The following is a 288,358-nucleotide window of genomic DNA, read 5'->3' on the forward strand; positions in this document are numbered from 1 at the left end:
TTGAGTAGAAATTCCAACCGTGAGTCGTTGAAAATCAAATTGACGCCGACATGTTCAGGAATTTAGCTTGCTTTCAATTTCTGTTCATGCGTGGTTGGTTCGGACGGTTTCAATCAAGGGACCGAAGGCCCCGCAGCGAGGAAGGATTGCGCCCGTATTAACATTCTTGGTTGCTGAGAAGAATGATTTCCAATTGGATGCGTTGAGGAAAAGAAAATAATGAATTGGCCCCAGTTGTATTTATCCCGACGCCCCCTTAAGAATATTTAAATCTGTCACATCCACGTCAGCTAAGCCAAGGATGTATTTGGCTCCACCAATTAACTTTTAAACTTTACATTCCGGAAGTATCCTTATATCTTCATTCTGAACCTCGGGAACAGAAACAACAAACGGCTCAGAGAGAGAGAAAAAACAAAATAAAACATTTTCATGAGAGTCTTTGGTAGACTTGACCTCAGTCTGATTGAGATGCTGTGACATGATCTCGAGGGAGCTGTTCGTACCAGACGTATTGAGAATTTTGCCCTTATGAAGAGGAATGGTCCGAAATCCCCCTGTTGTACCGATGTTGATCTTCAACCTCAGCTAATGAATGCTTCATGTTATTGCTAACCAGAGGGGGTTCAATCATTTACATTGAAGTGATATCGTCACAGAAATTGATTGATTGTTTCATTTTGATTTAAATCTCGTTTTTGTATTGTCCAGAATCTGTCTATATTGATCATATTCATGTACAGGTAAAGAGATTTTCTTTTTTTCCAATTAACGGAATGGTGTACATCATTGTCAGTTGATTATCTGCCGTCTTCAGATGAAGCATCATTGTTAAATAATAATAATAATACATTTTATTTCAAGCGCCTTTCAAAACACCCAAGGACACTTTACAATAAAAACAATAAAACAAAGCACATAACAATAAAACCATAAGTAAAATGATAAATAATAAAATAGCAGATAGAACTATACATTGAAAGCAATTTTAAACAAGTGGGTTTTGAGGTGAGCCTTGAAAATAGGGAGGGAGTCAATATTAGAGTTTGGGAGCAGGTTGCCGTTTGATCCAGACAGCTGGCTCAGAAGCCCGTGCCACCCGGAAAATAAAACCATATTGCAGCGTTAAGGTCATTTTTATGGACTTGCGGTAATTTATTTGCCAAGCGTATTTCCAAAAGGACACCCTCCCCCCTCGATTCAAACAACGCTCCATTCCTTGTCGTGGAATTAAAATGTAATGTTGATGGCAAGATGTAGGACATTTTTTTGCCTCTCCTTTGATTCCGACAAAGGGTCCGACGAGATCACTTAAGATGGCGAAAGAGGTTGATTAAGCGACGGTTGGAAGGAAGATGTACATAAAAAGCGACATGAGTGTTGGGGTGAAATGGAGAGATGGAGTTTTCACGCTGGTTTTATGCACTCGCTGCAATCCCTTTGCCATAAATCAGCCGCTTTATATTGCCAACAATGCACTTAGCGCTCAGTAAATAAACAAGCCCTTATTGGCTTTTTACTTGATTGACTTGTTTTAAATGCATACTTGTTAGAATTTCTGGCCGCAGTGTAATAGGGGGATTTTGGGTGTGGGGTGTTGGAGAAAGAGTAAGGAAGACATGAGTCAGGAAGCAAAAACTTTGTGCGTGATAGAAAAAAAATTGCAATGTAAAATTACAAAAAGGTTTTTTAAAGCGCCTGTCGCGGCTTGGAATTGAAGCGGATTTATGTGGGACAGACAATCTCTTTTCCTTAATGGATGCTACAGTTTCGTGTTTGCTTTAAATGTTTAGCTTGTAGCAGACGTGAATATCTCACCATGATGTCCCTGATTCACTGGTGAAAGGACGCTTTGAGTGCCAAAGATTGAAGACTGTCTGTGTTGTGTCACATTATTTTTTTTTGTTTGTTTTTCTGTTTTGTTTTTGACTTCAAGATGGCGCCGCGAGAGTAGGCTGCCTTTACAGCAGCTCCTGTATTTTGTTTTTGCTGCTGTGAAATGTAAATGTATCCACTGTGAGACGAATAAAGGCTCATCTAATCTAATTGAAATGTTTTAACATGACTATTACACGGTGGACGAACATCGCATTCATTTTAACTGATGTCAGACTCTGATGTTAATGTGATGAAGGTAAATCATTTTGAATCCAAAATGGAAATATACAAGCATTATGGAATGAAATGGATTCAGCGTAGAAGGTTCCTCTTCATTTTCATCTGGCTAACGTTTCAATTGGAGGTGCTTTTCTTCTTCTTTGGTTGACCTCATTCCACCTAAAACAGTTACATATATTAATATGGATGACATGATAGCTAGCTATCTATTATCTATATAGCTATCTGGGTCACTATCTATTAGCCAAATAGTTATCTAGCTAATGTGTAACAGACAATAAGGATACAGAATAAACTTAAAACAACTGGCTATCTATCTAGCTATCTATTAGCCTGCTTGCTTTCGATCGATTTGAGTTAATTCCGGGTGAGTGAACGCTGGCGCATGTGGCTACCGCTGCTCACCCATAGGAGGACTTATCCTGTGACTGTAAAGTGACCTTGAGAGTTTTGAAAGGTACTTCTAAATGACTTGTACTATTATTATTATTATTATTATTATTATTATTATTATTATTATTATTATTATTATTAACAATAATAATAATAATAATAATAATAATAATAATAATAATAATAATAATAATAATATATATTATTATTATTATTATTATTATTATTGTTGTTATTATTATTATTATTATTATTATTAAGAACGCGAAGAACTCTATTATTAAGAAGAAAGGAGCGTCAGCGCAGAGCGCCAATGCGTATGTGGAACTGTTGCGGATTGGAATTGAAGCAGATTTATGTGGAACAGGAGATGTGAGACAATCTCTTTTCGTCAATGGATGCTACAGCTGCGTGTTTGCTTTCAACATTTAGCTTGTAGTCGACGTGCACATTCCACCATGATGTCCCTGATCCACTGGTGGAAAGACGCTTTGATCCTCTCCTCTTTCATCCAGAACTGCTTCATGTCATCACAAAGAGGGTACAGCAAGTCCTGAAGAATGAATGTCTCTCTGTGTCTTTGTTTTGTCACATTGACTCTATTCTGTCATATTATTTGTTATTTAGTTTTTCTTGTTGTTCTTTTGACTTCAAGACGGCGCCGCGAGAGTGCCTGCCTTTCCAGCAGCTCATGTATTTTTTTTTCTACTTTCATTCCTTTCATCACTTTGCTGCTGTGAAATGTAAATTTCTCCACTGTGAGACGAATAAAGGCATATCCAATCCAATATCCAATCCAATTATTATTATTATTATTAAAAATAAAATTAAAAAATAATTAATATTAATATAATAATATTTAATAATAATAATAATAATAATAATAATAATAATAATAATAATAATAATAATAATAAAAGTGACACTATCATGAAATGTCAACGGGCGTTGCGATACAGTGAAGCACAATCTTCAGTTTGTAAATGACTGCCCTCACAACGTTGTCTCAGTCGATCCCTGATTACAGGCACCGGCAATAAAATTTGAGGAGTATGTGGCGCAGAAACACGGTGGGAAAAGCTTGACTTCTGACCTGTTCTTTCGGGTCGCAGCAGAGTCAAAAGGAGTCCTCAGAGAGAAGAAGGATCGTGTCACTTTTCAAATCTGGCAGCGCATTTCCGCGCCAGCTAAGAATAAAGGTGGATAACTGCGGGATTTGCAAACGACCGTTGGACTAGTTTCCGGGCGACTTTTAAAGCGCACAGCGGGGATTTTGACTAAATTAAAGCACTTGGGATGTTCAAACGACTCTTAAGACGTATCGGATTCCACTTTGGATGAGAGGTTTTTATTTTGTTTTTTTTGGGCAGAGAAGGAGGTATTGTATTGACATCAATGTGCATGGTAGTCGTTTATTTATTTATTTGTTTGGTTTTCGGGCGTATATGCTAAGAGAACTCCATTTGAAATGAACCCAGCCGCTCTTCACGACGCAATGCACATAATCACATTTATAGGATCATAGAAAAAAAAATCAATGCCATTTCAAGCATAAGAATATGCCCCGAGGTTTTATTTTGCGTTTATTTTCGTCACATGAAAAAAAAAAGAATAAAAAGCGTGCTACCCGTCAATCGTACATTAAACTCAACAGTAGCAATGTCATTGATAATGGATGTACATCTAGTCTGAGGCGAAATCGACTTTCACCGCAATTCACCGCTATCTGCCCGAGCAGACTGTGCTCAAACTCTGTAGAGCATATTAGTGATTTACTAGGCTATTTACAATTCAGCCATTGCTCCCCATCCCCACCCCACCTCTTTTTTTTCATATTGGAACTCAAAACTACAATACAGGTTCGACCACCTGCTTATCTCGCGTCATAATGAAAAGTTTGGGTTCCATTAATTCAAACAAATTGTCAATTCTCCAAGTGAGGCGGAGATTAGGAAAGAGGAGGGAGGGTAAAAAATGACTTTGGTTCAATAGAGAGACACACGGAAACAGACACGTTATTGAGCGTATCTAACTGTGTAAAAAAACACATTTGTCATTTGCTAAGGAGTGGCATGGAAATCGAAGATAATATAAGATATATAAGAAATTGTTTATTTGTCCCACAATGGAGACATTTGTAGCAAAAAAAAATGAAGGGGACGGAGAAGGGTGGTTAAAATCAGGAAAGAAAAATGAAGTATTGGATTGGATTGGATTTGCCTGTATTAGTCTCACAGTGGAGAAATTTACATTTCACAGCAGCAAAGTGATGAAAGGAATGAAAGTAAAAAAAAAACAAAATACATGAGCTGCTGGAAATGAATCCACTCTCGCGGCGCCATCTTCAAGTCAAAAGAACAAAAAACAAAACAAAATAACAAATAATATGACAGCACAAAGACAATATGACAAAACAAAGAAACAGAGTCATTGATTCTTCAGGACTTGCTGTGCCCTCTTTGTGATGACATGAAGCAGTTCTAGATGAAAGAGGAGAGGATCAAAGCGTCTTTCCACCAGTGGAACAGGGACATCATGGTGGAACGTGCACGTCGACTACAAGCTAAATCTTGAAATAAACACGCAGCTGTATCATCCATTGACGTAAAGAGATTGTCTCACATCTCCTGTCCCACATAAATCTGCTTCAATTCCAAGCCACAACAGTTCCACATACGCTCCTTTCTTCTTATCGCGGGCTCCTCAAGCCATGCATCCATCCAGCCGCAGACTGACCAACAGCACAGACCTTTCCGCTGAACAAAGCGAGGCTGTGAAGGTGCTGCCCATTACAGGCGCGAAAAAGCACAATGGCCTCAGAGCTGTCCAGCGATGGCAGTCGAATGGCACCGACATTCCTCCCATTCAAAAACAGTACTGGCATATTCATGCTGCCGAAAAGGTGCAACCGCTCAGCACAGTCTCCTCCTTGATGAATGTCGTCGTAAAAAATGCTGAAAAACAATCCGTATTCATTCCACACGACGCCCAACAACACAGTGATAAAGGAAAACACAAAACAAGACAAAAACAACAAAAAAAAGCAAGGCTCATGAGAGCACTTGCTGACGGCTGCCTACTCGGGCGCCATCTTGGACTTCAAGATGCATGAACAAGATAATGTTTGAGAAAAAAATGAACTGTACACAGTGCGAAATGCAATATAAAATATATATATTATATATAACATATATAAAATATAATATCTAGCTATCGATATCGATCTACCGATGGAGAGATGTTGTCATCTATCGATCGCTAGATCGATTGCAAGATACATTTTGTCATCTATCGATCGAGATCGCGAGGTTTTGTCATCTATAGATCGAAATATATAAACATTATTCTCACAAGGTCTTACTTAGATGTACATCATTACGAGCACAAAGTTCATCTGTTGAATTCCAAAATGGCCAAAAAGTGCTAATTTACATGAGGATAGATTCGCTAAAATGTAACAGTGAGAATCACACGAATGGAATGTTTCATTTATTGCTTTTTTTTTATTTTTTTTTACCTTCAGACAGGTTTAAAAAGCTCATCATTACTGTGTGTTTGTCTCCTTTCTGTGCAACCAACCGCAAGGGAGTTGTCTTTTTGAAAGCGGAGCTCATTAACATACATAACACCACCGACCCGACCATGTGCCTAAAAGGAATGTGAAATTTATGCACACGCCTGCTCAGAACTTTCCCAAACACAAATTGGACCAAAAAAAAACAATTAAAGTCTCAAACAAATTTTGACCATAGGTCTGTATGTGTGTGTGTGTGTGTGTGTGTGTGTGTGTGTGTGTGTGTGTGTGTGTGTGTGTGTGTGTGTGTGTGTGTGTGTGTGTGTGTGCGTGTGTGTGTGTGTGTGTGTGTGTGTGTGCGTGCGTGCGTGCGTGTGTGTGTGTGTGTGTGTGCGTGTGTGTGCGTGTGTGTGTGTGTGTGTGTGTGTGTGTGTGTGTGTGTGTGTGTGTGTGTGTGTGTGTGTGTGTGTGTGTGTGTGTGTGTGTGTGTGTGTGTGTGTGTGTGTGTGTGTGTGTGTTTGTGTGCGGTCGCTTCCAGGTGGACGGATACATAGCGTGCGCTGCCAAATTGCTTCTTTGATATGATTTGACAGTGAGGAATAAAAAGCGACACAGACTTCATTTAAACTTTCCACTCAACTTCCAAAGTTCACAACCAATCAATGCGGGGCAGATTGCAATGTAAGTGATCAGAAAAGCCCCCCCAAGGGTCATCTATTTAATGTTTTTTTTTTTTAATTCTAAGCTGTTTTCTACATGTCAGTTCGGGAAATCGCGGTACTGGATCAAAAAGGTTAAAAAAAAAATCATCCAATATATCTTATTTTCCGGTCTAAAAGGCAGACCCAAAATCCTTAATTTTCTTTAAAAGGTGGCCTTATATGCAGGTACACTTTATATATGAAGATCCACCTTATATGTGAAATCATATTGAGCCACAATGTGTGTGTGCGCTTTATAATTGGAAAACTTTGATAAATGTATATCAGTGTCTGAAACTCATGACAAAAAGTTAGCGGACACCCGGGCAGATAACTGGGTTGCCTGCCCCATTTTTCACAACTTGAAACACAATAACTAATAATAATAAAAATACTAATACTAATAAAAACGAATAACTAATCGCAAAAAATAAAAACATTGTTGTGAAGTATAAAGGATTTTTTAAATTAAGGAAGTACCTACCACAAATGCTCCCTTGCTTAATTTATGGTAAATATCCCTTGCTGAAGATTTTGCTCCAGTTGTCGTTCGATGTCATGGTGCACACTGCAATGTTTGCGTTCCGTTGTCTGCTCAAAGCCACGTGGCCCCCACTTTCTAAGCGGCTTTCAAAACTCAGTTACTTTTCAGTTTCAGTCCGAAGCACGAAACAGGCTTTCTGATGGGCTGTTTCGTGCTTCGGACGATACAGTGAATGAAAAGTGTACTTGAAAGTTTTGAGACCTTAGAAAGAGGAGTCCACGTCGCTTGGAGCGGTTTGCATGTAGATTTTTTCTTTGTTGAATAAAACAAACATTTGATATGAAAATATATATTTTTTTCTTCTTGAAGTTGTCTTTTGGTAAAACATTTTTCCTTCATTGAAGCTACATTTTATAATCCGGTGCGCCTTACACATGTATATGGAAAAAGTTTGAAAAATAAACCATTCATTACAGGTGCGTGTTATACTCTGCTGCGCCTTATACACTGTAAAACACGGTAGGTATTTTCTTCTCATTATTTGGATTTTTTCTTCAATAAATTCCGAACTTTCGTATGATCCCCACATGCCATTTTTAAACAAGACAATACAGTGAGACCTCAATTTACGAACTTAATTGGTTCCCAGACAGAGAGTGTAAGGCGAAAAGTGTGTACCTCAAAAGAAAATTCCCATAGGAAACAATTAAAATGGGAATAATCCGTTCCCGGGTTTCCATAAAATATACTTTTCAACTAAAAAAGCCTTAAAACTACACACAACAAGCCTTATTCTATGTATAATAAATGTGCTATTGTATTGTAATGAAAGAAATACACTGCATTGTATCATAAAGTCACTTTATTTACATTTGTGATGGTCATTGATGGCTTGATGGAATGGCGTTGGAGGTCCAAGGTCAAAGGGAATTGCTGTTTGGAAAGAGTCACATTTCATAAGGACTGTAATTAAAGAAATAAACTGTGCTATAAAATAAAGTTGTTTTATTTACCTTTATGATGGTCATTGATGGCTTGATGGAATGGTGTTGGAGGTCGAAGGTCAAAGAGAATTGCTGTTTGGAAAGAGATGCACATTACATGAGGACTGTAATTAAAGAAATAAACTGTGCTGTAAAATAAAGTTTTATTCACCTTTTTGATGGTCGTTGATGGCTTATGGAAGGAGAGTCACCTTCCATAAGGACTGTTGGTAACTTAACCTCTGGTGTGGCTTCTCTTCTTTTTTCTTTGGAGACTCTCCTCATCATTTTTGCTGATTAAAAACCTCGTAATTGACACCTGTTGCTTTCTGACTTGTAAGGTCTTACGAAGCTGAGGCATCACATTATTGTTCATCAAGTTGATGATTGTCATGGCCACAGTCGTTTCTGAATGGAACTGTTCGGTAAAAGCCTGCACATCATTCCACTTTGCCAACATTGCCTTTATGAGCTCACTTGATGCTGCAGCCATCTCCTCCTCAGATGTTCTGTTACTGGCTTTAAAATCCTCATATTTGTTATTTAGTTTTTTTTTTTGTTCTTTTGACTTCAAGACGGCGCCGCGAGAGTGGCTGCCTTTCCAGCAGCTCATGTATTTCGTTTTTCTACTTTCATTCCTTTCATCACTTTGCTGCTGTGAAATGTAAATTTCTCCACTGTGAGACTAATAAAGGCATATCCAATCCAATCCAATCCAATCCAATCCAATAAACGCAGAACTTCCAGGTTGGCGCATGGCGATATCGGCGTGAATTAGCCGTGCTTTCTCGCATAAAATAGCTTTACTCACGCTGTCGCCGGATAGCTGCTTTTCGTTAATCTAAATTAAAAGAAGTTTATTGAGCCACAATGTGTGTGTGCGCTTTATAATTGGAAAACTTTGATAAATGTATATCAGTGTCTGAAACTCATGACAAAAAGTTAGCGGACACCCGGGCAGATAACTGGGTTGCCTGCCCCATTTTTCACAACTTGAAACACAATAACTAATAATAATAAAAATACTAATACTAATAAAAACGAATAACTAATCGCAAAAAATAAAAACATTGTTGTGAAGTATAAATGATTTTTTAAATTAAGGAAGTACCTACCACAAATGCTCCCTTGCTTAATTTATGGTAAATATCCCTTGCTGAAGATTTTGCTCCAGTTGTCGTTCGATGTCATGGTGCACACTGCAATGTTTGCGTTCCGTTGTCTGCTCAAAGCCACGTGGCCCCCACTTTCTAAGCGGCTTTCAAAACTCAGTTACTTTTCAGTTTCAGTCCGAAGCACGAAACAGGCTTTCTGATGGGCTGTTTCGTGCTTCGGACGATACAGTGAATGAAAAGTGTACTTGAAAGTTTTGAGACCTTAGAAAGAGGAGTCCACGTCGCTTGGAGCGGTTTGCATGTAGATTTTTTCTTTGTTGAATAAAACAAACATTTGATATGAAAATATATATTTTTTTCTTCTTGAAGTTGTCTTTTGGTAAAACATTTTTCCTTCATTGAAGCTACATTTTATAATCCGGTGCGCCTTACACATGTATATGGAAAAAGTTTGAAAAATAAACCATTCATTACAGGTGCGTGTTATACTCTGCTGCGCCTTATACACTGTAAAACACGGTAGGTATTTTCTTCTCATTATTTGGATTTTTTCTTCAATAAATTCCGAACTTTCATATGATCCCCACATGCCATTTTTAAACAAGACAATACAGTGAGACCTCAATTTACGAACTTAATTGGTTCCCAGACAGAGAGTGTAAGGCGAAAAGTGTGTACCTCAAAAGAAAATTCCCATAGGAAACAATTAAAATGGGAATAATCCGTTCCCGGGTTTCCATAAAATATACTTTTCAACTAAAAAAGCCTTAAAACTACACACAACAAGCCTTATTCTATGTATAATAAATGTGCTATTGTATTGTAATGAAAGAAATACACTGCATTGTATCATAAAGTCACTTTATTTACATTTGTGATGGTCATTGATGGCTTGATGGAATGGCGTTGGAGGTCCAAGGTCAAAGGGAATTGCTGTTTGGAAAGAGTCACATTTCATAAGGACTGTAATTAAAGAAATAAACTGTGCTATAAAATAAAGTTGTTTTATTTACCTTTATGATGGTCATTGATGGCTTGATGGAATGGTGTTGGAGGTTGAAGGTCAAAGAGAATTGCTGTTTGGAAAGAGATATACATTACATGAGGACTGTAATTAAAGAAATAAACTGTGCTGTAAAATAAAGTTTTATTCACCTTTTTGATGGTCGTTGATGGCTTATGGAAGGAGAGTCACCTTCCATAAGGACTGTTGGTAACTTAACCTCTGGTGTGGCTTCTCTTCTTTTTTCTTTGGAGACTCTCCTCATCATTTTTGCTGATTAAAAATCTCGTAATTGACACCTGTTGCTTTCTGACTTGTAAGGTCTTACGAAGCTGAGGCATCACATTATTGTTCATCAAGTTGATGATTGTCATAGCCACAGTCGTTTCTGAATGGAACTGTTCGGTAAAAGCCTGCACATCATTCCACTTTGCCAACATTGCCTTTATGAGCTCACTTGATGCTGCAGCCATCTCCTCCTCAGATGTTCTGTTACTGGCTTTAAAATCCTCATATTTGTTATTTAGTTTTTTTTTTGTTCTTTTGACTTCAAGACGGCGCCGCGAGAGTGGCTGCCTTTCCAGCAGCTCATGTATTTCGTTTTTCTACTTTCATTCCTTTCATCACTTTGCTGCTGTGAAATGTAAATTTCTCCACTGTGAGACTAATAAAGGCATATCCAATCCAATCCAATCCAATCCAATCCAATCCAATCCAATAAACGCAGAACTTCCAGGTTGGCGCATGGCGATATCGGCGTGAATTAGCCGTGCTTTCTCGCATAAAATAGCTTTACTCACGCTGTCGCCGGATAGCTGCTTTTCGTTAATCTAAATTAAAAGAAGTTTTTCAACTTCTTCGATTGCCCGAGACCGTCACTTTGAGAGCACGGAAACACCTTTTGCAACAGACGCACCTTTGATGGCTTTTCTGTTCCAGAGAATGGTAGCAATGGTTGACTTAGCATAGCCGTGCTTGGCCCCTAAATCACACTAACGCACACCTCGTTTGTGTTTTTCAATTATCTTTTTCTTCTCAGCGACTTTGTGTCTTCTTGGGCTGAACACGAGCCTGTGGTGTTTTTTTTTCCGTCCGATCATAGTAAAATTATCAGCAAAAAGCTCCAAGTAGGCGATCGACGTGTGCATTCAATGATAGGGGGTGTGTAAAGTAGCGCCGGCTGGGGCGCTGTTCGGTCGTGTGCTTCCGCCGAAGATCACTCCGCCAGATCCGAAGGTCGTGTGCTTGATGTCGAGCCGTGGTGGATGTGTATTATGAAAATAGTGCTTATTTTAATTTGACGTTCGTAAGATGAAAAGTTCGTAATATAAGGTGTAAGTTGTAAGTTGAGGTCTCACTGTATTGCTCATCAACATCACGCTGACTTTGAAGTACCCAATTCAGTATTCGTCGGGGCTTCACAAGCGCCATAGTTGAAATCTCAAAAGACCTACGGCACGACAAACGAGCAGTTGTAAAGTGTCAAGTGCTTTTCAGCGTAGAATATTCAAGATGAGGATGTTACTCGATGGGCCATTTTCAGTTTATTATTTTTATTTTTCCTCAAGGATATTTCCATGCAAGGCCATTTACGCACAAATCATCGTGTGCGCCTTGTCTAGAAGGAAAAATACGAATGTTTATTGAGATCCATGGAAGTAAATTCGCAGGCGTGATGTTATGATAAACAGGCTAATATCTATCTATCTATCTATCTATCTATCTATCTATCTATCTATCTATCTATCTATCTATCTATCTATCTATCTATCTATCTATCTATCTATCTATCTATCTATCTATCTATCTATCTATCTATCTATTTATCTATCTATCTATCTATCCGTCCATCCGTCCGTCTGTCTGTCTATCTACCGACCTACACATACATACATACATACATACAGTGAATGAAAAGTGTACTTGAAAGTTTTGAGACCTTAGAAAGAGGAGTCCACGTCGCTTGGAGCGGTTTGCATGTAGATTTTTTCTTTGTTGAATAAAACAAACATTTGATATGAAAATATATATTTTTTTCTTCTTGAAGTTGTCTTTTGGTAAAACATTTTTCCTTCATTGAAGCTACATTTTATAATCCGGTGCGCCTTACACATGTATATGGAAAAAGTTTGAAAAATAAACCATTCATTACAGGTGCGTGTTATACTCTGCTGCGCCTTATACACTGTAAAACACGGTAGGTATTTTCTTCTCATTATTTGGATTTTTTCTTCAATAAATTCCGAACTTTCGTATGATCCCCACATGCCATTTTTAAACAAGACAATACAGTGAGACCTCAATTTACGAACTTAATTGGTTCCCAGACAGAGAGTGTAAGGCGAAAAGTGTGTACCTCAAAAGAAAATTCCCATAGGAAACAATTAAAATGGGAATAATCCGTTCCCGGGTTTCCATAAAATATACTTTTCAACTAAAAAAGCCTTAAAACTACACACAACAAGCCTTATTCTATGTATAATAAATGTGCTATTGTATTGTAATGAAAGAAATACACTGCATTGTATCATAAAGTCACTTTATTTACATTTGTGATGGTCATTGATGGCTTGATGGAATGGCGTTGGAGGTCCAAGGTCAAAGGGAATTGCTGTTTGGAAAGAGTCACATTTCATAAGGACTGTAATTAAAGAAATAAACTGTGCTATAAAATAAAGTTGTTTTATTTACCTTTATGATGGTCATTGATGGCTTGATGGAATGGTGTTGGAGGTCGAAGGTCAAAGAGAATTGCTGTTTGGAAAGAGATGCACATTACATGAGGACTGTAATTAAAGAAATAAACTGTGCTGTAAAATAAAGTTTTATTCACCTTTTTGATGGTCGTTGATGGCTTATGGAAGGAGAGTCACCTTCCATAAGGACTGTTGGTAACTTAACCTCTGGTGTGGCTTCTCTTCTTTTTTCTTTGGAGACTCTCCTCATCATTTTTGCTGATTAAAAACCTCGTAATTGACACCTGTTGCTTTCTGACTTGTAAGGTCTTACGAAGCTGAGGCATCACATTATTGTTCATCAAGTTGATGATTGTCATGGCCACAGTCGTTTCTGAATGGAACTGTTCGGTAAAAGCCTGCACATCATTCCACTTTGCCAACATTGCCTTTATGAGCTCACTTGATGCTGCAGCCATCTCCTCCTCAGATGTTCTGTTACTGGCTTTAAAATCCTCATATTTGTTATTTAGTTTTTTTTTTTGTTCTTTTGACTTCAAGACGGCGCCGCGAGAGTGGCTGCCTTTCCAGCAGCTCATGTATTTCGTTTTTCTACTTTCATTCCTTTCATCACTTTGCTGCTGTGAAATGTAAATTTCTCCACTGTGAGACTAATAAAGGCATATCCAATCCAATCCAATCCAATCCAATCCAATAAACGCAGAACTTCCAGGTTGGCGCATGGCGATATCGGCGTGAATTAGCCGTGCTTTCTCGCATAAAATAGCTTTACTCACGCTGTCGCCGGATAGCTGCTTTTCGTTAATCTAAATTAAAAGAAGTTTTTCAACTTCTTCGATTGCCCGAGACCGTCACTTTGAGAGCACGGAAACACCTTTTGCAACAGACGCACCTTTGATGGCTTTTCTGTTCCAGAGAATGGTAGCAATGGTTGACTTAGCATAGCCGTGCTTGGCCCCTAAATCACACTAACGCACACCTCGTTTGTGTTTTTCAATTATCTTTTTCTTCTCAGCGACTTTGTGTCTTCTTGGGCTGAACACGAGCCTGTGGTGTTTTTTTTTTCCGTCCGATCATAGTAAAATTATCAGCAAAAAGCTCCAAGTAGGCGATCGACGTGTGCATTCAATGATAGGGGGTGTGTAAAGTAGCGCCGGCTGGGGCGCTGTTCGGTCGTGTGCTTCCGCCGAAGATCACTCCGCCAGATCCGAAGGTCGTGTGCTTGATGTCGAGCCGTGGTGGATGTGTATTATGAAAATAGTGCTTATTTTAATTTGACGTTCGTAAGATGAAAAGTTCGTAATATAAGGTGTAAGTTGTAAGTTGAGGTCTCACTGTATTGCTCATCAACATCACGCTGACTTTGAAGTACCCAATTCAGTATTCGTCGGGGCTTCACAAGCGCCATAGTTGAAATCTCAAAAGACCTACGGCACGACAAACGAGCAGTTGTAAAGTGTCAAGTGCTTTTCAGCGTAGAATATTGAAGATGAGGATGTTACTCGATGGGCCATTTTCAGTTTATTATTTTTATTTTTCCTCAAGGATATTTCCATGCAAGGCCATTTACGCACAAATCATCGTGTGCGCCTTGTCTAGAAGGAAAAATACGAATGTTTATTGAGATCCATGGAAGTAAATTCGCAGGCGTGATGTTATGATAAACAGGCTAATATCTATCTATCTATCTATCTATCTATCTATCTATCTATCTATCTATCTATCTATCTATCTATCTATCTATCTATCTATCTATCTATCTATCTATCTATCTATCTATCAATCTATCTATCAATCTATCTATCTATCTATCTATCTATCTATCTATCTATCTATCCGTCCATCCGTCCGTCTGTCTGTCTATCTACCGACCTACACATACATACATACATACATACATACATACATACATACATACATACATACATACATACATACATACATACACATACACACCTTCTTCTTCTTCTTTTCCTTTTGGCTTTTCCCTTCAGAGGTCGCCACAGCGAATCAATGTCCTCCATCTATCCCGGTTTTGTGCATCCTCTTCTCTCACACCATGCAGCGACCTTCATGTCCTCTTTGACAACATCCATAAACCTCCTTTTGACGATGATACTAGTTCAGCGTGTTCTACCGGAAACAAATTCCTTGTGTGTTCTACATACTTGGCAATAAAGATGATTCTGATTCTGATTAGGTCTTCCTCTCAGTCTCCTGCCTGGCAGTTCTAGGCTCAGCATCCTTCTCCCAATATAGTCACTCTCTCTCCTCTGGACATGTCCAAACCATCTCAGTCTGGCCTCTCTGACTTTCTCTGCAAAGCCCTATGTGAGTTGTCCCTCTAATGTACTCATTCCTGATTCTATCCAACCTGGTCACTCCCAAAGAAAGCCTCAACATCTTCAGCTCTGCTACCTCCAGCTCTGCTTCATGTCTTTTCTTCAGTGGCACTGTCTCCAGTCCAAACATCATGGCTGGTCTCACCACTGTTTTATACACTTTTCCTTTCATTCTAGCTGAAACCCTTCTATCACACATCACACCTGATATTTTTCTCCAGCCTCTCCAGCCTGCCTGGACACGCTTCTTCACCTCTTTTCCACACTCTCCATTACTCTGGACAGTTGACCCCAAGTACTTAAAATCTTCCACCTTCTTTATCTCTTCCATATGTAGCATCACTCTTGCACTTGGATCCCTCTCATTCACACACATATATTCCGTCTTGCTGCAACTGATTTTCATTCCTCTCCTTTCCAAAGCATATCTCCACATATCTAGTTTCTCCGCCACCTGTTCCCCCTTCTCGCTACAGATTACAATGGCATCTGCAAACATCATGGTCCAAGGAGATTCTTGTCTAACATCGTCTGTCAGCCTGTCCATCACCATAGCAAATAAGAAGGGGCTCAGAGCTGACCCCTGGTGGAGTCACACCTCCACCTTGAATTCCTCAGTCACACCGACAGCACACCTCACAACTGTCTTACAGTCATGATAAATATCTTGCACCGCTTTGACATACTTTTCCGTCACTCCAGACTTAGAGACTTACAGACTGTGCTGTATGTCATACATATGAGAATATTTGACAATAAAGCTGACTTTGACTTTGACTTTGACTTCCTCATGCAATACCACAGCTCTTCTCTGGGCACCCTGTCGTACGTTTTCTCCAGATCTACAAAGACACAATGCAATTCCTTCTGACCTTCTCTCTCTCGCTATATGTATATATACTACTACTACTACTACTACTACTACTACTACTACTACTACTAATCCTAATAATAATAATAATAATAATAATAATAATAATAATAATAATACTTATTATTATTATTATTATTATTATTATTATTATTATTATTATTATATAATAATAATAATAATAATAATAATAATGATAATAATAATAAAATAAATAAAATAAAAATATATTCAATTAAGATGCATTGCATTTTTTCTAATATCCAACAAATAATATCTAATGGAATAAAAATGGTCTTCTGTACGACATTACTGCCTCCTGCCAAAGTCTCAGAGCGGTTCACATCTAAATGCTAATGACAGACACGTCCTTGACCCTTTCGTTTGGAGGAACTAATGGTGTTTTTATGATGCCAGAAGAAGAAGAAAAAGGGAAAGGAAGTTAAGTACGTAACACCTTCCTGTTATTACGAAGAGAGAAATTGATGAGGACTGACAGATGAGTCAGGGGGGGGTCTTTTAGAAATGTAATAAAATTCATTTTTCAAGCTTCAAAAACTGAGTGGACTGGTCATTTTATTTTCAAGCTTTCCAACAGACATATGGACTGATTGAAATATGTGCCGATCATTTCAGCGAAATTACGAATGGATGGCGCTTGGTTCTTTCATCTGCCCTCAACCAAGTATTTAACGTTCGTTAAGACGGTTCAATGGAGTTGACACAGTCTTCAATCTGGAAATTGGTTGCTTAAAATGTATTTATTGCGATGCTTTCATTTAATTTTACTCATTCAAGTTGAGCTGAATTGCGATGCTGAAATGCAAAAGAAACATAAATAGTATAAAAAGCTTAATTGAGGCTGTTAGTAACTAACATTTTTTAATCGTGTGATTGTAATTACAATTATTTCCTTTAGGAATTTATCTTATTCCTGGTCACGTCACTGCACTTCTCTCAGAAGGAAAATTACCAGGATAAATACATGAAAAATAGTCATAAAATCTGCTATCTTAACTCATTGACTGCCAGACAATGTGCAAAATGTGTCCTTTCCAGTGCCAGGGTTTTTGTCATTTTTACTCAAATTCCAGGACAAACAGAATATTGACTTTTAGGACTACACAAACATACAGTCCAGCCTAAGAAAACTTACTAAGAGACTTACTTTTTTTCATCAGAAAAAAATAATTAATTACTAACTACATTTAATTTCTAAGCGCCTTTCAAAACTCACAAGATTACATTAGTCACAGGGTAAGTTTTTCTGTGGATGAGCAGCGGCAGCCACACCCGCCAGCGTTCACTCAACCCAAAATAACTAGAAATAGATAGAAAGCTAGCTATTGAGCTAATAGATAGGTCATCGATTGCTAGCTATATAGATAGCTAATAAAAAGCTAGCTAGATACCCAGCTACACAGCGAGATAGCCAGTTAGCCAGCTAATAGATCACATCAGCTCACTAAACAATCCCCAGCTCATTTAATAATAATAATAATAATAATAAATAATAATAATAATAATAATAATAATAATAATAATAATACATTTTAATTCATTTCATTAATTTCAAGTTCATATAAAAATTATTTGAACTTGAAATGAGGGTGGCTGTCCAAAATACAATGCAATACATTTGGATTTGGATTGGATTTGGATTTGCCTTTATTAGTCTCGCAGGCATTCATATGGGTTTTATAGCCCTGAAGCTGGAATAAGGTGCTAACATGGAAAGAAAGGAAAATGCTGCCCACTTGTTGAAGGGAAAATACATTGTCTGGCCATTGCTTTATCAGCACTCAAGCATGAAAAAAAACAACTAATTTGGGAATGGCGCTCAATGTCATATTTTCAATTCCCGAATAAATTGGCTAATGGCAGTGAATGAGTTAATTAAATGATTGAAAAGCGGAATGTTTCATGAACAGCGTGAGTTGATCCAATTCGTTCTTGTCCCGCACGGCACGTGCGGGCGAAACGCTTACGTCTCCGCATTATGTAATCAAGGCGAAATTATGCAAATGATTGTGGTAATGGGAGGCCTGAAAAGCGGCGATATCGGAATATTGCCGCTACTGGTAGCCTAATTACGAAGCTGTAGCGCTGTCAACAAAACGCTCCATATTTGATGACTGCTGAATAATGATACAAGCGGGAAACGGTTCAAATGGGAACTTAATTAACTTACTTGTTTATGTGTAAGCTTCCCTATGAGCCCATGACATTTTATAAGTACTCGTAAGGGATGGACGCGTTCAATAAAAAATGTATACCGTATTTTCTGGTGTATAAGTCTCACCCAAAAGCCTTGATGACCCTGAGTACAGTGATACCTTACGAACTTATGGCTTACGAACTTAATTGTGTCTCAAAAAGTGTGTGCAGGCGAAAAGTCTGTATTCCAAATATTAATTTAACATAGGACACCATTAAAATGAGAATAATCAGTTCCCAGGTCCAAATAAAACATAATTTTTAAATAATGTCACGTTCCGAGCGAGAGTGAAGGCAGCTGACTCGTCGGAATGTAGTGGAATGTTTGGGATCCCAAAGCAGAGATGGACTATCTAAGCAGGATGTTTATTCACAAATAAAAGAAACAGCAAGTGGAAGGCAGGGGGTGATCCGACCTGCCTACTACGCCTAAAAGCAAATGGCACACCGAGGTACAAAATTACGCAATCCCGGAAGATGACATAAACGTACGGGACGCAGGGAAGAACACCTCGGACCGGGTACACTCGCGCATCGAAGGGAGAGTCCAGGATACGGTAGAGATACAATCATCTGGAACTGGCGAGGTGACCGCGAACCGTACAAAAGCCCCGTGTCCGTGATTAGAGAATGACAGCAGGTGGAGTGCGGTCAGCCCCGCCCCCAGCTGTCAATTTGCACGTGACAGTACCCCCCCCCCCCCAACGGATGCCTCCTGGCGGCCCACCCGACGGTTACGCTGAGTGGAATGCCTGCAGGACCGACGGGTCCAGGATTCAGGCACGGGGGACCAACTGACGATCCTCCGGTCCGTAGCCTGTCAGTCGACCAGGTACTGGAGACCTTACCCTGTGCCGTGAGTCCAGGATCTCCCGCACGATGTACACCGGTCCGCCGTCAACCATCTGCGGAGGGGGCGGTTGGGCAGGGGGCGTCCAAGGGGCTGGTCTCCACCGGCTTGATGAGAGAGACGTGGATCACCGGATGGACCTTCATGGAGGTGGACAGGCGGAGCCGAACTGCGACCGGGCTCATGATGGACTCCACCGCGAAGAGGCCCGCAAACCGCGGCAAAACTTGGGTGAAGTCCCAGCTAGCCGCAGGTCCCTTGTAGACAGCCACACCTTTTGCCCCACCTAGTAGGCCGGCACAGGGCGACAACGGCAATCCGCGACCCGCTTGTACGGGCCGCCGTGCGCCACAGGGCTGCCCTGGTCTCTCTCCACACCTGATGGGCCCGCCGAACATGGTGCTGAATCGACGGGAACTCCACCTCGCCTTCCTGTGTGGGGAAGAGCGGCTGCTGGTAGCCATAGGCCGACATAAACGGGGACCAACCTGTGGCTGACGAGACAAGGGTGTTTTTCCCCTGATGGGTTTATTTTGATTGTTCGTCCCTGATTCATTGCTTCTACGAGAGTTGACGGCAGAGGATGGTTAAATCATCAGGAAGCTAGGTGTTGAACAGAGTGTGGGGTTATCTTGAAGAGAGCGGAGACATTGCGGTGTCGGCCAAGGAGGATGGCAGAGGGTAGAGAGAGAGACGAACTAGAACGGGAGAGCATTTATACGGCGCACAGTGTGTGACACGATAGGATGTGACGTAATGTAAATGTGACATCATGTAAAGGAAGGCAGGATATGACGTATCAGGAAGTCCGAAACGTAAACAAAGATTAGAAGCGATGTTTAGAGATGTTTGTATAGCGAATTACCCCAACACTCCCCACGGAAGATGATCAGCCCAGACCGAGGGACGATGGATGCACACGCAGCGCAGGTCTTGGTTCTTCCGCTCGGTGTGGTCCATTGGACTGGGGGATGTACCCTGATGACAAGCTGGCCCCGCCCCCATGGCCCTGCAGAATCGCTTCCAGACCCGGGACACGAACTGAGGAACACGGGCTGACACGATGTCAGAAGGGATCCCATGGAGACGGACGACGTGGTTGACCAATAGGGATGCCATCTCGATGGCGGACGGCAACTTGGCCAACGGCACGGAGTGGGCCGATTTAGAAAAATGGTCCACTACCCCGAGGATCACTGTCTTGCCACGGGAAGGGCAGGCCAGTGATGAAGTCCAAGGAGATGTGGGAGCGAGGGCACGGAGGAACCGGAAGCGGGCGGAGCAGCCCCGCCGGGGACTGATGGGATACCTTGCTGCAGGCGCACAACGAGCAGGCCATGACAAAGTCCACCACGTTGTTGCGGAGCCGTGGCCACCTCGTCGCACATCCTGTGCGACGAGGTGCGCAGTGCGGCTCATACCGAGGTGGCAGGCCACCTCGGAAGTATCCCCCCCACTGCAGCACTTCCGAGCCCAGCGCCGGGGGCATGAACAGTCTCACTGCTGCACAGTCATTGTGTGCCGGGGTACCTTGTAGCGCCTCCTGGACCTTCCGCTCCAGCTCCCATCGGAGCGGCCCCAAAATCTGACGGCCGGCGGGATGAGTTCCACGCAGTCGTCCTTTCCCACCAGTTTGTGGATCCGAGAGATGGCGTCGGTCTTGATGTTTTTGGTCTCTGGGCAGTAAGTGAGGGTGAATGAAAAGCATGTTAGAAAGAGCGCCGACCGTGCCTGGCGCGAGTTCAGCCTCTTGGCTGAATGGATGACCGCCAGGTTCTTGTGGTCCGTGAACACTTTTCTTTCGTCCCCTCGAGCCAGTGCCTCCACTCCTGCTGGGCCCACACGACTGTGAGAAGCTCCCTGTTGGCCACGTCGTAGTAAGCCTCCGCAGGACTGAGGCGGTGGGAGAAGAAGGCGCAAGTGTGTAGTCTCCGGTCGAACTGGGGAAAGCTGGGAGAGCACCGCTCCCACTCCTGAATCGGATGCGTCCACATCCACGGTGAATGTGGAGTTGGCGTCAGGGTGATTGAGGACCGGAGGGTTGGTGAAAGCCCGTTTAAGTAGACGAAATACGGTGTCGGCCTCTTCCAACCACCTAAACAGGCCTTTGAAGGAGACAAATTGAGTCAGGGGCAGCTCCTTCTGGCTGTGCAGAAAGCGGCGGTAGAAGTTCGCGAAACCCAAAAAATGTTTCAGTTGCTTGCGCGTAATGGGCGTCGGCCACTATACCACCGCTTTGGGCTTGGCGGTATCTACTCTAATTTGGCCCCGCTCAGTAATGAAACCCAGGAAGGAGAGGGACTGGACGTGGACACATTTTTCGGCCTTGATCAAGTAGCGGTATGCTAGCGTTCAGCTCCTCTATCGTACACTCTAGCTCGGAGGCGAGGCGGGCATCAATAAAACATCTGTCACCCCCTGAGCACACCAAGGCCGTGATGGGGATAATCTTGGTGGGTCCGTAGACCTCGCCGTTCACCACCAATCTCTGCGACGCAAGTCCACTTCGGGGTGGAATCGGAGCCCGCTGTGGGAGAGCGACGGATGACTCATAGTCACCGGAGGGTATAGACAGCGGTTCCCTCGCTGGGCTCTCCCGTCCAACACCCAGCAGTGTGGGCTTGCGCTCTACTTCTGGGTGCCCTCCCCGACGGGTGGTCTGGTTGCCACCCCCTCAATATCCCGCTGGCGGATCAGGGCTCTTCCGGACTCCGCGTTCCCGGGCTCTCTGCCGCAGACTGGCGCATTCGGCTAACTCATTTTTGAGCGCCGAGTTCAGCCCGCGCCGAAACAGTTCCCGAAGGGCTCGGTCTTCGTACCTGCTGGAGGCGGCCATGATACAGAAGGCAACAGATAATTATGCCAACGATCGGGTGCCCTGGCGGCAGACCCATATTTGCCATTCCGCTTCCCTCCCGAAATACCCGGTGCAGCTCGGTGACAGATTCCGGGAAGGAAGATTGCAGATCGAGTAAGGACTCCCAGATGGTCAACGCCCGGAGAACAAGCAGGTGACATATGCCACCATCACCTCATCAGTGGTGTAAACAGAGGGTTCTGGTCAAAAACAACGGAGCACTGCATCAAAAACTGGGTGCAGCGTCCGGGCTCCCCTCCGTAACACGACGGGTGAGGGAGATTGGGCTGCCGGCACAGGGCCAGGGAAGGCGGAGCCGCCGGGATGGGAGCGCTGCTGATTTCGATCCTCTCCACCCGGTGAGCCGACCTGGAGACGTCGCTACGGACCTCTGCGACGGACAGACCCAGTTGGCTCAGCCACTCCCCTTGATCTGCTAGGGCAGACAGGAATCCTGTCTCTGTCGGCGGGATCCATGTTTGGCCGGATGATTCTGTCGCGTTGACTTGTCGGAACGTAGTGGAATGTTTGGGATCCCAAAGCAGGCGAAAGAGACGGACTATCCAAGCAGGATGTTTATTCGCAAATAAAAGAAACACCGCGAGTAAGAAGGCAGGGGATGATCCGACCTGGCTACTACGCCTAAAAGCAAATGGCACACAGGGGTGCCAAATGACACAATCCCGGAAGATGACATAAACTTACGGGACGCCGGGGAGAACACCTTGGACCGGGTACACTCGCGCACCAAAGGGAGAGTCCAATGTATGGTAGAGATGCGAGGTAAGTCAATCATCCGGCACTGACGAGGTGACCATGACCTGAATAAATGCCTCGTGTCCGTGATTAGAGAATTGACAGCTGGTGGAGGGCGGCAGAGAGAGGCTGCCCCGCCCCAATTGTGAATTCGCACGTGACAAATAAGCCTTAAAACTACACACAATATACCTTATTTTATGTATAATAAATGTGCTATGGGATTGTAATTAAAGAAATAAACTGTACTGTGTAATAAAGTCGTTTTATTTACCTTTGTGATGGTCGTTGGTGCCTTGATGGAATGGATAGCTTTTGCATAAAGTGTCTCAAGGAGCTCTGGGCTGTGCATCTTAGAAGTTGTGATTTTGCAACAGCAACAGCAACAGATGCAGGCAGACACACGAGAAACTTCATTAATAGCTGGTTTCCTTTCTTGTATGTTCTCTTCAAATTGTACAGATGGCTTGTGCAGGTTATTTGTGGAGCCTGATTGATGGGATATTTTAACCTTGCAGTCTACACTCTGCCCTTGAACTATCAATGAAGTTGAAACAAGTCCAAATTTCCCTGTGTTTTCCATCCATTTTCTCACGATTTCACTTTTGTTTTTGTTTTTTTTCACTTTTGTTTTTTGTTTGAAGCAAAAAATGTTTCAGTTGCTTGCGCGTAATGGGCGTCGGCCACTATACCACCGCTTTGGGCTTGGCGGTATCTACTCTAATTTGGCCCCGCTCAGTAATGAAACCCAGGAAGGAGAGGGACTGGACGTGGACACATTTTTCGGCCTTGATCAAGTAGCGGTATGCTAGCGTTCAGCTCCTCTATCGTACACTCTAGCTCGGAGGCGAGGCGGGCATCAATAAAACATCTGTCACCCCCTGAGCACACCAAGGCCGTGATGGGGATAATCTTGGTGGGTCCGTAGACCTCGCCGTTCACCACCAATCTCTGCGACGCAAGTCCACTTCGGGGTGGAATCGGAGCCCGCTGTGGGAGAGCGACGGATGACTCATAGTCACCGGAGGGTATAGACAGCGGTTCCCTCGCTGGGCTCTCCCGTCCAACACCCAGCAGTGTGGGCTTGCGCTCTACTTCTGGGTGCCCTCCCCGACGGGTGGTCTGGTTGCCACCCCCTCAATATCCCGCTGGCGGATCAGGGCTCTTCCGGACTCCGCGTTCCCGGGCTCTCTGCCGCAGACTGGCGCATTCGGCTAACTCATTTTTGAGCGCCGAGTTCAGCCCGCGCCGAAACAGTTCCCGAAGGGCTCGGTCTTCGTACCTGCTGGAGGCGGCCATGATACAGAAGGCAACAGATAATTATGCCAACGATCGGGTGCCCTGGCGGCAGACCCATATTTGCCATTCCGCTTCCCTCCCGAAATACCCGGTGCAGCTCGGTGACAGATTCCGGGAAGGAAGATTGCAGATCGAGTAAGGACTCCCAGATGGTCAACGCCCGGAGAACAAGCAGGTGACATATGCCACCATCACCTCATCAGTGGTGTAAACAGAGGGTTCTGGTCAAAAACAACGGAGCACTGCATCAAAAACTGGGTGCAGCGTCCGGGCTCCCCTCCGTAACACGACGGGTGAGGGAGATTGGGCTGCCGGCACAGGGCCAGGGAAGGCGGAGCCGCCGGGATGGGAGCGCTGCTGATTTCGATCCTCTCCACCCGGTGAGCCGACCTGGAGACGTCGCTACGGACCTCTGCGACGGACAGACCCAGTTGGCTCAGCCACTCCCCTTGATCTGCTAGGGCAGACAGGAATCCTGTCTCTGTCGGCGGGATCCATGTTTGGCCGGATGATTCTGTCGCGTTGACTTGTCGGAACGTAGTGGAATGTTTGGGATCCCAAAGCAGGCGAAAGAGACGGACTATCCAAGCAGGATGTTTATTCGCAAATAAAAGAAACACCGCGAGTAAGAAGGCAGGGGATGATCCGACCTGGCTACTACGCCTAAAAGCAAATGGCACACAGGGGTGCCAAATGACACAATCCCGGAAGATGACATAAACTTACGGGACGCCGGGGAGAACACCTTGGACCGGGTACACTCGCGCACCAAAGGGAGAGTCCAATGTATGGTAGAGATGCGAGGTAAGTCAATCATCCGGCACTGACGAGGTGACCATGACCTGAATAAATGCCTCGTGTCCGTGATTAGAGAATTGACAGCTGGTGGAGGGCGGCAGAGAGAGGCTGCCCCGCCCCAATTGTGAATTCGCACGTGACAAATAAGCCTTAAAACTACACACAATATACCTTATTTTATGTATAATAAATGTGCTATGGGATTGTAATTAAAGAAATAAACTGTACTGTGTAATAAAGTCGTTTTATTTACCTTTGTGATGGTCGTTGGTGCCTTGATGGAATGGATAGCTTTTGCATAAAGTGTCTCAAGGAGCTCTGGGCTGTGCATCTTAGAAGTTGTGATTTTGCAACAGCAACAGCAACAGATGCAGGCAGACACACGAGAAACTTCATTAATAGCTGGTTTCCTTTCTTGTATGTTCTCTTCAAATTGTACAGATGGCTTGTGCAGGTTATTTGTGGAGCCTGATTGATGGGATATTTTAACCTTGCAGTCTACACTCTGCCCTTGAACTATCAATGAAGTTGAAACAAGTCCAAATTTCCCTGTGTTTTCCATCCATTTTCTCACGATTTCACTTTTGTTTTTGTTTTTTTTCACTTTTGTTTTTTGTTTGAAGCTCTGTCGTCTAACTTTCATGAGTGAGTGTGTGTTTCTGTTTCTGTAACCCCTCCTCCGCTCACTGTTGCGTGTGTCCTGCTGCGTGTGTCCACTCCCTCCTCTACCACGGATCTTGACCAATCACATGCGGCTTTAACCGAAGACTGGGGCCGGGGAATAGAGGACAAAAAAAGCCGGCTGCTATTTCAGGAGCTCCATGAACCGTCTCATTCGCGAACGACACATCACTCATTGTGGCGCTCCGTGTGTTTCCCAAAAAAATTGTTTGGATGCCAAGATTATAGTCTCGCGAATTTAACATTCGTAAGGTGAAAGGTCCGTTAGCTAAAGCGTTCGTAAGACAAGGTATCACTGTACTCTCACCGGATTGACATGTCCAGTAGCTTAAAAATATACAGTAAAGTCTCGTTATATCGATATTCAAGGGAGTCCGAAAAAATATCGATATAACCGGGACTATCGATATATCCGATATCGATATAACGAGACTTTACTGTATATATATTTTCCGGTGGGGGAGGGACCGGCGCAGGCAAATGCCTTGATTTTCTTCAAAAGATTACCCTGCACCTTATATAAGAAATATTGAGCCATAACAGGTCAGGAAACGACTGTCCTCCGTAGAAGTAGTGCGTAACCTCAGCCTCTACTGTAGCGCCTTATAATATTGTGTGCCTTATAGTTGAAAAACTTTGATATATAGTATACGAGCGATGAAATACGCTAATTTCAAAATGACTATGAACCAAATGAGGCTTTTATTGTCCGGAAATAAATTCGACAGCATAAAAACTGCGATGCAGTGACTGTGGTTTAATCATACGTTTTAATTTTCTCACTCATTAATAAAGACTGCCTCATGAATGGAGTCGGGCCGGTGGTACAGATTGGCCCATTAATCACGCTAGCAATAATCAAGTAGGAATGAATGACACCTTCTAATATGTCGTTCCACTAAATTACGGATCACCTCTGGCCCAATTTGCATCCTGTTGTTACAAAAGGGACCGTTTGACCCTGGGAGGTTTGATTTTGGTGGCAACTTTGTTTGTTTTAATGCAACATATATGCTTAGTCAACATTTGTGACTAAATGCACAATTGAAGCACAGACAACCTGGGGTCAATCAGGTCAACAGATACAGCTTGTTAAACTGTCATCTTCATCTACGAGAGCTGGCCTTGAACAGAATTTAGGACTTGGCAAACTCCTTATCACAGGAAGAGGTCATTAGCCAGGTTACAAATTTATCAGTTCATAGAAAACACAATGTTTTATTGATTACAGATGTTGGTGGTATTATAATCAAGAAAACTATGTTTTACTAATGTATCACTTTAATTTGCATGTACTCTCAAACAGCTTGGGCAGAGGGCCGCAGAATTCAGACGTATGTCATGGATGACTGTGTTTCCTGTCGGCAGTAGGGACAATCTTTCTGGTTCCGAGTCTTCGTCCACAGTGTCTGATTGTCATATCTCTGACAATACGCAAGTGGCTCGCGGAGAGATGTCTAATGTCTGACCCAGGGACCAAATGCAGGCCTGTGGTCAAGTTGCAATTTTGCAGTTTTTCTCTCCAGATTAAAAAAAACTTCCAATCAATATTTATTATTACTAATATCATACTTTTAACGATGAAAAGGTTTCTTCAGCCGTCATCTGTAGTTTTTTGAAGGTGTCGACGTTTCACTTCTTATCCAAGATGCTTCTTCAGCGAACTAAAGTCTTACTGGTAGTATCGGCCCTATATATATATCCCTAATGTCCAGATATGGCGGCACCGGACACTGCTACGATAGGTCCCTACTCTCAGGTTGGGGGGAGCAGAGGACCACTCCCTGCAGCCCCACCGATTGTTCCTACATTCCTGACTAACGACTGGCCTGTTTGCCCCACTCCCTCTGGTATCACCTCATCAGCATTACTAATGTTGCCTAACCTATGTTGCCTAAGCCGGCTATAGTATGAACGATCCAAATTGAACTTGACCCCACCATATCGGTTTAATGAGGATTTAGCTTTTTTATGAAAATTGCTTCTTTAACTCCCCTTTAATTTTTTTATCGTATTTCATCGCTCGTATACTATATATATCAAAGTTTTTCAACTATAAGACACACAATATTATAAGGCGCTACAGTAAAGGCTGAGGTTACGCACTACTTCTACAAGGGGAAATGGTGGCTGTTGACAATAGTTGAAAGACCTGTTGTGGCTCATATGACTTCATATATACGGCACAGGGTCATCTTTGGAAGAAAATCAAGGCTTTATACACCGGAAAATACAGTACTCTTTGGGTATGATTGTGTGCCTGTCTATATGTGGGCTGCAATTGGCCCGATGGCCAGTGATGACACGCCTCACCCGATCTCAGCTACCATAAGCTCCAGCACACCTGGGTGGCCCTTCAATCTTACATTCTAGCAAGCAGATTGCTATATTGGCATCTAAATATGTATGTGATGCAATTATGAACTCTGAAAAGCAGTCAGAGCAACATGGTGTACTGTTATAAAGTGAGACACCATGAAAATCGATGACAGACTTTGGGGCCTTCCGTCACTGCGTGAGGCCATACAGTACAATCACCTCGGCGACTCCATGAACGATTCGCGGTAGGGATTCCATGAATGTAGGAGGCATTGAGTTTCCAAGGTGTATAAAGGAGATTAAAACGCTCAAACGGGATACGGCGGCAGGTGGGAACTATTTGCATTCTAAATAAACCATGAAAATCCACTCGTCCGATTGCAATGAGGAGACAGCATGGAAATAATTAGCACTTGCGTTCCAAGCTTCTGTGTCGTCGTCATTATCACTTCTTTTGCTGGTGTACTGTCTAAATATGAAAATGCACGTACACATGGAAAGTTGCACTTGGGTGTGCCTTATACACCAGAAAATATAGTATCTACACACACACACACACACACACACACACACACACACACACACACACACACACACACGCACACACACACACGCACACACACACACACACACACACACACACACACACACACACACACACACACACACACACACACACACACACACACACACACACACACATACACGTTTTTGCTACATTGTGGGGACATGGTGTGCTAAAGTTTTGACCCGTGGGAACCCAATTTAAAACATGAAAAAAACATATTTATGAAACTCATAAAAATGTATACTGTAATTACATTTGCCCTCTATGTCTAAAAACAAAAACACACCTCACGTGTCTTTTTATTGCACTTTTTTATTAAGGTTTAAAACAACTTTTGATTGGATTGGATTGGATTGGATTGGATTTGCCTTTATTAGTCTCTCAGTGGAGAAATTTACATTTCACAGCAGCAAAGTTATGAAAGAAATGAAAGTAGAAAACGTTAATTGTGCTGCTGTGAAATGTAAATTTCTCCACTGCGAAACTAATAAAGGCAAATCGAATCCATCCAATCCAAACCCCTAAGCAGTTCTTTTTAGTCATTAACACAATATTCTGGTAGAGGTGAAATAAACACAACAAAACAAAACAGAACAAACAACAAATTATACTCTGTTGTTAAAAAATATTATCCGATAAGCATGTACTTGATTAAATACAAGAGAATACATTTCAATGTACTCGCTAGTAGGTGAAAATCTAGGTCAAAATTACTAAAAAAAAAAATATTCATGAAATGAAAAAAGACATTTGGTGGAATCTAAGGTTACACATCTGTCACAAACAATACATCAATGTTGAGGTATACAAAGCAGAGTAAAACTCTGAAATTACTTATCCAGTGTTGCTTTGTTCCTCAATAATGTAGGCACTAATGCCTTCAATATTGCGGAACAAAGCATTTTTCAAACTTAGCAGGTGAGAGAGAGATTACTAACCGTAAAATCCTGTACATAATTTGTGCCCTCCACTCTTGTGTATATATATAAAAAACATCCTCGTCTCACCCACCACGGATGGTGTCTGTCCCCCATTTTAGTTCGGGTCCTCTACCAGAGGCCAGGAAGTTTGAGGGTTCTGTGCAGTGCCGGTCCTAGCACTGCGCTTTTCTGGACCGAGATATCTGATGTTGTTCCCGGGATCTGTTACAACAACTCGTCTAGTTTGGGGGTCACTGCCCCGAGTGCTCCGAACACCACAGGCACGACTGTCACCTTTACCTTCCAGGCTCTCTCCAGCTCCTCTCTGAGCCCTGGGTATTTCTCGAGTTTCTCGTGTTCTTTTTTTCTGATGTTTCCATCATTCGGGACCGCAACATCCGCGTCAACGGCTTTCCTTTGCCCTTTATCTATGACCACGATATCTGGTATGTTGGCCATCACAATCTTGTCAGTCTGTATCTGGAAGTCCCACAGGATCTTTGGATTGGATTGGATTGGATATGCCTTTATTAGTCTCACAGTGGAGAAATTTACATTTCACAGCAGCAAAGTCGGTCATTCTCTACTACCTTGGGTGGTGTTTCCCATTTTGACCTTGGGGTTTCCAGTCCATACTACGCACAGGTGTTTCGGGAGCCTATGCCAGCCACCTGGTTATGGCGCTCCATGTAGGCTTTCCCTGCCAGCATCTTACACCCTGCAGTTATGTGTTGGATTGTCTCAGGTGCCTCTTTGCACAACCTACACCTTGGGTCTTGCCTGGTGTGGTATATCCCTGCCTCTATGGCTCTGGTGTTCAGGGCCTGCTCTTGAGCAGCCAGGATGAGTGCCTCTGTGGTGTCTTTCAGGCCAGCCCTCTCTGGCCACTGATAGGACTTCTTGAGATCAGCCACTTCTGTTATGGTTCGGTGGTACATCCCGTGTAGGGGCTTTTCCTCCCATGATTGTCCCTCTTCCAGCACCTCATCCTCTGTCCCCCGTTGTCTGTGACATTCTCTGAGTACATCATCCATTTGAGCCTTCTCTTTGATGTATTCATGGAGCTTGGATGTTTCATCGTGGACAGTGGCTTTCACACTCACTAGTCCCCGGCCTCCATACTTACGGCTTGTGTACAGTCTCAGGGTGCTGGACTTGGGATGGAACCCTCCATGCATGGTGAGGTGTTTTCATCCGTGGTCTAGATCTCTTCCTTTGGCCACCTTATTATTCCTGCAGGGTATCTTATCACTGGCAGGGCATAGCTGTTTATTGCCCGGGTGTTGTTCTTGCCATTGAGCTGGCTTCTCAGTACTTGCCTCACCCGCTGGAGGTATTTGGTCGTAGCCGTTTTCCTTGTTGCTAGTTCGAGGTTGCCATTGCCACCTCCAGCGGGTGAGGCAAGTACTGAGAAGCCATCTCATATATATATATATATATATATATATATATATATATATATATATATATATATATATATATATATATATATATATATATATATACAGTAAAGTCTCGTTATATCGATATTCAAGGGAGTCCGAAAAAATATCGATATAACCGGGACTATTGATCTATCCGATATCGATATAACGAGACTTTACTGTATATATATATACACACTGTATTTTCCGATGTATAAGGCACACCCAAAACTACATATGTAATGTATTTTCCGGTGTATAAGGCACACCCAAAAGCCTTGATTTTCTTCAAAAGATGACCCTGTGCCTTATACAAGTGTCTGAAATAGCGTCCGGGGCGTGCAACTTTTCCGTCGGGTGTACAACTTACAAAACGTCTCCGCCCGGGTGGCCGACAACTTCTTCAAGAAAAAAAAAAGTTTTTTTTTTTTCATATCACCTGTTTGCTTTATTTAATAAAGCAAATGTTTGAACAAAAATTTCGAAATTAGAATACATTATTTTGATTTCGAAATCTACATTCGGTTTGGAAATTTCAGAATTTTGGTTCATTTGGCAATTTGCATACTCGGCACGGCAGCCAATCAGAAGCCTGCTTCGTACTTCCGTCTTTCCCGAGCGTTATAAGGTCATGCATTTGCATATCATTTTCCAAAGTAGATGCACAGAACCTCAGCCCCAGAAGAAAGATTCAAAAGAAGTTAACAAAATTTATGACGCTACAAAACGTAAACATACATTATTCCGTGACTGTAACGTGTACATGAGAGTTTTGAAAGGCGCTTAGAAATTGAATGCACATTAAAAGCATCATGGAAAGAAGAATTCACGTGGCTTGTAGCAGACGACGCAATGCAAACGTTGCATTGTGGACGCAACGCAAGCATTGCAAAATGACGAAGAGTGTATGGACAAACGGCCAACTGGAGAAAAATCATCAGCAAGGGATATTTACAATAAATTAAGCAAGGGAGCATTTATGGTAGGTACATCCTGAATAAAAACAATCCTTAATACTTTCCAACAATGTTTTTTTTTTGCGATTAGTCGTCTTATTGTGTTTCAATTTGTGAAAAATGGGGCACGCAACTTATCAGAGTTGTCTGCGCTGGTGTACGGTAACTTTTTGTCATGAGTTTCAGACACTGCTTACACGCAGGTACGCCTTATATGCAATGTAATATTGAGCCACAAGAGGTATCTACAGGTCAACTACTGTCAGAAGCCACAGACTCCATTTTCTGCCCATCGATGAAGTTGTGCGTAACCCCAGACTCTAGTGTACCGCCTTATAAAGTTGTATGCCACATATTTGGAATTTTTTTTTCATGAACAGCAGTTCTTTCAAGAGGACCTCGTTTCTGCCACCAGGCAGTCCGGAGACTCAACTCCCTCCCAGCCCTGCCCAGCCTGCCCCTTCCCACTGCCACACTCACCGAACTCTGAGTACACGACTCTAGTGTACCGCCTTATAAAGTTGTATGCCACATATTTGGAAACATTTTTTCGTGAACAGCAGTTCTTTCAAGAGGACCTCGTTGCTGTTTGTGATGGTTGGAGTTATACTCTGACATGTCAGAATTCCATTTAAAACTTGAGGTGGGTTGCAACAAAATGTTCCAAACTTTTTGAAAATTTTCCTGGATGGCAATGGCACAAAACGAGTCTCATTAAATATATTCTTAATATAGCCACACCAACCTGTTTTTGTTGTTGATTGTTTTGTATTTTTTTGCAACACGCCATTACTTGATTGTCAGCGTTGTTCTTAGCATTAGCATTCCGACCCCACACACTTCGGAAATGTCTTATTGGTTTAAATCAACAGGTCAGGAGTGTATAAAATCTCACAGTGTTTAGGATATTATGGGATATGGGATATGGATATTATTTGGGATATTATGTGAGCGGTTAATTTGTGGGTCGAAGGACAAAATGAGCACTTTCATGATGCTAACGTAAAAAATAAAAATCCTACGTGTGTCAAGGACTCTGTTGTTTGGCAGGAGTTACTCATCAAATCCAAAGTAAAAAATGGAAAATGAGCACATAAACACCGGATGACTTTGGTTGTTGTGATCTTGAATTTGGAAACGACATTGGGCGCCCAATTAACCACAAATGTGCATGGGTTACTGACCAATCATTCTACCACCTTTGCTTTTTGGCTGTCTTGAGTTAATTACGCTCATCACTTTGAAGAGAGAAAATCGGGCGTGCGCGGAGGCATGGTGGTGGTTGAAAAAGACAAAAAGCGTCGATTCGAAACTGTTTCACTGGTCGGAGGTTGGTCGAAGCAAAAAAAAAAAAAAGAAAATATTTTTTTGCCAGGCTGTTCAAGAAAAAAAATGATGAAAGGCAAAAACAAATAAATAAGAAATGCACACACACAAAATGGTGGGATTGAAAGACCAATATTTTCAAGGACTAATCATTGGTGAGCACGCTCAGAAGCTCTCTTTGCGAATATATAATCAATTCCTAATTGAGGATGTGGCTGCTGTGAACGAACACTGCCCTCTTCCCTCCCCCAGACTGATTATCATTTTCTTTTTGCCGCTTGTTATCTGCACATAAATGGCTCCTTGTGCAGCAAAACATAGTGAGCACTGATGAAAAATGTCCCTCCTTTACCAGGGACGCCCCCTGGTAAAGGAGGGACATTTTTCCAATTCATTCATCCAATTTCTTGTCTAAATTTTTACATTGCCGCCTTACCGTCCAATAATGAAATCCTTGATAAAGTGCTGCCTGCGTTTCTATTGTGTCTCCATTCCTGTAAACACAACTACAATAATATTCATCAATCCATCCATCCATTCTCAGGTTTGCGTCGTCCTCATGGGTGTGTTTGTAGCCGATGGCCAGCTGTTATCGAGACATAAGTGGGGTACGCCTTGAAATTCTTCCCAGGCAATCGCAATTTGTTCCAGCCATAGATTTAAAATCAGACTAGGACTATTTTAGTCGCGAGACAGAAACGAGCTATTGTAAATGATAACATCCAATACGCCACATACAGGTAAAATCCGACTTACGACCGAGTTCCGTTCCGACCAAACGGTTGAAAGTCAAAATGGTCGTAAATCGAAATCTATTCAAAATGTTGAATAGAGACTCGGAGGCTAAATGACTGGCAAACTCCCCTCTCTGGTGCCATCACACGGTCGATTGCTGTGCAAGAGTGAGATGCTGGCTGGCTAACCAAAATTGTTGTACACGTTGCCGGCCTGCTCGCGCGTTGCGGTGCCAGGCGTAAAATGTAAATTTTAAAAATAGGGTCTGGAGGTTGGGGTCGTAAGTACTGGTGGTCGTAAATTGAGCTTGTCGTAAGTCAGATGTTACCTGTATTTGACATTCAAGTCCAGAAAGAAAAGCCATGAAATGCTGCTGTTCTATTTGTACCTAACGTGGCTTCAAGTAGGTCCCATGAGAGAATCACAAAAAAACATGAACCAACTAGCTAGCTAACCAACTGACCAACCAACTAACTCGCTTGCTAGCCAACGGACCAATGAACTAGCTAGCTATCTAACCAATGGACCAACAAACTAGCTAGCTAGCAAGCAAGCCAACTAGCCAACCGACCAACTAGCTAGCGAACCAACTGACCAACCAACGTACTCGCTAGCTAACCAACGGACCAACAAACTAGCTAGCAAGCTAGCCAACTGACTAGTTAGCTAGATAGCCAACTGACCAACTAGATAGCAAGCTAACTAGCCAACCTACCTACTAGCTAGCTAGCCAATTAGTCAACTGACCAACTAAACTACCAAATTATCTAACTGGCTAAATGAAAAAATATATAAAAAAATACATAAATAAATATGAAATAATACATGTAAATAAATAATTTAAAATAAATAAACAAATACAAACACAACTAACCAAATAAATAAATAAATAAATAAATAAATAAATAAGAAGCTCACATTTTGATCATGCAATTTTCATATGGTTGATATTCACGGTTTAGTACGTACATAATTCTACAGCGTTAAAGAGGCATGATTGTTGCAACTTGCGGTGGTTAAATTCTGCATTTCTGAGTGTGATTGGTATTTGTTTTCACGCATACGTCACTCAGATGGATGCCACAATGTTATCCCTACTCCTTACTTAAATGCCACTATCTCAACTTTTTTTTTTTTTCCATTTGGAAGATGCTTCGTTAGCATTGTGTAATATTACAGTGGTTTATACTATGCAGAATTGTCTTTTTTTTCTTCTTGCTGACACTACAGTAGTTCATGGTTGGTGAATGTCACCAAGAGAGAGGACAAGCAAAAGAAAGCCAAAAGAATATAAGCGGAAAAAAAATCAAATGATGACAGTTGAAAAGGGTGGATTATTCATGAAAAGAGGGGAGGAGTGGGAGATTACAAATGTCAAGGGAGCAGAGTCTTGGGGACATGTATAAAAAATGAGGAGGGAAATGTCACCTGGGATGAAGAAATAAAATTCCACCGAGGGGAAGCGGCGAGCGGTAAGAAAACTGTGCAGGAAAGTGAAGTGTTCTCTTTGCGGGAGGTTGCCACGATTAGGTCAAAAGGGAAGCCGACTGACGAGGACGGGAAAAAGGATTATGGTCGAGAAGTTTGAAGGAGAGCGCCACGTAATTGGATATAACGCGGAACAAATGCTGTATCATCAACAAATCATCTCCGGCCTGGCGCCGACGTCCCAAAATATTTCATCAGTGTTTTCCATCTGTGTGATTTGAAATGAATATTGGCATACTTGACACGAGGTGAAGTTTGTGAGCTCAAGCATTCGTAAACTGAGGTATTGGATTGGATTGGATTGGATTGGATATGCCTTTATTAGTCTCACAGTGGAGAAATTTACATTTCACAGCAGCAAAGTGATGAAAGGAATGAAAGTAGAAAAACGAAATACATGAGCTGCTGGAAAGGCAGCCACTCTCGCGGCGCAGTCTTGAAGTCAAAAGAACAAAAAAAAACTAATTAACAAATAATATGACAGCATCGAGACAATATGACAAAACAAAGACACAGAGAGACATTCATTCTTCAGGACTTGCTGTACCCTCTTTGTGATGACATGAAGCAGTTCTAGATGAAAGAGGTATCACTGTGTATGTTTGTATATACATACATACATATATACAGAAAGTGCGTGTAAGGAGAAAAGTGTGTCTTCCGAACATTAATTTTCCATAGGAAACTATTAAAATGAAAATAATAACAATAATAATAATAATAATAATAATAATAATAATAATAATAATATATTTTTTTTTTCCCCAAGATGGCGGCGCGTGAACACGCAGCGGCTGCCCTCTCCCGGCAAATTTGCGTTTTCATGTTTATTATGTTTGTTAAAGTCTTTATAAGTGCCTTGCATGCTGGGTCCGAGAGGACAGTAATTTCATCTGTGCTGTATGTCATGCATATTAGCATATTTGACAATAAAGCTGACTTTGACTTTTGACTTTGATAATCTGTTCCTAGGTGCTCCATAAAACATAAATTTCTACGAAATAAGCCTTAAAACTACACAAAATATATCTTATTTTATGTATAGTAAATGTGCTATTGTATTGTAATTAAATAAACTGTTATGTATAATAAATTCGTTTCATTTACCTTTGTCCATTATGATACACATACGCAAACATACATGTCCATTATGATACGCATACATGTACTCTACTGCCCCATGGTGGCCATCATCTGTAATAGAAAATGGCTACATTTCACACAATAACCAAGTTAATTATTTTGTGATGAAATGTAGGGAAAGATATGGCTGGTGAGACACTGACGTAATCATAGTCAGATTTACAAACATATGAACTCTACAGAGTAACTTATTCATGTCACGTCCCCACGAGGAGTGGCGACAGAACAGAAAAGTCGGGCGTCAAGGTTGAGAATCTCCCTGGGGATTTTAAGTTCCTCGATGCCACAACTCAATGACGTTGCCAGTTGGGGGTCGATAAAGCACCCGTCCGCCCTCGAATGCACTAACGCCCGTATTGCTTGGGAATTGGACGTGCTAATTAATTTTCCATCCAACTCCAACCGCGTGATGGGCGCCGTCTTCGACGCTTCCAACGGGTGCCGCGGTCGCCGTTTAGACGGAGACTTACAGGTGCTGGAGGTCGGAGGCCCTTTAGTGCGACGAGCCCCGGGGTTGGCACGATCACTCCCGCTCCCCATCTGCTTGCTTCCGGGTTTGCTGGTCCGCTGGGTGCCTTGATCCCACTGCCTCTCCCGGAGATCATGGTCCAAGCAGATGACTACATCGATCATCTCGCTGAGGGTGGTGCCAGCGTCGCGGGTGGTCAACTCGTCCTTTAGAGTGGTGCTCAGTCCGCGACGAAACACTCCTCTAAGCGCCCGATCGTTGTAGCCACTTCGGGCAGCCAGGATGCAGAAGGCGATGGAATACTCAGCGGCCGAACACGTTCCTTGTATGCAGTCATGGAGGAGTCCCTCAGCCTCGCACTCTGTGACCGGGTGGTGGAACACTTGGCGAAGCTCGGCCACAAAGTCCGGGTAGGATAAGCATAGTTCGGGCTGGGACTCCCGGACGGCCAAAACCCAGGACCTGGCCCGTGAGCAAGCTGGTAATGAAAGCAACCTTAGCCTCATCGCTAATGTAAGCGGATGGTTGTTGCTCAAAAACCAGAAAGCACTGCATCAAGAATTGAGCACAGCGCCCAGGCTCGCGTGCGTAGCATGAGGGGTGCGGTAGGGAGAGCTCGCGACTACTCACGGGGGGGAGGAAAGGGCCGTCATGGTAGCGAGGCGTGTCTCAACCTCTGTAGGTGTTGAGCCAGCGAGGACACGGTTTGGCGGATCTCCGCGACAGCTTGTGCCAGCTGGCTCGAACGCCTGATGGTCTAAGGCGGATATGAACTTGTCTCCATCGGCGAGATCCATAGTTGGCCGGTGTATTATGTCACGTCCGCATGAGGAGTGGCGACAGAAATCGACGGACAAAAAAAGAAAGAGGATGGATCCAAAATACTCGATGGAGACAGTATAGTTCAAAAAGGGTTTTTACTGAGACACGCAGGGCAAAACAGAACGTAAGGCAACCGAACAGAGGGGCACGACAGCCGAGTGGGACCAACCTGCGTACTGCTTGGTGACAGGGTCATGAATGAAAGAATACACCGGCGAAAACCGAGCGAAACCGGGTGGCTTTTATAGCCAGGAGGCACAATCAATGGGATTGGAATCAGGTGAGTCGCCTGGAGATCAGGGAGGAGAGTAGCGCGCACCAGACGCCAATCAGGATGTGACAATTCACCATTAGATTGGCAACAGTTAACGTGTTTTGTTTAAAATGGGATGTCAGCATTCTTTAAAATTACAAACTGTAGCATAGAAAAAAAGAATTAAAAAAACATTATTATCGTGTTACCTTTACTTATAAATGAGGTGCGATTTCTGAAGAAAGGCATCGATACCTTCTTTGTAGAAGGCTTCCTTATCTTTCTTCAGTTTTAAAAGTCTTTCTGTCTCAATGGAGATCACTTCCAGTGAAAAAAGTCGTCATTGAACAGTCCTGTTCCGACTGTATGTTTTCAGTCTTTTTGTGCTGAGAATGACCGCTCCACTGATGCTGTAGTAGCAGGAACAGTGAGCACGAGCTGGAACAACTTTGTCGCCTCAGGAATAGTTTCAATGAGATCCTTCTGGGCGAAAGAGCTGACAACCTGTCGAGGAGATTTACATCCATCCCTCACCGTTTGTGAGCTACACAGTCCGGTGTTGGTCTTCCTTTAATTATTATTTCCTGCTTCGATTGAAAGTCCATTTTAGAAAATTCTTTCAATTTCGATATGTAATCCTCCACTCTGAAAATAAGGCCAAGCAACACGAAAAAATGACTGGATGGTTGCACTTAACTTGCTGTTTACTGTAGCTTGCTGTCACTAATTCTATTATTCTGCAGCCGAGGAGTCACAAGAATCTCTGGAATCACCAGCGCCCCCTGTCATGAGGCAGGAGAACTTTGTACCTCACCTATGCGCACAGTTTTGATCAAAATAAAATAAAATAAACACTGTAGTACAGTGTTTATAATGCACAGCGACTACATTATATGCACCAGCTAAACTGTAGAAATTATTTCATATAATAAAAGTGTTTGAACACTTTAATAGCGATATGCAGAGGGACAGCAATGCGGTCTTTCTGCAGAGCAAGCCAGCACAGTTAGTATAGTATTTGCGCAATCCATGGTAATGCTGCTGCCTCATCGCTCGCGTCTACTTAGTACAGTGAGACCTCAACTTACGAACTTAATTAGTTCCCAGACAGAGTGTGTAAGGCAAAAAGTGTGTATCTAAAAAAATATTCCCATAGGAAACCATTAAAATGGGACTAATGCGTTCCCGGGTTTCCATAAAATATAGTTTTTAACTAAATAAGCCTTAAAACTACACACAACAATCCTTATTCTATGTATATTTAATGTGCCATTGTATTGTCATGAAAGAAATACACTGCATTGTATCATAAAGTCACAAAGAGAGGCACATTACATGAGGACTGTAATTAAAGAAATAAACTGTGCTGTAAAATAAAGTTTTTTTCAACTTCTTCAATTGTCCGAGACCGTCGCTTTGAGAGCACGGAAACACCTTTTGCAACAGACACACATTGGATGGCTTCTGTGTTCCGGAGAATGAGAGCAATGGTTGACTTAGCATAGCCGTGCTCGGCCACTAAATCACACAAACGCACACCTCGTTCGTGTTTTTCAATTATCTCCTTCTTCTGAGCGATGGTGATTTTATTTGTGTCTTCCTGGGCTGAACACGAGCCTGTGGTAGGTTTTTTTTCGGTCCCATCATAGTAAAATTCTCAGCAAAAAGCTCCAAGTAGGTGATCGACGTGTGCATTCAATGAGAGGGGGTGTGCAAAGTAGCGCCGGCAGGAGCGCTGTTCGGTCGTGTGCTTCCGCCGAAGATCACTCCGCCAGCCGTGGTGGGTGTGTATTATGAAAATAGTGCTTATTATAAAGTTTCATTTTCATAAATTAGAGGTTCTTAAGACGAAAAGTTTGTAAGATAAGGTGCTTGTAAGTTGAGGTCTCACTGAATTTGAACTGTAAATTCAGCCATTTTGAAAAAAAATCCAAAAATGGAAAAGAATGTAATAGTACAAATCACTAAATAAATATAACTTTTTAATTTATTTTTTCATTTGATATTTCCATGCTGACAGTTGAGGCATGGCCTCACCTGCCTCCCCTGACTGCACGTCACTGGTCTGGAGTTATCTGAGCTTGAAATGGGGCTTGTTAGGGTCATTATTAATGAAGCAGGAATCAAAAGTAAGAACAAAAAGATTATTTAATCTTTGGGACGGCACATAATGGTGCTCGTGCAGATGACGGAGGCGCAAGGGGAGAAGAGGAGGACGGAGTTGTTTGGGAGAGATTTTGTAAAGACGAACAGGATGTGATGTCATGACAGGAAGTCTGAGAAAATAAAACGACGTAAAGACAGACAGAATGTGACATCATGACAGGAAGTCCGCGATAATAAAACGATGTGTAAGGGGCGGTTGTACAAAATCTTCTTCTTTTCCTTTTGGCTTTTCCCTTCAGGGGTCGCCAGAGCGAATCAATGTCCTCCATCTATCCCTGTTTTGTGCATCCTCTTCTCTCACACCAGCTACCTTTATGTCCTCTTTGACCACATCCATAAACCTCCTCTTAGGTCTTCCTCTCGGTCTCCTGCCTGGCAGTTCTAGATTCAGCATCCTTCTCCCGATATAGTCACTCTCTCTCCTCTGGACATGTCCAAACCATCTCAGTCTGACTTTGTCTCCAAAGCCTCTAATATTAGTTGTCCCTCTAATGTACTGATCTTATCCAACCTGGTCACTCCCAAAGAAAACCTCAACATATTCAGCTCTGCTACCTCCACCTCTGCTTCCTGTCTTTTCTTCAGTGGCACTGTCTCCAGTCCAAACATCATGGCTGGTCTCACCACTATTTTATACACATTTCCTTTCATCCTAGCTGAAACCCTTCTATCACACATCACACCTGATATTTTTCTCCAGCCTCTCCAGTCTGCCTGGACACGCTTCTTTACCTCTTTTCCACACTCTCCATTACTCTGGACAGTTGACACCAAGTACTTAAAATCCTCCACCTTCTTTATCTCGTCTCCCTGTAGCATCACTCTTGCACTTGAATCCCTCTCATTCACACACATATATTCCGTCTTGCTGCGACTGATCTTCATTCCTCTCCTTTCCAGGGCATATTTCCACACCTCTAGTTTCTCTGCCACCTGTTCCCTGTTCTCGCTTCAGATGACAGTGTCATCTGAAACATCATGGTCCAAGGAGATTCTTGTCTAACATCGTCTCTCAGCCAGTCCATCACCATAGCAAATAAGAAGGGGCTCAGAGCTGACCCCTGGTGGAGTCCCACCTCCACCTTGAATTCCTCCGTCACACCGACAGCACACCTCACAACTGTCCTACAGTCATGATACATGTCTTGCACCGCTCTGGCATACTTTTCTGTCACTCCAGACTTCCTTATGCATTGCCACAGCTCTTCTCTGGGCACCCTGTCGTACGCTTTCACCAGATCTACAAAGACACAATGCAATTCCTTCTGACCTTCTCTGTACTTCTCTATCAGCATTCTTAAAGCAAACACTGCATCTGTCGTACTCTTTTTTGGCATGAAGACATACTGCTGCTCACAAATGTTCACTTCTGCTCTTAGTCTTGCTTCAACTACTCTTTCCCAGAGTTTCATTGTATGGCTCATAAACATTATTCCTCAGTAGTTAGTACAACTCTGCACATCTCCTTTGTTCTTAAAAATGGGCACGAGCAGACTTAGTCTCCATTCTTCAGGCATCTGTTCACCATCGAAGATCTTGTTGAATAACCCAGTCAGGAACACCACCGCGACCTCTCCAAGACACTTCCATACCTCGATTGGTAAATCATCAGGCCCACGTGCCTTTGCCCCCTTCATCCTCTTCAGTGCCCTCCTCACTTCATCCTTGCTAATGTTTGCTATATCTTGGTCCACAACAGTCACGTCTTCTACTCTTTGTTCCTCCTCATTTTCCTCATTCATCAATTCTTCAAAGTACTCTTTCCATCTTGCCATCACACTACTGGCACCTGTTAATACATTGCCATCTCTATCCTTAATCACCCGAACCTGTTGCAGGTCCTTGCCATATTTGTCTCTCTTTCTCGCCAGCCTGTAAAGATCAGTCTTGCCTTCCTTGCTGTCCAGCCGAGAATACAAGTGAGCGGTTGTACAAAATACAATCCAATATATACATATTGATTTTTATAGCACTTTAACAACATCTGAAGCTGTAACTGTCACTTTGCTGCTGTGAAATGTAAATTTCTCCACTGTGAGACTAATAAAGGCATATCCAATCCAATCCAACTGTCACGTTCCGAGCGAGGCAGAAGGCACCTGACTCTACGGAACGTAGTGGAATGTTTGGATCCCAAAGCAGACGGCAGAGACGGACATCTGTGCGATATGTTTATTGGAGGACAAAAGGCGCTGGTTCAAAAGAACAAGAGTACCAGGGAAATATCAAATAAAGAAGGCTAAAACACAACGCGTATGCAGGCAAGGGGAAAACCGACCGGCCTACTACGTCTGAAAACAAAACGCACACGGTGGTGCCAAAGGGCGCTCAATCCCAGAAGGCGAATAAAAACTTACGGGATGCGGCGGAAAACACCTCGGAACGGAATAAACCCCCGCACCGAGAGAGTTCTGGGTCCGGGTGAGATGCAAGGTACGTCAATCATCCGGCACTAACGAGGTGACAGGGACCGTATAAATGCCCCGTGTCCGTGATTAGAGAATTGACAGCAGGTGGTGGAGCCAGGGAGAGGCAGCCACACCCCCAGCTGTCAAATCGCACGTGACAGTAATAAAGCGCTAACATGGACAAAATGCACATTCTGCCCACTCGTGGAAGTGAAAAAACATTGTCAGAGGTCTGACCAGCGCTTTATCGGCACCCCCGCAACAAAAAACAAAATGTGAACAAATTCGGGAATGGCAATCCACGTCACACTTTTCAATTCCCGAATGGCAGTTGTGTTGTTTGAATCAGTACGCTTTGATTAATCATTTGCTGAAATTGCCAATGCTATTTTTTCCAATCAAAGAAAAGGTTACTTCAGCCGTCATCTGTAGTTCTTTAAAGGTGTTGGTCGTTTCGCTTCTTATCTAAGAGGCTTCGTCAGCGAACTAAAATTGATGGTAGCAATTTTATGGCTCTATAGGGCCATATATATAAAATTCCTTGTCTCACCCCCCATGGGTGGTGTCTGTCCCCCATTTTTTTAGCTTGAGGCTTCTGCGCAGTATTCGTGCTGTTCCCAGCACTGCGCTTTTTTGGACCGTTGTTGTTCCCGGGATCTGTTGCAACCACTCGTCGAGTTTGGGGGTCACTGCCCCAAGTGCTCCGACCACCACAGGCACGACTGTCACCTTTAACTTCCAGGCTCTCACCAGCTCCTCTCTGAGCCCTTGGTATTTCTCGATTTTCTCATGTCCCTTCTTTCTGATGTTTCCATCACTCGGGACCGCTACATCCACGACAACGGCTTTCCTTTGCCTTTTATCTATGACCACGATATCTGGTTGGTTGGCCGTTACCATGTCTTTAGTCTGTATCTGGAAGTCCCACAGGATCAGGTCACTCTACTACCTTGGGAGGTGTTTCCCATTTTGACCTTGGGGTTTCCAGTCCATACTCCGCACAGCTGTTTTGGTAGACTATGCCAGCCACCTGGTTATGGCGCTCCATGTAAGCTTTCCCGGCCAGCATCTTCCAGTCTGCATTTATGTGTTGGATTGTCTCAGGTGCCTCTTTGCACAACCTACACCTTGGGTCTTGCCTGGTGTGGTATATCCGTGCCTCTATGGCTCTGGTGTTCAGGGCCTGGTGCATGTGCTGTCCCTAGGAAGGCACAGGCTGGGGAGAGTGAATCAGAGGGGTAGGCTTGGGTATTCACTACACGCGTCTTACCTCTCGCCTTCCGAGGTAGTCGGGCCAGTCTTTCCTGTGTTTCTCTCCACAGTGGGTGAAAGGCCGGGCAGTCGCATCCAATCAGGAGGGGGACAGGAAGAGAGTCAACCACACCGGCTACCGTGCGGATGATTCCCTTGGTTGTGGTCATGGTGAGTTCAGTAGTGTGGTACTCTCTGGTGTCTCCGTGGACGCAGGAGACTGAAAGAGTTTTCTCTGGAGACAAACTGTTTGGATCCACCAGCGTTTGGCGCACCAAGGTGACCAGGATTCCGGAGTCCAGCAGGGCTTCAACATCCTGTTGATTCACCGTCACTGGACAGGTGGGGGGTCTTGTTAGTGAGCTTTCACTACCCCCCAGGAGGGAGGCATAGTGAGCAGGGTGGGCACTGGAAGAGTCAGCGGTCGGCATGGACTCTTCCGCTAGTTTTCCACACTGCCATGAGATGTGTCCCGTCTCTCCGCATCTGTAGCATCGTCTGGTTTCGGTGCCACTGGGCGTCCGCCACTGCCTGGGTGGACTTCTGACACTACCTGGAGCAATCTTGGCTGTGTTGGCGGGCTTGGGCAACTTTGGGCGGGCCATTCCAGTCCGGGATGGGGATGTATTGCCGGTTTCCCTCTTGGTCGTTCGCAGCATCTCCGCTGTGGCCTGGTACTGCTCCACCGCTGCCACTGTTTGACACGCAGTAGTCAGCGACTGCTGACTGATTATCCTTTTTGCCTTATAGGGCAGGGCTCGTAAGTAGCGATCCACGACAATGGCCTCGACCACCTCAGCTGCCGTGCTCCTTTCCGGTTCCAGCCACTTCCGTGCGATGTGGGCCAATTCGTGCATCTGTGCCCGTGGAAGTTGGTCTGGCTGGAAAGTCCAGGTGTGGAAGCGCTGTGCCATCCCAAACTTGGTGAACCCATGTCTGCTAAGAATTTCAGCTTTTAAATAGTCGTAGTCTTCTGCTCTGTCTGCGGTCAAGTCCAGGACAGCATTCAGCGATTCCCCTGTCAAGAAGGGTGCAAGCAATCCCACCCACTACTGCTTGGGCCACTTTTCTCGAGTGGCGGTTGCTTCAAATGTATGCAGGTATGCCTCAATATCATCCGTCCCCCCCATCTTGGCTAAAAAATCACCCGCCTTCACCCGGGGAATATTCTTGGCGGCCATTTGTTTCTGCAAGAGCAATTCCTCTGCCTTCAGTTCATTGGCTCTCTTTTGCTCCTCCAGGAGAGCCAAATTGGCCCGATATTGGGCTTCCTGACTTGCAAGCAGGGTTTTCAAAATGTCTTCCATTTGTAATTGAGGATATTTTCAATTTAGAAAAAACATAACACAAACCATCAATGTCCATGCACTTACTAACGCTTGTCCAGTGCCCACATCCTCCACCATATGTGATATCATGAGAGGCTAGCTCTCATCGGGACAGGACAAGAAGTGCAGTGCAGTACAGGTTTGGATACAAACAAAAGGTTTTAATCAAGGGTTCCAGGGGGAATTCTTATATATATATATATATATATATATATATATATATATATATATATATATATACACACACACAATATATTTGTGTGTGTATATTTGTGTCACAATATATATGTATATATATATTGTGATGTCACGAGAGGCTGTGTCCTGGAGGGCAAATACATCCCCCTAAGATGGCTCCACCCAGAGAGAGTCTTGGCCCCACCTGGTGGAAGGCAGTAATTAAACCCACACACCTGCCGCTGATCAGGGCTTGATTGGAAAGCAGGGCTCTTAAGGCAGAGAGCCTCTGAGTGTGGAGCTTGGGGAAAGACAAGCTCGATTGCTGTGCTCTGTGGAGAAGTTGATTGCTGCGTGGAACTCATTGCCAGTTGGGACCACACGACTGGACACTGGATTTGAACCTAGCTAAGGTGGCTAGGCTACATGACGAGGACGTCAAGAGGGGTGAGGCCTAGAGACTCTTGTAAAGAACTCCGTCTTCATTTTTACCTCAGAAGAGACTTTATTTGGATTTAAGTAGCAGAAGAGACTTTATTTGGATTTAAGTATCAGAAGAGACTTTATTTTGATAAGTATTGGAAGAGACACTATTCAAACCTTTGTTGCTTGTGAATTCCCCCTGGAACCCTTGATTAAAACCTTTTGTTTGTATCCAAACCTACCGTCCATTGCACTTCTTGTCCCGTCCCGCTGAGAGCTAGCCTCTCATGATATCACAATATATATATATATATATATATATATATATATATATATATATATATATATATATATATATATATATATATATATATATGATGTCTAGGGGTGTCAGTGCCAGACTTCTGCTATAAAAGGTCCCTGCTCTAAGGTTGGGGGGAGCAGAGGACTTTTCCCTGAGGCTACACTGATTACTTCTCATGTCGTGACTGATTATGGTCTACAACTGGCCTGATTGCCCCATTTGCTCTAAGCCTAAGTGGGAATGGTCTCAGAAGTGTGTTGTAAGCACGATCCAAATTAAACCTTACACCACCATGGCGATTTAGTGAAGAGTTTTGGTCTTTTATGAAAATCGCTTCTTTTACTCCCCCTTCAAACCATCTACTTTCTTTGGCTAAGATTTTAACTTCATTGTCGTCAAATTAGTGGTTGCTTGCTATGTACTGCAGATTGAGGCCCACTAGTAATATCCATGGGCTGTTGATAAAGTCTTTTTTTGAGAATTTGTTTAGTCTCCCCAATGTATTGCTGTTTACATGTGTAAAAATGAATATTGAAGCTATATATAGGGCCAGAGCTACCTACATTTAGTTTGCTGACAAAACCTCTTGGATAAGAAGTGAAACGTCCGAGACCTCAAAGGAAGTACAGATGGCGGCTGAAGAAACCTTTTTATCGATGGACCACTCCTGTACGACTGAAATCATACACATACGTAATCAAATTCCCGGTGGCAAATGTGTCCAAAATGCTATCATGCAACTAAAGGAAATTTGGATGTAGAATTTTATTGTTGCCTGGGTGAATTGCAACTGAACTGCAAGTTAGTCAAGCAGTCCGCTAATCAGGCCATGAAATCACATTGGACCTGGCTCGTTAAAGAGCTGTCTTCCACACCTCATTACTTCCCCTCATCTTCTTCTCGCTTATTTAAGGCAAAACGGTGGAGACACATCAAGTGCAACTGAGCTGTAAAATGCAAAGAGAGAAATTTGGAAAGCCGTATTTTAATAGCGGAAAACGTTTCAAAGTCATTATTTCCTTTTTTTATGTGTAACTTCTTTATGTATAACGTCTCGTCATCAGACGATGGCTATTTTTTATTATTCACAGTTGCTGTTGTCGTCACGTTTTTTTTTAAACCCTTGCATGCACCCTGTAACCTGACAACTGTCCAATGGACTAACCACTGTCAAATGTATGTACTTCAAAAATTAACCCCATTTAGATTATTTTATCAATAGCAACCATGCACTTGGGGAGAATAAACAAATTCTAAAAAAACGTAATCAACATCGCAGGGATAATACTAGTGGACAACAATCTGAAGCACATATGCACCTAAAAGCTAGCAACCACTCATTTGACGACAATGAGGTTAAAATCTTAGCGAATGAAAATAGATGGTTTGAAAGGGGAGTAAAAGAAGCTATTTTTAAAAAACAGCAAAACCCTTTACTAAATGTGGTGTGATGTTTGATTTGGATCGTGCTTACAACACACTTCTGAGATCGTTATCACATAGGCTTAGTTATGCTGTTGAGGTGATACGAGAGCAAATGGGGCAATCAGGCCAGTCGTAGACCCCATAATCAGTCAGGTTAATAAAAGTAATTTACAACCATCATTGTACAAATCTAGCTAGGACAGGAGGGATGTGTGCCCGGAGGAAAAGAGAGAAATGGAACGCCAAGAGTGTAGAACTAAGAGTAGGAACTTTGAATGTAGGAACAATGACAGGTAAAGGTCGAGAGCTGGTTGACATGATGCAGAGAAGGAAGGTAGACATACTGTGTGTCCAGGAGACCAGGTGGAAAGAAAGCAATGCTAGAAGCTTAGGGTCAGGGTTTAAGTTGTTCTATTATGGTGAAGACAGAAAGAGAAATGGAGTTGGGGTTATCTTAAAAGAGGAGTTTGTTAGGAATGTCTTAGAAGTAAAAAGAGTATCGGATAGAATTATGAGCCTGAAGCTAGAAATTGAAGGTGTGATGTTCAATTTGGTTTGTGGGTATGCCCCATTAGTAGGATGTGAGCTGGCAGAGAAGGAGAAATTTTGGTTGGACTTTGATGAAGTCATACAGAACATCCCGAGAAGTGAGAGGGTTGTAATTGGTGGAGACTTCAATGGACATGTTGACGCAGGAAACAAAGATGATGAGGAGGTGATGGGCAGGTTTGCACTCCAGATGAGGAACGCTGTAGGACAGATGGTGGTTGACTTTGCTAAGAGAATGTAAATGGCTATTGTGAATACTTTCTTTCAAAAGAGACAGGAACATAGGTAGACTAAATTTTGTGTCAACTGCGCAATCTAAAGGAAATCAGTGACTGCAAAGTAGTGGTTGGTGAGAGTGTAGCCAGACAGCATAGGTTGGTGGTGTGTAGGGTGACGCTGGCATTGAGGAAGATGAAGAAACCAAAGGCTGAAGTGAGGACAAAATGGTGGAAGTTGAAAAAGGAAGTGTGTTGGATGACATTTCGGAAGGAGGTAAGACAAGCACTGGATGGGCAAGAGGTCCTTCCAGATGACTGGCAAACTACAGCGAAAATAATCAGAGACACAGGTCGGAAAGTATTTGGTGTATCAAGTGGAAGAAAGGTAGATAAGGAGACTTGGTGGTGGTATGGGGAGGTGCAGGAGTGTATTACAGAGAAAGAGGATAGCAAAGAATAAGTGGGACGCTGAGAGGACGGACGAGAGTAGACAGCAGTACAAGGAGATGCAGCGCACGGTAAAAGTAAAGGTGGCAAAGGCCAAACAAGAGGCCTATAATGATTTGTATGCTCGGCTGGACAGCAAGGAAGGCGAGACTGATCTTTACAGGATGTCGAGACAGAGAGACAAAGATGGTAAGGACCTGCAGCAGGTTCGCGTGATTAAGGATGGAGATGGCAATGTATTCACAGGTGCCAGTAGTGTGATGGCAAGATGGAAAGAGTACTTTGAAGAATTGATGAATGAGGAAAATGAGAAGGAACAGAGTGGAAGACATGACTGTTGTGGACCAAGACGTAGCAAACATTAGCAAGGATGAAGTGAGGAGGGCGCTGAAGAGGATGAAGGGGGGAAAGGCACTCGGGCCTGATGATTTACCAATCGGGGTATGGAAGTGTCTTGGAGAGGTGGCGGTGGTGTTCCTGACTGGGTTATTCAACAAGATCTTAGATAGTGAACAGATGCCTGAGGAATGGAGAAGAAGTGTACTCGTGCCCATTTTTAAGAACAAAGGAGATGTGCAGAGTTGTACTAACTACAGAGGAATAAAGTTGATGAGCCACACAATGAGACTCTGGGAAAGAGTAGTTGAAGCGAGACTAAGAGCAGAAGTGAACATTTGTGAGCAGCAGTACGGCTTCATGCCAAAAAAAGAGTACGACAGATGCAGTGTTTGCTTTAAGAATGCTGATAGAGAAGTACAGAGAAGGTCAGAAAGAATTGCATTGTGTCTTTGTAGATCTGGAGAAAGCGTATGACAGGGTGCCCAGAGAAGAGCTGTGGTATTGCATAAGGAAGTCTGGAGTGACAGAAAAGTATGTCAGAGCGGTGAAAGGCATGTATCATGACTGTAAGACAGTTGTGAGGTGTGCTGTCGGTGTGACTGAGGAATTCAAGGTGGAGGTGTGACTCCACCAGGGGTCAGCTCTGAGCCCCTTCTTATTTGCTATGGTGATGGACAGGCTGACAGACGATGTTAGACAAGAATCTCCTTGGACCATGATGTTTGCAGATGCCATTGTAATTTGTAGCGAGAAGGGGGAACAGGTGGCGGAGAAACTAGAGATGTGGACATATGCCCTGGAAAGGAGAGGAATGAAGATCAGTCGCAGCAAGACGGAATATATGTGTGTGAATGAGAGGGATCCAAGTGCAAGAGTGATGCTACAGGGAGAAGAGATAAAGAAGGTGGAGGATTTAAAGTACTTGGGGTCAATTGTTCAGAGTAATGGAGAGTGTGGAAAAGAGGTGAAGAAGCATGTCCAGGCAGGCTGGAGCAGCTGGAGAAAAATATGAGGTGTGATGTGTGATAGAAGGGTTTCAGCTAAGATGAAAGGAAAAGTGTATAAAACAGTGGTGAAATCAGCCATGATGTTTGGACTGGAGACAGTGCCACTGACGAAAAGACAGGAAGCAGAGCTGGAGGTAGCAGAGCTGAAGATGTTGAGGTTTTCTTTGGGAATGACCAGGTTGAATAGGATCAAGAATGAGTACATTAGAGGGACAACTCATCTTAGAGGCTATGGAGAGTAATTCAAAGAGGCCAGACTGAGATGGTTTGGACATGTCCAGAGGAGAGTGATTATATCGGTAGAGGATGCTGAGCCTTGAACTGCCAGGCAGGAGACCGAGAGGAAGGCCGAAGAGGAGGTTTATGGATGTGGTCAAAGAGGACATGAAGGTAGCTGGTGTGAGAGAAGAGGATGCGCAAAACCAGGATAGATGGAGGACATTGATTCGCTGTGGCAACCCCAGAAGTGAAAAGCCAAAAGGAAAAGAAGAAGAAGATTGTACAAATCTAGCTGGCCATCTAGCTAGCTATCTATTTGCTGTCTATTAGCTATTTACCTAACTGGTGTGCTATCTATCTACCTATCTATCTATTGGCAAGCTATCTATTAGGTAGCTATCTATCTATCTATTAGCTAGCTAGTTTTCTATTCCGAGTTAAGTGAACGCTGGCAAGTATGGCTGCCGCTGCTCAACCACAGAAAAACTTATCCTGTGTCTGTAAAGTGACCTTGAGAGTTTTGAAAGGCACTTATAAATGAAATGTATGATGATGATGAAGATGTAATCAGTCAGGACAATAGAAGTAATCAGTGTAGCCTCAGAAAATAGTCCTCTGCTCCCCCTAACCTTAGAGCAGGGACTTATCAGAGCAGAGGTCTGGCACCACCACCTCTGGACAGTAGGGATACACATGCTAGAGCTACCAGCAAAAATTGTGTTAGCTGATGAAGCCTCTTGGATGAGAAGCAAAACGCCCGACACCTTCAAAGACGCACAGATGACGGCTGAAGAAACCTTTTCATTGATGGACCACTCCTGTACGACTGAGATCTTACACAGACGCATGCACTTGTTGAAATAAATTCACTAAATTCAAAGCATTTTTTTCATTATATATATTGACTATCATGACTTTTAAAAAGCTTCAGTATGTTCGGAATAATTTCTGCATGTTTTGTTGTGTTTAAACTGACGTCTTAAGCAATTCGGCAGGAATACGGTATGATTGTTGGAATCGTGGCGCTTTTATATGCCGACACACAGTCACACAAACACACCTATGCTCTCGCTCATCATCCATGCAATTTCATGTGATTTTCCTCCACAAAAGCCACAACTTCGTTTCAACCTCACCGACTGAATCATCAAAAAAAAGAAAAACATACCCCTGACATGTCATAATTCCCAAGCATTTTTTTTTTCCCAAATACTCACGCCTCGTTTTTTTCCATCTTCCTCTGGGGCCCTCTTCAGAAATGTAACTGCCTTCACCATGTCACACTGTAGCATAAGTGTCTCCTTAAATAAAGTGCATACATGCGTGCACACGTGAAATCTGTCTTTTCCATACTCAAATATGTTTTTTGTCCTTATGTACCTGCTCTTGCATGCTCTTTACTGGCATTCTTCTTTTTGACTATGGCATTTTCTGCAAAGGGCGGCCCGGTAGTCAAGTGGTTAGCACACCGGCTTCACAGTGCAGAGGTCGCCGGTTCGCGTCCCGGTCCGGCCTCCCTGTGTGGAGTTTGCATGTTCTCCCCGGACCCGCGTGGGTTTTCTCCGGGTCCACCGGTTTCCTCCCACACTCCAAAAACATGCATGGCAGGCAGATTGACCACTCCAAATTGTCCCTAGGTGTGAGTGTGAGAGTGACTGTTGTACGTCTTTGTGTGCCCTGCGATTGGCTGGCAACCAATTCAGGGTGTCCCCCGCCTCGTGCCCGAAGACAGCTGAGATAGGCTCCAGCAACCCCCGCGACCCTAATGAGGAATAAGCTGTACGGAAAATGAGATGAGATGAGAGATTTTCTGCAAAAGCATTTTTAGTCTCGAAATATCTTTAATTTCAAAAGTTTTGCTGCCAAGTGGACAATGCAGGTCTTTATGAGGGGCATTAAATAAGACTGTCAATTCATTGACACATTATTGGACGCTTTTGTGCACGGAAAAAAATGTTTGTGCCCGTCCCTTAGAATTATGGGGAAAATGTGTTTTGATGAAGCAACAGGGACACAATGCGGATTGTCAGACTTGTCTGTTTCCATCATAGTCTCTGATGATGACTTTGAGATATTACATGAAACTGTCACGTTTAGAAAGGTGGTGATGGCAGATGTGGATCCCAAAAAGCAGGCAGGAAAATACAAAATACAGCACGTTGTATTTGAGAAATTGTATTGAAATTGTATTAAAATAACGTCAACAGGAACAAAATCTAAAACATCAAAGTCCAAGGACCAAGAGTAAAAGTCTGCCAAGATGAAACAAACGCATACACAGCATACAATGCACAATACATCCAACAATGACCCGACACCGGATGATCGTGCCGGGAGTCCTTTTAAGTGTCACTGATTGTAACGACCAGCACCTGCGAGGCAGCAGGCAGGCTGACAGCGCTATCCGGTGGTCGCCAATCCGAACGTGGCAGTCCGCCAAGGCTCGGAATGACCAGCACCTGTGAAGGTGCAGGCGGGGCCAACAACGCCACCCTTTGGTCGCCAACCAGATCTTGACAGAAACAGAAAACATGAAAAACAAAAATAATGATTGTAATAATAATAATACATTTCATTTATAAGAGCTGTAGCCACAAAGAAGCCCGGATAAATACAGAGGGTTGTGTCAGGAAGGGCATCAGACGTAAAAGCTTGGCCAAAACAAACATGCGTATCATACCTCTGAAGATGGAGGTTACTGATTCGCTGTGGCGAACCCTTGAATAGAAAAGCCGAAAGGAAAAGAAGTAGATTTATAAGAGCCTTTCAAAAAAGTTTTACTGTGGTGAGCAGCGGCTGCCACACGCGCCAGCGTTAACTCAACCTGGAAGTAACTTAAATGGATGGAAAGTTAGCTAGATAATAGATAGCTAATAGATAGCAAGGATAGCTAGATAGATACCTAGATAGCTATGCAGCTATATAACTAACAGGAAGTAGCTCAAATTGATAGAAAGCTACCTAGCTAAAAGATAGCTAAGAGATAGCTAGGTATCTAGATAGCTTCTGTTCCTTAAATATACATTTGGGAGTAAAATTAATAAAGAATAAAATGTGCCCGAGAGTTCAGAAACACCAACACACAGATGCAATCCACCAGCAATACGGGTGTTACCGTGTATATTGTAAATGTGCGTTTGAGTTATTCGGTGGTCAAGTCAAGGGGGATAAAAGAGTATGTGCTCATTTTGGATGAGACTCATTTACGGTCTTTATGATCAGATCCCAAATGTCACATTGTTACACTTTCAATTCGCCTATCCAATATCATGTGTTTTATGATGAAAATAAAAAAAATAAAAGGCCAAGTGAGAAAATGCCAGTCAGTGACAAAGACAAATGGTATAAACTTTAATGCGACAAATGGAGCTGAGATACATATATCCAGTGTTACTTTTTACTCACTTACCAGGGTTTAAGGACAGTCTGTCCGCGTTGTAATATTTTGTCGTTACGACATGGAAAAGTGGGGCTGCGTACAATGACGATATATTTGGCCCACATCACGTTTCACCTATCCTATATAACTGCTTTGTGTGTCACATTTCCCCTTTCGGTTTTAATTTTTATCGGATGTACCTCCTCGACATTATAGCCTCAAACCAATATAATTTAGACCATTAGAGAGATGTATAGCTATGTAGATAGCTAAAAAGATATATGGGTGTCTAGCTAGCTCTAAACATAAATGGGTATCTAGCTAGCTAGCTAGAAAGATAGATAGGTAGCTAGCTTGAAGGATAGATGGGTAGCTAGCTAGAAAGATAAATGGGTATATAGCTAGCTAGAAAGATAGATGGGTAGCTAGCTAGAAAGATCGATGGGTAGCTCGCTAGAAAAATAGATGGTTATCTAGCTCGCTAGCTAGCTCGCTAGAAAGGTAGATGTTATCTGTCTACCTAGCTAGAAAGATGTAGCTTAAAGGATATGTGGTTATCTAGCTAGCTGGCTAGGTAGAAGGATAGATAGCGAGAACGATAGATGTTATCTAGCTAGCTAGCTAGAAAAATAGATGTTATCCAGCTACCTAGCTAGAAAGATAGATGTTATCTATCTAGCTAGCTAGCTGTCTAAAAAGATAGATGTTATCTACCTAGTTAGCTAATGGGGATCTAGCTGGCTAGCTAGCTAGCTAGAAAGCCAGCTAGCTAGAAAGCCAGCTAGCTAGATTGATGTGACAATATGTGTATTCAACATTGTGAAGTTGCAAGAGGTCAAAAGGTTATAAATTGGCAACTCATGTTTTTTTTGCATCCCACCGATGATCCCCTTTTACTCTGTTGAATCCAGTACCTATGATGTGTCTTTACCTTGAAGAAGTTTGTTGGCATTAAATGTACCCAATAGATCAGGGACATTTTGTAAATAGTAAACTGGTAAAGCTCAACTGACATTACTTTTTTCCCCACCTGAGTATCACTTTGCTTTGGCGAAGGTATCACAAATGTATCATAAATATGTACAAAATATGTACAAAAAAAGATGCATTCAAAGCGACGAGCATGCATTGTACGGTTTCTATGGAGACAATTCACCCGCAGATTTTGCTGCCTATCATCTTGCACATTTACCCCAGTTCCAGCAAACAAGGGTAAATGTAAGTCAATGATACAAAAGCTGTAATTAAGTCGAAATCAAGTACTCTGGAACTCACTTCCACCCAACATCCGCAACATTGACTCCCTTCCTACTTTCAAATCTCACCTGAAAACCCACCTGTTTAAACTTGCTTTCATGGTCTAATTTATTCTGCTGTTTTATTATTTATTGTTTTATGCATGATTTTACTGTTTTGTGTGTTGTCTTTGTTGTAAAGTGTCCTTGAGTGTTCAGAAAGGCGCTTGTAAATTAAATGTATTATTATTATTATTATTACTTAAAGGACAACCGACATCACTTTTTTGTTTCCTAACTGACATCAGAAAAACGTTTTATAGCATCTAAAATACCAAAAACACGCAGTATGATATTTTTAGTCAAATGCAAAACACCAATAAAAATGACTTAAAATGTCCAAAAACTACTTCAAATTGGAAGTGGCCAGTTTCAGAAGTTCCCGCCCCCTTGTTCGTGGTGGGGGGACACCACGAACAAGCCTTGCTGGAGAATCAAAACAATTGCTTCAGATTCGGAAAATATGCTTTCTTGTTACTCATCCAGTTATAAATATGATTCAAATAGTTCTGAAGAGGAAAGCATACATTGGATTGGATTGGATTTGCCTTTATTCGTCTCGCAGTGGAGAAATTTACATTTCACAGCAGCAAAGTGATGAAAGGAACGAAAGTAGAAAAACAAAATACAGGAGCTGCAGGAAAGGCAGCCACTCTCGCGGCGCCGTCTTGAAGTCAAAAGAACAAAAAAACACAAAATAACAAATAACATGACATGCATGTTGAAAGCAACACGCAGCTGTAGCATCCATTGATGAAAAGATTGTCTCACATCTCCTGTCCCACGTGAATCCGCTTCAATTCCAAGCCGCGATAGTTCTATATACGGCTCGGCGCTCTGCGCTAATGCTCCTTCTTATGGCGGGCTCCTCAAGACATGCATCCATCCAGCCGCAGACTGTCCAACAGCACCGACCTTTCTGATGAACAAAGCGAGGCTGTGAAGATGCTGCCAATTACAGGCAAAAAAGCACAATGGCCCCAGAGATGTCCAGCAAATGGCACCGTCCAGTCAAATGGCACCGACATTCCTCCCATTCAAAAACAGTACTGCCGAAAAGGCGCAACCTTTCAGCACAGTCTCTTCCTTAAAGAATGTTGTGGCCAAAAATGCAGAAAAAAATCCATATCCGTTCCATACGACGCACAACAACACAAAGTGACAAAACAAAACACAAAAACAAGACAGAAACAAAAGAAGCAAGTCTCACGAGAGCACTTGCTGACGGCTGCCTGCTCGGGCGCCATCTTGGACTTATGTTTGCAATCGATTAAAGAATTTATTCCGGTCATTTTGATTCTGTGGCGACCCTGTCAAGGGAAAAGCCGAAAGGAAAAGAAGATTTTGATGCATCTGTAGTGACAAACTCTTTATTACTCACGGTACCCACGGCAGAAGAGTGCGACAAAGCTCTGTGTAAATTGTCTCCTGGGACGTTTTGTAAGCGAACATCAAATACACTGTAGAATCTTGACGCAACACACAACGATCCACCATCGCGTTATTTATGTGTTTTCCACGGATCAACACGAAGTTTTCAGACCAAACAAAGTACAGCAGAATGCAGTGAGGTGATGCAAGGTATGTCCTTTCTCGGTGAGGGGCGTTCCTTCAGTGACATAGGGTGAGGACTCGTCACTAACTCAAAAACAAGACTTCTGGAATATTCAGCGCGTGTCCTTAAACGTAAAATACAGCTATATGCGGTGGAATCTTTGTAAAATACGCTCAGTAGAAGTCATTTGAATCGATTTTACAAATTATGGACACAACTTGTCTGTCCCTAGTTTGAAGTACTTGAGAAGCATTTCATTCCATGCGAAATCCAAACAGGAAGAAATCCTAAAGAGCAGCTGTTTAGTTCAAATGAGTGGTGGAATATATTTTGGGGGTATTTTTCTTGTTTGCCCATTTTTTTACACAAAATTTGTGTGAAAATGGCCGAATAATTTGGAGACAGAGGGTAAAAAATGAGGGTACAATCTTAACTTAGTCAGTGTCAGATAATGTGCAAAAATGTGTCCACTATAGTGCCAGAGTTTTTGTCATTTTCAGTCAAATTGCAAGACGCACAGAATATTGAGTTTTAAGACTACATAAACATTCAATACAGCGTTAGAAACCTCAGACTCCCTTCTTTCATAAAGAAAGAGTTAATTCCTAAGTTACATGAGTCGGGAGTTATCTGAGCTTGAAATTGTGCCGGCTGTACAAAACACAATACATATTGGATTGGATGTAGTTTTAATTATCTCGCAGTGGAGAAATTTACATTTCACTGCAGCAAAGTTATGAAAGGAAGGGGAAAGGAAAGAAAGAAGTAGAAAACCAAATGCAGGGCCTGCTCGAAAGGCAGCCTCCCTCGCGGTGCCATCTTGAAGTTATAAAAACTCAATAACAAATAACATGACAGAACAAAGACACAGAGAGCCATTCATTTTTCAGCACTTGCTGTACCCGCTTTGTGACATGAAGCAGTTCTAGATGAAAGAGGAGAGGATCAAAGCTTCCTTTTCACCGGTGGAGCAGGGACCTCATAGTGGAATGTGCACATCTGCTACGAGCTAAATGTTGGAAGCAAACACGAAGCGGTTGCATCCATTGGATTGTATTGGATTTGATTGGATTGGATGTACCTTCATTCGTCTCGCAGTGGAAAAATGTACATTTCACAGCAGCAAAGAGATGAAAGGAAGAGGAAAGAAAGAAGAAGAAAAACAAAATACAGGAGCTGCTGGAAAGGCAGCCACTCTCGCGGCGCCATATTGGGGTAAAAAAACAAAAAACAAAAATAACTAAATAACAAATAACACGACCACACAAAGACACAGTCATTCATTCTTCAGCACTTGCTGTACCCTCGTGACATGAACCAGTTCTAGATGATTTATATAGCGCTCTAACACCATCTGAAGCTGGAACAAAGCGCTAACATGGAAAAAGGGAAATGCTGCCCCCTTGTGGAAGGTGAAAAAACATTTACATTTACATTTCACAAAAACATTAATATTCATATTCATATTCATATTAATATTAATATCAATATTCATATTCATATTCATATTCATATTCATATTCATATTCTTATTCATATTCATATTCATATTCATATTCATATTCATATTATTATTAATATTAATATTAATATTAATATTAAGATTTAGATTTATATTCATATTCATATTCATATTAATACAGCTTTTTATTATGAATACAGCTTTGAGCTGTATTCAATCACTCCTTGTGTACTTTTAATCAAAACATTAAAATGTTATTTAAAATGGTGGTGGTTTGCTCAAAAGGTAAACAACATATTCCGGGATGCTTATCTGTGGATGACGAAGTAGTATTGCCGATTCAAATATTACATTCTAAAATTGAAGTGCTGTTTTGCAGTTTTTTTAATGAAAATATCATTGTTAGTCAATAGTGGCAGAAAAGACAATAGACTAGCCTCGGCTAACATTTCAGACAAGAGCTGTATCAAAGCTTTTTTTTGCATTTACAAACACAATCACTCTCAAGCACAACGGAGTCCACCAGAAAGGAATTAATTAGCATGTCGCATTTGTTTGCTAGCATCATTTCTTAAATGAAGAATGTGTTGTGTGTCCGTGCATCAAATCCATTCATGAATTGCAGAGAACACCGCCGTCGCAAGCGTGTCGCTCAATGTAATGAGTTTGATAACGCTTCTCCAGCAAAAACAATAATTTAATTTGACCGGCGGACACACGTTATTTCTGTCACCAGTTTTTCCAACCTGAATGGAATACTGAAAATAAGCAATTGGATCTAACAGACGGGATGCACGCACATGTTACAAGGCCGCTGAAAAAATAATGTCCAACACGCCAATAATGACAACCTGTAATATGATATCATGATAAACTGGACACCCTAAGAACTGGTTACTATGGTGATATAATTGTATAATTTTTCACTCATTCACTTCTAGACAATGTGCAAAAATATGTCCACTCCAATGCCAGGGTTTTTATCATTGTCACTAGGTTCACTTTATTTATGTAGCTATCAAGCTATATATCAATCTGGCTACCAACCTAGCTACCTAGCTGGCTATCTATTTGGGCTCTATTAGCAGGCTAGCTCACTAGCTCTGTGCTATCTAGCTATCTAGCTATTGGTTATATCTTAGCTAGCTGGCTAGCTTTCCATCTTAATTAAATTACTTCCGGGTTGAGTGAACGCTGGCGCGTGTGTCTGCCGCTGCTCACCCACAGAACAACTTGTATTTGTAAATGTAAATGTCTCCACTGCGAGACTAATATAGGCAAATCCAATCCAATCCAATGTATGCTTTCCTCTTCAGAACTATTTGAATCATATTTATTGATAGAGTGTTTTATGCACATTAGTAAACATATTATGTTATTTCATGTTTAACTTAGTACACATTATGATTATTGCACGTTCAATTTAGTTACATAGCATTATCAAGCTTATTAGTTCAATAGTCGTTGCAAAGAGGCAACGGCTCCAACTTCAGTCTAAGACCCTCCCAACACTGAGTTGTCCGTAGCTGATTGGACAACAGATCGCTGCTGTGGACATTCAAAAACTTGTCAGAGCGGGAGCTCGCTCTCTTTGTTCCTATCTTTGTTCGTGTGCTCTGACTTCGCTCCTGCCTCGACGATAGAAGTGCTTTTTCTGTCTCACTAGAATAAAGTAGTTTTTTGTTCACCATCTATCATCATCACTGATATTTTTATCACTGAACTTCGTTGAACATGGAACCAGGAAAGAAACAAGAATTTAAACCGAACATTAATTGGTGCCGTGACCCATGCCAGTCAACCAGCCCGAGCATTTGAGGAGTGCCACCTGTGCGCCCCAGTCAACAGGAGACGGGAAAAAAGCTCAAGAAGTTCCCGGTGGTTCTGCCCGAGAAAGAAGAAGAAAAAGAGAAAAGAATTCTACGGGTGACGACGCGTGGCGACGCGCGGTGAACCTGCTTCTTGGCTGGCGTCAACCTACGGAGAAAAGCGAAGTTTGTTTTTTTTCCGCTCTTCGCTGAAGCCTGCTTGTGAGTCCTCACAAGAGACGGGAAGAATATCTGTTCTTTCTGGCGGCTGTGAATCTCCCATCGTTCTGACTGATTGACTACGCGGCTTGTGTTCGAGGTTCACTAGTTCACTAGGTGAGTGACGCGCTAGCTAGCAGCCATTATTTGAATGTATTGTGAGACTCCTTTCTGGCCAGAGGTGTCTCATTCATGTAGCCCATATACCTACCGGTGTAACGCGGTTTTCTTTGGACTGAGGTGGGCCCAATAAGAAGACGGGACCGGTGGTGCATGACGGAAGGGTGCACGCGACAGATACTGGTGCTTTTATGGGCCAGATTTGTCTGGTTTATCCACAAGTCTTCCAGCGGAAAAATTGTTATACCCTGGGATTCAGTTCTGTGTGAGGGCCGTTTTGGGATTGGGAAACCGAAAGGTTTTTTAATTCTGATGCGGACGTTATATGTTATTTTAAAGAGCAGCTGCTACGGTACTGGGTTATCTGAAATTTAATACATTTAAAATGGTTTGTTCTGTGCTTGAATAGTGATACAGAAAAGTTCCTTTGTCTCACAAAGAAAAAAAGGTGGGGGGCGAAGAAGTCATTTGAGCCGTTAGTGCGTGTGTGTGTGTGTGTGTGTGTGTGTGTGTGTGTGTGTGTGTGTGTGTGTGTGCGTGTGTGTGTGCGTGTGTCTGTGTATGCGCGTAAGTGCATTTCTTGTGTGTGCGTGAACGCGCATCGTGACTGAGGTTTGGCGCGGTTCGCGCCCTTTGTTCTTTGTGTTCGAATCAACATCTTTGTGTGCCTTTTTTCTGAGTGATAGTTACAGAAGGAATTCGTTTGTTGGAAAATTGAAAATGGGTGCTATTTTTTCTAAAAAGACTCCAATTCATCGGGATGTTGAATTTATGTCTAAAAAGTTCCCAGGAAGTGAACTTTATTGTAAGAAGTGGATGGAACATGGTGAATTTTCTGGTGCTTTGCAAGTTCAACCTTTGAGAGAGATCATGTTTCGATTAAAATTACAGGAGGCATCCGCGGTTAGCAAGTCTCTTAGGAAGATTCGGGCCGAGATCCTTGCTTGTGAGACCTGGATGGCACAAGCAAGAATCAGAGAACAGGAACTTGAGATGAAACGGATTAAGAAAGAGGTGAAAGCAATGGTCGCGATGTCTTCCAAAGTAAGCTCTGACGATGAAACTGTCGCTTCATCTATTGCACATATTGGCTAAAAATTGGGAAAAAGATGTCAAATTTCTTTGCGATAGTGGTGCATGCAGATCAGTGTTAAGAGACACCATTCCAGGTGTCACTCCGAGTCAACAACAAATTTCTGTGGTATCTGCAGATGGGAAAGTGACATTGTTACCTATTTCTAAACCAATAAAAATTTTAGATGAGGGACTAACTCAATACAAGGTCACTATGGTCTTGAGTGGAGAGTGTCCAATAAATTTGTTGGGGAGAGACTTGTTACAACAATTACAAATAGCTTTAATACCAACAGAAGAAGGGTACAAACCCAGAAAAGTGAACTTTCTGGAGTCATTCGTAGTTGACGCTATGGGAGACCCAGTTAAGGTTGATTCACTAGAATTATGACTAATGGCCACTCTAGGGGCGGAGGACTTTCCAGACGTCCCTGCCACCCTTTGGTCATCGAGAAAAACAGATGTGGGCTTACTTAAAACAGCAAAACCAGTTGAAGTATTGCCTAAAACGACTTATCGACCAAGACTTAAACAATATCCATTAAAACAGGATGCTATTATTGGCATCACTCCTGTAATACGAGATATGGTGAAGGCTGGTATTTTGATTGAAGACCCAACTTGTGAATGTAATACACCGATATTTCCTGTTAAAAAAGTGGAATCTGGAGTTTGGAGAATGGTGCATGATTTACGACAGATAAATAAATCCATACAATCACGTGCTCCGTGTGTGCCAGACCCACACACATTATTGAACAGTTTAAAACCTGACAAAAAATGGTTTACAGTAATTGATTTGAGCAATGCCTTTTTCTCCATTCCGTTACACAAAAATTCACGTCATTGGTTCGGATTTACATTTAATGGGAAAAAATATACATATACAAAATTGACACAAGTGTTTGCAGATAGCCCTACAATTTTTTTCACAGGAAATGTCTTCGTGTATTGCTGATTTTAAACATCCTGAGTCCTCTCAGATTCTTTTGTACGTTGACGACATCTTAATTGCTTCACCGACTGAAGATGAGAACAAGACTGTATCAATAGCTTTGTTCCAATATTTAGCGAATACAGGTAACAAAGCTTCTTTGGATAAGTTACAGTTTTGCCAAAAAGAAGTTGTTTTCCTAGGACATCTTTTGTCAAGAAAGGGAAGAGAGTTGACAACTAAAAGAAAACAGACAATTTTGCAGGTTCCTTGACCTAAGACGAAAAAACAGATGATGACGTTTTCGGGACTGTGCAATTATTGCAGAACTTGGATTCCGCATTATGCACAAGTTACTCAACCATTATTGACACTTATATAACAACACGAGATGGCACTGAAAGACTCTATTCAGTGGACTGAAGAGGGCAGTAAAGCATTTACAGAATTAAAAAATTTGATAGCAAACACTAGCGTCTTAGCTTTGCCTGACTATGACAAGCCTTTTGTTCAAACAGTTGACTGCAAAGACAAATACATGACTTCAGCCCTGTTACAAAAGCATGGACAAAAGCTGAGACCAGTTGCATTTTATTCTAAAAGACTGGATCCAGTGGCTGCAGTTCTTCCAGCATGCCTTAGCGTTGGCAGTTCAGTCGTCAGCTGAACTAGTACTTTTTCATCCCACAACGCTGATGGTACCACACTCGGTTGACTTATTGATTACAGGCACGAAAATGACCTTCTTGTCACCAGCACGACATTTGTCTATCATGACAACTTTGCTGGAACAACCACACATAACTGTTGAGAGGTGCAATAGCATTAACCCAGCGACACTTGTACCTCTACCTGTTGACGGAGAACCACATTCATGCGTTGACAGAATAAATGAGAACTGCAAACCACGACCAGACTTGAAAGACACACCTTTACCTGACAGCATCTACCTGTACGTTGACGGCTCTGCGTCTACGTCAGATGCAGGGGCTAACAGGGTAGGCTATGCTGTTGTGACCGATGTTGAAATTATTGCTGATGGCTCATTACCAAACACGTATTCAGCACAAGCAGCAGAAATTGTTGCATTGACTGAAGCGTGTAAATGGGCGGAAGGGAAAACAGTGACCATTTTTACAGACAGTCAATACGCGTTTTCCACACTTCACTGCTTTGCAACTCAGCGGAACCGCAGAGGAATGACTACATCGAACGGAAAATCTGTTGAACATGCAGATTTATTGAGAGGCTTATTGAAAGCTATCCTCCTTCCAAAAAGTGTAGCTGTATGCAAATATGCAGCACACACGAGGGCTAAAGACCGAAGTTTGCACAGGTAACGCTGTATGCAAATATGCAGCACACACGAGGGCTAAAGACCGAAGTTTGCACAGGTAATGCAAGATCACATGCAGCCGCCAAGAAGGCTGCTCAGACTACTTTCAATTTGGTAAATCAAGAAATGCGTGAATTAGTGCCTACACAAGTTTTGAAGGACATGCAAGCGTTCGCTACAAAATCCGAAAAAGATTTGTGGCTTGCCGATGGTGCTAAGCTCGTTGATGATCTGTATAAAATAGACAACAAACCATGTTTACCGAGAAACATGTTCCCTATGGTGGCTCGATTGAGCCATGGTAGTTCACATGTATCAACAGCGGGCATGGTGTTTATAGCAGGGAAAGTATTCCATTTAAGCAGAGGTTTCAACTCGTATGCAAAAATTTTTTGTCGGAGTTGTTTGATTTGCTGTAAACACAATCCACAGTAACATGCGACCAAAAAGAGGAACATTTCCACAGGGGTCACACCCCTTTGAAGTGGTCCACATGGATTTCATTGAACTAAGCACAAGTAATTCTTATAAATACTGTTTGGTGTTAATCGATTCATTCACCAAATGGGTGGAAATTGTGCCTTCAAAGAAATCCGATGCATTATGCATTGCAAAAGCATTATGCAAACATATTATTCCAGAACATGGCATACCAAGAATAATTTGGAGTGATAATGGGCCACATTTTGTTAATGACGTAATAACTAAAATTTCTGAACATTTAGGTATTAAAGAACCACTGTGCATATCATCCACAGAGTGCAGGATTAGTTGAAAGAATGAATGGTACGATAAAAAATCGACTTAGAAAAACTATGGAGGCAACAGACAAACCATGGCCTGAATGTCTGTTTTTGGTTAAACTAAATATGAGAATAACACCCACTAATAACGGCTTAACGCCTTTTGAGATCTTGCATGGCAGACCTTTCATCCTGCCATTATGGGAAGGTGTGCCCTGGCAAGAAAATGAATCAGATCCAGGCGCTTTGTTGGCAAAATGGATGTGCGAAATGTTTACAACAAAAGAGGTCCAGTCAGCATGTGTACTGCCGCAGTCCGTTCTGTTCCCTCCACAGGAACAGAAACTGCTGCGCCCCGGAGACGAGGTGCTGATCAAGGCGTTCAAGAGGAAGTCCTGGTCTGCACCAAACTGGGAGGGGCCATTTACCGTGCTGATAACAACTCCAACTGCCATCAAGATCGCCGAGAGATCTACCTGGGTGCATCAAAGCCATTGCAAAATCGTTCACCAACCAGATCCGGAGCAGGTGGAAGAGAGACGGAGCCAAACTACTCAATAGCCATGGGTTTGGTCCACATCATCTTGATGTATGAATTAGTGGAGGCAATCCAGATGACGCACGTAAAGCCTCCCATTCCATCAGCCTGCCAAACTCCACCCTTACAACCAACGACGGCAGAAAAGTGTCCAAGCATGGCACATCCTGTAGCCTGCTTTCCACTAGAAGCTGCAGGAATTGTGTCATTTCCCCTTAGCGTCCTCGTGAGCGAAGCACGACAAGATGGAAGCAATTATCCTCAAGAGTTTTGCTACGCTCGTATCAAGTCCGGGAAGGCTTGGACCACTGGTTGGGATTCCGTTGTGGTCCATTCTAAGCCTAACACAGAATGGGTTCGAAATAGCTGTGCCCAAGAAGCAAAACGAATCGTCGTCAAGATAGCTCGAGGGAACTGGTTAGGAACAGGAACTGGAACTGGTACAATGACTGATATCCAACTCGCTATCATAACTCATGATGTTGCAGGATGCATGGATTTGAGACTCTGTCCTGATTCTCGTGAACATCACACTGGTTTTCCCGTAACTATATGCATCATGTCATCTTTGACATCACCAGTCGTGACATCGCCGTTCCAAAATAAACCGCACATCAGACTGACAGCCTATGTTGAAATACCTGCCAAAAAAGCCAAAAATTCAGGTGTCATGGACGCATTATATCAACCGTTTGCAGGAGAAAAACATGACTGGAATCCGTTGTTATCAATCACGTGGTATCGTTATGCTACACTAATTGCTAAACAAAATAGGAAAAGTAATTGCTTTGTTTGTTCCTATATGCCACATTCAGTGACGCAACAACGAGTGCATTCAAAGGTATTTGGAGATAAAATGGCTCAAGCTGCTTATATGTTAATATCTTCGCATAAACCTGATCAACATTTTCCAGTTCTTCGCAATGCTTCGAGAGGAGAGATTGTTCCAAGTTTAGATACCATTTTGGAAACTGAAAATCAGGTTATGACCGAGAGCGGATTGCGATTACCAGTATGCGTTGCAATATACGGTACAGGTCAAAACTTAGGTTTTATAGTTGAGGATAGATGTTTATATGTGCTACCGTTAAACACCAATGTCACCATATTATCCGTATCTTCACATCTTTGGTGGTTATGTGGTTGGAAAGTATATTCTTTTATTCCTCCGAGAGCCTACGGTATGTGCGCACCTGTTACTGTAACTGACAATACTTTCATCGTTACCAGTCGTCCAGCGCACCATCATGTGAAAAGAAGAGTGTCGTTTAAGCCCCATGATTCGATCTGGGGAACTGATGTTCCAGAACAATTCAAACACCATAGCACGGGAAGTAAGGTAATGTTAGCTCTTTTTCCACAAATTGGAGTGGCTAAAAACATGCTACGAATTGAAACAATTGACTACAGGTTTCAAGTGTTTGTAAATGCCAGTTTGGAAGTCGATGAAATGCAAAACACTGAAATTGCAGCAATTAGACAAATGGTGCTGCAAAATAGAATGGTTTTGGACCTTTTGACGGCCCCACAAGGGGGCGTCTGTGCTATGGTGGGTGACACTTGTTGTACGTACATACCCGAAGAAGCGAATTCCATAAACATGACTGATGCTTTGTCTGTTGTCAGGGATCTCAGAGATTCCATGGCCAAAGATCACCGGCCTGATCAACCGTGGATCTTTGACGGGCTCTTTGGGGGCCCTTGGTATCGGACTTTGCTCAGAGTGTTTATCCCTTTCGCAATTGTGATTGTACTTATTTTCTTAGTCATTGGTTGTATTATTCCATGCTTAAGAGCAACACTAATGAATATGATAACTAATTCTCAGGTGAATTACGCAAAGGTTTTGTATCAACAAATGCGTGAAGGCGACCCTGTGTTGTAGCTAGGAATAGTACACCATGGCCAGAGTGTGGTTGCTCCAACAAACAAAAGCAAAAAAAAGAAACGGAGAGCCGAGAAGGAGTTTTCCTCATTAAAATTTAAAAACCCTCACAAATGGAGAGGTTACATATCACAGCAGCAAAGTTGTGATAGAGGTTTTTCGCCTTCTCCATGGTGTTAGTTAGATTAGGTTAGATAATATTAGATATTGTTAGATAGATTAGATTAGATTAGATTAGATTAGATTAGATTAGATTAGATTAGATTAGATTAGATTAGATTAGATTAGTAAAGCAAGAATAAAGAATGGTTCCCTGTGCAGTTAGTATGACATGCATGCATGAAAACTTTTGGAAATCTATGAACTGATGTTTAAATGTACAACAGGAGGGAATGATAGAGTCTTTTATGCACATTAGTAAACATATTATGTTATTTCATGTTTAGTTTAGTACACATTATGATTATTGCACGTTTAATTTAGTTACATAGCATTACCAAGCTTATTAGTTCAATAGTCGTTGCAAAGAGGCAACGGCTCCAACTTCAGTCTAAGACCCTCCCAACACTGAGTTGTCCGTAGCTGATTGGACAACAGATCGCTGCTGTGGACATTCAAAAACTTGTCAGAGCGGGAGCTCGCTCTCTTTGTTCCTATCTTTGTTCGTGTGCTCTGACTTCGCTCCTGCCTCGACGATAGAAGTGCTTTTTCTGTCTCACTAGAATAAAGTAGTTTTTTGTTCACCATCTATCATCGTCACTGATATTTTTATCACTGAACTTCGTTGAACACTGAACCAGGAAAGAAACAAGAATTTAAACCGAACATTTATAACTGGATGAGTAACAAGAAAGCATATTTTCCGAATCTGAAGCAATTGTTTTGCTTCTCCAGCAAGGCTTGTTCGAGGTGGGGGGACACAGCGAACAAGGGGGCGGGAACTTCTGAAACTGGCCACTTCCGGGTTCAATTTGAAGTAGTTTTTGGACACTTTAAGTCATTTTTATTGGTGTTTTGCATTTGACTAAAAATATCATACTTCGTTTCGTTCGTGTTCGTTTTTGGTATTTTAGATGCTATAAAACGTTTTTCTGATGTCAGTTAGGAAACAAAAAAGTGATGTCGGTTGTCCTTTAAGTATTTGATTTTGACTTAATTACAGCTTTTGTATCATTGACTTACATTTACCCAAATCCAAACTTATCATGTGACCGTAAAGTGACCTTGAGAGTTTTGAAAGGTGTTTAAAAATGAAATGTATTATTATTATTATTATTATTATTATTATTATTATTATTATTATTATTATTATTATTATTATTATTATTGAATTCCAGGACCCACACAGTTTTGAGTTTTAGGACTGCATAAAAATTCAATACAGCGTTAGAAACTTTATTTGCTCTTCTTTGATCAGAATAGAGTTAATTCCTCAATTGTATAGGTCTGGAGTTAAATGAGCTTGAAATGAGGAAGACTGTCCACAATACAAGGCAATACAGAAATATTGGTTTATATAATGCTTTAACAACAACTGAAGCTGGAACAAAGCGCTAACATGGAAAAAAAGGAAATGCTGCCCCCTTGTGGAAAAGTAAGAACATTGCCAGGGGCAATGACTAGCGCTTTATCGGCACCCAAGCATGAAAAAACAGCACATTCGTGAATGGTGCTTAACGTCGTATTTTTATTTCCCGAATAAATTTGTGAATGGCAGTGAATGAGTTAAACTACGATGTACTTTTTTACCCTTGCTGTCTTTATTTTTTTTCCGCCCTATATATTTTGTCTTGAAAGTTCTATCTCCCCTCCTCCGCTTGAACCCAGTGAGTCCTTGTTGTCGTTGAGTGACAGGAAGCTATCTTAACGTGACACATCGCCAAAGCCGTGCCAGGGTACGGCTTTTTATATATATATATATACAGTGGGACCTTGGCTTGCAAACTTAATTGGTTCCCAGACAGAGTGTGTAAGGCGAAAAGTGTTTATCCCAAAAATTAATTTCCCATGGGAAACCATTAAAATGAGAATAATCCAGGTCCCCATACAATGTAATTTTCTTCTTTCTAATTTTCTAAGCCTTAAAACTACACAAAATATACCTTCTTTTATGTATAATAAATGTTCTATATTATTACGATTAAAGAAATAAACTGTACAGTCCAATAAAGTCATTTTATTTACCTTTGTGATTGTCGTTAATGGCTTGATGGAATGGAGTGTCCGGTTCCCTCAGCATTAAGCACTTGATGAGGAACATAGGCTTGTTTCACCATTTTGAGGAATGATCCCTTGGAGGTGCTTTCTCTGTGAAAATTGTATCTAGTTCTTCATCAATTGTGATCTATTTAGCGGGTTGACAGCTTTTTGCATGAAGTGTAAAGATGACTTGTGCGGGTTATTTGTGGAGCCTGATTGATGGGATATTTTAACCTTCCAGTCTACACTCTGCTTTTGAATTATCAACGGACAGTTAGGACGGCGGAAAAAATCATTGGCACCGCCCTACCCACTCTCGAGGACTTGCACATTGCAAGAATCCAAACTAGGGCGCGGAAAATCCTACTGGACCCTCCGCACCCTGCCCACCACCTTTTCCAGCTACTCCCCTCAGGCAGGCGCTACCGGTCCATGCGCACCAAATCCAGCAGACATTTAAACAGCTTCTTCCCCCAAGCCATTAACTCTTTGAACTCTTTCAACAGTAGCCAAAATGGAACTGTATAGTGCCACTTAGCAGTTTTTTTGACGACGATACTCGTGCAGCGTGTTCTACCGGAAACAAATTCCTTGTGTGTTCTACATACTTGGCAATAAAGATGATTCTGATTCTGATCAACGTTCAAACGAGTCTAAATTACACTGTTTTTGATCGATTTTCTAACATTTTTTTATGTTTTTTATTTTTTTATTTTTCACTTTTGTTTTTTGGTTTAAAATTCTGTCATCTCCCTTTCATGTGTGTGTGTGTTTTCTCTTACTCTCTGTCTGTCTGCCTGTCTCTTTAATGTTTAACCCCCCCCCCCGTCACACACACACACTGCTGGGTTCTTGACCAATCACGTGGCTTTAACCGAAGACGTCATTTTGTTTTTTTGGAGAATGGCCTCACTCTCTCTGTCTGTAACACCATCCCCCACTGCTGCGTTTTTGACCAAACACGTGGCTTTAACCGAAGACTGGGGGCGGGGAATAGAGGACAAAAACATTGGCCACCATTTTATTATTAGGAGAACGGGCTCGTTCACTCATTGTGGCAGCTCTGTGTGTATCCCGAAAAATAGTTTGTATGCCAAGGTAAAATTTTCATAAATGTAATGTTCGTAAACCGAAAAGTTCATACGCCAAGGGGTTCGTAAGCCAAGGTCCCACTGTATATAATTTTGAGATCTGCATTCATCTCTGCCGCTTTCTGTATTTTTTGCCCTTCGTCACTCGCATGCTTCGTACAAATGGATTGCACTTGTCGTCAATTACAAATGAATTGATGTCATAGCGTTTCCTCAAAGTGGCTTGTTAAACCGTAGCTTGTAGAAAGAAAAGCAGGGGGAAAAAGTGATGTTTTTTAATGACTTACAGAGCGTTCTTAAGAAGAAACTTTACAAGGCAATCCCCCCCCCCCCTGTCCCCCTTGGCACACTAAATCAAACTGTTTCCATCCCCCAACCTGAGAGCAGGTACCTATCATAGCAAAGTCTAGCACCGCCACGTCTGGACAGTAGGGATATATATAGGGTGAAAACTACCAGTAAGACTTTAGTTTGCTGAAGAAGCATCTTGGATAAAAAGCGAAACGTCCGACACATTCAAAGAAGTACAGATGACGGCTGAAGAAACCTTTTCATCAATGATCCTGTGACTGTAAAATCACCTTGAGAGTTTTGGAAGGAGCTTAGAAATGAAATGTATTATTATTATCATTATCTGTTGTACTCAACTTCCTTTGCCCCAATTGACACTTTTTCTCCAATGCCGTTTCGGTCTTACCTGCTTCTTTAGCCAGCTGAGCATTTAATTGGACGGCATTAAACGCCCTGGTGTAATGCCGCCATCACATCTCTTCTCAGGCTTCCGTGAAAGAATCAAAAGAACTGAAGGGAATTAAGACAAATAAAGTGGCAGGTCATGATGGAATAAGTCAGCTTTGTAAGGCCCTTCTGCGCATTTGCAACCTTGGCTGAATTCTGGAGAGTTTCAACGCAGCATACAGACGAGATCTGTAGCAAAACTTTGACGGTTTGAATATAAAGACTCTGGAGAGGACACTGAGTGCAGGGGGAACCGTGAGCTAAACCCCCCTGCAGTTTGCGTATCAAGCGGGTAGAGGTGTAAAACGGTCACATCTGGAACATCAATGGCCGCATTGGGAACATTATGTTTCTCTGCTACGGTTTTGTCCATTATTACGACTCCAAAAGAGAGCTAGAAAGAAGGCATATGAGGGGTTGGTTGTCTCGTCATCTGGGACTCTTTTTTTACCAAAAAAATCCACAGGGAAATTTTATGCTAGCCCGAATGATCCAATTGGCAACAGGTGGGTGACAACCTGATCAGTATCATGAGTGGGGTGCAGAGCCAACTGGCTGACGAGGCGACCTGACTGGCCCTTCCCTTACAAAGTGCCTCCTGAACTGATTTTTCAATCTAGTTGTATGAATGAAGTTCATCCTGTCTACTTGATATCTAATTTGAAACAGATTATTTTCTTACAGACAGTGTTTTTTTCAATCTGTTTGCCATGCTTTGCTTATCCCACAGCTCAAGCTGGTATTTTTATGTAGACACATACACAAGTCCGCATGTTTTTTTTTTAAATTTGCATCAATAAAGAAAAAAAATATCCTCTGCCGGCTTTTTGATGTACAACCAGGTCAGAAAAGGACAGGATGTGCGTTGACTTCATGGGCTTTTAAGAAGAATCTGTCGCGGAGATGCAACCGCTCTTCATAGCGAACAACAACAACAACAACAACAACAACAACAACATATTTTGGGAGAATGAGTGCATTCATTGGGCAATAAAGACTCGATTTGGGCAAGAAATTGAAACACAGAGACGCATTAGTGGGTTCATAAAATGAAACAGATGGGTAAGCCCGGCTGGTAAGACCATTTTACATGTTGCAAGAGCAGAATTGAGACATGGCATGGTTAATTTTTTCAATAGCATGGCAGGAGGAGACTGTGCTGAGCTGTTGCGCCTTTTCGGCAGCATGAATATGCCAGTACTGTTTTTGAATGGGAGGAATGTCTGTGCCATTCGACTGACATCGCTGGACCGCTCTGGGGCCATTGTGCTTTTTTGCGCCTGTAATGGGAAGCATCTTCACAGCCCCGCTTTGTTCAGCGGAAAGGTCGGTGCTGTTGGACAGTCTGCGGCTGGATATATGCATGGCTTGAGGAGCCCGCGCTAAGAAGAAAAGGAGTGTCAGCGCAGAGCGCCAATGCGTATGTGGAACTGTTGCGGCTTGGAATTGAAGCGGATTTATTTAGGACAGGAGATGTAAGACAATCTCTTTTTGTCAATGGATGCTACAGCTGTGTGTTTGCTTTCAACATTTAGCTTGTAGTCGACGTGCACATTCCACCATGATATCCCTGATCCACTGGTGGAAAGACACTTCCTCTCCTCTTTCATCTAGAACTGCTTCATGTAACAAAGAGGGTAGAGAAAGTGCTTAAGAATGAATGACTCTCTGTGTCCTTGTGTTGTCATATTATTATTTAGTTTTTTTTATTCTTTTGACTTCAAGACGGCACCGCGCAAGTGGCTGGCTTTCCAACAGCTCATGTATTTTGTTTTTCTACTTTCATTCCTTTCATCACTTTGCTGCTGTGAAATGTAAATGTATCCACTGCGAGACTAATAAAGGCAAATCCATCCATCCAATTTGTAAATCAGGGGTGTCAAACACTTTTTTTTTTTGCCGCGGGCCATTTTGTAGTTACTGTTTCCTCGAAGGCGGGAGTTATGAATTTGGGGAAGGCATTAGAACACACGTGTCAAAGTCAAGGCCCGCAAAAGCAAATCAAACTTGCGAAATCCCATGATGCTTGCTAAAATGCTAACCAAATTTTCATATTTTTGGATGTAAACTACAATAACAGTCATTATTCTTGACTTCAGATTTGAAAACTAAAAAAAGTCAAAGTCAGCTTTATTGTCAAATATGCTAATGTGCATGACATACACCACAGATGAAATTAATGTCATCTCGGACCCAGCGTGCAAGGCATGCAAGGCACTTATAATGTGGCTAAAAAGACATACAATTGACAACAGACAATACATGTTATTTCTGAATGTAAAGTGAGGTAGTGTCGTCTGGAAAGTGAGGTAGTGACGTATGTAAAGTGAGGTAGTGACATATGTAAAGTGAGGAAGTGACGTATATAAAGTGACGTAATGTAGTAATGCAAAAACAAACAACAATAAAGGGTTGAAGTGAGGTCTTGCAGAAAAAAAATAAGAAAGAACAAAAAAATAGAGATGGATGATAGTACAGCATGTAGCGTGTACTCAGAGTTCGGTGAGTGTGGCAGTGGTAAAGGGCAGGCCGGGCAGGGCCGGGAGGGAGTTGAGTCTCCGGACTACCTGGTGGCAGAAACTGTCCTTGAGCCTACTGGTCTTGGCTCGGAGACTCCGCAGTCTCCTACCCGATGGCAGGAGGCTGAAGAGGCTGTGGGGGGGGTGGGTGATATCGCCAGCGATCCTGATGGCTCTGGTGCTGTTGTCTGCCTCGAAGCGGGCGAAGAAGTCATTCAGCTGGTTCAGCGGAGTGGTGGAGTTCTCTCAGGTCTGTGGAGAGGGCTTGATCGTCTGTATCCCAAGCCACAGGTTCCTGGTGTCTCTGCTGCCCCTGAAGTGTTTGGCGATCCTCCTGGAGTGCTGTTTCTTGGCCATCCTGATGCCACGTGACAGGTTGGCCCTGGCTGTCCTCAGGCCCAGCTCATCGCCAGCTTTGTAGGCAGCGTTCCGAGCCCTAAGGAGCCTGTGGAATTCACCCGTCAGCCATGGCTTCTGGTTGGCCCGGATGGTGACAGATCCGGTGACAGTCACGTCATCCATGCACTTCCTCATGTAGGAGGTAACAGAGTCTGTGTACTCTTTGAGGTCTGTGGTGTTGTTGTAGGTGTCCGCTTGTCTGAACATGTTCCAGATGGTGTTGAAGAAGCAGTCTTTGAGTGCCTCTGACGACCCATCAGGCCACACCCTTATCTGCTTCAGGGGAGGCGGGTGTTTTAAATTTCCTGAAGGGGGGAAGCGAGTTTGACTTTGACACATGTGCTGTAAATGATATTAATCCATCCATATACGCACAATTCCTTTTGTCACAAATGTAAAATGTCGACCTTTTTTGGGGGGGTAGGTGGAGCATCTGCCTGGTTAAGGTCAAATCAACCATTACACTTATGCAGGGAGAATTTGATATATATATATATATATATATATATATATATATATATATATATATATATATATATATATATATATATATATATATATATATATATATATATATATTGCAACAGATCCCGGGATCCCGGGAACAACATTGAATATCTCGGTCCAGAAAAGCGCAGTGCTGGGAACAGCACGGATACTGCGCAGAACCCTCAAGCTTCCTGGCCTCTGGTAGAGAACCCGAGCTAAAATGGGGGACAGACACCACCCATGGTGGGTGAGACTGCGCAGTATCCGTGCTTTTCCCAGCACTGCGCTTTTCTGGACCGAGATATCCGATGTTGTTCCCGGGATCTGTTGCAACCACTCGTCGAGTTTGTGGGTCACTGCCCCGAGTGCTCCGACCACCACAGGCACGACTGTCACCTGTACCTTCCAAGCTCTCTCCAGCTCCTCTCTGAGCCCTTGGTATTTCTCGATTTTCTCATGTTCCTTCTTTCTGATATTCCCATCACTCGGGACCGCTACATCCACGACAACGGCTTTCCTTTGCACTTTATCTATGACCACAATATCTGGTTGGTTGGCCATTACCATCTTGTCAGTCTTTATCTGGAAGTCCCACAGGATCTTTGCTCGGTCATTCTCTACTACCTTAGGAGGTGTTACCCATTTTGACCTTGGGGTTTCCAGTCCATACTCTGCACAGATGTTTCGGTAGACTATGCCAGCCACCTGGTTATGGCGCTCCATGTAGGCTTTCCCTGCCAGCATCTTACACCCTGCAGTTATGTGTTGGATTGTCTCAGGTGCCTCTTTGCACAACCTACACCTTGGGTCTTGCCTGGTGTGGTATATCCCTGCCTCTATGGCTCTGGTGTTCAGGGCCTGCTCTTGAGCAGCCAAGATGAGTGCCTCTGTGCTGTCCTTTAGGCCAGCCCTCTCTAGCCACTGATAGGACTTCTTGAGATCAGCCACTTCTGTTTTGGTTCGGTGGTACATCCCATGTAGGGGCTTTTCCTCCCATGATTGTCCCTCTTCCAGCACCTCATCCTCTGTTCCTCATTTTCTGAGACATTCTCTGAGTACATCATCCGTTGGAGCCTTCTCTTTGATGTATTCATGGAGCTTGGATGTTTCATCCTGGACAGTGGCTCTCACACTCACTAGTCCCCGGCCTCCTTCCTTACGGCTTGTGTACAGTCTCAGGGTGCTGGACTTGGGATGGAACCCTCCATGCATGGTGAGGAGTTTTCCGGTCTTAACATCCGTGGTCTGAATCTTTTCCTTTGGCCACTTTATTATTCCTGCAGGGTATCTGATCACTGGCAGGGCATAGCTGTTTATTGCCCGGGTCTTGTTCTTGCCATTGAGCTGGCTTCTGAGGATTTGCCTCACCCGCTGGAGGTATTTGGTCGCAGCCGCTTTCCTTGTTTCTAGTTCGAGGTTGCCATTGGCCTGTGGTATACCAAGGTACTTGTAGCTGTTTTCAATGTCTGCTATTGTTCCTTCAGGGAGTGAGACCCCTACAGTGTGGACTATCTTGCCCCTCTTAGTCACCACCCGACTACATTTCTCCAACCCGAATGACATCCCGATGTCACTGCTGTAGATTATTATTATTATTATTATTATTATTATTATTATTATTATTATTATTATTATTATTATTATTAAAACAACCGAAAGATTCAAACCTGCATCATAAAAATGACACAATAAAGTGTTAGTTTTTTTTGTTCTTTTGACTTCAAGACGGTGCCGCGAGAGTGGCTGCCTTTCCAGCAGCTCCTATGTTTTGCTTTTCTACTTTCATTTCTTTCATAACTTTGCTGCTGTGAAATGTAAATTTGTCCACTGCGAGACTAATAAAGGCAAATCCACTCCAATCCAATAAAAGCGCAGCATCACCCTGAATAGCACTCTGACACTAATATGATGTGTGGGTGATGGAACTGAAGATGAATAGGTCACATTCAAAGTGAAAAAAATGGCAATCGACACGAGAAGAAAGAGAGACAGTGAGAACGTGACGAGAGACTTGGCAGTTGTTAGAATATTACAAGCTAATATTAGCATTAACAGTTACCTTTAAAATTGTAACAATTATGAACGGAATTAAATATTTACCTTATTGTGCAACGTTGTAACCTAACAATCGGCATGTTTGTTGTGAGAGGGATGACAAAAAAAGTCGGCAAGTTGCTCACAGATGATTTATTCCTAACAATTTGATCTAATACAGAATTTTAGGTCTCAGCTCCCTGACACAGAAAACATTAATGTATCCTCAAATCAGTAAGAGAGACAAAAGACAAAGACTGAGACTGAGGAGCCCAGATTTAAAGGTCTATCACATGCATATTCAAATGTGGCCCACACAAAGAAATCAAGCCCTCCATTTGGTCCTTCCTTGGATCTACTTCACGTCCCTGTTATTTCAGGTCCTTTAATTAAAAAAACATGCATCTGTAGTAAACATTAGAAGCGGCTGTGGGCTAACCAACCATCAAGCTCTTATTACGTATTCAAGGCCTGATCTATGAAGGAAATAGATACATTAATTCAGCCATATTAAACATTGCTCAAGATAAAGATTATAAGAGTTAGTTTAATCAGTATAAACATTGCGTTGCTTGTAATAGATAACAGAACAGATATGTCGTGTTTGGTTGGAGACATATGTTTCAGGTGCCTGGATATAAAAGGGGAGCCCGCTGTCACACACAAAGGAAGTGTGAAATGGCAACATGGCCAAACGCTGGACAACAGAGATAAAAGGAAGTGACCAAAACACTGACTCGGCAGGACGCAACTTTTGATCTACCTTCCACCACACCTGGAGGTCGGGAAATACCTTGGGAACAGAGACGTGAAGTCGATCCCAGGAAGGACATAATGGGGGGCTTGATTTCTTAGTGTGGGCCAAATTTGAATATGCATGTGATACACCTATAAATCTGGGCTCCTCAGTCTCAGTCTTTGTCTTTTGTCTCTCTTACTGATTTGAGGGCACATGAATAATTTCTGTGTCAGGGAGCTGAGATCCAAAAGTCTGTATTAGATCAAATTATTAGGAATAAATCATCTGTGAGCAACTTGCCGGCTTTTTTGTCATCCCTCTCACAACAAACATGCCAATTGTTAGGTTACAACGTTTAAAGAGCAAAAAAATAAATAAAAATAAATGCCTATGAATGTGAGTTGGTGTGATAATAAATGGGTCAATGAAATCTCACCCAGTTCAGTCAATCGATGTTGACAAGTGAAGCGAATTCACATTTGGAACTCCCACACGACAAAATTCCTGGTTGAAGTGTGTCCTCGACTTTGTGGTAGACCAATACTTCAATTTTTGATGCGCTGTCAGTCAGCTGTCAAATTTCTTCATGAAAACTTTGCATGCGGGTGAGTGACGCAGATAGGAATGGACAGCTGCATTTAAGATGGACGCCTTGTTAAAAAAATAGCAATCCAAAACCTGAGTTGACCTTTTCAAAAAGCAAACAGGAAGGAAGCATCAATGTATTTTAGTCATTTTGAGGTGACGGGTGCGTCGGAACATAAATCGAATGTGTTTGTGTTTTTATGTCTAGAAAAAAAATGGCCGCTTGAGCCTCGTTCCTGGCAGTGCAAATTATTGAACCAGGCCAGACCCCCCCGACCCCCAAATGGCAACTTTTCCCAGGAGACTATTTGGCCATCTCTTCAGGAGCATGGCTCTCACAAAACGGCGGTTCCAGATGGCGCTTCTATGGGCACACTTCGGCCAACAAAACCAGTAAAGTGAAATTGTATAGTATTAGCCTTTATTAGTCTCGCAGTGGAGAAAATTATATTTCAGAGCACCGCGGCTTGGAATTGAAGCAGATTTATGTGGGACAGTAGATGTGAGGCAATATCTTGTTGTCAATGGATGCTACAGCTGTGTGTTTGCTTTAAACATTTACCTTGTAGTAAACGTGCACATTCCACCATGTCGTCCCTGATCCACTGCTGAAAAGGATGCTTTGATCCTCTCCTCTGTGCTTCATGTCACAAAGAGGGCACGACAAGTGCTGAAGAATGAATGACTCGCTGTGTCTTTGTGTTGTCATATTATGTATTTTGTGTTTTTGTTGTTGTTTTTTTACTTCAAGATGCCGCCGCAGAAGTGGCTGAATTTCCAGTAGCTCCTGTATTTTGTTTTTCTCATTCTTTCTTTCCTTTCCTCCTCCTTTCATAACTGCTGATGTTAAATGGAAATGTCCCCACTCCATCCATTCATTTCACAGACGAAAAGTGATGGTAGGAAGAAGAAAGGAAAGGAAGAAATATAAAAACAAAATACAGGAACTGCTGTAAAGTCAGCAACTCTTGCGGCACCATCTTGAAGTCAAACTAAAGTTGTAAATCAACATGAATAGCCTTAGCCAGACTACGATTCTGGCATCAAATTTCATTTTTATCTGAAAGGAAAACCGACGTCTCCGGACAAGTTGTGTCCATAATTTGTAAAATCGCTTCAAATGACTTCTACTGACCCTATTTTACAAATATTCCACCGCATATATATATATATATATATATATATATATATATATATATATATATATATATATATATATATTACGTTTTAAGACTCGCGATGAATATTCCGGAAGTCTTGTTTTTGGTTTTGTGACGAGTCCTCACCCTGTCCTACCCTACGTCACTGAAGGAACACCCCTGACTGAGAAAGGACATACCTTGCATCACCTCAATGCATTTTGCGGGACTTTGTTTGGTCTGAAAACTTTGTGTTGATCCGTGATGACGGCGAAAATAGAAGGAAAACACATAAATAACGCGATGGTGAGTCGTTGTGTGTTGCATCAAGATTTCTACAGCGTATTTGGCATTCTCTGACAAAACCTCCCAGGAGATAATTTCCACAGAGCTTTGTCGCCATCTTCTGTCTTTTTTTGGGTACTGTGAGGACTAAAGAGTTTGTCAGTACATTTCTCACCAGATGCATCAAAATGACCGGAATAAATTCTTTAATTGATTGCAAACATGTATGCTTTCTTCTTCAGAACTATTTGAATCATATTCATAACTGTATGAGTAACAAGAAAGCCTATTTTCTGAATCTGAAGCCATTGTTTTGACTCTCGAGTAAGGCAAGACGTCTTGGCATGACACCACGAACAAGGGGGCGGGACCTTCTGAAACTGGCCACTTCCGGTTTCAAATTGACATACTATTTAGACACTTTAAGTCATTTTTATTTGTGATTTGCATTCGACTAAAAATATCATACTGCATGTTTTGGGCATTTTAGATGCTATAAAACGTTTTTCTGATGTCATTGAGGAAACAAAAAAGTGATGTTGGTTGTGCTTTAAGGCCAATTTTTCAGGTCAGTAAACGCTTTCCTTCCAATATAGGACGAGATTGTGAAATCTTCCAAAGTCATCGTTTAGTTACCGCTGTGGCAAACCTTTTAATGAACGCAAGGCATCTTGCATCAGCGTTGTCATGCTATTTACATGCTCGCCTCCCTCTGCCTGCGTTTTTTGTTCTTGGGACACACCGACAGTGCTGACGAGCTAGCTAATTAGCTCGGTTTGGAGAAATTTGTCGCAAACAAGAACTTCGGTGTTGTTTTGTTGAACCGCGTTGCCTCAGCGTGACATAGAAGAAGAAAGCAATTATCATGACACTATTTTTGCTAAAATGCATCTAAAGCTTCTTATCGCTTTGATTGGTTGTGACTTGTAATAACAGAAAAACACAAACTACAATGTCTATGTCGATTTTAATGGCGGTAAAATGTTCATATGATTAGCATTAGTGATGACACACCGTGTGTTATTTCATCCCGTTTCGTGTTTGGGGCTTTACACACAACAACAAAAAATAATCATTGAATCACATACGTATTCGATTAAATTGACGATAACCTTCCTAAAACCCGTGCAACACGGATTCGCCACACTAACGGCTAATGATAATAGCATGAAATGGTTCATCACCCCCAAAAAAATAATCTTGCGCAATTAAATGATATCATTTCAAAGTCATTTTCATTGTCGTGATGTGTAAAGATGACCCCGTGGTTAATTATGAACAGCAGCTAATGGAATCTAATGATAGTTTCATCTCACCAAAAATTTAATTATGAAAATCAACGATAAGGGTGGTTTCTGGTACAAATATATGTGCACCAAGTACAGGTAACATCCGACTTACGACCAGCTTGACTTACAACCACACGTAGTTATGACCACGACCTACAGATATATAATATAATATAATAATTCTACGCCTGGCACAGCAACGCGCTAGTACGACAATTTTGGCCAGCCAGCCAGCATCTCACTCTCGCACAGCAATCGACCGTGTGATGGGGGGCAGGGGGGGACTTTGCGATTCATTTAGCCTCCGAGACTCTGTTCAACATTTTGAATGGATTTCCACTTACGGCCATTTCGACTTATGACCGTTTGGTCGGAACGGAACTCGGTCGTAAGTCGGATGTTACCTGTATGTTGCTAAAAACTATATTTCAAAACACATTCTTCTGCTCTCATTTATGAATTATGGTTGATATTCAGTTGTGTTATTATTATTCACTGTGTTGGAAAAGCCGTTTTCATAGATTTCGGGTCATTTATTTTTCTTCTCATTTCAAGCGCAGTGCAAGTTTTTGGTTTCTTTTTTGTTTATTTTTTTTCACAGGTCGATGTGCAGAGAAGTTTTTGCCATTGTGGCGAAGGTATTGAATATAATTGATAGGAAAAACTACTTGTATGCTGTACGCTTTAGAGACTCGCCTTGTTCCACTAAAATACATGTTTTAAATCACTACTTTGACAGTAGTTTACTTTTTCCACTGCTGCATAATAAAAAAAAAACTTTATTTTCCTTCCTACAGTGCCGTTTTATTGCATCCCAGAAAAAATGGTGCCCTCAAAGTTTTATCGGACAAAAGAAGCACTTTGAAGATTAGCTCGTTCGCTGCAATTCACAAACTTAATCGGAAATTGAAAATATGAGCACCATTATATTAGTTCCAGTTTTGTTTTTTTCATGCTAGGGTGCTGATTAAGCACTGGCCATGGCCTATGGCAATGTTTTTTTCTTTTCCACAAGGAAGCAGCATTTCCCCTTTTTTACATGTTAATGCTTTGTTTCAGCTTCAGCTGTTGTTAAAGCGCTATATAAATCAATAGGTATGTATTGCATTGTATTTTGGACAGCCTCCCTCATTTCATGCTCATATAACTCCAGACCCATATAATTTAGCAACTAACTCTTTTTTTCTGATGAGAAGGGAGTCTAAGGTTTTTAACGCAGTATTGAATGTTTATATAGTCCTAAAACTCAATATTCTGTGGGTCCTGGAATTCAAATGACAATGACAAAAACACTGGCACTGGAGTGGATAAGTTTTCGCACATGTCTGGCAGTTGTCACAGTTTGCGAGGTGGTGATGGCGGGTTCGGATCCCAAAAAGCAGGCAGGAGGGAGCAGGAGGTTGTTTGACAAATTGTATTAAAATAAAGGTCAGCAGTAACAAAATGTAAAACATCAAAATGATCTGAATGGAAAAAATACAAAGTAGCAAAAGAAAACCAAATGTAAAAGTCGCCAAGGTTAAACAAACACGTACACAATGCATGCAGCAAACAAGCAGCAAACAAACAATGAATCGGCACCGGATGATCGTGCCAGGTGTCCTTTTAAGTGTCATTGATTATAACGACCAGCACCTGCGAGGCTGCCGGCAGGGCTGACGTCGCTACCCGCTGGTCGCCAATCTGATCGGGACGACCAGCACCTGTGCAGGTGCAGGCGGGGCCGACAGCGCCCCCCGTTGGTCGCCAACCAGATCATGACAGCCAAAAGGTCCACTCGCCAGGGAACGGTCGGTGGAGAGGGCAACCGCTGCCTCTCCAGCATACGACGGGCGGCGGCCTGATGGGAACGGGACTCGGCCTGGGGTGGACGAAGACGCGGCACGGATCGTCGTGGGCGTGAGTGCGATCCCTCTCGCACGTTCACGCGACGGCGCATGGCTCTGCGTGGACGTCGAACTGCCAGGCGCAGAATGGCACCCCGTACGGCCGTATGGGACCAGGTCTCGGCCGGACGCCGACGTGGGCGTGAACTGCCCGGCTCCGGGGGAACGAGACCAGTCCAGAGCCGCTCCGGGATCCAGCGGTGAATGGGGTCTCGGACTGACGTTGACGCGGTCGTTGCACGGCTCGTCGTGGATGAGACTCAATTCGTCATGCACGACGACAGCGTGGCTGGACGTGGGCGTGCACTGCCTGTCACCCAGTGTCACCCTGGACGGCCACCTGGAAGGAGGTCTCGGCCGGACGTTTACGTGGACGTTGCGGCTCGTCGAGTGACGCAATTCAAACTCGACGAGGCTTGCGCTAACGTGGACGTAGCATTGCCAGGCACAGGGTGGAAATGAGACGGGTCCGATGTACCTGCGGGATCCGATGGTTGGCCGATTCATTCTGTCACGGTTTGCGAGGTGGTGATGGCGGGTTCGGATCCCAAAAAGCAGGCAGGAGGGAGCAGGAGGTTGTTTGACAAATTGTATTAAAATAAAGGTCAGCAGTAACAAAATGTAAAACATCAAAATGATCTGAATGGAAAAAATACAAAGTAGCAAAAGAAAACCAAGTGTAAAAGTCCGCCAAGGTTAAACAAACACGTACACAATGCATGCAGCAAACAAGCAGCAAACAAACAATGAATCGGCACCGGATGATCGTGCCAGGTGTCCTTTTAAGTGTCATTGATTATAACGACCAGCACCTGCGAGGCTGCCGGCAGGGCTGACGTCGCTACCCGCTGGTCGCCAATCTGATCGGGACGACCAGCACCTGTGCAGGTGCAGGCGGGGCCGACAGCGCCCCCCGTTGGTCGCCAACCAGATTATGACAGCAGTAACTTCCGGTCCGACGGTACGACTGCTCGTTGTCGTCCTGCCGCTGCTCTCCGGAAAACCTTTGATTTTCGATTTTCTGCCACCAGCGGATTACATCGATCTCATTACATTTTTGAGCCTTCTGTTTTCATTGCTATTAGCGATCACATGACTGCTATTAGCGATCATTTGCGACATTCTACCTGTTGGCTCCAACTGCCCGTTTTCGTCTCCAGCCACCAGTTCAATTCTTCCAACAGTTGAACGATGGCCCAGCTTTCCTGCGACAGAGCTGCTCTGCTCTCGCTGGATGAGCCTTCCACCATCATTGATTCACCGCCTAGTTATTTTTCATTGTGACAAATGGAATGTTGTCCCTGTCTCGCTCCCTGAAACGTGTTCATTTGAATGCATTACGCGCCAAATTTCCTATGCCCACGATTCTCGCCACTATTTACCGCCCCCCCAAACCTCACTGTGACTTTTTAAACACATTTTTGACTATTCTCGCCCATCTCTCCTCTCTCTCACCGAATATAATTATCATGAGAGACTTTAACATACACATAGATAATCCAACTACTCCGCTAACAATTGACTTCACTTCTTCCCTTGATAGCCTTGGCTTCAGCCTACTTGTGGACGTTCTTACGCACATAAAGGGTCACACATTTGACCTCATATGCTACTGTGAGCTGTCTCTTTCCAACTGCACAGCTGTTGAACTCCCAATAACAGACCATTACCTCGTGACTTGTAACATTGCCATCTCACTCTCTACCACCAAAACACCCCGTTCTATCAACTTTCGTAACAAGGGCATTAACCCGGACTCTCTTGCTTTAATGTAGAATATCTTGTTTTCTATCCTTTCACCCCCCCCCCCCCAACCCATCCCATTTCAAATTGCTTCTGTGGACTGCAAATTTCCCCATTGTGGGACCAATAAATGTTTTCTCATTCTGACCTTAAAGTCCCATCTCAACCCACATATTTAAAATTGCATTTTCTGTGTCGTTCTCTCTCTCTCTCTCTCTCTCTCTCTCTCTCTCTCTCTCTCTCTCTCTCTCTCTCTCTCTCTCTCTCTCTCTCTCTCTTGTTTCTATTTATAATTGTATTTTATTTATTGCATTCTATGTGTGATTGTATTTTATTTATTACCTATGCTTGTATGTGACTGTAAAGTGTCCTTGAGAGCTTTGAAAGGTGCTTAAAACGTAATCTATTATTATTATTATTATTATTATTATTATAAATGAGTTCATGATGCGACTTTGAATAATGTGCAAAGTAAGACTTTAGTTCGCTGAAGAAGCATCTTGGATAAGAAGCGAAACGTCCGACACCTTCAAAAAAGTACAGATGATGGCTGAAGAAACCTTTTCATCCATGGACAATTCCTGTACGATTGAGAGCTTACACAGACGTATTGCTGCCAACTTTGGGAGAGACATCCTCCAGCTGGTACGTAACTTAGAAAATGCCACTTTTAAATTAGCTGACTTAAAAAACCACCTCTGATTCAATCTTAGATGTAGACATAGCCGGTTAATTCCTAAATGCTTGAAGCAAGCACCCCTGGAACCTGGATACTTAACCAATAAAATGCAAAAAAAATATACAAGGAAAATACTAAATTTGCGAATTAGGAGACTTCACATTGAGATAAAAAACAAACAGTCAGAAATATAAACTTATTATCAGCGATTACAAACCAAACTTACCCACAAAATCCAGTGACGTGCGGTGAGGTTCATGGCTGGTGAGGCACTGACGTCATCATAGTCAGATTTACAAACATATGAACTCTACACAGTAGTTTATTCACCATTTGATTGGCAACAGTTAACGTATTTTGTTTAAAATTTAATGTCAGCATTCTTTATATATACAAACTGTAGCATAGAAAAAAATAATTAAAAAAACGTTTTTATCGTGTTGTGGCGAGCACTGGGACCGGGCATCTCACCCAGCAGGTGTACGGGAGGGGCGGGTGTATGTCACATATATTTCACTGCAGTTTCGGTTTTGGTTTACTTTCTCCTTGTTAGCAGTTGGAATAAAGACGTACTCCAATCGACCGTGTGTTCTCATTCCTCAACTGCTACACTGGTGACCCCGACGTTCGAAATGTTCATGGCAGCAGACGAAGAGATATCTTCCACGGCCATGCCGTCACGACCGGCGCCTCAGCTCGCAGCTGCCGCCTACGCCGCGAAGCTGCCCGAGTTTTGGAATAGCGACCCGGCTTCGTGGTTCCAACATGTGGAAGCGCTTTTCCACCTACGAGGCGTCACGACAGATGAGCCGAAATATTTCTGGTCGTGGCGTCTCTCAACGAACAGACGACTCGTCGTGTGCTGCCTCTCTTGCGTGCACCTCCGCCGAGCGAAAAATACGCAGCGCTCAAACACCTGCTGCTCCGACGGTTCACGTTGTCGGCCTCTGAGAGAGCAGACAGGCTTCTTTCTCTTCCCGGACTCGGCGACGGAACAGCAGTGGACCTGATGGACAAAATGTTGTCGCTACTGGGTTCGGATGACGGCGGATTCCTGTTCCCCCACGTGTTCCTTCGCCAGTTACCGGCCTCTGTGTGCGCCGTGCTAGCCAACTCGACGTGCCTAGCCACCGGCGACTACCGAGGTTTGGCTGAAGAAGCGGACCGGGTGCTGCTGGCGACACGGAGGTTCGCCGTGCAAAGCGTGACGGCCGAACCCCTCGGCGGAGTGGCAGCGAACATCGACCCGACCCTAGTAGCCGGAGTGGTCACGCGGAAGCGACACGAGAAAGCCCTCTGTTTTTTTCCACCAGCGGTTTGGCGCCAAGGCCCGACGCTGCACACCACCCTGCACCTACGAGGCTCCGGGAAACGCCAGCGCCGGCACCCAATAGCGGCCGTGGGTGCCGGCAACGAAAGCGAGCTGCTTTTTATCACAGACTCCTCGTCAGGTAGACGTTTTCTGGTGGACAGCGGGGCACAAGTAAGCCTGATGACGCCCACGGCCTCGGACAAGACGGCAGGTGGATGTGGGCCTCCCCTGCGCGCAGCTAACGGCTCGCCCATCGCCAGCTTTGGCACCAGGTCGGTAACTGTGTGTTTCCACGAACGAAAATTCGAGTGGGACTTTATTGTGGCCTCGATTACAGTTCCGATAATCGGCGCGGATTTTTTATGCGCTCATGGACTGCTTGTGGACATTGCTAACCGTCGTTTGATCGACGCCATCTCTTTCGCCACTTTCCCATGTGAGGCTGGAGGGCTTGGAGCGTTGACGCACGCAAATTATTTCACGTCAGGTAACGTTTATGAACGCCTGCTGACCGATTATCCGTCGTTAACCACGCCCGCCTTTTCCAATGCCGATACAAAACACGGGGTACGACATTTCATTCCCACGGTTGGCCCGCCAGTTTTTGCCCGCGCTCGTCGCCTCGACGCGGCAAAATTGGCAATGGCGAAAGGGGAGTTCGCGACGATGGAGCGTTTGGGCATCGTGAGGCGTTCCAACAGCCCGTGGGCCTCACCATTACACATGGTGCCCAAAAGTGACGGTTCTTGGCGGCCGTGCGGTGATTTTCGTCGGCTTAATAATGTAACCACACACGACCGTTACCCAATTCCGCACATCCAGGACTTTTCTGCACGTTTGGCCGGAGCCGTGATCTTTTCCAAAGTTGATCTCGTTCGCGGTTATCACCAGGTTCCGGTACGGGCAGAAGATGTGCCAAAAACTGCAGTAATAACCCCTTTTGGCCTCTTTGAATTCCTCCGTATGCCTTTTGGCCTGAAGGGGGCGGCACAGACCTTTCAGAGACTGATGGACTCAGTCTTGCGAGGCCTAGATTTTGTGTTCGTCTACCTCGACGACATTCTTGTGGCCAGCCCTTCACCAGAGGAACACCTGTCGCACTTAAGGATGGTTTTCAAGCGTCTTGATGCGCATGGCCTTATCGTTAACTCCGTGAAGTGCCAATTTGGTTTGCCCAAGATCGATTTCTTGGGGCACCGCATTTCTCCACAGGGTGCCATCCCCTTACCCGCCAAAGTGCAGGCTGTGGTGAATTTCCCCCGCCCAGCCACAGTTAAAGCTTTGCAAGAGTTTTTGGGCATGATAAATTTTTACAACCGGTTTCTTCCTCACGCAGCCAACCTCCTACAACCCCTCTACGGCGCCTTGAGAAAAAAGAAGGCTAATGACCCCGTCGAGTGGGCCCCGCAACGAGTTCAGTCCTTTGAACGAGCCAAGGAGGCTCTTGCGGGTGCAACTCTTCTGGTCCACCCGATCTCAACCGCACAGGTGGCCTTGACTACCGACGCGTCTGATGTTGCCGTAGGGGCGGTGGTTGAGCAGCTTGTGGAGAACGAATGGCAGTCCCTTGCATCTTTCAGTCGGAAGCTGCAAGATAACGAACGCAAGTATAGTGTTTTCGACAGAGAGTTGTTAGCACTCTATCTTGCAACGCGCCATTTTCGTTTCCTCCTCGAGGGGCGCCGGTTCACCGCCTACGTAGATCATAAACCCCTTACATTCGCCATGTCCAAGGTGACCGAACCGTGGTCGGCCCGACAGCAACGGCATCTAGCGGCTATTTCCGAATTCACAACAGACATTCGGCATGTGGCCGGCAAATGTAACCCTGTGGCCGATTGCCTGTCACGCACGATCGTGTGTCCAGTCCAGCTCGGGGTGGATTTCTCAGAGATGGCCACGGCCCAATCTGAGGATCCGGACATCCACGAACTCAAGGCAGCAGGCACGGCCCTGAAACTGGAGGAGGTGGCAGTGTGTGAAGGGGGTCCCGCTCTCCTCTGTGATGTGTCTACGGGTCGCACTCGTCCCGTGGTTCCGCAGGAGTGGCGTCGGCGAATTTTTGATTCAATTCATTCCCTTTCACACCCTGGCGTCCGGGCGTCAGTCAAACTACTTGGGGCCAAGTTTGTCTGGCCTGGGTTAAGAAAGGACGTCAGGAAGTGGGCAGCTGCATGCGTGGCATGTCAGCGCGCCAAAGTCCACAGGGACACCCGGGCGAACCTACAAACTTTTCAGATTCCGGCCAGGAGATTTGACCACGTCCATGTGGACCTGGTCGGGCCCCTCCCTCCTTCGCAGGGTTGCACACATCTCCTCACTATGGTCGATCGGACCACTAGGTGGCCGGAAGCTGTCCCCCTGTCCTCCACAACCTCGACAGACATTGCCTGCGCATTTCTGTCATCCTGGGTCGCACGTTTCGGCACGCCGTCCGATATCACTTCGGACAGAGGCCCCCAGTTTGTGTCCGAGCTCTGGTCGGCCATGGCGCAGTCCTTGGGTGTGCAGGTACACCGCACTATGGCCTACCACCCACAGGCTAACGGGATGTGTGAACGTTTCCACCGGTCACTTAAAGCCGCGCTACGGGCCGCACTATCGGACGGTAACTGGGTTGACCGGCTTCCGTGGGTCCTGCTCGAGTTACGTTCAGCTCCTACAGAAGAGCTTAACGCCGCTCCGGCAGAGTTAGTACTCGGTCAGCCACTCCGCATCCCTGGTGAATTCCTGCCTGAAGCTTCGGGTGCACCTTCTTTCCTCCTTGTGCCAGGGGAGCCCCTGGCTCCAGCACCATTTCACCACGGCGTCCCCAAAATATTCGTTCCGTCTGCTCTCAGGTCAGCCCATTTCGTCTTCGTGCGTCATGATGCCCACCGCTCTCCCCTCCGGCCGCCGTATGATGGCCCGTTTAGAGTGCTCGAACACGGGGAAAAGAGTTTTGTGCTCGATATGGGTGGGAGAAGGGAGGGCATTTCTATAGACAGACTCAAGCCGGCTCACATAATTGCAGGCGAGGACGTTTCGCCGGCCCAGGTCCAACGTCGCGGACGCCCTCCAAAACCTCCAGCCTCTCCGCGGCATGCCAGGGTTGAGTGTCGTTCCCCCACTCAGTTCTCACCCGGATCACCTGCCCGAGCAATTTCACCTTTACCACCGAACGACGGACTGCATAGTCGTTGTGGCAGGCTGGTCAAGTCCCCTGCAAGATTTTCGCCTTGACTGTCCTTCTGGGTGTTCTGGGGGGGGCTGTGTGGCGGGCACTGGGACCGGGCATCTCACCCAGCAAGTTTACGGGAGGGGGCGGGTTTATGTCACATATATTTCACTGCAGTTTCGGTTTTGGTTTACTTTCTCCTTGTTAGCAGTTGGAATAAAGACGTACTCCAATCGACCGTGTGTTCTCATTCCTCAACTGCTACAGTGTTACCTTTACTTGTAAATGAAGTCCATGCGCCGCTCCTTCTGAAGAAAGGCATCGATAACTTCTTTGTAGAAGCCTTCCTTATCTTTCTTCAGTTTTAAAAGTCTCTCTGTCTCAACGGAGATCACTGCCAGTGAAGAAAGTCGTCCTTGATCAGTTCTGTTCCCACTGTATGTTTTCAGTGCTGAGAATGACAATCTCGTCTACTTCGACAGCAACAAATGGGGCTGCACCGATCTCCTTTTTAATGTCATTGCAAATGACATCACCAACTGCTTCAATTAAATCGTTCTGTATTCTGTTTCACAGGCTAGAAAATACAGTGGCTGCCCCAAAATGCTAAATCGCTAGCCTGTCATCTTTCTCAGCGAAAGCATGTAATAGTGGCATTGATGAGATCTTTTAAAATCTCCCGGTTCTCCTTTACCTTAGCATTGTGGATGCTGATGTTGAGTCTTCGCTCATTTTTGATGAGGCTCCGTTGTAAAATTTTCAGGTCGCAATATCCCATTTGAGTCCAGACATTGTCACAAGTTGAGAACAGAAGGCAGGAAAAGCAGAAAAGGCGGTTTCTTGCTGGACATCCACACAGCCAGCCTTTTGTGTACCAGTCCGCCTGAAAAGAGCGAGTATTGTGTCCCGTTGTCTGAAGCAAACCTTTTAGCTCCGGTGTTGGTCTTCCTTTAATTATTACCTCCTGCTTCGATTGAAAGTCCAGTTTAGAAAATTCTTTCAATTTAGATATGTAATCCTCCATTCTGAAAGTGAGGCCAAGCAACACGAAAAAATGCAGGGTTGCACTTTACTTGCTAACTGTTTACTCTATTTATTATGTCTCTAATTCTATTATTCTGCAGACGTGGAGTAAGAAGTATCTCTGGAATCACAAGCGCCCCCTGCCTGTCATGAGGCGGGAGAACTGTGTGCCTCACCTACGCACAGCATTTTGATAAAAATAAAACAAAATAAACACTGTAGTACAGTGTTTATAATGTACAATGACTCTACATTATATACACCAGCTAAACTGTAGAAATTTAGTTCATATACTAAACGTTTTTGAACGCTTTAATAGCGACATGCAGAAGGACAGCAATGCGGTCTCACTGCAGAGCAAGCCAGCACAGTAAGCATAGTGATTGCGCAATCCATGGTGAGGCTCAGCCGGCTGCTGCCTCGCCGCTCGTCTCTACTTAGTATTTGAATGGTAAATGTGAAAATTCAGCGATTTTGAAAAAAATTCTAAAACGGTGAAGTTAAATGGACAAGAACTTTAAAGTACAAATCACTAAATACATACAACTGTTTAATTTATTTTTTCATTTGATATTTCCATGACAGCTTTCCATGATGACAGGTGAGGCACTGCCTCACCTGCCTCCACTGACTGCACGTCACTGACAAAATCTATCAGGAAGTGTGGGAATTTACTAAATCCGGATACATAAGGCACCACAGCAAAACCAAAGAGAGACAAAAGGGTAAATTTCAAAAATTACTTTTACTGAAACAATCTCAGCTACTGGTAAACACGCGAAAAATTAGGAATTAGCAGATTTCAAGGGAGAATTTGATCAAAAAATTGTCAGACAGAGATCTCTCACAGAGAGAAAAGGCTGTACTAACCAAAGGTTTAATTTTCTCAGTAACTCCTAAAACAATACCTATAATAGACAACATCACAGCGACTGAATCGGCGAGTAAAAATAAACTTTCGTATGCAGAGGCAGATGATCTATGCATGATCCAAGATGGCGTTGCGAATGGTAGCCTCGGTCACACGCTCCCTAGTATTGTTCCTGGTTTTGTCATTTTCATTTGTTTTTTGCGACCCTACGTGACTCAGTTACACGAGAGAAGAGTTACTGAGCATTGGGGAATCCACTCTTGGACTATTTTGACCAACAGACCAAAATCTACAAGGTCGCTCACTACCAAACAAGATGGACGAACTTCTTCTTCTCACAAAAAACAATAAAACATTTGCACGCTCTGCTGCGCTGTGCTTCACTAAGACCTGGCTCAGTGACCGCCACCCGGATTCCGCGCTACACCTACCCGGATTCCGTCTCCTCAGAGCTGACCGTGACACGGAGCAATCTGGGAAATCCAAAGGTGGTGGAATATGCTTCTACATCAACGAAGAATGGTGCAACGATATCACGATACTCGACGCACACTGCAGTCCTGGCTTGGAATCACTGTCTCTCACCTGCAACCCATTCTACTCGCCACGTGAGTTCGCTTCCTTTATTCTCATCGCCGTGTACATTGCGCCACAAGCTAATGCTAATGCGTGTATACAAACGCTAGCGGACAATGTAAACCAACTCGAACTAAAATATCCAGAGTTGCCCCTAATCATTTTGGGCGATTTTAATCAAACGTATCTAAACCATGAACTTCCCAAATATAAGCAGCATATTGACTGTTTCACCAGAGATGGAAACACTCTAGATCACTGTTACACAGCACTCATAGGTGCATACCGGGCTGTTGCGCATGCAGCATTGGGTCTTTCTGACCACTATTTAATTCACTTCCCACATACAGACAGAAACTCAAATGTGTAAAACCGGTAGTCAAGACAGTTAAAAAATGGACAGATGATGCAAAGTTAGCGCTACAAGAATGCTTAGACTGCACTGATTGGAGCGTCTTTGAAACTTCAACGGGCACATTGGATGAATACACAGACACAGTTTTTTTGACAACGATACTAGTGCAGCGTGTTCTACCGGAAACAAATTCCTTGTGTGTCCTACATACTTGGCAATAAAGATGATTCTGATTCTGATTCTGATTCTGACACTGTAACATCATAAATTAGTTTCTGTGAGGACATGTGTGTACCAACAAAGTCCTTCCGCTTATTCAACAACAAACCATGGTTCACTCCCAAACTCAGGCAGCTTAGGAAAGAGAAAGAGTCCGCATTTAGAAGCGGCGATCGAGCGCTTTACAAACTCGCCCGAAACAGATTGACAAAGGAAATTAACATCGCAAAGACAAGTTATGCGGAGAGGCTTAACAGTTCTCCGCTAACGACTCTGCATCGGTGTGGAATGGCCTGAAAGCAATAACAAATTATCGTTTACCATCACCCCAAGCAGTGTACGGCAATGGTCTGGCTGATTACCTTAATACACTTTTTTTGCCGACGGGAAAAGGGAACCCCTATTTCCCTCATATGCCCACCATTACCAGAAACTACCGTATCTCCACCCTCTGCCCTACAGATCCACGAACTGGACGTGAGACGGCTCTTCAAGCAGCAGAAGATCAAGAAAGCTGCGGGACCTGACAGAGTGTCCCCATCCTGCCTGAAAGTCTGCGCTGACCAGCTGGCTCCAGTCTTCACACGAATCTTCAACAGATCCTTGGAGCAGTGTGAAGTCCCATCCTGCTTCAAACAGTCTACTATCGTCCCAGTTCCAAAGAAACCAGCACCCTCGGGATTGAACGACTACACACCTGTTTCTCTGACGTCTGTGGTCATGAAGTCCTTTGAACGCCTCGTGCTGAACCACATGAAGAACATCACCAGACCTCTGCTAGATCCTCTTCAATTTGCCTACCGGGCAAACAGGTCTGTGGAGGATGCAATCAACATCGGACTGCACCACATCCTCGACCACCTCGACAACACAGGAACCTACGCAAGGATCCTGTTTGTGGACTACAGCTCTGCGTTCAATACCATCATCCCAGAACTCCTCATCCCCAAACTTCTCCAGCTTGCAGTGTCCCCTACGATCTGCTAGTGGATCCTCAGCTTCCTGACAGGACGGACACAACAGGTCAGACTGGGGAAAATATGATCCTCAACACGAACAACGAGCACTGGAGCCCCGCAGGGATGCGTCCTCTCTCCATTGCTCTTCTCTCTCTACACGAACGACTGGACCTAAACGCACCCAGCTGTCAAATTCATAAAGTTCGCAGACGACACCACGGTCATCGGTCTCATCAAAGACGGCGGCGAGTCTGCGTACCGACAACAAGTGGAGCAGCTGGAGCTCTGGTGCAGCTGAACACGCTCAAGACAGTAGAGATGATCGTGGACTTCAGGAAACATCCATCACCACAGCTACCCCTCACACTATCCAACTGCCTTGTGTCAACCGTTGAGACCTGCAAGTTCCTGGGAATCGCAGTTTCCCAGGACATGAAGTGGGAGGTCAACACCAACTCTATCCTGAAAAAGGTCCAACAGAGAATGGACTTCCTGAGGCTGCTAAAGAAGCATGGCCTGCCACAGGAAGTGCTGCAACATTTCTACACGGCTGTCATCGAATCCATCCTGTGTTCTTCCATCACCATTTGGTTCGGGGCCACCATAAAAATGGACAAAATCCGACTTCAACGGACAGTTCGTACGGCGGAAAAAATCATTGGTAGCGCCCTACCCACTCTCGAGGACTTGCACACTGCAAGATTCCAAACTAGGGTGCGGAAAATCATACCGGACCCTCCGCACCCTGCCCACTACCTTTTCCAGCTACTCCCCTCAGGCAGGCGCTACGATCCATGCGCACCAAATAAATGAAGTCCATGCGCCGCTCCTTCTGAAGAAAGGCATCGATAACTTCTTTGTAGAAGCCTTCCTTATCTTTCTTCAGTTTTAAAAGTCTCTCTGTCTCAACGGAGATCACTGCCAGTGAAGAAAGTCGTCCTTGATCAGTTCTGTTCCCACTGTATGTTTTCAGTGCTGAGAATGACAATCTCGTCTACTTCGACAGCAACAAATGGGGCTGCACCGATCTCCTTTTTAATGTCATTGCAAATGACATCACCAACTGCTTCAATTAAATCGTTCTGTATTCTGTTTCACAGGCTAGAAAATACAGTGGCTGCCCCAAAATGCTAAATCGCTAGCCTGTCATCTTTCTCAGCGAAAGCATGTAATAGTGGCATTGATGAGATCTTTTAAAATCTCCCGGTTCTCCTTTACCTTAGCATTGTGGATGCTGATGTTGAGTCTTCGCTCATTTTTGATGAGGCTCCGTTGTAAAATTTTCAGGTCGCAATATCCCATTTGAGTCCAGACATTGTCACAAGTTGAGAACAGAAGGCAGGAAAAGCAGAAAAGGCGGTTTCTTGCTGGACATCCACACAGCCAGCCTTTTGTGTACCAGTCCGCCTGAAAAGAGCGAGTATTGTGTCCCGTTGTCTGAAGCAAACCTTTTAGCTCCGGTGTTGGTCTTCCTTTAATTATTACCTCCTGCTTCGATTGAAAGTCCAGTTTAGAAAATTCTTTCAATTTAGATATGTAATCCTCCATTCTGAAAGTGAGGCCAAGCAACACGAAAAAATGCAGGGTTGCACTTTACTTGCTAACTGTTTACTCTATTTATTATGTCTCTAATTCTATTATTCTGCAGACGTGGAGTAAGAAGTATCTCTGGAATCACAAGCGCCCCCTGCCTGTCATGAGGCGGGAGAACTGTGTGCCTCACCTACGCACAGCATTTTGATAAAAATAAAACAAAATAAACACTGTAGTACAGTGTTTATAATGTACAATGACTCTACATTATATACCAGCAGACATTTAAACAGCTTCTTCCCCCAAGCCATTAACTCTTTGAACAGTAGCCCAAATTGAACTGTATAGTGCCTCTTTGCAATTTTTTGATGATGATACTAACGCAGCGTGTTCGACCGGAAACAAATTCCTTGTGTGTTCTACATACTTGGCAATAAAGATGATTCTGATTCTGATTCTGATTAAAATATCAGCCCTTCTTAATAGTGCCAAACCACCTCCGTCCAACATAACATTAGAAGAGAGAAAGGCGTTAACTACTCTACAAAAAGACAAAAATATTACTATTTTGCCAGCAGACAAGGGCAGATGTACAGTGCTTCTTAACACATTGTATTATGAAGACAAAATAAATAGGTTAATCAGTGATTCTAACACTTATGAGCAACTAAAAATGGACCCTTCCAATAGATACAAGAAAGAAATGATAGACTGTCTCCAAAAGTTAGAGAAAGGAAAACATATAGACCAGCAGATGTATTTTAGATTATACCCGGGAGAGGCCACACCATGTATCTATAGCCTGCCTAAAGTACATAAAAAGGGTTCCCCCTCAGACCCATTGTTTGTAGCATTGACTCCTCTACATGCAATGTAGCCAAATATCTAAAAACTATCTTAGCTCCGTTGGTTGGGAACACAGAATATCACATAGAGAACACCACAGGGTTTGTAGAGAGCATCAAAGACATCATATTGGAACCTGAGGAAACATTGGCATCTTACGATGTGACTTCTCTCTTTACATCTGTCCCCACCCCAGCAGCAGTCTCAGTGGTGAGGACGAGACTGCTGGCAGACTTTTCTTTGCATGAAAGAACCAAACTTAAACCGGACCACATCAACAAGACAGTTAAAACATGGACAGATGAAGCAAAGTTATCGCTACAAGAATGCTTAGACTGCACTGATTGGAGCATCTTTGAAACTTCAACGGGCACATTGGATGAATACACAGACACTGTAACATCATACATCAGTTTCTGTGAGGACATGTGTGTACCAACAAAGTCCTTCCGCTCATTCAACAACAACAAGCCATGGTTCACTCCCAAACTCAGGCAGCTTAGGAAAGAGAAAGAATCCGCATTTAAAAGCGGCGATCGAGCAGTTTACAAACTCGCCCAAAACAGGCTGACGAAGGAAATTAACATCGCAAAGAAACGTTATGCGGAGAGGCTTAACAAACAGCTTCTTCCCCCAAGCCATTAACTCTTTGAACTCTTTGAACTCTTTCAACAGTAGCCAAAATGGAACTGTATAGTGCCACTTAGCAGTTTTTTTTGACGACGATACTAGTGCAGCGTGTTCTACCGGAAACAAATTCCTTGTGTGTACTACATACTTGGCAATAAAGATGATTCTGATTCTGATTCTGATCTGCCAATTATTAGAAATACAGTAAAGTCTCGTTATATCAATATTCAAGGGAGTCCGAAAAAATATCGATATAACCGGGACTATCGATATATCCGACCCTGTTTGCATGTAATTTTCTCCGTGCGTGGATAGAAATAGTATCGATATAACCGGGACTATCGATATATCCGATATCGATATAACGAGACTTTACTGTATGCCTTAATACTACGTATTTTCAATTTAGGGAAACATTTTACAAACAAATTCATGGTTGGGCTATGGGCTCACCAGTTTCACCCATCGTGGCTAATCTATACATGGAAGAGATGAAGAAACAGGCCCTTACATCCTTACCGGGGACAAAACCTAGACACTGGTTTAGATATGTGGACGATACTTTTGTCATAATTAAAAACCAAGAAATTCAATCCTTCACAGATCACATTAACTCGGTAGACATCAACATTAAATTTACTCGCGAGGACATTAAAGAGAACCAACTAGCCTTTTTGGAATGTAAAGTAATTAGAAAAGAGGACAGAGCGTTAAAAACAGAAGTCTTTAGGAAGGTTACACACACTGACTAATACTTACTTTTCGATTCGAACCATCCTCTACAACACAAACTAGGAGTTATTAGAACCCTCTAGCATAGGGCTAAACCAATACCAACAAGCGTCGAAGGCAGAGAAAAGGAGTCAAAACATATCAGGAGAGACTATCAAACCTGGGTACCCTCAGTGGTCGTTTAACAAATGTCAGAAAGAAAGAATAGGGAATGAAACCAAAAATTCTGAAGATACAAAAAGGAGAGGAGTAGCGGTACCATTACATTGCAGGAGTTTCTGAAAAATTACAAAGAGTATTTTGGCAACACAAAATTCCTTCTTATTTCAAACCGATAAACACTTTAAGGCAAAAACTAGTGCATCCAAAAGATAGGCTGCCAAATGAAAAACAAAGTAATGTAGTTTATTCAATACATTGTAAGAATGAAAATTGTAAAGAGCAATACAGTGGGGAGACTAAACAAATTCTCAAAAAAAGACTTTATCAACATCGCAGGGATAATACTAGTGGGGCTCAATCGGCTGTACATATGTACCTAAAAGCTAGCAACCACTCATTTGATGACAATGAGGTTAAAATCTTAGCGAAAGAACATAGATGGTTTGAAAGGGAAGTAAAAGAAGCAATTTTCATTAAAAATAGCTAAATCCTTCATTAAACCGATATGGTGGGGTGAGGTTCAATTTCTATCATTCGTACAATAGCCTGCTTAGGCAACATAGGTTAGGTCTGTGTAAGCTCTCAGTCGTACAGGAGTGGTCCATCGATGAGAAGGTTTCTTCAGCCGTCATCTGTACAAAAGTGAAGGTTTCGGACGTTTCGCCTCCTATCCAAGAGGCTTCGTCAGCGAACTAAAGTCTGACTGGTCGTATCGGCCCCATTTATATATCCCTAATGTCCAGACCTGGTGGCGCCGGACACAGCTATGATAGGTCCCTACTCTCAGGTTGGGGGAGGCGCGGGACCCCCCCCTGTGGCCCCACTGATTGTTCCTACATTCCTGACTAACGATTGGCCTATTACACCCACTCCCCCCGGTATCACCTCATCAGCATAACGACCCTCATCAGCATTGCGAAAGTTGCCTAACCTGTTTTGCCTGAGCAGGCTATTGTATGAACGATCCAAATTGAACCTCACACCACCAGACCGGTTTAATGAAGGATTTTGTTGTTTTATAAGAATCGCCTCTTTTACCCCCCTTTCAAACCATCTATGTTCTTTCGCTAAGATTTTAACCTCATTGTCGTCAAATGAGTGGTTAGTAGCTTTTAGGTGCAAATGTACTGCCGATTGAGGTCCACTAGTATTATCCCTGCGATGTTGATAAAGTCTTTTTTTGAGAATTTGTTGAGTCTCCCCAATGTACTGCTCTTTACAATTTTCATTCTTACAATGTATGGAATAAACTACATTACTTTGTTTTTCATTTGGTAGCCTATCTTTTGGATGCACTAATTTTTGCCTTAACGTGTTTATCGGTTTGAAATAAGTAGGAATTTTATGTTGCCAAAGGACTCTTTGTAATTTTTCAGAAACTCCTGCAATGTACGGTACTGCTACTCCTCTCCTTTTAGAATCTTGAGAATTATTGGTTTCGTTCGCTATTCTTTCTTTCTGACATTTGTTGAATGACCACTGAGGGTACCCACAGTTAGTGAGTGCTCTCCTGATATGTTTTGACTCCTTTTCTCTACCTTCAGTGCTAGTTGGTATTAGTTTAGCCCTATGCTGGAGGGTTCTGATAACTCCTAGTTTATGTTGTAAAGGGTGGTTAGAGTCAAAAAGTAAGTATTGGTCAGTGTGCGTAGCCTTCCTAAAGACTTCTGTTTTTAGCGCTCTGTCCTCTTTTATAATTACTTTACAATCCAAGAAGGCTAGTTGGTTCTCTTGAATGTCCTCACGAGTAAATTTAATGTTGAAGTCTACAGAGTTGAGATGATCTGTGAAGGATTGAATTTCTTGTTTCTTAATTATGACAAAAGTATCGTCCACATATCTAAACCAGTGTCTAGGTTTTGTCCCTGGGAAGGATGTGAGGGCCTGTTTCTCCATCTCTTCCATGTAAAGATTAGCCACAATGGGTGAAACTGGTGAGCCCATAGCACAACCATGGATTTGTTTATAAAATTTTTCCCGAAATTGAAAATACGTAGTATTAAGGCAGATTTCTAATAATTGGCAGATGTGATCCGGTTTCAGTTTGGTTCTTTCATGCAGAGAAACATCCGCCAGCAGCCTCGTCCTCACCACTGAGACTGCTGCTGGGGTTGGGACAGATGTAAAGAGAGAAGTCACATCGTATGATGCCAAAGTTTCCTCAGGTTCCAATATGAGGTCTTTGATCCTCTCTACAAACCCTGTGGTGTTCTCTACGTGGTATTCTGTGTTACCAACCAACGGAGCTAAAATAGTTTTTAAATATTTGGCTACATTGTATGTAGAGGAGTCAATGCTACAAACAATGGGTCGGAGGGGGAACCCTTCTTTATGTATTTTTGGCAGGCCATAGATACATGGCGTGGCCTCTCCCGGGTATAATCTAAAATACATCTGTTTGTCTATATGTTTTCCTTTCTCTAGCTTTTGGAGACAGTCAATCATTTCTTTCTTGTATCTATTGGAAGGGTCCCTTTTTAGTTGCTCATACGTGTTAGAATCACTGATTAACCTATTTATTTTGTCTTCATAATCCAATGTGTTGAGCAGCACTGTGCATCTGCCCTTGTCTGCTGGCAAAATAGTAATATTTTTGTCTTTTTGTAGAGTAGTTAACGCCTTTCTCTCTTCTAATGTTATGTTGGACGGAGGAAGTTTGGCACTACTGAGAAGAGCTGATATTTTAATGCGTAGATCATCTGCCTCTGCATACGAAAGTTTGTTATTTTTAATAGCCGATTCAGTAGCTGTGATATAATCTATTGTAGGTATAGTTTTAGGAGTCACTGAGAAATTTAAACCTTTGGTAAGTACCGCCTTTTCTGTCTCTGAGAGATCTCTGTCTGACAAATTTTTGATCCAATTCTCCCTTGCAAACTGTTCATACCTAATTTTACGCGTGTTTACCAGTAGCTGAGATTGTTTCAGTAAAAGTAATTTTTGAAATTTACCCTTTTGTCTCTCTTTGGTTTTGCTGTGGTGCCTCATATAACCGGATTTAGTAAATTCACACACTTCCTGATAGATTTTGTGGGTAAGATTAGTTTGTAATCGCTGATAATAAGTTTCTATTTCTGACTGTTTGTTTTTTATCTCTATGTTAAGTCTCCTAATTCGCAAATTTAGAATTTTCCTGGTATAATTTTGTTGCATTTTATCGGCTAAGTATCCGGGTTCCAGGGGTGCTTGCTTCAAGCATTTAGGAATTAACCGGCTCTGTCTACATCTAAGATTGAATCTGAGGTGGTTCTTTAAATCAGCTAATTTAAAGGTGGCCTTTTCTAAGTTACGTACCAGCAGAAGGATGTCTCTCCCAAAGTTGGCAGCAATACGTCTGTGTAAGCTCTCAGTCGTACAGGAGTGGTCCATCGATGAGAAGGTTTCTTCAGCCGTCATCTGTACAAAAGTGAAGGTTTCGGACGTTTCGCCTCCTATCCAAGAGGCTTCGTCAGCGAACTAAAGTCTGACTGGTCGTATCGGCCCCATTTATATATCCCTAATGTCCAGACCTGGTGGCGCCGGACACAGCTATGATAGGTCCCTACTCTCAGGTTGGGGGAGGCGCGGGACCCCCCCCTGTGGCCCCACTGATTGTTCCTACATTCCTGACTAACGATTGGCCTATTACACCCACTCCCCCCGGTATCACCTCATCAGCATAACGACCCTCATCAGCATTGCGAAAGTTGCCTAACCTGTTTTGCCTGAGCAGGCTATTGTATGAACGATCCAAATTGAACCTCACACCACCAGACCGGTTTAATGAAGGATTTTGTTGTTTTATAAGAATCGCCTCTTTTACCCCCCTTTCAAACCATCTATGTTCTTTCGCTAAGATTTTAACCTCATTGTCGTCAAATGAGTGGTTAGTAGCTTTTAGGTGCAAATGTACTGCCGATTGAGGTCCACTAGTATTATCCCTGCGATGTTGATAAAGTCTTTTTTTGAGAATTTGTTGAGTCTCCCCAATGTACTGCTCTTTACAATTTTCATTCTTACAATGTATGGAATAAACTACATTACTTTGTTTTTCATTTGGTAGCCTTATCAGAACCCTCCAGCATAGGGCTAAACTAATACCAACTAGCACTGAAGGTAGAGAAAAGGAGTCAAAACATATCAGGAGAGCACTCACTAACTGTGGGTACCCTCAGTGGTCATTCAACAAATGTCAGAAAGAAAGAATAGCGAACGAAACCAATAATTCTCAAGATTCTAAAAGGAGAGGAGTAGCAGTACCGTACATTGCAGGAGTTTCTGAAAAATTACAAAGAGTCCTTTGGCAACATAAAATTCCTACTTATTTCAAACCGATAAACACGTTAAGGCAAAAATTAGTGCATCCAAAAGATAGGCTACCAAATGAAAAACAAAGTAATGTAGTTTATTCCATACATTGTAAGAATGAAAATTGTAAAGAGCAGTACATTGGGGAGACTCAACAAATTCTCAAAAAAAGACTTTATCAACATCGCAGGGATAATACTAGTGGACCTCAATCGGCAGTACATTTGCACCTAAAAGCTACTAACCACTCATTTGACGACAATGAGGTTAAAATCTTAGCGAAAGAACATAGATGGTTTGAAAGGGGGGTAAAAGAGGCGATTCTTATAAAACAACAAAATCCTTCATTAAACCGGTCTGGTGGTGTGAGGTTCAATTTGGATCGTTCATACAATAGCCTGCTCAGGCAAAACAGGTTAGGCAACTTTCGCAATGCTGATGAGGGTCGTTATGCTGATGAGGTGATACCGGGGGGAGTGGGTGTAATAGGCCAATCGTTAGTCAGGAATGTAGGAACAATCAGTGGGGCCACAGGGGGGGGTCCCGCGCCTCCCCCAACCTGAGAGTAGGGACCTATCATAGCTGTGTCCGGCGCCACCAGGTCTGGACATTAGGGATATATAAATGGGGCCGATACGACCAGTCAGACTTTAGTTCGCTGACGAAGCCTCTTGGATAGGAGGCGAAACGTCCGAAACCTTCACTTTTGTACAGATGACGGCTGAAGAAACCTTCTCATCGATCAACATAGGTTAGGCAACATTAGTAATGCTGATGAGGTGATACCGGAGGGAGTGGGGCAATCAGGCCAGTTGTTAGTCAGGACTGTAGGAACTATCAGTGGGGCCGCAGTGAGTGGTCCTCTGCTTCCCCCAACCTGAGAGTAGGGACCTATCATAGCATTGTCCGGTGCCACCATGTCTGGACATTAGGGATATATATATAGGGCCGATACTACCAGTAAGACTTTAGTTCGCTGAAGAAGCATCTTGGATAAGACACGAAACGTCCGACACCTTCAAAAAAGTACAGATGACGGCTGAAGAAACCTTTTCATCGATGGACAATTCCTGTACGACTGAGAGCTTACACAGACGGAATGTGCAAAGCGGCAATAATAATGGCGGCCATTACTGCCAAATGAGCTTTACGGCAGAGTGTCCTGAGATCAGATGACAAATCAGAGTATGCTGACAATTATCACACCGAATAAAAATACGCAGAAGGCAAAATTAGCATCCTACACTTTCGGCGCCCACTTCACCTCTAATCTGCAAGCGTCCTCATTTTCGCCTGTCACTTTGGCGATAAAATGCGTCATAACAAACCGCCGTTTTCAGTCTTTTCACATGCTAGTCCCCTTTTTTTAGTTTTGAATGTCATTTCATGCTATTCAAGTCAGATCTATATGTAGGAAACCGATTTCACCATCAAATATTTCTCAAGGGTAAAATATGTATATTATTCAGTTCAGGCATGGGTTGTTCTATCCATTGATAGCAGTGACACGGTGAAACGTTAACGAGGTGTGCGTCCCAGTACCAGTATGCTAAATCGTCCATTGCTACGTGTGGTAAGGGTGTTTCTGTGTTGTCTAAGATATGGTCTCAGGCAATAGAAGAGGTTGAAAAACTTCTGTTGATTTGGATTAACGAAAAGCAGCTAGTAGGGAACCGCGTGAGCACGGCAACGTCACTCGGATATCATCAAGAGAGAACTACATCAACAACCATCACAAAGGTCAATAAAACCACTTTATTATACAGTACAGTTTATTTCTTTCATTAGAATATAATCGCACATTTATTATACATAAAATAACGTATATTTTGTGTAATTTTAAGGCTTATTTAGTAGTCAATGTTTTATGGGCCCTGGGAACGGATTATTCTCATTTTAATGGTTTCCTATGGAAAATTAATGTTTGGAAGACACACTTTTCACCTTACACACACTTTCTGGGAACCGATTAAGTTCGTAAGCTGAGGTATCACTGTATTTGAGAGCGCTTGATGAAATTACCACGGCGATGACAGTTTCCCTTAGTCTTGTGTCTCGATCTGCCGCTGAAAGAATTCCTATTCACTGCTATAGCTGCCCTTTCGGAATCAATAAAGTTAATCTTATGTTGCTTTTTTTTATCTGGTTTGATCAAATGTTCATCGAGATAGGCCACTTTTGCCATATGGGGGGGCTGAAGGTCACATGCTTGGTGTCAGTTTGGTAATGTGAGGTTGCTTAGTTGTTAATATGATATGTTCCATAAAATGTCAAAAATGTTTTTATGGATTGCATTGTATTTGGGACAGCCGCCCTCATTTCAAGTTCATAAAAATCCAGACACATTTAATTTAGCTATTAACTGTTTGTTTCCAATGAAATAAGAGAGTCTAAGGTTTCTTATGCTGTATTGAATGTTTATGTCGTCCTAAAAATTAATATTCTGGGGCTCCTGGAATATGAGTGACAATACCAAAAACCCTGGCACTGGAGTGGATAAGTTTTCGCACATGTCTGGCAGTAACTTCCGGTCCGACGGTACGACTGCTCGTTGTCGTCCTGCCGCTGCTCTCCGGAAAACCTTTGATTTTCGATTTTCTGCCACCAGCGGATTACATCGATGGATGAGTGGACACATTTTTGCTCATCATCCGGCAATGAATGAGCTAAATGAAAATAATTTCATACACAATCATTTGTTATTTAGTTTTTTTTGTTCTTTTGACTTCAAGATGGCGTTGCAAGCGTGGCTGCCTTTCCAGCAGTTCCTGTATTTTGTTTTTGTACTTCTTTCTTTCCTTTCCTCTTCCTTTCATAACTTTGCTGCTGTCAAATGTAAATTTCTCCACTGCGAGATGAATAAAGGTACACCCGATCCAATATAAGATGTTCCCTGTACTTCCTGGACTGCTGTCATAGAAGACACACACAAAAAAAGCTGAAAATTTCCCCTTTGAATCGTTCCTCGGGTGTCCACCAAAAGACAATTCAGCCACATCTTGACACATTCCTGCAACGGTCCTTCCGAGAACTTCCCCCATCATGGATTTCATCCACACCTTCGAAACCGGACCCTCTCGGGGACCCCTTGAGCTTGCTCAGGGCATTGTGAGCAGGTGTGTTGTCATGCTGGAGCATAAATGACCTTTTTTTTCTATCACTCCCAACCTCTTCTCATGCGCTGAACGTAAGAAAAGGCCAGGAGATCTCTTGGTCGATAGGACACTTGATTGATTGACACTGACGATGCCCCTCACGTCGTCCCAATGCTATCAACATGACTTTGACTGGCTTTCTTTCTTCCTTGGGGACATTGAATTCTTCCACTAAAGGCCGAGGTGCTCCTTTGTTGGGTTATAGTGACAGATCCATGACGCGTCACTAAAAGAAAATATATACATGTATTGATATCAAAATAGATTAAAAAAATAATAGGATACTTGATTTATGACCCTATGTTTTGACTTTGGGTCAATTTGGCCTGTTTTGAGGGAAATGGTGGTTTCTGGCTGTCAGAGATATGACAGACAGACACCGTGGACAGAGACTCAGAACCAGAAAGATTGTCCCCACTGCCGGCAGGAGACGCAGTCATCAGATGACATACGTCTGAATTGTGCGCCCCTCTGCCAAGCTATTTATTGAGAGTATATGTAAATTACAGTGATATATTAGTAAACATAGTTTTCTTGATTTGCATACCACGCCTCTGGGCGTTCTGAGCAACAACAGATGTAAGCAGTAAAACATATACATTTTAATTGGTTGTCTTTTCCATGAATTGATAAGTTTGTAATCTGGCGCTTGTGCAGGATGTTTAAGCCGCAAATAACTCCGGTGAAAAAGGAGTATCTCAAGCCCTAAATTCTGTGCAAGGCCGGACCTTCTAGAATCTTGATGGAGACGACGGTTCATCGTGCCGTATCAGATTTACTGTGGCCATCTGCGCTTTGACTGTAGGCCCATTGTTTAGTTGGTCAGCAAAGCACGGCACTTTTAAACATGATAAATTATTATTCTCCATCACTGGCGATGAAAAGGTTTCTTCAGCTGTCATCTGTACTTCTTTGAAGGCGTCAGACATTTCGCTCCTCATCCGAAGATCTTCGTCAGAAAACTAAAGTTGTGCTGGTAATTCTGGCCCAATATATATTGATAATGGACAAGAGGTGGCTGTGCGAAAGAACTGATTTTGTTACCATGGAGATTTAAGTAAGAGCATAAAGGAGTTCAAGATAGGGCTAAAGTAGGCAGCCGTGAGCAAGTGCTCTCATGAGCCTTGACTTTTTGTTGTTTTTTTTCTTTTTGTTTTTTTTTTTCTTTTGTCACTTTGTGTTGTTGTGCGTCGTGTGGAACGGATACGGATTGTTTTTCAGCATTTTTGGTTCATCAAGGAGGAGACTGCGCTGAGCGGTTGCACCTTTTCGGCAGCATGAATATGCCAGTACTGTTTTTGAATGGGAGGAATGTCTGTGCCATTTGACTGTCATTGCTGAACAGTTCTGGGGCCATTGTGCTTTTTTGCGCCTGTAATCGGCAGCATCTTCACAGCCCCACTTTATTCAGTGGAAAGGTCGGTGCTGTTGGAGAGTCTGCGGCTGGATGGATGCATGGCTTGAGGAGCCCGTGATAAGAAGAAAGTAGCGTAAGCGAAGATGCATATGTGGAACTGTAGCAGCGTGGAATTGAAGCGGATATATGTGGGACAGGAGATGTGAGACAATCTATTTTCGTCAATGGATGCTACAGCTGCGTGTTTGCTTTCAAAATTTAGGTTGTAGTTGACGTGCACATTCCACCATGATGTTCCTGATCCATTGGTGAAAAGACACTTTGATCCTCTCCTCTTTCATCGAGAACTTCTTCATGTCACAAAGTACAGAAAGTGCTTGAGAATGAATGAATGACTCTCTGTGTCTTTGTGCTGTCACATTATTGTTATTTAGTTTTTTTGTTCTTTTGACTTCAAGACGGCGCTGTGAGAGTGGCTGCCTTTTCAGCAGCTCCTGTATTTAGTTGTTCTACTTTCATTCCTTTCATAACGTTGATGCTGTGAAATGTAAATGTCTCCACTGCGAGACTAATAAAGGCAAATCTATCCAAGGGAGTAGCTACATGTACGTGTTGATCACCATTTCTCGAGAAAAAGCGGGTGTGAACCGGCAAACCCGCACAAAGACATAATCTGTCTTTTCACTCACAGAGTCAGCGCTTCACCTGTTGCTGCGTTTGTCATATCCGGTACAGTTTTTTTGCCTGTAGTGCTTCGAAAAATCCCAAATCGTACATCCTTTGGGGCATTCCACTTTCTTCTGATTCGTCCTTCAATAACCCTACTCAGCACGATGACAATTAGGTTAATTTGGTGATGGAGAAGTGTATAATTTTATTTTACGCTGTGTTAAAGAGATTTGCTGCGTCAATTTTCCTTTCGATAATCGGGTCACCGCGGTCTCGTCCTGTTTTAATTGTAGTTGTGCATTTATTTCCAGTATATGACCCTTATATATTGTGATGATAGTGTTGCATTTCTTTGCTCCCCATCCTTCAGCCTAATACGTCAGGAAGGCTAAGGAACCTCACGCCAAATGTGCACGTGTCAAGCTATCAGCGCGATTACCATCTTTTCGAGTTGGGGGTCAGCCCAACATTGCCCCTTTGCCGTCTTTGTGCAAGAGCAGAAGAGCCGAAACTCCAACCTCTGAGGCCGCCTATTTCATTTTGCCTTGTACGCTGACAAAAAAGGGGGGGTATGGACTGCAGCTTTAATGAGGAGAAAGCCTTGTTAGGTGGTGAGAGACAAGTCCAGGCTACACGTCGTCATAATTAGCCTTTTGTACTTTGTGTGTGGTGGTGGTGGTATGGAGGGAGGGGGGGGGGAAGTAAGCGACAGTGTAGCACAGCTTGACACACCATCACCGTCTTCTGTACAATAACACGACACTTGTACAGCATCCTCCAACGCCAATGCTAATTACAATGTAGCTGGCGTAGGTAGAAGAGATGTTCTCAAAAGGGGAACTACTTCAAAAGTTACAGAAATGGAATGTAATAATGCTCGTGGATGAATATTCGTCATGAAATATGGGATGTCGTCTTATTGTGTGAAATTCCAACGATACTCCTCGACACATGCACACGTTCAAATGCTTGTTGCTTGTGAGCCTATGAAAAATAATACATGTAACATCCGACTTATGAGCGAGTTCCCTTCCGACCAGACGGTTGTAAGACGGAATGGTCGCATTCAAAATGTTGAATAGAGACTTGGAGGAGAAATAATACTCAACCCCCCCCCGCCTCTGGTGCCATCACACGGTCGATTGCTGTGCGAGAGTGAGATGCTGGCTGCTCGGCCAAAATTGCCCTATGCTTTCCCGGCCTGCTAGTGCGTTGTGGTGTCAGGCATAGAGTTGCCCACCCCCACCTCTCCTTTATCATTTTCATTTAAATTCCACTGTCACCCAAGATAAGGCATATACGTACCGGCGCTGAGGATGCAGTGGATCATCACACTCCTTAAAACGCCTGTCATCATTTCAAGGCCACGGCAATAAATCAGCGAGTTGAAAGAGACCGTAATGGCTTCCCTATGCTAATCAGAGGGTGAACCCTTTTCCTGTAAATAAGCTTATAAATCCTCCATATTTAAGAGAAGGGGATAGAAGCAATCAAATCCTCTTCCCATTCCGCCAAGTGCGTGCAAATTGACTTTCTTTTTTTTCATTTGACATTGTTGGCCAACCCTTACCTCCATAAAAAAATAAATGTCTCATTTGCGGGAATGGCAGTGGGAGAAATATACATTGTCTTTTTTTGTTCCTGGCTTAAGCTGTTTGCCGATGAAGGATGATTCTGACATGATAGCGTTGTTGTTGACATTTACAGCATTGGAGGCTGAAGCAAGATAGGTGAGGTGGGGGTTGGTGCGGTCCATTATATTTTGAATAATAATAATAATAATAATAATAATAATACATTTCATTTATAAGCGCCTTTCAAAACTCTCAAAGTCACTTTACAGTCACAGGATCAGTTTTAGTGTTTTTCCAAAAGTCATTCTAGTTGCTATCTATTAACTAGCTAGCTCTCTACCAAGCTCGCTATATATTTGCTATCTATATGCTATTTGCTATCTATAAGCTATCTAGCTAGCTATCTAGCTATTAGTTATCAATGAGCTAGCCAGCGAGCATTTTATTTTGACTTGTAGCATTTTATTTTGACTTGTATGTTCTCTTCAAATTGTATGGATGGCTTGTGCGCGTTATTTGTGAAGCGTGGTTGATGGGATATTTTAACCTTGCAGTCTACACTCTGCCTTTGAACTATAAATAAAGCTTAAACAAGTTCAAATTTCACTGTGTTTTCTATACATTTTCTCATCATTTCTTTTTTTTTTTCATTTTTGTTGTTTTTGTTTCAAACTATGTCGTCTCCCAATTTTGTGTGTGTGTTTCTGTGTGTGTGTGTGTGTGTGTGTGTCTGTTTCTGTTTCCGTAACCACTCCCCCAGTCACTGCTGCTTGTGTCCTGCTGCGTGTGTCCCCTCCCTCTTCTGACACAGATCTTGACCAATCATTTGTGGCTTTAACCAAAGATTGGGGTCGGGGAATAGAGGACAAAAAATGTCTGCGGCCATTTCCAGCTTGGCTCTCTTCGTTCACTTCAGAGAACTGTCTCGTTCGCGAACGACACATCACTCAATGTTGCTCTCCGTGTGTTGCCCTAATAATAGTTCGTATGCGAAGATTATATTCTCGCGAACGTTCGTAAGGTGAAGAGTTTGTTTGCTAAAGCGTTCGTAAGTCGAGGTATCACTGTATTTAATTAAAACATTCTCACTATCTTAGTAACAGCGGCGCTAATCGCGATTTTTGCTTATTAGTTTGATCTTGGGGACATGGGATGTCCATAATAAATGTCAACAGACTTCTCCTGGACGGCAGCCAGCCAGCGGAGCACATTCTCTATACATGCAAATGTACAACTATTTCTTGCCTACTCTCATAAACAAGTTCATCCCATGAATAATAATCATGCATGTTGCAGAAAATATGAGCCAAACAGAAGCAACGTTATCAGGCATTGTGAGCAATTTATGACATGACGTTAGCCCTTGAACACGTTTGTGGAAACGAGGAAAAAAAATATAAAGTTGGGAATGAATAACAAGGATTTGGATATAAACACGCAGACACTGTTTAAAACAGAAATTGGTGATCACCAATAATCAAACTTTTAACTCATTTCCTGCCAGACAATGTGCAAAAATTTGTTCACTACAGTGCCAGGGTTTTTGTCATTGTCACTTAAATTCCAGGACCCACAATAACTTTTAGGACTATATAATGCAGCATATGAAACCTCGGAATTTCTTCTTTCATCAGACAAAAAGAGTTAAGTCCCAAGTTATATGGGTCTGGAGTTATCTGAACTTAAAACGGGGGCAGGTGTACAAAATATAGATAATACGGATAATATATATCACGTAACCAAGTCACGTGACCAAATCGACCAACAGAGCGACCGACGCAGCCATCGATACAGATTTCGATAATGGTGGTACTGTATAGAAACCCCGAAGCAAATATCGATTAACCTGAAAGGACAACCGACGTCACGTTTTTGTTTTTTTAACTGACATCAGAAAAACGTTTTATAGCATAAAATTCCCAAAACACGCAGTATGATATTTTTATTCAAATGCAAAACACCAATAAAAATGACTTAGTGTCCAAAATCTGCAAAAAATTGAGCTGCGAATTGGGCATTTTCAGAAAGTCCCGCCCCCAGTTCGTGATGTCACACCAAGACGTCTTGCATTGCTGGAGAATAAAAACAATGGCTTCAGATTCGGATAATATGCTTTCTTGTTACACATCCAGTTATGAATATGATTCAAATAGTTCTGAAGAGGAAAGCAAATATGTTTGCAATCGATTAAAGAATGTATTCCCTTGTCATTTTGAGGCAAACGGGCAGGGGGGAATGTCGCACCCAAAAATGACGTTCAGCGCGAGTCTTAAAACGTAAAATATAGCTATATGCAATGGAATCTTTGTAAAATACACTCAGTAGAAGTCATTTAAAGCCATTTTACAAATTACAGACACAACTTGTCCGGAGATGTCGGTTGTCCTTTAAGTATCTTTTGTATCAATATAAACATAGCAAAATGGCCGGAGGGAGATGAAAAAGAGCACCGTAGTAACTGGATTATCGTAAAAACCATGAATCGTACTAAACGGAACTAATTATACATAAAAAGACTAGAAATGTGCACGGCAAATCAAAATAGTGTTGTAATACGCAGTATTATCAATATAAACGATATCGAAATAACGAGACTTTAGTGTAACTAAATACATAGCAATTGGTTTATATAACGCTTTAACAAAGGCTGAAGCTGAAACAAAACACTAACATGAAAAAAGGGAAATGCTGCCACCATGTGGAAGGGGAAAACTTTTCCGGAGGTCTGGCCAGCGCTTAATCGGCATCCAAGCAAGAAAAGAAAATAAAAACCCAAACAAATTCGGGAATGGCGTTTTAAGTCATATTTTCAATTCCTGAATAAATTTGTAAGCGGCAGTTAATGAGTTAATTAGATTATTTCCACTGTGTCCTTTGTGTAAAAACGGTTAAAGTTTACTTCGTGTTTAATGCAATTACCTCCAAGTTTCAGTTTTGTGTGGGAATAAACAATTATTCTCTGAGACCGATGATGCCCTTTGTTTGTGCGCCATTAATTCTCCAGGCTGCACGGGAGGTTGGAGGCTGAGCTCGCTCTATTTTCAAAAGTGAAGCATTGCCAAAACACAAGCTGGCAGGAAGAACATGTAAAGGAGAAACAAACATGGGGGCGGTGGGGGCGGTGGGGGCGGCTTGGGTTGGGGTGGGATTATAAAGGTGTTTGTATTTCTTGACTCAATGACAATAAATCAAGGTTGTTTGCAAGCCACCCATGTCTTATTTTGCTCATTAAAGAGGAACAGCGATGAAGAACTTGGGAGGAAACAACATTTATTAAGAGCAAATCCGCGTTGGAGATAAACACGTTAACTCATTCACGGCCGTTAACTCATTCACGGCCATCCACAAATTTGGTCGGGAATTGAAAATATGACGTAGTAGAGCGTCATTTCCGAATTTGTTCATGATTTTTTTTTCTTTCTTGGGTGCCGATAAAGCGCTGGCCATGGCCCCTGGAAACCTTTTTTTTCCTTTACACAAGGGGTTCTTTTTTTCCATGTTAGTACTTTGTTCCAGCTTCAGCTGTTAAAGCACATGTAAACCAATATGTACCTTTCATTTCAAACTCAGATAACTGCAGACCCATATCATTTAGGAATTATCTTTTTTCTGATGAAAGAAGAAAGTCAAAGGTTTCTAACTCTGCTTTGAATGTTTATGTAGTCCTAAAACGCAAGATTCTGTGGGCCCTGGAATTGTAGTGACAATGACAAAACCCTGGCACTGGAGTGTACATATTTTTGCACATGCCTGGCAGTGAATTGGTTAAAAAATTAGAGCATGTTAAAATAGTTGTAGTTTAAAAAAATAAAGTATCTTAAAATATTAGTAGTATAAACCAATATGTACGTATTGCATTGTATTTTGGACTCCACACCCATATAATTTAGGAATTAACTATTTTTCTGATGAAAGAAGGGAATCTAAGGTTTCTTACGCTGCATTGCATGTTTATGGAGTCCTAAAACTCAATATTGTGTGTGTCCTGGAATTCAAGTGACAATGACAAAAACCCTGGCACTGGATTGGACACAATTTTGCACATCGTCTGGCAGTGAATGAGTTAAAATGTCTTTTAAAGTCTGAATTTGAAATCAATTTAGCTCATGCACAACCGCAAATGTCCTAGATTCATAATTTGCATACTTTTGATGAATTCCATATATAATTTGCGATTTAACTATCTTTTCGTTTTTTAAACAATATTTGGATTGCAAATTGTCACATCCTCCTTGGTGCCAGGTGCGCGCCCCTCCCCTCCTTGCTCTCCGGGCTCACTCACCTGATTCCCATTTCCTTGATTGTGCCTTCTGGCTATAAAAGCCACCTGTTCCCGCTCGGTCCTCGCCGGTGTATTCTCTTGTTACCCTGTAACCCAGCAGAATGCAGATTGGTTTCGTTCGTCTATTCGGTTGCCTTACTTTCTGTTTTGCCCTGCGTGTCTCAGTAAAAACCTTTCTTGAACTTATTGTCTCCATCGTGTATTTCGGATCCAACCCTTTCCTATTTTTTCGTCGTCCATCGAGTCCGGTCACCACTCCTCAAGCAGACGTGACACAAATGGTATATGTATTGCAATGATGGCATTTTTTTGCTGTTTGTTTTGTTTTTTTTTTTTTTTTAGATTCTGAAGCACAGACCTCAAATACATGTTTAATCAGGGTGATAAGTGTTGGTTGGATCGATTACTAAGCCATAACAGCTCCAAATAAATGTGTTCATCGTTCTAATCACCAGCCAGTGGATGCTAATAGTCTCGATCAGCACCATAGACAGTTCCTCTACAATTCAATTGCAACTACGCTTCCGTTAGTTGCTTTTAAACTTCCCCAGAAATTACACCGACTAGACAAATATTCATTTTAAGAGCTCGTGTTATTACAATCACATCATACAATGAAAAATGACAACTGTTTTGTATTATTTTGTGATGTGACCGTTTTGGTAATGTTTAGGGGAAATGTTTAGTGTCGTCGGCCATAAAAACAGTAACTGCAGGTCCATTTTGGTCAAACGAATGGCGGTTACGGCAGCCAAGTCGGGAACAGCTGGAGCATAAAAAATTGATGGCACCCTGACAAAACTATTTGAGGCCGCACACCTTCTCATATGGGGCTTCATGGCGGCTGACAGCTTGAATTAACATGCGATATGCGCTGTCACAAAAGCCGTTACATTGATTTGAGACTAAGTAGAAAATAAAACAGCCTTGTACCAAAATACTCTAGACACTGCACACTGTAAAGTGAAATGGCCACAACATTTGACGTTTAAAAATGATGCTTCTTTGCCATGAGTCGTCATATCTGACCTGCACCAGTTCACTTATTTTTACACTGCACGGATAAAATAAAACATTCCTTCAAATCTCAATGATGTGATGTCAACATATTGATCGAGAAGCACAGCATTTTGATGTAAAATACTTAGGTTACGAATCTTCATATCACAGAAGATTGAGAAAAGAACGTAATCCATAAAAAAAATGTTTCGATTAGATTATTTGTGTCACAATGGAAAAATTATGAAATTATGAAATCATAACAAGCACAATGGTGAGAATGTCAATCGGCGATGTGGCCGCCCATTATTCTATCACTGGTCAGTCCTTAACAAGTTTTGAGACCCTTTCCAACCCAGCAGCTGTCATTTACTGTCAACCACTTAACAAGCCCACAATGGACACGCCCACATGCTGTTGATCTGGACACACACACACAAACACACCAACTAGCCAACAAGAAACGTTCATTTTTTTTTGTTTATTGGACACAATGTTTTGGGTAAAAAAAACATAAAATGTGCTTGTTTCTGATTGTAGCTTTAAACATTATAACGTAGAAGTTAATTCATTTTCCTGTGTAAAATTGATGGGAAACGTCCGGTAGCTCGGTCACGGAACAAATTAAATGAGGTGAACTTGTGTTCTCTGTTTGACCTTTCGCGTGACGTTTGATTCGCCAGCCCATCAGCAAGCGCCGTGCTCGCTTCACTGAGTAAATCAATAATTAGATTTAGATGGTCCGGGGTGGGGAACGTCTCCATTCATTGAGGGACTGATGGAGAATAAGCGCCAACGGAGAATTGAAGCCATCTAAACCAATGCTTAAGACACGGGTGTCAGTGTTCAGCTTGACTATGACGTCAGTCTGCTTCGCCCCAAATCTTTACTTCAATTCAAGGCAAGATGCAGACTTTAAAACACCTCAAAAAGAAATAAATAAGAATTACAAATAAATCACAGTTGGGCTCATTAGCTGTACAGTACCATGATAGCAAATACAAACAGGGCCTGATTGTGATAAAAGCGACACACTGGTGAAATAAAATATATAAACAAATCCATGAATAAATAAAAATAAACAAATACATAAATAAAAATAAACAAATAAATACATTGATAGATAGATAAATAAAACAAGAGCTGTGCAGTATGAGGATAATGAATAGAAACAGGGTCTGATTGTGTTAAAAGTGAGACTTTTATGAAAAAATATATATAAACGAAGACATAAATAAATACAAATAAACAAACAAATAAATACAAATAAAGAAATAGACAATTTGATAACTAAATAGATAAATAAAAATAAATAAAACAAGAGCTGTGCAGTACCAGGATAATTAATAGAAACAGGGTCTGATTTTGTTAAAAGTGAGACTTTTATGAAATAAAATATATAAACGAATCCATAAATATCCATCCATCCATTTTCCGTACCGCTTATTCCTCATTAGGGTCACAGAGGGTGCTGGAGCCTATCAGAGCTGTCTTCAGGCACGAGGTGGGGGACACCCTGAATTGGTTGCCAGCCAATCTCAGGGCACACAAAGACAAACAACAGTCACTCTCACACTCACACCTAGGGACAATTAGGAGGGGTCAATCTGCCTTCCATGCAGGTTTTTGGAGTGTGGGAGGAAACCGGAGGACCTGGAGAAAACCCACGCGGGCCCGGGGAGAACATGCAAACTCCACACAGGGAGGCCGGACCGGGATGCGAACCAGCGACCACTTCACTGTAAAGCCGGTGTGCTAACCACTCGACGACCGGGCCGCCCCAAATCCATAAATATATCAAAGTAAATACATACATACATGAACAATCAAATCAATAAACATAAACAAATATACATTGATCAATAAATAGGTAAATAAAAATACACAAAGCTACTTGTAAACACAGGATAAATTCGGTATGAGCAGATTTCAAGGGAGAATTGGATTAAAAAAATTGTCAGAGAGAGATCTCTCAGAGACAGAAAAGGCGGTACTAACCAAAGGTTTAAATTTCTCAGTAACTCCTAAAACAATACCTGCAATAGACTACATCACAGCTATTGAATCGGCTATTAAAAATAAACTTTATGCAGAGGCAGACGATCTGCGCATTAGAATATCAGCCCTTCTTAGAAGTGCCAAACCACCTCCGTCCAACATAACATTAGAAGAGAGAAAGGCGTTAACTACTCTACAAAAAGATAACAATATTACTATTTTACCAGCAGACATGGCGTGATTCTCAACACATCGGATTATGAAGACAAAATAAATAGGCTAATCAGTGATTCTTACACTTATGAGCAACTAAAAAGGGACCCTTCCAATAGATACAAGAAAGAAATGATAGACTGTCTCCAAAAGTTAGAGAAAGCAAAACATATAGACAAACAGATGTATTTTAGATTATACCCGGGAGAGGCCACGCCATGTATCTATGGCCTGCCAAAAATACAGAAAGAAGGGTTCCCCATCAGACCCATTGTTTGTAGCATTGAGTCCTCTACATACAATGTAGCCAAATATTTAAAAACTATCTTGCTCCATTGGTTGGAAACACAGAATATCACGTAGAGAACACCACATGGTTTGTAAAGAGGATCAAAGACCTCATATTGGAACCTGAGGAAACATTGGCATCTTACGATTTGACTTCTCTCTTTACATCTGACCCAACCCCAGCAGCAGTCTCAGTGATGAGGACGAGACTGCTGGCGGACGTTTCTCTGCATGAAAAAACCAAACTTAAACTGGACCACATCTGCCAATTATTGGAAATTTGCCTTAATACTACGTATTTTCCATTTCGGGAGAAATTCCATCCATCCATCATCCATCCATCTTCTGTCACTTATCCGGGGTCGGGTCGCGGGGGCAGCAGCTTCAGTAGACTTCCGTCTCCCCAGACAGAATTCCCTCTCCCCAGCCACTTCTTCTAGCTCAACCTGGCGGATCCTGAAGCATTCCCATTCCAGCTCGGAGACATTCGAGAGAAATTTTAAAAACAAATTTATGGTTGTGCTATGTGCTCACCAGTTTCACCTATAGTGGCTAATCTGTACATGGAAGAGATGGAGAAACAGTCCCTCACATCCTTCCCGGGGACAAAACCTAGACACTGGTTCAGATATGTGGAGGATACTTTTGTCATAATTAAAAAACAAGAAATTCAATCCTTCACAGATCACATCAACTCTGTAGACATCAACATTAAATTTACTGGTGAGGACATTAAAGAGAACCAACTAGCCTTTTTGGATTGTAAAGTAATTATAAAAGAGGACAGAGCGCTAAAAACAGAATTCTTTAGGAAGGCTACAGAAACTGACCAATACTTACTTTTCATACATGCATGCATGCATGCATGCAAGCATGCATACATACGATACGAAACGTACATATATACATACATACATACGTGGGTCAATAAAACACACTAAATAACTAAATAAATGAATAAATGAATAAATACATTTAAAAATAACTTACAGTTGGGTTCGAGAGCTGTGCAATACCAGGATAATGAATATAAACAGGGTCTGATTGTGTATGAAATAAAATAAAATAAATAAATAATAATAAAAATAAATAAGTAATAATAAAATGAATAAATAAATATATAAATAAATTAAGAGATAAATACTTATATAGAAGATAAATACAAAAAAATAAATAAAAATAAATAATAAACAAATAAATAAATAAGTGTATCAATGAATGAATCAATGAATGAATACATAATAAACGCATGAATACATAAATACATATCAAAATAAAAACTAAATAAAAGAAACTGAACTCCGTTCATCCCATGTACTGTGTATGAAAAATATGCAAATTTTGAATGTAGAACCACCACATTATAGCAATGCACATTTTTCTATTTTGAATCAAGTGTCTGTGTAAGCTCTCAGTCGTACAGGAGTGGTCCATCGATGAGAAGGTTTCTTCAGCCGTCATCTGTCATCGCCTCCTATCCAAGAGACTTCGTCAGCGAACTAAAGTCTGACTGGTTGTATCGGATATATAAATAGGGCCGATACGACCAGTCAGACTTTAAATCAAGTGGTTTTGATAATCAAATGGTGTACATCAATACCCACCTATTTAAAATTGCATTTTCTATGTCGCTCTCTCTTGGTTCTATTTATGATTGATTATATATATATATATATATATATATATATAAAATTGATTTTATTTATTGTATTCTATTTGTGATTGTATTATATTTATGATAGTACCTATGTTTGCCTGTGACTGTAAAGTGTCCTTGAGAGCTTTGAAAGGCGCTTAAAGGACAACCGACATCTCCGGACAAGTTGTGTCCATAACTTGTAAAATGGCTTCAAATGACTTCTACTGAGCGTATTTTACAAAGATTCCACCGCATATAGCTATATTTACGTTTTAATTTATAATTTACGTTTTAAGACTCGCGCTGAATATTCAGGAAGTCTTGTTTTTGAGTTGGTGATGAGTCCGTACGTGACATCACTAAAGGACAGCACTTTACCGTAAAACAGACACATTGTAGCGGTCCTTCCATCACGTCAATGTATTTTACTGTACTTGTTTGGTCTGGGGACCTCGTGTTGTACCCAAAAGCCGCCAGAAGGCCAGAAGAGGGCGTCCAAGCGCCATATAAGTAATTTATCAGCCTGTGGAAATGGAGGTGGCCACAGGAGGTCGCCATTTTGTGCATCTTCTTTTGGGTGAGAGATTTTCCCCCAATGTTGCCTCAAAATGGCACAAATAAACTCTTTAATCGATTGCAAAAATGTATGCTTTCCTCCTCAGAACTATTTGAATCATATTCATCACTGAATGTGGAAAAAGAAAGCATATTCTCTGAATCCGAAGCCATTGTTTTCATTCACTAGCAATGCAAGACGTCTTGGTGTGATGTGGTGGGCGGGACTTTCTGAAAATGCCCAATTCGTAGCTCAATTTTTTTGCAGATTTTGGACACTAAGTCATTTTTATTGGTGTTTTGCATTTCACTAAAAATATCATACTGTGTGTTTTTTGGTATTTTAGAGGCTATAAAACGTTTTTCTGGTGTCAGTTAAAAAACAAAAAAGTGATGTCGGTTGTCCTTTAAAATGTACTGTATTGTTATTATTATTAATACTCAACAGTACATTTGAATGTATTTTTAGGACAAGTTATGTCATAAAAACTCCAGGAAAAAAATAAAATGCATCCTGTCGCATAGCGAAAGGTTTGACTTAGATTGAAGAGAAACGGATTGCTGTGGATGTGAGGGTGATATATCGTTAACTACCTCTCGAGTTGTGTCCAAAAACACAGCACGTAAAATGAACTTGCACGAAGACATTTTTCAGATTCAATCGCAGGTCAGATTAAGATAAATAAAGACGCAAGGAATCTGCTTTCAAGTCTCTTGGGCACAGCAAAAACAAACAAAAAAAACCCAATAACAGTCTTTAATCCTGTTTTTTGAAGAGTTGTTGAGTGAATACTTGTTAACCTGGGCGACCCCCCCCCCCCCCCCCTCCTAAATGGATCTATCTCCTGTTTTTCCCTTTTATTGTCTCGGAAAATGCAATTCATCATAGCAGCCCAGGAGATGGACTGAATGAAATAAAATTTCACCAGGACAATCTGATTCCACTTTTAATTCCCAGATGTAAATTTAGTTTGGTTCTCTGCGGGATTGTTATTTGAAAAGCTTTGACCTTGTTGTAACTGTGTAAAAGCCAGAGTGTTTTCAATTTGCATTACCCTTTTTTTTCCGAAACCCTGCTCCGCCCTGCCTTTTTAACCCTTCATTGATTCTTCCACAATTACCGCATCTGCACATTCAGAAATGGAAGACCATTCCAATCAATTAAAGCGACTGACTCATCTCATTCGGCGCGCTCATTTGTTGCGGCTTTGCCTCTTACTTCAGCCCTCCCAAAAAATTGATTAGCAACTGGTCAAGACGTAAACGACATTTCTGTCACGTTCCGAGGGCGACAGTGGCAGCACACCAGTGACGTGCAGTCAGGGGAGGCAGGTGAGGCTCTGCCTCACCTGTCATCATGGAAATATCAAATGACAAAATAAATTCAACAGTTATATTTATTTAGTGATTTGTACTATAACATTCTTTTCCATTTTTGGATTTTTTTTTTTTTAAATGATGAATTTTCACATTTACCGTTGAAATACTAAGTGGAGACGAGCGGTGAGGCAGCAGTTGGCCGAGCATCACCATGGATTGCGCAATCACTATGCTAACTGTGCTGGCTTGCTCTGCAGTGAGCCCACATTGCTGTCCCTCTGCATATCGCTATTAAATGTGAGTTAAGTGTTCAAAATATTTTAGTATATGAACTAAATGTATACAATTTAGCTGGTGTATATAATGTACAGTCACTGTACATAATAAACACTGTACTACAGTGTTTATTTTATTTTTATCAAAACTGTGTGCATAGGTGAGGCACACAGTTCTCCTGCCTCATGACAGGGGGCACTGGTGATTAGAGATTCTTCTTGCGACTCCTCGGCTGAAGAATAATAGAATTAGCGACAGCAAGCTACAGTAAACAGTTAGCAAGTTAAGTACAACCATCCAGTCATTTTTTCGTGTTGCTTGGCCTTATTTTCAGAATGGTGGATTACATATGTAAATTGAAATTAAAAGAATTTTCTAAACTGGACTTTCAATCGAAGCAGGAGATAATAATTCAAGGAAGACCAACACCAGACTGTATAGCTCACAAATGGTGAAGGATGGATGTAAATCTCCTGCATAGCTTCTCAGCTTTTTGGCCAAGAAGGATCTCATTGAAACTATTCCTGAAGCGACAAAGTTGCTCCAGCTCGTGCTCACTGTTCCAGCTACCACAGCATCGGTGGAGGGTCATTCTCAGCACAAAAGACTGAAAACATACAGGACTGATACAGGACGACTTTCTTGACTCACTCCCAGAGAGAGACTTGGACTTAATTTATAAGTAAATAATAACGTTTTTTTTTATCTTTTTTTCTATGCTACAGTTTGTTTGTATACAGTATACAAAGAGTGCTGACATGACATTTTAAGCAAACACATTAACTGTTGCCAATCAAATGGCGAATAAGCTACTCTGTGGAGTTCATGTTTGTAAATCTGACTGTGATGACGTCAGGGGGAAAATAAAAAGCCACACGAGGGTGCAAAACAGCACACGATCTCGAGAGTAGCAGACTGACGCCATCGCGGCTAATAAATACCTCGAGCGAAGCAAACACTCGTACCGATGGCAGTTCAAGGCACGGGCGAGGCGTTGTATCTTCCGACGGTGGGTGAGTGCCAGCGTCTGGTTTAAATGTCCAAATGTCTGTGATGAGGGAATTGACAGCAGCTGGCGGACGTCGGGAGCGGAGGCTCCGCCCAGCTGTCAACTCGCGCGTGACAGTTGCGGAGTCGACGAATAGACAAGTAGACTGACTAGACTGGACTCTTGTACTGTAAATAAGTCTTGATGCAATACAGCTACATATATCAATATGCCCTTTCTTTGATACTTGCACTATGTACAGTTTTTTTATGAAACATTTTTGCACATTTACAGTATACATCTCAGTCTTCTGACATTTTTACGATGCTTAGAATGTCTTGATTTTTTTATCCTGACACCCCCCACCCCATCCCCTTGCAAATTTCCCCATTGTGGGACGATTAAAGCTTTTCTGATTTTCTGATTCGTTTTAACAATCCGCGATGTGTGACAGACTTCAAGCTCTTGAAGCTCTAGTAGTTGACTGTCATTGGATTGGATTGGAAGTACCTTTATTCGCCTGGCAGTGGAGAAATTGACATTTCAGAGCAAAGTCAAAGTCAAAGTCAGCTTTATTGTCAAATATGCTAATATGCATGACATACAGCACAGATGAAATTATTGTCCTCTGGGACCCAGCGTGCAAGGCATGCAAGGCACTTATAACGTGGCTAAAAAGACATACAATTGACAACAGACAATACATGTAATTTCTGAATGTAAAGTGAAGTAGTGTCGTCTGGAAAGTGAGGTAGTGACATGTGTAAAGTGAGGCAGCAGAGTGATGAAAGGAAGAGGAAAGAAAGAAGTAGAACAAAAAAATAAAGGAGGTGCTGGAAAGGCAGCCACTCGTGCGGCGCCATATTCTGAATCACAATCAGAATAAGAAAATCTTTCGTCGTCCCACAATGAGAAAATTTGCATCTCGATTGTTGGACGTGTAACACTCTAGGTATCTCTTTAGCTAGCTAGTAAGCAAACTAGCTATTTATTTAGCCAGCTCGCAAGCAAATTAGCTATTTATTTAACTTGCTAGCAAGCAAATTAGCTAACTATGTAGCTATCTAGCAAGTAATGACTTGCAAGAGGAAACCGGAACTCCATTGTGGCCCGCCCGCTGCAAAAAAATGACTTTCAATGACTTTCACACCCATGGTTTAACTGAATACAAAATCAATAAAAATAAAGAAGTGATTTTTTTATTTGTTTTGGTACAGTAAATGGAATACGCAGGGTGCTAGATTCATTTAGTGGTAAAAGAAATAATACATACAATTTTTTTTCCGGATTAAGGAATTTCCGTTTGACAGAATTCCTTATGAGAGAAAAGGTATGATAGGCTAGCTAGCTATCTAGCTAGCTACCTAGTGATCTATTTGCTATCTATTGGCTATCTATTAGCTGTCTAGCTAGCTATCTAACCAGCTCTCATTTAGCTATCTAGCTGGGTAGGTAGCTAGCTATTGGCGACTGTCTCCTGTGACTGTAAAGTGACCTTGAGAGATTTGAAAGGTGCTTATAAGTGAAATGTATTATTATTATTATTATTACTATTATTATTATTATTATTATTATTATTGCATCTATTAGCTAGCAAGCTTACTTTCTACATTATTGAGTTACTTCCAAAAGGCACTTATAAATTACATTTATTATTATTAATATAAACAAGCTAGCTAGCAATTAAATATCAGGCTAGCTAGCCATCTACATGTACATTTGAAAGTCAGGTGTGGGTGATTTAATTTCCAGCATTTAATTTCCTACATATCAGCACTCACCACATGAGAAGAAACCACAAGATGTCAACAACCTGGATGAAGCCACACGGACTCGCGAGATGATGGCTCAGATGACAGACAGCCAGTTAACAGCCACCTGGCCTGACGGCAGCTGTGCTCGGCTTGAATACAACCTGTCTGCCAGACAGGAAGCCAGCGGGAAGCTGGAGAGCCGCGGAATGACCGAACACAAGGTGAGGTGACGAATGCTCGGTAAGCATCTTGGCCAGGTGCTTTGTGTCACAGGGTGACCTGTCGAGGCTGATATATTAATACTCTCTTTGACCTTTGTCAGGCTCCTCATTTTCTGTCACAATCCATTTTAAAATGATACCTTTGTGTGGATTTTATATGGATTAGATTTGCAGGACTTTAGTTCCTATCTGTCTGACCTGCTTCAAATCTCCATTCCCTCTCATGCCCTCAGATCCTCATCGTCCCTTCACTTCGATGTGCTTTCTACCTGTCTCACCACGATGGGGTGCAGAGCTTTCAGCCGCTCTGCTCCAAAACTCTGAAATTCACTTCCACCCAACATCCGTAATATTGACTCCTTTCCAACTTTCGAATCCCACCTCAAAACCCATCGGTTTAAAATTGCATTCATGGTGTTTTTTATTGTAAAGTGTCCTTGAGTGTTCTGAAAGGCGCTTAGAAATTAAATGTATTATTATTATTGTTGTGGTTGTTGTTGTTGTTGTTATTATTATTATTATTATTATTATTATTATTATTATTATTATTATTATTATTATTATTATTATTATTATTATTATTATCATCTAGCCCCTCTGCCATTGTCCCACTTTATGTTCTGCCACGAGCATCGACACACAAAAAGTTACGGCAATTAAAGTATTGTAGCATTTCCCCTACTACTAAATATCCCCCATTCATGATTCATGGTACAAAGAGGGTACAGCACGAGCTGACAAATGAATGACTCTCTGTGTCTTTGTTGGCATATTATTTGTTATTTAGTTTTTTTTTTACTTCAAGATGGCGCCGCGAGAGTGGCTGCCTTTCCAGCAGCTCCTGTGTTTTGTTTTTCTACTTATTTCTTTCCTTTCCTCTTTCTATCATAACTTTGCTGCTGTGAAATGCAAATTTCTCCACTGCCAGACAAATAAAGGTACATCCAATCCAAAAGTCAATATTTTGTGGGCCCTGAAATTTAAGTGACAATGACAAAAACCCTCGCACTGTAGTGGACACATTTTTGCACATCATTTTGCAGTGAATGAGTTAATTTGTAAATCATGAATCTCGGTGTAAAAACAAGGCTTTCTCAAAGACAACCGACAATCTGGACAATCTGGAGTTTGCATGTTCTCCCCAGGCCCGCTTGGGTTTTCCCCGGGTACTCCGGGTTCCTCCCACATTACAAAACACGCACGGCAGTCTGAAGGAACACTCCAAATTGGATTAGATTGGATTGGATTGGATATGCCTTTATTAGTCTCACAGTGGAGAAATTTACATTTCACAGCAGCAAAGTGATGAAATGAATGAAAGTAGAAAAACAAAATACTAAACTAATAAATAACTAATAATAAATAATAAATAGTCCTTAGGTGTGAGCGTGGATGCTTGTTTGTTTCAATTTGGTTTGGGATTGGCTGGCAAACCGTTCAAGGTGTCCCCCACCTCCTGCCTCGAGACAGATAGGATCGGCCTCAGCAACCCTTATGAGGATAAAGTGGGACCTTGGCTTACACACTTAATTGGTTCCCAGACAGAGTGTGTAAGGCGAAAAGTGTGTATCCCAAAAATTAATTTCCCATAGGAAAGCATTAAAATGAGAATAATCCGTTCCCAGGTCTCCATAAAATAGAATTTTCAACTAAATAAGCCTTAAAACTACACACAATATACCTTATTCTGTGTATAATAGATGTGCTATTGATGTGTATTCTAATGAAAGATATACACTGCACTGTATGATAGTCATTTCATTTACATCTGTGATGGTCGTTGATGGCTTGATGGAATGGCATTGGAGGTCAGAGGGAATCGCTGTTTGGAAGGAGAGTCACATTCCTTAAGGACTGTAATTAAAGAAATACACTGTACAGTATAACAAAGTTTTATTTACCTTTGTGATGGTCGCTGATGGCTGATGGAAGGAAAGTCACCTTCCATAAGGACTGTTGGTAACTCAATCTCTGGTGTGGCTTCTCTTCTTTGCTTCTTCGGAGACTCTATCATTTTTGCTAACTAAAAACCTCTTAAATTACACCTGTTGCTTTCTGACTTGTAAGTTGACTTGTTACGAAAATGAGGCATCACATTATCATTCATCATGTTGATGATTCTCATAGCCACAGTCTTCTCTGAATGGAACTGTTCATTAAAAGCCTGCACATCATTCCACTCAGCCTACATTGCCTTGATGCTTTCACTTGATGCTGCAGCCATCGCCTCACCCTCGCCCTCAGATGACAACTCCTGAATGGTTTGCTTCTGCTTGTCCTCTTGAAGGCAAATCAAATCCTCTGTGTTGAGGATGATGGTCAGCAACAAGCTCCTCGATCCATGACGAGTAACACAGTGAATCCCTGTACGGCGGTTCAAGTTCTCGAACCATCCGTTGCTGGGTTTAAAATCATCAATAAGCGCCGAACTTCCAGGTTGCCGCATGGCAATATCAGAGTGAATTTGCCATGCTCCCTCGCATATAATTGCTTCATTCACGCTGTCGCCGGATAGCTGCTTTTCGTTAATCCAAATTAACAGACTTTTTTCAGCTTCTTCTATTGCCCGAGACCCTTGCTTTGACAGCACGGAAACACATTTAGCAACACACGCACCTTTAATGGCTTCTTTGTTGCGAAGGATGGTAGCAATTGTGTACTTAGCATATCGCTACTGGGCTGTTAAATCAGACAAACACACACCTCGTTCGTGTTTCTCAATGATCTCATTCTTCTCGACTGTAATTTTGTTTTGTGTCTTCTTCGGCTGAACACGAGCCTGTGGTGGGGTCTTTTTCGGTCCCATAACAGCAAAAGTATCCGTAAAAAATCATTGAAGACGATCGACGTGTGCACTCAGAGAAAGGGGGTGTGGAAAGGTAGCCCGGCTAGGGCGCTGTTCGGTCGTGTGGTTTGGTGTTCTTCCGCCGAAGATTACTCCGCCAGCCATGGTGCGGCGGTGCTCCATGTGTATCCCGAAAAGTAGTGCGTATGCCAAGGCTTAATTTTCATAAATTTAACGTTAGTAAACCGAAGATTTCGGAAGGCAAGGTGTTCATAAACCGACGCCCCACTGTATTTAATTAAAACATTCTCTCTCGACCTTAGTAACAGCGGCGCTAATTGTGTGTTCTGATGTTTTACTTACGGGTAGAGTGAAGGCTGGCGCGAATGGCTGCCGCTGCTCTACCTCACAAAAAAAATCCCTTGTCCTTGAGAGTTTTGAAAGGCGCTTATAAATTAAATCCCTTTTAACAATAAACAAACGACACAATGACTAACAGGTGTGCCACCGCAGGTGGATCTCAACGAAGAGAACCGCCCGAAAAGGATCAGAAACCGGGATACACTAGTACAGTGGTTCTTAATCTTGTTGGAGGCACCAACCCCCACCAGTTTCATATGCTCATTCACCGAACCCTTCTTCCAATGACTGCCTACTAACTGCAGTTGAGACTGAGGGATGGACCTCTGTGGTGGAGGATCCACCGAAACCCTGAGAGCGACTCACCGAACCCCTAGGGTTCGATCGAAACCAGGTTAAGCCACTCGGAACCACTGCACTAGTATTTTATCTAGATTTAAAAGGAATCTGAATATTTATAATAATAATAATAATAATAATAATAATAATAATAATAATAATAATTTCATTTCTAAGCGCCTTTGAAAACTCTCAAGGTCACTTTACCGTCATAGGATGGGTTTTTCTGTGGGTGATCAGCGGCAGCCACACGCGCCAGCGTTCACTAGACCCGGAATAACTCAAATAGATAGAAAGTTAGCTAGCTTGCTAACATATAACTAATAGATAGCTAGCCCGCTAGTTAGATGGCTAAAAGATAGCTAGCCAGGAAGCCACCTAGATAGCGAGCCAGGTAGCCAGCCAGATAGCCAGCTAGATAGCCGAATAGCCAGCTAGATAGCCAACTGGGTAGCCAGCTAACAGATAATAGAATAGAACAGATAGCTAGCTTGCTAGTCAGATAGCTAATAGACAGCCAGCCAGAAAGCCAACTAGAGAGCTAGCCACACTTTCAAATCACAATCCAAGAAAATTCCTCTGTACAGTACGTTGCATATGAAGCATATTTGACGATCAAGTTGACATGACGCATGAAAAATGCAAATTTCCCCATTGTGGGACAATGAAAGACTTTTTCCGATTTTGATTCTGAAAACTATGAAAAAAAGTACAGCGCAGTACATATGCACCTAAAAGCTAGCAACCACTCATTTGACGACAATGAAGTTAACATTTTAGCAAAAGTAAAATAGATAGTTTGAAAGGGCAGTAAAAGAAGCTATTTAAAACATAAAACAGCAAAACCCTTCATGAAATCTCCATGGTGCTGTGAGATTTAATTTGGATCTTGCTTGCAACACACATCTGAGATCGTTACCACACAGGCTTAGTTATGCTGATGAGGTGATACCAGGGCAAATGGGGCAATCAGGTCAGTCGTAGACCATAATCAATCAGGACAATAGAAGTAATCAGTGTAGCCTCAGGAAATGGTCCTCTGCTCCCCTCAACCGTAGAGCAGGGACCTATCATAGCAGAGGTCTGGCACCGCCACCTCTGGACAGTAGGGATATATATAGGGCCAGAGCTACCAGTAAACTTTAGTTCGCTGACGAAGCCTATTGGATGAGAAGCGAAACGTACGACACCTTCAAAGAAGTACAGATGACGCCTGAAGAAACCTTTTCATCCATGAAAAAAGTCGCATTTTAACTTCTAGCAATCAAAATCAAAGATCAACATCCTGTTTTTCACACAACATTCCTCTCCACCAAGTTCACCTTAAGCCCCCCCGAAAAGATGCCCGTTACATTTTCTTCATCCTTAAATCTCATTTGAAAATTCATTTCATTTTAGGGCACCGACACTCCCAAACCAACCATCGCTTTGGAAACAAAAGATTGTTTTGGCAAGACGCTGTGTGCCAAAAGGAGACGCTTTTGCAGGATACGACGTGCCCTTTCTGATGAATATACAGACGTCATCCCCCGTGCCTTCACTCAAAACAAAAAAAGGAGGGTGTGCCAGGTTTGATGTTTCCTTTGTCCTCGAGTACGCTTAGACGGCTCAGAATAAACGGCTTTTTTCTCCCTAAAGGTTTCGACATCATGCGCCACTGAGCAACCGGATTCTGCCTCTTGTATTCACGCTTAGAAGTCGGTGAAATATGCATAGAATCCGGATTAGACATGCAGTTGTCCTTCTTGCTGAATATTTTTTTTATTTTTTTTATTTTAACAAAATATTTGGCCTTTTGGGGGGTCGAGGGAGTCAGTTGGCAACCCGCGGGAACAACCTGAAGTTGGTTTCTCAAGTTGGTAATTGCATCTTTTTTCAACCTTTTGGAGATCGTGTTTCTGTGGCAGCAAGAATTTGAAAACAACAACAAAAATGCACAAACAGTCATCCTTTTATGATTTTTGCACATGACATGGGGAACAATTTCTCTCCCGTCTAACAGGTTAACTCTTAATAATAATAATAATAATAATAATAATAATAATAATAATAATAATAATAATAATACATTTCATTTATAAGCCAGCTCCCTATTAAGAGTCGGCTCCCCATTAAGAGCCGGATCCCTCTTAAAAGACGGCTCCCTATTATGAGCCGGCTCCCTGTTAAGAAATGGCTCCCTATTAAGCAAGTGAAAATGAAATGTATTATTATTATTATTATTATTATTAATTAATCCGATAGCTAGATAGCTAGCTTTCTATCTATTTGAGTTCATTCGGGGTTGACGCATGTGGCTTCCGCTCCTCACCAACAGAAAAACTGTAAACTGTGACTGTAAAGTGACCTTGAGAGTTTTAAAGGTGCTTAGAAATGAAATGTATAATAATAATAATAATAATAATAATAATAATAATAATAATAATAATAATAATAATAACTATTATTATTATTATTATATTTATAAGCGCCTTTCAAAACTCTCAAGGTCACTTTACAGTCATAAGATGGGTTTTTCTGTGGGTGAGCAGCGGCAACCACACGTGCCAGTGTTCACTCAACACAGAAGTAACTCAAATAGATAGTAAACTAGCTCACTAGCGAATAGATAGCTAATATGTAGGTAGATAGATAGCTAGCCAGAGAGATAGCAAATAGAGAGCTAGCTAGAAATCTATATAGCAAATAGAGAGCTAGCTAGCTAGATAGATAGTTGGCCAGCTAGATATCGAATAGAGAGCTTATTTTTATATAATTATATTATCTTCAGTTCATCACAAGCCCCCTTGTCCGTGGCGTGGGGCTGCGGACTATATAAACCCACAAGCCTTCAAATGCCAAATCTTTCTCGCACCTGATTATGTTGCTCTGAAATGACTGTGTTACTATCCCACTGTGTTAAACCTTCAAGAAATTGCCGCATTTGGTCCCATCATGCATTGTTATTATTTTGCAAGAACCTTTTTGTCGCAGTAAATAAAAGGTATCCACAAAGATACACAAACACACACACATTCACACAGATCAACCCCTGTAATAAATCACAGTTCAACCTTGTACTTGAACAAACCCTGCAATCACCGATAATAGTTATTGAGCTTTACAATAATAGCAGCGTCTGTATGTGTGTTCGTGTGTATGTGTGGTAATTCCAAGTACAGTGATACCTCAGCTTACGCTTTAGCTAATGAACGTTTCGCAAGGGAACCAGCTATTAATGAAGTTTCTCGTGTGTCTGCATGCTTCTGTCGCTGTTGCAATATCACAACTTCAAAGATGTACAACCCAGAGCTCCTTGAGACACTTTATGCAAAAAGCTATCAACCCAGCTGAACAGAACACAATTGATGAGGACCAGGTAAAATTATCGCCGAGAAAGCACGGCAACTTCACTCGGATATCGTCAAGAGGCAACCCGGAAGTTCGTCATCCATTGATGATTTCAAGGCTAGCCACAGATGGTTCGAGAACTTTAAGCATCATACAGGGATTCACAGTGCCATTCGTCCTGGTGAGGCAGCCAGTTCTGACGATAAAGCTGCCAAAGCTTACAATGAATCATTTCTCAAGATGGAAGAAGAAGAAGGCTACGTTCCTCAAATAATGTTGTGTGTGATGTAATGTTGATGAAACCGGCCACTCCATTCCACCAAGCCATCAACGACCATCACAAAGTTAAATAAAATGACTGTATAATACAGTACAGTTTCTTTATTTACAATACCATAGCACATTTATTACACATAAAATAAGGTATATTTTTTATAGTTTTAAGGCTTATTTAGTCGAAAATGTTTAATGGGGACGTGGGAACGGATTATTCTTATTTTAATGGTTGCCTATGGGAAATCAATGCTTGGAATACACACTTCGCTTTACACAGACTTACTGGGAACCAATTAAGTTCGTGAACCACGGTATCACCGTATTATTGCGAGTGCACTTTACTGGAAATTCTATGTTGTTCTAAATATTGCAGTTGCCAAATTTCGTTTCATTTTTTTTTATTTGTCGAGTTGTCACTATGAAGTAAAGAGCTTTAGAAGGCTTGGACCTTGATGATAAAATAAGTTGAGTTGGGACAACACATGATGAAACCCAGCCAGACTTTGTGTTGATGATAAAAAATAAAAAAATACAATGCTGGCTGTTTCAAATACTATACATAGATAATTAGGTAAGGCAGAATTGAACCGAGACCTTTTTCATCTGTGTTTATTTACTTTGAGGCAAAAGGGTGCAATGGGAGTAGGTGGAGGGGGGCAGATAAAATGACGCAACTGTAAGAAACACGTCAGTTATGCTTTCTTTTTATTTTATGTGCAAGCATGAGGCTAAAAAAAAATGGTTGTATGTGCCACGAGATATCACAATTTGGCAAGATGAATGAAATGGAAAAATTGGACTGATATTGGTGTAGAAATACATAAAAAAAGGCACATTTTCTAACAAAATCATCACCCTTGCAAAAACAATGTGAATCTTTTTTTTTAATCAAAACTGTTCTTCTGCAGCTCAAGACAAATAAAGCTTATCTTATCATATCATATCTTGTATCTTATCCTATCTCCATTGACGTATAAATCATCAGCTTTCAATGTTCCAGTTCTTCCATTTTTTTTATGTGAATCTGAACCTCCATTTGTATATACGTATATCCTTAAATATTACATTTATTTATGAATTTATTTACTTGTTTAAGGGCGGCCCGGTAGTCGAGTGGTTAGCACACCGGCTTCACAGTGCAGAGGTCGCCGGTTCGCGTCCCGGTCCGGCCTCCCTGTGTGGAGTTTGCATGTTCTCCCCGGACCCGCGTGGGTTTTCTCCGGGTCCTCCGGTTTCCCCCCACACTCCAAAAACATGCATGGCAGGCAGATTGACCACTCCAAATTGTCCCTAGGTGTGAGAGTGACTGTTGTATGTCTTTGTGTGCCCTGCGATTGGCTGGCAACCAATTCAGGGTGTCCCCTGCCTCGTGCCCGAAGCCAGCTGAGATAGGCTCCAGCAACCCCCGCGACCCTAATGAGGAATAAGCGGTACGGAAAATGAGATGAGATTTACTTGTTTATTAGTAATTTATTTATTTATGTTTTTATTTTAAATTCACCAACGAACGAATGATTTGTCCAGAGCCAGCAAGGTCCTTGGTCCTCCTCAACCTGACTTTTAGAGCAACAGTGCCCTCTGTTGTTACCAAAATGTGTGCACGAGTCAGTCTTGTTCACTTTTTTTTCATTTTCAATTAAATTCGTACTTTTGTTACGGCTCCGGATTCACTTCTGTGTGACCTTGTCAATGTCGATGAAATCAATATCGGCACCAAAAACAAGCAAACTGCTTCAAAATAAAAAATACAATAATATAATTTACACTGTCTTTTATTTGCACCAGACCTTTTTTGTAAATTGATAAACACGTGATGAAAAAACAAAATGATTGCAATTGATCAACAACGTGGCTTTGTGTTGTAATTAAACAATTTGGTAATTGTGGCAAAAATCCTGAAAAATCATTTCTTTGTTTTATATTTGTTGGTTTGACCAAAATCATTCAAACACACAATACAATGCAATACATATTGATTTCTATAGCACACCTTCAAACTGAAGCAGGTTAGATAACTCACAAATGTAAGTTTGCAATATTATTAGTTTTTTTAAATTGTTTTAATTTGACATTCCCACTCATTTTTCTTCTCCATGTCTACTTTTATAGTGTTCATCTGGTAGATCCCGTAACTTCTCTGCAGCCTTAAAAAAAGCAAAGTAAAGCACCTTCAGGGACAGACGCTTGAGTACATTTCAATGGTGTATCTTCATTAGAGTCAATCTTTAAAGGCCTGTCGATAAAAAAATATTGCTTTTTTTCACATAAACAAAAAAAAATGATATCTAGAATTCGTTTTACCCTTGCAGGGACAGCGGTAGGCAGCTATTAACATATTTATTTTCTCTTATATAAATTTATCTACATATTACAGTTATACTTCTGTTGCATCCATTCAATTATTTTATTTTATGCTTAAAGGACAACCGACACCACTTTTTTGTTTCCTGACTGACATCACAAAAACGTTTTATAGCATCTAAAATACCCAAAACACACAAGATGATATTTTTAGTCAAATGCAAAACACCAATAAAAATGACTTACAGTGTCCAAAATCTGCAAAAAAATTGACCTGCGAATTGGGCATTTTCAGAAAGTCCTGCCCCCAGTGCCTAAAAATTACTTCAAATTGAACCCGGAAGTGGCCAGTTTCAGAAGGTCCCATCCCCTTGTTTGTGGTGTCACGCCAAGACGTCTTGCCTTGCTCAAGAATCAAAACAATGGGTTCAGATTCGGAGAAGATGCTTTCTTGTTACTCATCCAGCGATAAATAGGATTCAAATAGTTCTGAAGAGGAAAGCATACAGGTTTGCAATCGATTAAAAAATTTATTCCGTGTCATTTTGAGGCATCTGGACAGAAATGTAGCACCCAAAAATGCAGAAGATGGCGACAAAGCTCCGTGGAAATGGGCTGATTTGTCTCCTGGGAATTTTTGTCAGCAAATATCAAATAGTTGTCTCGGTGCAACATACAACGATTCACCATCGCGTTATTTGTGTTTTCCATCAACACGGATCAACACGAAGTTTTCAGACCAAACAAAGTACCGCAAAATGCATTGTGTGTCCTTTCTCGGTCAGGGGCGTGCCTTCCATGAGGTGACGTCATGCATCGTCACCAAATCAAAAACAAGACTTCCTGAATATTCAGCGTGAGTCTTAAAACGTAAAATATAGCTATATGCGGTGGAATCTTTGTAAAATACGCTCAGTAGAAGTCATTTGAAGCGATTTAACAAATTATGGACACAACTTGTCCGGGGGCGTCAGTTGTCCTTTAAAGAAAAAAATGATGTAGGTTATCATTATTTCTGCATGATTTTTTTTAAAAAATAAATAGATAAATAAATAAATTACAATAAAATGGACAATAAATTCAATTAAATTAAGTTAAATGCAATACAAATAATTAAATTCAATTAAAATCAATTAAATTCCATTAAATTACACAACGTTACATTACATTAAATTACATAAAATAAAATAAAATAAAATAAAATCACCTGTTCAGGAGTGAGGTCCCGCTGCTCCATCGCAAGCATCTCATAGCCGACCATGAACTTCTTTACCGTGGCTGAGCGCAGCAGAGGAGGGTAGTAGTGAGCGTGCAGCTGCCAATGGGAGTTATCTTCCATTAAGTAGGGGCCAGTAGGGGCTCCTGTGGAAAACCAAAACCAAAAACAAACAAAAAAACATCCATCAAACACAATAATCAGGGTGCCTGGCTTGAAGGCAAATTAGGAATATTCATTGATCTTTTTTGCCATTCTCACAAGAATATATGATGTGGTGGAATATGAGCTGAAGCAAAAACAAAAAAATGGCATCCATTCGGCCAATTGCTGTCAAGCGACTTTGACATCAGATGTGGTGAGTGATGGGTGAAGTGTCTGTTGTGTAAAAAGGAAATCACATGCTAACTTGGCTTTACATGCAGTACAGACTTGAAAGGGTTAATCCGATCAGCCGGTGAGTGGGTGTGGCTGTGGAGTTAAATGCTGTCTGAACCAGGTGGCTCTTGTTAGCCAAGGGAGACACGCCGCCGGTGAGTCCACATGTTGCATTTCCACGTTCAACCTTTCTGTTGATTTAAACTAAAATAATGTCAAAGTAGTGATTGAAATGATTGTGAATGAGTTGCATTCATATCCTGTGTTTCTATTTGTAGGTTTATGACCTACTTCACTGCTCGTCTACCAAACAAAAAGAACCAATGTATTCAAAACTCAATCAACAATAAATAACGAGAGTGAGTTGAGTTGTATCAGTGTGTCTCTCTGGCATCCCTTTCGGTGGGAAAACGTGGAAACGTAAATTGACCGAACAGTCATAAACCGCCGCTCACTGCACTGGACTGGTGCAGCAGCAGCTTGCTCACCTGAAAGGCACAGCCAACCCAGCCCTGGCCGACCTACAACTCCAGTAACTGACTGGAGCCGACCTGGAACTGCTGGTTAAGCTTAACCCCAAGCAACCAACTGTGCGACCCGGTACAGTAGTCTGTAACTGGGTTTCAGACCTCAAAAACAAATCCAATCAATTCATCTTTTGAAATTCCGGTTGATCTGGGGCAAAGGAGCCAATTGCACCAATAAAGTGGAACAAAGCCCCTCAACGAGGTCCCCACTGGTCAAACAGTCGGCTCTCCAGTCAACAGAAACGGAATTGAGATGGATGACTTGAAAAAACTCACGAGTGCATGATCAAAAGCACAGGCCTCATTCACCAGAAAAGGAAATGCTTTGACGACTTATGTGGCGGCTGGACTCCTGGATCCAAGTGATGTTCCAAATGAATAGAGGAGCTTCAAAATTGACTTCTCGAAAGTTGTTGATGCCGGGCTTGAGTATGCCAACGCCCTAAGAAAATCAGATGATGAAACGGAGTGTCAGGCTGACCGCTGAGTGCGAGGCAAAGTTCTGTGAGGTGAAACGAGCCACTCAAGAAGCCTTTTGGAATGGCTATGGCAATGACATGTGCTCTGCCCAGTCTAAAATCGCTGAGTCTGCAGTTACTCAGGCTGAGGCGGACGAAGTCAGCCCTCAGCAACCAATCAAGGACCGCAGGCTGAGGAATAAAGGCCTACACAGAGAAGTCGCCGAACTCAGTGACATGTTGGGGGAATGGAAGGAGTTGATTCCTGCCTCTAAGGTAGTGGGTCTAAGAATATGCTACCGAACGCTGAGTAAGAGGCTCCTGGCTTTGTCAGATATGCTGGAAGAGGAGGAAAAGGAGGAGCCAAGTGGTGCAACACTGGCCTCCAACTTCGGAGCGGGAATGTCCAGCACAGACACCCTTTCTCTCCCAGAAGAGCCTGCGGAACCAAAGCCTGAACACAACACCAAGAAAGCGCTAACCTCCAACCTTGGAATGGGAATGTCCAACACAACCACCCAGCCTTTCTCACCACAACTCAGCCCCAGAACTGTGCAGCAAGGAGCATTTGATTTCAAGCCTCAAATCAGCCTTGAAAGGGGGCGGCTACCCACTTTCTCCGGTGACATGAGGGACTACTACAGGCGGAAGGCAGAATGGGTGGACCTGCAGCAACTAGGCAAACCACAGGGAGCAGAAGCTGTGAGTAAGTTTCACCTAAGCAGCCTGCATGAGAAGGTAAAAAGGGAACTTGTTCTCTCCAGCTGTGGTTCCGCAGATGACGTGTTCAGACTGCTGGATAACAAGTATGGGAACAAGCAGAAGATTGTCTGGCTAATCACAAATGAAGTCCAGGCCCTCTCTTAATGGCAACAACCCCAGGAAAACCATTGAACTGATTCAGGCTGTGGAAAGAGCGCTTTGCAGCCTTCAGATCCTTGGAGAAGAGGATGCAGTCAAGAATCGGGTGGTCTGCCAGTCTCTGGAGAGCAAGCTTCCCAGCACACTGAAAAAGGAGTGGATTGTGCACAGAACTAACCCTGCTAGCGGATTCTCTCCATCGAACCACTTTGACTGCCTCCTGGACTTTCTAAAGAAACAGGAAGCAATCCTGGAAGAATTGGACCAATTAGAGTCCACCTCCTTAGAAAAAGATGCAGTGGAGAAAAGTTCACCAGTCGTGAAAGTGAAGTAAGCCTCCACTAAATCTGCTGCTGGTCAAAAGGACGATCCGACTAGCTGCACTGTGTGTGGCGACAACGCGCATGCTGGCAGGCTATTTGTGTGCAAAACCTTCAAGGAACAAGACCTTGCTGGAAAAAAGGCTCATCTGAAGAAGATTGGGTCATGCTTCAAATGCTTGCGGCCTCACACCAAGGATGGCAAAGGTTGTACCTCCAAATTCCTCTGCACAAAACCAGTCTGTCGGGAAGCAGGGGTTTCGGACCACAACTATCTCCTCTGTCCCGAGCCACCATCACCAAAAAGAAACAAGTGTGAGAATCAAAGTAGCGAACAAGATGGAGAAAAGAGAATTGGCTTGACCAAGAGGCAGGAGGAGTTTCTGGCGGAACTCACACCAGAACAAAGAGAAAAGTGCAAGAAGGTATTCTCGAACAACGTCTCATCAGCTGTATGCACCAATGCTGGAGATGGACTGAAGGAATACCCAGTCGTGATGATGCTGCTGAAAGCAACAACAAACTCAGGCTGTCTAATTGGCACCCTCATCGACCTCTCTTCTGATACAAACTACATTACTTATGAAGCAGCCAACCGCCTTGGTCTGTCAGGTGAGAACATTAAGCTGATCATCCATGGGGTTGGGGGCATGAGTAAGACAGTTGTGACAAAGAGATATTCCCTCCGCCTGAGGGTGAAAACCCCTAAGGGAAAAGTGGATGAACATAAGATTCTCTGCTATGGACTAAATAACATTGCTGAGGTGAACCAGCCTGTCTCACCCAGGCAATTGCAAAAATTCTTCCCTGACGTTGCCGCTGATGAATTAGTACGGCCAAAGAAAATAGACCTCCTGATCAGTCACCGCGAGGGTCGACTTGTTCCCCAGCCAACCAAGATTGTGGGGGACCTCGTGCTCTGGGATGGCCCACTGGGCAAGACTGTTGGAGGAACCCACCCCAACCTGAATGAGGGTATCGACCTGGCTGTGTACCGCTCGGACACTCACTTTGCAAGGACTATGAGGTCTGCCTCGAAGGCATGTAAAGAGACAGTCTTTGTCCAAGCAGCGGAGGAGAGAGCACTTGCCCAGAGCCTCACAACTACAAACAACGAGGTCCTCGAATGGTTCAAGTGGGACAGCATTGGAGCAGCCTGTAGTCCCTTATGTGGTGGCTGCAAGTGCGGCAAGTGTTCCCCAGGAGGGAAGGAAATGACTCTCAGGGAAGAAAAGGACCTGGAGAAGATAAAGGATTGCCTCACTTACATGTTGGCTGACAAGCACAGTGATTCTCCCCACTGGGACGCAGCGTATCCTTGGAAGGGTGACCCAGCAACACTGCCAGAAAACCGTCAAGCAGTTGAAGCGACCTTCAGGAACACTGAAAGACGTCTGGAGAAGGAACCTGTCTGGAAAGCCGCATACAAAGAACAAATTCATGAAATGGTTGCCAGAGGAGCTGCTGTCAAACTCTCTAATGAGGAAATCAATAGCTGGACCGGACCAACATGGTATGTAAGTCATCTAGTTGCACCTAATCCTCACTCCACGTCAACCCCTGTGAGAATAGTGTGGAACAGCAGCCAAGAGTTCTGAGGGATGAGTCTCAACGATCTCCTGTACAAGGGTCCCGTTGTCCTCAACCCAATACGGGGAGTGCTTCTGAGGTTCAGGAGTGGACAACACGCTGCACTGGGAGATGTGAAAAAAATGTATAACTCAGTGTGGCTGAAGGAAAAGGAAGTCCACCTACACCGCTTCCTCTGGAGAGACCACCCAGAAGATGAAATATAGGTTTTTGCAGTTGTCAGGGTAAACATCGGTGACAAACCAGCTGGTTGTATCGCCCAAGTCGCCATGAGGGAAACCGCCAACTGCCGCGTTCTAACTGAGGATAGCTACATGGATGACATCGTGACATCACATGATGAACCTGAAACCCTGCAAAAAAATCACCAGAGGGGTGGAGGACATTCTGAGAGCGGGGGGTTTCTTCCTTAAGCCATGGGTCCTGTCACACCAAAGTGGGAGGAGTCGTCCACCTGCTGACATCGGGGCCAAAACAACAACTCCCAGGACCTTCGTGCTGCCAAACCAAATAAAGGATGAGGAGAACAAAGCGCTGGGTGTTGGCTACAAACCCGAGACAGCGAAGCTTCGGGTGATAACCTCCATCAACTTCGCCAGGAAAAGAGGGATAGTGGGAATGTGCCAGCATATTATGAGCGATTTGCCACCAGAGCGCTCACAGTGTGCCAATCCATTCAAATACACCACGCTTGATCTCTTCGGTCCTTTCAAAATCAGGGATGCCGTCAAGAAAAGAACCAGAAAGAAGGTCTGGGGCATAGTGTTCTGCTGCATGGCATCAAGAGCAGTTCATGCAGACCTTGTTGAAGACCAATCATCTGAGAGCTTCCTCCAAGCTTACTCTCGTTTCGTAGCCCTGAGAGGCCATCCAAAAAGACTCTGGTCTGACCGAGGAACACATTTCCTTGGAGGTAAACCTGCCTTGAACGAACTGTACAAGCGCCTGGCCAGCCTGCAGGGAGCTTCCATCCAGTACAAAGCCGAGAATGGAACAGAGTGTTCGTGGGAGTTCCACCCGGCTGACGCACCTCATCGCAACAGAGCTGCCGAAGCCGCAGTAAAGCTCTTAAAGAGAGCCCTCATGAGCCTCGGTGGAACAGCAGGCTCATTCACCTGGAGCGAACTCCAAACCCTCTTTTATCAGGCAGCTAACCTAACAAATGAAAGACCAATTGATGCGAGGGCGCAATTACAAGAGGATTCAGTTGGGTACATCACACCCAACAGTCTACTCCTCGGACGGACCGAACAAGGAGGCGATACAGGAGAAATCGACTTGTGTATCCATCCCTGGCGCCGGCTCAGAGCCATTCAGATCAGCGCGGACATGTTCTGGTCAAAATGGCGTGAACTTGCTGGACCAAACCTATTTGTGCGGCCAAGATGGCACCACACGAAGAGGAACGTTGAAGCCGGTGACATTGTGTGGATCGCTGACCAGAACGCTCTACGAGGGCAATTCCGGCTTGGACGGATCCAGGCCGGTTACCCAGACAAGAAAGGACATGTTTGAACAGCAGATGTGAGGATTTGTGCCGGCCTGCCTGCCCCACTGGCAGTCAGGCAACGCAGGAAGGACTTGCCGCTGCAAACAACCGTAATCTTACGGAGAGACGTCAGGAGATTGGTGGTCCTCCTCCCCGTTGAAGACCAGCATGGCCCAGCTAGGCCTGACACTGGTTTCCTTGACTGACATCACTCTAGTTCTGCAGGCACAGCCCCAACGTCATTGCCCTCACACCTTCAGGGCTGGTAGGTGCAAGCCTAGCGCTGCCACCAAGTCCCACACTTGCACATACACGAAGTAAGAAGATGAAAACACGCACATAACCATACCCTGGCAGTACACCCGCTCTGTCAAGGTAGGCGCCTGAACATTGACATTGACATCATCTCCTTCGTGTGCAGTAAATATGAATGGACTTTTATCTGATGTGAAAAAAAAAATGAAAAAAAAACCTTTGTAATATGATTTAATGTTGGGTGACCTCTCTGATTAATCAGTCGGTCAAGTGGGAGGTGTTGTGTAAAAAGGAAATCACATGCTAACTTGGCTTTACATGCAGTACAGACTTGAAAGGGTTAATCCGATCAGCCGGTGAGTGGGTGTGGCTGTGGAGTTCAATGCTGTCTGAACCAGGTGGCTCTTGTTAGCCAAGGGAGACACGCCGCCGGAGAGTCCACATGTTGCATTTCCACGTTCAACCTTTCTGTTGATTTAAACTAAAATAATGTCAAAGTAGTGATTGAAATGATTGTGAATGAGTTGCATTCATATCCTGTGTTTCTATTTGTAGGTGTATGACCTACTTCACTGCTCGTCTACCAAACAAAAAGAACCAATGTATTCAAAACTCAATCAACAATAAATAACGAGAGTGAGTTGAGTTGTATCAGTGTGTCTCTCTGGCATCCCTTTCGGTGGGAAAACTTGGAAACGTAAATTGACCGAACAGTGTCCGTTTTGTAAAGTAACTCAGCGAGGCTCTGCTGCTATCGGCGTTGAACCGGCAACATTTCAAGATCGCAAGCTCTTGAGGCACGATGACATTTGTTCTCCGGCATCGGAAATCATTGGATGCATCAAGGCACCAGGCTAACCTTTTGCTTAGTACCTGGGCGAAAGCCTTCAAAATAGGGTTTGCCCCCGCCCTTGCTGGTTTGTGCAGGTTAGATAAATATCGAGGAGAGCCTGCGCGTTGGATCGATCAACAGCTCCCTGGGTGGTAAACACCATCCCGAGAAGCACTTCCAGACTGGAGTATACTTGATTTTCGTTTCTTCTCAGCAGCCTGGCTTCGTCTTTCACAGCATGACGTCAGAGATGCCAGATGATTTCTCTGTCTTCAGCCCATACGCGGTAGACTGATATTTTGACATATTATTTTGTTGTCACACTGATACTTTCTTTTTAATTGAAGCAGGCTGCTTAATATTCACTGAAAAAAATGTAAGTGAGGGGAACTGCTCAGGATATATTTTAAAATTTTCAGGGACAGTTGTTGCTATAGTGGACTTTCATATACACTTTTTTTAAACTTTTTTGTGAATACTCCACAACAGTAATTCTATGTATGCATGTCATGCATATTAGCATATTTGACAATAAAGCTGACTTTGACTTTTGACTTCCCTCATATTGATATAAACATGAATAAACATTACAAAATAATAATCATAATAAAACATAACAATAATAAAATATAATAACAACCTATAATAACAACCTATAATAATAATAATAATAATAATAATATTTACTGCCACACCTCATGATTATTTCCCAGTGCAATTGTTGGTAATAATAATCTACAACAATAATAACATATAATATGGGACGACCGACCGGGGCCATGGACGGGACGAGCAGTCCCTTCGTTGAGATTCTAAACTTTTAAACAGCCCTCTTTCGACACCACCCCGTACGGATCCGCCCACTTGGACGTAGCCATGGGTGAAATCGAGGGCTCCTACCGGGTCCTTCAGACACCTGGCGCGAGACTGGGCGCCCAATTCAATGCAGGCATTAGCACATTGGAGCCAGGGCAGAACCTCAGCACCAACGCGGTGGTAGTCGGAGGCACCCCCGGCGTCAAAAGTCCCGGTCGATGGCTTCAAGTCCGCGTTCAAGGTCTGGACGACTCCCAAGAGTTCTTCGATTTAGACCCAAGGGCTTTCGGGCAAGATCTTCTCTCTGAGGTATTTCTGCGAGGGAACCTCATCGAGAGTGATTACTTTGGGCTGGAGTTTCAGAACATGCAGTTGAACTGGCTTTGGCTGGAGCCTACCAAACTCATTGTGAAGCAAGTCAGAAGACCCGCAAATTCCATGTTTAGACTGGCTGTGAAGTTTTTCCCCCCGGATCCTGGTCAGCTGCAGCAAGAGTTCACCAGGTACTTATTCTCCCTGCAGATGAAAAGGGATTTGATGGAGGGACGTTTGATCTGCACAGAAAACACGGGAGCCCTCCTCGCCTCACACCTCGTCCAATCTGAAATCGGTGACTACGACGCTGCCACTGACCGAGACTTCCTGATGAACAATAAACTGCTCCCGTATCAAGAGAAGGTCCTGGAAGCCATTGTGGACTACCACCGCAAACACTTTGGGCAGACCCCCGCCGAATCAGACTTCCAAATATTAGAGATCGCACGCAAGCTGGAGATGTACGGCGTGCGCTTCCACCCGGCGGCCGACCGGGAAGGCACAAAGATCAACCTGGCCGTGGCCCACATGGGCCTTCAGGTTTTCCAGGGTCACACCAAAATAAACACCTTCAATTGGTCTAAGATCCGCAAGTTGAGTTTCAAGAGGAAACGCTTCCTGATCAAGCTTCACCCGGACGTTCACGGTCCACATCAAGACACTCTTGAATTCATGATGGGCAGCAGGGACCAATGTAAGGTCTTCTGGAAGATCTGTGTGGAGTATCACTCCTTTTTCCGACTCATGAACCAACCCCAACCAAAACCGAAGACCATACTTTTCACCAGAGGCTCTTCTTTCCGATACAGTGGGCGGACACAAAAGCAGCTGGTGGAATACGTGAGAGAAAACGGAGCGAAGAGAACACCGTATCAGAGGAGGAACAGTAAAGTACAAACGTCATCTCGCTCCCTTACCGTAGATGTGCCAAAACAGAGCTTGTCGTTCAACGACCGTCTCCGGATGCCGAGCTCCCCTCCCTCGTCCTCGGTGTCCTTCCTCTCGCCACACATCTCCGCCGTCAGCCCGCGAAAAGACCACCCAGTTCACCAGCAGCCGCCTTCACCCGTCGTGCCGCCCTCTACGGCGTCCCCTCAGCAGCCGTCGTCGTCGCCGTCGCAGCAGAAGCAGCCTCGCATCCCTCCGAAGGAAGAAACCGTCAACGGCGGCAATCCCCCTCCTCACTACTCTCTGCCAGACATGGCGCTGGATAGCCCCCACCTGTCCCGCATCGAAGCCGCTGGCCCCCTTTCCCTGTCACCTTCCTTCCAGATGTCCACGCTCAGCCTGCCGGGCCAAACCACCACCAACGTCTCATCGCCGATGCAAAGCCCCATCCTGAGCGAGGTGGGCAGCAATGCCAGACTAGAGGGAGGAAGAAGGCAGGAGGAAGAGGTATCCCGCCGACAAGGCCTACTTTATTGCCAAAGAGATTTTGACCACAGAGAGAACCTACCTGAAGGATCTGGAAGTCATCACTGTGTGGTTCCGCAGTGCGGTGATCAAGGAGAATGCCATGCCCGACGGCCTGATGACGCTGCTTTTCTCCAACATCGACCCCATTTATGAGTTCCATCGTGGCTTCCTGAAGGAGTTGGATCAGCGGCTGGCGCTCTGGGAGGGTCGCTCGAATGCTCACGTCAAAGGTGACTACCAGAGGATCGGTGACGTGATGCTAAAAAATATGTCTGCTCTCAAGGGCTTTACCGGCTACCTACAGAAGCACGATGAAGTGCTGGCAGAGCTGGAGAAGGCTAGCAAACGGCTAAAAAAACTGGAGACGGTATATAAAGAGTTTGAATTGCAGAAAGTGTGTTACCTGCCACTCAACAACTTCCTGCTCAAGCCCATCCAGCGACTTATGCACTACAAGCTCATCCTGGAGCGGCTGTGCAAGCACTACGGCCCGGCCCACCGTCACCACACAGATTGCAAAGAGGCTCTAAAGGAAGTAGCGGAGATCACGGCGCAACTTCAGAGCAGCCTCATCCGCCTGGAAAACTTCCAGAAGCTCACTGAGCTGCAACGAGACCTCATCGGGGTCGACAACTTGACTGCACCGGGGAGGGAGTTCATACGAGAGGGCTGCCTGTACAAGCTCACCAAGAAGGGACTCCAGCAAAGAATGTTCTTCCTGTTCTCAGATATGCTTCTCTATACCAGCAAAGGTGTCACGGCAACCAATCAGTTCAAAGTTCACGGACAGTTGCCCCTTCATGGCATGATTATGGAAGAGAGTGAGAAGGAGTGGGTCACTGCTTCACCATCTACGCTGCACACAGGACCATCGTGGTGGCGGCCAGCTCCAAAGTGGAGATGAGTAAGTGGATCGAGGATCTCAACATGGCCATCGATTTGGCCAAGAAGTCTCAGGAGAAGTGCGGCTTCTTTCTGGACGGCGGCCTCGCCGATCACTCCAATCGCTCTTCGGATGAGGTTTCCCTGGAGCAGGAATCCGAGGAAGACATGAACTCCTCGCTCACATCTCTGGACAAGCAAACCCACCACCGCTCCAACACCACCATGCACGTGTGCTGGCACCGCAACACCAGCGTGTCCATGTCAGACCACAGCCTGGCTGTGGAGGTACTGCTGCCATTATTACTGTATCTATGAGCTAGCTAGCTAGCTTTCTATCTATTTGAGTTACTTCCGGGTTGAGTGAACGCTGGCGCGTGTGGCTGCCGCTACTCACCCACAGAAAAGCTTATCCTTTGACTGTAAAGTGACCTTGAGAGTTTTGAAAGGCGCTTAGAAATGAAATGTATTATTATTATTATAATAACCTAAACTAAAAAGTTATAATAATGTTAATAAACTATAGTAATAATATATTACAAGATTATAATAATAACTTATAATAATGAAATATAATAATAATAATAATAATAATAATAATATTATTATTAATAACATTAATTACTTGCCTCGTGATTATTAATGTAGCCACAAGGGGGCACAAGCCAGTGTCTTATTGTGCCGGTCCCAAGCCCGGATAAATACAGAGGGTTGTTTCAGGAAGGGCATCCGACGTAAAAAAAAATGACAAAACAAATATGTGAATCAAACCTTTGAATCCCATACCGGATCGGTCGAGGCCCGGGTTAACAACGGCCGCCATTGGTACTGTTGACCTTCAGGGTGCCGGTGGAAAATTGACTACTGTTGGTCGAAGAAGGAGAGGAGGGAGGTCTGCCCGGAGGAAAAGAGAGAAATGGAACGCCAAGAGTATAGAACTAAGAGTAGGAACTTTGAATGTAGGAACAATGACAGGCAAAGGTCGAGAGCTGGTTGACATGATGCAGAGAAGGAAGGTAGACATACTGTGTGTCCAGGAGACCAGGTGGAAAGGGAGCAAGGCTAGAAGTTTATGGTCATGGTGAAGACAGAAAGAGAAATTGAGTTGGGGTTATCTTAAAAGAGGAGTTTGTTAGGAATCTCTTAGAAGTAAAAAGAGTATCAGATAGAATGATGAGTCTGAAGCTAGAAATTGAAGGCGTGATGTTCAATGTTTGTGGGTATGCCCCACAAGTAGGATGTGAGCTGGCGGAGAAGGAGAAATTGGTTTGACTTTGATGAAGTCATACAGAACATCCCGAGAAGTGAGAGGGTTGTAATTGGTGGAGACTTCAATGGACATGTTGGCGCAGGAAACAAAGATGATGAGGAGGTGATGGGCAGGTTTGGACTCCAGATGAGGAACGCTGAAGGACAGATGGTGGTTGATTTTGCTAAGAGAATGGAAATGGCTATTGTGAATACTTTCTTTCAGAAGAGACAGGAACATAGGGTGAGAGTGAAGGCAGAAGTACACAAGTGGACTACATTTTGTGTCAACGGCGCCATCTAAAGGAAATCTGCTAAGTGGTTGGTGAGAGTGTAGCCAGACAGCATAGGTTGGTGGTTTGTAGGATGACACTGGCAGTGAGGAAGATGAAGAAACCAAAGGCTGAAGTGAGGACAAAATGGTGGAAGTTGAAAAAGCAAGAGTGTTGCATGACATTTAGGAAGGAGGTAAGAGAAGCACTGGGTGGGCAAGAGGTCCTTCCAGATGACTGGCAAACTACAGCGAACATAATCAGAGACACAGGTCGGAAAGTACTTGGTGTATCGAGTGGAAGAAAGGTAGATAAGGAGACTTGGTGGTGGAATGGGGAGGTGCAGGAGTGTATACAGAGAAAGAGGTTAGCAAAGAAGAAGTGGGACACTGAGAGGACGGACGAGAGTAGACGGCAGTACAAGCAGATGCAGCGCACGGTTAAAGTAAAGGTGGCAAAGGCCAAACAAGAGGCCTATGATGACTTGTATGCTCGGCTGGACAGCAAGGAAGGTGAGACTGATCTTTACAGGCTGGCGAGACAGAGAGACAAAGATGGTAAGGACCTGCAGCAGGTTCGGGTGATTAAGGATAGAGATGGCAATGTATTAACAGGTGCCAGTAGTGTGATGGCAAGATGGAAAGAGTACTTTGAAGAATTGATGAATGAGGAAAATGAGAAGGACCAAAGAGTAGAAGACGTGAGTGTTGTGGACCAAGACATAGCAAGCATTAGCATGGATAAAGTGAGGAGGGCGTTGAAGAGGATGAAGGGGGGAAAGGCACTCGGGCCTGATGATTTACCAATCGAGGTATGGAAGTGTCTTGGAGAGGTGGCGGTGGTGTTCCTGACTGGGTTATTCAACAAGATCTTAGATAGTGAACAGATGCCTGAAGAATGGAGACGAAGTGTACTCGTGCCCATTTTTAAGGGCAAAGGAGATGTGCAGAGTAGTACTAACTACAGAGGAATAAAGTTGAAGAGCCATACAATGAAACTCTGGGAAAGAGTAGAAGTTGAAGCTAGACTTGTCATGATCTGGTTGGCGACCAACGGGGGGCGCTGTCGGCCCCGCCTGCACCTGCACAGGTGCTGGTCGTCCCGATCAGATTGGCGACCAACGGGTAGCGACGTCAGCCCTGCCGGCAGCCTCGCAGGTGTTGGTCGTTATAATCACTGTCACTTAAACGGACACCCGGCACGACCATCCGTTGTCGGTTCATTGTTTGCTGCTTGTTTGTTGCATGCTGTGTATGTGTTTTTTTACGGACTTTTACTTTTGGTCTTCTTTTGCTACTTTGTATTTTTTCCATTCAGATGATTTTGATGTTTTACATTTTGTTCCTGCTGACCTTTATTTTAATACAATTTGTCAAACAACCTCCTGCTCCCTCCTGCCCGCTTTTTGTGATCCGCACCCGCCATCACCACCTTGCAAACCGTGACAAGACTAAGAGCAGAAGTGAATATTTGTGAGCAGCAGTATGGCTTCATGCCAAAAAAGAGTACGACAGATGCAGTGTTTGCTTTAAGAATGTTGATAGAGAAGTACAGAGAAGGTCAGAAGGAATTGCATTGTGTCTTTGTAGATCTGGAGAAAGCGTATTATTATTTTTATTATTATTATTATTGTCACGATTAGTCCTCCGTGCAATTTTTGTCTTTTTACCATGCCATCCCATGGAGTAGGGAAAGGACACATGAAATAGATTGTCATATTTGGTCAGCAGTTGCTTCATGATGTCAGCCAGACCTGAAGAAAAAAAAAGCAGAGTAAATAAACAAGACGTCAGTGAAGGTGAGGACGGATTTTGGCGACACAACCCAAAAATAATTTAGGGAACACTCACCGCCCAACAATACTTACTCTCCCTTTCCCCTGTTGTCAAGTCGTTGATTCGTAGGACATGTCGTCGTGGCAACAGCAGCAACTGATAAGGCCACGTCGCCCAGTAGGGAACCACTGCCAGCCAATTTGGGTTCATCACCACCACGCGTTCCTGAAAAAAGAGGGCTCATTTTCAAACGGGGTTTCATGTGAGGGAAAATTGTGCAATCATCAGGATGAGCCAAGAAAATGGCGGCTAAGGTTGCGGTTCATTTTAGAATTAACCGCAAATGGTGATCGCTCAAAATTCGCCAAAACATTTGACACATATTACCTCATACACTGCCATCTCCGAATTTATTCGGGAATTTAAAATATGACGTGACTATTCCCGAATTTGTTAGGTTTTGGTTTTTTCTTGCGGGGGGTGCAGATAAAGCACTGGTTAGACCCCAGGCAATGTTTTTGTACCTTTCCAGGGGGCAGCATCTGCCTTTTATACAGCTAGCCTTATTTCAAGCTCATATAACTACAGACCCATATAATTTAGGAATTTACCCTTTTTTTCTGATATAAAAGGGTGTCTAAGGTTTCCAACGCTGTATAAAACCAATATGTATGTATTTTATTGTATTTTGTACAGTCACCCCCATTTCAAGCTCAGCTAAATCCAGACCAATATGATTTAGGAATTAATTCTTATTTTAGGAATTAACTTATTTTTTTGAATGATGAAAGAAGAGAGTCTAAGGTTTCTTACGCTGCATTGAGTGTTTATGTAGTCCAAAATCTCAATATTCTGTGGATCCTGCAATTTGAGTCAAAATGACAAAACAATGGCACTGGAGTAGACACATTTTTGCATATCGTCTGGCAGTAAATTAGTCAAATCGTGACTATCTTCAGCAATTTTTTTCCATTTCAGGACCAAAGTGTGCAAGTCAGTGGAGGCGGTAGGAATAATAATAACAACAATAATAATAATAATAATACATTTCTTTTCTAAGCGCCTTTCAAAACTCTCAAAGTCACTTTACAGTCACAGGCTACATTTTTCTGTGGGTGAGCAGTGACAGCCACACACGCCAGCGTTCACTCAATCTGGAAATAACTCAAAGACATAGAAAGCGCGCTAGCTATAGCTAATAGATAGCTAGCACATCCCCCACGACCTGAGTGAGCATAAAGCAGTCCGGAAAATGAATTAGTTATTCCATGTTATGTCAATTGTATTTTTATTCATATTGTCAGTGTTACTCAACCTGCCATTAATGTGTCGATGAAAAGCTCCTTTAGGTTCGGAGAGATGATTACAGGAATTAGTAAATCAGACCCCCAGACCCCTCAAGAAAAAAAAAAGTTGTATTCAATTAGCTTGGAAAGTTTGGCCATTACATGGTGGCCAAACCCCAGTTAATAGGAGGAGGGACACACACACACACACACACGCGCACACACACACACACACACACACACACACACACACACACACACACACACACACACACACACACACACACACACACACACACACACACACACACACACATATGCACCTTCTCTCAGACACACAAGGTCACCCCCGTGAGTGCCCAAATCTCACACCTGTTATATACGAATCAGAGAGCTTATTTTCTTTCTTTACCAAATCACGTCGAATGACGGCTACGTGTGGCATCATTGAGTGAAGCGTTTCTTATTTAGGCAGCTGGAGCAGCAGGGCGCTAAACACCCCATTGGCTAAAGTTCAACTCCTCAAATGAAAACACCTCAAGTGTTGTGAGGTGCTCAGACTCTCTCGAGTCCAGGATTAGGTTTGGGCAAATCGGAGCAGGAGGCTTGGTGTCAAAGGTCAAAAAACCTCAGCGTGATTTCAATCGATTTGGCTTCAACTTAAATCCTACACGAAACTACCAAACAGTTTGACATTGACAACTTGAGAAAATTCTCAAAGGGAAAAAATTCTCGGCAGGTTAAACTGTCATCGGCATGTCTTGAGCTGCAGGAGCAGGAACATTTTAACATTCTTCACTACTCTAAGACAAAATTGTTTTTTGCCATGGGCCACATTGTAGTTTTGGTTCCCTCTCGAGGGCCGTTATGAATTTGGGGAGGCCGTGAGAATGTTTCATCCCCTCCACATATGACATATAGAGCGCACAACAAATTAATAAATAATTACTAACAAATTTGAAGTAAAAAAAGACTGTTATTGTGGTTTACGTGGGACCATTTGAAATTTTGGTTCGGACTTTAGTTAGCATCATGGAATTTCACAAGTTTAATTTGCTTTTGAGGGCCGAATAAAATGATGTGGCGGGCCAGATTTGGCCCTCAAACCTTGACTTTGACACCTGTGAAGCAAGAGGTTAGACAGTTAGCTGAATAGAACGAGAGTTAGCTAGCTCGCTGGATGAGCATGGAATTTCAAAAGTTTGATTGGCTTTTGCGGGACAAATAAAATGATACAGCTGGCAATATTAGGGCCTTGACTTTGACACCTGTGCTCTAAGATGTCTTTCGAAATGGCAGTCGGTCCTTCGTGACTCATTCACTGCCAGACGATGTGCAAAACTGTGTCCCCAGTGCCAGGGTTTTTGTCATTTTTCACTCAAATTCCAGGACCCACAGAATATTGAGTTTTAGGACTACATAAACATTCAATGCAGCGTAAAAAACCTTAGACTCTCTTCTTTCATCAGAAAAAAACAAGTTAATTCCTAATATAAGAATTAATTCTTAAGTTATATGGGTCTGGAGTTAGCTGAGCTTGAAATGGGGGTGGCTATACAAAATATGCTAAAATAATAATAATAATAATAATAATAATTCCTTGTGTGTTCTACATACTTGGCAATAAAGATGATTCTGATTCTGATGATAATAATAATAATAATAATAATAATAATAATACATTTAATTTATAAGCGCCTTTCAAAACTCTCATAGACACTTTACAGTCACAGGATTTTTTTGTGCGGGTGAGCAGCGGCAGCCATTCGCACCATCGTTCACTCGACCCGGAAGTAACACAGCAGCAAAGTTATGAAAGGAAGAGGAAAGAAAGAAGTAGAAAACAAAATACATACATATTGATTTATATAGCACTTTAACAACAGTTAAAGCTGGAACAAAGCGCTAACATGGGAAAAAAAAGGCAAATGCTGCCCCCTCGTGGAAGGGAAAAACATTGCCAGAGGTCAGACCAGCGCTTTATAGGCACTCCCTTGCAAGAAAATCTCATCTCATCTCATTTTCTGTACCTCTTATTCCTCATTAGGGTCCCGGGGGTTGTTGGAGCCTATCTCAGCTGTCTTCGGGCACGAGGCGGGGGACACCCTGAATTGGTTGCCAGCCAATCGCAGGGCACACAAAGACATACAACAGTCACTCTCATATGCCTGCCATGCATGTTTTTGGAGTGTGGGAGGAAACCGGAGGACCCGGAGAAAACCCACGCGGGTCCGGGGAGAACATGCAAACTCCACACAGGGAGGCCGGACCGTGACGCGAACCGGCGACCTTTGCACTGTGAAGCCGGTGTGCTAACCACTCGACTACCGGGCCGCCCACCTTGCAAGAAAATCCAAAACAAATTTGGGAATGGCACTCAAAGTCACACTTTTCAAATCCCGAATACATTCAGGAATGGCAGCAAATGAGTTAATCTTTTCAGACTTTTTTTCTACATTTCCATTTTCAGATACTTCCGTACCCCCCTCCCCCCACAAAAAAATACATAACAAGGATTGAATGTGCGAGATCTGAAATATGTCTTTTTAGATGACGTGGCTGCCATGTTGAAAGAAAACAGCATCCCCATTAGATTTTTAGAAACACATAGGCCTACTATACTACTGTATTTTCATGGTGGTCATAATGGTGGCAGAGATCATTCTTTTTTTTGTGTGAAACTTTTTACGAGAAGTTGAAGAGCCACTTCATATTCATCTTAAATCCATTTTTGCGTGAGCTACTGCGGTAAAAATATATGAGTATTGTAACATTTGAATGGCATGCATTGCTAAAACTTCCTCAAAGTTGCCGTTGTTTACTAAAACGTGCGAAACGAACAAAATATGTCTTCCTAATCTTTGTACAGGTTGAAGATGAGATGCCGCAGCGTGATGCTAATGAGCAAATCTGCTCGCCCCATCACATGCTTCATAGCCTGAAAAACAAGCGGTGCGCGTTAGAAGGGAAAAAAGAAGCAAATGTGGGAAAGAATAACAGAGGAGGAGAGGCACATAGATTAAGGGAGATGTATAAAGATTTTCTTGAAAAATGGACTGGACTAGTTTGGAAAACTAAAGTAAATAATCAAAGAATCGCTTCATCATGGCCATAAAAATGTTATAAATAGTAAGATTTTTCCACTTGCATTCCTTGGACCACGGCGAGCAACACAAATTTGACGCGGTAGATGAGCGCCGCCAACTGGAAAACTTCATCGCGTGAACATTTGTGGTAGCCATTCAGGTATTTGGGAAGCTCCTGGTCAGAGGTGTCATAAATAAATAAATAAATACATCAACAAATACATCAATAAATCCATAAATATATTTGAAACTGTGATGCCTTTCTCATATAAAAAATAAAAAATAAAAAATGGAGAGAGCCTCACACCCAAATATTATTCATTATTTATTTGTTCATATTTATTCATGTCTGTATTTAGCAAGCTAGATAACTATCAGCTATCCATTAGCTATCTATTAGCTAGCTAGCTAGCTTTCTATCTATTTGAGTTACTTCCTGGTTGAGTTAACGCGTTGCTGCCGCTGCTCCCCCACAAAAAAACTTATCTTGAGTTTTGAAAGGCGCTTAGAAATGAAATGTATTATTATTATTATTATTATTATTATTATTATTATTATTATTATAACACAGTTGTTCCAAAAAAAATGACAGCACACACAACCAAACGAATATTTAGAAATCGGAATAAAGCAAACGTTTGATTTGAAAAATGTTTTTTTTTTCTGTAAAAAGTTGTCGGCCACCGAGGGCAGAGAGGTTCTGGATGTTGTACGCCCGGCGTAAAAGTTACACGCCTCGGGCATCCTGGCAGACGTTATTTCAAACACTGTCAAAAATAATGCAAAATATTCGATCAATTAAAACACAAAATTGCTCGTCACCTGACCTCTAAAGCGTAATAAAGAGTCTAATTTAAGGGTCTTGCTCATGTTTGGACTCGCTGCCTCTCGCACCTACGGCGTCTCACCAATGGCGAGCATAAGTTGCTTCAAAAATAGTAGAAAGACCAAACAAACAATGAAAGTAGTAGTAGTTTTTTCAGGTAAAGTCATAAATGTTAGACATGGTTAGGAGCCATTTCACAATGTGATGTTGTCCAGCGGTACCTTTTTATCCACTTCCTGTTTGGCATACTGCAATAGGAGTGGTTCTTGGTACTTTTCATAGAACACTCTCTGACATCGGTCGGAAAGAGCTGGCTCATTTGGGAGGAAGCTGCTTGCCCACACCTGTGATATTGAAGGAAGAGGTGGGGAAAAAAAGAGGCAGGAAGTCAATAAGGTAAGAAAATATGACAGAACCTGCAAAAAAAATGTAATCAGGGTTTGGAATGAGTTGAGCATGTCAATAATGAATTTTGACATGATTACTAAATGCAATGTATTTGTAAACTGTTGTGATTCAAATCTAAAATGAACTTAATTAATAGATAATTCAGCTTTCCTTGTATTATACTTTCATTATAGTAAGTACTTATGAGGCAGTTTTGGTTTTAGACAGTATCGGTAGAGAAATATGTCTACATTCACCCAAAGTCACATACTGCCCTCTATTGTCAGCATTCATATATTGACAGCTGTGATAAATATTATTTGTAAAAGGTAATTAATTGAGCAGCCAGTGAAGGACATCTGCTAAAGTGGAGCATTTGTTCTAAATGGCTGCCTGCATGCTGACCAAATGAGGTGTGCGTGAGGTTTTTTTTTTTTTTTTCCTACCTGACAGTGGGGATGCGGATTGGAACAACCCATCATAGCTCCTTTATTTTCAAAGATCTGGAGAAAAAAAGAAAACAGACAACGCAATAGTTTTTATATCTCATCTCATCTCATTTTCCATACCGCTTATTCCTCATTAGGGTCGCGGTGTTTGCTGGAGCCTATCTCAGCTGTCTTCGGGCACGAGGCAGGGGACACCCTGAATTGGTTGCCAGCCAATCGCAGGGCACACAAAGACATACAACAGTCACTCTCACACTCACACCTAGTTTTTATATATATTTTTTTATTATAATATATATATATATATATATATATATATATATATATATATATATATATATATATATATATATATATAGTCTTCTTCTTCTTTTCCTTTCGGCTTTTCCCTTCAAGGGTTCGCCACAGCGAATCAGTAACCTCCATCTTCAGAGGTATGATACGCATGTTTGTTTTGGCCCAGCTTTTACATCGGATATATACAGTAAAGTCTCGTTATATTGATATCATTTATATTGATAATACTGCTTATTACGACACTATTTTCATTTCCCGTGCACATTTTAGTCTTTTTATGTATAATTAGTTCCGTTTAGTACGATTCGTGGTTTTTCCGATAATCCGGTTACTGCGGTGCTCTTTTTCATCTCCCGCCGGCCATTTTGCTATGTTTATATCGATACACGCCATCGGTCGCGCCATTGGTCGACTTGGTCACGTGACCTGGTCACGTGAGTTTGTTACGTGACCAGCTCCCGTGTAGCAGAGCCATTTTCATTTTCAGACGCTAGCTCGTGTGTAGCAGACGAGATTGAAGTGTTTGTGTTAAAAGGTAAAAATGGGAAGCAGAAGAAGATTGATGACTTTTTTAAATTGCACACAGATACAGTAATATGTAAGCGTTGCAGTTTCCCTGTTGTGTTATGTACATGCCCACTGTACTGTAGATGAATGCAATCGTTTTTTGCAACAATGTTTCTTGTTTTGTCTGCTGAAGCGTGATGATTTTGAAAATTACCATACATTCCATACTGTGTATTAAAGGACAACCGATGTCGCTTTTTATTCAAATGCAAAACACCAATAAAAATGACTTCATGACAAGACGTCTTGCATTGCTTGTGAATCCAAACAATGGCTTCAGATTCGGATAATATGCTTTCTTGTTACACATCCAGTTATGAATATGATTCAAATATACTGTAGTTCTGAAGAGGAAAGCATACAGGTTTGCAATCGATTAAAGAATTATGTGTGCCATTTTGAGGCAACATTGGGGCAACATCTCTCGCCTGAAAAAAAAGGCACAAAATGGCGAGCTCATAGCCAGCTCCGCTTCTTATATGGCGCTTGGATGCCCTCTTTTGGCAGCTTTTGTTAATGCAGTTCGGCGCAGGACGGATATATCGACAGTACGGTTATATCGACATTTTTTGTAACTCCCGAGAATATCGATATAACGAGACTTTACTGTATACTGTCATCTTCTACCGGTCCCAAGCCCGGATAAATACAGAGGGTTGTGTCAGGTTCGGTGCCGGCATAAAAAATGGACAAAATCCGACTTCAACGGACAGTTAGGACAGCGGAAAAAATCATTGGCACCGCCCTACCCACTCTCGAGGACTTGCACACTGCAAGAATCCAAACTAGGGCGCGGTAAATCCTACTGGACCCTCCTCACCCTGCCCACCATCTTTTCCAGCTACTCCCCTCAGGCAGGCGCTACCGATCCATGCGCACCAAATCCAGCAGAAATTTAAACAGCTTCTTCCCCCAAGCCATTAACTCTTTGAACTCTTTCAACAGTAGCCAAAATGGAACTGTATAGTGCCACTTAGCAGTTTTTTTTTTTGACGACGATACTAGTGCAGCGTGTTCGACCGGAAACAAATTCCTTGTGTGTTCTACATACTTGGCAATAAAGATGATTCTGATTCTGATATATATATATATATATATATATATATATATATATATATATATATTGTGATATCATGAGAGGCTAGCTCTCAGCGGGACGGGACAAGAAGTGCAATGGACGACAGGTTTGGATACAAACAAAAGGGTTTAATCAAGGGTTCCAGGGGGAATTCACAAGCAACAAAGGTTTGAATAGTGTCTCTTCCAATAAAGTCTCTTCTGATACTTAAATCCAAATAAAGTCTCTTCTGCTACTTAAATCCAAATAAAGTCTCTTCTGAGGTAAAACTGAAGACGGAGTTCGTTACAGGAGTCTCTAGGCCTCACTCCTCTTGACGTCCTCGTCATGTAGCCTAGCCACCTTAGCTAGGTTCAAATCCAGTGTCCAGTCGTGTGGTCCCAACTGGCAATGAGTTCCACGCAGCAATCAACTTCTCCACAGAGCACAGCAATCGAGCTTGTCTTTCCCCAAGCTCCACACTCAGAGGCTCTCTGCCTTAAGAGCCCTACTTTCCAATCAAGTCCTGATCAGCTGCAGGTGTGTGGGTTTAATTGCTGCCTTCCACCAGGTGGGGCCAAGACTCTCTCTGGGTGGAGCCATCTTAGGGGGATGTATTTGCCCTCCAGGACACAGCCTCTCGTGACATCACAATATATATATATATATATATATATATATACAGTAAAGTCTCGTTATATCGATATTGGGTATATCGGGATATACCGGGACTATCGATATATTCGATATCGATATAACGAGAATGCATATATATATATATATATATATATATATATATATATATATATATATATATATATATATATATATATATATACACACAGTAAAGTCTCGTTATATCGATATCGGATATATCGATAGTCCCGGTTATATCGATACTATTTCTATGCACGCACTGAGAAAATTACATGCAAACAGGGTCGGATATATCGATAGTCCCGGTTATATCGATATTTTTTCGGACTCCCTTGAATATCGATATAACGAGACTTTACTGTATATATATATATATATATATATATATATATAAAATACCCGAAGCACTCGAAACTGCCAAACAAAGGCTCCAGGCCTTGTCCAGTCGCCTCGAGGTATACGAAACCTGCAAAAGTGTACGCTCAGTGGCAGGGTTCTAAAAGCAGAGCAGACCCTCCAAGGTTGGAAACTGAAAGATACTGGAAAGGCATATGGGAGAAGGAGGTCACACAAAACAGCAGTGCACAATGGCTGGTGACTCTGAAAAAGGAGCAGAGCAACCTCCCTGAACAGAACCCAGTTACCATAACAGCGGCAGACATACAAGAAAGAGTCGCAGGTATGAAAAACTGGACGGCACCAGGCCCGCATACGGTCCACACCTACTGGCTAAAGAAACTCACAGCACTCCACGAGCGCCTAGCAGCACAAATTAACCAGCTGCTGATGGATGGGACTCACCCAAAATGGCTAACCGAAGGGTGAACAATCCTGATCCTCAAACGGTGCAGTTCCTTCCAACTATCGACCAATAACCTGTCTCTCCACAACAGCTCATGTCAGGCATCATTGCGGCTAAGATAAGTGGACACATGGATCAATACATGAGCAAAGCACAGAAAGGCATTGGTAGAGATACTCGAGGTGCCAAACATCAGCTGCTGGTTGACAGAACAGTCATACAAGACTGCAGGTCTCGACATACCAACCTGTGCACAGCCTGGATTATTTACAAGAAAGCATATGACTCGATACCACACACATGGATCACTGAATGGTTGGAGTTGTATAAGGTCAACAGGACCCTGAGAGCCTATGTTGCAAAGTCGATGAGGATGTGGAAAACCACACTTGAAGCCAATGGCAAGCCACTAACGCAAATGCCCATCAAATGTGGCATATACCAAGGTGATGCACTCTCCCCACTGCTGTTCTGCATAGGACTGAAGCCCCTCAGCCAAATAATCGCCAAGACAGGCTATGGATACCGCCTCAGAAATGGAGCTACAATCAGTCACCTTCTCTACATGGATGACATAAAGCTGTATGCTAAGAGCGAAAGGGACATAGACTCCCTGATCCACACAACCAGGATCTACAGCAGTGACATCTGGATGTCATTCGGCCTGGAGAAATGTAGTCGGATGCTGACTAAGAGGGGCAAGGTAGCAAACTAACTAGCAACAAGGAAAGCGGCTGCGACCAAATACTTCCAGCGGGTGAGGCAAGTCCTAAGAAGCCAGGTCAATGCCAAGAACAAGACCCAGGCAATAAACAGCTCTGCCCTGCCAGTGATCATTTAACCTGCAGGAATAATAAGGTGGCCAAAGGAAGAGATTCAGATCACGGATATTAAGACCTGAAAACGCCTCACCATGCATGGAGGGCTCCATCCCAAGTCCAGCACCCTGAGACTGTACACAAGCCGTAAGGAAGGAGGCCGGGGACTAGTGAGTGTGAGAGCCACTGTCCAGCATGAAACATCCAAGGTCAATGAATACATCAAAGAGAAGGCTCCAACGGATGATGTACTCAGAGAATGTCTCAGACAATGGGGAACAGAGGATGAGGTGCTGGAAGAGGGACAATCGTGGGAGGAAAAGCCCCTACACGGGATGTACCACCGAACCATAACTGAAGTGACTGATCTCAATCAGTCCTATAAGTGGCTCGAGAGGCCTGGCCTAAAGGACACTAAAGAGGCACTCATCTTGGCTGCTCAAGAGCAGGCCCTGAACACCAGAACCACCCTGAACACCAGAACCATAGAGGCACAGATATACCACACCAGGCAAGATCCAAGGTGTAGGTTGTGCAAAGAGGCACCTGAGACAATCCAACACATAACTGCAGCACAGTATAACACATAATATATAAAAAAAAAAAAAATCCTCGTCTCACCCACCATGGGTGGTGTCTGTCCCCATTTCAGCTCGGGTCCTCTACCAGAGGCCAGGAAGCTTGAGGGTTCTGCGCAGTATCCGTGCTGTTCCCAGCACTGCGCTTTTCTGGACCGAGATATCCGATGTTGTTCCCGGGATCTGTTGCAACCACTCGTCGAGTTTGGGGGTCACTGCCCCAAGTACTCCGACCACCACAGGCACGACTGTCACCTTTACCTTCCAGGCTCTCTCCAGCTCCTCTCTGAGCCCTTGGTATTTCTCGATTTTCTCATGTTCCTTCTTTCTGATGTTCCCATCACTCGGGACCGCTACATCCACGACAACGGCTTTCCTTTCCCCTTTATCTATTACCACGATATCTGGTTGGTTGGCCATTACCATCTTGTCAGTCTGTATCTGGAAGTCCCACAGGATTTTTGCTCGGTCATTCTCCACCACCTTGGGAGGTGTTTCCCATTTTGACCTTGGGGTTTCCAGTCCATACTCCGCACAGATGTTTCGGTAGACTATGCCAGCCACCTGGTTATGGCGCTCCATGTAGGCTTTCCCTGCCAGCATCTTACACCCTGCAGTTACGTGTTGGATTGTCTCAGGTGCCTCTTTGCACAACCTACACCTTGGGTCTTGTCTGGTGTGGTATATCCCTGCCTCTATGGCTCTGGTGTTCAGGGCCTGCTCTTGGGCAGCCAGGATGAGTGCCTCTGTGCTGTCCTTTAGGCCAGCCCTCTCAAGCCACTGATAGGACTTCTTGAGATCAGCCACTTCTGCTATGGTTCGGTGGTACATCCCGTGTAGGGGCTTTTCCTCCCATGATTTTCCCTCTTCCAGCACCTCATCCTCTGTTCCCCATTGACTGAGACATTCTCTGAGTACATCATCCGTTGGAGCCTTCTCTTTGATGTATTCATGGAGCTTGGATGTTTCATCCTGGACTGTGGCTCTCACACTCACTAGTCCCCGGCCTCCTTCCTTACGGCTTGTGTACAGTCTCAGGGTGCTGGACTTGGGATGGAACCCTCCGTGCATGGTGAGGAGTTTTCGGGTCTTAACATCCGTGGTCTGAATCTCTTCCTTTGGCCACCTTATTATTCCTGCAGGGTATCTGATCACCGGCAGGGCATAGCTGTTTATTGCCCGGGTCTTGTTCTTGCCATTGAGCTGGCTTCTGAGGACTTGCCTCACCCGCTGGAGGTATTTGGTCGTAGCCGCTTTCCTTGTTGCTAATTCGAGGTTGCCATTGGCCTGTGTTATACCGAGGTACTTGTAGCTGTTTTCAATGTCTGCTATTGTTCCTTCAGTGAGTGAGACCCCTTCAGTGTGGACTACCTTGCCCCTCTTAGTCACCATCCGACTACATTTCTCCAGCCCGAATGACATTCCGATATCACTGCTGTAGATCCTGGTTGTGTGGATCAGGGAGTCTATGTCCCTTTCGCTCTTAGCATACAGCTTGATGTCATCCATGTAGAGGAGGTGACTGATCGTAGCTCCATTTCTGAGGCAGTATCCATAGCCTGTCTTGGCGATTATCTGGCTGAGGGGGTTCAGTCCTATGCAGAACAGCAGTGGGGAGAGTGCATCACCTTGGTATATGCCACATTTGATGGACACTTGCGTTAGTGGCTTGCCATTGGCTTCAAGTGTGGTTTTCCACATCCTCATCGAGTTTGCAACGAAGGCTCTCAGGGTCCTGTTGACCTTATACAACTCCAAGCATTCATTGATCCATGTGTGTGGCATCGAGTCATATGCTTTCTTGTAATCAATCCAGGCTGTGCACAGGTTGGTATGTCGGGACCTGCAGTCTTGAGCGACTGTTCTGTCAACCAGCAGCTGATGTTTGGCACCTCTCGTATCTCTACTAATGCCTTTCTGTGCTTTGCTCATGTATTGATCCATGTGTCCACTTATCTTAGCCGCAATGATGCCTGACATGAGCTTCCATGTTGTGGAGAGACAGGTTATTGGCCGATAGTTGGAAGGAACTGCACCCTTTGAGGAATCCTTCATGATCAGGATTGTTCGCCCTTCGGTTAGCCATCCTGGGTGAGTCCCATCCATCAGCAGCTGGTTCATTTGTGCTGCTAGGCGCTCGTGGAGAGCTGTGAGTTTCTTTAGCCAGTAGGTGTGGACCATATCCGGGCCTGGTGCCGTCCAGTTTTTCATACCTGAGACTCTTCCTTGAATATCTGCCGCTGTGATGGTAACTGGGTTCTGTTCAGGGAGGTTGCTGTGCTCCTCTTTCAGAGTCACCAGCCATTGTGCACTGCTGTTATGTGCGACCTCCTTCTCCCATATGCCTTTCCAGTATCTTTCAGTTTCCAGCCTTGGAGGGTCTGCTCTGCTGTTAGAACCCTGCCACTGAGCGTACACTTTCGCAGGTTGTGTTGCGAACAGCCTGTTTATTCTTCTGGCCTCATTCTCTTTCGTGTACCTCTTTAGGCGACTGGCCAAGGCCTGGAGCCTTTGTTTGGCAGTTTCGAGTGCTTCAGGTATGGTTATCTGCATGTACCTCTTGGGTATTGGCCTTTTATTCACACCTCTCTGGGTCTCCGTCAATTGACTCACATCTTTCCGAGCCGCCTTGATCTTGGCCTCCAACCGTCTTTTCCATGGTGGGTAATGAATCTCGTGGCTCTCATGGTTGCTCTTGTAGCCAAGCATGTCTAGGATCACTGATGCTGAGGTGTATATCAGCTCATTGGTTTCCGTGATCGTTCCGGTCGGGATCGTTCTCAGTGCTGCATTCACAGTTTCCATGAGACTTTCAGGTGGTACTTCACATAGCCGTTGTAATCGGTGCCTTCGTTGCCCAGTTTTCATTCTTGCCATGATCTTATCTCTCAGGTCATTTGCTGCCTCGCTCAGTATTTCATTTATTGGGGCTGGCTTCCCAATCTCATTATTCATTGGGGCTTGCCTCCCAATCTCTGGTTGAACCTCTTCCTGTGATGTGGCAGCCTGGGGCCCTTCACCTCGGAATTGTGTGTCGCCTCGAGGTATACGAAACCTGCAAAAGTGGGAGCAGAGCAACCTCCCTGAACAGAACCCAGTTACCATAACAGCGGCAGACATACAAGAAAGAGTCGCAGGTATGAAAAACTGGACGGCACCAGGCCCGCATACGGTCCACACCTACTGGCTAAAGAAACTCACAGCACTCCACGAGCGCCTAGCAGCACAAATTAACCAGCTGCTGATGGATGGGACTCACCCAAAATGGCTAACCGAAGGGTGAACAATCCTGATCCTCAAACGGTGCAGTTCCTTCCAACTATCGACCAATAACCTGTCTCTCCACAACAGCTCATGTCAGGCATCATTGCGGCTAAGATAAGTGGACACATGGATCAATACATGAGCAAAGCACGTTTGTAGGATATTGCCAAACATCAGCTGCTGGTTGACAGAACAGTCATACAAGACTGCAGGTCTCGACATACCAACCTGTGCACAGCCTGGATTATTTACAAGAAAGCATATGACTCGATGCCACACACATGGATCACTGAATGGTTGGAGTTGTATAAGGTCAACAGGACCCTGAGAGCCTATGTTGCAAAGTCGATGAGGATGTGGAAAACCACACTTGAAGCCAATGGCAAGCCACTAACGCAAATGCCCATCAAATGTGGCATATACCAAGGTGATGCACTCTCCCCACTGCTGTTCTGCATAGGACTGAACCCCCTCAGCCAAATAATCGCCAAGACAGGCTATGGATACCGCCTCAGAAATGGAGCTACAATCAGTCACCTTCTCTACAAGGATGACATAAAGCTGTATGCTAAGAGCGAAAGGGACATAGACTCCCTGATCCACACAACCAGGATCTACAGCAGTGACATCTGGATGTCATTCGGCCTGGAGAAATGTAGTCGGATGCTGACTAAGAGGGGCAAGGTAGCAAACTAACTAGCAACAAGGAAAGCGGCTGCGACCAAATACTTCCAGCGGGTGAGGCAAGTCCTAAGAAGCCAGGTCAATGCCAAGAACAAGACCCAGGCAATAAACAGCTATGCCCTGCCAGTGATCAGATACCCTGCAGGAATAATAAGGTGGCCAAAGGAAGAGATTCAGATCACGGATATTAAGACCTGAAAACGCCTCACCATGCATGGAGGGCTCCATCCCAAGTCCAGCACCCTGAGACTGTACACAAGCCGTAAGGAAGGAGGCCGGGGACTAGTGAGTGTGAGAGCCACTGTCCAGCATGAAACATCCAAGGTCAATGAATACATCAAAGAGAAGGCTCCAACGGATGATGTACTCAGAGAATGTCTCAGACAATGGGGAACAGAGGATGAGGTGCTGGAAGAGGGACAATCGTGGGAGGAAAAGCCCCTACACGGGATGTACCACCGAACCATTGTGACTCATCTCAATCAGTCCTATAAGTGGCTCGAGAGGCCTGGCCTAAAGGACACTAAAGAGGCACTCATCTTGGCTGCTCAAGAGCAGGCCCTGAACACCAGAACCACCCTGAACACCAGAACCATAGAGGCACAGATATACCACACCAGGTAAGATCCAAGGTGTAGGTTGTGCAAAGAGGCACCTGAGCAATCCAACATATAACTGCATACTATAATACATAATATATATATATATATATATATATATATATATATATATATATATATATATATATATATATATATATATATATATATATATATATATATATACACTGTAAAACCCAACAAGTTGAAAGTACTCAAAATTTTTATGGCAACTGATTACGTCAACATTTTTGAGTACAGTTTACTCAAAATTTTTGAGTAGTGGAAATTAATTTTATGACTTTGACTGAACTTAAATGTTATGAGTTTGAATGAACTTAAAAGATGTACTTTCAGTTTACTCTAATGTTTTCTTGTTATCTTAATTTTTAAGTTAAAATTAGGTTTCATATTTAGCGTAACCAACTCAAATTTATGTTACCTGAAAAAAAATATTCATGTATACTGTACTTACATTTGCCTTTTATGTCTAAAAACAAAAACCCACCTCACGTCTGTTTAGTGCACATTTTTTTATTAAGGTTTAAAACTACCTTTGATAAAACATTCATGATAACAGTACCAAATGCACAGCATGTCCACGAACCAAAACAACAAATAAACCCCTGAGCAGTTCTTTTTTAGTAATTAACACAACATCGTGATAAAGATGTGAAATAAACACAACAACAAAACAAAACAGAAAAAAACAACAAATTATACTCTGCTGTTCTGTTAAAACATAAATTCTCTGACAAGCATATACTTGAATAAATACAAGAGAATACATTTCAATGTACTCGTTATAAGGTGCAAATCAAAGTAAAACCTACAAAAAACAAACAGTATTCATGAAATGAAAAAAGACATTTTGGTGAAATCCAGGTTTACACATCAATTTATGAATAGAAAATCAGTCACAAACAGTACATCAATGTTTAGCAGAACAAAGCAGAGTAAAACTATGAAATTACTTATCCAGTGTTGCTTTGTTCCGTAATATTGGAGGCACTGGTGCCTTCAATATTGCGGAACAAAGCATTTTTTAAACTTACCAGGTGTGGTTTGAGTGGTCTGTTTTCATCAAGACACAGCAGTGTTTTCTGAATGAAGGTGAATGTGTGGATTAATTTTTTGGGAGAATCTAAATGCAGTGCATACATTAAACCAAACAAGAGGAGGTGTGTATCAGCCAACCTGGGGAGACATCTCACAATAATGCCATCTTCTATCACAACAGAAATGCTGTTGGGGTTAAACAAGATAGTTGTCAGTTATCACGGAGAGAAGTGCGACAGGAATGTTTTCAATGTCTGGATCCTCTTCCCACTGCAAATACATTAATAGACATTTGTGTTAAGTCAGGCAATACATACATTGCATGTTTTGAAGAACTGTGAGTCATCTTCTCGTAGGTATGCATGGAGAGCACGAAGGGCCAGACTGTGTCTCGTGTATATCATGCTGTTCTTTATCAAAAGCAAGAGGAGATAAAAGCCAAGTTTTAATTTGGGGAAAGCGACAGGAGCTTAACATTGCAGTACTTGTCTTCAGCATCTCAAACCCAAGACAGTGGCCTATGGAGACCTATGGAGAATTAAATTTAGGTACAATTCTGTTCAATATAAAAAATACATACATGTATTATTTTTAATATGATTCGGGTAATTAATCATGTAGCATTAATAAAAATGTAAACATACCTTAGATAATGGTGGTGTTACTCAATTTCCACCCTGGGGCTAAAAGTTTGAATAGAAAAAACAGACAACAAATGTAATCATTTAATTTAATAAAACACCTTGATCCATGTTTACTTTTTAAATTGAATACATAATCTAATTTACCAGATTAAATGATGACATCAAGCCAGTCAGGTGTTTGCAGTTTGAAAAATGGTGTTTGCAGTTTCAAAAATACATTTAAAAAGTTTTGTTTACACATGAATGACCATTTAAAACTACACCAATTATACAGAGTGACATTTCATTTGGCTAGCATTATATTTACTTAGTGCCTTCTTAAAACGGCAGCACAACTGTTGCACGTTGAATTAGCATGACTTTATTGTGCTGCCGTTTAAAACAAAGTTAACTCAAAGCACCAACCTGCTGGCGTTGCAGCATCTGTGTGGTGGATTTCGGGTGACCCTTATAACTTTTGAAGTTCATATAAAACTTAATTTAACACCCATTTGACTATTATTCTCGAACCTTCGCGGACACAAACATAACTCGCAACACCCCGTGATATTACTCCACCACCACCCAAACAAACCTTCGCGGTACAATTCTCCTAATAACCCTGCTGTGTCTTTCAACAAAAAAGAGACGTTTAAGAAACATTCCTACTTACCACAGAAGAGCTCGTAACATTAGGAGAAGTCCTTGGCTCGAGCGGTGGATATAATGCCCCAAACGGACTTTCCAAAATATTCCTTTCCTGTGGAGCGACTACAGCATTGACACGCTGGGTCCTTGTAATATACATATATAGTATATTAAATACGATTGTTTGTCTTTCCACCCTAATTTAAAATAAATAATCAGTCGGTCTCTGCCAGATTCAGCCGTTGAGAATTCAAATGGCGTCCTATGAGAGCACGCAGTGACGTCATCACGCAGCTTCCTGCCGTGAACTCAAAATGTTTGAGTAAACGATTGCCATGAACTCAAAAGTATTGATCTACTGCATTAAAAACGCAAGACTCATTCAAAAACTCAAAACGTTTGAGTTTTTGAAACAAAAAAAAATCGGATTTTGAGTTGACTGACCTCAATTACTTTAAGTCAGTAGTACTGTTCGGGTTTACAGTATATATATATATATATATATATATATATATATATATATATATATATATATATATATATATATATATATATATATATATATATATATGGGTCTTGGAAGATTTTGGATAGTACAAGCCTATTAGATAATACAGCCTTTTGAAGGTCTGGAAGAATAAAAAGCCTCGAAAAAAATTAAGCTAGTTTATGTGGTAGTGAGAGTGCTGAATTGAGCTTAGTTTTTGGGTACACAAGGTCTGATCATCATTGTCTCTTTGTGTCCGTGCGCCTGTGTGAGTCAATGTGTGAGCATGCGTCTCTGTGAGTAAAGCTTGCGAGCTTCACTGTGTCTGTCGCGCGCGGGATGTTTCGACCCGTCAGCGCATCTGAGTGTGATTGGAATTGCGATAACGTGTCGTAATTCATATAATATACAGTGGGATTCAAACAGCAGACTTTTGTGGATGCAATCTGCAAGTTCTCTTCACCCGATCGGGGGTTGAAGAAGGAGAAACCACAAATGTAAATTTGAATTGCTGTCCTACTGAACGAACGCAGTTATAGAGTCCGCCCTATGCGGTGAAGACCTGGACCAAATTCATAGAAGCAATAAAAAAAAAAAAAAAAAAAAGAGAGAGAGAGAGAGAGAGAGAGAGAGAGAGAGAGAGAGAGAGAGAGAGAGAGAGAGAGAGAGAAAAGGGGGATGTGGCGAAAATTGAACGCTAATAATTCGCTCTGCTTCGATAGTATTAATGAAAATTTAATTTGGCGCCGGCACCTAAATATTTTATTTCGAAAAAACACGCCGGAACGAGATTGCGATTTCATGTCAAGTACAGTGAAGTCGAGGCACTAACATGAGTTAAATCAAATTAGTTGCCAGTATGCCTCGATGAAGAAGAATTTGTTGAAAAAAACAATTGGTTGATATAGGCGTTGATGGATCGACACTGTTTGTTCAAGTAAATATTTACGAGATCGAAATAAAAATAGATGGAAGACCAGACAAGAAAAAGGTAGCGCGATGCGTGTTTCGGCCCGCAGATCTCATGCAGTATTTAGGGGCGCCCCGAATGTATAAAAAGTTGACAACACACTTGTTTCTGCTAGAAATTATTTTTGGGTATGCGGGAAGGCATGTTATTTTGCTCGTTTAATCTGGAATGTTTTGTGTACTGTTGATTTTTGACTGCCTCGCTTGGGCAGCTAATATAGCAAAAAGACAAGGTCTATTATTCATCATTGCCTCAGTGGGAAGAAATGTGAGGGCGGGATGCTTTGGTAATGTGAAAGTTTAAAAACAATGATGTTTTGAGGTTTGAATTTAAAGAGTTTGATGTTTCTCTTTATTTCTAAGTAGGTTCGTTGTCAGATCATCCAGGCAGATGATGCGCAGAGCTTGATCGTAGCGTGGAGTCGAGCAAGTCGTGCTGTGAAACTCCGTGCGATGCTGAGCAGGTCTCTGCGAGCGGTTTGTCTGTCTGGGTCTGAGTCCAAGATGAGTCTGATGTGATTCTGCCCCGTGATTCGCCCAATCTCTCTGTCCCGCGACAGCTCCTTTTATACCATTTTCAAGGAGATCAAGGAATTGAAAGACATGAAAGGGTTGAAAGGCGCACTTCAAAATCATACACACGTGTGACGCAACAAATTAACTTGTTGCATTTTTTCCCCTTTCAATCACAGGTGATAGAGAGAAGCGGTGTTGACCACTTTTTCCGCATACGTTTTGTTTTGAGGCAGTTGTGAGATAGCATTTGTTCTCGAGTGGTGAGTACTGATGGTTCTGGAAATAAAAGGTGAGCTGTGTCGACGATATAATACGTGCATACATCTAGACTGAACGGAATTAGATTAGAAATAAGGAGTTGATGGGTTAAACCTGTAGGCAAGAATACCTGAGCTCACCAAAAATGTGATATAAGGTTTAGCATTATTGTAAACACTGTCGTGAGGGTTGAGGGTAGTGATTGAATTAAGAAAAGAAGAATTTACACAGCGTTTGTTAACAACATACTCTAATCAATGTGTGAGGGACTCCTCATGTAGGCATAAATCACAAGAAGGGGAGGATGACAAACATTCAAGCGCGACAAGCTGTTCACCAAAGAATTGACAGAATTGAAAGGGCACAAATTGAAAAAGAAGATAAAAATGTTTTAAGAGGTGACAAGATATGTTCTATCAGATATTAAACATACAAGTATTAAGATGAGACAACTAAGATGCCGTAGTATTTTCCTTCACATTAAATCAGGAATTGGTTTTCTCTGTGAGTGGTTCCTTATCAGGGCGGCCTGTCACTCTGTTCAAAATTTACAATGCAGCTGTCGAGAGTAGAAGACTCAACATTCATTGTGGGATGAAAGTGAAACAGTGTGCATTCCCATGCAGTATGTTAGTTTGAAATTATCTGACTGAGCTAGGACACTGATGAATGAAACAATTAAAGCTCGATTAATTTGAGTAAATTAATACAACATAAATGTGATAAAGGCATTATCCTTCGTACTGTAACAGGTAGAACTGGCTTGGCGATTGATAAAAAGAAAGAAAAAAGTAAGGAAGAATTAATAATGATACCAATTATATTTTCGAACTGGTAACTGCTATGTGACTGTGGGATCAGATTCAGCCTTTATAAACTTGACTCAATTCTTGAAATTACGGAAATAGTTAATGTGTGGCCACCATACTTGATCTGTAAAGTGCAAAGTGATGTTTGAGAAATGCCAACTCAATTCTATCTCTCCTCCACCTCAGATGGTGCTACCTGACAAATTCATTTTTGAATTTTACTTTATGTGCAGCGATCCCGAATCAAGGCCGAGAAGGTGACTGTGGGAATGTCCATGCTACAAATCGACTTGTCACATTTTTGAGAAGACAAGATAGGAACGTCTTTGGTTGCGACGCACACATTCAGGGAATTTGCGGGAAGCTATGCTCCTCTAATTAAGAAAAAACTAACTAACAAACAAAATCTGAACGAATGTAAATTAATGTGTCCAGGTTCCAGCACGGCTGGCCCATCCCTCTAGCTCCACTTCGAAATTATGGCCGGCTGGCCGCAAAGGCTTGACCAAGGCGGCATGGCTGTGGGGCGGTATGATGAGTGCCTGAGGGCGTGTGCGAGGAAATCTCTGAAATCAAGCTGGCTGTTCAAATTGTGGTGACGTGAAAGAAATGGACTCTGAATGCACAGCCACTTGCATCCACCCGTTCAGACAAGCTCCACGATGTCCACAGCACTGTCAAGCCGCAAAGCCAAGACATCCCACCTGCTCCCTGGGATGGAAACTCAACTCAAAGTGCTTGCTGCTGGCATCACAGAACTGAACCTGAGAAAGCTGAAGCATGATTTGCTGCAGAAACGGACTCTGAATGAACTCTCACAATGCAACTCCAGTGCAACCACTGAACTCTTGCAACAGTACTGGCTTTGATCCCTTGATTTCCTCCACATGACCCGACCGACCTCATGATAATCCCCCACTTCACATACACATTTGACACATTCGAAAACGAGATTGATCCCTATTCTAATTTCCATAGGTGTGTGGAGGATGTGGCAGCCGCGTGGACCTGCCAGGAAGCTCATTGCTTTCTATTGTGGAACCGGACCACACACATTTTTCTCGCACTGAAATTGGTAGTGGACGATATTCCCAAAAAAATGTTAATTGTTAGAAATGCCTCGTGAGCTGTGTCTCAATAGTATGAAAAGCTGTTTTTCGCAAACGCTTTGGGGAAAAATTGTTAGTTTAAATCAATTTTTCCTGAAGTGAAATTTTGACTGACAATTTCAGACATTATACGTTCATACGTGGACATTTCCCATTCACTTATCTTGGTGTGAAGATGGGATTTTTCTCGCTGCATCATCAGAGATTTGTTGCTTGGAAGCCACTCTGTGGCCAATTTGACCTTTCTTTATTTTACGATCCCAAATGGAAAGAAAAATTCCAATTCGTATGGTTTTTGGGGGTTTACACGATACCCTCGTGCAAACTGACTAATTGGCGGTGCTTTATTTGGTTGTTTTGTTAAAATGCCTCAACTTCTGCTCTTTTTCAGAAAGGAGTGGGGGGAGAGATCGACAACATTTTGACCGACACCAGCATGCAATTGAACCCAATCGAAAAAATATATCCAGCATGCATGCGTCAGATGTGCGGCAGCATTCGGCAAATGGCCACATCCACAAGGAAAAAAGGCCACATTGTTTTTGTTAGAATGATCCCGATTGTCACAGTGGCTACTTTGTTCGAAATTTTTTACAATGTCAGCGAAGCGAACAGGAAATAAGAATAAAAAGAAAAGATTGTTTATATGCCACACCAAGTGACTCATAGATTAATGATGATAATATTAATAAATGTAATTTGAAAGCGCTTTTTATTGCACTCGTAGATGCTTCACAAGAGCTAAAAATGCTAAATTAAATGTACGCCTGAAGACAAGCATACATAATTGACGCCAAAAATCGATCTAAAAGGAAGCATGAGTAACAAGATTAAAACATGAAAAAACGCATTATGGAACAATTTAGTTGTTGAGGTTGCGTCCCATGGGCGGGGGCGGCTATCTGAAGGCTGGATGCCCCCCTTTTGAGTCTGGCTGCGGGGATGTCAAGGAGATTTGTGTTAGAGGATTGGGGGCTGCGGGACGGAGTGTTTTGGTGGGGGTCAGGAAAGATCAGATGAGGCCTTGATTGTGGGGGTGTGTGCAGCAGTGTGTGGAAACGGAGCGGAGACGAGAAACTTTTTTTTAAGGTAGAAGAATGCAATTTTGGTAATTTGGGTGTTGGGTGGAATGGTAGAAAGAGAGGTGCTTATCAATATGAACTCTAAAGTTGCAACAGTTAGAGGGGGGATTGGGTGCAGTTGTCGATGATATTCAAGTAGAATGAACAGTTGTTGATGTTGTGTATGAATTGTTTCCTGATTAGAATATTAGGAGGAGACGGGTTAGCCAAAGAGATGGTAAGGGTTTTTGAAGTTGCTAGAGAAAGCAGTTGATGGGAGATCAACTCCTATGCTGATTCAGGTGATGTAGTTGGAGATTTTTAATGTTTAAGGGGAAAGATATTATATTTGTTTTTTGTTTGTTTTGTTTTTGTTTTTTTCCACGTTAACCACCTTCTTGCAGACCGTTTGGGTGAATTCCTGAGTAGGGGGACCGCAGACGGAGTGGCCAGAGACGGAAGGTTTGTATCAACGGTTGGAGACTCCAGACGGGGGAAATGGGGTTCATCAGAAAACCACGGTAAGATCGAAATACAATACAGTGACTAGAATCTAGGAATTATGTGGTGGTGACCTGGAGAGATATTTTAAATGGGGTGAGGCTGCGCCAGTTGCGCTACTCAGCCTCGAGGGTCACCGTAAATTCTGCCAGGGGTTCCATGCCTTTTGAGGTGGAACGTGGCCGAGAGCTCCCCGCTCCATGTAAATGCATGGATCCGGGCGCTCCTCAAAGAATGGTTCATTGAGGAGACATACGCTCATTTTGTGCTCTCGTCCATTATTTTTAGGAGCAGACGACCCTGATGTACCAGACGCATCGAGGCTGGTGACGGATGGGGCCACCAGATGACCAGAGGGACCAGTCACGCAGCCTATCTAGGGGTGTGGAGTCAAGCGATGTGGAACTCGTATCTCAAGGCCTTTGGACGGAGGGAGCGATCTGGATTTTCCCTGCATGCTAAGATCGGATTGCATGCTGACGTACATTTTATCCCAATATCGTTGTTCCTTTCCCAAGAAAAAAAGGCGCGGGGGGTGAAATGAGAGATGTTCCCAATTTTTTTTTAAATGAAAAAGAAAAATATTTTTTAGGTATATTGATTATTATCTGGTGTCTTCAAATTAAGTTGAAATGTTTCCAAATGTCCACCGTGATTTTGAAACTGTCATGAATGAGCAATTTGTTGAACAGTAATTTAAAATGACACTCCAGTCATATAATCAGACTAATGAAAATGCAACTTATAAATGTATGATTATGAGGTGGGACTGGGGGGTATATATATACATACATGCTTCCCATTGATTGTTAGGCTATTGTAGGGAACGTCTTCTGTCTTGTATTTTACCTATATACATATATCCCAATAGTATAGACAAGAACTGTCGGCTACATCTAGGAGGTCTGGCCTTGAACACAATTTGGGGCTTGGGATACTCCTTTATCACCGAATTTATTTACGGCTTGAACATCCTGCACAGGCGCCAGGTTACAGACTTATCGGTTGATGGAGGGGACAACCAATTAGAGTGTCTATGTTTTATTGCTTACATCTGTTGTTGCTCAGAACGCCCAGAGGCGTTGTATGCAAATCAAGAAAACTATGTTTTACTAATATATCACTTTAATTTACATATACTCTCAATAAATAGCTTGGCAGAGGGGCGCAGAATTCAGACGTATGTCATCTGATGACTGCGTCTCCTGCCGCAGTGGGGACAATCTTTCTGGTTCTGAGTCTGTCCACGGTGTCTGTCTGTCATATCTCTGACAAACCGATATCGATATAACGAGACTTTACTGTGTGTGTGTGTGTGTGTATGTATGTATGTGTGTATATATATATATATATATATATATATATATATATATATATATATATATATATATATATATATATATATATATATATAAAAAATAAAGTAGTTGATCCGTCCAATACCTGAATCCATGGGTAGGTGGCACCCAGTTCTTCCGTGATCTCCGCCCACTTGTCAATCACAGTGACAACCTCTTCTTTTTTCATGAGAGGAATGGTGACATCAGACCAGGGATGGAAACACATCACCTTACTGAAATGGCGAGATAATACGTTTATAATAATAAAATAATAATACATTTCATTTATAAGCGCCTTTCAAAACTCTCAAGGACGCTTTACAGTCACAGGCCAGCATTCACTCAACCCGGAAGTAACATAAATACGAATAAAACCAAGTAAATAAACTGCCGAAGAAATAATTAAATAAATGGTAAATACATAAATACATAAAAAATAATGAAAATAAATGAATAAACATAAATAAAAACAAATGGATACAATAAAGGAAAAATAAATGAAAATATATATACAAATAAATATATGGATGGAGAAATAAAGAAATACAAATAAATAAACTAATGGACAAATAAATAATCAAATAAATAAATACATAAACATAATGAATCAAGACAATAGAATACAGAGATGAAAATGGACTTTGCTAAAAATTCTGGAAAAGGCGTGCACGTTTATCATTTTTTTAGTCATTTTCGGGCCGTAAGGAAGGTCGTAATTGTTTCTGGACATTTTCTAATTATTGTTCATATTATCTCACACATATATATATATATATATATATATATATATATATATATATATATATATATATATATATATATATATATATATATATATATATTGTTCATATTATCTCACATATATAAAAAAAAAAAAAAAAAAATCCTCGTCTCACCCACCATGGGTGGTGTCTGTCCCCATTTCAGCTCGGGTCCTCTACCAGAGGCCAGGAAGCTTGAGGGTTCTGCGCAGTATCCGTGCTGTTCCCAGCACTGCGCTTTTCTGGACCGAGATATCCGATGTTGTTCCCGGGATCTGTTGCAACCACTCGTCGAGTTTGGGGGTCACTGCCCCGAGTGCTCCAACCACCACAGGCACGACTGTCACCTTTACCTTCCAGGCTCTCTCCAGCTCCTCTCTGAGCCCTTGGTATTTCTCGATTTTCTCATGTTCCTTCTTTCTGATGTTCCCATCACTCGGGACCGCTACATCCACGACAACGGCTTTCCTTTCCCCTTTATCTATGACCACGATATCTGGTTGGTTGGCCATTACCATCTTGTCGGTCTGTATCTGGAAGTCCCACAGGATTTTTGCTCGGTCATTCTCCACCACCTTGGGAGGTGTTTCCCATTTTGACCTTGGGGTTTCCAGTCCATACTGCGCACAGATGTTTCGGTAGACTATGCCAGCCACCTGGTTATGGCGCTCCATGTAGGCTTTCCCTGCCAGCATCTTACACCCTGCAGTTACGTGTTGGATTGTCTCAGGTGCCTCTTTGCACAACCTACACCTTGGGTCTTGTCTGGTGTGGTATATCCCTGCCTCTATGGCTCTGGTGTTCAGGGCCTGCTCTTGGGCAGCCAGGATGAGTGCCTCTGTGCTGTCCTTTAGGCCAGCCCTCTCTAGCCACTGATAGGACTTCTTGAGATCAGCCACTTCTGCTATGGTTCGGTGGTACATCCCGTGTAGGGGCTTTTCCTCCCATGATTGTCCCTCTTCCAGCACCTCATCCTCTGTTCCCCATTGACTGAGACATTCTCTGAGTACATCATCCGTTGGAGCCTTCTCTTTGATGTATTCATGGAGCTTGGATGTTTCATCCTGGACAGTGGCTCTCACACTCACTAGTCCCCGGCCTCCTTCCTTACGGCTTGTGTACAGTCTCAGGGTGCTGGACTTGGGATGGAACCCTCCGTGCATGGTGAGGAGTTTTCGGGTCTTAACATCCGTGGTCTGAATCTCTTCCTTTGGCCACCTTATTATTCCTGCAGGGTATCTGATCACTGGCAGGGCATAGCTGTTTATTGCCCGGGTCTTGTTCTTGCCATTGAGCTGGCTTCTGAGGACTTGCCTCACCCGCTGGAGGTATTTGGTCGTAGCCGCTTTCCTTGTTGCTAATTCGAGGTTGCCATTGGCCTGTGGTATACCGAGGTACTTGTAGCTGTTTTCTATGTCTGCTATTGTTCCTTCAGGGAGTGAGACCCCTTCAGTGTGAACTACCTTGCCCCTCTTAGTCACCATCCGACTACATTTCTCCAGCCCGAATGACATTCCGATATCACTGCTGTAGATCCTGGTTGTGTGGATCAGGGAGTCTATGTCCCTTTCGCTCTTAGCATACAGCTTGATGTCATCCATGTAGAGGAGGTGACTGATCGTAGCTCCATTTCTGAGGCGGTATCCATAGCCTGTCTTGGCGATTATCTGGCTGAGGGGGTTCAGTCCTATGCAGAACAGCAGTGGGGAGAGTGCATCACCTTGGTATATGCCACATTTGATGGACACTTGCGTTAGTGGCTTGCCATTGGCTTCAAGTGTGGTTTTCCACATCCTCATCGAGTTTGCAACGAAGGCTCTCAGGGTCCTGTTGACCTTATACAACTCCAAGCATTCATTGATCCATGTGTGTGGCATCGAGTCATATGCTTTCTTGTAATCAATCCAGGCTGTGCACAGGTTGGTATGTCGGGACCTGCAGTCTTGAGCGACTGTTCTGTCAACCAGCAGCTGATGTTTGGCACCTCTAGTATCTCTACTAATGCCTTTCTGTGCTTTGCTCATGTATTGATCCATGTGTCCACTTATCTTAGCCGCAATGATGCCTGACATGAGCTTCCATGTTGTGGAGAGACAGGTTAATGGCCGATAGTTGGAAGGAACTGCACCCTTTGAGGAATCCTTCATGATCAGGATTGTTCGCCCTTCGGTTAGCCATCCTGGGTGAGTCCCATCCATCAGCAGCTGGTTCATTTGTGCTGCTAGGCGCTCGTGGAGAGCTGTGAGTTTCTTTAGCCAGTAGGTGCCGTCCAGTTTTTCATACCTGAGACTCTTCCTTGTATATCTGCCGCTGTGATGGTAACTGGGTTCTGTTCAGGGATGTTGCTGTGCTCCTCTTTCAGAGTCACCAGCCATTGTGCACTGCTGTTATGTGCGACCTCCTTCTCCCATATGCCTTTCCAGTATCTTTCAGTTTCCAGCCTTGGAGGGTCTGCTCTGCTGTTAGAACCCTGCCACTGAGCGTACACTTTCGCAGGTTGTGTTGCGAACAGCCTGTTTATTCTTCTGGCCTCATTCTCTTTCGTGTACCTCTTTAGGCGACTGGCCAAGGCCTGGAGCCTTTGTTTGGCAGTTTCGAGTGCTTCAGGTATGGTTATCTGCATGTACCTCTTGGGTATTGGCCTTTTATTCACACCTCTCTGGGTCTCCGTCAATTGACTCACATCTTTCCGAGCCGCCTTGATCTTGGCCTCCAACCGTCTTTTCCATGGTGGGTAATGAATCTCGTGGCTCTCATGGTTGCTCTTGTAGCCAAGCATGTCTAGGATCACTGATGCTGAGGTGTATATCAGCTCATTGGTTTCCGTGATCGTTCCGGTCGGGATCGTTCTCAGTGCTGCATTCACAGTTTCCATGAGACTTTCAGGTGGTACTTCACATAGCCGTTGTAATCGGTGCCTTCGTTGCCCAGTTTTCATTCTTGCCATGATCTTGTCTCAGGTAATTTGCTGCCTCGCTCAGCATTTCATTTATTAGGGCTGGCTTCCCAATCTCATTATTCATTGGGGCTTGCCTCCCAATCTCTGGTTGAACCTCTTCCTGTGATGTGGCAGCCTGGGGCCCTTCACCTCGGAATTTGTGTTGTACCTCATCAATCTCAAGTTGTGATAGCAATTGCCGTTTGTGGATATTGGAACACTGAGCTACTAGTTGTTCCGTGGTCAACCGTGACTGTGGGTTTCGAAGTAACCATTCAGCCCCCATTCTCCGCATGTAACCCCTCTGACTAGGGTTGCTTGAGTAGTAGCATTCCAACAGAGCCATGTTATCGCATCTCGTCCATCTCCGCTTTGTTCCAGTAGCCCATTTTTCATCAGGGTGCTCTGGTTCCCCAGCACCTGACGCAGACCTTGTTTGGCCGGGCGACGTCTGAGCCGGCATGTCATTCCATTTATTGTCTCTCATCATTGTATGAGGTAGGTATTAGCGTGAAGGGTCTTGCCCAAGGACCCACACTGGATGATGTCATTGTGCTCATTTTCTCTGCCACAAGTGGGATTCGAACCCTCGTCTCCCATATGCCAAACCGATGCATTATCAACTGAGCTATCCAGCCGCTATAGCTATATATATATATATATATATATATATATGTGTATATATATATATATATATATATATATATATATATATATATATATATATATATATATATATATATATACATATATACTATGTGTATATATACAGTAAAGTCTCGTTATATCGATATTCAAGGGAGTCCGAAAAAATATCGATATAACCGGGACTATCGATATATCCGACCCTGTTTGCATGTAATTTTCTCCGTGCGTGCATAGAAATGGTATCGATATAACCGGGACTATCGATATATCTGATATCGATATAACGAGACTTTACTGTGTGTGTATATATATATATATATATATATATATATATATATATATATATATATATATATATATATATATATATATATATATATATATATATATATATACAGTTAGGTCTCGTTATATCGATAGTACTGCTTATTACGATACTATTTCTATGAACGCAAGGAGAAAATTTACATGCCGCAGGATCGGCATGTCTTTACTATATATATATATATATATATATATATATATATATATATATATATATATATATATATACAGTAGAGTCTCGTTATATCGATATCGGTTATATCGATAGTACCGCTTATTACGATATATATAATTAGTATCCGATCCTGCGGCATGTAAATTTTCTCCTTGCGTTCATAGAAATAGTATCGTAATAAGCAGTACTATCGATATAACGAGACCTAACTGTATATATATATATATATATATATATATATATATATATATATATATATATATATATATATATATATATATATATATATATATATATATATACAGTAGAGTCTCGTTATATCGATATCGGTTATATCGATAGTACCGCTTATTACGATATATATAATTAGTATAATTAGTACCGTTTAGTACGATACCCGGTTATTACGATAATCCGGTTATTACGGTGCTCCTTTTCATCCCTCGCCGGCCATTTTTGTTGTTTATATCGATATATCCGTCGCGCCATTGGTCAACTTGGTCACGTGTCTTGTTACGTGAGCCGCCATCGGTCGCGCCATTGGTCGACTTGGTCACATGAGCCGCCATCGGTCGCGCTATTGGTCGACTTGGCCGTGTGACTTTGTCACGTGACACGCCATCGGTCGCGCCATTGGTCAACTTGGTCACGTGTCTTGGTTACGTGTCACCCCATCAGTCGCGCCATTGGTCGACTTGGTCAGGTGACTTGGTTACGTGCCCAGCACCCGTGTAGCAGAGCCATTTTCATTTTCAGACGCTAGCTCGTGTGTAGCAGACAAGATTGAAGTGTTTGTGTTAAAAGGTAAAAATGGGAAGCAGAAGAAGATTGATGACTTTTTTAAATTGTATACATAATACAGTAAGATGTAAGCGTTGCAGTTTCCCTGTTGTGTTATGTACATGCCCACTGTACTGTATATGAATGCAATCGTTTTTTGCAACAATGTTTCTTGTTTTGTCTGCTGAAGCGCGATGATTTTGAAAATTATTAACATTCCATACTGTGTATTAAAGGACAGCCGATGTCACTTTTTATTCAAATGCAAATAAAAATGACTTCACGCCAAGACATCTTGCATTGCTTGTGAATCCAAACAATGGCTTCAGATTCGGATAATATGCTTTCTTGTTACACATCCAGTTATGAATATGTTTCAAATACACTGTAGTTCTGAAGATTAAAGCATACATGTTTACAATCATTAAAGAATTATATGTGCCATTTTGAGGCAACATTGGGGGAACATCTCTCACCCAAAAAAAAGGAGCTAATGGCCAGCTCCGTTTCTTATATGGCGCTTGGCTGCCCTCTTTTGGCGGCTTTTGTTTAATGCAGTTCGGCGCAGGATCGGATATATCGATAGTCCCGGTTATATCGATATTTTTTCGGACTCCCTTGAATATCGATATAACAAGACTTTACTGTATATATATATTTATATATATATATGCTATTTATTTTACACACAACTTATCCTGATTTATCTCTGAGCTATATTTCTGCCGATAATTGACACCCGCGCTTTGTGCGACTGCGTTTTGGTTCTTTTCACAAATCCAGATGTCTCATCTCATTTGTTTCAATTTGACGCTTTGAATCGAATTGAATGAAGGAAGCACATGGCCGAAGCCGCTGAGCTACAAATAAACTTGCTTCCTTGTCTCCCGTGCGTTATCCACAAATTGTCACACACAAAAAAATGTTTATTTGGCAAGCTGAGAGCTTACACAGACAATAACAAGTCGCTGGAGTCAAACTAAATTGAATGTAACCAATTACAGAGTACCTACTGATCTTGAAGCAAACCACGGACCCTTGAGATGTGATTGCAATCATTCTGTGCTACCTTATGCTAGTATAATTGGTCTGGTGCAACAAAGGAGGATGTTGCCCCTCATGTTGACTTTTTTTTCCTCTGGGATAAAAAAATCCTCTAATTTAATGTTCCTGTAATTGGTTGCCTCGGGGCCCCGCAAATTTTGAGTTCAACATCCCTTTCGCAAAACACCACCCCATAACGGGCAAGAAGCTGTATTACACTGACGCTTGATTGGTTTATTGACTAAGTAACTTCTGGGTTGAGTGAACGTTGGCGCGTGCGGCTGCCGCTGCTCAATCACAGAAAAACTGATCCTGTGACAGTAAAGTTAGACTTCAATGATAAGCCTGGAGTTGACTGTTGTTGGGCCATCCGATGTTCACTGACGGTGGTCCGATGATTTATTTAGCTAGCTAGCTAGCTTTCTATCTATTTCATTTACTTCTAGGTTGAGTGAACGCTGGCGCGTGAGGCTGGCACTGATCCCCCACAGAAAAACTTATCCTGTGACTGAAAATTGACCTTGAGAGTTTTGAAATGCGCTGATTAATGAAATGTATTATTATTATTATTATTATTATTATTATTATTATTATTATTATTATTATTATTATTATTATTATTATTATTATTATTATTATTATTGGGCGGCCTGGTAGTCGAGTGGTTAGCACACCGGCTTCACAGTGAAGAGGTCGCCGGTTCGCGTCCCGGTCCGGCCTCCCTGTGTGGAGTTTGTATGTTCTCCCCGGACCCGCGTGGGTTTTCTCCGGGTCCTCCGGTTTCCTCCCACACTACAAAAACATGCATGGCAGGCAGATTGACCACTCCAAATTGTCCCTAGGTGTGAGTGTGAGAGTGACTGTTGTATGTCTTTGTGTGCCCTGCGATTGGCTGGCAACCAATTCGGGGTGTCCCCCGCCTCGTGCCCGAAGACAGCTGAGATAGGCTCCAGCAATCCCCGCGACCCTAATGAGCAATAAGCGGTACGGAAGATGAGATTATTATTATTATTATTATTATTATTATTATTATTATTATTATTATTATTATTATTATTATTATTATTATTATTATAAGAAAACATGATACAGACGAAAAAGACAAGACTGTTGCGTTATTGTTATTTTATGGCCGTGGACGTCGTCTATTCTTTAAGGCGCCGTGCTCAGAGTGAGTGACAGGAAGGGAGAGGCTTTCCTGTTCGACAAGAAACCGTGCAGTTAAGAAGCCATTTCTGTTTGAACATGGAGTAAATGTTGCTGACTTTTCTTGTCGAGTAAGGAGAAGAAAAATCAAATAAAATAAAATACTTGAAGGGTGTGAGCAGGTGAAAGTTGAAGGAAGTCAAACACAATGATTCAAACTTTGACTGAATTCTTACACACTGAGTCTAATATGTTGTTTAAAAGTTGTTTAAAGAAGCTGTTGATAGCAAAATGAATTTATGATTCTGTCTGTGGTGTAACATAACAACGAATGACATGGAAGGGACGTTTGAGGACAAATATTCTAAGTATGTTTTCTTACCACACACCACTGGCTGCTTTGGATTGAAACAACGGATGTTGATCGGAAGCTGAGAAGCACAAAATTATTTGTCAATCACGCAATATTGTAGACGAAAAAAAAAATCAACAACTTGGGTTCCAATTCGCCTTCACATCAAGAGTGTGGTGCATTATAATGACAAACCGCACGAGAGCAGCAAATGAAGACAAATTAGCAACAGATTTGCTTTCCCAGAGTGAAATAATGACTTTTATTAGGCCAATGAAAAAACGACTTACCAGGTTGTGGAGAATCTGGCTGCATGGCAGGAAAGTCATTCTCAAAAACAAAAGTGCTTTTGTATTCTGGACTTTTCTATGGAGACAACACAACAAATATACAAATGTCATTTTGTATCGTTACCAGCAGATGACCAAATGTGCAAAGTGCGTGCATGTGATAAATGGATAGATAAAGAGATAATAGTAATAGTAATAGTAATAGTAATAGTAATAGTAATAGTAATAGGAAGAGAAAGAGAAAGAGGAAGGAAGAAGAAGAAGAAGAAGAAGAAGAAGAAGAAGAAGAAGAAGAAGAAGAAGAAGACATTTCATTTATAAGCGCCTTTCAAAACTCTGAAGGTCATTTTACAGTCACAGGATAAGTTTTTCTGTGGGTGAGCAGCGGCAGCCACACGCGCCAGCGTTCACTCAACCCGGAAGTAACTCAGATAGAAAGCTAGCTAGCTAATAGCTAACAGATTGCTAACTAGGTCTTCACTCAACCCGGACGTAACTCAGAAAGAAAGCTAGCTAGCTAGCTGATAGACAGCTAATAGATAGCTAAGTAACTAGCTAATAGATAGCTAGCAGATAGCTAGCTAAACCTTCACTCAACCCGGATTGTAAGATATACCTCCAAAATTCAAAAGTTGCTTCATAAATAAGCCAAGGTACCACTATACTGTGAATGCATGTTTTGTTAGGTGTTACCTCTCCATTAGCACGTGTGTTTCCAGGACATAGTGGATTGTACGGATCGTATCTCGGTATACATTCCTCTGGAGGTTTTTCCACCTGACCAGTCCATGGTCTTTTCATACGGTGGGCTGAGACTAACACCCAACTGTCCCTCAAAGGGTTATAACGCAGGTGCTGGTGCTCTGAGGGTGCATTGAAACAAAATAATGGATACTTTATAACACACTTACCGAGTTAAAAGATATGCTTATCAAGTTTGGTGTTTCACAAAGTATCAAAATATGCACTTCAGTCGGGTGATGAGTAGTAGGTTTCATTCCTCAAACAAAATCCTGCTCATGCTTTTCAGACAACTTGATCAACAACTCTTGAGTGACTCAGCAAGGCTGCAGCAGTACACTGATGACTATTATGCAGGATCTTTTGTGGAATGTTACATCTGTAAGGCCAAAACTCTCTATGTTGCAATTTTGTATAATCTTTTTTTTTCTTTCAAAAGGTTTGAGGTCTATATGCCAATAATGGAGGTATTTTAGGCCAATGTGAGAATTTAGGAACAATGTGAGAATGGCAAAAGCTGTAGAAAATACAACGACATGTATGCTCCAATATCATCATATGGAAATAAAACTTCATGAAGCACCGTAAAACCAGGAGTGTCCTCTCGAGGTGTCAACATTTATCACAAGTGCCTCACGAAGCTGTATTTGTCCATCACTATAAAAAGGATGGTGTGGCGGGCACTAGGACCAGACATCTCACCCAGCAGGTGTACGGGAGGGGGCGGGTTTATATCACATATACAGTAAAGTCTCGTTATATCGATATCGGATATATCGATAGTCCCGGTTATATCGATACTATTTCTATGCACGCACGGAGAAAATTACATGCAAACAGGGTCGGATATATCGATAGTCCCAGTTATATCGATATTTTTTCGGACTCCCTTGAATATCGATATAACGAGACTTTACTGTATTTCACTGCAGTTTCCGTTTTGTCTCTCTTTCTACTTGTTAGCAGTTGGAATAAAGACGTACTCCAATCGACCGTGTGTTCTCATTCCCCAACTGCTACACTGGTGACCCCGACGTTCGAAATGTTCATGGCAGCAGACGAAGAGATATCTTCCACGGCCATGCCGCCACGACCGGCGCCTCAGCTCGCAGCTGCCGCCTACGCTGCGAAGCTGCCCGAGTTTTGGAATAGCGACCCGGCTTCGTGGTTCCAACATGTGGAAGCGCTTTTCCACCTACGAGGCGTCACGGCAGATGAGCCGAAATATTATCTGGTCGTGGCGTCTCTCAACGAACAGACGACTCGTCGTGTGCTGCCTCTCTTGCGTGCACCTCCACCGAGCGAAAAATACGCAGCGCTCAAACACCTGCTGCTCCGACGGTTCACGTTATCGGCCTCTGAGAGAGCAGACAGGCTTCTTTCTCTTCCCGGACTCGGCGACGGAACAGCAGTGGACCTGATGGACAAGATGTTGTCGCTACTAGGTTCGGATGACTGCGCATTCCTGTTCCCCCACGTGTTCCTTCGCCAGCTACCGGCCTCTGTGCGTGCCGTGCTAGCCAACTCGACGTGCCTAGCCACCGGCGACTACCGAGGTTTGGCTGAAGAAGCGGACCGGGTGCTTCTGGCGACACGGAGGTTCGCCGTGCAAGGCGTGACGGCCGAACCCCTCGGCGGAGCGGCAGCGAACGTCGACCCGACCCTATTAGCCGGAGTGGTCACGCGGAAGCGACACTAGAAAGCCCTCTGTTTTTTCCACCAGCGGTTTGGCGCCAAGGCCCGACGCTGCACACCCCCTGCACCTACGAGGCTCCGGGAAACGCCAGCGCCGGCACCCAATAGCGGCCGTGGGTGCCGGCAACGAAAGCGAGCTGCTTTTTATCACAGACTCCTCGTCAGGGAGACGTTTTCTGGTGGACAGCGGGGCACAAGTAAGCCTGCTGACGCCCACGGCCTCGGACAAGACGGCAGGTGGATGTGGGCCTCCCCTGCGCGCAGCTAACGGCTCGCCCATCGCCAGCTTTGGCACCAGGTCGGTAACTGTGTGTTTCCACGAACAAAAATTCGAGTGGGACTTTATTGTGGCCTCGATTACAGTTCCGATAATCGGCGCGGATTTTTTATGCGCTCATGGACTGCTTGTGGACATTGCTAACCGTCGTTTGATCGACGCCATCTCTTTCGCCACTTTCCCATGTGAGGCTGGAGGGCTTGGAGCGTTGACGCACGCAAATTATTTAACGTCAGGTAACGTTTATGAACGCCTGCTTACCGATTATCCGTCGTTAACCACACCCGCCTTTTCCAATGCCAATACAAAACACGGGGTACAACATTTCATTCCCACGGTTGGCCCGCCAGTTTTTGCCCGCGCTCGTCGCCTCGACGCGGCAAAATTGGCAATGGCGAAAGGGGAGTTCGCGACGATGGAGCGTTTGGGCATCGTGAGGTTTCCAACAGCCCGTGGGCCTCACCATTACACATGGTGCCCAAAAGTGACGGTTCTTGGCGGCCGTGCGGTGATTTTCGTCGGCTTAATAATGTAACCACACACGACCGTTACCCAATTCCGCACACCCAGGACTTTTCCGCACGTTTGGCCGGAGCCGTGATCTTTTCCAAAGTTGATCTCGTTCGCGGTTATCACCAGGTTCCGGTACGGGCAGAAGATGCCAAAAACTGCAGTAATAACCCCTTTGGCCTCTTTGAATTCCTCTGTATGCCTTTTGGCCTGAAGGGGGCGGCACAGACCTTTCAGAGACTGATGGACTGAGTCTTGAAGCTAGAAGATGGACTGAGTCTTGCGAGGCCTAGATTTTGTGTTCGTCTACCTCAACGACATTCTTGTGGCCAGCCCTTCACCAGAGGAACACCTGTCGCACTTAAGGATGGTTTTCAAGCGTCTTGATGCGCATGGCCTTATCGTCAACCCTGTGAAGTGCCAATTTGGTTTGCCCAAGATCGATTTCTTGGGGCACCACATTTCTCCACAAGGTGCCATCCCCTTACCCGCCAAACTGCAGGCTGTGGTGAATTTCCCCCACCCAGCCACAGTTAAAGCTTTGCAGCAGTTTTTGGGCATGATAAATTTTTACAACCGTTTTCTTCCCCACGCAGCCGACCTCCTACAACCCCTCTACGGCGCCTTGAGAAAAAAGAAGGCTAATGAACCCGTCGAGTGGGCCCTGCAACGAGTGCAGTCCTTTGAACGAGCCAAGGAAGCTCTTGCGGGTGCAACTCTTCTGGTCCACCCGATCTCAACCGCACAGGTGGCCTTGACTACCGACGCGTCTGATGTTGCCGTAGGGGCGGTGGTTGAGCAGCTTGTGGAGAACGAATGGCAGCCCCTTGCATTTTTCAGTCGGAAGCTGCAAGATAACGAACGCAAGTATAGTGTTTTCGACAGAGAGTTGTTAGCACTCTATCTTGCAACGCGCCATTTTCGTTTCCTCCTCGAGGGGCGCCGGTTCACCGCCTACGTAGATCATAAACCCCTTACATTCGCCATGTCCAAGGTGACCGAACCGTGGTCGGCCCGACAGCAAAGGCATATAGCGGCTATTTCCGAATTCACAACAGACATTCGGCATGTGGCCGGCAAATGTAACCCTGTGGCCGATTGCCTGTCACGCACGATCGTTTGTCCAGTCCAGCTCGGGGTGGATTTTTCAGAGATGGCCACGGCCCAATCTGAGGATCCGGACATCCACGAACTCAAGGCAGCAGGCACGGCCCTGAAACTGGAGGAGGTGGCAGTGTGTGAAGGGGGTCCCGCTCTCCTCTGCGATGTGTCTACGGATCGCACTCGTCCCGTGGTTCCGCAGGAGTGGCGTCGGCGAATTTTTGATTCAATTCATTCCCTTTCACACCCTGGCGTCCGGGCGTCAGTCAAACTACTTGGGGCCAAGTTTGTCTGGCCTGGGTTAAGAAAGGACGTCAGGAAGTGGGCAGCTGCATGCGTGGCATGTCAGCGCGCCAAAGTCCACAGGCACACCCGGCCGAACCTAGAAACTTTTCCGATTCCGGCCAGGAGATTTGACCACGTCCATGTGGACCTGGTCCGGCCCCTCCCTCCTTCGCAGGGTTGCACACATCTCCTCACTATGGTCGATCGGACCACTAGGTGGCCGGAAGCTGTCCCCCTGTCCTCCACAACCTCGACAGACATTGCCCGCGCATTTCTGTCATCCTGGGTCGCACGTTTCGGCACGCCGTCCGATATCACTTCGGACAGAGGCCCCCAGTTTGTGTCCGAGCTCTGGTCGGCCATGGCGCAGTCCTTGGGTGTGCAGGTACACCGCACTATGGCCTACCACCCACAGGCTAACGGGATGTTGACCGGCTTCCGTGGGTCCTGCTCGGGTTACGTTCAGCTCCTAAAGAAGACCTTAACGCCGCTCCGGCAGAGTTAGTACTCGGTCAGCCACTCCGCATCCCTGGTGAATTTCTGCCTGAAGCTTCGGGTGCACCTTCTTTCCCCCTTTTGCCAGGGGAGCCCCTGGCTCCAGCACCATTTCACCACGGCGTCCCCAAAATATTCGTTCCGTCTACTCTTAGGTCAGCCCGTTTCGTCTTCGTGCGTCATGATGCCCACCGCTCTCCCCTCCGGCCGCCGTATGATGGCCCGTTTAGAGTGCTCGAACATGGGGAAAAGAGTTTTGTGCTCGATATGGGTGGGAGAAGGGAGGGTAAAGAGTTTGATGGTTCTCTTTATTTGTAAGTAGGTTCGTTGTCAAATCTCCCAGGCAGGTGACGCGCAGAGCTTGATTGTGGCGTGGAGTCGAGCAAGTCGAGCCGTGATGTCCGTCCGACGCCCGGCGTGAGCCAGGCGCCTGAGCGGGTCTGTGCAAGTCTCTTTGGGTCTGTGAGTTCGAGATGATTCTGCCTCGTGGTTCGCCCCAATCTCTCTGTCCCGCGACAGCTCCTTTTATACAATTTTCAAGCGTGTCTATGCGTCAGGGTGAGACGCACATCAAGGAGATCAAGCAATTGAAAGACATGAAAGGCGCACTTCAAAATCATACACGCGTGTGACGCAACAAGGGCATTTCAATAGACAGACTCAAGCCGGCTCACATAATTGCAGGCGAGGACGTTTCGCCGGCCCAGGTCCCACGTCGCGGACGCCCTCCAAAACCACCAGCCTCTCCGCGGCATGCCAGGGTTGAGTGTCGTTCCCCCACTCAGTTCTCACCCGGATCACCTGCCCGAGCAATTTCACCTTCACCACCGAACGACGGACTGCATAGTCATTGTGGCAGGCTGGTCAAGCCCCCTGCAAGATTTTCGCCTTGACTGTCCTTCTGGGTGTTCTGGGGGGGGGGGCTGTGTGGCGGACACTTGGACCAGACATCTCACCCAGCAGGTGTACGGGAGGGGGCGGGTTTATATCACATATTTCACTGCAGTTTCCGTTTTGTCTCTCTTTCTACTTGTTAGCAGTTGGAATAAAGACGTACTCCAATCGACCGTGTGTTCTCATTCCTGTTACAATGGTTCGTGATTGTTTAAAACTAACATTTGGAGAAAACTTTGCTGCTGTGAAATGTAAATTTCTCCACTGTGAGACTAATAAAGGCTAATCCAATCCAATCCAATCCAATCCAAACACTCAATAACACTTCGATTGAAAAAAACAATAAACATAATTTAAACATCACTTTTAGAGAACTACTTGCGGGCATTGTGAAAATCGGAAGTTTGTTTGGGCTTCATTACTAGTAAATAACAACGAAGTTCAAACATGCCCACTGCCGTGTATATATCATTTTGTTTCCGGTGCACTTTTTGATGGATAGATCAAGGATTGTTAAATATTGCAACGTAAATCAAATCAAGTCAACTCCCTACCTTTTGGATCAAATTGAGCTTCAGGGCCACTCATGTCAACAACTTTGGATTTAAGTCGGACAAGTCTTCGTTTTACGTTTTGCAGAAAACGCTTCGTGGGCTTCTTCCGGTATGGCAGGAGTATACTATTTGTTAACAGAATAGGTCAGGTCCATCTTTTAAAAAGAGACAATGCAACCTAAATGCACATTAAAATGCAGTAAATATTTTTAATATTTCAATAGTATTAAACATGATACACAGGTAGAATCAAAACATAGCCTTAAATAAGAGCTTCGTTGATATGCGCATCCCCACATGTGCCATTGAATGGAACGTGCGGCGACATCATGATCTGATTGGTTCCGCGGTTACGTTCGCAGCGGCTCAACAAGGAAGAAGCTGTCATCGCTTTTGGAGGTGCTCGAAGTCGTTACTTGCTTTGCTTTTCCCGCAGCTTCACATTCTGTGGCTGCAGTCTCGTTTGTCTTTTCCCTTCTTTTTTGTGTCAACAATGGCTTTTTTCCGTTGCTGTTTTCGTCTATTTGTCTTTGTTGGCGTGATTGTCCTTACCGTGCTGCTGATGAGGCACTGGATGGCCACCAAACAATACATTTTCACCCACGACGACGTCGCCAAACTGGCCAAACAGTACGCGGGTGAGTTCGAACTTAGAAAATTTGAAAGCAGCCAGGATAAAAACAGTTTTTTTTCCACTTCTCATAAATGTGCACAATCAGTGCAGGCTCGTTTTGCATTGCTTGCATTTCCTTCCGTGTTCATTGTTCATGTTGTATTATTAGGACAGGACCACGAGCAGGCCTTCTCGAAACTCGTCGTCGAGCTAAGGAAGAGGTAACGTACTTTTGCAGCGATGGCTATTTCAAAGCATGCACAATTATTGGCTAAAAACATCTGTCAACCTGCAGCAACAATAAGCATAATGCGGATGAGTGTAGTTTTTGGATTGCAACCGTGTAAAATTGCATTACTGTAGTTCTTGTTGACAGTTGTTTCAAAGTAAGTTTTAAATAACTGAAGTGTAAATCTACACTAATGCAAAAAAACACTGCGATATTATCCTTGCAAAGCATTGTTAACAGTGGCAAGTGTTTGATTATAACAGACAATTTTTTTCAGCTCATAGGAGTAACAAATACATATGGAACAAAACAAACAAAAGACACACCCATCCCCTATTTGTGAACATTTCACAACCTTTATTCCACTAAGGCATCCATCTTACATAAGAAGTGTCGGACAATGTTGGTGTTTGTAGATAGTCCCACAGATTAAAAAAAAGGATGCTTCATCTTGTGTTTTGTTTAAAGCCTAGCTAATGTAATGTAAACTCCTCCAGATATCCCGGCCACATCCTGCCAGATGAAGACCTGCAGTGGATGTTCCTGAGAGCTGGAGGCTTCATGGGATCCATGTGCATCCTCCACAGTTCCCTCACAGAATATGTGATATTCTTTGGTACTGCGGTTGATACATCAGGACACTCAGGTGGGGACAAAGGGACGTTTATCGAAATGAGAACTGTGAAAGGGATCATGCTGATTGAATTTGTCATGGTCAAAGAACACCATGACGAGAGGCATTCAAAATAGAATGTTCTATTTGCGTATTTTTTTTTTTCAAGGGCTTGTAAAGACAGTTTATTTTTTTTTTAATCTCCATCTTTAGGTCGTTACTGGGCTGATATTTCCGACACACTTCTCTCTGGAAGCTTCAGAAGGTGGAAGGAAGGAACCACAAAGAGTGAAATTTTCTCTCCAGGTATTCAAAAACGCACATTTTTCGGTTCTCTATTTCTTTAATCAATTTGTATTGTACAGTGACACCTCGGCTTAGGAACACTTTAGGTTACGAACTTTTCGCCTTTATGAAGGTTAAATTCGCGACAATATAATCTTGGCATCAAAACTATTTTTCTGGAAACACACTGAGCGCCACAATGCGTGATGTGTCGTTCGCGAAGGAGCTCGTTCTTGGACCTCCTGAAATGGCCGCCGGCTTCTTTTTCCCTCTATTCCCCGCCACCAGTCTTCGCTTAAAGCCGCACGTAATTGGTCAAGATCGAGCGGGGGGAGGGGTTACAGAAACATGCACGCACGAAAGGGAGACAACAGAGTTTGAAACAAAAAAAGTGGAAAAAAATAAAAGTGAAATGGTGAGACAATAGCTAGAAAACACAGCGGAATTTTGATTTGTTTCAACTTTATTGATAGTTCAAAGGCAGAGTGTAGACTGCAAGGTTAAAATATCCCATCAATAAGCTCCACAAATAACCTGCACAAGCCATCTGTAAAATTTGAAGAGAACGCACAAGCAAGGGAAGCAGCTATTAATGAAGTTTCTAGTGTGTCTGCCCGCATCTGTTGCTGTTCAATATCGCAACTTCCAAGATGTACAACCCAGAGCTCCTTGAAACACTTTATGCAAAAAGCTATCCATTCCAGCAAGCCATCAACGACCATCACAAAGGTAAATGAAACGACTTTATTATACATAACAGTTTATTTCTTTAATTACATTACCATAGCACATTTATTATACATAAAATAAGATATATTGTGTGTAGTTTTAAAGGACAACCGATGTCTCCGGACAAGTTGTGTCCATAATTTGTAAAATGGCTTCAAATGACTTCTACTGAGCGTATTTTACAAAGATTCCACCGCATATAGATATATTTTACGTTGTAAGACTCACGCTGAATATTCAGGAAGTATTGTTTTTGAGTTGGTGACAAGTCTGTACGTGACGTCACTAAAGGACCGCCCTTCACCGTAAAAAAGACGCATTGTAGCGGTCCTTCCATCACGTCAATGTATTTTGCTGTATTTTTTTTTTTTGTCTGGGGACCTTGTGTTGCACCCAAAAGCCGCCAGAAGAGGGCGTCCAAGCGCCATATAAGGAATGTATCAGCCTGTGGAAACGGAGGTGGCCACTGGAGGCCGCCATTTTGTGCCTCTTTTTTTGGGGGGTGAGAGATTTTCCCCAAATGTTGCCTCAAAATGGCACAAATAAAGTATTTAATTGATTGCAAACATGTATGACGAATACGAAGTCCAAGATGGCGCCCGAGTAGGCAGCCTCAGCAAGTGCTCTCACGAGCCTTGCTTTTTTTTGTTGTTTTTGTCTTGTTTTGTGTTTTCTTTTGTCACTTTGTGTTGTTGTGCATCGTGTGGAACGGATACAGATTGTTTTTCAGCATTTTTGACCACGACATTCATCAAGGAGGAGACTGTGCTGAGCGGTGCGCCTTTTCGGCAGCATGAATATGCCAGTACTGTTTTTGAATGTGAGGAATGTCGGAGCCATTCGACTGCCATCGCTGGACACCAAAGGGGCCGTTGTGCTTTTTTTGCGGCTGTAATGGGCAGCATCTTCACAGCCCCGCTTTTTTTAGCGGAAGGGTCAGTGCTGTTGGACAGTGCGGCTGGGTGGATGCATGGCTTGAGGAACCCGCGATAAGAAGAAAGGAGCATCAGCGCAGAGCGCCGATGCGTATGTGGAACTGTTGCGGCTTGGAATTGAAGCAGATTTATGTGGAAGAGGAGATGTGAGACAATCTCTTTTCGTCAATGGATGCTACAGCTGCGTGTTTCCTTTCAACATTTAGCTTGTAGTCGACGTGCACCTTCCACCATGATGTCCCTGATCCACTGGTGGAAAGACGCTTTGATCATCTCCTCTTTCATCTAGAACTGCTTCATGTCATCACAAAGAGGGTACAGCATGTCCTGAATAATGAATGTCTCTCTGTCTTTGATTTGTCATATTGTTTCTATGCTGTCATATTATTTGTTGTTTACTTTGTTTTCTGTTCTTTTGACTTCAAGACGGCGCCGCGAGAGTGGCTGCCTTTCCAGCAGCTCATGTATTTTGTTTTTCTACTTTCATTCCTTTCATCATTGGCACCACCCTACCCACTCTCGAGGACTTGCACACTGCAAGAATCCAAACTAGGGCGCGGAAAATCCTACTGGACCCTCCGCACCCTGCCCACCACCTTTTCCAGCTACTCCCCTCAGGCAGGCGCTACCGATCCATGCGCACCAAATCCAGCAGACATTTAAACAGCTTCTTCCCCCAAGCCATTAACTCTTTGAACTCTTTCAACAGTAGCCAAAATGGAACTGTATAGTGCCACTTAGCAGTTTTTTTGACAACGATACTGGTGCGGCGTGTTCTACCGGAGACAGGTTCCTTGTGTGTTCTACATACTTGGCAATAAAGATGATTCTGATTCTGATTCTGATCACTTTGCTGCTGTGAAATGTAAATTTCTCCACTGTGAGACTAATAAAGGCAAATCCAATCCAATCCTATGCTTTCCTCTTCAGAACTATTTGAATCATATTCATAAGTGGATGTGTAAAAAGAAATCATATTTTCCAAATCTGAAGCCATTGTTTTGATTCACAAGCAATGCAAGACGTCTTGGCGTGACGTCACGAACTGGGGCCGGGACTTAATGAAAATACCCAATTCGCAGCTCAATTTCTTGCATATTTTGGACACTTTAAGTCATTTTTATTGGTGTTTTGCATTTGACTAAAAATATCATCCTGTGTGTTTTGGGTATTTTGCTATAAAACATTTTTCTGGTGTCAGTTAAAAACAAAAAAGTGACGTCGGTTGTCCTTTAAGGCTTATTTAGTTGAAAATTATGTTTTATGGGACCTGGGAACGGATTATTCTCATTTTAATGGTTTCCTGGGAAATTAATGTTTGAAATACACACTTTTCGCCTTACACACACTTTCTGGGAACCAATGAAGTTCTTAAGCCAAGCTATCACTGTATTGTATTTTCATATAAATAGCAATGTTGGTGCATAACAAAATGTATTTTCTGACCAAACTTGTCCAGGTATAATAGCAATATGCCCAGGTATAATAGCAATATGCTGCTGTGTTTTTTTTCACAATGTCATTTTGTAATGCATTAAAACCTTGATTGACTGAACATTTTATTCCATAAATAAAAGGTGACACTGTCAAGCACGAGATGGGTGAGGCCGCAGGGGTCCAGTGGACCGCCGGGACATGGATGGTTGAGTATGGCCGAGGTTTCATCCCATCCACACTGGGAATCGCTCTAGCCGACACTCTGTTCTGCACCCAGGACTTTGTCACCTTATTTCACACAATTAAAGTCTACGGCAAATCCATGCTGATGGAGATGGGAACGATGCTCACTGAGGTCGGTGTGTTCTAAAACCAGTTGCCACATTTACACATGTGACAGGCTACCGACGTGATGTTTTGTCATCGATGTCCGGCATGGGGTGCATTCTTGCAATATTTTTTTTTCACAGCAAAAGAAGCAAACATCCTTTATTATCTTTGAATTGAGAATACAGTAAACGGCATTGACACTAATACCGATCCTGGATTTTAAACAAAAAAATAGCCACTCCTTTCTACATTAATCTTGCACGAACAGTCTCATTGCAATCTTACACTACAAGAGCATTCCCTTTTCAAACAATTCATGGACAATGAAGTTTTTCGGTGGTAACAAAACAAAATGCTAATTGGGCTGTGATGTTTAGAAACGAGGCTCACAAATCTTCCAAGTACTTGCTGAATGTAACTTGAGGGTAATTAATACATTACCGGTTGTCATCAAAGAAAATTAATTTGGTGGTTGTGTATCTTGAGTCCTGTTAATGTTTGACAATTGCACGTACTGTACTGCTGGGATGTTATGTCGTGTTACTGTGTGATTTGTATGTGAACCCCTTTGTTGCTGTCTTCTGGACTACCTTTTTGAATGATTTTTTTTTTTAAATAACCCCACCAGGCATCTAATTTTTGTATCATAAACATTTGTCATTTACTGTATTTTTCTACCATAATCTCTAAATTTCATGTTGACATTTTTTTACGCAATACACTGTCGATCCTGTACAATATATGGTTCTTATAAGTCATAATGGAGTGAAAAATAACAACCTTGTTGATGGGGACATATGCAAATTATGAGAATAAACATGATTGAAAATGGATTCATATTTTTGTTTATTTAAACAGAAGTGATGAAACTAATATCAATCTTTTCAAGTCGATGTCTCTGGATCAGTTGCAATGTTTATCAATGTGTTTGTGGTTTGAAAGGAATACTGTTGAACTGCTAAAATCACTGCAACCAAGACCATATATTTTTGTTTGCGTGTGCGTGACATTTTGTAAAAGGTTAAGACGGGTTTACAATTAGATTTGTCATTTTGATTAGAAACCTAGTCAATTTATTATTACTTTTGCGATAAGCCAGCCGCATACACTTGCAAGGGCTACATTCACAATAAATGCATGACATTGTAGCCGTTGAGGAAAGAGCACACACGACTGAATGTGGAGACATGTTTATTCCAACTGCGAACAAGTGGATCTGAGCCAAACAGAAAATGCAGTAAAATATATGTCATATGAACCCGCCCCATCCCGTGCACCTGCTGGGTGAGATGCTTGGTCTTAGTGCCCGCCAACAACCCTCCCCAGAACACCCAGAAGGAAAGTCACTTTCCTCAAACTTTGTTGGGGGCTTGAGCAGCCTGCCACAACGACTACGCAGTCCTTCGTTGGGTGGTGCAGGTGACGTCATTCGGGCAGGTGACCCGGGTGACACCTGAGTGGGGGAATGACACTCAACCCTGGCAGGTTTCAGAGGGCGTCCACGACGTGGAACCTGGGCCGGCGAAATGTCCTCGCCCACAACTAAATGAGCCGGTTTGAGCCTGTCTACTGAAATGCCCACCCATATCGAGCACAAAACTTTTTTCACAGTGTTTGAGCACTCTAAACGGGCAATCGTACTGCGGCTGGAGGGGGCATTGTGACGCACAAAGACAAACCGGGCTGAGCTAAGAGCAGACGGAACAAATACTTTGGGGACACAGTGGTAAAATGGTGCTGGAGTCAGGGGCTCTCCTGGTAAAAAGGGGAAAGAAGGTGCACCCGAAGCTTCACACAGAAATTCACCAGCGACGCGGAGCGGCTGGTCGAACACAAACTCTGCCGGAGCGGCGTTAAGGTCTTCTTTCGGGGCCGAATGTAACCCGAGCAGGACCCACCGAAGTCGGTCGACCCAGTACCGTTCGATAGCGCGGCCCGTAGCGCGGCTTTAAGTGACCGGTGGAAACGTTCGCACATCCCGTTATCCTGCGGGTGTTAGGCCATAGTGCGGTGTACCTGCACCCCCAAGGACTGCGCCATGGCCGACCAGAGCTCGGACACAAACTGGGGGCCCCTGTTCGAAGTGATGTCGGATGGTGTGCCGAAACGCGCGACCCAGGACGACAGAAATGCGCGTGCTATATCTGCCGAGGTCGTGGAGGACACGGGGACTGCTTCCGGCCACCTAGTGGTCCGATCGACCAAAGTGAGGAGATGTGTGCAACCCTGCGAAGGAGGGTGGGGCGCGACCAGATCCACATGGACGTGGTCAAATCTCCTGGCCGGAATTGGAAACGTTTCCAGGCTTGCCCGGGTGTGCCTGTGGACCCAGGCCAGACTAACTTGGCCCCAAGTAGTTTGACTGATGCCCGGACGCCAGGGTGTGAGAGGGAATGAATAGAATCAAAAATCGCCGACGCCACCCCTGCGGAACCACGGGACGAGTGCGACCCGTAGACATATCGCAGAGGAGAGCGGGACCCCCTTCACACAGTGCCACCTCCTCAAGTTTCAGGGCTGTGCCTGCTGGCTTGAGTTTGTGGATGTCCGGATCCTCAGATTGGGCGGTGGCCATCTCTGAAAAATCCACCCCGAGCTGGACTGGAGACACGATCACGCGTGACAAGCAATCGGCCAAAGGGTTACATTTGCCGGCCACGTGCTGAATGTCGTGAATTCCGAAATGGCCGCTAAATGCCGTTGCTGTCGGGCCGACCACGGTTCAGTCACCTTCGACATGGCGATGTTAGTGGTTTGTGATCCACATATGCGGTGAACCGGCGCCCCTCGAGGAAACGAAAATGGCGCGTTGCAAGAGAGTGCTAACAACTCTGTCAAAAACACTATACTTGCGTTCGTTATCTTGCAGCCTCCGACTGAAAAATGCAAGTGGCTGCCATTCGTTCTCCACAAGCTGCTCAACCACCGCCCCTACGGCAACATCAGACGCGTCGGTAGTGAGGCCACCTGTGCGGTTGAGATTGGGTGGACCAGAAGAGTTGCACCCGCGAGAGCTTCCTTGGCTTGTTGAAAGGACTGTGCTCGTTGTGGGGCCCACTCAACGGGGTCGTTAGCCTGCCCTTTTGTCAAAGCGCCGTAGAGGGGTTGTAGGAGGTCGGCTGCGTGAGGAAGAAAGTGTTTGTAAAAATTGATCATGCCCAAAAACTCCTGCAGAGGCTTAACTCTGGCCGGTCGGGGGAAATCCACCACTGCCTGCATTTTGGCGGGTAAAGGGATGGCGCCCTGTGGAGAAATGCGGTGCCCCAAGAAATCGATCTTGAACGGATCGAATTGGCACTTCATAAGGTTAACGATAAGGCCGTGCGAATCAAGACGCTTGAAAACCTCAGTTAAGTGCGACAGGTGTTCCTCCGGTGAAGGGCTGGCCACAAGGATGTCGTCTAGATAGACAAATACAAAATCAAGGCCTCGCAAGACTGAGTCCATCAGTCTTTGAAAGGTCTGTGCCGCCCCCTTCAGGCCAAAAGGCATGCAGAGAAATTCAAAGAGGCCAAAGGGGGTAATCACCGCAGTTTTTGGCATATCCTCTGCCCGTACCGGCACCTGGTGATAACCGCGAACTAGATCTACTTTAGAAAAGATCACGGCGCCGGCCAAACGTGCGGGAAAATCTTGAATGTGCGGGATGGGGTAACGGTCATGTGTGGTTATGTTATTAAGCCGACGACAATCACCGCACTTCTGCCAAGAACCGTCACTTTTTGGCACCATGTGTAATGGTGAGGCCCACGCGCTGTTGGAACACCTCACGATTCCCAAGCGATCCATCGTAGCAAACTCCCTTTCGCCATTGCCAATTTTGCCGCATCGAGGTGAGGAGCGCGGGCAAAAACTGGCGGGCCGACCGTGGGGATGAAATACTCTACCCTGTGTTTCGTATCGGAATTGGAAAAGGCGGGGGTAGTTAACGACAGGAAATCGGTTAGCAGACGTTCGTAAACGTTACCTGACGTTAAATAATTATTAACCGCTCCGAGCCCTCCAGCCTCACACGGGAAAGTCGCGAAATAGATGGCATCAATAAAACAACGGTTAGCAATGTCCGTAGTAGTCCGTGAGCACATAAAAAAATCTGCGCCGATTATCGGAACTGTGATCGAGGCAACAATAAAGTTCCACTTTAAATTCCTGTCCGTGGAAGCGCACAGTCACCGACCTGGAGCCAAAGTTGGCGATGGGCGAGCCGCTAGCCGCGCGCAGGGGAGGCCCGCATCCACCTGCTGTCTTGTCCGCGGCGGAGGGCGTCAGCAGGCTTACTTGTGCTCCGCTGTCCACAAGAAAACGTCTACCTGACAAGGAGTCCGTGATGAAAAGGAGCTCGCTTTCGTTGCCGGCGCCCACGCCTGCTACTGGGTGCCGGGCGTTGTAGATTCTCGGAGCCTCGTAGGAGCAGGGGGGTGCGCAGCGTCGAGCCTTGTCGCCAAACCGCTGATGGTAAAAGCAGATGGCTTTCCCGCACCGCTTCTGCGATCCCACAATGGTCGGATCGATGCTCGATGCCACTTCGCCGAGAGGTCCTGCCGTCACGCTTTGCACGGCGAACCGCCGTGTTGCCAGAAGCACTCGATCTGCTTTTTCCGCCAAACCACGATAGTCGCCGGTGGCTAGGCACGTCAAGTTAGCTAGCACGGCGCGCACCTCGGGTGGTAGCTGCAGAACAAATATGTGGGGGAAAAGGAATCCGCCATCATCCAAATTTAACAGCGACAGCATTTTGTCCATGAGATCCACTGATGTTCCGTCGCTGAGTCCGGAAGGGCAAGAAGTCTGTCTGCTTTCTCAGAGGCCGATAGTGTGAACCAACTGAGCAGCAGTTGTTTGAGCGCGTCGTACTTCCCGCATCGTGGCGAATGTAACCAAAATACTAAATGAGATACATTTCAACCTGTCACATACTCCCCCTCAAAATAGATGTTGTCCCCAACATATGTACCAGTATATACATAAATGCGCTGGGCGACATACCCAAAACAATTACGCATGGTATTATGAACTGCATTACAATACTTTTTCTTTTTCTTTTCATACATTCTGTTTACATTATAATAACAGTTTACAGACGAACTCTTTTCATACATTCCATTTGAATTATACTTATCAGAGGTCTTCTTGTGTCCATCTCACTGTACTATCAAACAGAAGTGTCGATTAACCATCTCTGTAGTACTCTGGAACATAATAAGGGTGTGCACCATACATCCAAGGCATTGTCTGTTCACCATAACATGGTACTGTCCCAACATTGTAACAAGATGGCGAAAGAAGCCGTGAATACCTTGGGTCTCCTGTACTTTCGTCGTGGCCGTTGATTTTCCCCAATATCAGAATTACTGGGGGGTGGATAGGGCAAAGGGGGGAACACCGTCACAGGTGGATAATTTTCCTGACCAATGTTGCCCTCTGGAGGTTGGTCAACTTCTGCAGCTCCCAGCTCTGTCCCCGGCAGTTCATTCCCCGGTTGTCATCATGATGGGTTGTCTCCACGAAGCTCACGTCCCGCAGTTCTGGCAAGTCTGGTCGGGCGCTCTGGTGATGCAACGCTTGATAATACTCATCATCCTCATCATTCTCTTCTGAATCCATCTCTGGCATCTTGTTTGATCGTTGCCGAGTGGACTTTTTCTTTGACTGGGGGTGTAGTGAAGTCTCTAATGGCAAATGATCACATGGCAGCAAGAGATTGCGGTGGAGTATCCAAGATCTGCCCTTCCCCCTCTCAGGTTTCAGCTCATAAACTGGAAAGTATTTGCTGACTTGACGAACCACTGTCTGAACAACATCCTCCCAGTGGTTTCTCAGTTTGCCTGGACCTCCGCGTGGGGTTAAGTTTTGAACTAGAACACGATCACCGGGCAACAGGGTAGACTACTTTAGTTTACTGTCATATAGTCTCTTACTCCTGCCAGCAGCTTTGTTGTTATTTTCTTGCGTGATCACATACGCTTCCTCCATACCCTGTTTGCACTTCTTCACATAGTCCTTCTGGTTGGTGTCACCCTGGTTAGAGTCTGGATTCAAACTAAACAACATATCAACTGGTAAATGTGGTGAACGTCCATAAAGTAAGTAAAAAGGTGAAACCCTGTCACCTCAATTTTGGTACAGTTGTAAGCATAAACTAGTTTGTTTAGTGAGTCTTTCCAGTTACTCTTTTGTTTCTCTGTCAGCGTCCTTAGCATCTGGATCGATGTTCGATTAAATCGTTCAACCTGTCCATTTCCCTGTGAGTGGTAAGGAGTTGTCCTTGAACCCGCAACCCCACAATATTCCTTCAGTTGAGCAAAAAGTTGATTTTCAAATTCACCACCCTAGTCATGGTGAATCCGAAGGGGGAACCCAAACTTTAAAGCATAGTCATTAAAGATTTTGTTTGCCGCTGTTTTGCCAGATTTGAACATTGTAGCATAAACTTGTAAAATGGTCTACTAGCACAAGCATGTATTCATAACCACCCTTAAATTTGTCAAGATGCAAAAAGTCAGAGACAAGTTCAAAAGGCTGAGTCGTCACAATATTAGTGAGGGGGCTCTGGTCTCACGGTTGACCTTTTTGTGTTTTAGACACGCACTCTCTCAGTACGTAGTCCTCTATTTATTTTTGCATAAAGGGCCAGTAAAAACGATCCCTTAAAAGGGAATGTCCTTTCTACACCATGGTGGCCCATTTCATCATGCAGCTCTTTTAACACTGTCACCTTGTGTTTTTCAGGAAGCAGTAGTTAGTTGGGTTTTGTTTGCTGTTTTTCTGTACAAAACACCTATGTCATTAAAGTGTAGCTTGTCCCATTCCCTCACAAGACAAACAACTTGAGGACAATGTTTTCTTAGTTCAGTACCTAGCGGTTTCGTCTCTGCCAGTTTGTATCTAATAATATGTCCTATAATGGGGTCAGTCTCTTGATCGAGCTTGATCTGTCCAACGGTCAATGGAGCTATTGGTGTGTTTAGTGACACCTCGGCACACGTAGCTGAGATTCCCATAGACCAAGCTGCACTAGACTCGTTCTGTTGGTCAACTGCTTGTACGGCAGCACTCACTGCATCATATGACATTTCTTTTGTACATCCTTCCATATATATTACCATATCAAGGGGCATCCTAGATAAACTGTCTGCATCAACATTTTCCTTACCAGGACGATATTTAACAGTAAAATGAAAATCAGAAAGTTCTGCAACCCACCTGCACCCAGTTGTATTTAACTTAGCAGTCGACAGTACATAAGTGAGTGGATTATTGTCACTAAACACAGTGAAGAATGGTGCATAGTACAAATAATCACGAAACTTGTCTGTGATCGCCCACTTGAGCGCCAAATATTCCAACTTGCCCGAGTGTAAGTTATAATTCTTCTCAGCTGCCGTTAAAGTCCGAGAGCCACAGGCTATCACGCGAAGTTTGCCATTTTGTCTTTGGTACAACACAGCACCGAAACCCCGGTTGGAGGCATCTGTATGCAAAAGGAAAGGCTGCGCGAAGTCAGGAAAACCTAAAACTGGTGGTTGGACTAAACAGTCTATTAGCTGCTCTAACGCTGACTGATGCTCATCACTCCACTCAATATGTGTGTTGGAATGCACACTGTTATGTCTCACTTTCCATTTTTTTCCTTGGTGCTGCTGAGTCTCAACATTCAGAGGGGCTTTAAGCAAATCATACAAGGGACTAGCAATACAAGAGAAATCTTTGATGTATTGCCTATACAGTGAGACCTCAACTTACAAACACCTTATCTTACAAACTTTTCATCTTAAGAACGTCAAATTTATGAACATTAAACCTTATAATAAGCACTATTTTCATAATACACACCCACCACGGCTGGCGGAGTGATCTTCGGCGGAAGCACATGACCGAACAGCGCTCCAGCTGGCGCTACTTTGCACACCCCCCCTCTTTGAATGCACACGTCGATCGCCTACTTGTAGCTTTTTGGTGATAATTTTATTATGATGGGACCGAGAAAAAAACACCACAGGCTCGTGTTCAGCCCAAGAAGACACGAAATAAAATCACCGTCGCTGAGAAGAAGGAGATAATTGAAAAACACGGCAATCGAAGAAGTTGAAAAACTTCTGTTAATTTGGATTCACGAAAAGCAGCTATCCGGCGACAGCGTGAGTAAAGCTATTTTATGCGAGAAAGCACGGCTCATTCACGCCGATAATAATAATAATAATAATAATAATAATACATTTTATTTCAAGCGCCTTTCAAAACACCCAAGGACACTTTACAATAAAAACAATAAAACAAAGCACATAACAAAAAAACCATAAGTAAAATGATACATAATAAAATAGCAGATAGAACTATACATTGAAAGCAATTTTAAACAAGTGGGTTTTGAGGTGAGCCTTGAAAATAGGGAGGGAGTCAATATTGCGGATGTTGGGTGGAAGAGAATTCCAGAGTTTGGGAGCAGAGCGGCTGAAAGCTCTGCATCCCATCGTGGTGAGACGGGCAGAGGGCACATAGAGGTGAAGGGAGGATGAAGATCTGAGGGACCGAGAGGGAACAGAGATTTGAAGCAGGTCAGAAAGATAGGGAGGGGCAAGGTTATCATAGAAATAGATAGGTTTAGAAGTGCCCAAAGGAGGCAATAGCATTGCGCCCGCGGTCACCAGGTCGTGACGTCACTGATGACGTCACGAATTGTAGCCTCTGACACAGTTCCGTACCATATTAATAATTTTTGCTCGTTTTTCGTCGATTTTCTTCCGGTATACGACGAAATTCTAATACTTTGTGGCTAAATATGTTTTAGAAGACAACTACTTCACTCTCACGTCGTCTTTCGGCGCGATGTGAAGTCGGACAAGTCCAAAAACCTCAACTTTCAAGATCAGATATGCTTTGGATTATAATTTTTTTAATAATCCAAAACATACAATTGCAATTAAATACACCACTATTGATGTATATTTATTCTAAAGTTGAGTCTAAAAATGTTATGAATAATAGAAATGACAGCTCTTTAAGATTGAAAATTCAAATACATAGTATAATTATCTTTTGAGTGTGATTGTAACCAATCTTCAAACGTGAAAAAAATAACATTCATAAAGAATGATCATACTTAATTGGTGATCGGAATTGGACTAAATCAGAAATTGTAGAGGATTAGGTAACACTGTGTATAGTGTATATATGTGTGAAATCTACAACGGATCAAAAAGATCAAGAAGTAATTATTAGTATGTTGTATGAGCAGAGCTGGGGCGCGTTTCACTAAACTTTGCTATTTAGCAATATTGCTAAGCGTTAACAATATTGCTAAATGATGTTTAGTGAGACACGTTTTTAGCGTTAACAATGAACTTAGCAATATATTAGCAATATTGCTAAGTTAGCAATGTTTAATGAAACGCACACCCCTGCAGTTCAAATTTAGTGTCGAATTAGTTACATGCTTGAGGAGGCAGAGCCAATTCAATTTCATACTAATGAAGAACAGCTAGAACGTACTTATACACGGTCAAAGATCGAAAACAGGACGAAAATTAGTCGCTAAAACATCGCAAAACGAATTATTTTTTTTTTCTTTTTATAGAAATTTTATTTTCACTCACTTGAAGAACGAAATTCCTTTGTTTTTCAGCTTGTAGTTGAAGCATCCGTCAGCGAAACATTGCGGCCCCCAACTGTTGTTCCTTTTTATAGCATCCATATGTTAAATAGACCTAAATACGCTCAAAACTATCCTATTTCTATGCCAAACCAAGCCACGTTACTATGGACGCTACAACTCGTGCCGTCACTTCCGGGTTTGCAATCAACCTCGTCTCTACGCCACTTCTAAACCTATCTATTTCTATGAAGGTTATGGATGGCTTTGAATATAAACAGAAGTATTTTGAATTCGATACGATGTTTAACAGGTAGCCAGTGGAGTTGCTGGAGGACAGGGGTGATGTGGTCAAAGGAGGGGGTTCTAGTGATGATCCGGGCTGAATTTTGGACGAGTTGGAGTTTATGGAGAAATTTCTGATTGATACCGAAGAGAAGTGTGTTGCAATAATCGATGCGGGAGGTGACGAGACTGTGGATAAGGATAGCAGTGGTGTGAGGGGTGAGCGAGGGACGGAGACGGTTAATATTACGGAGGTGGAAATAAGCAGACCCAGTTATGTTATTTATATGGGACTGAAAAGATAGTGAGCTATCGAGGATGACACCCAGGCTCTTGACCTGAGGGGAGGGGGACACGGTTGAACTGTCAATGGTGAGAGAGAAACTGTTAGTTTTGTGGAGGGTGGATTTGGTACCGACAAGGAGAAGTTCGGTTTTGTCACTGTTAAGCTTGAGAAAGTTATGGGAAAGCCAGGATTTAATTTCTGAGATCAAAGTGAGAGGGATGAAGGTGGAAGAGAGGCGTCGGGTTTGCTGGAGAGGTAGAGTTGGGTGTCATCCGCGAAGCAGTGAAAGTGAATGCCAAACTTACGGAAAATATTGCCAAGAAGAAGTAGGTAGATAATAAAGAGAAGTGGCCCCAGGACAGACCCTTGAGGCACACCAGAGGACACAGGAGAGGACCGTGAGGTGAACGAGTTGATTTGGATAAATTGTGAGCGATCAGAGAGATAGGAATGAAACCAGCGGAGTGGGGTGTGTGTGATGCCTAGGGTGGAAAGTCTGTCGAGCAGGATAGGGTGGGAAATGGTGTCAAAGGCTGAGGTCAGGTCGAGAAGGATGAGGATGGAGAGTGAACCGGCATCGGCTGCCATAAAAAGATCATTCGTGATTTTTAGGAGAGCCAATTCAGTACTGTGGCGGGGGCGGAAACCAGACTGGAATTGTTCGTACAGGTTATTGTGAGTGAGGTGTGAGTGAAGCTGGGACACAACTGTCTTTTCAAGAATTTTGGCGATGAATGGGAGGTGGGAAATTGGACGTAAGTTATTGAAATCGTTTGGGTCTGAGCAAGGTTTTTTCAGGATTGGAGTGACAGCTGCGGTTTTGAGTGGGATAGGAACAATTCCAGTTGATAATGAGGAGTGAATAATGGTAGAAATAAATGGGAGAAGAGAGGGTAGGCAGGACTTTTTAAGGATAGTCGGGAAGGGGTCGAGTTGACAGGAGGAGTTCTTGGATTTGGTGATAATGTCTGAGATTATAGAGGAATGGAGGAGTTCAAAGGCAGAAAGTCGTTGGGAAGGAGTAGAAAGGCTGGGAGAGATGGGGGGACAGAGGACCCGAGGTGCTGATGGATTTTGTTGATCTTTTCACTAAAAAACATGAGCAGAGTGTTGCATGTCTCAGAGGAATAGGAGTGTGAGGGGAGAGAGATAGGAGGTTGTGTGATTTTGTGATAGAGGGAAAAGAGGGCCCGTGAGTTTCCAGGAGTCAATGAGTCCAGAGTAATATTGCGATTTTGCACGAGTGATAGAGTCCTTGTAATGGGTAAGGTGAGTTGCGTACATGTCCTTGTGAGTAGTGAGCCCAGACGTCCTGTAAAGTCTTTCAAGTTGGCGAGATTTTGCCTTGATGGAGCAGTGAACCAGGGTGCAGACCGGGTGAATTGGACCGACCGGGACTTTACAGGAGCCAGGGCATTGAGGGTGTTCGTGACGTTCGCGTTGTACCGGGAAACAAGTTAATCAGGAGATGAGTTGCAGTCCGGAGTCAGGGTGGCGATCATCTCAGCGAGGGTGGCAACATTGATGTCCTTGATGTTGCGATATGAGATGACACGGGGGGGTTTGGGGAGAGAGGGTGATGGAAACAGTGAAAGAAACCAGGAAATGGTCTGTTATGGGGAGTTCATTAGCTGTGCAATTCTTAGGGATAAGGCCATATCACCATGCGCCAACCTGGAAGTGCGGCGCTTATAGAGGATTTTAAAGCCAGTAACGGATGGTTCGAGAACATCTGAGGGCGAGGAGGAGAAGGCAATGTTGGCAAAGTGGAATGATGCGCAGGCTTTTACCGAACAGTTCCATCCAGAAAAGATTGGCTATGAAGAATGATAATGTGATGCCTCAGCTTTGTAAGACCTTACAAGTCAGAAAGCAACAGGTGTCAATTACGAGGTTTTTAATCAGCAAACATGATGAGGAGTCTCCAAAGAAAAAAGAAGAGAAGCCACACCAGAGGTTAAGTTACCAACAGTCCTTATCGAAGGTGACTGTCCTTCCATAAGCCACCAACGACCATCAAAAAGGTAAATAAAACTTTATTTTACAGCACAGTTTATTTCTTTAATTACAGCCCTCATGTAATGTGCCCCTCTTTGTGACTTTATGATTCAATGCAGTGTATTTCTTTCATTACAATACAATAGCACATTTATTATACATAGAATAAGGTATGTTGTGTGTAGTTTTAAGGCTTATTTAGTTAAAAACTATATTTTATGGAAACCCAGGAACAGATTATTCCCATTTTAATGGTTTCCTATGGGATTTTTTTTTTAGATACACACTTTTCACCTTACACACTCTGTCTGGGAACCAATTAAGTTCGTAAGTTGAGGTCTCACTGTAATAGCTTAATAGTCCCAAAATGGCTCGAAACTCACCGACAGTACCTGGCTGCCTGTTTTTCAGGGCACGCACTGCTGCTGTATCTGCCGGGTCCATTCTGCTCCCCTCAGCAGAGACAATCCTGCCGAGGTACCTCACTTCCGACTTGAAGAGGTCACACTGTCGGGATTTGCGTTTTATTCCATTTTCTCTGAGACGTCGCAACACTCGTCTGACATCCTCAACGTGGTTGTCAAATGTCCCGCTGAAAACAAGAATGTCATCAAGATAGGGGACACATATTTCGTCCCGTAACCCCTCCAGACATTGTTCCATACACCGCTGAAACGATGCTGGTGCATTCACGAGTCCAAATGGGATTCGAATCCATTCATAAAAGCCCAAGGGGGTCAGGAAGGTGGTCAGGTGTCGGCTCCCTTTGGACCTCTGATGGTATGCTTTGCCTTGGTCCAGGAACGAGAAGATGGTGTTACCCCCAAGGCTGTCCACCACGTCCTGTACCCGTGGGATGGGGTGCCGGTTAGGGTGTGTTTTCCGATTCAGCTCTCTGTAGTCAATGCATAAGCGCAGTGTACGATCTTTTTTCATGACACAGGCGACAGGGGATGAGTAGGAGGAAGTGGACTTTTCCACCCACCCCTGCACTATCAAGTCCTGTAAATAGTCTTTCACCTCTCTGTACAGTGGCTTTGGTACAGACATATATGTCTTTGAAACGGGCTCTGTGTCTTTTAACAAAATGTCCATTTTTAGGTTTTCCACACACCCTATGTCGTCGTTTTGAAAATGATGCCGATTCGTCTCTCAACATCTGCTGAACGGTCTTTCTTTTATCTTCGTTCAGATGAGAAAGGTCAATTGGGGGTCCCACTGCTCACTGAGAGGGATGGTGGTATCCTGGACATGGACCTCATTGACAACCGCTGAAGGAAGGTCTCTTTTAAATATGTTAGCTGGGTAGACAGACCCTACTGACTGCACTGTACCAATAATAGTCTTTACTGGCAACCTAATGTCACGGTTAGTAGGGTTCTGGACACTAACAACTATCTTAGGGATAGAACATGCCTTTACTGGCTGGTGGATCTACCTGATATGGTGAAGGTGGAGAGAAGACGACCTGTGCAGGGTAGTGGTCAGTCAGGCGTTCAGGTCCTCCGCTGGTGGGCTGAGAAGTGGTTTGTTTCTGAATAGTCACTGTGTCCTGGGACACTTCCGTCCGCAGCTCCTTGAACAGCATCATCTCTGACCTCATCTATTTGATCTCTGAAAGGAGTTCATTCGGCACAGTAACAGTCCTCTGCTTTAAGTCTTCTTCCCAATCGGGGCTGGTGTGTCATCTAACTGGACAGTGTTTACCGTGGTCACCAGCGGAGCAGCATTTTTCTTTTTTTCCTGTCGCTCTTTTTCATTTGCACATGCTATGTTTAATTTTTCTAACAGTACTTCATCTGATGTGGTGGTTAGCAGGAGGAAAGGTTGCATGTCACTCTTTACATTGTCACTCTGTAACCCTGTCAGAACTGTGTGCAGGAATAAACTCTGGACTAATGTAGGATCATACTTCAAACATGATTCGGCCTCTTGAGATGCAAAAATAATCCTTTGATGAAGATCCATTGCAGTCCATTGAAGTTCTGTGGAGACTCTTTATTGGTCTGCACTTCCGATGAGAGCTGCTTATACAATTTAGTGGCTCCTCTCTCCTGATAGTGAGAACGGAGAATCATTCGTAAAGAAGGTAGGGTGAGGTTCCCTTTCCCTTCAAGGTAACTTCTCAACTGCAGACCCGGTGTTATGGCACGAACCACTGTGTCGATGATCTCGTCCCCGTGGTAGCCTTTACTGAGCCCACTTTCTATCTGTCTCGCCAAACTAGGAGTTTGTCTTTTTGTCCGAGCTCACCTATTTGTCCAGATATCTTGAAATCTTTGCGCCAGGGGCCAGTGTCTGGGGGCATGCTTCTCTTTCGCACTGCATCTTCACTTTTTTCACTTGGTTTGGCTATTCCTAGTTCAAAATCTTTCATACTTTCAATCAAGTCCTTTATACGTAACGTAGCAAATCAGACATTCCTCCATCTTCTAACTCTAATTCAGCTTTCCCGATGTAGTTTGACAAAATATTAATTAGTTGGCCTCGAGTCTTGCCTGTAAATTGTTCTCTTTTCGGTCCAGATATTTGGATTAAAGCACATAACTGTGAGAACTGTTGAAAATTCAGTCCAAATAACTTAACCTTATATATTATATATAATTTATAACCTTTGACGTCCAACTGTAATTCCTCTAGCTCCATTTTCGAGAGGGTACATGCAGTTTAACTGGCCGGATTCACTTCATAGACTTCCAGTGCCCTCTCGTGGTGGATGTACGCACAGAAATGGAGCACATGTAGAAAAAAAACAGTAAACCGATGCCATTCCGACTGGGTTGATTGGGGGATATTCGGCGCGAGCTTCTACCCACGGCGAGTAGACAACACTTGAACGCAAACATCCCAGCGGTATCCCCATGTCGTGGCGACATGGCCGTAGAAGACACATCTTCGTGTGTTGCCATGAACATTTCCATCGTCGGGGTCACCAGTGTAGCCGTTGAGAAAAGAGCACACACGACTGAATTTGGAGACGTGTTTATTCCAACGGCTAACAACTGGATTTGAGCCAAACAGAAAATGCAGTGAAATATATGTGATATGAACCCGTCCCCTCCCGTGCACCTGCTGTGTGAGATGCTGGGTCGTAGTGCTCGGCACAACATAAAATGTCACAAAATGCAAATCATTTTTTCGTCTTTAAACAATGGAGTGCGTCTCTGAAAAACGTTAATGACGATTAGAACTTAGTCTATTCATCTTTTAAATTCACAGTGACAAATTTGACATATTTCCGAAATAATCAGGAAGTGTAACTACGGCGTGTCCCGAGGGTCAAACTACCCACTGAGCAATTAAGGCTACTCTCTCTTACACTCTCATCGGTCAACCACTTGACAAAAATATTTATTACAGGCTCAATGGACTTGTCTTACAATTTTGCAAAGTATGCAAACCAAGCTCGAGAAGCGGTAAGTGAATAGTAATTTCCTCTCCATTGTGTGTTGACGTCCTTTGACAGGCTAATTGTGTCTCTTTTTCATGTTTTACGACCAGTTTAAATAAGTTTACGAAATATATATCACCTTCACCTTAATATTGGCTAGTTATAATGATGGTTAGGGGGTATGTTATGACCCTCATAATCCGATTAATGTAATGCTTTATGTTATTGAACATTCGTATTTATTGGGCGATATTAGCACACTGGTGTTGTATTTCAATGCTTTCTATGTGTGCACTCGTTGCCTAGTTACCATGGCTGGAGAAGCGTAATTCATGGTAGTTTGTCGGCCTCCACTGGCGATAAGTGCCGTTGCTGGGAGAACTGAAATATTTTTATGAGCTATAATAAATATCAATATCATCATTTTAGGCGTGTTTCCCCCCACAATGTTCATGTGCGAACTCTATACGATCAAATTGGGTGTGACTGAAATAATGTGATAGTTAATAATTTGTTATATTTCTTATGTGCTGGTTTAACAGGATGAGTATAAGATCGAAATGAGGAAGAAGAGCCTTCTCATCCTAATCTACCAACATCTAATGAGTCAGGGGTCAGTAGTGAGTTCTGTGTACTCTCAACATGTATTTAAACCAACAGAGTAAGTTATGAGAGACAAAAAGTAAAAGGAGCAATTGACACTGAGGTGCTTTGCGTTCATCCAACAGCTATGTGACCACAGCATTGGCTTTGGACCAGGAGATGAATGGAAATGTGAAAAAGTTTGAGGTTTGCGAAAATGTCGACTTGGAGATGATCTTGATGGAATACGAAAGCTATCACTACATTAAATTCCAGAAATATCCCAAACTTGTCAAGAAAGTCGTAGAACCAGGTGATACTGTTTAACAGAAGTGTCACTATGAAAATCTTCTCATATTTATTGACGGCCATCGTCACATGTCGCTTTTATTCTCCGTCAAGGTGAAAGCGGAATTTTAAGAAGTGGTGGGAAAAAGAGGTGAGTGTGAAACTCAAGAGATTTTTTGGGGGGTTTATTTATTTATTTTTAATCCAGGATTAATACAAATACACATAAATAGAAGTACAATTAAATATATACACATAAAATTAAATAATTACACAAATAAATAAATAAATAAATAAATAAATAATGGCAAACGAATATATAGATAAAGAAATAGACAATTGAATTCATAGACATATAATTAAATATATACACAAATAAATGAATAATCAAACAAATACGTAAATAAATAAATAGACATATAACAATACATAGACATACAAATAAATACATAAATAAATGAATAAGTAAATGGACATATAATTAAATATATAGACATAAAATTAAATAAATACACAAATAAATAAACAAATAAACATATAAATAAATACATAGACATCTAAATAAATAAATACATAAATAGACAGTTAATTAAATATACAGACATAAAATTAAATAAATACACAAAGAAAGAAATAAATACATACACATGAATAAATACATTGACATAAATAAATACAGAAATAAAAAAAGAAATAAATATATAAATAAATACATAAATTCATCGACAAATGAATACATTGCCATTTCAGAAAATGCGTGTGTGTAGTAGCCCTTTGTGTGTGTATTTTCTGCTAGGGCTGCTTGTTCTGCCGTCAAGCCTCTCCCCAAAATCCTCACCCACAACATTGCTGGAGAAATGCGAGTGAATGCTTCTGCTTCCGCACACACAAATGTATGGCATCCATTTCACATTCATATTTTATTGCATACGATAGAATTTCTATCATATTGTATAAGATATAATTTTGTTTCCCCCCCCCCCGCCAATAGGGTGATGGTTTATGCTGTCCTCCAGAATTGACGGAATTCGGTCTCAATATTTCCCCGATCGGTTCTGCACAACCTGGAGGGGCAACTATGACCAAGAAGGTCCTCATTATAACTACCGTATTTATTCGAGTATAACGCACACTCGTGAATAACGCGCAGCCCTAATTTTTGATGAAAAATCGGTGTGAAATTTGGTTTTACTTTTTCTCGGCTCAGACCAAGCATTGTGATAAAAAAAATCATTTATTGACAATGTAAACACTGAATGTAAACTCTGGATATTGGTAATTGTGCGAAACAGCAATGCTTAACTCACGTTTAAGTGTGGGTGAGGCGAAGAAAGGAAATGAAACCAAGCTAAAGAAATGCTAATCTTCTTCTTTTCATTTCGGCTTTTCCCTTCAAGGGTTCGCCACAGCAAATCAGTGTCCTCCATCTTTAGAGGTTTGATCCGCATGTTTGTTTTGGCCAAGTTTTTACGTCGGATGCCCTTCCTGACACAACCCTCTGTATTTATCCGGGCTTGGGACCGGCACAAGGAGACTTATGTCCCTTTGTGGCTACAGAACAAGCAACTCGCTCAGTAAAAGGCTCCCAAACACAAAATGGTCATCGGCACAAAGTAAACAATTGAAATACAGTAAAGTCTCGTTATATCGATATTCAAGGGAGTCCGAAAAAATATCGATATAACCGGGACTATCGATATATCCGACCCTGTTTGCATGTAATTTTCTCCGTGCGTGCATAGAAATAGTATCAATATAACCGGGACTATCGATATATCCGATATGGATATAACGAGACTTTACTGTATTGAGTTCAATCATTGAATTTCTGGTGCATTTCCGCGAGACTGCACTGTTGACTATTCAGCATGTTAACGAGAATGAAAGCTAATCAACAATCAACTACAACAACAAAAAAACGCGAGTGATTCGGGTCTTTCCGATAATCAAAACTGAATGGCGAGAATAGACATGGAAATGCTTCACCCTCCTGGAAGACATAAAGCATTAAATATATACACGTATTACAATTTTTTCCCATGCCTTGTCTATAACGCGCACCCAAACTTTGAGTTATTTTTTAGGTAGAAAATATTGCGTGTTACACTCGAATAAATACGGTAACTGTTTTTGATTTCTGTTTATTTGTACATTTTATTTTTTGGACCATAATGTGCACTTGAACTCATTTCATTTCCTCCCTAAAACAAATCCAGATCAGTCATCTACTGTACTTTCCTCCAAGGAAATGTATTTAATAAATACTGTGCACATGTTTTGTTACAGGGCCAAACGGGTGTCAAAGGAGACGGTGAAAAAGAGGTAACTTAATATTATACAGTCAGGTTCCATGCTTTTTTAATGATAGCATTCTCTTTGTGTGCCGAAAACATTGCCCAAATTTGTATTATCCGTCTAAATTTGATGTCGTGTTGTCGCGCAGGAACGTCTTCTGAAGCCCCTGAGTGGTTTTTCCGGAATGAGCGGTGAGATGAAAGAATTCGCCACAACCATTCATAAGGTACAACAACACACACACACAATTAGTTGTGCAGAACTGTTTTTTTTTTCATAATGCGAAGTATAACAAAAAAATGGTGATTATATTTACTACAGTGATACCTCAGCTAATTGGTACCCAGAAAGTGTGTGTCTTCCAAACTTTAATTTCCCATAGGAAACCATTAAAAATGAAAATCCGTTTCCAGGTTCCAATAAAACTACTAAATAAGCCTTAAAACTACACAAAATACCTTATTTTATGTATAATAAATGTGCTACTGTATTGTAATTAAAGAAATAAACTACTATATAATAAAGTCATTTTATATACCTCCATGATGGAAGTTAATGTAGTTGCCTCTTGATGATAGCCGACTGAAGTTGCTGTACATTCTCAGCAATAATACCCTCACTCACAATGTCCCTTGCTAGCTGCTTTTCGTTAATCCAAATCAACATAAGTTTTTCAACCTCTTCTATGTCCTGAGACCGTTGCTTAGATAACACAGAAACACCCTTAGCCACACGTAGCAAGCAATCCGTGACGTGCGGTGAGGTTCATGGCTGGTGCACTGACGTCATCCCAGTCAGATTTACAAACATATGAACTCTACAGAGTAGCTTATTCACCATTTGATTGGCAACAGTTAACGTGTTTTCTTTAAAATGTCATGCCAGCATTCTTTATATAAACTGTAGCATCGAAAAAAGAAATGAAAAAAACGTTATTATCGTGTTACCTTTACTTATAAATGAAGTCCATGCGCCGCTCCTTCTGAAGAAAGGCATCGATACCTTCTTTGTAGAAGCCTTCCTTATCTTTCTTCAGTTTTAAAAGTCTGTATTTCTTTCAATTTAGATATGTAATCATCCATTCTGAAAATAAGCCCAAGCAACATGAAAAAAATGACTGGATGGCTGCACTTGCTAACTGTTTACTGTATCTCGCCCTCACTAATTCTATTATTCTGCAGCCGAGGAGGCGCAAGAATCTGTAATCATCAGTGCCCCCTGTCATGTGCCTCACCTATGCACACAGTTTTGATAAAAATAAAATAAACACTATAGTACAGTGTTTATAATGTACAGTGATAGCAATGCGGTCTCACTGCAAAGCAAGCCAGCACAGTTAGCATTGTCATTGTGCAATCCATGGTGAGGCTCAGCCGGCTGCTGTCTCACCGCTCGTCTCTACTTAGTATTTGAACGATAAATGTGAAAAAAAAAATGGTAAAGTTAAATGGAAAAAAACTTTAAAGTACAAATCACTAAATAAATATAACTGTTTAATTTGTTTTTTCATTTGATATTTCCATGAAGACAGGGGAGGCACGGCCTCACCTGCCTCCCCTGACTGCACGTCACTGGTAGCAATGGTCGACTTGGCATACTGGTAGTGGGACGCTAAGTCACACAAATCCACACCACATTCGTGTTGCTCGATTATCTCCTACTTACTGACCGTAATTTTCTTTTGTGTCCTCTTCGGCTTAACGCTAGCCTGTGGTGGGGTCTTTTTCGGTCCCAAAAAAGCGAAAGTATCCAGTCGATAGCAAGCCACGTCTGCAGTCAAAGAAAGGAGGTGGCGCTGTTTGGCCATGTGGTTTGGTGTTCTTCCGCCTAAAACGAGTCCGCCAGCCATTGTGGTGCTCCGTGTGTTTCCCGAAAAATAGTTCGTATGCCAAGATTATATTCTCGCGACTTTAACGTTCGTAAGGCGAAAGGTTTGTTAGCTAAAGCGTCTGTTAGCCGAGGTATCACTGTATAATATGTGATGCAGTGATATCAAAGGCTGTACACTGGAGTGCAGTAGAGAGCTTTGCCCAAAATTGCTCCGATAATGTTTCATAAACTTCAAGTTCAAACACTTGCTGTCATATTTTCTATTATTTGGTCTCTGGTGTGGTTTTGATGGCAAGGCTAGCTTTTAAGGTTTTAAATGGGTCACTTTTTGTACTTTGGAGCTGTTTAGGAGCTGATAGCTTCCACATGCATGACTCCATCTGTGTGTGTGTGTATTTGTCCCTTGTTAGGACATTTATTTGCACAACCCCAACGTCAAATGGGAGGATATCATCGGCCTGGAGGATGCGAAGCGATTAGTCAAGGAGGCCATCGTATATCCCATTAAGGTGTGTCCCGTCGCCATTTCACCACTCGCCCTTCTTCGATTCTGAATACATCTCCTTTAAAGGAGAGAACGAGGCGGGGCTGGGGGGGGTATGGTCAGTCTGTTAGGCTGACATGAAATCTATATGCGGGATAGATAATATGGCAACGTACACATAGATGGATGGACGTGGAAGCGTGGACGTAGCTCACGCTGAATTTCTCCCCGCACGCATCCAGATGTTATCACGCTGATGCTTCTGATGGATGCGATGACATCAAATCAGGTCCTCTGCATCCTCTTGACATTTACACAACGAGATGAGGACCGATGCGTCTCTCTTTACCTCCCCGAAGCTCTTCCTTTATTGAATAACATAACCGCCACCGCATTTTGTCTCCATTACTATTCATTTTCCTGGGTAGAAGGTCACTTTGGTGATTTCACACAGGCCCTGTTTATCACCTGCAATTCATACTAGTGTAGGTATTTGTTATCGACGCCCACACCAAGCCACCACTCCTCCCTCCTCCACACCCTATACAAAAGGAATATCACTGACCTTTGTGATTGCCACACAAATTTTCTGAAATGGCGATTTATCCACTTGTCCACCACTTTATGTATTTCTTTATGTATGTATTTATTTAGTTAAATGTCTCTCTCTCTCTCTCTCTCTCTCTCTCTCTCTCTCTCTCTCTATATATATATATATATATATATATATATATATATATATATATATATATATATATATATATATATATATATATATATAGGAAAGTCCGAAGGCATGAAGCAGGCTTCTGCTTTGCTGAGTATGCAATTTGCCAAGCGAACCAAAATTTCCAAACCGAACGAAGATTTCGAAATCGGAATATTTTATTCCGATTTTGAAATATTCGTTCAAACGATTGCTATATTAAATAAGGCAAACGTTTGATTTGAAAAAAAAATATTTCTTTTTTTTTTCTTGAAGAAGTTGTCCGTCACCTGGACGGAGACGTTTTGTAAGCTCGGTGGCAAGGCCCCGGGGGTGGATGAGTGGGTGACACTGATACATAGACATATAATTAAATAAATAAGCAAATAAATAAATAAATAAATACACATATAATTGGATTGGATTTGCCTTTATTAGTCTCGCAGTGGAGAAATTTACATATTAAATTACATATTAAATTATATCAAATATATCGACCTAAAATTTAATAAATACACAAATAAAGTTATATGCATATATAACTTTATTTGTGTATTTATTAATATATATATATATATATATATATATATATATATATATATATATATATATACACAGTGAGACCTCAACTTACAAACACCTCAACTTACAAACTTGTCTTACAAACGTCAGATTTATGACAATTAAACCTTATAATAAGCACTATTTTCATAATACACACCCACCACGGCTGGCGGAGTGATCTTCGGCGGAAGCACACGACCGAACAGCACCAGAGGTTAAGTTACCAACAGTCCTTATGGAAGGTGACTCTCCTTCCGTAAGCCATCAACGACCTTCAAAAAGGTAAATAAAACTTTATTTTACAATATATCTATATATATAAAATTTTGGTTCGTTTGGTAATTTGCATGGCAGCAAAGCAGAGGCCTGCTTCATGCCTTCGGACTTTCCTGAGCGTTATAAGGGTCGTGCACTTGCATATCTTTTTCCAAAGTAGATGCACAGAACCTCATCCCCAGATTCAAAAAGATTCAAAAGAAGCTAACAAAATTGATGACGCTACAAAACGGAAACGTACATTATCCTGTGACTGTAAAGTGTCCTTGAGAAATTAATGTATCATCAGAATCAGAATCAGAATCATCTTTATTGCCAAGTATGTAGAACACACAAGGAATTTGTTTCCGGTAGAACACGCTGCACTAGTATCGTTGTCAAAAAAACTGCTAAGTGGCACTATACAGTTCCATTTTGGCTACTGTTGAAAGAGTTCAAAGAGTTAATGGCTTGGGGGAAGAAGCTGTTTAAATGTCTGCTGGATTTGGTGCGCATGGATCGGTAGCGCCTGCCTGAGGGGAGTAGCTGGAAAAGGTGGTGGGCAGGGTGCGGAGGGTCCAGTAGGATTTTCCGCGCCCTAGTTTGGATTCTTGCAGTGTGCAAGTCCTCGAGAGTGGGTAGGGCGGTGCCAATGATTTTTTCCGCCGTCCTAACTGTCCGTTGAAGTCGGATTTTGTCCATTTTTGTGGCGGCCCCGAACCAAACGGTGATGGAAGAACACAGGATGGATTCGATGACAGCCGTGTAGAAATGTTGCAGCACCTCCTGTGGCAGGCCATGCTTCTTTGAATTATTATTATTATTATTATTATTATTATTATTATTATTATTATTATTATTATTAAAAGCATCGTGGAAAGAGGAGTTCACGTGGCTTGTAGCAGATGATGCAACGCAAACATTGCATTGTGCAACATGCCAACAAATGACAACTGGAGCAAAATCATCAGCAAATGATATTTACTATATATTAAGTAAGGGAGCATTCGTGGTAGGTACATCCTTAATGAAGAAAAATGCTTAATACTTTGCAACAATGTTTTGTTTTTTTGCAATTAGTCATCTTATTGTGTTTTAAGTTGTGAAAAATGGGGCAGGCTACTTTATGGCCGGGCAGGCAACTTTTCAGAGTTGTCTGCCCTGGTGTCTGCTAACTTTTTGTCATTAGTTTCAGACACTGCTATATATTTTATATATATATATATATATCCCTTCTGTCCAGACATCAACATTAAATTTACTCGTGAGGACATTAAAGAGAACCAACTAGGCTTTTTGGATTGTAAAGTAATGATAAAAGAGGACAGAGCGCTAAAAACAGAAGTCTTTAGGAAGGCTACGCACACTGACCAATACTTACTTTTCGATTCTAACCACCCTTTACAACACAAACTAGGAGTTATCAGAACCCTCCAGCATAGGGCTAAACTAATACCAACAAGCATTGAAGGTAGAGAAAAGGAGTCAAAACATATCAGGAGAGCACTCACAAACTGTGGGTACCCTCAGTGGTCATTTAACAAATGTCAGAAAGAAAGAATAGGGAATGAAACCAAAAATTCTGAAGATACAAAAAGGATAGGAGTAGCAGTACCTTACATTGCAGGAGTTTCTAAAAACTACAAAGAGTCCTTTGGCAACACAAACATCCTACTTATTTCAAACCGATAAACACTTTAAGGCAAAAATTAGTGCATCCAAAAGATAGGCTGCCAAATGAAAAACAAAGTAATGTAGTTTATTCAATACATTGTAAGAATGAAAATTGTAAAGAGCAGTACATTGGGAAGACTAAACAAATTCTCAAAAAAAGACTTTATCAACATCGCATGCGCCTAAAAGCTAGCAACCACTCATTTGACGACAATGAGGTTAAAATCTTAGTGAAAGAACATAGATGGCTTGAAAAGGGAGTAAAAGAAGCGATTTTCATAAAACAACTAAATCCTTTATTAAACCAGTTTGGTGGGGTGATCGTTCATACAATAGCCTGCAACTGTTCGCTGAAGAAGCATCTTGGATAAGAAGCGAAACGTCCGACACCTTCAAAAAAGTACAGATGACGGCTGAAGAAACCTTTTCATCGATTAATTCTGATGAGGTGATACCGGTCGAAGTGGGGCAATCAGGCCAGTCGTTAGTCAGAACGATAGGAACTATCAGTGGAGCAGCTGCAGGGAATAGTCCTCTGCTCCCCCCAACCTGAGAGCAGGGACCTATCATAGCAGAGTCCGGCACCGCCATGTCTGGACAGTAGGGATATATATATAGGGCCTAAACTACCAGTAAGACTTTAGTTTGTCTATTTATTTATTCATTTATTTATTTATGTATTTATTTATTTGTACATATATTTATTTTGTTACTGTATTTGTGTATTTATTTATTGACATATTAGTTAGTTTACATATTATTAGTTTATTTATTTGTGTATTTATTTAATTATGTCTGAATTTAATTGTCTATTTATTTATTTGCCGTTATTTATTGTGTATTTATTTAATTTTATGTCTATATATTTAAAGGACAACCAACGCCTCCACAAGAGTTGTGTCCATCTCATCTCATCTCATTTTCCGTACCGCTTTTTCCTCATTAGGGTCGCGGGGGTTGCTGGAGCCTATCTCAGCTGGCTTCGGGCACGAGGCGGGGGACACCCTGAATTGGTTGCCAGCCAATCACAGGGCACACAAAGACATACAACGGTCACTCTCACACCTAGGGACAATTTGGAGTGGTCAATCTGCCTGCCATGCATGACATTTTGTTGAAATCACACACACATGGGAGGAAACCGGAGGACCCGGAGAAAACCCACGCGGGTCCGGGGAGAACATGCAAACTCCACACAGGGAGGCCGGACCGGGACGCGAACCGGCGACCTCTGCACTGTGAAGCCGGTGTGCTAACCACTCGACTATCGGGCCGCCGAGTTGTGTCCATAATTTGTAAAATCGCTTCAAATGACTTCGACTGAGCGTATTTTACAAAGATTCCACCGCATATAGCTCTATTTTACATTTTAAGATTCACGCTGAATATTCCGGAAGTCTTGTTTTTGAGTTGGTGACGAGTCCTCACGTCCATCACTGAGGAACGCCCCTGACCAAGAAAGGACACCTGTAGCAGTCCTTTGATCATGTCAATTCATTTTGCTGTACTTTGTTTTGTTTGAAAACTTCGTGTTCATCCGTTTTGATGGTGAAATTAGAAGGAAAACATAAATAACGCGATGGCCTTGTGTGTTGCACCGAAAACTAATTGATATTCGCTGACAAAAATCCCCACGAGAAACAAATCAGCCCATTTTCACGGAGCTTTGTCGCCATCTTCTGCCTTTGTTTGTTGCCTTGAGTGCAACATTTCTCTCCAGATACCTCAAAATGACATCGAATAAATTCTTTAATCAATTGCAAACATGTATGCTTTCCTTTTCAGAACGAGTTGAATCATATTCATAACTGGATGAGTAACAAGAAAGCATCTTCTCCGAATCTGAAGTCATTGTTTTGATTCTCGAGCAAGGCAAGACGTCTTGGCGTGACACCACGAACAAGGGAGCGGGACCTTCTGAAACTGGCCACTTCCGGTTTCAAATTGAAGTAGTTTTTAGAGACTTTAATTGATTTTTATTGGTGTTTTGCATTTGAGTAAAAATATCATAATGCGTGTTTTGGGTATTTTAGATGATATAAAACGTTTTTCTGATGTCAGTTAGGAAACAAAAAAGTGGTGTCGGTTGTCCTTTAATTATATGTCTATTCATTTATTTATTTATATGTCTATGTATTTAGTTATTTCTATTTATTTATATTTTTATTTATTTACGTGTTTGTTTGTTTATTTGTGTATTTATTTAATTATATTATTTATATATTATATTTGTGTGTTTATTTATTTAGCTTTTTTTTTATTCATTCATTCATTTATGTATTTATTTTCACAGTATCCCCAGCTCTTTAAAGGGCTCCTTTCTCCATGGAAGGGATTGCTACTGTACGGACCACCTGGTAAGAAAAAAAAACAAAATCACTGTCATTGAAGTGTAAGACTGAAAAATAAATGCGTATATTTTCAAAATACTGTGAGACCTTGGCTGACGAACTTAATTGGTTCCCAGACAGAGTGTGTAAGGCGAAAAGTGTGTATCCCGAAAAAAAAATTCCTATAGGAAACCATTGAAATGAGAATAGTCCGTTCCCATGGTTTCCATAGAACATACTTTTCAACTAAATAAGCCTTAAAACTACACACAACTTACCTTATTCTGTGTATAATAAATGTGCTATTGTATTGTAATGAAAGAAATACACTGCACTGTATAATAAAGTGACTTTATTTACATATGTGGTGGTCATTGATGGCTTGATGGAATGGCGTTGGAGGTCAGAGGGAATTGCTGTTTGGAAAGAGAGTCACATTCCATAAGGACTGTAATTAAAGAAATAAACTGTGCTGTAAAATAAAGTTGTATTTACCTTTGTGATGGTCGTTGATGGCTTATGGAAGGAGAGTCACCTTCCATAAGGACTGTTGGTAACTCAACCTCTGGTGTGGCTTCTCTTCTTTGCTTCTTTGGGGACTCCTCATCATTTCTGCTGATTAAAAACCTCTTAATTGACACCTGTTACTTTCTGACTTGTAAGGTCTTCCAAAGCTGAGGCATCACATTATCGTTCATCATGTTGATGATTGTCATAGCCACAGTATTTTCTGGATGGAACTGTTCGATAAAAGCCAGCACATCATTCCACTTTGCCAACATTGCCTTGATGAGCTCACTTGATGCTGCAGCCAGCTCCTCCTCCTTGCCCTCAGATGTTCTCGAACCATCCGTTGCTGGCTTTAAAATCCTCAATAAGTGCCGAACTTCCAGGTTGCCGCATGGCAATATCGGCGTGAATTAGCCGTGCTTTCTCACATATAATTGCTTTACTCACGCTGTCGCCGGATAACTGCTTTTCGTTAATCCAAATTAACAGAAGCTTTTCAACTTCTTCGATTGCCCGAGACCGTTGCTTTGACAGCACGGAAACACCTTTTGCAACAGACGCACCTTTGATGGCTTCTCTGTTGCGGAGAATGGTAGCAATGGTTGACTTAGCATAGCCGTACTGGGCCACTAAATCACACAAACGCATACCTCGTTCGTGTTTTTCAAGTATCTCCTTCTTCTCCTCTACAGTGATTTTGTTTTGTGTCTTCTTACGAGCCTGTGGTGGTTTTTTTCGGTCCCATGTGAGTAAAATTATCTGAAAAGCTCCTGCAAAGCTCCTCGAAGGCGATTGACGTGTGCATTCAAAGAGAGGGGGTGTGGAAAGGTGCGCCGGCTGGAGCGCTGTTTGGTCATGTGCTTCTGCTGAAGATCCGAAGATCACTCCGCCAGCCGTGGGGTGTGTGTATCGTGAAAAGTAGTGCGTATTTCACGGTTTAATTTTCATAAATTTGATGTTCGTAAACCAAAAATTTTGTAAGGCAAGGTGTTCGTAAACCGAGGTCTCACTGTATCCCAACGTAGCTTTCTATGGACATTTACCAGAAACTTCCCAACAGGTTTCTCATCAAAATGTCCAATCCGCTTTGTAACCTGACTTCTAGGTACGGGTAAGACCTTGCTGGCTAAGGCGGTGGCGACCGAATGCAAGACGACTTTCTTCAACATATCGGCGTCGAGCTTGGTGAGCAAGTGGAGAGGAGATTCTGAAAAACTGGTCAGGGTATGTCTCTACCTTTATCGTCCTTTCTTCTCATACAAGATTTCTATCGGATCTCATGTTGCAGTTTTTTAGACATGTTTTGTTTTATCTCACACATGATTGTTGATCATCCTTTTTTTGCAGGTTCTGTTTGAGCTGGCCCGGTATCACGCACCCTCCACCATCTTCTTGGATGAGGTGGAATCCATGATGGGGCAGAGAGGAAGCAACATTGTGTAAATTAAACTCCAGCTTCCGTCTCATTCATGAGCATCTGCCCAATGTCGTCCTGAGCAGAACAGAAAAGCCACGCTGGCTTTAAAATCAAATATTCTCTTCACATTTCAAGCACGTGCTTTGTGTTAAATGTTCACAACTTTATCACTGTGTCCCCAGAGGCGAACATGAGGGCAGTCGGAGGTTGAAAGCGGAGCTGCTGGTCCAGATGGATGGACTGGCGAGATCAGAGGACCTGGTTTTCATACTGGCAGCCTCCAATCTGCCTTGGTAATTATCAATGACTATCTATTTATACACATATCTATATATACATTTTATATACATATCTATATATACATTTTATATACATATCTATAAATACATTTTATATATATACAGGTAGCATCCGACTTACGACCGAGTATATATATATATATATACAAAAGCTAGCTAGAAAGCTAGATAACTTTTCTCGCTAGCTTTCTAGCTAGATATATATAGATTTTTTTTTTATAGTATATCAAGAGCAACAGTGTAATAACTATTGCTTTTCTCTGTAAAGCCTCACTTTTGAAAGCCTCCCTCAGGGAACTGGACCACGGTATGCTAAGAAGACTGGAAAAGAGGATTCTGGTTGGTCTTCCTCCTGAATCGGCCCGTCAAGATATGATCGCTCATTGGCTGCCTCCCGTCAGCTCCACGGGAGAGTTGCAGCTCAAAGCTGAGCTCGACTATCAACTTCTGGCCCAGGTCAGTCTTTCCGTTTTGAACGTGGTTGAGGAAATCGGAGGAAGGTAGTCAAATGGCACTGCTGTTGGGCAGGAGATGAAGGACTACTCTGGTTCCGACATCAGACTGGTGTGTAAGGAGGCCGCCATGAGACAAGTCCGCAAAATATTCCAGGATCTGGAATCAAACCGGTCTGGTAAGACCAGACGAGTTCCTTCCGTAGAACTGTAGAGAGCATGTCCGACATTGCCTGAGACTTTGACCCCTTTTACAGGCGACACCCGCATGCCTGCCATCCGTCTGGAAACCGTGACAATGCAGGACTTCCTGGAAGTCTTGGCGCACACCAAGCCGTCGGTCAGCGGCGTGATGGAGAAACATACAGCTTGGGAGAAGGACTTTGAATCCGTTTGATTCGCCTCTTTTTTCGCTCATTCGTAGTTGCTGGACTTATTTTGGCTTTGACCAGAGACATTTGACCAGATTATGGACACAACTTGTCCGGAGACGTCGGTTGTCCTTTAAAGGACAACCGACCGAAATTATGGACACAAGCTGTGTCCATAATTTGTAAAATGGCTTCAAATGATTTCTACTGAGCGTTTTTTAATCAGATTCCACCGGATATAGCTATATTTTACGTTTTAAGACTCACTCTGAATATTCAGGAAGTCTTGTTTTTGAGTTGGTGACGAGTCCGTACGTGACGTCACTAAAGGAACGCCCCTAACCAAAAAAAGACACATTGTTGCAGTCCTTCCTTCACGTCAATGTATTTTGCTGTACATGTTTGGTCTGAAAACCGTGTTGCACCCAAAAGCCACCAGAAGAGGGCGTCCAAGCTCCATATAAGGAATTTATCAGCCTGTGGAAACGGAGGTGGCCACAGGAGGTCGCCATTTTGTGCCTCTTTTCTAGTGATCGATTTCCCCCCCAATGTTGCCTCAAAATGGCATGGAATAAATTCTTTAATCGATTGCAAACATGTATGCTCTTCAGAACTATTTGAATCATATTCATAACTGGATGTGTAACAAGAAAGCATATTCTCCGAATCTGGAGCGATTGTTTGGATTCTACAGCAATGCAAGGCGTCTTGGAGTGACGTCATGAACTGGGGGCGGGACTTTCTGAAAATGTCCTATTCGCAGCTCAATTTTTTGCAGATTTTGGACATTTCAACTCATTTTTATTGGTGTTTTGCGTTTTAATAAAAATATCATACTGCTGTTTTGGGTACTGCTACTACTGTTTTGGGTATTTTAGATGCTATAAAACGTTTTTCTGATGTCAGTTAAGAAACAAAAAAGTGACAGTTCTATTAAGTTCATCCTGTCTACTTGATATCTAATTTAAAACAGATTCTTATCTTACAGTGTATTGTCGGTGTTCAAATACAGTAGTCTCGTTATATCGATATCGTTTATATTGAAAATACTGCTTATTACGGTACTATTTTCATTTCCCGTACACATTTCTTGTCTTGTTATGTATAATTAGTTCCATTTAGTACGATTCGTTGTTTTTACGATAATCCGGTTACTACGGTGCTCTTTTTCATCTCCCGCCGGCCATTTCGCTTTGTTTATATCGATACAAAAGATACTTACGGTGAATCGATATTTGCTTAGGGGTTTCTATACAGTACCACCATAATCGGTCTCTGTATCGGTCGCGCCATTGGTCGACTTGGTTTGTTACGTGACCAGCTCCCGTGTAGCAGACGCCATTTTCATTTTCAGACGCCAGCTCGTGTGTAGCAGAGGACATTTTCTACCGTCTTCAACAATGGCGACAACAATGGCATACATGTTTGCAATCGAAGAATTATCAGAAATCAGAATCAGAAAACCTTTATTGGGGTGGGGTGAAAGGATAGAAAACAAGATATTCTGAGCATAACAAAATAAAACTGTCAACTGTATACTGTGCAAATGTAAATGTGCAAAACCATTTCATAAAAAACGGGGGGGCACATTGAAATATTGCCATATATACAAGTGTGCATTTTTTTTTTCTCACGCGTGATCACTGAGAATTGCAAAGCCTGACACCAGTCGGTAGGAACGAGCGGCGGTACCTCTCCTTCTTGCAGCGCGGGTGTAATAATCTCTGGCTAAAGGAGCTACCCAGTGCTGTCAGGGTGGGCAGGAGGGGGTGGGTGGGGCTGTCCATCATAGCTTTTAGTTTAGCTAGCGTCCGTCTGTTGCCCACCTCCTCCAGAGATTCTAGCGAGCGGCCCAGGACAGAACTGGCCCTCTTGACAAGGTGTACCAGTCGTTTTCTGTCCCGGGTGGTGATGCTGCCTGACCAGCAGACAATTCCATAGTGGATGGCTGAGGCCACCACAGAGTCATAGAAAGTCTTTAAGAGTGACCCCTGAACTCCAAAAGACCTCAGTTTCCTAAATAGGAAGAGGCAACTCTGTCCGTTTTTGATTAGGGCATCCGTGTTTGTAGTCCAGTCCAGTTTATTGTTGAGAGTAACACCCAGGTACTTGTAGGAGGTCACCCTCTCAATGTCCGAACCCTGGATGTTCAACGATGCAGGTGAGGATTGTTTCCTGCAGAAGTCCACCACCAGCTCCTTGGTTTTCCAGGTGTTGATCTGGAGGTGATTCTGCTGGCACCAGTCCACAAAGTCCGTTGTCAGTCCCCTGTACTCCCTATCGTCTCCCTCTGTAATGAGGCCGACAATAGCTGAGTTGTCAGAGAACTTCTAAAGGTGGCAGGTTGGGGTGTTGTAGTTGAAGTCCAAGGTGTAAAGGATGAACAGGAATGGAGCCAGGACTGTCCCCTGCGGCGCTCCGGTGCTGCAGAGAAGCCTGTCCGACTCACAGTTCTTTACCATCACATACTGTGGCCTGTTTGTGAGGAAATCTGTAATCCAGGATGTAAGGTGATGATTGACTCTGGCATGCCGCAGCTTGTCCCCCATTAGATTTGGCTGGATGGTGTTGAAGGCACTGGAGAAATCGAAGAACGTGATCCTCACCGTGCTCCCAGCATTCTCCAGGTGCAGCCGAGTGGAGGAGGTAGATGATGGCATCCTCCACACCGATTCTGGACTGGTAGGCAAACTGTAGCGGGTCCAGCGATGAGCTTGCCAGCGGTCGCAGGTGGGCGAGGACGACTCTCTACAGCGTCTTCATCAGGTGAGACGTCAGCGCCACCGGTCTGTAGCTGTTGAGCTCCTTTGGGTTGGCAATCTTGGGCACTGGGACCAGGCATGACGTTTTCCACAGCTGTGGAACTCTGCCCAGCTTCAGGCTCAGGTTGAACAAGTGCTGGACAATGACACACAGCTGGTCGGAGCAGGTCTTGAGGAGTCGGGAACTGATGTCATCCGGACCTGCTGCCTTCCTCACTTCCATCCTCCTCGGTTGGTTCCTCACCTGCGCAGTTGTGACAGACAGGCAGGAACGTGGAGGCAGAGTGGCGGCTGAGGGTGTGGCAACAGTTGGGGGGCAGTTGTTGGTTGCGGGAAGCTGGTCGTGAGAGGGGGCAGAGAGGGTAAGGCCCCAGTGAGAGTTGGTGCAGGTGCAGCTACAGGTGGAGTTGACGGTGGGCCAGACGACTTGTCAAACCGATTGAAAAAGCGGTTGAGTTCATCTTCCCAGTCCTTGTCTTTTTTGTTCAATGTCACTGGGCTTTTGTAGCCTGAGATGTTTTTCAGGCCCTTCCAGACACCAGCGACATTGCTGGCTTGCAGCTTCTCCTCCATTTTCATCCTGTAGGCCAGGGGTGTCAAAGTCATTTTTTGCCGAGGGCCACATTGTAGTTATGGTTTCCTCTCGAGGGCCGTTATGAATTTGGGGAACCCATTAGAATGTTTAAATCCCTTCAAATATTACATATAGAGCACAGAGGAAATTAATGAATAACTCGTTTTCAAATCTGAAGTCAAGAATAATGACTTTTATTGTGGTTGACATCCAAAAATATGAAATTTTGGCTCAGATTTTAGCAATCATCATGGAATTTAACAAGTTTGATTTGCTTTCGCGGGCCGAAAAAAATGATGTGGCGGGCCGGATTTGGCCCGCGGGCCTTGACTTTGACACCTGGGCTGTAGGCCTTCTTCCCCTCTCTGATCTTCCTCCTCAGTTGTATCTGCACGGCCTTCAGTTCCTCTCTGTTGCTCGACACAAAAGCCCTTTTCTTTTCCTTCAGGAGGGCTTTTATGTCGGGATTAATTCATGGTTTGTTGTTGGAAAAACACCACACAGTCCTGGTGGGTACGGTGTTTTGTTCACAAAAGTTTATGTAGTCTGTGATAAACCATATTGTGGTCTGCTCTTCCGAGAGCGGGGCGGGGAGAGGGTGTGTACGCATCTTTGGCATTAGAATAGAATAAGTCCAATATGTTATTGTCTCTAGTGGCACAAGTTACATATTGTGTGAATGTTGGGAGGGAGGATTTCAGGGAAACGTGATTGAAGTCCCCTGAGATGATGAACAAGGCGTTGGAGGACTGGGTTTGCAGCTTGTTTACAACAGTTATGAGGGCATCGGAGGCAGCGCCGCCATTTGCCGTAGGGGGAATGTACGTCGTCACGGCTATAACGTGTGAGAATTCCCGCGGCAGGTAATGCGGCCGGAGGCTAACGGCTAGCAGCTCGATGTCGTGAGTGCAGAGTTTTTCCTTGACCGTGATGTGCCCAGGGTTGCACCATTTGTCATTCACAAACACAGCAATCCCGCCTCCTTTCTGCTTACCGCTGCCTTCATTTCTGTCCGCTCGTACGAGTTGGAAGCCATCCAACTCAGCGTGAGTTTCCGGAGTGGTTGCCGATAGCCATGTCTCCGTGATGAGTAGCAAGCTGGCTTCCCGGTACTCTCTCTGGTGCCGCGTTACCGCCGCCAGCTCGTCCATTTTATTCGGGAGCGATCTCACATTTCCCATGATGACGGACGGGAGAACGTGTCGATATTTTCTCGTTCTTTTGCGGCGATCTTTCCCGGCCCGACATCCTCGTTTTCTCCTCTTCAGCTCGTCGGGGATGTCCGGTGCGGCGGCCGCTAGTCCGCTCTTAGCTCGTCATGCTAGTACAGTAAAGTCCCGTTATATCGATATTCTCTGGAGTTGGAAAAAATGTCGATATAACCGGACTATCGATATATCCGATCCTGCGCCAAACTGCATTAACAAAAGCCGCCAAAAGAGGGCAGGCAAGCGCCATATAACAGAGCTGGCCATGAGCTCCCATTTTGTGCCTTTTTTTTTGGGGGGGGGGGGGGGGGAGAGATGTTCCCCCAACGTTGCCTCAAAATGGCACATATAATTCTTTAATGATTGCAAACATGTATGCTTTCATCTTCAGAACTACAGTGTATTTGAATCATATTCATAACTGGATGTGTAACAAGAAAGCATATTATCCGAATCTGAAGCCATTGTTTGGATTCACAAGCAATGCAAGACATCTTGGCGTGAAGTCATTTTTATTGGTGTTTTGCATTTGAATAAAAAGTGACATCGGTTGTCCTTTAATACACAGTATGGAATGTTAATAATTTTGAAAATCATCACGCTTCAGCAGACAAAACAAGAAACATTGTTGCAAAAAACGATTGCATTCATATACAGTACAGTGGGCATGTACATAACACAACAGGGAAACTGCAACGCTTACATCTTACTGTATTATGTATACAATTTAAAAAAGTCATCGATCTTCTTCTGCTTCCCATTTTTACCTTTTAACACAAACACTTCAATCTCGTCTGCTACACACGAGCTAGCGTCTGAAAATGAAAATGGCTCTGCTACACGGGTGCTGATCACGTAACAAACTCACGTGACCAAGTCGACCAATGGCGCGACCGATGGCGTGTCACGTAACCAAGTCACGTGACCAAGTCGACCAATGGCGCGACCGATGGTGTGTCACGTGACCAAGACACGTGACCAAGACACGTGACCAAGTCGACCAATGGCGCGACCAATGTATCGATATAAACAGCAAAATGGCCGGCGGGGGATGAAAACACCGTAATAACCGGGTATCGTACTTAACGGTACTAATTACAGTGAGACCTCAACTTACGAACTTAATGGTTGCATTGTATCATAAAGGCACTTTATTTACATTTGTGATGGTCGTTTTTGGCTTGATGGAATGGCGTTGGAGGTCGAAGGTCAAAGGGAATTGCTGTTTGGAAAGAGAGGCGCATTACATGACGACTGTAATTAAAGAAATAAACTGTGCGTTGATGGCTTATGGAAGGAGAGTCACCTTCCATGTCTTTCCGCCGAATATCACTCCGCCAGCCGTGGTGGGTGTGTATTATGAAAATAGTGCTTATTATAAGGTTTAATTTTCATAAATGTGACGTTTGTAAGACGAAAAGTTTGTAAGTTGAGGTCTCACTGTATACATAAAAAGACGAGATGTGCAAGGGAAATGAAAATAGTATCGTAATAAGCGGTACTATCGATATAACCGATATCGATATAACGAGACTTTACTGTAGCTGGTCTCGACTGTACACAGTGGGATTCCGAGTGCGAGTGGTTTCCCCGTTAACAGGAGCGGTGAAAAAGTAAAAAAATAACGGCGATGAGCAAAAGTGAAGATGCCCATCTCCTCCCCGTAGGTTTAGGGAACGAAAGTAAACAAAGCAAAAACGGAAAAGTAAATACATGAAAAAGTCGAAAAGAAAAGGAAAGAGCTGCTGTGGAGGCAGCCACACAGGGGGGCGCCATCTTGGATCAGTATATTATACAATGGTACCTCGGTTCTCAAACGCCTCACAGTTCAAACAAATCGGTGTTCGAACAAAATATTCGAGATATTCTTGCTTCGGCGTTCAAACATCAATCGGTGTTCGAACGCCAATATGGGGAGCTGAGCGGCGCATGGGTGTATCGCTCTCTCCGTGACCAACTGTTGTCGCGTGCGGGCGTGCAACGTTTGCATTGTGTTGCCTGCTTAACACTACGAGGACTCCACTTTCTCAGCGGGTTTCAAAACTCTGAAGTACACTTTTGAGTCAGGGTGTAGTCCGAAGCAGGCTTCTGATTGGCCGCCGGTGCCAAGTATGCAAATTGCCAAACGAACGTTCGAAGACGCTAAAAATTATGACACATGTTTGTTAAATCCTCTCGCAAATTGCTAAACGAACGTTCGTTTTTTTGTTTTTTTTTGTTTTTTTTTGTTTTTTCCAAGATGGCGGCGCGTGCACACGCAGCGGCTCCTCTCCCGGCAAATTGTTTTTTTTCGTGTTTATTATGCTTGTCTCACTCGTGTAAATGTCCGTCTCCGTCTGCCTCGCTACACCCGAGGCGTACCTACTCCCGTGAGGTTCTGCTCGACATCGGCAGTTCATTTTTAAAACCAAAACCAGCTGAAGCAGAAGTGCTACGCAAGCATGAGCTCAGAGAGTCGGCTCGTCCACTAACCCCCACTCTTCCACCGACCCCCACTGCTGCACCCAACCCAGAGTGGAGGCGCCGCAAGCGCTGCATGAGGAAACAGAAGAGGGGAAAGCGTGGAGGTATCCGCATTAGGCTCGCGGCTAGCCCTCACCGGCCGTCCATCCCTACCATTACGCTGGCTAACGTGCGCTCGCTGGACAATAAAATCGACTACATCAGACTTCTCCGCTCAACTTCCAAGACCGTGGGTGAGTGTTGTGCCCTTGTGTTTGTGGAAACATGGCTGACCGACAGCATACCGGACAGTGCCATCCAGCTAGCCCAGCTAACTAGCTTCCGGGCAGACAGAGTGCTCATCGAGGGGGGGAAGACTCGCGGCGGGGGACTCTGTGTCTACATCGGTGATGCCTGGTGCCGCAACGCTGTTGTGGTATGCAAACACTGTTCACCACTGATGGAGCTTATGTTCATAAAGTGACGGCCATTCTACCTGCCAAGGGAATTTAGTGCCATACTGCTGGTAGCAGTTTACATCCCCCCGAGCTCAATTAACAACAGGAGCGCGGCATTGAAGTCAAAGTCAGTCAAAGTCAAAGTCAGCTTTATTGTCAAATATGCTAATATGCATGACATACAGCACAGATGAAATTAATGTCCTCTCGGACCCAGCGTGCAATACATGCAAGGCACTTATAACGTGGCTAAAAAGACATACAATTGACAACAGACAATACATGTAATTTCGGTATGTAAAGTGAGGTAGTGTCGTCTGGAAAGTGAGGCAGTGACGTATGTAAAGTGAGGTAGTGACATATGTAAAGTGAGGAAGTGACGTATGTAAAGTGACGTAATGTAGTAATGCAAAAACAAACAACAAGAAAGGGTTGAAGTGAGGTCTTGCAGAAAAAAAATGAGAAAGAACAAAAAATAGAGTTCAGGGTGATCGTACAGCATGTAGCGTGTACTCAGAGTTCGGTGAGTGTGGCAGTGGGAAGGGGCAGGCTGGGCAGGGCTGGGAGGGAGTTGAGTCTCTGGACTGCCTGGTGGCAGAAACTGTCCTTGAGCCTGCTGGTCTTGGCTCGGAGACTCCGCAGTCTCCTACCCGATGGCAGAAGGCTGAAGAGGCTGTGGGAGGGGTGTGTGGGATCACCAGCGACCCGGATGGCTCTGCGGGTGATGTAGATGTCCTGAAGGGGGGGGAGAGAGACACCGATGATCTTCTCAGCTGTCCTCACGATGCGCTGCAGAGTCTTACGGCAGGACACGGTGCAGGCGCCGTACCACACGGTGATACAGCTGGTCAGGATGCTCTCTATGGTACCGCGGTAGAAGGAGGTCGTGATGGGGGTCGGGGCTCCAACTCTTTTGAGCTTGCGGAGGAAGTACAGGCGCTGGTGGGATCTCTTGGCCATTGATGCCGTGTTCTGGCTCCAGGACAGGTCTTCGGATATGTGCACTCCCAGGAACTTGGTGCTGCTCACTCTCTCCACTGCAGCACCGTCGATGGTTAGTGGAGCATGCTGGGGGCGCACTCTCCTGAAGTCCACAACAATCTCCTTCGTCTTCACCACATTCAGACGAAGATTGACATTCAGACACGTGGCCAGGCGGCTGACCTCGTCCCTGTAGGCTGTCTCGTCGTCGTTGTTGATGAGGCCCACCACAGTCGTGTCATCCGCAAACTTTATGAAGAGGTTGGAGCTGGGTGATAATGGTGAGCAGTCGTGCGTGAGCAGAGTGAAGAGGAGGGGGCTCAGCACACACCACTGGGGGGCCCCTGTGTTCAGCGTGATGGTGCTGGAAGTGTTGTCGCCAACTCTGACTGCCTGTGGTCTCCCCGTCAGGAAGTCCAGCAGCCAGTTGCACAGGGAGGTGCTGATCCCCAGTTTGCTCAGTTTATCGGTGAGCTGTTGGGGGATGATTGTGTTGAATGCTGAGCTGAAGTCGATGAACAGCATTCTGACGTAGGAGTCTCTGGTCTCCAGGTGGGTGAGCGCTGTGTGGAGAGCAGTGGAGATGGCATCATCGGTCGAGCGGTTGGGCCGATATGCAAATTGGAAGGGGTCATGGCTGGGGGGGAGGGCAGCCTTCAGCTGTGGTTTTAAAAATGAACTGCTCGATGTCGAGCAGAACCTCACGGGAGTGAGTGCACGCCGGGCGGTAGTCAGCGAGGCAGGTGGGGGACGACTTCTTAGGGACCGGGATAATGGTGGTGGCTTTGAGGCACGTGGGCACAACAGCCTGGCTCAGAGATGTGTTGAAGATGTCCGTGAAGACATCTGTGAGCTCCACAGCGCAGTCTCTCAGAACACTGCCAGGAATGCCGTCGGGACCCGGGGCTTTTCGTGGGTTGGTCCCCTGTTGTTCGGTGTTCCCCGCCTCGTGCCAGAAGACAGCTGAGATAGGCTCCAGCAACCCCCGCGACCCTAATGAGGAATAAGCGGTACGGAAAATGGAATGGATGGACTTCACTACTGTACAAAAAGCATGTTAGATAAAATGATATGCCATATATAATGCCAATGATAAAATGACATGCCATATCAAAGATCCCCCGTTTACGTGTTTCCCCCCCCCCCTTTAATGCAGTTCGGCGCAGGACGGATATATCGACAGTACGGTTATATCGACATTTTTTTCTAACTCCCGAGAATATCGATATAACGAGACTTTACTGTACCTGACATGTTTTGGCGTCTACTTCCGCCTTTGTCGACGAAGGCGGAAGTAGACACCGAAACATGTCAGGTATTTCAACACCGACAATACACTGTCTGTAACAGGGGTGCTCATTACGTCGAGCGCGATCTACTGGTCGATCGCGGCGGTAGTACTGGTCGATCGCAGCGTGACAGTAAAAAAAAACATTTGTGAGCCTATCAAACGTCCCGTCACTTGATTGACATACAGGGCAACCATTCAGAACTGAATTTTTACCTTTAGGTCGCCGTGCATGCGTAAACAACGGCGCTAAACGCAGCAACATTTACAAGCTAGTCAGCGAATTACCTCAGATTTTAAGCCCTTGCCAAAACATATGGTGATCAAAATGAGTGAGAAAGCGGGACCAAGTAAGGGGGCAAAACATATTACTTTCATACGGAATGGGAAAATGCGGAGCTGCATTTTCGGACTGTTCATGGAAAATATGACATTGACTTCCCGCCGAAAAGCCAGCTAAGAAAGAGAACGGTGGCCGAACTAAAATCCCAGTTGTCCGGACAGCAGTCATTTTTCACTCAACATACTTCAAAAGCGAAAGCCGCCACCGAAGCATCGTTCCGGGTGAGTCACGCCATCGTTAAAAACAATAAGTCCTTCCAAGACGGGGAGATGGCAAAAGAAGCATTCGTTGAAGCAGCTGACTCCTTGTTCAGAGATTTTAAAAATAAGGCAGATATATTATCTTCAATCAAAGCTCTGCAGCTGTCAAGACATACAGTTACACGGCGCTGTGAAGCCATGGCTGAGGATTTAACCCAGCAAATGTGGAAAGACATTGGAGATTGTGAGTGTTCTCACTGCTGAAGTCCAGGGCTCATGGACAGTTATGTAATTTACTCACACAGGAAAAGTACCCCAACATGAGGAAATGTGCTACCTCCTTGACTGCATTATTGGGCTCCACTTATTTATGTGGTCAGCATTTTCCTACATGAAGATCATTAAGTCCAAATACCATTCCACTATGAATGATGAACATTTGGAAATGTGCTTGAGGCTGGCTGTCAGCAGCTACTGTCTGGACTATGCATCCCTGGCTGATTCAATTCAGTGCAATAAGAATCAGAATCAGAATCTGAATCAGAATCATCTTTATTGCCAAGTATGTAGAACACACAAGGAATTTGTTTCCGGTAGAACACGCTGCACTAGTATCGTTGTCAAAAAAACTGCTAAATGGATTGGATTGGATTGGATTGGATTGGATTGGATTTGCCTTTATTAGTCTCACAGTGGAGAAATTTACATTTCACAGCAGCAAAGTTCTGAAAGAAATGAAAGTAGAAAAGCAAAATACAGGAGCTGCTGGAAAGGCCGCCACTCTCGGGGCGCCGTCTTGAAGTCAAAAGAACAAAAAAATAAATAAAAAAGTGGCACTATACAGTTCCATTTTGGCTACTGTCAAGTCATCAAAGTAAACTCAGGTAATTACAAAAAAATGTTAATAGTTATTTATAATGTTATGTATATGTAGTTATTATGTGTGTTGTGCAATATTGGCTTATTCAGTTATGCAAGGTAAATCAACATACATTGTACATACAAAGAATTCTTAAAACATTTGAAAATAATTATGTTTTGCATTTTTGTCGTGGGTAGATCATTTTGACTTGGTAGTCTTTATAAGTAGATCGTATGCTGAAAAAGTGTGAGCACCCATGGTCTGTAAGATAAGAATCTGTTTTAAATTACAAAAAAGTGACGTCGGTTGTCCTTTAATCGACTGAGAATCTGTGACAGCCAGAGGGGAAAAAAAAGTTTTCGGTCTGTTACAAAAGATGTTGTATTAGCTATCCATTAGCTAGCTAGCTGTCTAGCAGGCTGTTAGCTGGATAGCTGTTGGCTACCTGGCTAGATTTTGGCTAACTGGCTAGCTAGTAGCTATTTATGAGCGATCCATTAGTTGGCTGGCTAGCTATTAGTTGGCTGGCTGTAAGATGTATAGCTAGTTAGCTGTTGGCTATATGACAATTCCCTATTTATTAGCTATCCATTAGCTAGCAAGCTAGCTTTCTATCTATTGCAGTTACCTTGGGGTTGAGTGAACGCTGGCATGTAGCTGCCGCTGCTCACCAAAAGAAAAACTCCTGTGACTGTAAAGTGACCTTGAGAGTTTTGAAAGGCACTTAGAAATGAAATATATTGTTATATATAGCAGCTCCTGTGTTTTGCTTTTCTACTTTCATTTCCTTCATAACTTTGCTGCTGTGAAATGTAAATGTCTCCACTGCGAGACTAATAAAGGCAAATCCAATCCAATCCAATATTATCTATTTTCTATCTATATGCTATCTATTAGCTATCTATCTAGCCAGCTATCTATTCGTTATCTTTTAGCTAGCTAATCTCGCTATCTAGCTGGCTAGATAGCTATCTAGCTGGCTACTTTGCTACATATCTATGTGATACATATTTGCTAACTAGCTATCTCGCTGGCTACCTAACTAGCCATTTGCTATCTATATGCTACCTATTAGCTATCTAGCTGGCTATCTATTCGCTATCAGGCTTTCTAACTGGCTATCTATTATCTATCTAACTGGCTATTAGCCAGCTCGCGAACTTTCTATCTATTTGAGTTACTTCGGGGTTGAGTGAACGCTGGCTCATGTGGCTGCTGCTGCTCACCCACAAAAAAAAAACTTTATCCTGTGACTGTAAAGTGACCTTGAGAGTTTTGAAAGGCACTTAGAAATGAAATGTATTATGATTATGATTAAAACCAGTTGACGTTATAATAAATTCTGAAGAATGTGCTCAACAGCATCTGGGAAAGTGTCGCACGTCAGGTGAGGAGGAGGGTTGATTTTCTTCTCGTCACCTTGTCTGTATTTCCCTGTAACCCCATCAGTCCAAATTTAGGTCGGACCACATTAATGGAAAATGTACGTCTCACCAGTTCGAACCAGAATTCCCAACATTTCGGCATTCTGAGCTCCTTCCACGTCATCCCTGGCATCCTTGGAGAAAACACAAGCCGAGGTGAAGTAAAATGAAGACGAATTGTGAAGTGAGAGTCGTCGGCTTACATCTCCGATCATGACTGCTTCATCAGGGCGAAACCCCAAATCAGCCAAAGCCTGCGTGGAAAATCTGCCGTCAGTCGGTCAAAAGATGTCATTTAACTCAGCATGATTTTCAAAATTAAGAGTCCGGTGGAATAACAACCTGGGTGAAAAACATCTTTTCAGGTTTTCCCACGAGGGTCGCTTTGCAGTCTGTGGCATATTCCAGTCCTGAGACAAATGGTCCAGGGCCGAGGGCCAAACCATCTTTTCTTTTATAGTAGCGAGCCTTGTGAATTGCGTAGAGTGGAGCGCCATCCAGGATCAGTCTGAGGGGACGGAAATGGGCATATTTGGAACCTAATAATTCTTTTGTTTAACCATGACGTGTCTTGCCATCCTGAGAGGTCAACGTTACCATCACCTGAAAGCCTCGTTCATTGTTTGATAGTCGAAATGATCAGGAGCGAGCCCGATAACGACAGCGTTCGGTTCAGTTGTGTCGATACCTGCAACGTAGATTAAAACAGGCTTGATCTTTGACTTTTGGAGTTAAGTTATATATGTTTTTTTTTGTTTAGGCTTGTACCTGCAAAGTCTTCCAGGGCACTGTCCTCCACCAGGAGCAAAGGTCTGTGTTTGGTCTTTTCTAAGAGAGTCCTCGCAGCACTTAGTGATGTGAAGATCTCTTCTTCCTGTATAACCGAAACTCCATGTCCTTTTTTGACTATTTTTTCAGACTCCATTCTTCATATAACTTTTTTTTATAATTATGACACCTAATTAGGCACTTTTGATACACATGTTCCCGAATGCTTGCGTATGGAAATAAAAGATAATAGATTTTAAAATACTAATAATACATCTCATTTATAAGCGCCTTTCGAAACTCGGGGTGACTTGACATTCACAGGATAAGTTTTTCTGTGGGTGAGCAGCGGCTACCACACGCGCCAGCGTTCACTCAACCCGGAAATAACTCAAATAGATAGAAAGTTAGCTAGCTAATAGATAACTAATAGATGGATAGCTAGCTAGCTAGCTAATAGATAGCAAATATATAGCCAGCTAGGTATCCAGCTAGCTAATAGAATACATAGTAAATAGAGGGTGGCAGAGGTTAATGCTCACGTAGCGATGAGATCGGACGACAAGACCGGTCCCAAATCTGCGACATAAACAAATATTACACGGAGCGAGTTGCTTGTTCTGTAGCCACAAAGGGACATATGTCTTCTTGTGCCGGTCCCAAGCCCGGATAAATACAGTGAATTGTGTCAGGAAGGGCATCCGACGTAAAAGCTTGGTCAAAACAAACATGTGAATCAAGCCTCTAAAGATGGAGGACACTGATTCGCTGTGGTGACCCCTTGAAGGGAAAAGCCGAAAGGAAAAGAAGATGTGTAAATCCGAACATGCTCTCGTTTATCACTCACCTAGTCTAACAGAACAGTTAGTAAGAATGGGTCACGCCTTGCATTGGTTGCTTATTGGTGGGTGTAAATAAATTGTTGAATCCGGATAAATATTGTGAAGAAATGGATCCATGTGAATCATTTATTCCTATTTGACTAAAAATAAAAATAAAAACTCCATAAAAAAAAGATGTAACCAAAAACTCCTACTCTTTTTTGGATATTTGTTAACTTATTCAGATATAATAGTCTTGTTTGGCTGTAGCGGACAATTAGGTCTCTTTCAAATGTACCCAATTTGGAGGTATCTAACAGGTTAGCTGGCTAGCTGTTGGCTATCTGTGGCAATAAATATGAGTCTGATTCTGATTCTGATTGAAAGGCGCTTATAAATGAAATATATTATTGTAACAGAAATAACGTTTTATTTATTTATTTCTCCTCTACCTTGAGGTCAAAGTTGAGCTTTTGCAGCCTTTCCAGCAAGTTCTTTTTGCTCTCTTTGGATGTGTTGGTCACAAACTTGATGGCGACAGATGCTTGCCGTAACCTGACAACACCCAAACACAAAACGTGGTCAATTTTGAGTGATTTTGCGGTTCTTCTTGAGAAGGAGAGAACCACGAATCTCCCACCTGGAGAGGGCGTCTTGCGCCCCGGGCACTGCTGTATCTTCTATGTGCAGAGTTCCACTTAGGTCAATGAGAACGGCTTTTAGAGCACGTCTGCTTGCCATTCTTGTCATCTGCGTGAGAGAACGCGAGACCATGAAAGTCCCGCTGTATCGACCCATATTGCACAAGGGCGGTGAGTACTGTATCATAAATAAAACAATGTAACCAATAGATAATTTAATTTAATGAGGTAATTCTCTGTTAATAAAAGTTTTTTTTTCCTTTCAGTCTGGGTGAAATTTGATAAACTGATCAAGTCCGCTGTAAATGAGGGGTTTAGAGTTTTTTTTTTTTTTTTTTTTTTTTTTTTTTTCAAAAATCCAATCGAATCATTCGGAATTGGCAAAATGGATCAGATTACTGTTGTTCAAATCGAGATCATGGAAAATTGAGAGGATAATAAACTCGCTGCTCTTCAGCATGTTTTAATAAAACCGTAACTTACAACGCAAATTCAATATGCTGCGAATTTCTTAGCCACGACAACAGGCGTTAAAATAATGATACGTAGTAATGATAGAAATAATGAACCTTTAGCAGGCGAACATTTACGCTAATGTTTACAAAATTGAGACTCGCTTCCGGTTCACGACTTCTTCATTGGTGGAAATACGGAAGTGTATTGCGTTTTATGTGTCAATTCTGCCTCCTCTGATAAATGTGCTACTTTGAAAATACGTACGACTACGAATTAATAATAACGAATTAATAATAATAATAATAATAATAATAATAATAATAATAATAATAATCTTTTCCTTTCGGCTTTTCCCTATATATATATATATATATAGATATATATATAATCAGTGACGTGCGGTGAGGTTCATGGCTGGTGAGGCAGTGTCGTCATCAATGACGTCACCGCTCGTCTCTACTTGAACGGTAAATGTGAAAATTAAGCGATTTTGAAAAAAATCCTAAAACGGTGAAGTTAAATGGACAAGAACTTTAAAGTACAAATAACTAAATACATCTAATTTATTTTTTCATTTGATATTTCCATGCTTTCTGACCACTATTTAATCCACTTAATTCCCACATACAAACAGAAACTCAAATGTGTAAAACCGGTAGTCAAGACAGTTAAAACATGGACAGATGAAGCAAAGTTATCGCTACAAGAATGCTTAGACTGCACTGATTGGAGCGTCTTTGAAACTTCAACGGGCACATTGGATGAATACACAGACACTGTAACATCATACATCAGTTTCTGTGAGGACATGTGTGTACCAACAAAGTCCTTCCGCTCATTCAACAACAACAAGCCATGGTTCACTCCCAAACTCAGGCAGCTTAGGAAAGAGAAAGAATCCGCATTTAAAAGCGGCGATCGAGCAGTTTACAAACTCGCCCGAAACAGGCTGACGAAGGAAATTAACATCGCAAAGAAAAGTTATGCGGAGAGGCTTAACAAACAGTTCTCCGCTAACGACTCTGCATCGGTGTGGAATGGCCTGAAAGCAATAACAAATTATCGTTTACCTTCCCCCCAAGCAGTGTACAACAATGGTATGGCTGATGAGTTAAATACATACTTTTGCCGATTTGAAAAGGACACCACCATTTCCCCGGTCTGCCCACCATTACCAGAAACTACCGTATCTCCGCCCTCTGCCCTACAGATCCACGAACTGGACGTTAGACGGCTCTTCAAGCAGCAAAAGATCAAGAAAGCTGCAGGACCTGACAGAGTGTCCCCCTCCTGCCTGAGAGTCTGCGCTGACCAGCTGGCTCCGGTCTTCACACAAATCTTCAACAGATCCCTGGAGCAGTGTGAAGTCCCATCCTGCTTCAAACAGTCTACTATCGTCCCAGTTCCAAAGAAACCAGCACCCTCGGGATTGAACGACTATAGACCTGTCGCTCTGACGTCTGTGGTCATGAAGTCCTTTGAACACTTCGTGCTGAACCACCTAAAGAACATCACCGGACCTCTGCTAGATCCTCTTCAGTTTGCCTACCGGACAAACAGGTCTGTGGAGGATGCAGTCAACATCGGACTGCACCACATCCTCGACCACCTTGACAACACAGGAACCTACGCAAGGATCCTGTTTGTGGACTACAGCTCTGCGTTCAATACCATCATCCCAGAACTCCTCATCCCCAAACTTCTCCAGCTTGGTGTGTCCCCCACGATCTGCCAGTGGACCCTCAGCTTCCTGACAGGACGGACACAACAGGTCAGACTGGGAAATATATCATCCACGACACGAACCACGAGCACTGGAGCCCCGCAGGGATGCGTCCTCTCTCCATTGCTCTTCTCTCTCTACACGAACGACTGCACCTCAACGCACCCAGCTGTCAAATTCATAAAGTTCGCAGACGACACCACGGTCATCGGTCTCATCAAAGACGGCGACGAGTCTGCGTACCGACAACAAGTGGAGCAGCTGGAGCTCTGGTGCAGCCGTCACAACCTGGAGCTGAACACGCTCAAGACAGTTGAGATGATGGTGGACTTCAGGAAACATCCATCACCACAGCTACCCCTCACACTATCCAACTGCCTGGTGTCAACCGTTGAGACCTTCAAGTTCCTGGGAATCACAGTCTCCCAGGACATGAAGTGGGAGGTCAACACCAACTCTATCCTGAAAAAGGCCCAACAGAGAATGTACTTCCTGAGGCTGCTAAAGAAGCATGGCCTGCCACGGGAGGTGCTGCAACATTTCTACACGGCTGTCATCGAATCCATCCTGTGTTCTTCCATCACCGTTTGGTTCGGGGCCGCCACAAAAATGGACAAAATCCGACTTCAACGGACAGTTAGGACGGCGGAAAAAATCATTGGCACCGCCCTACCCACTCTCGAGGACTTGCACACTGCAAGAATCCAAACTAGGGCGCGGAAAATCTTACTGGACCCTCCGCACCCTGCCCACCACCTTTTCCAGCTACTCCCCTCAGGCAGGCGCTACCGATCCATGCGCACCAAATCCAGCAGACATTTAAACAGCTTCTTCCCCCAAGCCATTAACTCTTTGAACTCTTTCAACAGTAGCCAAAATGGAACTGTATAGTGCCACTTAGCAGTTTTTTTGACAACGATACTAGTGCAGCGTGTTCTACCGGAAACAAATTCCTTGTGTGTCCTACATACTTGGCAATAAAGATGATTCTGATTCTGATTCAGCTTTCTATGATGACAGATGAGGCACTGCCTCACCTGCCTCCACTGACTGCACGTCACTGATATATATATAAATATATATATATATATATATACCGTATTTTCACGACCATAAGGCACATATAAACGTCTCAGATTTTTTTCAAAATGTGCGGTGCGCCCTGTAGTGCGGACGTATTAGAGACCACCATGAGGTGGACGTGGGAGAGAACATGTGGGGGTGTGTGTGGGCGTGATTTGTGTGTAAACGAACAGGTATGTGCTTTATGCAGAACATTGCTGTTTTAACAACCCTGAAAATGGCACAGAGATATGGTTATGAAGCTCAGTTTAAACTGAAGGCTATCAGTTACGCCGAGGAACATGGGAATGGAGCCGCCGTGACATAATACGCGGACATAAGGCAAGGTCCGGAGTTGGAGGAAAGATTCGAGCAATGGCGAGCTAAGAGCGAGCGGAAGGAGCTTTTCGACTGTCACCATCCCACTCAGAGCAGTAACGCTATCGGAGAAAATGAAAATTTAACATTTCCAAGGAGGTCTGTCTTGGTGCTGGCGTTTTATGAAACTGTGCGATTTTGCCATGCTAACGGAGAGAAACTCCCGGCGATTGTGATTTTTTAAAAGAAAGACTTTGCCTAAAGAGACATTTCCAGCAGGCGTCATTCTTAAGGCAAACGAAAAGGGCTGGATGTTATGCCACAGTTTGCCAATGGATTGTGGATGCTTGGGCTAACGTGTAAGCTAGCACGGTGGTTTGAGCTTTCGGAAAAGTCGGTAGCGGTAATGTGCTCCTTTTTACCATGCCGACGCATATTAAGTGATGATTACAAAATGTTATTCCTTTGTAATTAATAAATAAAGCACTACCAAACTCAGTTTTTCTCCCGATCTGTTTTTTTAAATACGCATACTTGTATGCCTGTGTGTTGTTGTGAGGCGGACGTACGTATGGCAGTAGAGGATATGTACCAGTACATAAAACTTACGTCCTTTCATCCGTTGCGCCCAATGTGTGTGTTAAATACACAAATGAAATGTAAATTTCTCCACTGTGAGACTAATAAAGGCATATCCAATCCAAATACAGAAATGGCACACATAAATGAGACTGCGCCTTTTCACATGGTGCGCCGTTTGGTCGTGAAAATACGGTATATACAGTAAAGTCTCGTTATATCGATATCGGTTATATCGATAGTACCGCTTATTACGATACTATTTCCATGAACGCATGGAGAAAATTACATGCGCGCAGGATCGGATATATCGATAGTCCCGGTTATATCGATATTTTTCGGACTCCCGAGAATATCGATATAACGAGACTTTACTGTGTATATATATATATATATATGTGTATATATATATATATATATATATATATATATATATATATATATATATATATATATGATGGAGAATAATAATTAATCATGTTTAAAAGTGCCGTGCTTTGCTGACCAACTAAACAATGGGCCTACAGTCAAAGCGCAGATGGCCACAGTAAATCTGAGTGAAACAGACACAGCAAGGTGAACTGTCGTCTCCATCTAGATTCTAGAAGGTCCGGCCTTGCACAGAATTTAGGGCTTTAGATACTCCTTTTTCACCAAAGTTATTTACGGCTTAAACATCCTGCACAAGCGCCAGATTACAAATTTATCAGTTCTTGGAAAAGACAATCAATTAAAATGTCTTATGTTTTACTGCTTGCAGCTGTTGGTGCTCAGAACGCCCAGAGGCGTGGCATTATAATCAAGAAAACCATGTTTACTAATATATCACTGTAATTTACATATACTCTCAATAAATAGCTTGGCAGAGGGGCGCAGAATTCAGACGTATGTCATCTGATGACTGCGTCTCCTGCCGGCAGTGGGGACAATCTTTCTGGTTCTGAGTCTCTGTCCACGGTGTCTGACTGTCATATCTCTGACAATATATCATCTCATTTTCCATACTGCTTATTCCTCATTAGGGTCGCCGGGGTTGCTGGAGCCTATCTCAGCTGTCTTCGGGCACGAGGTTGGTTGCCAGCCAATCGCAGGGCACACAAAGACGTACAACAGTCACTCTCACACTCACACCTAGGGACAATTTGGAGTGGTCAACCTGCCTGCCATGCATGTTTTTGGCGTGTGGGAGGAAACCGGAGGACCCGGAGAAAACCCACGCGGGTCCAGGGAGAACATGCCAACTCCACACAGGGAGGCTGTATATATATATATATATATATACCTTATTTTTGATTTCCACGATACACATAAGCTGTAATCATTTAATCACTTAATCACTCATTATAGTAACAAGAAAAAAATGTAGCACATTCCACTAACAAATAACAGACATATCGCATTAGCGGCTGGGCCGTTTAGGGTAGATTTTGGGTGGCATTAGCAAAAGGCTAAACCTTATCGTGACATGATGCCAGAAAGTACTGTGACAAATCCTCTTTTCATGTTACCTCTTCAGAGTGAATACATTTTTTTATTTTGTTATTTTTGGACATGTATTTTTTTGCATACTACATTAGACATCAAAAACATGTTAAAGGATTATCTTATCACACTGACCAATGTTAAGAGACGACCCCAACCAATATTATATGATGCATTTATTTTGTCGAATCCCTTTTTGTTTTTATGATTAACTGCCTTGAACCCACACATACAATCGAGTTTATTAATAAGAAAACATTGTTTTTTTCCCTCTCGTCTTAATTTAGTTAGCCCCCCCCATGAGGTGTATTTTCCAAAACACCTCCCCAATTTCTTGACCTTTGTGAAAAGGGGTGGGGAAAAAATGTGTTACATACACTTGTGTATAAAAAATGTGGAAACATATATATATATATATATATATATAAAATTGATTTAGATCAATCATTTAGATTTTTTTTCGGTCTTAAAATGGCATCCACGGTCTTTTTTTCAGCCTAAAAAACACCTTACTATGCATGGTCGATTTTTTTCAGACGAAAAATGCCTTACTATACATGGTCATTTTTTTTCGCCCTAAAAACGCCTTACTATATATGGTCGTTTTTTGGGGGGGGGCTAAAAACGCCTTACTATATACATGGTCGTTTTTTCGCGCTTAAAAATGCCTTACAATACATGGTGTTTTTTTTTACAAGCTAAAAACGATCATCATTCAACCATTTAAGTTGTATTTCAAACATCAGTCACAAACTATTTCGTTTGTTTCTTTTTAAAATCACCATGAGACACAACATTGTAATCAGTGAAATGCAAATACCCACACAAAGATGGCCTGTGATCACTGACAAATATTATCATAGAATCAAAGCTCAATGCAGCCTAATCACAGATTAAACAGACTTTTCCTTTGAATATCCATCTGATAAACATATGCTTTCAATTCTAGCAGAGCCGCATTTACCCACCCTCATTTTTTTGTAGGATCAAATCCGGTTAATAATATTTGTAGGTATCAGCAGGACATAAAATGGTGGTAACTCATAGCATATGGAGACTATTATCTGAAGTAGAGCAGCAGGGGGTAGATGAGTGCGGCAAGACACACGTGTCAGTATTTACAACAGAGGGGTGGAAAAATTAAGAGAAAACATTTTTCAGAATAGATTTTGGCAAACACTTTTGAAACATGTATTCTAAGAAAAAATAAAGAGTTGGATGTTTCTCTTTATTTGTAAGTCGTTCGTTGTCAGATCTCCCAGAGCTTGATCGTGGCGTGCAGTCGAGCAAGGCGTTTCGTCGTGCTGTGATGTCCGTCCGACGGCCGGCGTAAGCCGGGCGTGCCTGTGCGGGTCTTTGCAAGTCTCTTTGAGTCTATATGAGTCTGTGAGTCCGAGATGAGTCTGATTCTCTCTGTCCCGCGACGGCTACTTTTATAACATTTTCAAGCGTGTGATATGCGTCAGGCCGAGGCGCACATCAAGGAGATCAAGGGCTTAAAAGACATCAAAGCACCGGTGCGCACTGGTCACGCCACAAAAACATCTCAAAATCCAGGTGACTGACACAAATACATGCATTGTTTTTTACACCCAAATTGGTCAAAATTACTTTAGAAGAAAATCAACAGTTGGAATAGCGGCAGCATAAACAATGACATTTCATAGTTGTATTAAGTTCATCCTGTCTACCTGATATCTAATTCAAAACAGATTCTTTTCTTACAGACAGTGTATTTGAACACCTACAATACACTGTCTGTAAGAAAAGAATCTGTTTTAAATTAACATTAAAAAAAAAGACATTTCATATCCATTTATCTGGGCAGCTTGTCCTCAGTCGAGGCATCAGTGACATGGACTGACCAGGACGAGGAGAGTGAGTGTGTGCTCTAGATTGGTTGGCAGTCCATCGCAAGTCACATGTTCACAAAAAAAATATTCCTATTCAAATTAAGAGGAAAAAAAAATCAGGAAAACATGCAAACTTCACACTGGAAGGCAGGAGCTGAGATTCAAACACAGAAATAGCAAATATGAGGCAGATATCACCATTGGTCTATCATGTTGTTAGATGACACACTGAGGAAAATTAACTCATTCACTGCCACTCATTCCCAAAATTAACTCATTCACTGCAATTCACAATTGTTTTCAGGAATTGAAAATTTGACATAGAGCGCCATTCCCGAATTTATTTGGGTTTATTTTTTTCATGCCTGGGTGCTGATAAAGCCCAGGCCATGGCCTCTGGCATTTTTTTTTTCATTTCCCCAAGGGGGAGCATTTCCCTTTTTCCATGTTAGTGCTTTGTTCCAGCTTTAACTGTTGTTAAAGCGCTATATAAACCAATATGTATGCATTGTATTGTATTTTGTACAGCTGCCCTCATTTCAAGGTCATATAACTCCACACCCATATAATTTAGGAATAAACTGTTTTTCTGATGAAAGAAGAGAGTAATGTTTCTAAATGTTGTATTGAATGTTTAGGTAGTCCTAAAACTAAATATTCAGTGGGTCCTGGAATTCGAGTGACAATGACAAAAACCCTGGCACTGGAATGGACACATTTTTGCATATGTCTGGCAGTGAATGAGTTAAATGACGTTATTAAAAAAAAAGATTACGTTTATTGAAATCATCTTTTTTTTTTCTTAAAACGGGCAACAATACTCTGCTTTCCAGACTAACATCATGTGTGGTCCCGCAGCTTGAGTTGATACTTGTCAGGTCGTCATCCAAAAAGCAACAACAGGAGAATGGAGGTTGAATTCACAATTATAAGAGGCACTAGAAAAACAAAGACATGGACACACATAATAGGAAATGACAAAACACACACACACACACACACACACACACACACACACACACACACACACACACACACACACACACACACACACACACACACACACACACAAATTCAGTATTACCGCATTGATCGTTGCAGCTCCAGTTCTTTACGATACTTGAACAATTGTCGATTAATATTCCAAAGCACCAGACATTTTAAAGACTTTCTGCATAACTGCATGCCAAAATGATTTCACGGGACTAAAGGAACAAACCTCTCATGATAGTTCGGACTGAGCGGATGAGATTGAGGATTTGGGCTTTAATTCCCGGGTCATCTCCAAAACCTGAAACCCCGTGGTCAACACCTGATCCAACTGGGAGACAGAAGAAAATATCCAGGATGATGGAATATAACATTTACATGCTGGTCACAACATGGGAGACATAATGTGACCCTTCCACAAAGCTGCACATCATCATAAAAATAATAAAGTAATAATCCCGATTTAGTGATGTATAAATGTCCACAGTAGGTTATAGAGATTAACTGCACTGTATCATATTAGTAGCCATTGTGGTTAGCCATAGAAGGGACATGAGAGTGCAATCACAAATACACAATGCTGTCTGTCACCATCGTTAACAACAAACACAGTAATACATAAAACGCAGGCAGAAAAAATAAACAAACCGTTATTGTGTACACAGCATTGGTGAGCGCTGTCATTCGAGTTGACATATTTCCCCCTAACAGGCATCCAATTAAAATGCGTGTATAAAATATCGTACTCCAGGACGAGTAAACTAAATACTTACTTTTGCTGAGAAACCTTTCTTCGTGCAACACGGCGATGGCATTTGTGCATAGAATGGCGGTCTGGATGAGGGAATAGAGTGTAAACGCCATGCTGGCAACTTTTTTTGCAGATAAACGACAGATTGCCGTAAAGAAGCTAAAACTGTCGTACCAATGTTTTCATCGTAAATCGCATCCGATGATGAAATGTTTATATTGCAGTTAGAAACGACCAAAAACAAACGTGTTTTTGTTGCCCACAAAAATAAACTATTTTGGGTTATGTAGGTTTTCATTTCGTTCAACTTTTCGAGCTCTGAGTGAATTTTAATGGTGAAGTGGGTGCTGATGATCTTCGATAAATAATGAAATGACTGTTGTACAATTAGAAAACACTTGGTTTGTTATTCATAGTCTTTTAATTTACACACAATGAATTTCAGACATCAGGAACATCGGTTATTTCAATACATATGCAGAATATGATCTTTCTTTAATGACAGCTTTATCCATTCATTTGGTTCGACGTATAAACAAGATGAATGAGATGGATGATACACTGAAATAGAACTGTCAGAATCATCATTTCCCTTGTCATAAATAATCTTTTTTTTATATGAAGGTCTGGGAACCCAATACTGAAATGAAAATAAACACGTAAACAGACTATGAGGATGAATAGTCTCACATTGAATATTATGTACATTTTTTGGAGGATATATAACAAGATTCATCAGTACAATTCATGCCCATTCAGAATCTGCAAACATGACAAGCCCCTTGAAAAGGCAGCATCCTGATGATCACCTTTGGGTGAAAGGGAACCCTTTGGATTTTATTGTTCATCTATTTGAAAAAGTAAACAAGTACCTCACCAGATGCTTATCTGCAGAATGTTTCAGGACAGTATTACAAATGGTGTTCTTTTGAGGTAATGTGTCCTGTGTTTTTAGGATGCGTGTGTGTTCACAGTAGATAATGGCCGATATGTCATTGACTAATAATACAGCAACAAAATCAATAAACACAGTCACTATATTAGCATGAGGATTATCCTCATCCAATATGTTTATTTACTGCAGCATTTCAGTGTCCACAACAGAAACAGATTTTAAGATGACTCTTTATATACATATATATCGCTTTAAAAAATGTTGTGGATTAGCCGTTCAATCCAACCGGTAAAATCATAGAAGTGAGAATTGGGGTTTGGTTGCTGGCTGCTGATTTCCATTTGTTGCCGTGACTTTTGTCGCTTCTTTCGGAAATCAATCCCAAGGAACAGGATAATGGAGACGGGTGCAAATAATGCAGAAGAAATGCCTGCATTTGATGATACAGTTATGTCTTTTTGGGGGACAAAAGGGGGTGGGGTGGGGGGTTCAGGGGTTCGTGGCGGAGTCCCATGATTATTATTCCTCCTACACTCTGAAGACAAAAACATAAAAAACTAGTTAATGTTATTTCTAAACAATACAGCGAGTCACTTCACAGCTAAAGTTGAGATCAGCTAAATATAATAACAGAATCATAAATTACACTATTTTATCAAAACTGTCACAACTTAACTCCTCATTTTCATCAGTAAAAATAATTCTAATATACACCAGGTATGATATTGTAATTATTTAATGAATTTGACAGGTGTAATATGGAATTGTTTCCTTGTGTTTTGCAAATAGTGCTAGCATTAGCTAAATAAATAATAATAACAATAAAAGCACTTGCCTTTTATTTATTTATTCATATGGGAGCTGATCTTTTCTTTTCTCATGATGTTTGCATACGGAATCTAGAAGACAAAAAGAGTTGGAAAATGTTTTTAAAAAAAACATACGTAATAGCATTTTTTGATCAATACAATGAAGCTTATTGTTAGCATTCGTGAGGAGCAATTTGTGTGTCCACATGCAAGCTTTGTGACCGTTTGCACACAACCGTGTCCGGTTACATCCAATGACAGAAAGCAAAGACAAATGGAGGCTGTCGGCGTCTCAAGTCAGCTGTGATGATTGATTCAGATGCTGCACAGGAGCCCCTCAGCCGTGAAAGATAAACTACATGGCCTGTTTTTTTTGTTTTTACCTGGATGCACAACCAAGTAACAACGATGTATATCAATTGCTTGCCTTTTTAAATTATTTTTTTAACTACATTTTTTTGCATGTTTTAATATAAGGCATATCAATTGTAGTAGTACATGTAGTTGTTTTTTTTTATATATGATTTAATATAAAGTGTTTTGGCATTAATAATAATAATAATAATAATAATAATAATAATAATAATAATAATAATAATAATAATAATAATAATAATAATACATTTAATTCCCAAGCACCTTTCAAAACAAAAGCTTTTATAGGAGGTCTATGGATTTTTGTTTGCATTTATTTTTAGTCTTACCATCTGTAAATGCTGCACCATCTCTTCTCTGTAGGCGAGCTCTCTTTTCATCTGGTCTTGGAAACCATCTAAAATAAAAATTAAAAAAATCAAAATTCTTTGACAAAACCGTACTGTGTCATCTTACAAGCACTAACAAGCACATTAAGAACAGAAAAGGAGAATCTAAAATGATCAAGACAATCAATGGCTTCCCAAAAATAGCATTGAACTTCATTTGGGACTTACGGAAGACAGGAAATGGGGAGGTGCCCTTGAGGGTGTGAAATTCGTGCTCCAGTCTCCTCCTGAAGTCAATCTGCTCCAGTAGTACCTTCTGGAGCTCCTCTATTGGCGAGAAAGACAAAAAAGATAGGATGAAAATGTTGCAAAATAGCTCTTAGATTTAATTGTTTCCAACGTTGAAAATAACCCTGCGAGGCAGCTAATTTTTCTCATCAAGAAACGCAAATGATCTTTGTGTACCTTTTTCCATATTCTCCACATCCTTCTTCAACTGCACGGGAGACGCAGCCTCTTCGCTTTGATCACCTGAGAACACAACATTTGTTTTATTTTTTTTTGAAAACCTAACGCTGTTGACCAACATATTAATCAGTGTTTGAATTCACCCCATCAAAAAAGCTTGAATAAAAGAGCTGTAATGCACCGTCGGACCTCGAGATGGCAGTGCCGCTTAACCTCAATGACGGGGAAATCTTTCCCACTTTATTTTCCACCCATTAATCGATCCTACTTTTTTTAAATCTGTTTTTAACCTTATTTCAAACTTCAGTTTGTCATTACGAAGAGCCTAGATGAATTGAGAGCTCAGCGGGATGATGCGTCTGTTATTTAATTAAGTCAGGTGTCACCTAATATCTGGAAAGTAAGAGCTATTTCTGGGGTAGTCATTAATGCGGCAGCGTTCCAGTTTGACAAATTTGCTCAAAACAGCTTAAAATGGATGTTATGTTTAACAATGATTTAAATTCAGATCAAATAAAAAATACTGATCATGGGAATACAGTATTTTCCAGTGTATAAGGCGCACCCGAAATGAACTTGTCTATATACAGTAAAGTCTCGTTATATCGATATATCGATAGTCCCGGTTATATCGATACTATTTATATACATGCAAGGAGAAAATTACATGCAAACAGGGTCGGATATATCGATAGTCCCGGTTATATCGATATTTTTTTCGGACTCCCTTGAATATCGATATAACGAGACTTTACTGTATAAGGCGCACCAGACTACAAGACCCCCCCTTTAATGAATGAAAAAAGGTTTCCAAATATAATATCTAACGATATTAAAGTTTTCCAAATATAATACAATAAAGTCTCGTTATATGGATATCGGTTATATCGATAGTACTGCTTATTACGATACTATTTCTATGAACGCAAGGAGAAAATTTACATGCCGCAGGATCGGATATATCGATAGTCCGGTTATATCGATATTTTTTCCGACTCCCGAGAATATCGATATAACGAGACTTTACTGTATATAAATACCCTTTTTTCCGGTGTATAAGGCGCACCAGAGTGTAACGACCCCAATGAATGTTGTATTTTCAACTTTTCTATATATAAGGCGCACCACATTATAAGGTCCACCTTTAATGAATAAAAAACATTTTCCAAATATAATATCTAAATATATTAATTTTTTCCAAATACAGTAAAGTCTCGTTATATCGATATTCAAGGGAGTCCGAAAAAATATCGATATATCCGACCCTGTTTGCATGTAATTTTCTCCGTGCGTGCATAGAAATAGTATCGATATAACCGGGACTATCGATATATCCGATATCGATATAACGAGACTTTACTGTATAATATATAAGTACCATATTTTCCAGTGTATAAGGCGCACCAGAGTAGAAGACGCACCCCCAATGAATGTTGCATTTTCAGACTTTTGTATATATAAGGCGCACCCGATTATAAAGTCCACCATTAATGAATGAAAAAAGTTTTCCAAATATAATATATAAATACCACATTTTCCAGTATATAAAGCGCACCGGAGTATAAGGTGCACCTGAAATGAATGGTGCATTTACAAACATTTTTCCTTACTGCATATAAGTCCCACCGGAGTATAAAACACACCCCAAATGAATATTGTATTATCAAACTTTTCTATATATGAGGCACACCAGACGACAAGGCCCACCTTTAATGAATGAAAAAAGGTTTCCAAATATAATACAGTAAAGTCTCGTTATATCGATATTCAAGGGAGTCCGAAAAAATATCGATATAACCGGGACTATCGATATATCCGACCCTATTTGCATGTAATTTTCTCCGTGCGTGCATAGAAATAGTATCGATATAACCGGGACTATCGATATATCCGATATCGATATAACGAGACTTTACTGTATCTAAATACCAGTGACGCGCAGTCAGGGGACGCAGAGGAGGGAGTGCCTCACCTGCCTCCTGTCATCATGGAAATATCAAATGAAAAAAATAAATTAAACAGTTATATTTATGTAGTCATGTGTACTTTAAAGTTCTTTTCCATTTAACTTCACCATATTGGGATTTTCACATTTACCGTTCAAATACTAAGTAGAGACGAGCCGGCTGAGCCTCACCATGGATTGCGCTATGACTATACTAACTGTGCTGGCTTGCTCTGCAGTGAGACCGCATTGCTGTCCATCTGCATATCGTCATTAAAGTGTTCAAACACTTTTAGTATATGAAATAATTTCTACAGTTTAGCTGTTGTATATAATGTAGAGTCGCCGTACATTATAAACACTGTACTACAGTCTTTATTTTATTTTATTTTATTTTATTTTATTTTATTTTATTTTATCAAAGCTGTGTGCATAGGTTAGGCACACAGTTCTCCTGCCTCATGACAGGGGGCGTTGGTGATTCCAGAGATTCTCCTTGCGACTCCTCGGCTGCAGAATATAGAATTGTTGACAGCAAGCTACAGGAAACAGTTAGCAAGTTAAGGGCACCCATCCAGTCATTTTTTGTGTTGCTTGGCCTTATTTTCAGAATGGAGGATTACATATGTAAATTGAAAGAATTTCTAAACTGGACTTTCAATCGAAGCAGGAGATAATAATTAAAGGAAGACCAACACCGGTCTGTATAGCTCACAAACGGTGAGGGATGGATGTAAATCTCCTGGACAGCTTCTCAGCTTTTAGGCCCAGAAGGATCTCATTGAAACTATTCCTGAGGCAACAAAGTTGCTCCAGCTCATGCTCACTGTTCCAGCTACTACAGCATCTCCATTGAGACAGAGAGACTTTTAAAACTGAAGATAAGGAAGGCTTCTACAAAGAAGTTATCAATGCCTTTTCTCCAGAAGCAACAGCGCATGGACTTCATTTATAAGTAAAGGTAACATGATAATAACGTTTTTTTTAATTCTATGCTACAGTTTGTGTATATAAAGAATGCGACATGACATTTTAAACAAAACACGTTAACTGTTTCCAATCAAATGGTGAATAAGCTACTCTGTCGAGTTCATATATTTGTAAATATGGATGTGATGATGTCAGTGCCTCACCAGCCACAAACCTCACCGCACGTCATTGGGAAATAATAGTTTCCAAATATAATATATAAATACCATATTATAAGACGCACCCCAATGAATGTTGGATTTTGAAACTGTTATATATAAGGCGCACCAGATTATAAGTTCCACCTTTAATGAATGAAAAAAGTTTTCCAAATATAATATATAAGTATCGCATCTTCCAGTGTATAAGGTGCACCGGTGTATAAGGCGCACCTTCAATGAATTAAAAATGTTTTCCAAATAATATAGAAATATATAAAAGTTTTTAACGCAATGTGCGCCTTGGCGCCGACGCGATAATGAAGCGATTGCCGACACTCAACGCGAACGCTCTCTTCCAGTCATTTCATCTCTTCCTCTAGCCCTCCTATGTTCTTTCCGCTCATTTAGAGCAAAAATACCCCCTAACTCCCCACCCCCTTCCACATCCCCATTGCCTCTTCTCTCCCTTTTCCTCCATATGTCTCATTTGACAAGCAAATTTGCAGACACTGCCCGAGGATAACAACCTCGTTTGACAGTCAATTAACCGTGAATAGTCAAAGCCAAAGCGCTTTGCATTACATAAATGGAAAATTAGATTATTTTTTTTCTTTCCTCCCTCCCTAGGAACAGAGGAAGAGTTTAAAGACAGTGGAGGCGGTGAAGAAAGGGGAGGGCTAGGTGGAAGGGGGGGGGGGGATTGGCGTTCTCAAAGGAGTCAGGCCTTCTAATCACGTCGAGCCGCTCGACGCCCAGGGAAACGTTTGGCAATCAGGGTAAAAGGTGGTCTCATTTAATTTGTTTCATGTAATTTTCCCAAATACATTACACATTATGTGCGGGGATCATTACCAGGCGGGCGCGCGGGTCTGTCCAGGTGTTTTTTTTGCGCCTTGGTGGGGGTACACAGTTATCATAATGCACTTTTAACATCTTCCTGACAGATAGAAGAAGGCAATAAGCTGTGATCTTTTTCAAACAGCATTTTTTAAGCGCAGAGGAAAAGAGGGGTGAAGGGGGTTTGTGGGGGGCAATTATGTCTCGGGTGATATTGGTCTAGGATGGAGGCTACCAGAGCCGCCGCTTATTTCCGAGGTGATGTTTTCTTGTTCAACTATAACGGCCCCCTGAAGAGCGACAAACTCGGTGACAAGTCGGCTGAAGCAACTTGGCGGAGCCTCCCTATCCTCCCTCTGTGATTTTGGTCACTCCATTAGGGACACGGGTGCAATCAGAGAGTAAAAGTTGATCACCTCCAGATCAACACTGGCAAAACCAAGGAGCTGGTGGTGGATTTCTGCAGGAAACAATCGTCACCTGCACCATTGAACATCCAGGGTTCGGACATTGAGAGGGTGACCTCCTACAAGTACCTGGGTGTTACTCTCAACAATAAACTGGACTGGACAACAAACACGGATGCCCTAATCAAAAAGGGACAGAGTCGCCTCTTCCTCCTCAGGAAACTGAGGTCTTTTGGAGTTCAGGGGTCACTCCTAAAGACTTTCTATGACTCTGTGGTGGCATCAGCCATCCACTATGGCATTGTCTGCTGGTCAGGCAGCATCACCACCCGGGACAGAAAAAGACTGGAGCGCTTTGTCAAGCGGGCCAGTTCTGTCGTGGGCTGCTCGCTGGACTCTCTTGAGGAGGTGGGCAACAGACGGACGCTAGCTAAACTAAAAGCTATGACGGACAGCCCCTCCCACCCCCTCCTGCCCATCCTGACAGCTCTGGGTAGCTCCTTTAGCCAGAGACTATTACACCCGCGCTGCAAGAAGGAGAGGTACCGCCGCTCGTTCCTACCGACTGCTGTCAGGCTTCACAATTCCCAATGATCACATGTGAAAAAAAAAAAACTGGACACTTGTAAATATGGGTTGTTGCAATATATCTAAATGCATCTCTTGATTCTGCACTATGTACAGTCTTGTTTATAGAACGGTTTTTGCACATCTACATTTGCACAGTATACAGTTGACATTTTTATTTTGTTATGCTTAGAATATCTTGTTTTCTATCCTTTCACTCCCACCCCAACCCCATCCCTCTTCAATTGCTGCTGTGGACTGCAAATTTCCCCATTGCGGGACGAATAAAGGTATTCTGATTCTGATTCTGATTCTGATGTGATGTCAGTGGAAGTAAATGTATGCAAATGAAGCAGGTCTTAGTATGTCAAAATGAGGTCATTTGAAATCTGGGGCGAGGAGACCAAATGATTGACTAAATATGATATAATTAGTAACAATTGTTGTTCTAGGGTGGAACAAACCTAACCATTGGTAAAATCCTTTCTTCCATCCATCATCCATCCATCCGCCCACCCATTTATGTATGTATGTATGTATGTATGTATGTATGTATGTATGTATGTATGTATGTATGTATGTATGTATGTATGTATGTATGTATCTATGTATGTATGTATGTATGTATGTGTGTGTGCGTGTGTGTGTGCGTGTGCGTGTGCGTGTGCGTGTGTGTGTGTGTGTGTGTGTGTGTGTGTGTGTGTGTGTGTGTGTGTGTGTGTGTGTGTGTGTGTGCGTGTGTTTGCGTGTGTGTGTGTGTGTGTGTGTGTGTGTGTGTGCGCGTGTGTGTGTGTGTTGCGTGCTTGAGTGTCTGTGTGTCTTTGTGCCTCGACTGGGATCACCACGACTGGGATCACCACCATCGTGGTGAGGCACATTGCGCGTCTCCATGACCCTGAGAGCTATGTCGGCTGGAGTCTTGTACTCCTGTCAGTGTCACCCAAGCAAAGAGTGATCCCAAATCCGCACCCGGGGGTAGGCATAGGCGGAGTCCAACAGATCGGACCACCGGCAGCCCCATGCAACCTCACTCACCTGAAGGTTGTTTTGAGTCCTCACTCATTCCACTGGAATACAGTGGGTGCGGCCAAGTATGTGGGGGAAGGAATTGCACGCCCCGTCCCTCACAGTAAATCCACTATTAGCGCAGGTTTCACCTTCCACCATATAAGTCCACTGGTGATAGGATAAAGAGGCAGGTCATGGATGTGGTGGAAGCTTCTAGCTTGATTCCTACACAGGGGCGGTAGAGGATTGATGGTTGTTGCGAAGATGGGATGGAGCAACATTGTCCTTCGGCAGCATCCTGTGCGTCTGAGCAGCCTTATTCGTCCGCACTGCTCACTCCTTATAGGGGAAGGGTCTAGAAAAAAGGTGACCTAAACATTGCTTGTTCCACCACACCTGGGTGGTCCACCGCAGCCACCAAGGAATCCCCCCTCTGCGGTCGAAAACGAAATATAATCAAACCCATGACTATGAACCTGGCTACTTGGAATGTTCGCACCCTCCTCGATGCTCGAGACGGGATGGAGAGACCTCGAAGACGAACTGCCCTCATCACACATGAGCTCAGGAGGTAAAACATCGATATTGGCGCACTTAATGAGACTTGTTTCTCAGGTGAGGATTCACTCACAGAAGTTGGTGAGGGCTACACCTTCTTCTGAAAGGGTCTCCCAGAGAATGACCGAAGACTCCATGGAGTTGGCTTTGCTGTGAAAAGCAGCTTACTCAGTAACATCCCCGAGTCCCTTTGCAACTTTAATCAGTGCCTATTCTCCCACCTTGGCTGCTGACGATAACATCAAAGATGCCTTCTACGAGTCCCTGGCCTAAAATCCCTGCCTCTGATAAACTTGTTCTGATGGGTGACTTCAATGCCCGAGTATGTACTGATGCCAGGCTCTGGAAACAAGTAATCGGAAGGCACGGGACGGGGAAAATAAACAGCAATGGCCTCTGACTCCTCACTCTGTGCTCTAAGCATCAGCTGATTGTAATAAACACCATCTTTCAGCTGAAAAAGAAATACATCACATCATGCACCCCAGGTCCAAACATTGTCACTTACTGGACTACATCATCACCAGGCAACTAGACCAAAATAACGTCTACATCACACGGGCCATGCGTGGGGTTGAATGCTGGACTGATTATCGACTGATCAAGTCCAGCCTCAAGCTGAGAATTTGACCTCTTCATAAGAAACAGCAACCCCAAAGGCGTCTTAACTCCAGGGCCCCGGAGTCCCCAGAATGTGCAGCCAGCTACCGCAACAAGCTGGCAGAGGGACTTGCCAGCCTGGACAAGGACACAAGTAACGATGACCTTGATGTTGAAAGCAGGTGGAAAAAATTGAGGACAACAATTCATCAAGCTGCCTCTGAGACCATCGGCTTTACTCAGAAACGTCACCAAGACTGGTTTGATAACAGCTCAGCTGCCATACAGGAGCTTCTGGAAGCCAAGCACAAAGCCAAACCACACTTCTCTCCAACCCTCACGTTCCATTCTCCTCTCTCACTACAAGGCCACCTGTGGTGAAACACAGAAACAGCTGAGGATTATGAGCTGAGGAAAGGAAAACAAGTGGTGGCCCAAGAAATCCAGAGGCATGCAGACAACAACACACACGCCTTCTATGATGCTGTAAAATCCCTGCATGGCCCACAAAGACAACACATTGTTCCAGTTAGATCTGCAGACAGTCTGTACGACTGAAGGACAAACAGCTAATACTTGAGCGCTGGGCAGAGCACTTTTTCTCCCTGCTCAACCAAGTAAACCCTTCAGACCCATCTGTCCTTGACTCCTTCCCAGAGCTTCCATCAGTTCTCTCCCTTGATGAACCTCCTCAGTTCACAGAGGTACTCTCTGCAAACCGGAGCCTTAAAAACAACAAAAGTTGTTCCTGTTCCTGATGGCAGCTACGCTCCTCTTCCATAGGTCCATCCAGGAAGGTGGCGGCGTACAAATCCAATTCCGCCTGGATGGTAGCCTGTTTAACATCAGACGCCTACAGGCCAAGACCAAGACCCTGATCAGTGGCATCCACGAGTTACAGTATGCAGATGATTGTGCTCTGCTGGCCCACAGCCCAGCTGCCATGCAACATGCCCTTGATACCATGTCCTCCATCTACCGATCACTCGGTCTCGTGATCAATGTAACCAAAACGGAGGTCATGGCAAAAGAGAGTTCTCCACCCCCCGTGTTCACCCTCAGTGGCACACCCCTCAAGGTTGTCCAGCAATTCAGCTACCTCGGCAATATTCTAACACCCTCCTGTCTAATTGATGATGACGCCCAGGCCCGCATCAATCAAGTCCCCAAAGCTTTTGGCAGATTGCATGCTCGTGTTCAAAAACAACCACTTAAAAACTCCAACAAAACTCGCAGTCTACCAAGCAGTGTGTGTCTCCACGCTGTTATATGGTGCAGAAGCGTGGACCATCTATCGACGCCATGTTAAACGCAATGCATTCCACATCAGGTGCCTCTAACGAATCCTTGGCATCACCTGGCAGGATTGTGTCCCACACACTGACATCCTTCAACGCACTGCCTCCACCAGTATTGAGGCTATACTAGCAAAGAGGCAACTCCGGTGGGTTGGACATCTCATACTGATGCCTAGCTGCCGTTTGCCTCGACAGGTGCTTTATGGACAACTCTTGTCATCGAATAGGAAGCCAGGTGGTCCTAAACTGCGATACAAAGACCAGCCTAAACAGACTAAGCTTAAACAGACTCTAAAGAAATGCAAAATAAAGCCCAGCGATCTGGAGTTTATGCAGCTAACAGGCCACTGTACACAGGCGTGTACTGAAGGACAAACAGTTAATAATTGAGCGCTGTCCATTTATAAAAGGAAGGGGGACAAGTCAGTCTGTGGCAACAGCCGCGGCATGTCCCTGCTTTTTGTTGCGGGAAAGATTCTTGCAAAAGTAATGCTGTTCCGTCTTACATCGCACATTACCGAAGACATCCTCCCAGAGACACAATGCGGTTTCAGAAAGGATCGAAGCACTCTGCACATGATCTTCGCTGCGCGACAAGGTCAGGAGAAATGCAGAGAACAAAACAAGGACCTCTATATCACCTTCATCGACCTTACCAAGGCATTTGACACAGTTAACCGTGACATTCACTGGACCATACTGCAGAAATTTGGCGTCCCCTCCAAATTCCTTATGCCACGAAGGGGTGAAACACTTTGAAGACAAACACACCCAGAGGGGGATCGTGCGGCACCAGCAAAGACACCTTTGTGCTGCTCCAGTACCGCCTCGGCAGCCTGGTCCGGGCCTCACATGTCCTGAATGTGGCAGGATTCGTGGCTCCAGAATCGGGCTTCATAGTCACCTGCAGTGGCATCGCCGCCAGCAACAATAACCACGGTCCAGTACCCCACATAAGAATGGATGCTATGTCATATTCGACTTCGATGGACTGCCAAGAGAAAAGAGAGAAGAGTGTGTGTGTGTGTGTGTGTGTGTGTGTGTGTGTGTGTGTGTGTGTGTGTGTGTGTGTGTGTGTGTGTGTGTGTGTGTGTGTGTGTGTGTGTGTGTGTGTGTGTATGTATGTATGTATGTATGTATGTATGTATGTATGTATTTTTTATTTACTTATTATTTATGTATTGTTGTATTTTTATTTTTATTTATTTTTCATTCATGTGTGTCTGTATTCATTTACGTGTTTTTTCACATTATTTTCTTATTTATTTATGTGTTTATTTTATGTATGGATTTACTTATTTACGTATATATTTCCATCGAGGGATGACTTTCAATAGTTCTCAGCGATCGAGCTGCTCTGCTACTTAAGACACCCTGACCCAGAATCAGGTCGTTTGCAGGTCATTTAGCACCGAGTCTTTGATACGCATGCGGTGTAGGTAACTGGAGAGGGTGCCCCCATCATCCGGGCGCACCCCGGCCCAGTGTCGTGCGGCGTTCCGCGCGACGGGGGGACCTCCCCCCGCCGCTAACCTTGGCCAGCCGTAAGGCCCCGGCGCCACGGTATCGGCGCGTCGAGGTGGGATTCTGATTTAGAGGCGTTCAGTCATAATCCCGCAGATGGTAGCCTCGCACCATTGGCTCCTCAGCCAAACGCACGCACCAAATGTCTGAACATGTGGTTCCTCTCGTACTGAGCGAGATTCTGACTTAGAGGCGTTCAGTCATAATCCTGTCACTGATTCTGGGTCGGGTCATCGCGTCTTCTGGTCGTCTGGTCGTTCGGTGTCATCATCCCTACCTTTGTTCTTGTGGCATGTGACGCGGTGGTTTTTATTTTTATTTATTTTTCATTAATGTATTCATTTATTTACATTTGTATTTTTGTATTTTTTTATTTAAATCCCAATTTTGTATGTATGTATTTACTTATTTACATTTGTATGTATACATTGATTTATGTATTTATGTGTTTTATGTATTTATTGATGTATTTATTTATTTATTAATTGTTATGTATTTTTTCTTTACTTATTATTTATATATTGATGTATTTTTATTTGTATTTATTTTTATTCATGTGCGAATGTATTTATTCATGTGTGTATGTATTTATTTATTTACATATGTATTTTTTATTTAAATTATGGTTTTATTTATTCATTTATTTCTATTTATGTATGTACAGTAAAGTCTCGTTATATCGATATTCAAGGGAGTCCGAAAAAATATCGATATAACCGGGACTATCAATATATCCGACCCTGTTTGCATGTAATTTTCTCCGTGCGTGCATAGAAATAGTATCGATATAACCGGGACTATCGATATATCCGATATCGATATAACGACACTTTATTGTATTTTTATAATTCTGTATTTATTTATGACAGAAGTTGAGATTTTAAAAGTGGGGGAAAAAAAGCCTACCAGAGCGTTCCCTCCAGAAGTCTGGTGCCGGTGCTGATGTTTCGTTCTCGGCTCCAAAGAAGCTGCTCACCTCTTTGTTGTCATCTTGAAGACATAATGGCATACATTTATATTATAGAGCGGTCAAAACTCATCGCCCAAAAAAATGTAGGACACTGTGGATGTGACAAAATGACATTCCAAAAATAGATGTCAAAAATAAAATGAAAAATATAAATTAAATAATAATAAATTAACCCATTGACGCCCAGCGTGTTCATATGAACATTGATATTTTTTTTTATCAAAATAAAATCAAACCAGAGTATCAAAATCGGTTCAAATGAAGAATAGAATAAACAACAACATCATTATACAGTAAAGTCTCGTTATATCGATATCGGATATATCGATAGTCCCGGTTATATCGATACTATTTCTATGCACGCACGGAGAAAATTACATGCAAACAGGGTCGGATATATCGATAGTATTTTTCGGACTCCCTTGAATATCGATATAACGAGACTTTACTGTATATAATTAACAATAATTAATGTGGCAAGAAACAACATTAATGCATTTGAAAATGAATTGATGGGATAAACGGACACGCAATGAAACAAAGCTGCCATAGAATAAGTCATGAAACATGAAAGTGAAGGAAAAAATATTTTAGAGAAATCGATAGTGAGTCAAAGCTCCTTTAATAAAGTGCCTGTGTGTGTGTGAGTAACAGCCATAAGAAAAATATTCTAAATGCGATCAATTTCAAAAGCCTGTGCCCACCTGACATGGAATCTTTTGTGGCGTAGGCAGGTAGTCCTTCATTCCTGTTTTTGTCCATCTGAAATTGTGCATTGACAAATCAGAATCAGAATCAGAAAGCCTTTAATAGGGGGATACTTGCAATCTACAGCAGCAAAATTGAACGGGGGGCGGGGTGAAAAGATAAAACAAAGTACAGTATTTTCTGCTCTATAAGGTGCACCTAAAAGAAACATTATTTTTCAAAAATTGACAATGTGCCATATAAAAGTCATATGCATCTTAAAATATGTCATTCATTGACGGTGCATCTTATAATGCCTTATGTATGGAAAAGGTTTTAAAATATGTCATTCGTTGAAGGTGAGCCTTATATTCCAGAAAATACGGTATTCTCATCACAAAGAAAATGTCAGGAGACTGAAATGTATATTTGCACACAAAAAAACCTGTATATCGGGCAAAATACAGGTAACATATGACTTACAACCGGCTTGACTTACGACCACCGGTACTTACGACCACGACCTCCATTTTTTTTAATTTTAATTCTACGCCTGGCATTGCAACGCGCGAGCAAGCCGGCAATGTGTTGGACAATTTTGGCCAGCCCGCCAGCATCTCACCAGAGGGGGGGGGGGGGGTTTGCCAGTCATTTAGCCAACGAGTCTTTTCAACATTTTGAATGTATTTCAACTTACAACCATTTTGACTTACGACCGTTTGGTCGGAACGGAACTCGGTCGTAAGTCAGATGTTACCTGAATAAAAATACTTCAATAATGACAGGAGTACATCTTGTATAAAGGCAAAAAACAGCAACACGAATGATATAAGTCAACATTGCATCCCTGTGAATAAAAATGTAGCCACAAGGGGGCACAAGCCAGTGTTATTGTGCTGGTCCCCAAACAAATTGCCAAGACAAATATGCGAATCAAACCCCTGAATCCGATACCGGATCGGTCGAGGCCCGGGTTAACAACGGCCGCCATTGGTACTGTTGACCTTCAGGGTGCCAGTGGAAAATTGACTACTGTTGGTCGAAGAAGGAGAGGAGGGAGGTGTGCCCGGAGGAAAAGAGAGAAATGGAACGCCAAGAGTATAGAACTAAGAGTAGGAACTTTGAATGTAGGAACAATGACAGGTAAAGATTGAGAGCTGGCTGACATGATGCAGATAAGGAAGGTAGACATACTGTGTGTCCAGTAGACCAGGTGGAAAGGGAGCACGGCTCGAAGCTTAGGGTCAGGGTTTAAGTTGTTCTATCATGGTGCAGACAGAAAGATAAATGGAGTTCGGGTTATCTTAAAAGAGGAGTTTGTTAGGAATGTCTTAGAAGTAAAAAGAGTATCAGATAGAATGATGAGTCTGAAGCTAGAAATTGAAGGCGTGATGTTCAATGTTGTTTGGAGTATGCCCCACAAGTAGGATGTGAGCTGGCGTAGAAGAAGAAATTTTGGTTGGACTTTGATGAAGTCATACAGATCATCCCAAGAAGTGAGAGGGTTGTAATTGGTGGAGACTTCAATGGTCATGTTGGTGCAGGAAACAAAGATGATGAGGAGGTGATGGGCAGGTTTGGACTCCATATGAGGAACGCTGAAGGACAGATGGTGGTTGACTTTGCTAAGAGAATGGAAATATCTATTGTGAAGACTTTCTTTCAGAAGAGACAGGAACATAGGGTGACCTATAGGAGTGGAGGCAGAAGTACACAGGTAGACTACATTTTGTGTCAACGGCGCCATCTGAAGGAAATCAGTGACTGCAACGGAGTGGTTGGTGAGAGTGTAGCCAGGCAGCATAGGTTGGTGGTGTGTAGGATGACGCTGGCAGTGAGGAAGATGAAGAAACCAAAGGCTGAAGTGAGGACAAATTGGTGGAAGTTGAAAAAGGAAGTGTTGCATGACATTTAGGAAGGAGGTAAGACAAGCAGTGGGTGGGCAAGAGATCCTTCCAGACAACTGACAAACTACAGCGAACATAATCAGAAGCACAGGTCGGAAAGTACTTGGTGTATCGAGTGGAAGAAAGCTAGATAAGGAGACTTGGTGGTGGAATGGGGAGGTGCAGGAGTGTATACAGAGAAAGAGGTTAGCAAAGAAGAAGTGGGACACTGAGAGGACGGACGAGAGTAGACAGCAGTACAAGGCGATGCAGCACACGGTCAAAGTAAAGGTGGTAAAGACCAAACAAGAGGCCTATGATGACTTGAATGCTCGGCTGGACAGCAAGGAAGGTGAGACTGATATTTACAGGCTGGCGAGACAGAGAGACAAAGATGGTAAGGACCTGCAGCAGGTTCGGTTGATTAAGGATAGAGATGGTAATGTATTAACAGGTGCCAGTAGTGTGATGGCAAGATGGAAAGAGTACTTTGAAGAATTGATGAATGAGGAAAATGAGAAGGAACAAAGAGTAGAAGACGTGACTGTTGTGGACCAAGACGTAGCAAACATTAGCAAGGATGAAGTGAGGAGGGCGCTGAAGAGGATGAAGGGGGGAAAGGCACTCGGGCCTGATGATTTACCAATCGAGGTATGGAAGTGTCTTGGAGAGGTCGCGGTGGTGTTCCTGACTGGGTTATTCAACAAGATATTAGATGGTGAACAGATGCCTGAAGAATGGAGACGAAGTGTACTCGTGCCCATTTTTATGAACAAAGGAGATGTGCAGAGTTTTACTAACTACAGAGGAATAAAATTGATGAGCCATACAATGAAACTCTCGGAAAGAGTAGTTGAAGCTAGACTAAGAGCAGAAGTGAACATTTGTGAGCAGCAGTATGGCTTCATGCCAAAAAAAGAGTACGACAGATGCAGTGTTTGCTTTAAGAATGCTGATAGAGAAGTACAGAGAAGGTCAGAAGGAATTGCATTGTGTCTTTGTAGATCTGGAGAAAGCGTATGAAAGGGAGCCCAGAGAAGAGCTGTGGCATTGCGTGAGGAAGTCTGGATTGATGGAAAAGTATGTCAGAGCGGTGCAAGACATGCATCGTGACTGTAAGACAGTTGTGAGGTGTGCTGTCGGTGTGACTGAGGAATTCAAGGTGGAGGTGGGACTCCTCCAGGGGTCAGCTCTGAGCCCCTTCTTGTTTGCTATGGTGATGGACAGGCTGACAGACGATGTTAGACAAGAATCTCCTTGGACCATGATGTTTGCAGATGACATTGTGATCTGTAGCGAGAACAGGGAACAGGTGGCGAAGAAACTAGAGATGTGGAGATATGCCCTGGAAAGGAGAGGAATGAAGATCAGTCGCAGCAAGACGGAATATATGTGTGTGAATGAGAGGGATCCAAGTGCAAGAGTGATGCAACAGGGAGAAGAGATAAAGAAGGTGGAGGATTTTAAGTACTTGGGGTCAACTGTCCAGAGCAATGGAGAGTATAGAAAATAGGTGAAGAAGCGTGTCCAGGCAGGCTGGAGAAAAATGTCAGGTGTGATGTGTGATAAAAGGGTTTCAGCTAGGATGAAAGGAAAAGTGTATAAAACAGTGGTGAGACCAGCCATGATGTTTGGACTGGAGACAGTGCCACTGAAGAAAAGACAGGAAGCAGAGCTGGAGGTAGCAGTTTTCTTGGGAGTGAACAGGTTGGATAGGATCAGGACTGAGTACATTAGAGGGACAACTCATATTATAGGCTTTGGAGAGAAAGTCAGAGAGGCCAGACTGAGATGGTTTGGACATGTCCAGAGGAGCGAGAGTGACTATATCGGCAGAAGGATGCTGAGCCTTGAACTGCCAGGCAGGAGACAAAGAGGAAGACCGACGAGGAGGTTTATGGATGTGGTCAAAGAGGACATGAAGGTAGCTAGTGTGAGAGAAGAGGATGCACAAAACCGGAATAGATGGAGGACATTGATTCGCTGTGGCGACCCCTGATTGGAAAAGCCGAAAGGAAAAGAGAAGAAAGCATCCCTGTGAATAATTAAGCTCTCGGGGTTATTTCTAATGCTATACTTTTTGAATGCTAAAACAATGATCATGTTTTGTTTTTTTGTTGTTGTTTTTTTGTATGTGCGTTGTTTGTAAAAAACATGCAACAAGAATGCCATTAGTTTCTTATTTCTTCCTTCGCTCCCCCCTCCTCCAGCCTCAGCAGCCATCCAGACTAATGCAATCGTCAACAGGTTAATAATGAGAATTGCCGAACATGCTGAGGTCACGCTGGGAGAACATACACTAAATGCCCCCCCATGTCAGGATCTATTAGCCCAAATCAGGACGTGGTGAAGGCAACCTATCACATGGCTGCCATTTAACTCATTCACTGCCATTCACAAATTGATTCGGGAATTGGGAATATGACAGAGAGCGCCATTCGTGTATTTGTTCTTTTTTTCTTGTTTGGGTGCTGATAATGCGCTGACCCTGGCCACTGGCAAGTTCTCTTTTGTCCACGTTAGCGCTTTGTTGGATTGGATTGGATTGGATTGGATTGGATGTACCTTTATACGTCTCGCAGTGGAGACATTTACATTTCACAGCAGCAAAGTTATGAAAGGAAGAGGAAAGGAAAGAAAGAAGTATAAAAAAAAATACAGGAGATGGCGCCAATCTCGTGACGCCATCTTGCAGTAAAAAAAAAAAAAAACTAAAACTAAATAGCAAATAACATGACAACACAAAGACACAGAGAGTCATTAATTCTTCAGCACTTGCTGTACCCTCTTCGTGACATGAAGCTGTTCAAGATGAAAGAGGAGAGGATTAAAGCATCATTTTCACCAGTGGATCAGGGACGTCATGGTAGAACGTGCAGGTCTGTTCTAAGCTAAATGTTGAAAGCTAACGCAAAGCTGTAGCATCCATTGACGAAAGGAGATTGTCTCACATCTCCTGTCCCACGTAAATCCGCTTCAATTCCAAGCCGCGACAAGATGGTGCCTACTCTGTCTGCTTTTATACATTGTTTTGTTCAAGGGTTTCAGCTTCAGCTGTGATTAAAGTGCTATGCAACATGTGCAACATATATGTACAGTAAAGTCTCCTTATATCGATATCGGCTATATTGATAATACTACTTATTACGATACTATTTTCATTTCGCGTCCGAATCTCTCGTCTTTTTATGTATAATTAGTTTAGTTTAGTACGATTCATGGTTATTACTATAATCCGGTTACTAAGATGCTCTTTTTCATCTCCCGCCGGCCATTTTGCTATGTTTAGAGCGACACAAAAGCAGTTTAAGGTGAATCGATATTTGCTTGGGGGTTTTTATACAAAGAGCGAGGAGAATCCAAGAAGGAGCAAATCCTCCATCGCGAAAGAGTTTGACGTGCCGCAGAATACCTCATCAGCGTAATGTAAACGTTGCAGTTTTTGTTTTCCATCCATGTATTTAATTGTGTTGTATTCAAATATCTTTATGGCTTACAACAATCACTGTTTTTCATATGTTTGTCATGCTGGCGTTCGTGGTTTCGTGTGTATAGAACAACGTGTGGATTTTGCATTGGTTGCATTTTTGAAAGGAAATAGTCATTAAAAAGTGTAAAGACGTTTTTATTTTATGCATAAGTTTATTTTTCACTTTACTACTGTACAAAAAACATGCTAGATACACAATCCATGAACCCAATGATAAAATTACATGCCATATCAAAGTTCCCCATTTACGTATTGCCCCGGCCCCTTTTAATGCAGTTCGACGCAGAACGGATGTATCGATATTACGGTTATATCGACATTTTTTCTGACTCCCGAGAATATCGATATAACCAGACTTTACTGTATTGCATTGTATTTTGAACACCTGCCCTCATTTCAAGCCCATATAACTCCTGACCCATATAATTTAGCTAATAAGTATTTCTTTTCTGATGAAAGAAGAGTTGCTAAGGTTTCTAACGGCGCATTGAATATTGATGTCGTCGTAAAAGTCAATATTCTGTGGGTCCTGGAATTCGGGTGACAATGACAAAAATCGGCGGGGATATTTACATTTTTGGAAAATGGCTCTTCTCTGTGCGGCAGGCTGCAGTTAGACAGCGGCAGGCTGGCGAGAGACGAGGCCGGCGAGCTGGAGGGCTCCAGTTGGATGGGGTCCGCCGTGATGCTCCCCCGTTCCTCCATGCTGCTCACGGCGGGCAGGAAGACGTTGGTGAGAGTGTGCGGGCGGCGTCCGCCGAAGCCGCCGTCGTCTTCGTCTTCCTGCTTGGAGGACTCCACGTCCACGTCGCCGTCCTCTTCGCTTTCCCCTCCCTCGGCTTCTCCTTCGCCCGCGCTCTCACTGCCGTAACTGCAGCTGCTGCCGGGCGAGAGCCCAGCGCGGCGGTCTGGTTCCTCCTCCGTCGCCGCAGCGTCGCCTCCTCCGTCGCCATGGAGCTTGGCGATGCTCTCGGAATCCTTGACAACGGGACGGAAGGCCGAGCCGTAGCTGGTCTTTCTGGCGTTCAGCGTGGGGTTTTCCAAAAGCTTCAGCCAGCTCTCCGAAGCGACGGGTCGAAGGTCAGGGGTCACCGCCGGGCAGTCGGGGTCAAAGAGACCCGATCTGGATGCGGCGCCCATCCCGTTGACGGCTTCGGAGGAGTCGGACAGATCCAGAAAGGCCTGCCGAAGGGACGGATTGTCTGCCAGCGAGGAGAGGCCCGGCTGAGGCTGCAAGTAGGTGGGCACTGGGATCCCCCCCGCCGCCCTGGGGGGCCAAAACATGCAAAATGGCGGATAAAAAGCATCCTTGCGCCCGGGCCATAAAAGACCTGACAACCCGGCACCTTTGTGCCCAGGCGAAATGTCGGCGTTGTCTTTTTTCTGCTGGCACAGGCCGAAAGCCGCTGGGAAGGTGTAAGGCGAGGGGAAAATGGAGGCGGGGGGGAACTTCTGAAGCATCCCAAAGCTTTTGCTGGGGACGGGGATGATGGGGTAGCTCGGCGCCGCCTTGCGGGGCAACAAAGCGTCGTCGTCGTGGTCAAAGTGAGCTCGTTTCTGCTCGCCCGCCATCAGGTGAGGCACCGCCGAGCTAACCGCGCCCTTCATGGGCGCCATCGAGTGGCAGTGGGGGACGGAGGGGAGGGCCCTCTTGCGACTCCCCCCGTTGAACATGGCTTTCACGTCCTCCCAAGCGTAAATCAAGTCGTCCGCAGGGAGTTTGTCGCTCAGCTTGAGGTGCCGCCGCCACGAGTTGAAGTTGGCCGCGTCCGGTTGTGTGTACTTGGCGTCGGGCGTGCGGTGCGAGTGGAAGATGAACTTATTGGGCGAGAAGTACATGTTGCACAAGGAGCACTTGATGCATTTGGCCCGGGAGCTGTTGTAGCGCGCCGGGATGAAGTTGCCGCGGCAACCCCAGGCGCACTCGTGCGTCACGTCGAAGGCAAAGTTGTCGGGAAGTTTGGGGGGCAGATTCTCCCCCAGGAAAGACTTGCACAGGCGCTCCGCCTCCCGTTTGGTGATCATGCCGCAGCGTCGCGACGAGATGGGCATGGCGCCCGCCCGACGCAGGATTTCCAGCTGGACGGGCGTGCACTGTACGCAGGTGATGCCCAGCGCCACGCGCCGGTTGTGGATTTCGTTGTAGCTGTAGTTCTTCAGCAGCGTGTTGGAGATTTGCGCCAAGCAAAGTCGCTCGTTGTGATCGATGACCAGCGACACGATGGGGACGCCATACAGGACGACCTGGCCCACCTGGTTGGGCTTGAGGGCCGAGGACGACGGCGAGGAAGACGACGAGTGGTGTTGGTGGGGGGGTCGGGGAGGTGTCAAAGGGTCCTCTGGGTAAGGGCCTGTTGAGCTGCTCATGATGATGTCATTAGAGAGATGGGACTTGTCCATAGTGGCCAGGAAAAAAGACTGCAGAAAAGCGAGAAAAAGAAACATGAAGATGTGATGATGATGCTCAAGTGGAGACCGGAGCAAAATCTACCAATTTTAAAAAGCAGCCAAATATGGACTAGTTTACAATTCACGTGGCTTTAAATTCAATCCATATTCAAAGTTTGTCTTTCAAATTGTGATCCAAGCTTGTGTCATAATTATAAATTCTCAAGTAAAATGTTTATTTTTTTTTTCGAATTCAAGCAGATGAAATTAATTTATTGGTGCAATAAGAAAAAAAGTTAAGTCAGTCCATGAATGTGCACATACGAGTTCATACGAATGCATTGATTACATTATTTTGATAGTCTACCTCATGTCTTACTGCATGAAATAAAGTCATTTATTTTATATTGTTTATTGATAGAAAATATATATATATATATATATATATATATATATATATATATATATATATATATATATATATATATATATATATATATATATATATATATATATATATATATATATATATATATATATATATATATATATATATATATATATATATGCGTGTATGTGTTTACGTGTGTGTTGTGTGTGCGTGTGTATGTGTGCACGCGTGAGTGGGTGTGTGTGTGTGTAACAAATTTCTGTATTTGGATCTAAAACTCGCCCATGTAGCTTGTTGATTTTGCGATTTCCGGAGTATTTAAAAAATATAAAAAATCAAAATGAAAACTACAAACCATTATAAAAAATGTATATCTATATATTTTTCAAATATAGTACTTTAATCGATTGGTGAAATGTAAATGTAACCAGGTTTATTTTGCATAGACATTTCACGTTTTGGAAGCATGCATTTGAATTTTAAAATGGGTTGTGTGCATTCATGGATATTGTCAGTGTTTATTTTCAATTTAACTTTAATGTCAAATGTGCTCCATGTGCTCGATGTAAAAAAATTTTTCTGGCAAACACAGGAGCCGATGCGTTTTTTAAACTTTTTTTTTTTAATTCAACGTTGTCTCCATAATGTTTACATTTACAATGATTTCAAGTTTTAATTATATTGCGACACAATGCTAATACAAGTAACATTTGTCTATAAATTGTATCTCATTAAAATATATTATAGCTCGTATTTTTAAACCCGAATCGACATAAAAACGCAATGGGCATGGTAATAAATTCGCTATTTCAACAACCTAATGACCTCGGATATTTATTTGAACGAATTCGCTCATCATATTATTCACATTATCAATCAAAATGCAACATTTGAATAGGAACGATCGCGACGTCGGCTTTGCTTAAAACTGAAGACGCAATTGAACAGATTGCGGAACACTTATATAGCACTTAAAGATGGATCAATATTAAACCAGGGTCCCCAAAAATAACAACTTTTAAGCGCATTGATGACATTTTGCAGCATCAACTTGAACAATTTATCAGCCGATGTATCAACTCGATGAAGATTGTTTACAATTCTAATCTTCTTTTCCTTTCGGCTTTTTCGTTTTACAATGACAATATGAATTTGAATTATAAGCTTAGAATGTATATGATAGTCGCATTTTTTTCCAAAAAAAATGATGACATCCACAACAAGGACGCCTAAAGAATTGATCTGACGTAACCGGGGTCAGTAGCATTTTTTGTGTAAAAGACATTTTTTGCAGTGTCCCATTTAATGCGCAATTGAAATTGCTTACCTCGACCAGCCGATAATCCTCCAAATCGTTTTTTTATGAAAAAAAAAAACCTTATCTGAAAAAAAATCACTTTATCCTATATAGCATAAAAACTCATTTTAAAAGGAGCTGCTATATAACCACAGTTTATGGGTAGCGCTAGTTTTTTTCCCCTTTTTTTCTTTACTGGGTATAACTAAAGTTAAACAGCACGTCAGATGTGGCTAAACCGCGGACGCACTCGCGCACCGATTTTATTCGCCTTTCAGAGGTGCCACGCGCGGACTTAATCCTTCTCTCTCTCCCTTTCTCTCTCTCTCACACCCCCCCCCCCTCCCCACCGCTACTGTTTGATTGGCGTGTGGCTGAAGCTCACCACCACCCCACTTCGCACATCTACACCCGACCACCACCTCGAGTCAATTCAAGGCTTAGAATTCACTACAAGTGCCCAATAGTTGTCTGGCGATCCAGATACTTTGAGCTCAACCGAGTTTAATTGATTTAAATTTAGGCCGCCAAGTGGTTGCGTGAAATGAAAGCATGAATTTGGATCAGGATATACATTTTTTGGAAAACTAGACATTTCATTAAAATGCCTTATTTCCATTTTGTGCAGCCAATTGATGCAATGAAAGGGAGTATATAGTCAACAGATTGTGGGTTTGTTTGTGTACAATGGATGGAAAAAAAGCAGGTCTTGTCACGTTTTGGGTCTAAAACAGAAATGATATACATTATTGATTTCAATCGAGTTATCTGAAATGAGGGTGGCTGTCCAAAATATATATATATATATATATATATATATATATATATATATATATATATATATATATATATATATATATATATATATATATATATATATATATATATATATATATATATATATATATATATATATCGCTTTAACATCTTAAGGTGGAACAGAGCACTAACATGGACAAAGGGTGGAAGGGAAACAAAACAGCCAGAGGCTATGACCAGCGCTTCATTCGCAACCAAAACCCGAAGAAACTCGGGAATTACGTTCTTAGTATTATTTTCACTCTGGAATGGCAGTGAATGAGTTAAGCCCTGCCTGGCATGTCACTCAATTACTCTATCCACTAAAAAAAATATGACGCCAAATTACAGGTGGGAGCACGCAGACCTAAATAGAACGCCATTTAATCCAGATTGAAGGATGACGTCACGAGAGAAGTGAAACATTGCTCACAATTATTCGGATGGCGGCCATGTTTTGTAAAAATGAAAGCTGTTGCTTTCACAATAAAAGTCAATTAATGGCATATATTTCACCCGAGTTGGTTAAGATTAAAAAAAGTTACATCTTAAAGCTGTCATAACCAGAGATTGTTTTTTAAATGTATTTTTTTCATTTGAGGCCAAAATGGAAGGATCAAGCATTTCCTTAAAAATCTTCCATTTTAATTGCAAAATCAATTCACGATCAATATCGGACGCTAAGGTGCAAGTTGAAGATTTTTGTGCTCTGCCTCTGAATGTCCGTGTGCACGAGGGTGGCTGGATGCACTACACGCGGACGAGCCCCATCTGCTCCTTATCAAACTCATTTACCTCTTCGCGCTGCGTGCATTTGTCTCCTCACAAGTGATGACGTCACGTTCATTTTTTTGTTTACATTATTTCATTGACTTTAAAAACATTTTTGACTGCAACGTTTCTTGATTTGAAATAAAGTTGATGAATTAATAGATGTTTGGGGGGCGGTAAATAAGCCTAAATGAAAATATGCAATTGTATTATTTTATTATCACTATTGTCACCATTGAAATCAGAGTGGACAGAAATAATTAAACGACTCATGTTATCAAAAGCCTGGACGTGAAGCGTCAGGGAATGGGGGAGGGGTCTTATTTCAATACAATGTCCCTATTATACGCCCTTTGGACTACATTTCACTCTTTCATAATGCATTAGCCGGTCGCCCCACTGAGAACTTAATCATGCGTTAAAAAAAAACGCCCGTGTGACTTGAGAGGGTCAAATCGGTGAAGCACACGCAGAGCGCCGAGAACATCATCAATTTAGAGATCCAACACTAAGTGAGCTTGAGACATTGAACATCAGAGCTGTCAATAAAGGCGACAAGCTCCGGGTGAGTGATTACCATCGTGAAACGAAGCCCCGCCGATTTTATCATCGTCAGTCCTCCTTGTATGAGTTGATCATAAAATGATGGAATTGGTCTCATTTTATTTTGGATTTTCTATTGCAAATGTATAGTATTAACTAATTCACTGCCAGACAATGTGCAAAAAAATCCAGTGCCAGGGTTTTTGTCATTGTCACTCGAATTCTAGGACCCACAGAATATTGAGTTATTAAAGATACTACTAAACTACTACTATAAAGATAATACTAATACTGATAATAATACATGATACATTTCGTTTATAAGTGCCTTTCAAAACTTTCAAGGACACTTTACAGTCACAGGGTAAGCACTTTTTTAATTTATTATGTAATGTCAATACATATATTGAACAATATCCTATATATTGTTCATAATATATTGTGATATAATGTAATATATTGCTGAATGTACAAATGTATGTTTTTCTACTTCTTTCTTTCCTTTCCATTTCCTCTCATAACTTTGCTGCTGTGAAATGTAAATTTCTCTGCTACAAGACGCATAAAGGAACATCCAATCCAATCCAACGATCGCCAATGATCCTATATTGCAATACATTCAAAAATAACATTGAATATATGCATTTATATGGAGTTAATTCCTAAGTTATCTGGGTCTGGAGTTATCTGAGCTTGAAATGGCGGCGGCTGTACAAAAGGCAAATGCTGCCCCCTCTTGGAAGGGAAAAAACATTGTCAGCCACCAACCAGCGCTATATCGGCACCAAAGCAAGAATAAATAAATAAATTCAGGAATGGCAGAGAATGAGTTAAAATAATAAAGGTGTGCGTAAAAAAAATCTGTTATTAGAGTCGAAAATAAAGCGGCCCATTCGTTGAGTGGCGATTAAAAAGCAGATGTGGGCTTTTATACAATATGCTGGCTTCAAATGTAATCCTTACTTAATGCTACGCTGTCCTTTACCGAATGCCACTTTTAAGTTGGAGGGGTGGGGGGTAAAAAAAAAGATTTAGTGCACCATTATAATTAACACACATCTTAAGCGAATTGGAGGAGAGAAAAAAAAAGATGGTTGGGATGATTACGGAATTTGATTAGATATGAAGGCTTTGAAGCAGGTTGCCATGACGCATGCAGATCATCCCTCCTCAAATACGACATTTGAAGGATATTAAACAAATAACAACGACAACGTCCGTTTTCATGATGTGGAAGTAGATGCGCACTGAGCAGCATCTCCGTTATGATCCTATTTAATAATATTCAGGGTTGCTCAGCTTTATAGGAGGGGGGCATGGGAGGCAAAGGAGGGGGGTGGGTTCGTGCATGTGTGCTGCCTCAAGGCACATGTTCCAATTAGCATAGGGGAAATACATTTCATTGACAAACGCATTAGGTGGTGGATCATTCAAAGGTGCAACAATGGAAATAATAATCATAAAAAAACATTAACATGAATAATAATAATAATAATAATAATAATAATAATAATAATAATAATAATAATAATAATAATAATAATAATAATAATTTAACTAATTCACTGCCATACATACATTTATTCGGGAATTGAAAATATGACGTATAGAGCGCCATTCCTAACTTTGTCCAGATTTATTTTTTATTGTTATATAAAGCGCTATATTAACCAATGTGTATGTATTGCATTGAATTTTGGACAGCCACCCTCATTTCAAGCTCATATAACCCATCCCATCTAGGAATTAACTCTTTTTTGATAAAAGAAGAGAGTCTAAGGTTTCTTACGCTGTATTGAATGTTTATGTCGTCCTCAAACTCAATATTCTCTGGGCCTTGTAATTAAAGTGACAATGACAAAAACCCTGGCACTGAAGTGGACACATTTCATTTTTTCACATTGTCTGGCAGTGGATGGGTTAAAAAACTCCAAATTGATATGAAATGGCAAATGGGACTTGAATGGATGGCAGTTTTTTGGACAGATTAGGGAAATTCTTCACCATATTGTATTATCATTATTTCTCTTTCAACTTGTGTATTTTTGTGCACATATTTCATTGTAAAAAATCTCTAAGTGTCTGAGTTTATGTTTTGCGAGAAGAGGCAAAGATGACAATTTAGGACACACCGTTGTAAGACTATTACCTTTTTTTGTAAACGAGCATCATTGTCTTCTCCACAGGGTGTCAAAGTGACATCCTTTCTACAAAGGGGGAAGGGAGGAGGAGAAGATAACTAACCGGATGATCTCACAGTATCACAGCTTAATTTTCTTTACTGGGGAATAGTTGAAGGTAATGTAACTTAAATAGGCCATTTTGGAGTGAGCCAAGACGTTTTATGTCGGGCATAAAATCAAGGCAAGTCACAAGATTGGCACTTAGACCTGAAAAAGACCTTCCAATGAAATACCACAAATGTAGTCCCATAAGGCTTTCATTATTTTCTTTTTTTTGCGTTTAAGCTTTGTTTTCTGACAGGAATATTGTTGTTAATAACGGCGTATTCAGATTGGCAATATCTTAAATGATATGAGGACATTTTGATAACAAGTGCTACCTAAGCTGCGTAACTCCAAGATCACTTTTGGGAAGCGGGTGGGTGGCAAAGCGCCTAATAAATTCGGGAATGGCAGTGAATGAGTTAAAAGCCAAATATAAATCGCCGTGCTTAAAGACACACATATACGTGAGTATACGACCATGACTTACGGCTAATTTCTTCCATGTTAGCGGTTTGTTCCAACGTCAGCTGTTGTTAAAGCCCGATATAAACCAATACGGATGTATGGAATTGTATTTTGGACAGCCACCCTCATTTCAAGCTCATATAACTACAGACCCATATCATTTCCTTTTTAATTGACTTTTATAGAATGTCCTGCAATTCAATTATAATGACACAATTTGTTGATATTAAATGAAAATATTCAGATCACTTAGAAGTGCACTAAAATATTCATTATTTGAGAGAAAATCGCAAATTAAAAAAGATATCTAGCTACCTACCTAGGTGGCTATCTATTCGCTATCTATTAGCTATCTGGCTCGCTATTTAGCTATCTAGTTGGCTATCTATTAGCTATATAGCTATCTAGCTAGCTGTCTAGCTGACTATTATTATTATTATTATTATTATTATTATTATTATTATTATTATTATTATTATTATTATTTAGGAATTAACAGATGAAAGAAAATAATATCTGGTTTCTAACTGTATTGTTGTAACTGTATTGAATGTTTATGTAGTCCTAAAACTCTTATTCTGTGGGTCCTGGAATTCAAGTCACAATAACAAAAACCCTGGCACTGTAGTGGACACATTTTTGCACATCTGGCAATGAATGGGTTAACAGGCACTGGTAAACAATCAGATGAAGTAAGGGTCCGATACATGACACGTTTATTCATCCCGCCTTGTGCGTGTCCATGTTTTGACCTCGTCAAGTCCATCTGCCTGAGTAAACAACAGCTATGTTAATGTAAACGTTAAAGGGCTCTATTAGCGTGCTAGACAGGAAACGGAACCAGCAAAAAGCTTTCTCTATCCGTTTATTATTAATGTGGCCTGGAGGTTAATTTACTGCTTAATCACCAGGCGGCGCGGCCAGCGATGGAAGGTCCTGCAACAAAAAAAAACAAAAGCGAGAAGACGGAAGACGTCCACGAGAACCAAACTGTCAATGGGAGAGAGTTGTAATTGACCGGCACAGAGATTATTCCAATCCGTGAAGATTTTGTGTGGAGGTAAAAAGTAAAAAAACAATTTGAACTTGATTTTTTTTTGTTTTGTTTGGGTGGGTGTCAGAGATGTTCGATCGGACACTGTTGACAAAGGCTTGGACAAAGGAAGAAAGGAAGGTATTTTACTCCTGGCAGGGGACGCAGCCATTCAAGACAGACGCCCAAATTATGCAGCCCTCTGCCAAGTTATTTATTGAGAGTATATGCAAATTTAAGTAATACATTAGTTAAACATAGTTTGCTTGATTTGAATACCACGCAACTGGACGTCCCAAGCACCAACAGCTAGAAACAATAGAACATGGACGTTTTAATTGGTTGTCTTTCCCTGAATCGATAGATTTGTAACCCGGCTAATCATGTGAAGGAGTAACAAGTCCTAAATTACTCCTTTGAAGGAATTTCGCAAGTCCTAAATTTTGTCCAAGGAACTTGTTAACCAAGTACTAAATGATGTCCAAGGCCAGATCTCCTAGATGAAGATGACAGGTTAACAGGCCGTGTCTGTCACACTCAGATTGACCCCAGGTTTCTGTGCTTTCATTATGCACTCGAGTCACACACGTTGACTAAGCATATAACAGCATGAAACTTTTAAATATGATAATTTCTCTTCTGTCTAATCTCTATCATTGGGGTCAAAGATACCACAACTGTTTCACTTCCAAAGATATCAATATGCAAATTGAATTGTATTTCAAATGGATTTCTTTGAATCGTTTCGCACCCCAAACACCAAAAAATTCACTCATAACAGAAACCGTAGACTGTCTTCTTTTAATCCGAAAAAAGTCATTTCCTAAATGATATGGGTCTGGAGTTATAAAATCTTGAAATCAGGGCGGAGTCTTCAATTCTCAGTCACCAGACTTCAACCCAATCGAGAAGCTTTGGAGAGGATCTGAAGCTCGGGGTTTCGAAGCGACCGACGGCCATTAACATGAGACGATTGAAACAGAAGGATTTGCCATTTTTCACTAGCAAATCATCAGGAAACGCCTGCCCCCGTGCATTCCTGGCCGTTTTTGGGCTCGCCTGGCGGTGTCACAACAGTGCGACAAACCCATTTAAATTGTGTAATCCGCGATGTAATCCCATCAAACATAATGTATAGCAGCACCAGACTTGAGCAGATTAAACTAGGAGCAGTTAATATGCATTTATTGTTTATTTTGCCTTTTGAGAGGCGAACACACACGGATTCCAGTCGACATGGAATGGAAAAATATACTCAGTGTGTTTGAGGGTGGTCAAGTGTCCACTGTCGTAACCATTGTCCCCGAGAGGGTTCAAGTCCAATGAAAGTCCAAATAAGACAGTGTTCCCTACCTCATGAATTTCAATCTGAGCAAGCTGCGCTTTTATTTTTCAATTACTTCCCTTTTGTCATTATTTGATATTGAAGTGACGTGTTACACGCCGTTTGTTGAAGGGCTCCAAATTTGAAAATAAATAAATAAATAAAGCATCTGGTTGTCAAAAAAAGGCCCTCGGGCAAACAACAGATTTAAAAGCTAATAATTATTGTGGCAAAAAATAATTATTGCTCAGCCAGACAGACGCTCTTGGTGTTTTGTAGTTAAATAGCAATTCATATTAGCTGTCTGTGTGGGAGGATGTTTATGTGGCGGATGTGGATTGCTCCAGCATGCACACGTGCACATATCTATCGCTATTCAGACTGTGTAGCGAACTTTTCAAGATGTGTGTGCACTCTGAATCTCATCTCATCTCATTTCCGTACCGCTTATTCCTCATTAGGGTGGCGGGGGTTGCTGAAGCTTGTCAGCTGTCTTCGGGCACGAGGCGGGGGACACCCTGAATTGGTTGCCAGCCAATCGCAGGGCACACAAAGACATACAACAATCACTCTCACACTTACACCTAGGGACAATTTGGAGTGGTCAATCTGCCTGCCATGCATGTTTTTGGAGTGTGGGAGGAAACCGGAGGACCCGAAGAAAACCCACACGGGTCCGGGGAGAACATGCAAACTCCGCACAGGGAGGCCGGACCGGGACGCGAACCAGCGACCTCTGCACTGTGAAGCCGGTGTGCTAACCACTGAATCTATTTATTTATTTATTTATTTGCTAATGTATTTATGTATTCATATATGTATTTATATAAGTATTTATTTATGTATTTATTTATGTATAAATTTATATATTTATTCATTTATTTATTTTTTATTCCATTCAATCATTTATTTATTAATTTATTTACTCATTTATTCACTTATTTATTCATTGTTTTCATTTTGTTTATTTATTTATTCATTCACTCACTTAAAGGACAACCGACGTCTCCGGACAAGTTGTGTCCATAATTTGTAAAATCGCTTCAAATGACTTCTACTGAGCGTATTTTACAAAGATCCCACCGCATATAGCTATATTTTATGTTTTAAGACTCGCGCTGAGTATTCCGGAAGTCTTGTTTTTGAGTTGGTGACAAGTCCTCACCCTACGTCACTGAAGGAACGCCCCTCACCGAGAAAGGACATGCCTTGCATCATCTCAATGCATTTTGCGGTACTTTGTTTGGTCTGAAAACTTTGTGTTGATCCGTGTTGATGGCGAAATTAGAACATAAGTAACGCAATGGTGAATCGTTGTGTGTTGCGCCAAGACTTCTACAGTGTATTTGATGTTCGCTTACAAAACGTCCCAGGAGACAATTTACATGGAGCTTTGTCGCCCTCTTCTGTCTTTTTTGTGGGTACTGTGAGTACTAAAGAGTTTGTCACTACATTTCTCTCCAGATGCATCAGAATGACCGGAATAAATTATTTAATTGATTGCAAACATGTATGCTTTCCTCTTCAGAACTATTTGAATCATATTCATAACTGTATGAGTAACAAGAAAGCATCTTTTCCGAATCTGAAGCCATTGTTTTGATTCTCCAGCAAGGAAAGACGTCATGGGGTGAGACCACAAATAAGGGGGCGGGACCATCTGAAACTGGTAGTTTTTGTACACTTTTTTGTACAGTAGTTTTTGGACACTTTAAGTCATTTTTATTGGTGTTTTGCATTTGACTAAAAATATCGTTTTGGGTATTTTAGATGTTATAAAACGTTTTTTTTTTTATGTCAGTAAGGAAACAAAAAAGTGATGTCGGTTGTCCTTTAATTAGATTTCTTTCATTCTTTATTTATTTATTCATTCATTGATTTATTTAGCCACTTATTTATTTTTCCATTCATTCATTCATTCATTCATTCATTCATTCATTCATTCATTTTTCTATTTGTGTATTTATTTGTCTATTTATTTATTTATTTGAAAATGTTGTCATACTATTGTTTTTTCAATTTATCTAATTGAAAACGTTTTCAAATCCAATCCATTTAAAAACTACACATATGAAATTGGTATAGCACGAAAGTGCATAATCAGGCCGAAAAAAAAGAAAAGCCGAAAGGTAAAGAAGATGATTTATTTATTTATTTGTCTATTTATTCATTTATTTAATTTTCTATTTGTTTATTTATTTATTTATTTATTTATTTGTTTATACATCTATTTATTTATTTTATTGAGGTAAACCAATCGTCCGAACAGTCCGCCGGAGAATGACCATTTTTCAGTGGATCGAAACTGGTGATCGATCGTTTTCCCTGACGTCAGGGGTATCGAACTGTTTTCTTTGTCTCAATGTGCAGATTAGCTTGTTGTGACTGTGAAACCTTTGACGTGATTCATCTCCATCTTGTTTTATTGTATATACAGTAAAGTCTCGTTATATCGATATTCAAGGGAGTCCGAAAAAATATCGATATAACCGGGACTATCGATATATCCGACCCTGTTTGCATGTAATTTTCTCCGTGCGTGCAATAAAATAGTATCGATATATCCGGGACTATCGATATATCCGATATCGATATAACGAGACTTTATTGTACATCAAAAAAACTCTAAACCTATAGTTTTCAAATTCTGTAGTCAAGAATAATAGTGGAGCCTTTTACTGAGCGAGTTGCTTGTTCTGTAGCCACAAAGGGACATAAGTCTTCTTGTGCCGGTCCCAAGCTCGGATAAATACTGAGGGTTCTGTCAGGAAGGGCATCCGACGTAAAAGCTTGGCCAAAACAAACATGCGGATCAAACCTGTAGGGAAAAGCCGAAAGGAAAAGAAGAAGATTTATTTACTAATTTATTAATTTTGTAATTAATTTATTTATGTATGTATTCATTTATTCATTCACTCACTTTTTATATTTATTTATTTATCTTTCTATTAATTAATTAATTAATTAATTAATTAATTAATTAATTAATGTATTTATTTATTTATTTATTTGTTTGTTTGTTTATTTAGTCATGTATCTTTTCCATGCTGTTCAAATGTCATTTATTGTTGTTGACAATCTCACGTTGTAACTTGTCATCAAAACAAATCATTATTATTGTTATGATGATTCTGGGCTGATCTCTCGCTGATCCACTGACTCGTAAATACCACAACGTTGCCGTGAAAGTAAAGGATTAAAGACTGGAAGAGGCGAGTGGGGATGTGTGACACTGATCTGATGATGTTAACCTTTCCTGAAATGTGAGCCCTTTTTTTTTTTAATGGTGACATCAAAACAATCTAGTGTCACGTTAACACACACGCATTCTCACTGACACGCTTCAAGTCGAAATGCAAACAAGATGTTTTTCTTGGGGGAGGGAGCGGGTTCATTGGGGGGTGGATTATTATCCTTTTAACACTAGTATAATCTATGTTGAAATGCCAGATGTGATGCTTAGACAATGGAGGGAAAAGAAAAACAGATTTCATACTTATTGTTATTTAAGTCAAGTAAACAGAGAAAACGGAACCATGAAGTTAAGAACACACTGCAAATTAATTAGTTTTTGAAAAAAAAGAAGAAATGTATTGTTTGATCATCATTTACTCTAGTCTTCGTTTCCATCAGTGTTTTTTTGTGCCAAACTATTATTGTTATTATTATTATTATTATTATTATTATAATAATGGATTTGCCTTTATTAGTCTCACAATGGAGACATTATTATTATTATCATTATTATTATCATTATTATTATTAGTATTATTATTATTATTATTATTATTATTTATTTTTATTTATTTTATGTGTACTGTATTAGACCTCTTCAAAATTGACCTTTTTCTTCAAACATATGGAAAGTGATATTAATCCCATTCTCCAAGGTCTGAATTAGCTAAATAAACCAGTTATTGTGATCTTGGACTTTGGCTATGCCTGCCTCAAGAGCCATGTCATTTTATTGTTGACGTTTTTCAAAAACGCTGCAAAATTTGGGATTTTATGTCCATATTTTCATTGTAGCTTCCCAGAGGTTGATGCAATAGCATTGAAAGTGGTACCAAATGAAAGCTAATAAAACTTTCTTGCATATGGTAGTAAACACATGAACACTGTGTTAATTTTAATTAATTTTAATGCACAAACATATATATTTTTATGCTTGGAAAGGATGCCATCATATAATACATAACTTCATCTCAGAAATGTTACTTTTAATGCATGTATATAATTTATTATCACTTCTTCTTCTTCTTTTCCTTTCGGCTTTTCCCAGGGGTCGCCACAGCGAATCAATGTCCTCCATCTATCCCGGTTTTGTGCATCCTCTTCTCTCACACCAGCTACCTTCATGTCCTCTTTGACCACATCCATAAACCTCCTCTTCGGTCTTCCTCTTTGTCTCCTGCCTAGCAGTTCAAGGCTCAGCATCCTTCCGCCGATATAGTCACTCTCTCTCCTCTGGACATGTCCAAACAATCTCAGTCTGGCCTCTCTGACTTTCTCTCCAAAGCCTCTAATATGAGTTGTCCCTCTAATGTACTCATTCCTGAACCTATCCAACCTGTTCACTCCCAAAGAAAACCTCAACATCTTCAGCTCTGCTACCTCCAGCTCTGCTTCCTGTCTTTTCTTCAGTGGCACTATCTCCAGTCCAAACATCATGGCTGGTCTCACCACTGTTTTATACACTTTTCCTTTCATCCTGTCTGAAGCCCTTCTATCACACATCACACCTGACATTTTTCTCCAGCCGCTCCAGCCTGCCTGGACACGCTTCTTCACCTATTTTCCACATTCTCCTTTGCTCTGTACAGTTGACCCCAAGTACTTAAAATCCTCCACCTTCTTTATCTCTTCTCTCTGTAGCATCACTCTTGCACTTGGATCCCTCTCACTCACACACATATATTCTGTCTTGCTGTGACTGATCTTCATTCCTCTCCTTTCCAGGGCATATCTCCACATCTCTAGTTTCTTCACCACCTGTTCCCTGTTCTCGCTACAGATCACAATGTCATCTGCAAACATCATGGTCCAAGGAGATTCTTGTCTAACATCGTCTGTCAGCCTGTCCACCACCATAGCAAACAAGAAGGGGCTCAGAGCTGACCCCTGGTGGAGTCCCACCTCCACCTTGAATTCCTCAGTCACACCGACAGCACGCCTCACAACTGTCTTACAGTCATGATACATGTCTTGCACCGCTCTGACATACTTTTCCATCACTCCAGACTTCCTCATGCAATGCCACAGCTCTTCTCTGGGCCTCCTGTCATACGCTTTCTCCAGATCTACAAAGACACAATGCAATTCCTTCTGACCTTCTCTGTACTTCTCTATCAGCATTCTTAAAGCAAACACTGCATCTGTCGTACTCTTTTTTGGCATGAAGCCATACTGCTGCTCACAAATGTTCACTTCTGCTCTTAGTCTAGCTTCAACTACTCTTTCCCAGAGTTTCATTGTATGGCTCATCAACTTTATTCCTCTGTAGTTAGTACAACTCTGCACATCTCCTTTGTTCATATAAATGGGCACGAGTACACTTTGTCTCCATTCTTCAGGTATCTGTTCACCATCTAAGATCTTGTTGAATAACCTTACCTCCGTCCTAAATGTCATGCAACACTCTTCCTTTTTCAACTTCCACCATTTTGTCCTCACTTCAGCCTTTGGTTTCTTCATCTTCCTCAGTGCCAGCGTCATCCTACACACCACCAACCTATGCTGTCTGGCTACACTCTCACCAACCACTACTTTGCAGTCACTGATTTCCTTTAGGTGGCGCCGTTGACACAAAATGTAGTCTACCTGTGTACTTCTGCCGCCACTATTATAGGTAACCCTATGTTCCTGTCTCTTCTGAAAGAAGGTATTCACAATAGCCATTTGCATTCTCTTAGCAAAGTCAACCACCATCTGTCCTTCAGCGTTCCTCATCTGGAGTCCAAACCTACCCATCACCTCCTCATCAACTTTGTTTCCTGCGCCAACATGTCCATTGAAGTCTCCACCAATTACAACCCTCTCACTTCTTGGGATGTTCTGTATGACTTCATCAAAGTCCAACCAAAATTTCTCCTTCTCCGCCAGCTCACATCCTACTTGTGTTGCATACCCACAAACAACATTGAACATCACACCTTCAATTTCTCGCTTTAGACTCATCATTCTATCTGATACTCTTTTTACTTCTAAGACATTCGAACAAACTCCTCTTTTAAGATAACCCCAACTCCATTTCTCTTTCTGTCTTCACCATGATAGAACAACTTAAACCCTGTCCCTAAGCTTCTAGCCTTGCTCCGTTTCCACCTGGTCTCCTGGACACACAGTATGTCTACCTTCCTTCTCTGCATCATGTCAACCAGCTCTCTACCTTTACCTGTCATTGTTCCTACATTCAAAGTTCCTACTCTTAGTTCTATACTCTTGCCGTTCCATCTCTCTCTTTTCGTCCGGGCACCCCTCCCTCCTCTCCTTCTTCGACCAACAGTAGTCCATTTTCCATTGGCACCCTGAAGGTCAACAGTACCAATGGCGGCCGTTGTTAACCCGAGCCTCGACCGATCCGGTATGGGATTCATAGGTTTGATTCACATATTTGTTTTGGCAATTATTTTTTTACGTCGGATGCCCTTCCTGACACAACCCTCTGTATTTATCCGGGCTTGGGACCGGCACAATAAGACACTGGCTTGTGCCCCCTTGTGGCTACAATATATAATTTATTATCACTAATTATGTTTTATCTCTATTTGTTAAGATTTGTGAACTGCTGACAACATGACATCTGGATGACAACTACGCTGTGGGAAAGTGGTCAGCAATACAACTGTGTAAGCTCTGAGTCGTACAGGAGTGGTCCATCGATGAGAAGGTTTCTTCAGCCGTCATCTGTACAAAAGTGAAGGTTTCGGACGTATTTTTATAAAACAACAAAATCCTTCATTAAACCGGTCTGGTGGGGTGAGGTTCAATTTGGATTGTTCATACAATAGCCTGCTTAGGCAAAACAGGTTAGGCAACTTTCGTAATGCTGATGAGGGTCGTTATGCTGATGAGGTGATACCGGTGGGAGTGGGGGTAATAGGCCAGTCGTTAGTCAGGAATGTAGGGTCCTCTGCCCCCCCAACCTGAGAGTAGGGACCTATCATAGCGGTGTCCGGCGCCACCATGTCTGGACATTAGGGATATATAAATGGGGCCGATACGACCAGTCAGACTTTAGTTCGCTGACGAAGCCTCTTGGATAGGAGGCGAAACGTCCGAAACCTTCACTTTTTTACAGATGACGGCTGAAGAAACCTTCTCATCGATGGTCAGCAATACAGGTGAACGGGATGAACCAACTGAAAACAGAAGAAAGCTGGCAACTCCTGCCACAAGTTCATTCAGTGATGTGTATCTCATTGGGCAACCCAGCTGCAGCATCAGAGGCTCTCAACTTCCTACTAAACGCCAGGTGTTCCAGTATTTCCTGCATTTGAGGAATGATAATCTCAACAGTGACAATAGGTCTTTAGCCCATGGTACAGTGGATGTCGTTTTGCCATTCTGGAATATGGCAAGGATTAAAACACTAACTACACCAAATGCAGGCAACCGTTTCATGATCCTCCATGAAAAGTAAAGGAAAATTGTTAAAAACAAGGGAATAAATAACAAACCAGAGGAAGAGAAATGAGCTAACTTTCTGAAGGACAAGTTATTTGATATTGGAACAAAGGATGTTGTGGAGGAGATAAGAAGCAACATGCTAGTCACAAACGAGACCAAGGAAGAGGACGTCAATTTCCACCTGGACCAACAGACCACTCGCATGGCACACATGTCAGGTCATGATAAGGTGTTTGAGAAGAAGTCTAGAGAGAAAAGCTTCCGAGAAGAAAGAGAAGAGAGAATGTTATCATCAGTGACTGCTGCAGCAGCAGAACATGGGAAATTTTCAAGTGATGAAGACCCAGAGAACAGTCAAGGCTCTGGTACTAGTGAGGGTTCAGAATACACTGAGACAACACCAAGCTGTTCATCAAAACCAAGTAAGATAACCTTACACTTTCCACACTCAGTTATGACCAGTGAAGAGATTTGCAGCACTGCAGATCGGTTGTCACTCTCTGACAACCAGACTACAGCCATTGTGTCCGCAGTGTTGAAGGCAGGAGGCCCAGATCTTGATGACTTTCTTATATCAGCCTCTATTACAAGACTAAATAAGATAAACACTCGTCATAACTTGTGCCAAAGTTACATGAAGGAATTCAAGGAAAGTCCGCCAGATTACTGCACACTACACTGGGGATGGAAAACTTCTACGGGATGTTCTTTGTGAAAGATACCCAGTGGAAAGTCTTGCAGTGCTTGTCTTTGGTACTCCACAGTATGAAGAAGGGAAGCTACTTCGTGTGCCCTTTATAGAAAGTTCCACAGGAATCCAACAGTGTAATGCTACATTGGAACTGATGGAAACACGGGGTCTCACCGACAACATTGTAGGCTCGGTATTTGATACCGCAGCAAGCAACAGTGGCATCAACAAGGGTGCAGTGAAGCTTATTGAAGAAAAACTAGGCTAAAAGGTATTCTACTTCGCTTGTTTCCATCACATATCAGGAGTAATATTTGGAAGTGTATGGGAGGCTGTGTTTAGCAAGGTCAAGAGTCCTGACTACCCAATGTTCAGCAATGTGAAAGAGAAGTGGGACACGTTGGTTAAGGACTGCCCAAGAGTTCTGAGACTAGTTGAACAAGACTTGAAACAGAAGAAGACAAGCACAATTTAGGTCTTAAGCAATTTCCTTGAGGAAGCAAGTACGAGGGCAGATTACAGTGAGGTGGCAGAGCTGTGCCTGATCCTGCTTGCTGAGAAACCTCCTCGAGGTATCCACCAAGCCCGCTCGATGGCCAGGAACATTTACTGTATGAAGATGCTCATGTTTTCAAGAAGAATCATGAAACACTGGATGTAGTGTTATTCTGTCCATTTGTGCCAATGGATGGATGGTCCTCACATGAGATTGATTAGCCTTGATGTTGAGAGTGGTGTGGGAGCTGTGCCTCAGGGATGGGAGGTTGTGAATTTGGGACACATCGTCAGTAGTGTGCCAAAGAATCATTGGGTGTTTCAGCCTTTTAATCACTAGACACCCTCATCGATGGTGGACAGCGACACGTTGATCACACCCGTGCTTGTGTCCCATGCCCATTCAGATGTTGAGAAGCTGATGGGGGGGAGGGGTGTTGTGTCTTAGGTTGCTGTTCTATGAGCCCAACAAGGGTCCTTCCTCTTCATCCAGATCCACTGGCTGCTTCTTTCTGCAGCTTCAGAGACTGATCTAACTGTGTGCCGCAGAGCCTGTCCGTGGATACCCAGGTCTTTTAGCAGCCTGATGGTGGAGGAAGCCACAAACCCTCTGCATACAACTTCAATTGGATATACCTTAGCTTTCATCCCCGCTGTTGCGCATCCACTGCGAGTTCTGTGTAGCGTAGCTTCTTGCGCTCATAGGCCTGTTCAACAGAGTTTTCCCACGGGACTGTGAGTTCTGCAATGTAGACAGCCTTGAGTGAAGGGGACCAGAGCACCAAGTCTGGTCTGAGGGTGGTGGCTGCAATCTCCGCTGGGAAAACCAATTGCTGGCCAATGTCAAGCGGTATCTCCCAATCGCGGGCCCTGGATAGCTGTCCAACTTCTGGTTTGGCAGGAGGATGGTTGGGATTTTTCTGTCCTTCTCGGATGAAAATCAATGGTGCTGTGCTGGACGTGGTGGCTCTCATTGGCAAGGAGTTGATGGTACGTGTAGCGACCTTGTGTGAGGCTGGTCTTACAACTGGTCAGGATGTAAGACCAGGAAGGTCAGGAAGGCGGAAGTAGTCGCCGTAACATGTCAGCTATTTGAACACCTACACTGTCTGTAAGTAAAGAATCTGCTTAATATTAGATATCAAGTAGACAGGATGAACTTAGTACAATGGTCAGGATGTTTTTGAGAGTTCCTGGAGTTCGACAGAGGTCACAGGTTGGATCTTCGCCATACCATTGGTGGAGGTTTTTTGGAGATGGGAGCACATCATTGATAGCTCTGATGATGAAGCTGATGTCGCTTGCCTCCATTTCCCAGAGATCCCTCCAGCTGAGCTTTCTCTTCTCCAGGCCTTCTCACCTCATCCATTGTCCCTGCTTGGCAAGAGAGACAGACTGTGCAGTTCTTTCAGCTTCCTCTTGGCGGTGCACCTCTGCCATCACTATTTTCCTTCTTTCCGATGTTGAAGCCTTACGCCAAGAAGGTTTGTTTGTAAGGGCAAACCCCCCTCTTCCTAGCTGAACGTGTCCCACAACATCGCTGTGCCTTCGGGCTGCTGTGGCCTGCTGCACTGCAATGGATGGGATCCATTTCCGTCCAGTTGATAGGGGGGGGGGGGTGCAGCTTGACTGATCTTTCGGTCTCTGGAGTCTGTGAGGGTCATCTGAAGTCTCACTTTAGCGCACTTGTACTCTTCGATGAGGCTTGTGATTTGAAGCTCAAGGACTCCTTTGCCATAAACGCCGATGTTGGACAGACAGCGTGGAACACCAAGCCAGCATTTCACATATCTAGTGATGGCTCACTCCATCTTCTCCACAGTTGAGAGTGGGACCTCATAGACTGTGAGTGGCCACATTACCCGAGGGAGAAGTCCAAACTGCAGACACCAGAGCTTGAGCTTTCCTGGCAGTGGAGTCTTGTTGATTTTTTCCAGTGATGTACTGCTTTAGTTGCTGCACTTGATCTTTGTCTCTGAGGCTTGCATTGTACCACCTGCCCAGGCTTTTGACCGGTTCCTCAGACACCATTGGTATTGGGTCATCACCAATGCAGAACTTCACATTTTTTAGCTGTCCCTTGACGATTGAGATACTGCGTGACTTGTTCGGCTTGATTTTCATCTGGGCCCATTTGTTGTTTTCCTGCAGTTTTCCAAGAAGCCGCCTGGTGCAAGCTGCGGTAGTGGTCAAGGTGGTCATGTCATCCATGTATAGGTGGGAGGTGGATCCCATTCCTTGTTCGCTCACCCCCCACCACCCACCTTGAGGCCCTGATGATGACCTCCATTGCCATTGTGAAGGCCAGAGGTGAAATCGTACAACCTGCCATGATGCCGACTTCTACCCACTGCCATGATGTTGTCAAGTCAGGTGTTGTGAAGCAGAGTTGCAGGTCTTCGAAGTAGGCTTTGACCAAGGCAGTAATGGGTAATGGAGCATGGAAGAAGTTGAAGGATTGCCAGAGAAGGTTATGGGCAACTGAGCCAAAGGCATTGGCCAGGTCGAGGAAGATGACATGAAGATCTCTCTTGTCTTTCTTTGCCACTTGGATTGGGTGCCAGATCATACTAGTGTGCTCCAAGCAACCAGAGAACCCAGGGATGCCAGCCTTCTGTAAAGATGTATCGGCGTACTTGTTCTTCTCCAGGTAGGTGGAAAGTCTCCGTGCTAAAACATTAAAGACAAACTAAAATACAACACGGATACAACACGAATACAACACGGACACTATCTTCAAGCTGGAGAAGATGAACAAGTTCCTAGACTTACTTTATACCAGACCACCACATCTGCAGCTGATGCACCTATCCATGACCTCCAGCTTGAAGAACATGCTGCAATACAAGCTGTATGACTATGAACTGACAATCTCTGTTCTCAAGAAAATGAACAACCACCGCTGGTATCTGACAGAGGAACTAGTGCCATTCACTTGATTACAAGAAAGCATATGACTCGATGATCAATGAATGCTTGGAGTTGTATAAGGTCAACAGGACCCTGAGAGCCTTCGTTGCAAACTCGATGAGGATGTGGAAAACCACACTTGAAGCCAATGGCAAGCCACTAACGCAAGTGTCCATCAAATGTGGCATATACCAAGGTGATGCACTCTCCCCACTGCTGTTCTGCATAGGACTGAACCCCCTCAGCCAGATAATCGCCAAGACAGGCTATGGATACCGCCTCAGAATTGGAGCTACGATCAGTCACCTCCTCTACATGGATGACATCAAGCTGTATGCTAAGAGCGAAAGGGACATAGACTCCCTGATCCACACAACCAGGATCTACAGCAGTGATATCGGAATGTCATTCGGGCTGGAGAAATGTAGTCGGATGGTGACTAAGAGGGGCAAGGTAGTCCACACTGAAGGGGTCTCACTCACTGAAGGAACAATAGCAGACATTGAAAACAGCTACAAGTACCTCCTTCACATGCCAGCATGACCAAGTCTGCAAAAGAGAAGCTCACAGTGAAGCTGTCAGAAACA

The 288,358-nt window shown here is 42.7% G+C and overlaps 6 protein-coding genes, 3 long non-coding RNA genes and 2 pseudogenes across 17 annotated transcripts; 5 read left to right on the top strand and 6 right to left on the bottom strand.

Moving 5' to 3' along the window:
- Positions 1 to 52,722: 52,722 nt before the first annotated feature.
- Positions 52,723 to 120,597, bottom strand: LOC148884211 (uncharacterized). Its single transcript, XR_016118269.1, has 3 exons — positions 120,453 to 120,597; positions 112,224 to 112,309; positions 52,723 to 52,874 (listed from the first exon to the last, which is right to left on the bottom strand). It is a non-coding gene; the product is annotated as an uncharacterized LOC148884211 (long non-coding RNA).
- Positions 119,904 to 128,129, top strand: LOC148884212 (uncharacterized). Its single transcript, XR_016118268.1, has 3 exons — positions 119,904 to 120,524; positions 122,274 to 122,474; positions 127,357 to 128,129. It is a non-coding gene; the product is annotated as an uncharacterized LOC148884212 (long non-coding RNA).
- A 368-nt stretch (positions 128,130 to 128,497) lies between these two features.
- On the bottom strand, positions 128,498 to 186,392 carry galt (galactose-1-phosphate uridylyltransferase). Of its 8 annotated transcripts, none has more exons than XM_089021214.1 (11): positions 186,263 to 186,367; positions 180,404 to 180,573; positions 179,711 to 179,786; positions 179,451 to 179,499; positions 171,356 to 171,485; positions 152,547 to 152,603; positions 151,935 to 152,057; positions 146,608 to 146,740; positions 146,410 to 146,493; positions 133,073 to 133,227; positions 128,498 to 131,708 (listed from the first exon to the last, which is right to left on the bottom strand). In XM_089021214.1, the coding sequence occupies exons 1-11, from the start codon at positions 186,294 to 186,296 to the stop codon at positions 131,643 to 131,645; spliced, it is 1,077 nt and encodes a 358-aa protein (XP_088877340.1). In that variant the 5' UTR covers positions 186,297 to 186,367; the 3' UTR covers positions 128,498 to 131,642. The 8 variants fall into 8 exon arrangements, 4 of the variants coding, with proteins under 4 accessions (XP_088877340.1, XP_088877336.1, XP_088877337.1 ...); XM_089021210.1 differs by lacking the exon at positions 128,498 to 131,708 and adding an exon at positions 131,715 to 132,354 and having other exon boundaries at positions 186,263 to 186,392; XM_089021211.1 differs by lacking the exons at positions 128,498 to 131,708; positions 186,263 to 186,367 and adding exons at positions 131,715 to 132,354; positions 185,489 to 185,636.
- On the top strand, positions 140,668 to 143,588 carry LOC148884214 (FERM, ARHGEF and pleckstrin domain-containing protein 2 pseudogene; annotated as a pseudogene).
- On the top strand, positions 160,896 to 161,948 carry LOC148884215 (uncharacterized; annotated as a pseudogene).
- On the bottom strand, positions 163,070 to 164,672 carry LOC148884216 (uncharacterized). Its single transcript, XR_016118290.1, has 2 exons — positions 163,576 to 164,672; positions 163,070 to 163,459 (listed from the first exon to the last, which is right to left on the bottom strand). It is a non-coding gene; the product is annotated as an uncharacterized LOC148884216 (long non-coding RNA).
- A 235-nt stretch (positions 186,393 to 186,627) lies between the features above and the next one.
- On the top strand, positions 186,628 to 192,266 carry sigmar1 (sigma receptor chaperone 1). The gene is made up of 5 exons (XM_089021217.1): positions 186,628 to 186,900; positions 187,045 to 187,096; positions 187,602 to 187,750; positions 187,931 to 188,023; positions 191,244 to 192,266. The coding sequence occupies exons 1-5, from the start codon at positions 186,756 to 186,758 to the stop codon at positions 191,471 to 191,473; spliced, it is 669 nt and encodes a 222-aa protein (XP_088877343.1). The 5' UTR covers positions 186,628 to 186,755; the 3' UTR covers positions 191,474 to 192,266.
- Positions 192,267 to 206,895: 14,629 nt separating this feature from the next.
- Positions 206,896 to 224,421, top strand: katnal2 (katanin p60 subunit A-like 2). The gene is made up of 16 exons (XM_089020879.1): positions 206,896 to 207,007; positions 207,525 to 207,595; positions 207,711 to 207,877; positions 207,967 to 208,003; positions 208,649 to 208,745; positions 208,844 to 208,942; positions 210,139 to 210,174; positions 210,296 to 210,373; positions 212,388 to 212,486; positions 217,954 to 218,017; positions 219,606 to 219,724; positions 219,848 to 219,939; positions 220,100 to 220,210; positions 220,510 to 220,672; positions 220,745 to 220,847; positions 220,926 to 224,421. The coding sequence occupies exons 1-16, from the start codon at positions 206,957 to 206,959 to the stop codon at positions 221,063 to 221,065; spliced, it is 1,527 nt and encodes a 508-aa protein (XP_088877005.1). The 5' UTR covers positions 206,896 to 206,956; the 3' UTR covers positions 221,066 to 224,421.
- Positions 224,422 to 231,835: 7,414 nt separating this feature from the next.
- Positions 231,836 to 236,551, bottom strand: hdhd2 (haloacid dehalogenase-like hydrolase domain containing 2). Of its 2 annotated transcripts, none has more exons than XM_089021153.1 (9): positions 236,381 to 236,551; positions 235,811 to 235,920; positions 235,623 to 235,725; positions 234,350 to 234,455; positions 234,185 to 234,269; positions 233,924 to 234,089; positions 233,785 to 233,835; positions 233,652 to 233,715; positions 231,836 to 233,591 (listed from the first exon to the last, which is right to left on the bottom strand). In XM_089021153.1, exons 2-9 carry the CDS (start codon positions 235,918 to 235,920, stop codon positions 233,488 to 233,490), a joined length of 789 nt encoding a protein of 262 aa, XP_088877279.1. In that variant the 5' UTR covers positions 236,381 to 236,551; the 3' UTR covers positions 231,836 to 233,487. The 2 variants fall into 2 exon arrangements, with proteins under 2 accessions (XP_088877279.1, XP_088877278.1); XM_089021152.1 differs by having other exon boundaries at positions 236,295 to 236,549.
- A 5,634-nt stretch (positions 236,552 to 242,185) lies between these two features.
- Positions 242,186 to 245,170, bottom strand: ier3ip1 (immediate early response 3 interacting protein 1). Its single transcript, XM_089020710.1, has 3 exons — positions 245,048 to 245,170; positions 244,504 to 244,605; positions 242,186 to 244,222 (listed from the first exon to the last, which is right to left on the bottom strand). Exons 1-3 carry the CDS (start codon positions 245,136 to 245,138, stop codon positions 244,167 to 244,169), a joined length of 249 nt encoding a protein of 82 aa, XP_088876836.1. The 5' UTR covers positions 245,139 to 245,170; the 3' UTR covers positions 242,186 to 244,166.
- Positions 245,171 to 245,510: 340 nt separating this feature from the next.
- Positions 245,511 to 269,112, bottom strand: skor2 (SKI family transcriptional corepressor 2). Its single transcript, XM_089020709.1, has 9 exons — positions 268,915 to 269,112; positions 265,382 to 267,226; positions 259,450 to 259,507; positions 258,682 to 258,765; positions 247,899 to 247,964; positions 247,662 to 247,760; positions 247,434 to 247,501; positions 246,756 to 246,819; positions 245,511 to 246,455 (listed from the first exon to the last, which is right to left on the bottom strand). The coding sequence occupies exons 2-8, from the start codon at positions 267,206 to 267,208 to the stop codon at positions 246,763 to 246,765; spliced, it is 2,259 nt and encodes a 752-aa protein (XP_088876835.1). The 5' UTR covers positions 267,209 to 267,226; positions 268,915 to 269,112; the 3' UTR covers positions 245,511 to 246,455; positions 246,756 to 246,762.
- Between the last annotated feature and the right edge of the window lie 19,246 nt (positions 269,113 to 288,358).

The sequence above is a fragment of the Hippocampus bargibanti genome, linkage group LG18 (genome assembly GCF_051943395.1).
Source record: "Hippocampus bargibanti isolate YZ-2025 linkage group LG18, ASM5194339v1, whole genome shotgun sequence".
Lineage (NCBI taxonomy): Eukaryota > Metazoa > Chordata > Actinopteri > Syngnathiformes > Syngnathidae > Hippocampus > Hippocampus bargibanti.

Coding starts and splice junctions, on each gene's coding strand:
- galt (XM_089021210.1), bottom strand. CDS start 186,296: ATGAGTGGCCCTGAAGCTCAATTTGATCCAAAAG. Junction 179,500..179,710: donor GCCAGATTCTCCACAACCTG/GTAAGTCGTTTT, acceptor TGTGCTTCTCAG/CTTCCGATCAACATCCGTTG. Junction 152,058..152,546: donor ATCCGCATCCCCACTGTCAG/GTAGGAAAAAAA, acceptor TCAATATCACAG/GTGTGGGCAAGCAGCTTCCT.
- sigmar1 (XM_089021217.1), top strand. CDS start 186,756: ATGGCTTTTTTCCGTTGCTGTTTTCGTCTATTTGTCTTTGTTGGCGTG. Junction 186,901..187,044: donor ACTGGCCAAACAGTACGCGG/GTGAGTTCGAAC, acceptor TTGTATTATTAG/GACAGGACCACGAGCAGGCC. Junction 188,024..191,243: donor GAGTGAAATTTTCTCTCCAG/GTATTCAAAAAC, acceptor CATAAATAAAAG/GTGACACTGTCAAGCACGAG.
- katnal2 (XM_089020879.1), top strand. CDS start 206,957: ATGGACTTGTCTTACAATTTTGCAAAGTATGCAAACCAAGCTCGAGAA. Junction 207,596..207,710: donor CAACATCTAATGAGTCAGGG/GTCAGTAGTGAG, acceptor TTCATCCAACAG/CTATGTGACCACAGCATTGG. Junction 219,940..220,099: donor CAGAGAGGAAGCAACATTGT/GTAAATTAAACT, acceptor CTGTGTCCCCAG/AGGCGAACATGAGGGCAGTC.
- hdhd2 (XM_089021153.1), bottom strand. CDS start 235,920: ATGACAAGAATGGCAAGCAGACGTGCTCTAAAAGCCGTTCTCATTGAC. Junction 235,726..235,810: donor GCGCAAGACGCCCTCTCCAG/GTGGGAGATTCG, acceptor GGGTGTTGTCAG/GTTACGGCAAGCATCTGTCG. Junction 234,270..234,349: donor TGCCCTGGAAGACTTTGCAG/GTACAAGCCTAA, acceptor TCTACGTTGCAG/GTATCGACACAACTGAACCG.
- ier3ip1 (XM_089020710.1), bottom strand. CDS start 245,138: ATGGCGTTTACACTCTATTCCCTCATCCAGACCGCCATTCTATGCACA. Junction 244,606..245,047: donor AGAAAGGTTTCTCAGCAAAA/GTAAGTATTTAG, acceptor TCTGTCTCCCAG/TTGGATCAGGTGTTGACCAC. Junction 244,223..244,503: donor AGTCCGAACTATCATGAGAG/GTTTGTTCCTTT, acceptor TTGTTTTTCTAG/TGCCTCTTATAATTGTGAAT.
- skor2 (XM_089020709.1), bottom strand. CDS start 267,208: ATGGACAAGTCCCATCTCTCTAATGACATCATCATGAGCAGCTCAACA. Junction 258,766..259,449: donor CACAAAAGATTCCATGTCAG/GTGGGCACAGGC, acceptor TATGTCTTCAAG/ATGACAACAAAGAGGTGAGC. Junction 246,820..247,433: donor TGGTGCAGCATTTACAGATG/GTAAGACTAAAA, acceptor TTTGTCTTCTAG/ATTCCGTATGCAAACATCAT.